Genomic DNA, 243,552 nt, shown 5'->3' with positions numbered 1-243,552 from the left:
GAAAGATCATCCTCTCTTCCTTGTCTTATATGGCCACCATTCATATGAAAAATCCACTCTAATAACCTCATTTAACATTAATTACCTCCTAAAAGTCCTGTCCCCAAATAGATTAGAGGTAAGGCTTCAGCATATGAATTTTGAGAGAACACAATCAGTCCATAGCATTCTGCCCCTGGTCCCCCCAAATTCATGTCTTTCTCACACAGAATATGTATAGTCATCCCAACAGCCCCAACTCATTCCAGCATCAACTGTAAAGTACATAGTCTCATTAAAATATCCTCTTGAGGCTTCCCTCGTGGTCCAGTGGTTAAGAACCTGCCTTCCAATGCAGTATATGTGGGTTCAGTCCCTGGTTGGGGAACTAAGATACCACACGCCATGGGGCAAGTAAGCCCATGTGTCGCAACTAAGACCCAACAGGGCTAAATAAATAAATATTTTAAAAGATATCATCTAAATTAGACACATGTGGGATTCCAAATACAATTTTAAAATTTTATTTGGCCACATTGGGTCTTAGTTGTGGCACATGGGATCTTCACTGCAGTGCATGAACTCTCTAGTTGTGGCGTGCAGGCTCAGTAGCTCTGCAGCATGTAGGATCTTAAGTTCCCTGACCAGGGGTCGACCCCTGTTTCCTGCACTGCAAGGCAGATTCTTAACCACTGGACCACCAGGGAAGTCCCCAGGTACAATTTGGCTGTGAACATGTGAAACCTGACACGTGTTTCCAAAATACAGTGACAGGACAATGATAGAATAGACATTCTAAAGGGAGAAATCAGGAGGAAAAGCGGAGTGATGGGTCCCAAGAAGTCCAAAGCCTAGCAAGGTAAATTCCACTAGATCTTAAGGGTTGATATTAAACCTTTTTGGTTTGATACTCTGCCTTCCAGCCCTGCTGGCATGGCAGTATCACCCCACAGCTCTATGTGGGGGTTTTGCCCCTGAACTCTGGCCAGAGGCCATCTGACCTGTTGAAAATGAGGCAGTAGTCTTGATGGCCTCTGAATAGCCCTCATGTTTAGTTTTCCTCCTTCTTAAAGAATACCTGATGTTTGCAGCAAAACAGCTCTCAAGTTCTGTCAAATCCAAGAAGTCAGCCTTCCTTCATTTTGTCCTGTCTCTGCCCCTGACAGTTCAAACTAGCGATGTTTCTGCTCTTATAATTCCGTAAGCTTTTCATGGAGTGATGGATGGTCCAGCCACACCCCTGATGTCCTCTTCAGAACATGTTGTCTACTTTTTTGCAATATGGATCGGCTGAGAATTTTCCAAATCTTTAGGTTCTGGTTCCTTTTTGATTATCAATTTCTTCTTCAATTCATGTACTTCATTTTGCATTTTACTATTAAATAAGGAACCAAGCCACTTCTTCAGTACTTTGCTTAGACTCCCCAGCTAAACAGCCAGTTTCATTACCTGCAAGTTCTAAATTCCATAAAGCCTGTGTCCTGCCATGTTATAACAAGGGTCATCTTTTCTCCAGTTCCTGATAACACATTCCTTATTTCTGTTTGAAATCTTACCAGAATCACCTTTAATATCCATATTTCTAGCTTGCCACCTCCAAACTCTTTCAGCCTCCATTACTGTCCCAAAGCTTCTTGCCCATTTTAGGTATTCCTTAAAGCTATGCTCCGCTTCTCAATACTAAAATCTGTAGTGATAGTTTGTGTTGCCATGGCAAAATCCTATAGATTGGGTGGCTTAAAACAAGTTTATTTTCTCACAGTTCTAGAGTCTAGAAGTCCCAGATCATGGTGCTTGCATTGTTTCTGATGTGGTGAGAGATCTCTTCCACGGCCTGTTCTCACTATATTCTCACATGATAGAGGTTGAGAGCACACGTGAGCAAGCTTTCAGTTGTCCTTGTAAGGGGGCCAATCTTAGCATGACCTGCTCTTATGACCTCATGGGTGTGCATGCTAAGTCGCTTCAGTCATGTCTGACTCTTTGCAACCCTATGGACTGTAGCCTGCCAGGCTCCTCTGTCTATGGGATTCTCCAGGCAAGAATACTGGAGTGGGTTGCCATGGCCTCCAGGGGATCTTCCCAACCCTCGAACCTTTGTCTCTTACGTCTCCTGCATTGGCAGGTGGGTTCCTTACCACTAGTGCCACCTGGGAAGCCCCAACCAAGTCTCCTGCATTGCAGGCAGATTCTTCATGGAATAAGCCACCAGGGAAGACCCCTTATGACCTCAGTTCAGTTCAGTTCAGCTTGCTCAGTCATGTCTTGACTCTTTGAGACTCCATGGACTAAAGCATTGCCAGCCTTCCCTGTCCATCACCAGCTCCTGGAGCTTGCTCAAACTCATGTTCATCGAGTCAGTGATGCCATCCAACCATCTCATCCTCTGTCGTCCCCTTCTCCTCCTGCCTTCAATCTTCCCCAGCGTCAGGATCTTTTATAGTGAGTCAGTTCTTCACATCAGTTGGCCAAAGTATTGGAGTTTCAGCTTTAGCATCAGTCCTTCCAATGAATATTCAGGACTGATTTCGTTTAGGATGGATTGCTTGGATCTCCTTGCAGTCCAAGGGACTCTAAAGAGTCTTCAACAACACAGTTCAAACTGAATCCCAGAGCTCAGTTAACCTTCAGTTCAGTTCAGTCACTCATTCGTGTCCGACTCTGCGACCCCATGAATCACAGCACGCCAGGCCTCCCTGTCCATCACGAACTCCTTTTCTATAATATTTCTCAATGGTTGTGCCTAAGGGGATAGCTACCTACTCCAGTAATCTTGCCTGGAGAATTCCATGGACTGAGGAGCCTGGCGGGCTACACTCCAAAAGGTCACAAAGAGTCAAGACAGCTGAGCAACTAACACACATACTTTACGAGACAGCAAAAGAGACACTGATGTATAGAACAGTCTTATGGACTCTGTGGGAGAGGGAGAGGGTGGGAAGATTTGGGAGAATGACATTGAAACATATAAAATATCATGTAAGAAACGAGATGCCAGTCCAGGTTCGATGCACGATACTGGATGCTTGGGGCTAGTGCACTGGGACGACCCAGAGGGATGGTATGGGGAGGGAGGAGGGAGGAGGGTTCAGGATGGGGAACACATGTATACCTGTGGCGGATTTATTTTGATATTTGGCAGAACTAATACAATTATGTAAAGTTTAAAAATAAAATTAAAAAAAAATTTTCTTTTGGAGGTTTAGTTATTACTGTATTTTTACTGTTATAAACAACACTTCTAATAAGCATATATGTTCCTTTTAACAGAAATTGAAATTAGGGCTTCCCTGGTGGCTCAGTGGTGAAGAATCTGTTTGCCAAGGCAGGAGACACAGGTTCAGTCCCTGGGCTGGGAAGATCCCACATGTAGCAACTAAGTCCATGTGCCACAACTTTTAAGCCTCTGTTCCAGAGGCTGCAACAACAGAAGCCACTGAAATCAGAAGTCCATGCACCACAATTAGAGAAAGCCTGTACAGCAACAAAGACCCAGCACAGCCAAAATAAATATGATGAAAAAAATTTTTTAAAGAAATTGAAATTATGATTTGTATTAATTTCCTTTTTCTGCTGTCATAAATTACTGCAGATTAGTGGCTTAAAAGAACACGAGTCTGAAATCATTTGTTGTTCAGTCACTCAATCGTGTCCGGCTGTTTGCAACCCCGTGAACTGCAGCATGCCTGGCTTCCCTGTCCGTCATCAACTCCTGGAGTTTACTCAAACTCATGTCCATTGAGTCAGTGATGCCATCCAACCATCTCATCCTCTCGTCCCCTTCTCCTTCTGCCTTCAATCTTTCCCAGCATCAGGGTCTTTTCCAATGAGTCAGTTCTTCACATCAGGTGACCAAAGTATTGGAGTTTCAGCTTCAGCATCCGTCCTTCCAATGAATATTCAGGACTGATCTCCTTCAGAATGGACTGGTTGGATCTCCTTGCAGTCCAAGGGACTCTCAAGGGTCTTCTCCAACACCGCAGTTCAAAAGCATCAATTCTTCGGCACTCAGCTTTCTTCACAGTCCAACTCTCACATCCATACATGACTGCTGGTAAAACCATTGCCTTGACTAGACGGACCTTTGTTGGTAAAGTAACGTGTCTGCTTTTTAATATGCTGTCTAGGTTGGTCATCACAAAGGCCTAAAATCAGGGTGTCAGCAGGCCTGCATTCCATTGGGAGGGTCTATGGAAAAATCTGTTTCCTTGCCTTTTCTAGCTTCTAGAAGCTGCCTGCATTCTTTGACTCATAGTCCATCTTTAAAGACTTCAGCATAGCATCTCCCAGTCTATTTCTGGGTTTTTATTGTCTTTTTCTCACACTGTCTCCTCCTGCCTCCCCCTTAAAAGGACACTTGTGATTGCATTTAGGGACCAGTCAGACAATTCAGGATAATATCCCCATCTCCAGGTCCTTAATCACATCTGCAGAGTCCCTTTTGGCATGTAAATTAGCATTTACAAATTTCAAGGATTAGATTGTAAACATTTTGGGGGAAGCCACTATTCAGCCCTTTTAAATTATGTGGCAACATGATTCAAGAAATCATGATCCTTGAGTAATGCATAAAATTTCAAAAGCACTGGGATATTTTACTCTTTTCTTAACTTTTCATAGATATTATTCCCAGGTATGAAACTGAAAGAAAGGATGTTTTCTTAGGTTTTTGAAAGCTTTATTTTTTTTTTTTGAAGAGTATTACTTTGTCTTAATTATAAAATACGTAGTATAGGCATACTTCTAAAATAGTGCAGTTTGGAAAAAAAAAAAACGTGCAGTTTGGTACCAGACCACCGCAATAAAGCAAATAAATCACACAAACTTTTATAGTTTCCCCGTACATACAAAAGTTTTATTTACACTTTACTGTGGTTTATTAAGTGTGCAAAAGCATGTGTCTAAAAATACAATGTATATACCTTAATTAATAATAATTTGTTGCTTGGAGTAGGAAATGGCAAGCCACTCCAATATTTTTGCCAGGAAAATTCCATGAACAGAGAGCCTGGTGGGCTACAGTCCATGGGATTGCAAGAGTCAGACTGGACTGAGTGACTAACTTTCAAAAGAAAGAATGAGAAAGAAAAAAAGAGTATCACCAGCTAACAGTCACATATTTGGTTCTGAAGGATAACTTATTTGTTTTGATTTCTGGAGAAGATCAGATTTTTTTAGTACTCATGTATAGGTTTTCTCCTTTCCTTTAGTATTAAAGGACAAAGTTGAAAGAGTATTTATATATATCTATGAAAATTAAAGTGCATTCCAAATGCATATCCTGTCCCACAAGGATTGATTTATTCGTACTTGCACAGCCTTGTGAAAAGTGCATGATGCGCCAGGTCCCTGTGGGGCACATTCATGCTCATAGAAAAGAGTAGCATTTCAGGGTCAGGAACTGCAATTTCAAGCAGAGAAGTTCTGTAACTGACATAAAAAATATTTTGGAAAACAATTATGTTCAAAACTTAAATGGGAAATGTATGCCTTAAAAAGACACACACACAAAAATACTTAATTGCTAAAAGAAAACTTTGTTGCTAAAAACTGCCAGCTTTGAGCAAGTCATAATCTCGCAAGAGTTAACAAAGATCAATGATCATAACATAGCAAATACAACAATAAGGAAGTTTGAGCTATTATAAGAATTGCCAAAATGTGGCACAGAGATAGAAGGTGAATGAATGCTGTTGGGAAAATGGTGCAATAGACTTGCTCAATGAAGGGTTGTTGCAAACCTTCAGTTTGTAAAAAAACAGTATCTTCGAGATGAAATAGAAATAAAATGAGATATGCCTGTAATTGTTCAAATATGCAAACACTTTTTAAAAGTAACTCTTTCTTGGTTTTACAAACATTTATCCTTTATTGAAATTTTTTTTTTTGGCAGAATATTATGACTTTGCAGAATATTATCCGAGCTGATTGTGGCTCAGATCATGAACTCTTTATTGCCAAATTCAGACTTACATTGAAGAAAGTAGGGAAAACCACTAGACCATTCAGGTATGACCTAAATCAAATCCCTTATGATTATACAGTGGAAGTGAGAAATAGATTTAAAGGACTAGATCTGATAGACAGAGTGCCTGATGAACTATGAATGGAGGTTCATGATGACATTGTACAGGAGACAGGGATCAAGACCATCCCCAAGAAAAAGAAATGCAAAAAAGCAAAATGGATGTCTGAGGAGGCCTTACAAATAGCTGTGAAAAGAAGAGAAGTGAAAAGCAAAGGAGAAAAGGAAAGATGTACCCATTTGAATGCAGAGTTCCAAGAATAGCAAGGAGAGATAAGAAAGCCTTCCTCAGCAGTCAGTGCAAAGAAATAGAGGAAAGCAATAGAATGGGAAAGAGTAGAGATCTCTTCAAGAAAATTAGAGATACCAAGGGAACATTTCACGCAAAGATGAGCTCGATAAAGGACAGAAATGGTATGGACCTAACAGAAGCAGAAGATAGTAAGAAGAGGTGGCAAGAGTACACAGAAGAACTGTACAAAAAAGATCTTCATGACCCAGATAATCACGATGTTGTGATCACCGACCTAGAGCCAGACATCCTGGAATGTGAAGTCAAGTGGGCCTTAGGAAGTATCATTATGAACAAAGCTAGTGGAGGTGATGGAATTCCAGTTGAGCTATTTCAAATTTTAAAAGATGATGCTATGAAAGTGCTGCACTCAATATGCCAGCAAATTTGGAAAACTCAGCAGTGGCCACAAGACTGGAAAAGTTCAGTTTTCATTCCAATCCCAAAGAAAGGCAATGCCAAAGAATGCTCAAACTACTGCACAATTGCACTCATCTCACACGCTAGTAAAGTAATGCTCAAAATTCTTCAAGCCAGGCTTCAGCAATACGTGAACCGTGAACTTCCAGATGTTCAAGCTGGATTTAGAAAAGGCAGAGGAACCAGAGATCCAATTGCCAACATCTGCTGGATCATCGAAAAAGCAAGAGAATTCCAGAAAAACATCTATTTCTGCTTTATTGACTATGCCAAAGCCTTTGACTGTGGATCACAATAAACTGTGGAAAATTCTTCAAGAGATGGGAATACCAGACCACCTGACCTGCTTCTTGAGAAACCTATATGCAGGTCAGGAAGCAACAGTTAGAACTGGACAAGGAACAACAGACTGGTTCCAAAGAGGAAAAGGAGTATGTCAAGGCTGCATATTGTCACTGTGCTTATTTAACTTATATGCAGAGTACATCATGAGAAATACTGGGCTGGATGAATCACAAGCTGTAATCAAGATTGCCGGGAGAAATATCAATAACCTCAGATATGCAGATGACACCACCCTTATTGCAGAAAGTGAAGAACTAAAGAGCCTCTTGATGAAAGTGAAAGAGGAGAGTGAAAAATTTGGCTTAAAGCTCAACATTCAGAAAACTAAGATCATGGCATCTGGTCCCATCACTTAATGGGAAATAAATGGGGAAACAGTGGAAACAGTGTCAGACTTTATTTTTGGGGGCTCCAAAATCACTGCAGATGGTGACTGCAGCCATGAAATTAAAAGACGCTTACTCCTTGGAAGGCAAGTTATGACCAACCTAGACAGCGTATTAAAAAGCAGAGACATTACTTTGTCAACAAAGGTCCGTCTAGTCAAGGCTATGGTTTTTCCAGTGGTCATGTATGGATGTGAGAGTTGGACTATAAAGAAAGCTGAGTGCCGAAGAATTGATGCTTTTGAACTGTGGTGTTGGAGAAGACTCTTGAGAGTCCCTTGGACTGCAAGGAGATCCAACCAGCCCATCCTAAAGGAGATCAGTCTTGAGTGTTCATTGGAAGGACTGAGGTTGAAGCTGAAACTCCAATACTTTGGCCACCTCATGTGAAGAGCTGACTCATTGGAAAAGACCCTGATGCCGGGAAAAATTGAAGGCAGGAGAGGAAGGGGACGACAGGATGAGATGGTTGGATGGCATCACCGACTCAATGGACATCAGTTTGGGTAAACTCTGGGAGTTGGTGATGGACAGGGAGGCCTGGCATACTGCGGTTCATGTGGTCACAAACAGTCGGACGTGACTGAGCGACTGAACTGAACTGAACTGATGACTTTTAGCTTCAATTTGGAGATTTATAACTTGTGTGGGTGTGCTTATTCAGTGGTGTCTTGATTCTGCCACCCCATGGACTGGAGCCCACCAGGCCTCTCTGTCCATGGAATTTTCCAGGTAAGAAAGCAGGCTGCCATTTCCTCCTCCAGAGGATCTTTCTGACCTAGGGATTGAAACTATATCTCCAGCATCTCCTGCATTGGCAGGCAGATTCTTTGCCACTGAGCCACTGGGGGCCCAATATATAACTTAAATCATACGTATATAGTGCCTTATGATTTTTGAAACACTTTTACATCATTTAATTTGATCTTTTTGTCAACTCCAAGTACGTGTGATAGGCTGGCCTGCGTACTTACATTCCTTTCATCCATCAATCCAGCCATCCATTTACTGCATAACACACGTTTCACAACAACTTGTTGCATGAATAAATATTTCAAATAAATTAAAATATTTATTTGGCTGTGCCAGGTCTTAGACTGATGCTGAAGCTGAATCTCCAGTACTTTGGCCACCTAATGTAAAGAGCTGACTCATTAGAAAAGACCTTGATGCTGGAAAAGATTAAAGGCATGAGGAGAAGAGGGCAACAGAGGATGAGATGGTTGGTGGCATCATCAACTCAACGGACGTGAGTCTGAGCAAACTCCTAGGAGATGTGGACAGGGAAGCCTGGCGTGCTGCAGTACATGGGGTTGCCAAGAGTCGGACGTGACTGAGCAACTGAACAGCAACAAAGGTCTTTGTGGACCAGCAGGGAAGTCCCTCAAACAAAATTTAGAATTTTTGGTCATACATGGGATGGTGTTTCTAAACACTTTTTAATTATAAAATAAATATGTGTAATAGTCGTCTTGTTATTTTTTTTTTTTTTTTACTTTTAAAAATTGGAGTAAAACAGTACTTAAAATTTTGCCATTTTAACCATTTGTAAGTGTACAATTCAGTGGCATTTTTAATAATCGTAGGAATATCTCCATTTTTAAAACATTTTTCATCACCCCTAACAGATTACCTATTAAGCAACAGCTCTTCATTATTTCCTCCTCTAAGCTCCTTATAATCTTTAATCTACTTTCTATTTCTTTGATTTGCTTATCATACGTATTTCATATAAATGAAATCATACTATATTTTTCCTTTTGTCTCTGGCTTAATGTTTTCTTGGTTCATCCATGTTGGAGCATGTAAAAGAACTTCAGTTCTTTTTATGAGGCTGAGTAATATCCCATTGTATGTAGGTATATAATGTATTTTGCTTATCTGTTCATTTGTTTGATGGACATTTGGGTTGTTTCTAATAGTGTTTTAATGGTTTATAAGTTTATATGAGCAACACTTTTTGTTCCTTGAAACTTCTATTGATTTTTAATGTTTATTAAGTTTAGGTCAGTTGATTTGTCCTTGAAATATTTTAAAGCTCTTCCTAGTAGCTTAAATTTTAACCCTAGTAGACTTATTTTCATTTCGTAGATCAGCTATTTTAATTTTCTAATTACTTTGTTTTTTCTTTTTAATAATGTTCTTACAAAAATGTTTACAACCAGTTACTAGTGATAAAATTACAATACAATGTGGTAGTAAGAACATAGGATTAAAGTCAGAAGACCTAGATCCTAATTCTAGCTGAGACATTAATAAGCCATGTCAATTTAAACACCTTTATTTTCTCATTTCTTTCTTTTATTTTTAAAACAGGATAGGACTAAATGAGTGTTAAATTCATTGGTCAAAATTTTGTGGTTTCTGTCTTTGTAGAGGCATTTATTGAATATTCACTTTAAATGAACAATTCTGGAAATACAGAAGTGACATTTACACATTTTTAATTTTCAAAATCAATAATTCTAGGGTTTCCATTCCAATACATGGCATTTCAGGTTTGAGACATAATGTTGAAATGTTCTATTACTTAAAAAATTGAGTTACGGGAGAGAGGCTGGCTGTTCATAATAAGTATTTTTAGTTAACGTCAGTGCCTAAATTTACTGTTACTGTTAAAATTTATAGAACATTTTGCTCCCTCAGAACTGATTTTGGCATAAAACATGTTGATGAGTTTTCATGTGTTTTTGACCATAATATATTCTGTTTTCTGTTTTCAGATTTAGTTCATCTAGGCCTTTTTGTGTTTCAGCTGTCCTTTTGACTCTCATTATGTATAGTAAGATGTGAGTTTTTTTAAATACACCAATACTCAGATAGTGATTTTACGTGTGGCTTATTTTGTGAGAACATAAAAGTTGGATTCACTCAGAAGAGCTTCAGAACTTATGGAAATTATGTCCTACCTACTTTCAAAAGTTAAAAATGAACACAGATTTTTTAAAAGTGAAGATTTTGTAAAAGTAAAGAGAATTTATATTAAGTCATGTGAACTAAGGCAAAGAGAAAAACATAACTGATTATATAACTCTTGTTCTAATGATGTGAAATATAATTGCTATCATTAGTTCTTCAAGAGAAAAATGTTTTTCTGGTCTTTGTTATTTTTTAATATTTTTTTTTACTAAGAAGTATTTGCAGAAGATTTGAAATTCAGTGAAAAGTAAGTCTTCTTTCCTCCCCTGTATTTCAGTTGCTCAGTTCATTTTTAGGAGGCAATCAGCATTATCAGTTTCTTGTGTGACCTTCTAGAGCTATTACATGTATCTAAAATACAGTTTTCTTCAACACCTGAATCTTAACCCCAGACTTCAACACTCAAATCTGCACCTATTTTTGTACTGGTACATATAGAATTTTCTCAATTAAAAATTTCTGTGTGATATTCCATTGTACAGATATCCTTTTACTTAATCACTCTGAAATTGATGGATATTTAGTTTTTTTGTGAGGCTATAAGGAATTTGTAGAGTATATGTACATTTAGAATTTGGATAGATGTTGCACACATATCCTCCAGAGATACTACTAATGTATACGTCTATCAGTGTTGTTTCAGAATGGCTGTTTATGCCCTCAACATAGTATTTTATCTTTTTTGCCAATTTGATGTTTATTAAAATGACATCTCACAGTGTGATATTAACATTTTCTTGTTCTTTTCTCTTTTTAAAGTGAGGTTGAATGCTTTTTGACTCATATTTCCTTTTCTGTCAACTTGCTGTTCTTATCTTTTTGTTCATTTATTTATTAGGTGGTTGGTCTTATTAATCTGTGGGAGCTCTTTCCATTTTAATGAAGGTATTAGGCCTTCATGATATGGCAAATATTTTCCTCAGTTTGTCTTATTTTTTTGCCTCGTGGAAATCAGATTTTTATGTAGTCAGTTTTTTACTTTTTATTTTGTTTGTGTGTCCTATTTTGACCTTCCCACTCCTTGATTATTAAATTCTCTTTTTTCTTCTTATGGAAGTGTCAACAAGTTTTATGTTTAAATCTCTCCATCTGGAATTTATTTGGATGTAAACCAGGGCCTTGAGTTTTGAATTTGGCAGAGGGCTTGTGATTAAAGAGGGCACTAGGTGATATCTCAGAAAACAATTAGGGGAAAATGTCAGTGTACTCTCTGTTTGTTTGATTTTTGGCTGCACTCCATGGCATGTGGGACCTCAGTTGCCCAACTAGGGATTGAACCCACACCCTCTGCATTGAAAGGCAGAGTCTTAACCACTGGACCACTGGGAAAGTCCCTGTTTTCCATCCTGTATCAGTCAAATTCTAAAAGCAAGTTGTATACCGGACAATTGGTAGAATATGGTAGGTAGTATTATAGCTAATGCATTTTTCTTCATGAATTTCGGGGTTTTTTGATTCATTTATTTAATAAATATTAAATATTTTTTGTTTAAATCAGCCAGAATTGGCTTCTGTTTGTAGTGAATGAATCCCTTTGGATGTCCACTTTTCTCTCTATAACCTCAGAAGAATTGTTGTAGTTCCTTATTTCACTTGTCATGTTAAATTCTTTTTTGTGTCCCAAATCAACATATTAAGCTCTATCACTCGTGCTCCAAACCTGCTGCAATCTGTTTTAAATTAACAATGTCATGATTTTATCAAATATTTGACACATATAAAACCAAACCCATTTTCCCCTAAATTGGTTTTCTTTTTCTACTTCATTTCTCTTAATGTCAGAACCTTTCTCAAAGACTAACTCAAAATGACTACGTATCTAGTCAGTTGCCAAATTATTAATTCCATAAGTGGTGTGCTCAAGTGTCAGCAAGTTGTTCTCTAAGAACTTGGAGATTAGAGATATAAATTTGCTCTCAGAATTAAACTATGTAATCTTCAAGATCCCTTACTAATAGTTGTTGTTTAGTCCCTAATATTAATTGTATGTCACAGAAACAATAGGAAGGCAGAATAAGCCCACTTGGGAATGTAAAACCTAGTTAGTTCCAGAACCCCAGACAGCAGGGAGAGTCTCACTGTAGGAGCCCGCAGAGATGAATGAACTATCACCCTTCTCTATTCTTATTTCTTGGTCAAGATTCAAAGTTGGGTAGAGAGTATTCTGTTGACCTAACTTAGGTCCGTGTCTGACCCCAGGATGTGATAGCATCTGGGGGAAAAAGTCAGTACAGTTATCTTTGGCTTCTGCAAGAGGAGGCCCGGAGGCTTACCAAAACTGCCTATAGTGGAAAAGAGGTGATTGCCTAAAAGAGATGGAAATGCTGCTAGGAAAGGGATATAGCTGCTGGGCAACCAAAAACAAGGGATGTACATTGTAATTTATGACTTGCTCAAAGTCTTATTATTAGGAAACAGCCTATCAGAAAGTCAGTCTAACTCCAATGTTTGCTCTTATATGAATGAAGTGGTTCTCTACTTGGAATGATTTTGCCTCCCAGGGGACATTTAGCATTGTGAAGATATTTTGCTCATCTCAACGCTAAGAACAGGTGCCACCGGCCTCTAGTGGATAAATATCAGGTATGCGGCTAAACATCCTAAAATGTACCTTACAGCCCCCAATAACACAATGGACAGGGAAGCCTGGCATGCTGCAGTCCATGGGGTCACAAAGAGTCGGACACGACTGAGTGACTGAACTGAACTATCAGTAATGCTTAGGTCAGAAACTCTAACCTGAGACACTATGGCCTGGGCCATATTCTTTAAGTGTGTCCATCAGAAGTGTCAACATCCTATACAGTACGGTAGAAAAGGAGGATGAAAATGGCACTAACTTTGATTTAACCACTCAAGCCCTGTTCATGGGAATGAGGGTCCTAGTTAGATTGGTCCTGATAACTAATCCTGATTGTAGAAATGGTTGCATCATGCTATCTCAGTTTGATGCTTTAGATATTTGAATCATAATGAACTCTGATTCTATGCATATCAGTTATCAGTTGATAGTTTGATTTCCCAGTTATTAATACTTTGGTTATAGCCAGATGGATAGAATTGTCTGGTCTCAATGGAAGTAATAGTTCTCATTGTAAATTTCTATATTGTCATTGTGATTTTTATACATCATTTCCTTCTGAGATTTGTCAGTGTCAGTTAATATACTTCTGTAGTAATTTTGAACACCCAAATTTCTTTTTTTCCCCAGATTAAAACAAATTTATATATTTACCTGGCCATGCTAGGTCTTGCTTGGAGCACCCAGGATCTTCAGTCTTTGCCGTGGCATGTAGGATCTTTAGTTTCAGCACGTGAACTCTTAATTGCAGCATGTGGGGTCTAGTTCCCTGACCTGTGATTGAACCCAGGCCCCCTACATTGGGAGTGTGGAGTCTTAGCCACTGGACCACCAAGGAAGTCCTTTTACCTGTTTTACCGAGGAATGAAAGGAATAAAAGAGTCCCAGTTTTATTGATATAATTGACATACATCAATGTATAAACTTAAGGTATACAGCCTAATGGCTTGACTTACATTATATTGTAAATACTGCAGTAAGTTTAGTTGCTGCTGCTGCCAAGTCACTTCAGTCATATCTGACTCTGTGCGACCCCATAGACGGCAGCCCACCAGGCTTCCCCGTCCCTGGGATTCTCCAGGGAAGAACAATGGAGTGGGTTGCCATTTCCTTCTCCAGTGCATGAAAGTGAAAAGCAAAAGTGAAGTCCCTCAGTCATGTCCGACTCTAGTGACCCCATGGACTGCAGCCTACCAGGCTCCTCCATCCATGGGATTTTCCAGGCAAAAGTACTGGAGTGGGGTGCCATTGCCTTTTCCGTAAGTTTAGTTAGCATCCGTCATTTCATATAGATACAATTAAAAAGAAAAAATTTTTTCCTTGGAACGAGAACTGTTAGGATTTACTCTCTTGAATTTCATGTACATCATATAGCAGTGTTAACTATAATCATGCTGTACATTATCTCCCTGATATTTATCTTGTAACTAGAAGTTTGTACCTTTCTACCACCTTTCTCTAATTGCCCCTCTCCCAACACTGTTTCTCTGGTAACCACAAATCTGATCTCATTTTCTATGAGTTTGTTTTAAATTCTATATAGAGAGATCGTACAGTGTGTTTCTCTGTGTGACATATTTCACTTAGTGTACTGCTCCCAAGGCCCATCAATACTGTTGCAAATGGCAGGATTTCCTCAACCTGCCCCCTACCTCCGGAGAAGGCAATGGCACCCCACTCCAGTACTCTTGCCTGGAAAATCCTATGGACAGAGGAACCTGGTAGGCTGCAGTCCATGGGGTCGCTGAGGGTCAGACATGACTGAGCGACTTCACTTTCACTTTTCACTTTCATGCACTGGAGAAGGAAATGGCAACCCACTCCAGTGTTCTTGCCTGGAGAATCCCAGGGACGGGGGAGCCTGGTGGGTTTGCCGTCTCTGGGGTCGCACAGAGTCGGACACGACTGAAGCGACTTAGCAGCAGCAGCAGCAGCAGCAGCCCCCTACCTCAGAGTCCTAACCACTGGACTGTCAGGGAAGTTCCCAGGATTTCCTCATTTTGTGTGTGTGTGGCTGAATAATATTTCATTGTGTGTATATATATATCACAACTTCTTCATCCAATAATCTGTTGGGTTTTAGAACACTCAAATTTCTGAGTTTCCAAGTTTGTTTTATTTTTTAAAATATTTATTTATTTTGGCTGTATCAGGTCTTAGTTGTGGCATGTGGGATCTTTCCTTGCAGCATAGGCTTCTCTCTAGTTGTGGTATATGCAGGCTCCAGAGCACATGGATTCTAGTTTGCAGCAGGTGGGCTCTCTAGCTGAGGCATACAAGCTCATTTGCATGGGATCTTGGTTCCCTGACCAGGGATCAAACCCCTGTCCCCTGCATTGGAAGGTGGATTCTTAACCACTGGACCACCAGGGAAGTGCCCTGAGCTTCCAAGTTTAAATTGATAAATTTTATCATAAATTTATACAGGTAAATGTCACTATGGTAGTTTCAAGATGAATTCTTTGACACTTCTCCCATCGGGAAATGGGGTGTATTTTGTCCCCTTTTATTGAAAGTAATGTGCCTGTAACTGCTTTGACCAATAGAGTTGTTACTCAATCGCTAAGTCACGCTCAACTCTTTGCAACCCTATGGACTGCAGCACTCCAGGCTCTTCTGTCCTCCACTATCCCCTGAGTTTGCTCAAATTCATGTCCATTGAGTTGGGGATGCTATCTAACCATGTCATCCTCTGCCGCCCCCTTCTTTTGCCTTCAATCTTTCCTAGCATCAGGGTCTTTTCCAATGAGTCAGTTCTTCGCATCAGATAGCCAAAGAATTGGAGTGTCAGCTTCAGCATCAGTCCTTCCAATGAATATTCAGGGCTGATTTCCTTTAGAATTGACTAGTTTGATCTCTTTGCAGTCCAAGGGACTCTCAAGAGTCTTCTTCAGCACCACTGTTCAAAAGCATCAATTCTTTGATGTTCATAACTGTACGTGACTACTGGAAAAACCATAGCTTTGATTATACGGACTTTTTTTTTTTTTAATTGGAGGCTAATTACTTTATAATATTGTAGTGGTTTTTGCCATACATTGACATGAATCAGCCATAGGTGTACATGCATTCTCCATTCTGAACCCCCCTCCCTCTTCCCTCCCCATCCCATCCCTCAAGGTCATCCCAGTGCACCAGCCCTGAGCGCCCTTTCTCATCCATTGAACCTGGGCTGGCGATCTATTTTACTTATGGTAATATACATGCTTCAATGCTATTCTCTCAAATCATCCCACCCTCGCCTTCTCCCACAGAGTCCAAAAGTCTGCTCTTTTCATCTGTGTCTCTTTTGCTGTCTCACATAGACTATACAGACTTTTACAGCAAAGTGATGGCTCTGTTTTTTAATATGCTGTCTAGGTTGGTCATACTTCCCAGGTGGCTCAGTGGTAAAGAATCTGCCTATCAATGCAGGAGATGTGAGTTCGATCCCTGAGTCAGGAAGATCCCTTGGAGGAGGAAATGGCAACCCACTCTAGTATTCTTGCCTGGAAAATCCCATGGACAGAGGAGCCTGGTGGCCTACAGTCCATGGGGTCTCAGAGAGTCAGACACGACTGAGCCACTGAGCACGGACATGCGTGCATGCATGCTAGGTTTGCCTTAGCTTTCCTTCCAAGGAGCAAGCGTCTTTTCATTTCATGACTGCTGTCACTGTCTACAGTGACTTTGGAACCCAATAAAATAAAATCTGTCACTGCTTCCACTCTCCCCCCTTCTATTTGCCATGAAACGATGGGGCTAGATGCCATGATCTTAATTTTTTAATGTTGAATTTCAAGCCAACTTTTTCACTCTTTTTCACCCTCATCAAGAGGCTCTTTAGTGCCTCTTTTCTTTCTGCCATTAGAGAATTATTATCTGCATATCTGAGATTGTTGGTATTTCTCCTGGCAATCTTGATTCCAGCTTGTGCTTCTGCCAGCCCAGCATTTCGCATGATGTATTCTGCATATGTTTAATAAGCAGGGTGACAATATATAGCCTTGTCATACTCCTTTCCCAATTTTGAACCTGTCTGTTGTTCCATCTCCAGTTCTGTTCCTTCTTGACCCGCATACAAGTTTCTCAGGAGACAGATAAGGTGGTCTGATACTCCCATCTCTTTAAGAATTTTCAGGTTTGTTGTGATCCACACAGTCAAAGGCTTTAGCATAGTCAAATGAAACAAAAGTAGATGTTTTTCTGGAACTCTTTCGCTTTCTCTATGATCCAATGAATGTTGGCAATTTGATCTCTGGTTCCTTTGCCTTTTCTAAATCCAGGTTGTACATCTGGAAGTTCTTGGTTCATGTACTGCTGAAGCCTAGCTTGAAGGATTTTGAGCATAACCTTGCTAACATGTGAGATGAGCAGAATTAGTGGCTCAGACTGTAAAGAATCTGCCTGCAATGGAGGAGACCTAGGTTTGATCCCTGGGTTGTGAAGATTCCCCTGGAGGAGGGCAATAGCAACCCACTCTAGTATTCTTGCCTGGAGAATCCCCAGGGACAGAGGAGCCTGGCAGGCTACAGTCCCTGGGGTCGTAAAGAGTCGGACACGACTGAGCGACTCAGCACAGCACATACAAGAGTTTAAACATTCTTTGGCGTTCCCTTTCGTTGGGATTGGAGTGAAAACTGTGACCACTGCTGAGTTTTCTAAATTTGCTGACATATTGAGTGCAGCACTTTCACAACATCATCTTTTAGGATTTGAAATAGCTCAGCTGAATTCCATCACCTCCACTAGCTTTGTTTATAGTAATGTTTCCTAAGACCTACTTGACTTTACATTCCAGGATGTCCAACTCTAGATGAGTGACCACACCATCATGGTTATCTGGGTCATTGAGACCTTTCTTGTATAGTTCTGTGTATTCTTGCCATCTCTTTTTAATCTCTTCTGCTTCTTTTAGGCCCTTACCGTACCACAGAATTAATGCTATTGATTTATGACACCAGTTCACACCTTCTGTCTTATTCATTGAAACACTCATTCTTGGAACTCTCAGGTACCATGTAAGACATCTGATTACCATAAGACTATTATAATAGAGACGTTATGTGTGGACATTCGAATTGACAGTCCCAGCTGAGCTCTCGGTTAATAACCTGCCTCAGCACAATCAAATTAATATCTTGAAAATAATTTATATATTAGTCATTTTCCACTCAATTTTTTTCAATATCACTGGAAAAAAGGTAGAATGTGAATGAGTCTCTGGACATTTAGCCTAGTTGAGCCTTCAGATGATTTTATCCCTAACCAACTGCTATCAGACTCCAACCTCATGAGACCTACAAGTGAGAGCCACCTATGTGAGCCCAGTCATCCTACGGGGCTGTGAAATACAGTAAAGTGGGTTTTTAAAATAATTTTTGTGCTATATATTCAACTTATAATGTTCTATTTTAATTATCCTAATTGTTTTCAAATTTGTTCCTCAGTTGCAAGGTAGAGTTTATTTTTTTTTTTTAATTTTTATTGGAATATATTTGGTTTACAATGTATTCGTTTCAGGTATATAGCAAAGTGAATCAGTAATACATATACATGTGTCTATTCTTTTTTAGATTCTTTTCCCATAGAGACCATTACAGAGTGCTGAGTAGAGTTCCCTTGCTATACAGTAGACCCTTTTTAAGGTGGTTTTTGTTCTGGCCACTAAGTTTGGCGGTAATTTGTTTTGCAGCAATAGATAGCCACAGTGGTTAGTTGTGAGCCTCTCTGGGTGGTTTACTGGTCTTCTGAAGTTGGGTCATCAGGTGTCCTGTTAGAATTTCCGATCTTCCTATAGAGTGTCTTAGTCTCTTCTGGTCATCTTCATTTCCACTGACACTCTTCTTTTCTGTACTCCTTATCTCCCACTGCCCAATTGACCTTTCAGCCTTCAGTGTTTCTTCTGAAAGAGTATGTGTATATTAAATTTTCTTAAAATAGTTTTCATGTCTCTTTCAAAATCAATATTTTTGCCAATACTTACAACAAGTAATTGTAATTCCATCTCCCAGTACTCTAATCTTGAGCTTTTGCCATGCCCGTAAGCTTTTTACCTTAAAGATTCATGAAATTATTTTTTCCAGAGATACAAAATTCCAGGATTTTATATGACACCTGAAAAAGATATTTGATGGTTTTATATATGAATGGTCCAAGTTTATTTTGCATTGATATTTTGGCTTGCTGCCTTTGTGCCAATAGCTGCAATGCATTGTACTGACATTTAGGTATATGGAGGTTCTTCAAATCTTAATAGTCCCCAACTTGCAAAATTACTGGAAACCACGTGTGCTATATTGGTGCCAGATATGTCATTTATAGATCACTCTTTCATAAGCCAGTATGTCAATTCATATGCCCAAATCATTTCCCTTCTGGAAAAGCTACATTGTATCAGCATGGTTACCATGTGTGGTAATTGATAATGTCTGTGCCACATGGCTTACTTTACCCTTGTCCAACCCAGCTATTCTACCACCTATGATTACCATATGTTACAGCACTCTAGGTTAATGGAATCATTTCCATCTTCCCCTCTAGTCACAAATGTCATTGTGGCTCAATTCCATCAGCTCTACACTCGATGAAAAATAAAGTTGTTGGTACTATCTGAGCACAGGAGATAACTTTGTGAGGAGTTTTCATATTTAGTTGTCTGCTTCCTTTTCATTTAAAAAAGCAGTTGGACTTTTAATGAATACTCTGGAGTGGGTAACGGGCATCTGCTGACTAAAAGAGAATACAATTAATATCACTCTTTAATTCTTGCTTGTATTTATTCTAAATAAATATATAAAGGGAATAAAAAATTAGATAATAATATAGACTTTTTTATCACCATAAAGTGCTTTTCTGTTTTTATAAAGTAAAAACTAGAAGCAAAATATTGAAGTGGATTTTTAAAAAGGAGTCAGTTCGTTTGAGAAGGCCCATTTATTATAGAAGGAATATATTACATCTCAGCCACTTATAGTATCCTTATCAGAAATTGCCATCAACCCCTGCCCTCTTCCTGTTTCATAAGCATGTCATAGTAAGTTAAAAAAAGTTTGATTCCTCAAAGAACTAAGCAAAATAAAAACAAAAGTTTGTTACCATCAGTGGTTAAAGCATTAAGAAAGAAAAGTTAGAACCTGTTTTGGGGACTTCTTTGCTTTTTAAAACTGATGAAAATAGTGCATGTGGACCTGTTATTACCTGATGTGAATTCTAATTTTGACAGCTGTGGACTGTTGCTGCAATATGACCATAGTAGCCAGCAAAAGAAGAGGAATAAAAATTAATATAGTAGTCATATTTTTGGCAGCAAATGGATGTGATTTAACAGTTGTTAAATCACAACTATTCATACAATAGAATACTACTCATCAATAAAAAAATCAATTACTGATAAACACAACAACATGGGTGAATCTCAAAAACATGATGAATGAAAAAAGTCTAGGCACAAAAGAGCACATACCTCATGATTCTGTTTATATGAAATTCTAGAATAGGCAAAACTAATCTATAGTTAATTATCCTTATCTTCTACATCTTCCAGGATGTAGAAGATGTAGGTAGGGTATATTGAGAAGGGAGGAAGATGCTCTTATTTGAAAACATTTATGTGCTCAGTTTTTCCAGTTGACAGGTATTCTCTTGCTCCCTACTAGTCAGTTTGACAATGCAATCAAATTAATATCTCCAAAGTACTTATTTATTAGTTATCCTTCCATCAATTTCTCTAGGAACATTTCTCTAGGCACAGATCAGAGATATATGTAAGACCCCTACACAGTTTCCCCAATTATTATTAACATTTTACATTAGTGAGGTACATCTGTTACAACTGATGAGCCCAAATTGATATATTATTATTAACCAAAGTACATAGTTTACACTTGGGTTCACTCTGTGTTGTATGTCCTGTGGTTTTTCACAAATGTCTAATGATTTGTATCCACCATTATAGTATCATACAGAATAGTCTTTGCTTCCCTAAAAATCCTATGTTCTGTCTATTCATCTTTACCCTCCCTACCTTTGAACCACTGGCAACCTATTCATAATTTTTTTTAAGGTTTTAAAAATAACATGTATTTCTTAAAAGTTAACATATGCATAATAGGAAATCATTTACTGCTATCGTCAAGTAAACTCACTGTTCAAGTAGCACCTTTGAAAATCTAGACTTGCCTTAATGTTAACTTAATCCATTTATAATTGTTTTATATATTTTTATCACTCTTTAAAATATTATTTGTTATTGTATTAATTGAGATCCAGTTAAGAAAACAGAGGGAATAGAATACAGGAAATTAGTTACACACATGATAAGAGAGCTAAAAAGCCAAAAGGGAAGGTATCTTAGTCTGACTGGGCTGCTATAATGAAAAAATCATAAGTGGGGTGGCTTACAAGCAACAGAACTTTATTTCTCACAGTTCTGGAGGCTGGAGTTCAGTAATCAGGGCGCTGGTAGATTCAGTGTTTGGGACAGACAGTGGTCTTCTTATTGTGTTTTCACATTTGGAAAGGGAGAGGCATCTCTCTTGCACCTCATCTTATTAAAGATGGCACTAATCCCATTCATGAGGGCTGTGCCCTCATAACCTAATTACCTTCCAAAGACCCCCACCTTCTAATTAATACTTTCACCTTGGGGGTTAGGATTTAAACATACGAATTTTTGGAGCACACAAGTCATCCATCCATAGCAGGCAAGATTAGGCAGCTAAAGCCAGCCAGCATCTCTAGGCTGATGGACAAATGGACGGTGATGTTTCTGGAGCTCTAGGACTGGTGTCAAAGAGAAAAGCTGGAAGGACAGGTTCAGGGGGAGAAAAGCTATAAAGGAGAAGCAGCAAGCATTAGGACTGAGGTAGGGGACAGGGAAGAAATATCTTGGCTTTTTGCCTTTCCTTCCACCTTCTAGTTTCCTGCTGATGTCTCCCACTGGGCAAATCACAGCTGGAACTCAGCTGTCCGGGAACCTGGTGAATGCAGCTTGAAAGAGTCAGCACCCCTGTAATACCAAGGAGAGCAAAGTAGGGGAAGAAATGGATGTGAGAACAAAAAAAGGACTAAGCAGTAATCAATTCTTTTTAACTTTAAAAATAAACCTTATTGAGGTATAATTTACGTAACAATACACTTATTTAAAATGTACACTTGGATCCTTTCTGACAAATGAATACACCTATATAAAACACCCAGTCAAGATATAGAACATTCTAATCCCTCCCACAAAGTTCTACTTACTCCTTTTCCATGAATCCTCTATTCCACGTCAGTCCTAGACAACCACTAATCTGCTTTCTGTGACTATAGATTAGTTTTGCCTATTCTAGAATTTCATATAAATGGAATCATGAGGTTTGTTCTCTTTTGTGCCTAGACTTTTCTCATTCAGCATGTTTTTGAGATTCACCCATGTTGTTGTGTTTATCAGTAGTTTTTTTTTAATTGATTAGTATTCTATTGTATGAATACACCACAATTTGTTTATCCGCTCACTATTGATGTACACCTGGGTTTTGTCCAAGTTTGAGCTGTTATGAATAAAAGTATTGTAAAAAATTTATATACAAGGGTTTTTTTGGTGATGTGTGTCTGCGTGTGTGTTTGGTGGACACGTTTTCATTTCTTGCGGGTAAATATCTGGGAGCTGGATTACTGGGTCATATAAGAAACTAACTGCCCAACTCAACACTTTTATTTAACCTTTTTTTTTTTTAAGTTTTTTATGATTTTGGCCATACCTCATGGCCTGTGGGATCTTAGTTCCCCAACTGAGGATTGAACCTGGGCCCTCAGCAGTGAAAGCACCAAATCCTAACCACCATGGGATTCCCCTTTTTAATCTTCAAATGTCATCCTTAATCATGAATGTCCTTGAAAGAACATGTGCATTTCCTCCAAAGAGCTAAGGCTTAGAGAACAATTTTTATGACAAATCTTAAAAAAAAAAAAAAAAAAACTTTAAAAAGTTAACTGCTCTTAATACATATGTTTTTTATAGCTCTATTTTAAAATAGACAACAAGAAAGGAGATTAGGGAAGTATAAGAGGAGAGGAACTGAAAAGGAAAGTAAAGCCATGCAAAATAATGACTAAAAAGACTTGACAATGGCAGAATCATCCTACACAGCTGCTCTGAGATCCCAGCACTGCTGTCAGCAACCTTCTGGCGAAGCTCCTCTGTCAAATGGATGCAGCAGGGTCCATATTGATCTTTTGTAAAGGAATATCTTTATTAATATAAGCAAACACACCTCTCATTTATAATAATGTAGAGGTGTAGGCTTTTTCTTTTACTCTTAGTAGTAATGTTTCCCCAACACAGAACACTTCCTTTTGATATGTGGGTTGAGTCATAAATTAACGTCACAAATAAATGTCACCTAGAGGAGGGAGGCAACTACATTACAAAGTAGGAAGGTGTAGCTTAGATGTGAATTGTTAACAGTTGACAGCCTTGTGCTCTTGAACTAAATGTCATTGTGTCAAATTCTGAGATATTAAATAGTTGTTGCAATGTAAAATTGCAGACATTTAGGTTTTGTAGCCTTGTAAGTTATGTCAATCTTTTCTAGACATTCTGAAATGGAAATGAACAGGTGGATTGAAAACAAAGGCAAATAAAGAGTTTAAAGACTTTCTTGGCATCGCATAAAGAAGTCGCTCTACACTGGTGATGTTTTAAACAAAACATGTATAAATACAGTTAGCTTGTCTGGAAACAGACTTATTTATTGGGTCTTACCATTTACCTTTGAGACAAAAATAAGTAGTTATAGAGGACTCATGCATTACTCAGTATACACTTTCTATCATGTATTATTTAATCTCAAGCTAAGAAAGAGAATGGACGTCTATTTTACATGATGCCATAATGTACATTAGGGAGCTCAACCCACTTATTCTTAAAATAACAGTATCACATCAGGGATTTAGAATACAGTATTATATGAAAACAGTTGGCAGGGAGACTCCTTCTGCCATTAATAACTGACTAGAAATGTTATTTCAGACTCTAAATCCAACTGAAATCCAGAAGGAATAAATGGAGAGGATGGGGTGGATATTTTGTGAACATGTTTTTCAAAGTAGAGAAAGAATCACTATGTTTTTGCTGAATTACATGTTGCCATGGACATGGCAGTATGCAGTAACGATGCTGTCATCTATACAGCTGTATAACAACACAGCTTCTCCCTCTCCCACTCCCCTCAGTAAGGCTTGAAAATAATAGGTTTGTGTGTAGTTTGGTAAGAAAATTAGAATAATTTAAAGTTGTTTCACTTTCAGTCTACAAAAATAGAGACTCAGGGGGATGGGGAAGAAGAGCAAACAAAATGTACCAAAAAAATACAGATTATGTAATAAAGTATATATTTGTTGTTGAGTCACTAAGTCATGTCGGACTCTTGCGACTCCATGGACTGTAGCCCCCCAGGTTCTTCTGTCTTCTGTCCATGGGGTTTCCCAGGCAAGAATACTGGAGTGGGTTGCCTGCAGACACTCAAGAAGGGTGTCTTGATGTGCTGGAAATCTGATGGCTTTGCAGTAAAAAGAGCTGTTTTTAGTCCTTGTTGCATCGCAATATCTTGAAGTTTCAGTTTTTTCATCCATGGAATGGAATCATGGTAATACCTTCTACCTTGAGGCGCTATTACAAGGATTAAGAGGATGAATATAACGCATAAACTATAAAGCTTTTTAAAAATAAGGCTTGATAGATGTATTACACTGTTGAGTCTTTAAAAGTCAGAGAAGAATACAGGAAAAAGGGTCTAGAAAGGCTTTAGAAGTTGACAATCTGGGTTCCAATTCCAATGCCACGACTAGGAGCTTCCACACCTTGAAAAAACAAATGTACTTAATCCTGCTTCCTCTTTTTGGGAAGTGAAGATAACACCACTTCACAGAATCAGATGAGAGAATGGAGGCAAAGGAATCTACCTTTGTAGATGTTGAATGCCTTCCCCTGCAAACTACTTATTAAATCAATGTCATCGACAACAGAAGGTGTTCACACTGTGGTATCTTTCCGCACATACGGACCCTAAGACAAGACAGGACAGATAAGGAAAACTGAGGTGAATCCAAATCAAGGAGACCAACAGCTAGACAGGGCGAACGTCTTAGTTCCCTCTTAACCACTTTGAGGTTAGGGTATCCACACAGTGAAGGCATTCAGAGTTGGAGAGGAGACCAAGTCGAGTGCCCCTTTCGACTCCGTGGACTCGACGGGAGGGACCCTGAAATTGTTCCTTAGAGGCCGGTTGCCATGGCGACGGTCTCTAGGCAGCTTGGGCTGCGCTCTCCGTAGGGCTAGAGGGTGGGCCTCCGCCGGACCCCGCGCGCGCGCCCGAGACCAACTTTCCCTCCAGACCCGTGAGGGGCGGCGCGCTCCGCCCCCCGGCCCCGGGCCGCGCACGTCCGGGCTCGGCGGCGCGCACGCCTGCGGGAGCCCTCTCCAGGCAACCTAGTGCTGATCGCTCGTGCCGGTGCGGCCGTTAACCGCCCTTGCGGGAGCCGGAGGCTCGCCAGCAGCCCCCCTCCCCTTCCTGGGCCTCCCCCACCCGTTTCCCCGATCGGCCCAGGGGCATGAGCAGCGATGGCCGGCTGCAGCCCTGAGGAGAAAACTTACCGGCGCTTCCTGGAGCTATTCCTGGGCGAGTTTCGCGGACCGTGCGGCGGCGGCGAGCCCCAGCCGGAACCCGAACCCGAAGAGTCGGAGCCCGAGCCAGAGCCCGAACTGGTGGCGGCTGAGGCGCGCGAGGCGTCGGTCGAGGAAGCCGGGGAGGCGGCGGCCGCGGGGGCCGCGTCGGAGGAGGGGGAGCACGAGCAGGAGCGAGAAGACCCCGAGCCCGAGGAGGAGGCGGTGGAGGAGGAGGCGGCGGCGGCGGCGGCGGGCGAGGAGGCGGCGGCCCGGGGGCAGTCGGCCGTGCCGCCGCCGCAGCCCCGGCTGCCGCCGCTGCCCCCGCTGCCGCGGCCGCTGTCGGAGCGCATCACCCGCGAGGAGGTGGAGGGCGAGAGTCTGGACCTGTGCCTGCAGCAGCTCTACAAATAGTTAAGTAGCGGGGCTCGGCCGGGGGGTGGGCCGCCGTCCCCGCCGCGCCGGCCTCGACGCGGCTCCCTCTGCCGCGCGAACTGCTCGCTTTTCCGCTCCTCATCCCCCCCGCCCGCCTCACGCCGGCGCCCTGGAGAGGTTGGAAGCGCCCCCGCTGCTCGGACTCGAGCGGTCGGCGGCGAGATGCCCACGCCCGCCGCGGCCCCCGCGCCTCCCGCCGGGGCCTGGGAGCCGCCCCCCGCGCCCTCCTGCCGGGCTCCCGGCTTCCCGCTTCTCCCCGGCCGCCCACTTCTTTCTCCACTTCTCACACCTTTTCTGCTTGGTGCCCGGGAAGGTCCTTCCTTCTAGTCTTGAGAGCTCCCTCTTCCCAGCCCTCTCCTTCCTCCTGGAGGTCTTCCTCCCACCCGGGTCTGTCTTTTTCCCGGCGCGAGTCCCCCCCTGTTGTTTGGCGGCGGAGAGACGCGGTCTCCTTTCTAGGCAGGAGCTGCTTGCTAGGTGCCTCCTGCGTAACCGCAACAAAGATGATAATCCCGGCCCAAGATCCACAGGAGGGGAGACGAGTCGATTTTCTTCTGTTGGGCGCTCAGTGTTGAAAGTGTAGATGGCTTAATACACGGAAGCCTCGTATCGTAGTTTAATGATACTTGATAACTCATAATTGAGGGAGGTGGGAAGGAAATGGGGAGGGACGGATAAAGAAAATTTTACCTGCGAGCCTTCAGGTGAAAGACAGAGTCGTAATTCGTTAAAGTGGAAAACTCTGGCTGGTTTGATAAAATTGCAATTAGGTGCAGTATTTTCAGTCCATTAAGTAGATGGGGTAGAGAGAAAGCAGATGGCTTAGCTACACAGATGAAAGTCTAAAATAGAAAGGTCAAGGCTTTGCCTTTCATCCCAGTTTTTATGGGCCTGAAATAGAAGCAGTTTACAATTGCGTTTCTTTCTAAATGGAATTGTTCTGAAATAATGACAGAGGAGAATACTAACAAGTTTCTGAGAACACTGGTAAACCTCGACAGCCTTTTGCCATTCTGCTGATAGTTGTAATGAAAGATGTTACTCTGTCCCCATCAAAAAGTTTGCTACTGCAAGATTCACTGCAGTTAAGATCACTTCTTGGATTTTTTTAAAAGCTTAGATTAAGAGAAGGACCTGGAAAATAAAGGTTTTGTCTTTTTCCAACTTAACAGACACCTGATCAAATCATTCTTCCTGTTAAAACAGAAGCTTGTCAACAGGAAAAAAACACTGAACATATATGCTGTAAAAGTGGACTGTGTTGATGTGTCCCATATTTTATACACTATTGAAATTTCAATTTTGAAATCCTATCTGGTTACCAAAGTCATACTGCTTTTTGGGAAATGTAAAATGGCATGTAAAAACATCTTAGGAGTTTTTTTTCTTCCTAGTGTTTGTAAACAATCGTAGAATAGAGTTTATGAAATATTTTTAATACTATATAGACACTTAAGACTTCTTGCTTAAAATAAAATGGAATTGTTTACTGAAGTGGAAAGATTATCTCAGCATCAGACTAACTCTATTTTGACAATTTTACCTTTACAAATGCAATTGCAGAATTAAAGAAATACACATTTAAACATTAGAGAAGGTCCATTTCAAAAAAAGAGTGTCATTAGCTTAGAACATCTTTGAATATGTTCCATTCAAGGTTTTTTAAAAATGAAATCTGTATGATGATGGTAGGTAGATGTGTGTTTTGCCACATGGAAAGGGAGCAAGATTTTCCATACATGTATAAACTAGAAAAGTATTCACATTATAAAATGGCCATCTAATTGAGAAGTTTAGATTTGAAGTAAAACTAGCAAAATTGAAGTTGGAAAACAAACTGTTTTGTGCAGAAGCTGTTAACTTATGTTTTACTCAGATACAAAATGTCTGGCTTGTTTATGTAAAGTATCTTCAAGGTTGTTAACAGACTGAAAACAAAACAAAACAAAACCCCAAAACCTAAAAGTCTCATAGTTTAAAAACACATACTTTTTGTGCTTTATTATTTATGAAAGAAAATCATACAACTTGGCCACAAGAATCAGTATTGGAAGACATTGTAGAGAGAGATCATTTTCCTGTTCGCTTCATTTTACAGAAGAGAAAACTGAGGATCCCGATTCAGAAATGACAAATTATGTACAAATGGTTTTCCAGCATTTTTCAGTATAATTTTTGAACCTCAAAACTCTCAGAGTTGTCAAATTTCCTAGGAAAAATTGAGTTATCAAATTTCCTAGGAAACACTTTGAAATCATTCTGATTAGGAATATGTTGGAATTACTAATTTGGCAGAGGTGAAGTTTTTTTTTTTTTTTTTTTTAATATTTTCTCAGATACCCATTCTCTCTTTATTTTGGGGATTCTTAATATTCTTTAGAAACTGTCATGCTTGTCAGAGTGTCCTATAATACTTAAATGAAGTTACTTGAAATATATATTCACTAATTTCACAGTTGAAACTAATGTAAGAAGAAACTAGAACCAGTTTCATAAGTCTCTAGACTATTTTTTCTGTCAGTGCTTTGTAAATACATAGTATGAAGCTACAGAGAAAAATAAAGATGCTTACTTTCCCAATACTGTTTATGTGTACACTGGCTGAAATTTTACTTCAAAAAATATAGTGAATGTTTTTCCCAGTGTTTTGCTTCTCTCAGAGTTTAAGAACAGCAGATATATTTATCATTCTTCATTTTGGTAAACTCAAAGCTTAGGATTAACTTGAGATAAGCAGTTACTTAGGTAAGTAAAGGATCAAGGTTTAAATGGACAAAATATAGTTATAATTAGCAACTTAAAAGTTTTTCAGTATTTGTGTTAGAGTTTTTGCTGTTAGGCTTCAAGTGGGAACTATGTACTTAATATTTCTCTACTAGATAAAAACATGTAACATTTTGAAAGAAAAATTATTTGAAATGTTAAAAATCCCCTAGGATGAGAAAGATCTCTGTTGTGGGCTATAAATACTTTTTTTTAAAGGACCATTTAAACAGTTTTGTTTCAAATAATTAAATCTTTAAGAATGAATAATAAATTCAAGCAGTTCTTTAGAACTGTTTAACTGAATTAGTCTATTCCATGTCAATAAAAAATTCCAGTGATTTGGAATCTTCAGCTGCTCATGTAAAAATTATCTCCTTTACTCCTGTAAACTAAAATGCCCCCCAAGAGAGTAAAATAAATTCTAATGACACAAAATTAGGAGTTTTGAGGTTAATGGATCTCTTTGAAAAGGTGGAGGTGAGATATTTTATAGCTTTGAAATAATTTCAAATAAAATTTACAGCTGATCTTATAGCAGATATGAATAACCTTGGATAGGTTGCATAGGTCAATGCTGTATTTTATTTCTCTGTATTATTGTATGGAGGATAAATCTATTTGTTTTAACCCAGAGGAAACAAATACCCTGAAGTCTGTAAGAGCTGCATGTCAGTACATTTTTAGAGCAATTGTCTTCTCAGTTATTCATTTAGTCTGGGTTGGACTTCTCAAGGAGGGGGAGATATTTTGGTAGCCTGGCAAAGTTAAATACTTGCAGATGGTTTACAGTAGTAACGAGGGTGGCCACTTTAAAAATGGCTTGGGAAAGAAAATCATTGTTTATAGACACTAATAATTCAGTTGTATTGAATTATGTGACTCATTAATGACTTTGAGATAGATTAGAAAGCCATTAACCTTTGTCTGTGTATATATATATATATGAAAAAATACATGGATGGGAGTTATGCCACTCATTTAGAATACCCCCCCACCCCTTTTTTTTTATTCTTAAAAGTGGTAAGAAGTAGCAGAAAAAAGAAAATACCAACCGTTCGGTGTAAGCCATAATTTTCGGGGTTTTCTCCTACGTCTTAGACTGCCACTTCTCTGTGAGCTTTTAATACTCTGCCTAACCCTTTTATATTGTTGTTTGATCCTTCGCCTTTTCAAGTTTGGTTGGCTTAGTTGTCTGTGGTCAACATCAGTCTCTCCCTTGATGTGATTTTGGTTATTGTAGTTATGCTAATAGCTCCCAACTCTGTCTCCATCCTTGCTTTGACTGCTTATGGAATGGCTCTATCCAGATGTCTAAAAGTGTTCTCAAATGAAAATGTCCAAAACTGAATTTGATCTTCCGTCTCTCTCTGTCTCCCCCACAGAAGACAAAACTTGATTCTCTTTTTGGTGGGTTTATTCATGAGGTCACAAAAAGTCGGACATGTCTGAGTGACTGAACTGAACTGAACTGATCCTTGATTTCTCCTTCTCTCCTCCTCACATTCAGTCAAATTTTGCTTTATAAATACCTCCTAAATATGTCCTTCACCGTCCCTACTGTCATTGCTATTTCTTCCTAGTCTTTTCCAATATATTCTCCCCAGTGTATTAATAGTAAAGTGATTTCTCTAGAATCTAGATTATGTAGATTGATTAATTGTCACCCATTGCTTAAATATTTTACTGTTTATCTGGTATTAGCCAAACTAAGGTCAAAGGCACAGTTCTCCAGTCAGATACAGCTGAGTCTGCCTGAGGCAGAAGTTGCTAGGAGTTAGGGTCCAACTATAAGTTAGAGGAAAGAGTCTGCACAAAACCACCCTCACTTCTGACACTGACTATAATTTTCAGGTTTCTCAAAACTACTTTCAGATTTGGTAATTTACTACAAAAACTCACAGAACTCACTGAAAGCTTAATATATTAATGGATTATGGTTCAGTATAAGAAAAAGCTAGAACTTAGAACCAGCCAAAGAAAGGGTTGCATGAGCTGCAATCTGGAAGGGTTTCAGTTGTGAAGCTTCCATTGTCCTCAGGGATGTGTTCCTCTCTCATGGAGTCCTGACAGCCCAAAAAGATCACCTAAGTTTCGCTGTCCAGTTTTTATTGGGATTTATTGGTAGATTGCTCACCTGGTTGAACTTACTAATAGTTTCAAGTCTCCCACCCCAGGCTGATACCATGTGATCCAAGGGGTCCACTATGAATAACAAAGACACTGCTATTACTCTAGAAATTCCAGGGATTTAGAGGTTACCTCCCAGGAGCTGGGGACAAAGGCCAGACTTCTTTTTGGCAAGGCCAGTTCTTTATTGTGTACCTTCATCACCTATTTCTCCATTGCCCTCTAGATAAAATCCAAACAAGCCTTTATAATCTTATCAGCCATCCCTGAATCTGTCCACCCACTTCACCCCTAGAAACTATCCTTCAGCTGTTGTAGACTATTAATATATTAGTTTGAATGCATGGTGTTTGCTCTTACCTCTGCACCTTTGGACATAACACGCTTGATCTACCCTGCTCTCCCACTCCGACTTGAATCTGTCCAGTCATTAACCCACTGTTCAGGTCTCCATTTCACATCACTTCCTTTGTTCACCAACCCCACGCTCATAATGAATTACATGTCTCTTCCGTGTCTCCTTAGAGAATACCTAGTGCTCATTCCTCTTGTTCAGTTCAGCTGCTCAGTCATGTCCGACTCTCTGCGACCCCGTGAGTCGCAGGACGCCAGGCCTCCCTGTCCATCACCAACTCCTGGAGTTCACCCAAACTCATGTCCATCGAGTCGGTGATGCCATCCAGCCATCTCATCCTCTGTCATCCCCTTCTCCTGCTCTCAATCTTTCCCAGCATCAGGGTCTTCTCCAGTGAGTCAGCTCTTCGTATCAGGTGGCCAAAGTATTGGAGTTTAGGCTTCAGGATCAGTCCTTCCAATGAACACCCAGGACTGATCTCCTTTAGGATGGACTGGGTGGATCTCCTTGCAGTCCAAGGGACTCTCAAGAGTCTTCTCCAACACCACACTTGAAAAGCGTCAATTCTTCAGCGCTCAGCTTCCTTCACAGTCTAACTCTCACATCCATACATGACCACTGGAAAAACCATAGCCTTGACTAGACGGACCTTTGTTGACAAAGTAATGTCTCTGCTTTTCGATATGCTATCTAGGTTAGTCATAACTTTCCTTCCAAGGAGTAAGCATCTTTTGATTTCATGGCTACACTCACCATCTGCAGTGACTTTGGAGCCCAAAAAAATAAAGTCTGACATTGTTTCCACTGTTGCCCCATCTATTTCCCGTGAAGTGATGGGACCAGATGCCATAATCTTAGTTTTCTGAATGTTGAGCTTTAAGCCAACTTTTTCACTCTCCTCTTTCACTTTCATCAAGAGGCTTTTTAAAGTTCCTCTTCACTTTCTACCACAAGGGTGGTGTCATCTGCATATCTGAGGTTATTGATATTTCTCCTGGCAATCTTGACTGCAGCTTGTGCTTCATCCAGCCCAGCATTTCTCATGATGTATGCTGCATATAATTAAATAAGCAGGGTGACAATATGCAGCCTTGATGTATTTCTTTTCCTATTTGGAACCAGTCTGTTGTTCCATGTCCAGTTCTAACTGTTACTTCCTCACCTGCATATAGGTCTCAAGAGGCAGGTCAGGTGGTCTGATATTCCGATCTCTTTCAGAATTTTCCACAGTTTATTGTGATCCATACAATATTGTGATCAAAGGCTTTGGCATAGTCAATAAAGCAGAAATAGATGTTTTTTCTGGAACTGTCTTGCTTTTTCAGTGATCCAGCGGATGTTGGCAATTTGATCTCTGGTTCCTTTGCCTTTTCTAAAACCAGCTTGAACATCTGGAATTTCACGGTTCATGTATTGCTAAAGCCTAGGGTGGAGAATTGTGAGCATTACTTGACTTGGGTGTGAGATGAGTGCAATTGTGCGGTAGTTTGAGCATTCTTTGGCATTGCCTTTCTTTGGGATTGGAATGAAAACTGACCTTTTCCAGTCCTGTGCACTGCTGAGTTTTCCAAATTTGCTGGCATATTGAGTGCAGTACTTTCACAGCGTCATCTTTCAGGATCTGAAATAGCTCTACTGGAATTCCATCACCTCCACTAGCTTTGTTCGTAGTGATCTTTCTAAGGCCTACTTGACTTCAGATTCCAGGATGTCTGGCTCTAGGTGAGTGATCACACTATTGTGATTATCTGGGTCGTGAAAATCTTTTTTTGTACAGTTCTTCTGTGTATTCTTGCCACCTCTTCTTAATATCTTCTGCTTCTATTAGGTCCATACCATTTCTGCCCTTTATCGAGCCCATCTTTGCATGAAATGTTCCCTTGGTATCTCTAATTTTCTTGGAGAGATCTCTAGTCTTTCCCATTCTGTTGTTTTCCTCTATTTCCTTGCATTGATCGCTGAGGAAGGCTTTCTTATCTCTCCTTGCTATTCTTTGGAACTCTCCATTCAGATGCTTATATCTTTCCTTTTCTCCTTCGCTTTTTGCTTCGCTTCTTTTCACAGCTATTTGTAAGGGCTCCTCTTGTAGCACTTGTTTAATTTTTTTTCCCCCACAGATATTTATGTATCTTGACTAGTGGTCTTCAAAATAAGGTGTACCCAAAATAATCCATTTCCATGAAGGAATAAAATATTAAAATCTATTTCTTTGTGTACAAAATATGAACTTAAGAGCATTCCCTCGCAGTCCAGTGCTTCGGATTTGACGTTTTCACTGCCGTGGCCCAAGTTCAGTCCCTGTTTGGGGAACTAAGATCCCGAAAGACAGGTGGCATGACCAAAAAAAAAAAAAAAATAGAATTAAGTGCTAGTAATACTTGACATATTAATTGAGAATGGCAGCTTGTTCTGTGTGCCAGCTGACTTCATGTTAAACACTGTACATGAAGTATCCTGATGACGTGCAAGTTTCTTGGCTTAGAGTTGACAGTGGCACCTTTCCTCCAATTTTAAGAACGTCATGGATTATTACTGTTTACCTTCTCTCATTAAATGGATTCCTTGGTTGTATTTAACAGAGTTCAGTTCAGTTGCTCAGTTGTGTCCGACTCTTTGCGACCCTGTGAATCGCAGCACGCCAGGCCTCCCTGTCCATCACCAACTCCCGGAGTTCACTCAGACTCATGTCCATCGAGTCGGTGATGCCATCCAGCCATCTCATCCTCTGTCGTCCCCTTCTCCTCCTGCCCCCAGTCCCTCCCAGCATCAGAGTCTTTTCCAATGAGTCAACTGTTTGCATGAGGTGGCCAGAGTACTGGAGTTTCAGCTTCAGCATCATTCCCTCCAAAGAAATCCCAGGGCTGATCTCCTTTAGAATGGACTGGTTGGACCTCCTTGTAGTCCAAGGAACTCTCAAGAGTCTTCTCCCAACGCCACAGTTCAAAAGCATCAATTCTTCGGCGCTCAGCTTTCTTCACAGTCCAACTCTCATGTCCATACATGACCACTGGAAAAACCATAGCCTTGACTAGATGGATCTTTGTTGGCAAAGTAACGTCTCTGCTTTTCACTATGCTATCTAGGTTGGTCATAACTTTCCTTGCAAGGAGTAAGCATCTTTTAATTTCATGGCTGCAGTCACCATCTGCAGTGATTTTGGAGCACAAAAAAATAAAGTCTAACACTGTTTTCACTGTTTCCCCATCTATTTCCCATGAAGTGATGGGACCGGATGCCATGATCTTCGTTTTCTGAATGTTGAGCTTTAAGATGACTTTTTCACTCTCCTCTTTCACTTTCATCAAGAGGCTTTTTAGTTCCTCTTCACTTTCTGCCCTAAGGGTGGTGTCATCTGCATATCTGAGGTTATTGATATTTCTCCCGGCAATCTTGATTCCAGCTTGTGCTTCTTCCAGCCCAGTGTTTCTCATGATGTACTCTGCATAGAAGTTAAATAAGCAGGGTGACAGTACAGCCTTGAAGTACTCCTTTTCATATTTAGAACGAGTCTGTAGTTCCGTGTCCAGTTCTAACTGTTGCTTCCTGACCAGCATATAGGTTTCTCAAGAGGCAGGTCAGGTGGTCTGGTATTCTCATGTCTTTCAGAATTTTCCACAGTTTATTGTGATCCACACAAAGGCTTTGGCATACAAAATAGATAATTGACTTAAAAAATTCCTGCAGAGAAATCATAGGTTGAACATATTATTTGTAATGCAAGTTTAAAAAGCAACAAAACTTCTATCTTTATTTTTATTAGATTTTTTAAAGGGCAATTATATTTGATGAGGAATCTGTGAATATGTAACTGTTAATTAGATTATGTAGAATACAGCTTACTCAAAGAAATACTGATAATATTGCTGGTGAGAGTGGTATGTATGCATGGGTATGCATGTATGAAATTTATACATGTATATATACACACATCCACACATGAGAAATGTATATCTACATTGAAAGTGTGGTATTCATAATGTTCCAAATGATTTTGATAAAGTGCTTGAAGGCAGTTGCAATCGATTATTAGCTACATGTTTGCCATCAAATTCCTAGACCAGCAATGACGGGGACATACGCAACACAGATAAATCCAGTGAATGAGCCAAGAGATTAAACACAAAATATTATTCATAACTATTTTAAACTGCTTTTTGAAAAACTTAGTAAAGTTCTGTATTCACATATTTCAGAACATTTTATTGTAAAAAATTTAAAGTATATAAAAAATTGTGTACTTATTGCTCAACCTCAGCAGTGATCAATTTGTGGCCAGTCTTTTTTTCATCTATACCTTCACACATCTCATCCTACCTCCCATGTAATTTTTAAATGAATACACAGTAATTTAATCACAATGCTATTAGACATTTTAGGTGTTACCAGTTTTTGGTTGCTCTAAGAATATTTTGATGGTCATCCTTTGAGCAAACCTTTGATTTTCTTAGTGTATATTTATATATAGTATATAGTGTTGGGATTATATTAAAGATATTCACATATTTAAGGCTTTTGGTATATAGTTTTTAAATGTCTTCTAACAAAGTTTTGTTGTTTACTCTCTAAGAAGATATATATAAGAAAAAGATTATTGATTTTAATGATTTAAACATTTACAAAATAACAGAATAATAAAAATATACCCCCCAATCCATTTTAAGAAATTATCATGATTAAGATTATTTTAAGGAAGTAAAACATTTCATATATAAATTACCATTTCATATGAAATTGAAGACTTTGTCACTCTCTTCTATGAACTCATTTCCTTTTCTTTCTTTCTAGAGGTAATCTGTGAATTTAGGGAATGTAGCCCTCTGCTCTATATTTTTATATTTTTACTACCCACATATTTGTATGGTCAAAATATGGGTGGCTTTTTTGTTTTTGTTTTCATAAGTAGCTTTCTTGAGACTAACGTTTTTAAAAAGGATTTATTCATTTGATACATACAGAGTTTTTTCATTTTAGCTACTATATAGAGTCTGTATGAATATACTATGATTTATTTATCCAATTTCCTATTGAAGGACAGTCGAGTTGTTTCCAATTTTTGCATGTTCTGTACTATAATGGCTAAAAATTGCTGCTCTTGTGGGTAAATCCTGAAATCTCAAAAGCTTAATGTAATGTTAGTTTATTTCTTGCTCAGAGAGTACTTTCAATGGAGAAGGCACTGTGTTCTATGGAGTGATTAATGGACTCAGGCTAGTAGAGTTTTTCATCTTCAGTCTGTGGTTTCCAGGGTTGCTCTAGGCATCAGCATACGTCTAGCAAACATAGGAGTGGAGAATGATATTGGAGGTTTTTAGATGCCAGACCTTAGAAATGGCATATGTAAGTTTGTTCACTTTCCATTGACTAGAATTAACCCCATTTTAAAAATTGAAAGACACAGTGAATTTATTTTATTTTTTTAACCCAGTATATTCACATATACAGAAAGGGAAAGACTAAAGATCTCTTCAGAAAAATTGGAAATATCAAGGGAACATTTCACCCAAAGATTGCCAAAATAAAGGACAGAAATGATAGTGACCTAGTAGATGCTGAAGAGAGCAAGAAGAGATGGAAGGAATACATGGAAGAACTGTACAAAAAAGATCTTAATGAACCAGATAACTATGATGGTGTGGTCAGTCACCCAGAGCTAGACATTCTGGAGTGTGAAGTCAAGTGGGCCTTAGGAAGCACTGCTGTTAATAAAGCTAGTGGATGTGATGAAATTCCAGTAAAGCTGTTAAAAAACCCAAAGGATGATGCTATCAAAGTGTTGCACTCAATATGTTAGCAAATCTCTAAGACCCAGCAGTGGCCACAGGACCGGAAAAGGTCAGTTCTCATCCCAGTTCCCAAGACGGGTAGTACTGAAGAATGTTCAGACCTTTGGACAATTGCACTCATCTCCCTCGCTAGTAAAATCATGCTTAAAATCTTGCATGCTAGGCTTCAGCATTACGTAAACTAGAACTTGCAGAACTTTCTTCAGCCATGCAATCAGAAGACATTTGCATCTTGGCAGGAAAGCTGTGACAAACCTAGACAGTGTGTTGAAAAGCAGAGACATTACTCAGCTGACAAAGGTCCATATAGTCAAGACTATGGTCTTCTCAGTGGTCACCTGCAGTTGTGAGAACTGGACCATAAAGAAGTCAGAGCACCAAAGAATTGATGCCTTTGAACTGTGGTGCTGGAAAAGACTCCTGAGAGTCCCTTGAACAGCATGGAGATCAAACCAGTCAATGTTAGAGGAAATCAACCCTGATTACTTGTTGGAAGGACTGAAGCTGCATCTGTAGTATTTTGGTCCCCTGGTGCAAATAGGCAACTCATTGGAAAAGTCTCTGATGCTGGGAAAGATTGAGGGCAGAAGAAGAGGGTGTCAGAGGATGAAATGGTTGGATGGCATCACTGATGCAATGGACTTGAACTTGGGCAAACTTTGGGAGATGATGAGGGACAGGGAGGCCTGGTGTGCTGCAGTCCATGGGGTCACAAAGAGCCGGACACGTCTGGGTGACTGAACAACAACAACAATCCAAATATTTTACCGTTTAAACATATGATAAATATTAAAATATTGAATTTTTTTCATTTTTTATACCAAGTTTTCAAAATCCTGTTTATATTTTACACTTAAAGCACATCTCAAATGGAATATCACATTTAAAATACTTAGCCACATGGGGCTACCATATTGAGTGGCACGGGTTTAGACTTAACAGAAATTTGAATTCTATAAAACATATCTGACATTTAATTTCAAAGTCATATTTAAATAAGTGCTCACTCCAGTCACCAAATTCATATTTATCTAGCCTTTGAAGTAATAACAAGTTAAATTTGTTTTTCTTAGATTTCTTTCTGTGACTGCATACAGACACACACACACACACACACACACACACAGCTTTTATTTATTTATTTATTTTGGTCACTCTGTACCATACGCAGAATCTTAGTACTGCAACCAGGGATCAGACCCGTGCCCCCCTGCAGTGAAGTACAGAGTCCTAACCACTAGACCTCCTGGGAAGTTCCTAGAATAATATGGTTTAGATTTAGATGATCAGATTGTTAATCTCTCCTCACATAGTTTATGGGGCGGTAGTTCTCTATTGCTTTGTAACATGCTACTGAAATTTAGTGACTTGAAACGACATCCATTTGTTATCTTACAGTTTTGTAGGTCAGAAGCCTGGGTATGTTCAGCTGGATACTCTGCTTAAGGTCTTCAGTCAAAGTGTTGGAGAGGTACGACCCTAATCTAGAGACTCAGGGAAAGACTCCACTTCTAGCCCATTCAGGTTAACAATCTCGATCTTTGTTGTAGATCTGAGGTTTCTGTTTCCTTGCTGGTTGTTAGGTTGGGGAGGGGCACAGATCATCTATTGACAGAAGCCATCCACTTTCCTTCGCATTTGCCCTCCTTTGTCTTCATACAGCAGCGTTACATCAAGTGTTTCCGTGCTTCAATCTGTCTGGCTTCTCCTGCTGTCAGAGAAATCTCTATGCTTGTAAGGGGTCATTTGATTAGATCAGGCCCACCAAGATAATCTCCCTGTCTTAAGATCAACTTGCCATATAACATAGCACAATCACCGGAGTGATATCAAGTTAATATTCACAGATTTTAGCAATTAGTTCAGGGCATCTTTGGAAGACCATTTCAGTACTTCTTTTGCTGCAGGAGAGAAGCAAGATGGAAAGAGCATTAATTATTTTGAGGTCTTTTGATTTCACTTCTAAATGAAAGAAAAATACTTTTTGCCCATTTCTTTTTGTCTCTACTCCCACCAGTGTGGTCCAAACTTCCATCAAGTCTTAGCAACCCATAGCAACTCTCCTAAGTGTGCTTTAATCACAGTGGTCTTGACTTTGTTCCCAGAAACCGCCATGCTCTGTCCTGCCTCAGGGACTCTGCACTTTTTTTTTCTTTGCCCAAGCAACTTTCCCCCTTCTCTCCAACTGTCCAGCTCAACTGTTAGGTCTTACCTAAAATATATCTTCCTCATAGAGGTGTTTCTTTACCAGAGGTCTAAATTAAGTCTTGGTTTTTGGTTTCCATAGTATCTTTTTGCTTTTTCTTTATATCCACTTATCATAATTTATACATATATATATTATTTGATATCTCTGTCCCAGACTGAGGGCAATAGATAAAGCATGTTTTGTTTACCTTTGTGTATCCAGCACCTAGTACAGGTCCTGGCACATGGTAGGCATCCATTAAATATTTATTGAGTAAATCAGTGAATCTTCAACTTCTTCTCTGCTCTGTCCAAGTTGTTTCCTTTCTAGATTTTTATAGGCCTATTCTCATTACCTTCTTTCTCTTTGTTATTATTTTCTTCCGTTCCTCTACTCTGAATGGTGAAGGAGCTTGGCTTCTATTTTATGTGGTTATTGGTATGTGTTAACATTTTCATCTAGCTGCAGAAATATGCTTGCAGTTTTCATTTGTACTGCAAACTGTACAGTACAAAATGAAAAATTTTGTGAACTTGAGTATTCTTATGTAAATTATTTGAGAATATTGTGAACAATGACAGTTTTGAAGCAAAATAATGCTTTATAGAGAGTCAGTGAAAGTTGCTTAGTTGCATTTGACTCTTTGCGACCCCATGAACTGTACAGTCCATGGAATTCTCCAGGCCAGAATACTGGACTGGGTAGCCTTTCTTTTTCCAGGAGATCTTCCCAACCCAGGGATCGAACCCAGATTTCCCGCACTGCAGGCGGATTCTTTACCAGCTGAGCCACAAGGGAAGCCCCTATCGAGAGTCATGAGCTAGTGAAAGGGCTTCCCAGGTGGCACAGTGGGAAAGAATCCGCCTGTCAATGCAGGAGGCAAGAGACACGGGTTCTATCCCTGGGTTGGGAAGATCCCCTGGAGTAGGAAATGGCAACCCACTCCAGTATTCTTACCTGGAAAATTCTGTGGACAGAGGAGCCTGGTGGGCTGTGGGGTCACAAAGAGTCAGACATGACTGAGCGCAAACACACATTACATTACCTTCTTTGAGCTAGTTAAAAGGTTGAGATTGTTCTTAATTCCTTGTGTGTATTTTCACTTAAGATTTTACCTTCCAGCGTATAGCTCTGAGGAAAACTAGTCCGTTACTTCCTGTTTTAGTTTAAGTCATCAAAGAAAAAGAGCCAAAAGACTTTAACACAACACTGTAAATCAGCTATGCTTAAGTTTAAAAAAAAAACAACAAAGACTAATCTGCTGGGTTAGAAATATCAAAGATAATTTTTTTCCTAGTGTCTTGATTTCATAATGAATTATAAGATTCCTACAGAAGCATTACAGTTTTTGTCTTTTATGGATTTGAATCTTTTGACCTACTTTCTATGGAACCACAAGGCACAGCCTCTGATCTTTGATATTTATACAGTGATTTCTTATTCACATTTTTTCTACTTTGTGAATCTTAGAAACTAAAATAAAAACTGGTTTTTAGTACGCTTGTTTTTTGAGAAGTGTATTGTGCTACATCCAGTTTTCACATTTGTGTATAAAAACAAGCAACAAAAAATGTAATGGTTTTAAATTGATATATGTGGTATTTATAAAATTGTGTTTGAGGTATGATATATATAAAATTCTTAGGCTAAAAATCTAGAGGGCAAGAATCATATTGTAAGCATGTTCTTTACTGAACCTAACAAGTTATGGTATAAATATGAGAGGTGCTGCTGCTGCTGCTAAGTTGCTTTAGTCGTGTCCAACTCTGTGCGACCCCATAGACGGCAGCCCACCAGGCTCCCCCGTCCCTGGGATTCTCCAGGCAAGAATACTGGAGTGGGTTGCCATTGCCTTCTCCAATATGAGAGGTGAGAGTCATTAAATTTCAGGTTATCATGGATTTTACAGTGGGAATGACCTCTGAAGTTTTGCAATTTGATTTCCGGCAACACTGAATATTTATTAGTTCGTATAGTCTTGGTTTCAGTTCAGTTCAGTCTCTCAGTCGTGTCCGACTCTTTGCGACCCCATGAATCGCAGCACACCAGGCCTCCATCACCAACTCCCGGAGTTCACTCAAACTCACGTCCATCGAGTCAGAGATGCCATCCCGCCATCTCATCCTCTGTCGTTCCCTTCTCCTCCTGCCCCCAATCCCTCCCAGCATCAGAGTCTTTTCCAGTGAGTCAACTCTTCGCATGAGGTGGCCAAAGTACTGGAGTTTCAGCTTCAGCATCATTCCTTCCAAAGAAATCCCAGGGCTGATCTCCTTCAGAATGGCCCGGTTGGATCTCCTTGCAGTCCAAGGGACTCTAAGGAGTCTTCTCCAACACCACAGTTCTAAAGCATCAATTCTTCAGCTTAGGCAACTTATTAATAATCTCATATATTACTTAGAGACTTATTCACAGTTTATGTACACACAATTGGAGGAACAAAAACATTTTTAGTTTTCCAAGGTCATATGGAAAGTTAACTGTGCATCTAAAAATAATTTTCAGTCTTTTAAAACAAATAAATACAACATTGCATTTAAATGCCCTTTACCAGGGTAGTCTCTAATCATAAATACTTTCTGTAAGACTTAGTTAACAGTGTAAACTTGCAGAGCTTTACACCTCTGTACCTGAAATAATAATTGTACAGTTAGTAATAAGTAACAAGTAAGTAGTAAGCTGCTCCTGTTTCTGTTATTGGTGCTGCATTTATTGAGAGCTTGTTCAGGCCCTGCTTTATATTTAATAGCCAAGGCACAGAAAACTGAGAGAACTCAAGTTTTTACTATCAGTGGTGTCACTAGGGCATGAACCCAGGCTGACTGATTTGAAGGGTTGTGGCTTTGACATTCATATCATGGTTTTCATGCTATGTTACAAACATGTTTCTGTAGGGAAAAATCTCAATAAAGATGCAGTTCAGTTGTTTGAATTTTGAGCACCACCATTTCCGAGTTTAGGCTCTTGTTTCTTGCCTTGATTACTTTGGTAGCCTCCCAACTAACGTGCCTGCCATTAGTCTCTTTCCCTCTATTCTAGGCTCTGAGTTTTCTGACATAATTGAATTCACCGCAGTTCTCTAAAGATACCAGATTATTTCTTGCCTCTCTGTTTTTGTAAATGCTATTTCTTCCTCATGAAAATCACTTTCTTGGCTAACTTAATTTACTTTCTGAGGTAGAGAGGATGGTTGGATTTTTATCTTCAACCTGTAAGCATCCTGTATTTAACTGTAAATAAAGAACATGCTAGGTTTTTGCACCAAATATTTTTCTAAAATCTTGCCTCTAATGAAAGATAAGGAAAAACTAAAATTGTATTTGCTTATTAAAAACACAATTTGAAATCCAGAAACTCTTTAAATAATAGACTGAAAGAAGTTCACAACTTGGGATAAAGCTCATAATAATGGCAAACAAGCAAACATCACTATTCACTCACTAAGGTGCCTGGAGATATTTTTTTCTGTATTGTAGTTGTCTAATCCTGCAGTGTGTTTCAGTTTTTAAACTTTAGTGTTAACTGTTGAAGTAGCCAAAGGCACCTCTTTTCTATACAGCTTTCATGCCTAATATCATAACTATCTAAACACAGTGGAAAGAAATCCTTTCAAAAATTTTAAGTATAAACAGTAGTAGTTTTTGTTCAATTAATTTGTAGTGTAAATTCATGTCATATATTCAGTATGTGGTCTTTTAGAAGCCTGTAAAATACATACTGATCATTAATAAGCAGTGGATTATAAATTAACATAAACATGTGATTGCTTGTATTCTAGAACTGTTCTAGAGTCATTTTTGTTGTAAACCATTATTTCTTTGCATAATGCACTCAAGAATGGTTCAAAGACAAGAATGGCTTATCCCTCAGAATCAGAATTTCATTTTAAGATTTTTTTTGTACGCACTGCTTTATTTTTGGCTGTGCTGGGTCTTTGTTGCTGCACATGGGCTCTTTCTAGTGGCGGCAAGTAGGGGCCACTCTCTAGTGGTGGTGCGTGGGGTTCTCATCTCAGTGGCTTCTCTTGTGAAGAACAGGCTCTCGGCCCAGAGGCTCAGTTGTTGCGAGTTGCTGGCTCTAGGGAATGCTAGCGTCTCACAGGCCCTCAAGGGTGCAGGCTTCAGTAGTTGTGGTGCTCACGCTCAGTAACTGTGGTGCACGGGCTCAGTTGCTTCACAGCATGTGGAATCTTCCCGAATCAGGTATCGGACCCATGTTGCCTGCATTAACAGGCAGATTGTTATCCATTGTGCCACCAGGAATTCCAAAATTCCACTTTATATGTTAACATACCCAGTTTATGGATATGTTAAGATCAAAATACATTGAAAATCAAATATAAAAAAAAGCATTCTCTCAGAATGAGGCCTTTTATAAATATTTGATCAAACGAGTTAAACATAGGATGGAAAAGTTTATTAAATATAACACTAAGTAATTAGTAATTTTTGTATTCCTACATAGGTCAAAATGACCAAATCATGAAAACTGAATTTCTTCTCATTTCCCCAAGGACTATGAGAGATTTTAATTAAAGTTTGATGTGTTGAGAATTTCCTTGATTTTAGAAAGCTGTTTATTTTTCTGCAGCTTTTCCAAGTGATTGTCTAAAAAAAATAACCTTATGTGTGACTTGGTGATTTTGTGGTTAATATATACCATGAAAAAATTATTATAGTATTCAGTTCATGAAGCATTTAGATCAGCATTTATGAGCATTTATGTTCAAGCAGGATATTGAATCATTTGGTATTTTGTAGTATGTATCAGTTCAGTTCCGTTCAGTTCAGTCACTCAGTCGTGTCCGACTCTTTGCGACCCCATGAATCGCAGCACGCCAGGCCTCCCTGTCCATCACCAACTCCCGGAGTTCACTCAGACTCACATCCATCGAGTCAGTGATGCCATCCAGCCATCTCATCCTCTGTCGTCCCCTTCTCCAATTAGTAGTAAATCCTAAAAGTAGTATGATTAAAGACAGTGTCCTTTATTGAAACCAATATTAATGGCATTTATTTTCTTTACTTATTCACTTGTTTTCCACCTCATTACAGAAAGGATTTCAAGTGGCAAGTTAATTTTACAATAATGGGAGTAATATTTATTTAGTCATTAAAAAAATTAAGTATCTACCATGTGCTAAGCATTGTGCTAGATGCTGCTTATACAGAAATAAAATACATGTTCCTTTCCTCAAGAAGTGTGCGGTTTAGAGGAAAAGCCAGACAAGTTAACCAGCAAGTATAGTTAATAATAAAAATTATTAACTCTGTTATGTATGAGGTGATATACTAAGCACGTTGCATTGTTATTTTCTATTTTTAAATCAAGAAATTAATGTTTAGCAAGATTGGTTAACTTACCTAAGGTTACAGAGGAAGCGGTGGGGTGGAATCAGAATTTGAATTCAGATGTGCCTGACTCTGAAGCTCTTTATCTTGGTGTCTATACTGGAGAGTAAAGACACAGTGCTGCAGAGGATTTTATGGGGACTGGAAGGTGGGTGTGCCAATGTAGGCTATTAGATTCCAGAAGATGCTTAAATTCAAGTTGAGAAGACTAAATAGGAATTAGCCAAGAAGAGGAGGGAGCTAGCTGAGAAGCATTCCAGCGGAGAGATTACCTTGTGCAGAGGCATGGAGATGAGAAAGCGTAGCCCAGTTGGGACTTGTCTGATAAGCCCTTATTTTTCTGAATAAAGGGGAGTAAATCTGTAAGAAAAACTGGAAAAATAACCTCTAAATCATTCATTCAGTCAATATTGGGCATTGTAGACTCTGTATTCACTGCATCTCTGGGATGATACTGGACTTTTTAAAACTACAAGTCATAGAAATACCAGTAATGTTAAAATGCCACATAATCAGGAACCATAAAAACCTTAAGCTTTCTCTTCTGTCCTCTAATTTTTTTTGGCTTTTAGAACAATGGCTTCTAGATTATAAAACCTCCCTCTTTTCTGATCATTTCTTTCATCATGCTGCCTGATGCCAACTGGTGTGAAGGTTTTAGAACTGAAGACTGCCTAAAGTGTTCTCAGTTGAACTATGCTTAAGTTTTGTTTATTGCCTAAAAATTTATGAAAGGCTGAGTATGCTTCTCTTGGTCAGTATCCACTGTATGAACTTATCTTTCAGAGGATAAATGTACTGAAAGTATGAAACAGATCCTTTCAAGGACATGTTTAGAGAGAGAGAAGCACGTCAAGTTGCTGGGTGGAGATACAGGACAACACGAGACCATGACCCAGATTATACATCAACATGTAAAATCTAGGAGGTAGGGAATGGTTTTTCTGAGTTTGAAGGAATGATGTTTATCATTAGACATATTTATCATTCAGTGATATGATTGATTATTAGTTTTCTCCATCTTTAAAATCTGAAGAGACAAATTTCAACACTCATTTCAAATGCTGTCTTCTAGTAGAAGAATTTCCCTGAGGTCAGCTAGAAGTAATTATTCCCTCTCTTGAAGTCCCCAGCATTTTATCTGTATCTTTTTAAAAACATCCAATAATTCCTGCATTTTTATCATGTCATTTATATGCATGTCTTATCTCCTCTATTAAACTGTGTATACCTTCCTTGAAGCAAAATTCATATTTGATCCCCAGCACTAAGCTTTGTACATATAAGGCATTGAGCTAATATTTAATGAATTAAAGCATAGTATCCCTATCATAAACTAAATCATGCAGGCAGTGTTTCTTTTCTCGGCCACATAGTATGGCCTGCGGGATCTTGATTCCCCAACGAGGCATCGAACCTGTGCTCCCTGTAGTGGAAGCATGGAGTCCTAACCACTGAACCACCGGGGAAGTCCCAGGGCAGTGTTTCTTAAAGTGTTGGACATGAATCCCTTACTTCAGAATCATCTGGAATGTTTTATTCAAAATGCAAGTTCCTATACTCCTGCCCACACCTACTGAATAAGAATTTCTGTGGTTTCCAGGAATCTTGTGAGTAAAAACACTGGATAATTATGATGTACGCTAAAGTTTGAGAACCCACTGCCTTAGGGAGAATGTAAGAATCCAAATTAAATTTGAGTTTACATTAAATTACAGATGTACTTAATAATAAAGTATAAACCATAACGGAAAAGACTTTAAAAAAGAATGAATATGTAACTTAGTCACTTTGCTATACAGCAGAGATTGGCGCAACACTGTAAATTAACTATACTTCAATAAAAAATAAATAAAAAACAAAGTAACATTTTGTAGGTAGCATGTAAAATGAAACTATAAGAAGAAAAGAATGAACAGAAAAGTATTTTGAGTGCAATTTTTCAGTATGTCAGGAAAGATCAGTGTTCAGTATTCTAGAACTTTCAGTCTTAAACAGCATGTTTAAATGTAAATAATCTAAAATATTGATGCTCATTTTCTATAAATGCATTTGAAGTAAAACACCATAGTTTTATAACTAAAGATGAAGAAAAGATGCTTTAAACATTCTTAATGACACATTCTTGTATTGCTGTATGCATAGATGTCTTTTAGGGCATAATTTCCTAAAAGATAGTTTGTGACTCATGGTTTTATTAGAAGATGTAGGAGACTTCCCTGGTGGTCCAGTGGCTGAGACTCTGAGCTCCCAAGGCAGGGGCCCCAGATCCCTGGTCAGGTAACTAGATCCCACATGGTACAATTAAGATATCAGATCAGATCAGTCGCTCAGTCGTGTCCGACTCTTTGCGACACCATGAATCGCAGCACACCAGGCCTCCCTGTAAATCACCAACTCCCGGAGTTCACTCAGACTCACGTCCATCGAGTCAGTGATGCCATCCAGCCATCTCATCCTCTGTCGTTCCCTTCTCTTGCCTCCAATCCCTCCCAGCATCACAGTCTTTTCCAATGAGTCAACTCTTCGCATGAGGTGGCCAAAGTACTGGAGTTTCAGCTTTAGCATCATTCCTTCCAAAGAAATCCCAGGGCTGATCTCCTTCAGAATGGCCTGGTTGGATCTCCTTGCAGTCCAAGGGACTCTAAGAGTCTTCTCCAACACCACAGTTCAAAAGCATCAATTCTTCGGCACTCAGCCTTCTTCACAGTCCAACTCTCACATCCATACATGACCACAGGAAAAACCATGGCCTTGACTAGACGAACCTTTGTTGGCAAAGTAATGTCTCTGCTTTTGAATATGCTATCTAGGTTGGTCATAACTTTTCTTCCAAGGAGTAAGCGTCTTTAATTTCATGGCTGCAGTCACCATCTGCAGTGATGTTGGAGCCCAGAAAAATAAAGTCTGACGCTGTTTCCACTGTTTCCCCATTTATTTCCCATGAAGTGATGGGACTGGATGCCATGATCTTCGTTCTCTGAATATTGAGCTCTAAGCCAACTTTTTCACTCTCCACTTTCATTTTTATCAAGAGGCTTTTGAGTTCCTCTTCACTTTCTGCCATAAGGGTGGTGTCATCTGCATATCTGAGGTTATTGATATTTCTCCCGGCAATCTTGATTCCAGCTTGTGCTTCTTCCAGCCCAATGTTTCTCATGATGTACTCTGCATACAAGTTAAATAAGCAGGGTGACAATATACAGCCTTGACGTACTCCTTTTCCTATTTGGAACCAGTCTGTTGTTCCATGTCCAGTTCTGTTGCTTCCTGACCTGCATACAAATTTTTCAAGAGGCAGATCAGGTGGTCTGGCATTCCCATCTCTTTCAGAATTTTCCACAGTTTATTGTGATCCACACAAAGGCTTTGGCATAGTCAATAAAGCAGAAATAGATGTTTTTCTGGAACTCTCTTGCTTTTTCCATGATCCAGCGGATGTTGGCAATTTGATCTCTGGTTCCTCTGCCTGTTCTAAAACCAGCTTGAACATCAGGAAGTTCACGGTTCACGTATTGCTGAAGCCTGGCTTGGAGAATTTTGAGCATTACTTTGTTAGCGTGTGAGATGAGTGCAATTGTGCGGTAGTTTGAGCATTCTTTGGCATTGCCTTTCTTTGGGATTGGAATGAAAACTGACCTTTTCCAGTCCTGTGGCCACTGCTGAGTTTTCCAAATTTGCTGGCATATTGAGTGCAGCACTTCCACAGCATCATCTTTCAGGATTTGGAATAGCTCAACTGGAATTCTATCACCTCCACTAGCTTTGTTCATAGTGATGCTTTCTAAGGCCCACTTGCCTTCACATTCCAGGATGTCTGGCTCTAGGTGAGTGATCACACCATCGTGATTATCTGGGTCGTGAAGCTCTTTTTTGTACATTTCTTTTGTGTATTCTTGATAAGTACCTAAATAAAATATTTTTTTAATAAAATAAAATATGTATAAACATCTATTCATTTATTCATTGAGTACTTACTGAAAATTTGCTATGTACTAAGCATTCAGTGGGGCTTCCCAGGTGGCGCTAGTGGTGGTAAAGAACCCACCTGTTAATGCAGGACATGTCAGAGCTCTGGGTTCAGTCCCTGAGTCAGGAAGATCCCTTGGAGGAGGGCATGGCAACCTACTGCAGTACTCCTGTCTGGAGAATCCCATGGACAGAGGAGCCTGGTGGGCTATAGTCCATGGGGTTGCAAAGAGTCATCAGACACAACTGAAGTGACTTATCTCACATGCAAGCATTCAGTATTCTAGGTACTGAGGATAGGATGTTGTGTAAAGCAATGTCCCTGCCTTTAGGGAGCTTAAATTCTAGTAGGAAATTCTACATAAAATAGGTAAATACAGAATAACTTCCTTGTAAGAATAAGTTAAAGGTCTGTTTATTTGACAAATAGGACATTATCATTCTTCCTACAGTTATTGAATGCTTTACGTACTCTCTAAAGGTACTTGTTAGGTGCCCCTCTTGACTATGTTTGACTCCTCCTAGCCATCAGGTAAAATGATAAGTTAGTAGCATAACCAGATCTTTCATTTATATTTTTAAAAGCTTAAACATTTAGAGTAAGGTTCATACTGGTGTCAAACTTTGAGAACAATATTTTGTTCATAAATGTTCTTTTTCCTCTGTTAATTGTAAAGCAGTGGTTACTAAGGGTAGTGAATTCTGATTTTTTCCTGTTTTTTTTAAAATATATATATTTTTTTAATATGCTTGTTATATCCCTCCAAACTGATTTGGCATCTCAGTAATACCCAGCAGCCTATAGTTGGAGAAGTTTAGTTCTCTTGTATGCGTATTGTGTAATTCAAGTATGCCCCTTTTGTTGGACAGATTTGGTTCTTTCCATTTTTTTTGCTCTTATTTGTAAGTTCTTAAAAGTGTGTATGAACATATTTACCAATGTAATTCATGCAGATTATAATTAATTGTTGTTAAAGTATTAAACAATGAATCTCCTTTATCAGTTTGATATATATCCTTTCAAATTTTCCTCTTTTTTTTCATGCAAAGGTGAGATACACTGTCCAATTATGAAAATTATTTTTCTGGTCCTCAGTAGAGTTTAATAACTTGCCTTACATTGGTACCGGGCATGAGCATTTTGTGTTTTTGTTAATTTTTTCCTCCAGCTTTACTAGGGTACAATTAACACATAATATTGATAGTTTAGGTTGTACAAAGTGTAAAGTGACAGATTTTTCAATCCATTCACTCTCTATATCAATCTCTATGTCAATCTCACTTTTTTTTTCCTTATACAAAAATGAGGTTAAAATATTCTAACACCTTTAAAAATTTTTAATGAATGTATCATGGATATCTTTTCATATCAATATGTAAAAGGTTACGTCATTATAGGTGGATCATAGTCTAACTTTTCCACTTTCTACAAAAGCTTATTTTTGAGTGCATTGGCTGTTTGTTGCTACGTTGTGGTGAGCAGAGACAACTCCCGGTTGCGGTGCTCGGGCTTCTCACTGGTGGCTTCTCGTTGCAGAGCACAGGTTCTAGGTGCTCAGGCTTTAGTTGTTGTGGCTCATGGGCTTAGTTGGTCTGAGACATGTGGTATCTTCCCACACCTGGGGTCCAACCTGTGTCCCGTGTATTGGCAGGTGGATTCTTAACCACTGGACCACCAGAGAAGTCCTAACTTTTCCGTTGTTATTGTTTTTGTTTTTTGACCACTCTGAGCAGCTTTTGGGATCTTAGTTTCCCAACCAGGAATAGAAGCCAGGGCGCTGGCAGTGAAAGCAGAGTCCTAACCACTAGACTGCCAGGGAGGTCCCAGTTTGCACTATCTTTAATAGTATATGAGGGAAAAGATTTCCCATGGTGTTAACATCAGATATTTTCAACCTGGATTTTTGCCAGCCTGATGAGAAGAAGTCTCTCTCTCTCTCTCTCTTTTTTTTTTTTAAGAAGTCTCTTTTTAAATTTGAATGTATTGGATAAGCATCTTTCCATATGCTTATTGGTGATTTGTGTGTCAGAATGCTTGTTTATATCCTTTGTGGATTTTTATATTTATCTTGATTACTGATTTGTGGGAAATTTTTATATATTATGGTTATTAGCCTCTTGAGTGTTATATATTGCAAATGGCTTCTCCCAGTCTATAAATTATCTTTGAAACTTCATTATGGAATCTTTTTCTATATACAAATTTAACTTTTAGTCCTTGATTAAATCAATCAGCTGTGTTTTTTGTTTTTGTTTTTTCCATTATGGATTCTTGGATTTGTGTCATATTTTAAAGGATGTAATAGACCTTTTCCACTTATTTTCTTATATTTATCCTCTGTACTTATAGCTTTCTTTGCTTATTCATTGAGAATTTTTATATTTGATACTATTTGGTTGCTTAAAGTTGATACAATTATTACTAAATAACTCTTACAATTAGGAAGATTGATTTCTTTTTTGTGACTTTAAAATTTATTTTTAAGTTTTTTATTTTTAAAATTTTATTTATTTCTTTTTAACTCTTTTGGCTGCACTGCATGGCATGGGGGATCTTAGTTCCTCAACCAGGGCGTCGAATCCACACCCTCTGCATTGGAAGGTCAGAGTCTTAACCACTGGACCACCAAGGAAGTCTCTCCCAATTAGTGAGTTTCTGAAGGGAGTTCTAATTTTGTTAAAATGCTTGAATTGATGGTAAATACGATTGGTTTAGCATGAATCTAAACTTTATAAGGAGTTGGTATAAGAGTAGATATTTTTTGGATAGAAAAACATTTAATGAAAAATGTAGATTTCTCAGCAGGCTTCACGATCAATCAAGTTCATTTGAAACATAACAGTATGTATTTGACAAATGTTGCCGTGCTGACATTTTCTCTCTTAGAATGTAAGGGGAAAATATTTATATATTATATGAGAAAAAATTCTTGAAGGATATACACCAAATTATTAGGAATGATTTTCTCTGGATGGAAAGATTACAGATATATTTAATTTTTTCTGCTTAGATTATGTTTTACATTTTTATCACTCAAAACTGTTATTTGCTTAGTAAAAATAATATGGAGGAGATACAAGAATGCAGTGAAGAATAGTGCTGCTGTGTATGTATTTGCAGACAGTAAGGAAGAATTGGCTGCAAATAGGATAGGAATGAAAAAACCTTTGAAGACAACATGACAGTATCATTATATAGTTTGTTATAACTGGGGGAGAGAATTCTGGAAGTGGCCACGTGTATACATACTGTAGATTGTAGGAAGAAAACTTTACAACAGTAAAATCATGATGTTATGACATGAGACTCGGAAAGTTAGGAAGAACACAAAAATGATCAATTGTATAGTTAGTTATACAGTTACAGAGTATAACTGTTTTAGAAGGCAGAAGCAAATAAAACTACTTTGACTCCACTTGGAATAATCTTAGCTCAGGTTTTAAAAGGAGGTTTATAGAAGATGAGTATATGAAAGTGACACAAACATTTAAGTTTGTCAGAAAAGCTGAAATCCAGAAATCACAGGTGTGGGGAATATGCTAAAGATACTTTTTAAATCTTTCAATTATATTCAAGGTCCAGCAGATCTTGCAGTTATATTCAAGGACCAACAAAGGTCCGTCTAGTCAAAGCTATGGTTTTTCCAGTGGTCACGTATGGATGTGAGAGTTGGACTGTGAAGGCAGCTGAGCACCAAAGAATTGATGCTTTTGAACTGTGGTGTTGGAGAAGACTCTTGAGAGTCCCTTGGACTGCAAGGAAATCCAACTAGTCCATCCTAAAGGAAATCAGTCCCAAATATTCACTGGAAGGACTGATGCTGAAGCTGAAATTCCAATATTTTGGCCACCTGATGCGAAGAACTGACTCATTGGAAAAGACCCTGATGCTAGGAAAGATTGAAGGAGGGAGGAAAAGGGGACGACAAAGGATCAGATGGTTGGATGACATCACTGACTCGATGGACATGAGTTTGAGTAAGCTCCAGGAGTTGGTGATGGACTGGGAAGCCTGGCGTGCTGCAGTCCATGGAGTCGGAGAGTTGGACACGACTGAGCAACTGAACTGAACTGAATTATAGTCAGAAATAATAATAAGGAAGATATATGTTAATTTAATATATATATTTTAAAATGTCAATCATGATGGCTTTAGCTTTTTTTTTGGCTACACTGGGTGTTCATGTTGGGTGTGTGCTTTCTCTCATTGTAGTGAGCAGTGGCTACTCTCGTAGCAGTGCATGGGCTTCTGGTTATGGTGGCTTCTCCTGTTGTGGCTTGAGGACTGCAGAGCACAGGCTCAGTGGTTATGGTGCTGGGTTTAGTTGCCCTGTGGTATGTGGAATCTTCCCAGGCCAGGGATCAAACCAGTGTTTCCTGCATTGCAAAATGAATTCTTAGCTACTGGACCACCAAGGAAGTCTTATGCCTACTTAATATTTACAGCTCTTATTTGGTTTCCCTATTTTTTCTCAAGGAGAACAATCTTTATGCTGTAACAACAACAAAAAATTACCTAGTAAAGAAGAATTTAAGTCCAGTATAGGTAAAATTAATTAAAGAAGTATCTAACTGCTCAATATGACTTTGTTCTGTAACCTGAACTCGTTATATCTGAGGATGTTGTGAGAACTTGTAGGTTAGAAAGGTAAAGTTTGAGGAATTAATTGGGAAAGGGAAGAATGGAAGTCAGCAGCAGATAAGGACATTGATGCGTGTTGATCACATTCAGAAGTGACACAAAACTTGATGAACTTTTATGTAAGAAATGAAAATAATTTATAAGTCTGTAGCCAAAAGAACTTGTAGCAGATTAGTTTAAATAAGAAATTTAGTATAACTGTATAATCCTGCATTTGGGTTAAAAAATGAGTTGAAGGATTGATGAAAAAGGATAATAGCATACTGAGTATATATGACAAAGGGAATTTCCCTGTTGGTACACTTAATATAATGGGCTTCCCTGTTAGCTCAGTTGGTGAAGAATCTACCTGCAATGCAGGAGAACCTGGTTCGATTCCTGGGTTGTGAAGATCCCCTGGAGAAGGGAAAGGCTACCCACTCCAGTATTCTGGCCTGGAGAATTCCATTGACTGTATAGTCCAAGGGGTTGCAAAGAGTCAGAAACGGCCAAGTGACTTTCACTTTCACACTTAATATGAATCAGCAGCATGATTTGCCTGCTGGAATTTTATTATGGTTTTCTGAGCAAGGGAAGGTAGTTAGGCTACCTAATACCTAAATACACCATATTTAGGTACCACATTTCTGGACCTTGGCATAAGTCCAGGTGATAGCAGTATCAGACATTTGTGGTATAGAAAAAGGATTGGACTTAATCTAAACCATAAAGTAGCTCTGGGACCAAAGATGATAGAAAAACAACTTTCTAACCAAAAGGAATAGTTTTTTAGTGCTTAGAAAATAACAGGCTGTCTTGAGAGACAATAGTTTGTGTGTGTAGTGTTTGAACAAGGTTAGTTTACTATCCAGGTAAAGGGGATACAGAGGGTATTAAAATTCAAAAGACTTTTGATTGTGTTGATTTAGCATCTTCATAAGTTATTAACCATTTGAATATCTTCCTTGAATAAATATCTACTCAAACCTTTTACTATTTTTTCTTGGGTTATTTGTCATTTATTATTGACTTACAAAAGTTTTTTTATGTATCAAGTCCCTCTCCTATCAGATATATGATTTGTAAATATTTTCTTCCATTCTGTCAGTGTTTCACCTCTTGATGGTATCATTTGCAGCACAAAAGTTTGAAACTTTTTATATAGTCCAGTTTACATACGTCCACGCATCCATGCATATGCGCTCAGTTGTGTCTGACTCTTTGCAACCCCATGGACTGTAGCCCGCCAGGCTTCTCTGTCCATGGGATTTCCCAGGCAAGAGTACTGGAGTGGGTTGCCATTTCCTACTCCAGGGGATCTTCCTGACTCAGGAATTGAACTGGGTCTCCTACATTGGCAAGCAGATTCTTTACCATTGTGCCATCTGGGAAGCCCACATTCAGGTATACCTTGGAGATACTGCAAGGTATCCAGTATCTTGCAGTTCCAGATACTGCAGATATGTTCCAGACCACTGCAATAAAGCAATTATTTCAGTGAAGCAAGTCACATGAGTTTTTTGGTTTCCAAGTGCATATGAAAATTACATTTATACTAAATTGTGCTCTGTTATCAATAGCATTATGTCTAAAAACAGTGTACATACCTTAATTAAAATCCTTTATTGCTAAAAAATGCTAACCATCATATGAGCCTTCAGTGACTTTTAATCTTTTTGCTTATGGAGGGTCTGGCCTTGATGTTGATGGCTGCTGACTGGCCAGCTGGTGGTTACTGAAGATTGGGGTGGCTGTGGCAATTTTTTTTTTTTTTTGGCAATTTTAAAAAATAAGACAGCAATGAAGTTTACCACATCAATTGAAAATTTTTTTCAAATGTGGAATCATTCTTCTCAAACCTTGACACTACTTTATCAACTAGTTTATGTAATATTCTAAATCTTTACTTGTCTTTTCAACAGTCTTCACAGCATCTTCACCAGGAGTAATTTCTATTTCAAGAAACCACTTTCTTTACACATCCTTAAGAAGCAACTCTTCATCCATTATAGTTTTGTCGTGAGATTACAGTAATTCAGTCACATCTTCAGACTCTACTTCTAATCTGGTTCTCTTGCTCTTTCCACCACATCTGCAGTTATTTCCTTCATTAGAGTCTTGAACCTCTCAAAGTCATCCATGGGGGTTAGAATCAGGTTCTTCCAGAATTCTGTTACTGTTGATATTTTGATCTCTTCCCATGAATCACAAATGTTCTTAATGGCATTGAGAATGACAAATCCTTTCCAGAAGGTTCTCAGTTTACTTTGCTCAGATATCAGAGGTATTGCTATCTATAGCAACTGTAGCCTTAAGAAATATATTTCTTATACTAAGACTTGAAAGTCAGAATTACTCCTTGATTTGTGGCCTGCAGAATAGATGTGTGTTAGCAGGCATGAAAGTAACATTAACCTTGTACATCTCCATCAGAGCTCTTGGGTGACCAGGTACATTGTCAAAGAGCAGTAATATTTAGAAAGGAACCTTTTTTTCCTGAGCAGTAGATCCCAACAGTCGGCTTAAAATATTCAGTAACCCATGTTGTAAACAGATGTGCAGTCATCAGGCTTTGTTGTTCTATTTATAGAACACAGGCAGGTTAGACTTAGCATAATTCTTAAGGGTCCTAGGATTTTCAAGGCTACTGCAAAGTTATTAATTGGCCTAATTTCAATACTCTCATGTCTTAGAGGAAAGGAAGAGAGATGGGGGCCAGCCAATTGGTGGAGCAGTCAGAAAAACACACTTATGTTTCTTCTAAGCATTTTGCAGTTTTAGCTCTTACGTTTAGTTCTGTGATCTATTTTGAGTTACTTTTTGTGTCTGGTAGGGTAAGGGTCCAGCTTTGTTCTTTCGCATGTGGAAATCCGGTTGTCTGTCCTAGCACCATTTGTTGAAAAACTATTCTCTTCTCCATTGAATTGTCTAACACTCAAATTTTAAAATAGTATAACTTATTTTTAATAAGAAATATAATAACTACAGAACATGGGAGAGAATTAATGCATAATTCTACTACCCTTGCACAACTTCACTATTTTGTGTATTCCCTTCTAGTCCCCACCTCATAAACATACATTTTATATAGTTGCAATCATAATGTACTAATTATATTAATATGTTTTGTCTTTTTCACTTAATATATAAATGATGCATACTTTACATATTGCTATATAGATTTCTAAATTTTTGTTGTTGTTGCCTAAATGTTCCATCTGTAGGCTATCCATAATTTAATAAATCAGTTCCTTAGTTTAGATATTTGGGTTTACTCTAATTTTTTATTATTTAAATAACAGTGTAATTACAATCTTTGTGTAGAACCTATTAACCTACTATTAGATAATTTCCTTAGATAATCTTCTGTAAGGATCTCTTTCAACATATATTGAAAACCAACCTAGACTAGCTATATAATTTTGAATTGGGGAATCCTGGGTTATGTGTGTTGTAGTTGTTGGCTCATTTAATAAGGGTTTCCCTGGTGGCTCAGATAGTAAAGCCTCTTCCTGCAACACAGAAGACCTGGGTCTGATCCCTGGGTCGGGAAGATTCCCTGGAGAAGGAACTGGCAACCCACTCCAGTACTCTTGCCTGGAAAATCCTATGGATGGAGGAGCCTGGTAGGCTACAGTCCATGGGGTCGCAGAGAGTTGGACACGACTGAGGGACTTCATTTTCACTTTAATATAACAATAGCGACTGATATCTCTGACTGTGGCTCAGGCAATGTGCTGAATAGTTTGTGTAGTTGTATTTAATTATCCTACAAATTCTATTAGATAAAGCCAAAGTTTGATAACTTGTCCAAAGTTGTATAGCTAATAAATGGCAAAAGTGGCATCCAGGACTGTGTGACTCCAGAACTCCACTGATTCCCAGATTGGACATAAACAATTATATTTGGCAAGATTCTTACAGAGTTGGCTCTAGTAGATTAGGTATTTTGTGCAGAAGTTCACTTGTTAAGTATGAATGCAAAGTATGAATGTATTATTGGTCAGAATTAAAAAAAAAAACGAATCAAGACTGGTTTTTCTTTGTAGATTTAATGATTCATTGTTCTTGGAACCCATGGACTAATCATTTTATATGGTTTCGTTTGTGTAGTGTTTGCCATTCCAAAGGGTCTAGAACACATACATAACCAATACAGAAATTGTTTTTTTTAACTAATTAATTTCTTTTTGACTGTGCTCGGTATTTGTTGCTGCACACGGACTTTCTCTAGTTGCGTCAAGTGGGGCTACTCTCTAGTTGTGGTATGTGGGCTGCTTATGGTGGTGACTTCCCTTGTTGTAAAACGTAGGCTCTAGGCACGTGGGCTTCAGTAGTTGCTGCTCCAGGCCCTAGAGCACAGGCTCAGTAGTTGTGGTGCAGGCGTCGTTCCTCCGGAGCACGTGGAATCTTCCTAGACTAGGAATTGAACCTGTCTCCTGCGTTGGCAGGTGGATTCTTTACCACTGAGCCAGCAGAGACGTCCCCGAAATTGTTTCTTGACTCAGAGCAATAAAAAAGAGAGTGGAAAATGAATTAGAAATCTTTGATAGTTAAATGTAAGTCAAAATTTCCTGATATCTTAAATACGTAGATTTTAGTATTTTGGAGAGAATGTACACAGTAGCATTTCTGATTAAGACATCTGAGTCCTATATAATGTATATTTAATCAACAGTGTTCAACTGTTAGTAGTTCTTTCAATTGTAGAATTATTAAATGTGTTCAGTATTTGAATAATTGTCTACAACTCATGATTGCTGTAGCCTGTAATATGAAGACATAAATCAGAATTATGAGAATACAATGATGCTTGAAAAGAAACAGTAAATTTGAAACGCTAATAGTCCAAAAAAATGGCTCTGCCATATTCAGAGATAACCGTTTTCTTTAAAGCATGAGAATGCCACTTTATACAAACTCTTGTTGTAGATTTCTATTTCCAGAGAATATAGGAAGCATGGTCACTTATCATTTTAGTTCATCCAAGTCAAGATTCTGCCTCTTTCCTCATTAAATAGTACCTTGTTAGAATTTCGAAAAACTCGTTTCTTAAAACTCTAAAAAGTCATCTCATTCTTTTCCATCCTTCCTTCTATTCAGTTATTCGCCACTTTCGTTCTGTCATTTCTTTGAAATGTCTCAGATTCTCTATTCTTATTACAACCACCTTAGTTCAGGCCTTTTAGTGGGTTTCCTGCTTACATCTTTTTTTTATAGCAGTAGGTTAAATGTACACTCTTTCCAGCATGTGTCTCTGAGGTAATCCCAGGAACTCTGCAAAATTCACTAGCTAACCTCTCTGTCTCTACGTGTAGGATGTTTTATCAGAAGAATTAGCTGTGATCCAGTAGTGTTTTTCTTGTTAACTTGACATTTACCTGCTGTCTGAACAAAGTCATCTTATTCTCATTTTTTTCCCGACTGAGATTACTTATTAGATGTGATCCTTTGCATGGTACTTGTGATCCTAGCCTATTGCCTTCTGATGTGACACACATGAACCCTGTTGCCTATTTCAGACATTCAGCAAGCATTTGATTTCATCTAATTCCATGCTCTCAATTTATCAAGTAACCTTTTCTCAGTCTTCAGTTAGATATTCTTAAGGTCTTTTCCCTGACTACTGACACTATCACCCGACCCCCTCAAAATTGGGTTAGGCATCTCACTCATATTCTATGTAGTATGTAGCACACTATTTTGAAATAGCTAGGTTTTTGTGGGGTGTTTGTTTTTTTTTTTTTGAGATAGAGTTGACTTGTAACAGTTTCAGATGGCCGATATAATTTGGTGTTTGTATATATTACAAAATGATCACAATAAGTTTAGTTTACATTCATTACCACATATAATTACAATTGTTTTCTTTCAGTGAGAACTCTTAAGATTTACTCTCTTAATAACTTTAAAATATACAGTATGTTACTAGGACAGTCACCGTGCTATACATTAATTACATCACCCTGACTTAACTGAAAGTTTGTGCCTGTTGACTCTTTTCACCCATTTCTTCCACCCTCATCCCCAGCCCCTGGAAACCACCAAATCTTTTCTCTTGTTAGGAGTTCAGCTTTTTATTTTTTTAGATTCCACAGAAAAGTGAGATCATATGATATTTTTCTCTAACTTATTTCACTAACTAATGCCCTCAGGATCCATTGATATTACTGCAAATGGCAATATTCCCTTTTTATGGCTGAATAATACTCCATTATATATATATGTGTGTGTATATATATATATATATATAATACACACCACATTTTCTTTACCCATGCATCCATTAGTGAACAGTTAGGTTGCTGTATGATGTCTTGGCTATTGCACATCATTTTGCAGTGAACATGGGAGTGCAGGTATCTTGTTGAGGTAGTGTTTTCATTTATGATAGTTCCGTTTTATTTTTTGAGGAATCTCCATGCTGTCTTACATAGTGACTATACCAATTGACATTCCTACCAACAGTGCACAAGAGTTCCTTTTTCTTCACATCCTTGCCAATACTTGTTATTGTCTTTTAGATAATAGGTATTCGAACATATGTAATATCTCATTATAGTTTTGATTTGCATCTCCCTGATTAGTGATGTTGAGCATCTTTTCATGTACCTATTGACCTCTTCTTTGGGAAAATGTCTGTTAAGATCCTCTGCCCATTCTAAAAATCACATTGGTGTTCTTTGCTTCTGTGTTATATGAGTTCTTTATATGTTTTAAAATATGAACCCCTTGTCAGATACATGATTTGCAAATATTTTTTTCCCATTCAGAAGTCTGCCTTTTCATTTTGTTACAGTGCAGAAGGCTTGGTGTGATGTAGTGCCATTTGTTTATATTTGTTTTGTTGCCTTGCTTTTAGCGTCAAGTCCAAAAAATCCTCAAGACCAGTGCCAAGGAATTTACTGCTTATGTTTTCTTCTAGGAGTTTTATGGTTTCAGGTCTTATGTTCAAATCTTAATCCATTTTGAGTTAATTTCTATGTATGGTATAAGATAGTGGTCCAATTTCAGAGTTTTGTTACTTTGTTTTTATCTTTGCCACCAGGAAGTAAGCTTCTTGAGGGCAGGCACTACAGAATTATCATTCTAGCACAATGTGTAGTGGTTCTTGTGAACTTGTAAAATTGTTATTGAATAAATGAATTAATTAAGCATTTATCAAGAAGTTACTATGTGCCAGACTCTGTGATGTATGGATCACTGAAAAAGTAAATATCGTTTCTGTCTTTGTTGTCTGATGGGAAAGGCAAATTCTAAACAAATGGCCAATTAGGATAGTCTGTGCTAGACACCGTCAGTTCCTTCCCTTTGTATACATGCATACTATTTTTCATGCCAAGAAGAGGTGTCAGTTCTTCTCACCTTGGGTCTGAGCTGACTTTAATTTCTTGACCAAAACAATGTGGAAAAAGTGATGTTTTGGAACTTTTGAGACCAACTCTAAAGAAGCTTTGCAGTTTCTACTTGGGTCTTTTACAGTGTTTTCTCTTGGGATGATCCCTCTCAAAACCCAGGCACTAAATTGTGAAAAACTGAAGCCACATGGAGACAGTTTGTGTAGGCCCTCCATAGTTCCGGCTGAGCTTTGATAATGTCAACTTGCCATGTGAGTGAGCCCTGTTGGATATCCAGTCCAGTTGAGCCTTTAGATGACTTCATTCTCTAGTACCATATGACTGCAACTACATGTGAGAAGATCAGGTGAGAGTTACATAGCTAAGCGTTGTCAACCCATAGAATCTCGAGAGAGAATGAATTGTTTCAGGCAACTAAATTTAGGGGTGGACATGAATAGGAATAAAGGGAAAACCTAATTTAGATGATCAGAGAAGCCAGACTACAATTGTTTACTAATTTTTATCTTCCCAGTTCAACTATACATTTCATGAAGGTAGAGAATGTATCTGTCTGGTTCTTAACTCTGTCTCCAGTTTATAACATATATGCTTTAATATCTGTCAAAGTATTAGTAAAGAACTTTTACTAGATTCTTAAACAATTCTATAACTCCCCCAAAATTAAGATTTACTTCTTAGCAGGAAAATGTTCCTCCTTGTCCATCTTTTATAGCAAGATATACAAGCTCTGGACAGTCAGCAAAAACAAGACCGGGAGCTGACTGTGGCTCAAATCATGAACTCCTTACTGCCAAATTCAGACTTAAATTGAAGAAAGTAGGGAAAACCACTAGACCATTCAGGTATGACCTAAATCAAATCCCTTACGATTATATAGTAGAAATGAGAAATAGATTTAAGGGACTAGATCTGATAGACAGAGTGCCTAATGAACTATGGACGGAGGTTCGTGACATTGTACGGGAAACAGGGATCAAGACCATCCCCCAAAAAAAGAAATGCAAAAAAGCAAAATGGCTGTCTGAGGCGGCCTTACAAATAGCTATGAAAAGGAGAAAAGGAAAGATATACCCATTTGAATGCGGAGTTTCAAAGAATAGCAAAGAGAGATAAGAAAGCCTTCCTCAGTGATCAGTGCAAAGAAATAGAGGGAAACAATAGAATGGGAAAGACTAGAGATCTCTTCAAGAAAATTAGAGATACCAAGGGAACATTTCATGCAAAGATGGGCATAATAAAGGACAGAAATGGTATGGACCTAACAGAAGTGATGATATTAAGAAGAGATGGCAAGAATACACAGAAGAACTGTACAAAAAGATCTTCATGACCCAGATAATCATGATGGTGTGATCACTCACCTAGGGCCAGACATCCTGGAATGTGAAGTCAAGTGGGCCTTAGGAAGCATCACTACGAACAAAGCTAGTAGAGGTGATGGAATTCCAGTTGAATTCCATCCTAAAAGATGATGCTGTGAAAGTGCTGCACACAGTATGCCAACAAATTTGGAGAACTCAGCAGTGGCCACAGGACTGGAAAAGGTCAGTTTTCATTGTAGTCCCAAAGAAAGGCAATGCCTGAGGATGCTCAAATTACCGCATACCGGGGTCCAGCCCCGGTTGGATCCGGGGATATCCTTAGGATGACAGTGTTGGCAATTGAAAGGATAGATAAAAGGGGAGAGACACAGAGGCTTGATCTGACTGGTTTACATGGGAAACCAATAAAGTTCGTGACCCCGAGCTTGCTCTGACCACAGAGGCCGCAGGCGCCCTCTCGAATAGCTGAAGGTGCCCCACCTTAGGCACCTTTTCAAGTGGGTCTTAGAAGCTCAGGCAGGTAAATGGTCTCAGAGGGCCCCCACGCTCCAATTAGTCATCCTGAAGGAAGAACAGAGAAGAAAAGGAGAGAAAAGGAAGGAAGAACGACACGGGGAGACCAAGCCTGATGAGCAAGGCCCGTAGCTTTATTTTCAAAAGGAGTTTTTATACCCTAAGTTGTACCTAGAGTATAATAGGGGATACATAGTCATGCAAAGTCAGCAGTCCTTGACCCTTATCGAGACCAGGCTTTCTTTTCTGCAAACTTATTATATACAGATGTTTTAGGTGATTTACATCGTCTTCTGGCCAGGAGGCCTATTAACATTTTATGACTGTTTGTTCTGATAAAGGTTAGTTAACCAGAAAACTTATTTTCTCTAAAAGTAACTTTTCTAAAGTTTGGCGCCACTCTCCGAAAGCACTAGATAAAGTTGCATTCCTATAGGGCAAAGGTGCAGTGGACTGTAGCAAGGAAAGAATTTACTACCTCAAGGGTCTAAAGTTGTTAACACCAAGGCCACTACTTATTTTTTTCTATATACCAACTATATTAATTAATATACTCCCAGGGACACAGTGGGTAAGGGATATGGAAACTTGGCAGCAAGAATTAGTTCAACAATGAAATCCTCTACTAGTTCTATTCTAATAATGTCTAACTCCCCGAGAGGCTCTATACTATTTGACTATCTTAGGCTTCCGAGGTTGGGAGGCTGTAAACAATCATATGGGTAACTGTAGGAGTCCGGATAAACCTGTCAGGCAAGTTAGAGAGCCATCTGAGGGGTTTGGATTGAAACACTCCTATTATGCCCAGGAGGCTTATTAACTAGAGCTCTACGTTGATTTCCTTCAGAGAACGGGGGGGATAGCCCCCCGTTAATGTCAGAGGAGTGGTGAAAGTCGTAAAATAGTAAAACAGACAGATTCTGGTTTTGGGGTAGATGCTCAAGCAGATCTGGGGGCCCCTCAAGCCCTGACTCGCCTTTCCCGTCAGACCTCTCCCGCATCACCTTGTCATGGGTGGGAACTCCAGTGCTGGCTCCTGGCAACCGCTAGTAAAGTAATGCTCAAAATTCTCCGTGCCAGGCTTCAACAGTACATGAACCGTGAACTTCCAGATGTTCAAGCTGGATTTAGAAAAGGCAGAGGAACCAGAGATCAAATTGCCAACATCCATTGCTGGGTAGGATGAAGCACAAGCTGGAATCAAGATTGCTGGGAGAAATATCGGTAACCTCAGATATGCAGATGACACCACCCTTATGGCAGAAAGTGAAGAGGAACTAAAAAGCCTCTTGATGAAAGTGAAAGAGGAGAGTGAAAAAGTTGGCTTCAATCTTAACATTTGGACTAACATCATGGCATCTGGTCCCATCGCTTCATGGCAAATAGATGGGGAAACAGTGTTAGACTTTATTTTTTGGGGCTGCAGAATCACTGCAGATGGTGATTGCAGCCATGAAATTAAAAGACATTTACTCCTTGGAAGGCAAGTTATGACCAACCTAGACAACATATTAGAAAGCAGAGACATTACTTTGTCAACAAAGGTCTGTCTAGTCAAGGCTATGGTTTTTCCAGTAGTCATGTATGTATGTGAGAGTTGGACTATAAAGAAAGCTGAGTGCCGAAGAATTGATGCTTTTGAATTGTGGTGTTGTAGAAGACTCTTGAGAGTCCCTTGAACATCAAGCAACCAGTCCATCCTAAAGGAAATCAGGCCTGAGTGTTCATTGGAAGGACTGATGCTGAAGCTGAAACTCCAATACTTTGGCCACCTGATGCAATCCACATTCTATTCAAGCACAAAATTACAGATTTTCTGGACTGGCTGAATATCTGCATCCAGGACTCATGTGAATGGGACAGTATTTTCCTCTCAGAGATTATGTGTGAGCACTAGGCCTTTGAATTTTGGGAACTTAATCATGATGGTTAGGCAGATGATGAGAGGGCCAGATGCCAAGAAGCACAGAAGTGGGCCTACTTACTAGAAGGAAACTAAGGTCCGGATGAAGTCTGTTATTCTGGTAATGTCCTCTGTAACCCTTACCTGTTCTGTTTTCCATTATTCTTCTTGTGACCTGTCTGCCTAATTTCATTTTAGTATGGTCCAGGGAGTAATTCTCTACTCAGTTTACACCCAACACTACTTCCTTGCGTGATTCTTGCTCACAAACCATTGTTACTCCCACCTCTGTGTCTTTCTTTGCATGCATCTTTCCCCTTCCCTTGATTAGGCTTCCCTGTCCTTTGTCCTTATGTATAAGGAGCCATTTTAAGTCTCCTTCCTCTCTTAAAAGTTCCTGGAAGATTGCAATTTAGGTATATTTCTCTTTCCTGAGCTTTTACTTTATGCATAGTAAAGTAGAATTGAACAGTTCAGTTCAGTTCAGTCACTCAGTCGTGTCCGACTCTTTGCGACCCCATGAATCGCAGCACGCCAGGCCTCCCTGTCCATCACCAATCCCAGAGTTGACCCAAACTCAATGTCCATTGAGTCGGTGATGCCATCCAGCCATCTCATTCTCTCTCGTCCCCTTCTCCTCTTGCCCCCAATCCCTCCCAGCATCAGAGTCTTTTCCAATAAGTTAACTCTTCACATGAGGTGGCCAAAGTATTGGAGTTTCAGCTTTAGCATCATTCCTTCCAATGAACATCCAGGACTGATGTCCTTTAGAATGGACTGGTTGGATCTCCTTGCAGTCCAAGGGACTCTCAAGAGTCTTCTCCAACACCACAGTTCAAAAGCATCAGTTGTTTGGTGCTCAGCTTTCTTCACAGTCCAACTCTCACATCCATACATGACTACTGGAAAAACCATAGCCTTGACTAGACGGACCTTTGTTGGCAAAGTAATGTCTCTGCTTTTGAATATGCTATCTAGGTTGGTCATAACTTTCCTTGCAAGGAGTAAGCGTCTTTTAATTTCATGGCTGCGGTCACCATCTGCAGTCATTTTGGAGCCCCCAAAAATAAAATCTGATACTGTTTCCACTGTTTCCCCATCTATTTCCCAAGTGATAGGACCAGATGCTATGATCAGAATTGAACAGTAAACACCCATATTTTTGATTCTACAATTAATGTTTTACTGTATTTCCTTTGTCATGTTTTATTTATCACCCTCTGTCCATCTTATTTTTGGTTCATTTTAAGTTTCAAGACTTCCCTGTCAATACCATGGTTAAAACTCCATGCTTTCACTGCAAGTGATGTGGGTTCAATCCCTTGTCAGAAAACTTAGGTCCTACATGCTGTGTGATGTGAAAGAAAATTTTTTTAAAAGTTAAAAATCAAGTATTAAAAAATAATAAAGTTGCAGATTTTGCTCCTAAATATCTAATAAACAAGAAAACATTACTACAGTTCAATATTTATTTACTTTATTTAAAGTAAAATTCACATACAACATAATCCATAAATCTTAACCTTATGAATTTTGGTGAATTTTGACAAATGCATGTATCTAATAACTCAAACCCATATCTGGATTAGAACATTACAATTATTCTAGCCCCTTCATTGGATCACTGCCTTGTGGTGAAGAGGCTTGAGTAACTCAATGAGGCTGTGAGCCATGCTGTGCAGGGCCTGCCAAGACGAATGGGTCATAGGAGAGAGTTCTGACAAAATGTGATCCATTGGCACAGGGGATGGCAAACCATACCAGTAAAAAGCAAAGACATCACCTTGCTGACAAAGGTCTGTATAGTCAAGGATGTGGTCTTTCCAGTAATCATGTATGGATGTGAGAGCTGGACCATAAAGAAGGTAGAGCACCAAAGAATTGATGCTTTTGAACTGTGGTGTTGGAGAAGACTCTTGAGAGTCCCTTAGACAGCAGAGAGATCAAACCAGTCCATCCTAAAGGAAATCAACTCTGAATACTCATTGGAAGGACTAATGCTGAAGCTGAAGCTCCAGTACTTTGGCCACCTGATGCAAAGAGCCAACTCATTGGGAAAGGCCCTGATGCTGGGAAAGATTGAAGGCAGAAGGAAAAGAGGGCGACAGAGGATCAGATGATTGGATGGCATCACTGACACAACGTGCATGAACTTGGGCAAACTCTGGGAGACGGTGAGGGGCAGGGAAGTCTGGCATGCTGCCATCCTTGGGGTTGTGAAGAATTGGACATGACTTGGCAGTTGAACAACAGCAACATGATTGTAGACTGTTTCTTCATGTCCTTTCTCTGTCAGTCCCCATCTGCATCTCCCAGAGGAACCATGACTCTTTTCTACCACAGATTCATTTTGCATGCTCTAGACTCTCATATAAATGGAGTCATACAATATATATCCTTGTGTAAGTCTTCTTTATCTATTGGCTTTTAAATCTGTATCTCTTTGCATGAGTTACTAATATTTGATCCGTGGATTACAATGTGTATCTTTTAACTCTTTGTAGTTTATTTAAGGCTAATATTATATCACTCTGTGTTAAATATAATAACTGAGCAGTTTATAGGTCCATTTACCCCTTTCATCATCCTATATGATACAGTTGTTCTATGTATTGTGTACATAATTGTTAAAATATGATTTCAGCAGTCATTTGTATTTAAACAAACTAAGAGAAATTTGTCTTTTATTTACCCACATAGTTATCATTTTCAGTTCTGAAGTTCCACATTTTCTTCTTCCTGTAGTCCATAGAACTTCCTTTAGCATTTCTTGTAGTGCTGCATAAACAGATTTTCTAGCTTTCATTTATCTAGAAAAACATTTTCTAGTTCTTTTGTCATTCTTGAAAGATACTGTCACTGGATATTAATTGTGGGTTAACAGTTTTGTTTTTGTTTTTTTCTTTTATTTCTTTAAAGGATATCATTTGGTCTTCTCAGTCAGCTAAATTGTGTGACTTTTTTTCTGGCAGGTTTTAAGAATTTCTTGTCATATTTGATTTTCATCAAGTTGACTATGATGTGCCTTGACAAGGTTATCTATGTATTTCTCCTATTTAGGGTTCACTAAACTTTTAAATCTGAAAATTTATGTCTTTGCAAAATTTGGGAAATTTTTGGTTATTATTTCTTCAAATGTACTGCTGCCTCATCCCTGTTTTCTCTTTTTAATTAATTAAGATACTAATTAATTGAGAGTATAATTAAGTTTTATAGCTTTTGCTGTTATCCCACCAGTGACTAAGGATATTCCCTCTGACATCCTGTTTTATTTTCTTACTCCCACCAAAACATTTCTCTCAAACTAGATTCAATCCAGCTTTTACTGAATTATTCTATATAGTTCATCAATATTTTATAGATCTTTGGAAGACATGGAGGTTGTAAGAGAAGGAGGGTGGTAATTCAAGTACATAAAAATAGTTTTGAATTCACATGTTGTGATTTACTTGTTTCATTATTATAATAAATTTGATTTTTTAAAGATTAGGCCATCTTTTTTTACAATTTCCAAATATGATCAGGTATAATAGTTCTTTTATACTCAAAAATTGTTTGAAAAGATATTAGTTAAAATATATCTCATTACAGAATCTTCTTGGAATTGCTCTCGAATGGTGCCATTATTTTCATATAAATACACAGATCCACTTGTGTTTACTGATATAATTTTATTCCAGATATTCTGTGATAACACATGACTTCATTGAAACAGCCCTGAATGGGAGGAAAGTTAACATACTAGTAGTGTTTTAGGTGGAAAAGGCAGTGGCAACCCACTCCAGTACTCTTGCTTGGAAAATCCCATGGACAGAGGAGCCTGGTGGGGTGCCATCTATGGGGTCTCACAGAGCCAGACACGACTGAAACGACTTAGCAGCAGCAGTGTTTTATGAATCAGAAAACAAACTACTCTCATTTTCTGATCATTAAGGATCTGGAAATATATTTTTCTTTTAATATGAAGAAAGCAAATATGTTATCCTGTGTCTTTGTGAAGTCATTGCACCTATAAGAATAGGTAACCTAAAGGTGTATGGTTAAATATGGATCCAAAGCACTTCTGATAACTTTTTAGGGTGAGACTCAGACTGTTCTGCTCATATATAGTAATATATTGATTTTGATTTAGTCTTTTTATAAAAACAGATTCAACTTGTTAAACAAGAGGTGAGACTTATATGATCTCTTTCATTAAAGAAATATTTCACAAATTATGTTGTTTTAGACTTATGAAATTAAATAAGTATTAGAAAAGGATTCATATTTTTAAAAACATTATTGACTATGATTTTCCATGAATGAATTACATTCAGATACTTGGTATTTATACTACTACATTTTCTTCCATATTAGTTATTTCATACTGGCTTGTCTTCCCATCTATGGAAAAGTCATCAGGATCCAAAACTGTAGTTTCTTGAAGGAAAATACTAAATATGTATAATATTAACAAAATATTTACCAGTGTTGCTGTTAAGTCCTCTTTTCTAACAGGTATGTAAAGAAAATGCTATACAAAAATGTAAACTTTTTTTTCCTTTTGGAAAGTTAGTCCTCACTAATTATTATTGGGGCTTCCCCAGTGGCTCAGATGGTTAAGAATCTGCCTGCAAGTCAGGAGATCTGGGTTCTATCCCTGGGTCGGAAAGATCCCCTGGAGAAGGAATGACAACCCACTCCAGTGTTCTTGCCTGGATAATTCCATGGACCAAGGAGCCTGGTGGTCTACAGTCCATAGGACTGAAAGAGTTGGACACGACTGAGTTTCTAACACACACAAAATTATTATTTACATAAGAAAAGGTAGAATTTAAAACACATAGGATACATTTTCAATAGAAAAAACCTATTTAAATCAAGACCATTTTTCATATGGTTTTGTTTCAAAATCCCTAAGTACCCAATGTAATAATTTTTGACAGAAGCAGTTCTTGTGTTAAGTTTTGGAGTTTAGAAGTATTGTTCACTAATCATGAGTAAATCTCATCAGGGAGTCCTCTAGGTAAGAAAAATGCCATTCCTGTAAGACAAATGCATTTAATCTAGTGATATTCTATGATGTCAAGTGGTATAAAACATTTATTAAACTGTGTAATAAATAGGACTCAATTCTGCTATATCCCTGGAGCTCAAATAAAATTCTTGCCTGAAAAAATCCCATGGACAGAGGAGCTGGCAGGCTATAGTTCATGGGTTCTCAAAAGAGTCAGACACAACTTAGCGACTGAACAACAAAATATATCATAATTTGCACATGTGCACTGTCATGCTTGACTCTTTGGGATGCTATGGACGGTAGCCCACCAAGCTCATCTGTCCATGGGATTTTCCAGGCAAGAATACTGGAGTGGGTTGCCATTTCCTATTCCAGAGGATCTTCCCGATCCAGGGGTTGAACCCATGTTTCCTGCATGTCCTGTATTTGCAGGTGGATTCTTTATCATGATGCCACCTGGGAAGTCTCTTATCATACTTTATTAGCAATAAACTAAATATGAAAGAGTTGCTGTGTTAATTTTGTAAATTAGCTCAATTCGTGCTTCTCAGTTTTGTTTATGTGCTTTATATTAATGAAACATAGGAAATGTAGAGATAGTTCTAGTGATGTTTTAATGATGCATTCAGAGTTGATGTTTTTGTAATTTATATACATATGTATCAGTTCAGTTCAGTCGCTCAGTCGTGTCCAGCTCTGTGACCCCAAGGACTGCAGCACGCCATGCTTTGCTGTCCATCACCAGCTCCCAGAGCTTACTCAAACTCGTTTCCTCAAGTTGGTGATGCTATCCAACCATCTCATCCTCTGTTGTCCCCTTCTCCTCCCTTCTTCAATCTTTTCTAGCATCAGGGTCTTTTCTAATGCGTCAGTTCTTCGCATCAGGTGGCCAAAGTACTGGAATTTCAGCCTCAGCATCAGTCCTTCCAATGTACACTCAGGACTGATTTCCTTTAGGATTGACTGGTTGGATCTCCTTGGAGACCAAGGGACTCTCAAGAGTCTTCTCCAACACCACAGTTCAAAAGCATCAATTCTTCAGCTCTCAACTTTATGGTCCAACTTTCACATCCACACACGACTACTGGAAAAACCACAGCTTTGACTATAGGGACCTTTGTTGGCAAAGTAATGTCTCTGCTTTTTAATATGCTGTCTAGGTTGGTCATAGCTATTCTTCCAAGGAGTAAGCGTCTTTTAATTTCATGGCTGCAGTCACCATCTGTAGTGATTTTGGAGACCAAGAAAATAAAAGTCTGTTTCCATTGTTTCCCCATCTGTTTGCCGTGAAGTGATGGGACTGGATGCCATGATCCTAGTTTTCTGAATATTGAGCTTTAAGCCAACTTTTTCACTCTCCTCTTTCACTCTCATCAGGAGGCTCTTTAGTTCTTTGCTTTCTACCATAAGGGTGGTGTTGCCATTATTTAAGGCTGCCATTATCTTATCACAGTTTAGCCTCAGGCCAAACAACTGGGAAGGAACACAGCCCCACCCATCAACAGAGAATTGGATTAAAGATTTACTGAGCCTGGCCCTGCCCATCAGAACAAGGCCCCTCAGTCAGTCCCTTCCACCAGGAAGCTTCCACAAGCCTCTTATTCTTCTCCATTAGAGGGCAGACAGACTGAAAACCACAATCACAGAAAACTCACCAATCTAACCACATGGACCACAGCCTTGTCTAACTCAATGAAACTTTGAGCCATGCTGTGTAGGGCCACCCAAGATGGACTGGTCGTGGTGGAGAGTTCTGACAAAGTGTGGTCCACTGAAGAAGGGAATGACAAACCACTTAAGTATTCTTTCTTTGAGAACCCCATGAACAGTATGAAAGGGCAAAAAGATAGGACACTGAAAGATGAACTCCTCAGGTCAGTAGGTGCCCAATATGCTATTGGAGATCAGTGGAGAAATATCTCCAGAAAGAATGAAGAGATGGAGCCAAAGCAAAAACAACACCCAGTTGTGGATGTGACTGGTGATGGAAGTAAAGTCCAATGCTGTAAAGAACAACGTTGCATAGGAACCTGGAATGTTAGGTCCATGAATCAAGGTAAATTGGAAGTGGTCAAACAGGAGATGGCAAGAGTGAACATCGACATTTAGGAGTCAGCGAACTAAAATGGACTGGAATGGGTGAATTTAACTCAGATGACCATTTTATCTACTACTGTGGGAAAGAATCCCTTAGAAGAAATGGAGTAGCCATCATAGTCAACAGAAGAGTCCGAAATGCGGTACTTGGATGCAGTCTCAAAAATGACAGAACAATCTCTGTTCGTTTCCAAGGCACACTATTCAGTATCACAGTAATCCAACTCTATGCCCCGACCAATAATGCTGAAGAAGCTGAAGTTGAATGGTTCTATGAAGACCTATAAGAGCTTCTAGAACTAACACCCAAAAACGATCTCCTTTTCATTATAGGGGACGGGAACACAAAAGTAGGAAGTCAAGAAACACCTGGAGTAACAGGCAAATTTGGTCTTGGAGAACAGAATGAAGCAGTGCAAAGGCTAATAGAGTTCTGCCAAGAGAACACACTGGTTGTAGCAAACACCCTCTTCCAACAACACAAGAGAAGACTCTACATGTGGACATCACCATATGGTCAGTATGTATGGCTGGTTAAAGCAAAATAAATTATTCATCCAAGCAGGGAGCATTTTTATATAAATTGTCAAGGAAAGTGCCACCTAATAGGACATGAGAGGAAAATAAATTGACAAGACTTACTTTATATCCTGTGCTCTGTATACTCTGTCCCATCCAACTTCTTAACATCCCTCTGAAAGTAGGAAGTATCTCAGTTTTGCGGGTGAGTAAACTGGCTTCGATGGACGTGAGTTTGAGTGAACTCCGGGAGTTGGTGATGGACAGGGAGGCCTGTCATGCTGCAATTCATGGGCTCGCAAAGAGTCAGACACGACTGAGCGACTGAACTGAACTAAAATGAAACTGGCTTCAGGAATTAAAATAACTTGCTAAGGTCACACAGCTTGTAGCATCAGAATTGGGATTGATACCAATCAACTCCAAAATCCTCGTTCTTTATTACTATCATTTTTGAAAATTAATATGATCAGAAATGTAAACTGTATAGAAAAGTTAGCTGTTGAAAACTAACAACAGCTAAAAGTTATCTGGGAAAACTTAGCTGTTGACAGTATAGGGATTTACTTGAAAATGATTAGATCCCTTATCTAACTAATAAATGGTAAAAAATATAATGGGCAAAAACTCAGTGTGTGAGAGTTTGTTGCTTTCTGCTCTTCCTCTGGGATAGTTCTGACTTTGCTAATTGAGTTTCCTGCATTTTCCCTCCCTCCAAGGAAGGCTCAGTTTTGTCAGGCTAGGTCTTTGGGGATTTATAATATAGAATTGAGAGACAGAGATGAGATAGAAGGAATATGAAAGTCACCACAGCAGTATAGTCTCATTGTATTAATCCATGTTTTCTGCTTTGTATCTTGTCATGGTTGCATTAAAAAAAAAAAACTTCAAGACTTCCTGGTGATCCAGTGGTTAACCCTGTGCCTCCACTGTAGGGGCATGGGTTCAAACCGTGGTCTGGAAACTAAGATCCTACATGCCACATGGCCGAAAAATTTTAAATAAATAAATAAATAGAATAATATATAAAAAGCTTTTCAGTGGCGTTCTTCAAATCTCACAGAGAATGCTGCTGCTGCTGTGTCACTTCAGTCGTGTCCGACTCAGTGTGACCCCATAGACGGTAGTCCACCAGGCTTCCCCGTCCCTAGGATTCTCCAGGCAAGAACACTGGAGTGGGTTGCCATTTTCTTCTCCAATGCATGAAAGTGAAAAGTGAAAGTGAAGTGGCTCAGTCGTGTCTGACCCTGAGCAACCCCATGAACTGCAGCCCACCAGGCTCCTCCATCCATGGGATTTTCCAGGCAAGAGTACTGGAGTGGGGTGCCATTGCCTTCTCTGACAGAGACTGCTAGTAGCTCCTAATTGTGTAGCAATGTTAGAAGATGTTGATAATTCTTAAACTTGGATATTTGAGTTTACTGTGTTATTCTCTTTATTTTTGTATATGTTCTGATATTTGCTATAATAAAGAAAATGTCTTAGTGATTGTACTTGATTGTTAATGATCCTCCTATAATCCTGGAGTGTCAGAACTATATCTTATATATTATTGTGGTATATTTCTGATTGTCTTACATGTAGTAGCCACTCAATAAATAAACACCTGAATTGAACTGAATATACTATTTTGTTGTTCAGTTTTAAATAAGGACTATTTAAGTAATCGTTAATATATAAAGTATATATTATATATATACTGTAGCCTACCAGGCTTCTCCATCCATGGAATTTTCCAGGCATGAGTACTGGAGTGGGTTGCCATTTCCTTCTCCAGAGGATCTTCCCGGCCCAGGGATTGAACCCGGGTCTCCCACATTGCAGGCAGAGGCTTTACCATCTGAGCCACCAGGGAATCCTTTAATATATAAAGTAAAAATAGACTTTTTGGCTAATACTGTAAAGGGGAGAAAATGTTTTGAAATTAGATAGTGGTGGTGTTTGCAGAACCCTGAATATACTAAAACATTGACTCTTGTATACTTTAAATGAATATGTTTTAAAGTATATGAATTATATCCTAATTTTAAAAAAGAATGTAAATATATGCAAAGATAAGATATAAACTGGGAGAAGATAGTTGTACCACATAAAACTGATAAAGAATTTCCACAAATTAGTAAGGAAAGACAAATTGTATAGACGAATAGACAAATTTCAGGAACAGGCACATCACAAAGAGGAAAGAATTGCCAAAAAAAGATGCTCACCTCATTAGAGATGAAAGAAATGCACATAGTAAATTCAATGAAACAAAATTGTTATGCTTACCAGATTTGCAGAAATGAGAGTTGAATCATTCCAGTTATTGACAAAGATGTACAGAACAAGAACCTTTGTACATTGCTGGTGGGAATGTTAACTAGTACAATCACTTTTGAAAAGATTTTGGTATTATCTGGTAAAAATGAAGATACATGTGTGCTTTGATCTAGCAGCTCTACTCCTGGGAGTAGTTGTGTGTGTGTGTTTGTATATACACCTGTGTATGTGTTTTCTGTCCTGTTACCAATAATCTGTAATACCACCTGTACTGGGTTTGCACATTTTCACGGCCCTGTTTCTGGGCTATTACTTTAAATGTGTTTATTTATGCACTAATTTTGTTCTGGCTTAATGATTGTGTTGTTTAGCTGCTCAGTTATGTCCAACTCTTTGTGACACCATGGACTGTAGCCCACCATGTTTCTCTGTTCTTGTGATTTCCAGGCAAGAGTACTGGAGTGGGTTGCCATTTCCTACTCCAGGGCATCTTCCTGACCCAGGGATTGAACCAGAGTCTCCTGCAAGTCTCCTGTGTTGCCAGCAGATTCTTTACCACTGAGCCACTGAGGAAGCCCTAATTACTGTAGCTTTATCTCTTTCTTTTTGACTGCGCTGGGTCTTCATTGCTGTGCGCAGGCTCTCTTTCTGTGGGGGCTACTCTCTCGTTGTGGTATTTAGGCTTCTCATTGAGGTGGCTTCTCCTGTTGTGGCGCACTGGCCCTAGATAATAATGAAGCATGGGCTTCATTATTTGTGGCCTGTGGCCTCAGTAGTTGGGGCACAGGGGTTTAGTTGCTCCTCAGCGTATGGAATCTTCCTGGAACAGGGGCCAAACCTGCCTCCCCTGCATTGGCAGGTGGATTCTTAACCTCTGGACCGTCAGGGAAGTTTTAAAATAAGCCTTAATATCTAGTAGGGTCACCTCCAGAAATGTTCTTTAGGAGTATTATGGCTATTCATCGTCCTTTGCTTTTCCATATAAACCTAAGGATCACCTTGCAAGTCTTATGCGAAGTCCTGCTAAATTGTTATTGAACTGACATTTATTTATTTATTTATTTTTGAACTGACATTTAATTACTTTGAATTTGTGGGTCATTTTGAAAATAATTTTCATCAAGATAATATATTTCTCCATTTATTTAGGTCTTCTTTAGTGCCTTTCAATCAAATTTTATACTTTTCTTTATAAAGATCTCATACTCTGTTAGATTAATTCCTAGAGGGGTGTGTGTGTTGGAGAGAGAGAGAATAATGTCAATTTAAAAAACAACTTTGGGACTTTCCCTGGTGGTCCAGTGGTTAACACTCTCTGCAAATGCAGGGGACACAGGTTCAATCCCTGGTCTGGGAAGATCCTACATGCTACGGAGCAGCTGAGTCCTCACAGCACAACTAATAAACCTGCACTCTAGAGCACAGGACCTGCAACTGAGCCCATGTGCCCTAAAGCCCATGTTTGGCAACAAGAGAAGCCACCTGAATGAGAAGCCTGTGCACTGCAACAAAGAGTATCGCCCTCTTGCAACAACTAAGACCCGGTGCAGCCAAAAACTAATTAATTTTTTAAAAAGCAACTTTATAGAGGTACAATTTACACCGTAAAATTCACCCATTTTAAGTGTACAGTACAGTTCACTGTTTTTAAGGAAGATTTCAGAGTTGTGCAGCCATCATCACAATCTAATTATAGAACATTTTCATCACCCCAAAAAGAAACCTTGTGCCCATTGGCATTCTTTCTAACCACCCCTGGCTCTAGGAAACTACTAATCTGGTAAACACACATACACACCAAAAAATCACTTTATTATGGACTTTTAAAAATAAATAAACAAAGTCAAAAGAATAGAACAATGACTCCAAAACAACAAATTTGGTGAATCTTATTTTCTGATTCCTCCAGATTCTATCTAACATCTCCCTGGATTGTTTTAAAACCTATTTCAATCATAATTTCATTTCTTTCATAAGTTTGTAAATATGTGTGTCTCTTCAAGGTATAAGGACTCTTTTTAAAAACTTAACTATGATATCACTATCACACCTAAAGAGATTAACAATAATTCTTTAGTATCATCTAATATTCAGTCATCCTTTCATGAATCACAGTTTATCGTGGCAAAGGAACTTGTATAACTCAATGAAGCTGTGAGTCATGCTGTGCAGGGCCACCCAAGATGAATGGGTCATAGTGAAGAGTTCTCACAAAAATGGCACTGGAAGCAACAATTAGAACCAGACACAGAACAATTGACTGGTTCAAAATTGGGAAAGGAGTATGATAAGGCTATATATTGTCACCCTGCTTATTTAACTTATATGCAGAATACATCATGTGAAATGCCAGGCTGAATGAATCACAAGCTGGAGTCAAAATTGCCAGGAGAAATATCAACAACCTTAGATACTCAGATGACACCACCCTTATGGCAGAAAGTGAAGAAGAACTAAAGAGCCTCTTGATGAAAGTGAAAGAGGAGAGTGAAAAGGTGGCTTAAAGCTCAACATTCAGAAAACTAAGATCATGGCATCTGGTCCCATCACTTCATGGCAAATAGATGGGGAAACAGTGGAAAAAGGAAAGTGGAAAAGCTGGCTTAAAACTCACATTCAAAAAACTAAGATCATGGCATCCAGTCCTGTCACTTCATGGCAAATAGAAAGGGGAAAAGTAGAAGCTGTGACAGACTTTCTTTTCTTGGGCTCCTTTGGAGCCGATGGTGACTGCAGCCATGAAATTAAAGGATGCTTTCTCCTTGGAAGAAAAGTTATGACCAACCTACACAGCTTATTAAAAAAGCAGAGACATCAGTTTGCTGACAAAGGTCTGTATGGTCAAAACTGTGGTTTTTCCAGTAGTCATGTTTGGATGTGAGAGTTGGATCATAAAGAAGGCTGAGCGCTGTAGAACTCATACTTTTGAACTGTGGTGCTGGAGAATACTCTTTGAGTCTCTTGGACAGCAAGGAGATCAGACCAGTCAATCCGAAAGCAAATCAATCCTGAGTATTTATTGGAAGGACTGATACTGAAGCTGAAGCTCCAGTACTTTGGCCCCTAATGCAAAGAGCTAACTCATTGGAAAAGTCCCTGATGCTGAGAAAGATTGAAGGCAAAAAGAGAAGGGGGCGGCATAGGATGAGATGGTTAGTAGAATCACCAACTCAGTGGTCTTGAATTTGAACGAACTCTGGGAGATAGTGAAGGACAGAGAAACCTGGTGCGCTGCAGTCCATAGAGTCACAAAGAGTCGGACATGACTTAGCAACTGAGCAGCAACAACAACTACAATATTCATTCAGTTTTCAAATCACTATTCAAGAGCAATCTATATGTTGCATTCATTTGATATGTCTCTTAAAACTAATTTAATCTCTGATGATTTCCTGTCCCTCTATTTTTTTCTTGCCACCCATTTGTTAGAGAAATTAATCATTTGTTGGTAATCTGTAAAAAAATTTTTAATAAAATGGTAGGTGGTTCTGGAGCAGCACATCCTGTCCAGTAGACAAACAACATGAACCACAAATGGAGGCCACATAATTAAAATTTTCTAGTACTTGCATCGGAGAAGGCAGTGGCACCCCACTCCAGTACTCTTGCCTGGAAAATCCCATGGACGAAGGAGCCTGGTGGGCTGCAGTTCACCGGATCGCTAAGAGTCGGACATGACTGAGTGACTTCACTTTTGCTTTTCACTTCCATGCATTGGAGAAGGAAATGGCAACCCACTCCAGTGTTCTTATCTGGAGAATCCCAGGGATGGGGGAGCCTGGTGGGCTGCCGTCTATGGGGTCGCACAGAGTCGGACACGACTGAAGCGACTTAGCAGCAGCAGCAGTACTTGCATTAAAAAAGAAAAAGATGAAATTAATTTTGACTAATTTTAGTCAACCGAGGGTGTAAAAATATCATTTTAACATATTCAATATAAATAATTATATTTTACATTCTTAGGTTTCAAAATCTGTTATGTAGTATACATGTACAGCATATCTCAATTCAGAGTGGGAAATTTCAGGTGCTCAGTAGCTACTGGATTGGACAGTGCAGATCTAGAAGCTTCATCAGACTTAGGCTTGAATCTTTGTCAAGAACAATTCATAGGTGATGCTATATATTGTATTAATATATTGCATTACAGCAGGTGGCAGATGTCTGTTTTTGTTATGTATGTGTGTGTTAAGTTTGTTCCAGAGTTTTGTTTGTTGTCAGCCTTTCAACTCATGGTTTTAGCTGCTATTGATGATAATTGCCTACATTCATATCATTAATTATTGAAAATGGTGACTGTCTAATTCTGTCATTACTTTTGCATCTAATAGCAGAATTGTTCTATAAAGAAGAATTGTTCCTATTGGTTGTTTGGTTGCTTTCCTATTATTTTTTAATCACAGTTATACTTTGTTACTAATTTTTAAACTTAATTAAATAGTCATCAGAAAATGTGATCTGTATGTGATGCCCTTTTAAAAATCTGTTGAATCTTGCTTTATGGCCTATTGTATGGGCAGTTCTCAAAAATATTTCATCTGTGCTTGAACAGAATGTTCGTGCCCCAGTTGTTGGGTACCTTGCTAAATATGATTATAAAATAAAACTTATTAATTATATCATTCACGTTATTAATGTCTGTACTGATTCTTCATTTGATCTGTCAGTTACTGAAAGAGATGAGTTATAATTTCTTCTGTTATAAGAGTGTATTTATTTATGTAATTCTATTGGTATTTGCTTTATATATTCTGGAGTTCGGCTATTAGTTATACACAACTTTGGATTGTTATGTCTTCCTAGTGAATTGAACCTTTAATCATGTAGTGACCCTCTTTACCTTAGTAATACTTTTTGCGTGAAGGTTTATCTTGTTGGGTAGTAGTACTGGTTGGTATTCTCAGGTGCAACTTTACTCATCCTTTTACTTTCAGTCTCTTTTCTTATATTTTATGTCTTTTGGGAACATATGCAGTTGGATTTTAATACTGAAAAATCTAGACTGATAGTCTTTTAAATTGTAAATGTGAGTCCATTTATGCTTTCATTACTGATATAGCAGGTTTATTTCTACCATCTTTTGTGTTTTTTATTTTCATACTTTTCCTGCATCTTGTTGTTGTTTTTGTGGTTCTTTTCCTCTCTTCGTCCTGCTTGTTTTCTTTTTCTTGTCCTTCTTTGGGATAGATACACAATATATTTCTTTTATGGTTATTCCAAAAATGTTAAGATGCATATTTAACCTAAACCCCGAAGTTCTTTTAAAAAATTTTTTATTGAAGTATAGTTGCTTTATAATGTTGTGATAGCAACATTACTGTGTAGCAAAATGAATCCGTCATACATATACATATATCCCCTCCCTTTTGGACTTCCTTCCCATTCAGGTCGCCACAGTGCATTAAGTAGCTTTTGTATAGCAAAAGAAACCATAAACAAGATGAAAAGACAACCCTCAGAATGGGAGAAAATATTTGTAAACAAAGCAACTGAGAAAGGATTAATCTCCAAAACATACAAGCAGCTCTTGCAGCTCAATATGAAAAAAACAACTCAATCAAAAAACAGGTGAAAGGGACTTGGTCCCAAGTCCAGTGGTTGGGAATCTGCCTGCCAGTGCAGGGGACACGGCAGTTCAATCCCTGATCTGGGAAGATGCCACATGCTGCAGAGCAGCTAAGCCCATGTGCCACAGCTACTGAGCCAGCGGGCTGCAGCTACGAAAGCCCGTCTGCTCTAGAGCCAGCTCTGCAGCAAGGGAAGCCACCATAATGAGAAGCTGGCACACTGCAACTAGAGTAGCCCCTGCTCACCCCAAGTAGAGAAAGCTCAAGCAGCAACGAAGGCCCAGCCCAGCCAAAAATCAATAAATAAAAAAAAATTTTTAATGGTGGAAGATCTAAATAGACATTTAAGTAGACATACAAATGGCCAAGAAATACATGAAAAGATGCTGAACATACTAATTATTAGAGAAATGCAAATCAAAACTGCAGTGAGGTATCACCTCACACTGGTCAGAAGGGCCATCATCAAAAAATTTACAAACTATAAATGCTGGAGAGGTGTGGAGAAAAGGGAACCCTCAGTGCACTGTTGATACAGCCACTATCACAGTATGGCAGTTCCTTGGAACACCAGAAACAGAACTACAGTATGACCCAGCAGGCCCACTACTGAGCATATACTCAGAGAAAACCATAATTCAAAGAGATATATGCACCCTAAACCCAGTATTAAATTACATTTACCCAGTTTCTTTATATGACAAGGACTTCTGAGTGTTTAAATGCTGATGAATCTTCCTCAAGGGTGATTATTTGTTGATATTTTAGATCTATTTTTTAAAAATTCTACAAAGTAGACTAGACATCGTTATTTTGTAAATAAATGTTTGTTGAGATTTATTCGTGTTTGTCTTTTTGTTGTTGTTAGAATTCCAGCATCTCAAGATAGACCTTTCTTCCAAATTACCTTCTTACTAAGGTACATAATTTAGAAATACATTTAAAGGTCTCTTAGTATTTAATGCCATCAGTTTTTGTTTGTTTGAAATGTCATTATTTGCTCTCACACTTTAAAGATTATTTATGTATTTCAATTCCAGCTTGGTGGTTATTCTTTTAGCTAATTTTTAGTTAATTATTCCTCTGTCTTCTGAGTTTTATTGCTATTATTGAGAAATTGGTTGTCTGTCTGTCTATCGGGTATCTGTTTTCTCTTTCTTGTGACTTCTAAAATATTTTCTTTGTCTTTGGTTTTCCAGTTTCCCCCATACTCTGTATCGGGTGGTTTTCTTTTTTCTTTTTTTTTTATTATCTTGCTTGTGATTTGCTGCTGCTGCTAAGTCACTTCAGTCGTGTCCGACTCTGTGCAACCGCATAGACGGCAGCCCACCAGGCTCCCTCGTCCCTGGGATTCTCCAGGCAAGAACACTGGAGTGAGTTTCCATTTCCTTCTCCAATGCGTGAAAGTGAAGTCGCTCAGTCATGTCCGACCCTCAGCGACCCCATGGACTGCAGCCTACCAGGCTCCTCTGTCCATGGGATTTTCCAGGCAAGAGTACTGGAGTGGGGTGCCATTGCCTTCTCCCCGAATATGACAATCTGTAGTTCAACAAGCTTGAACAATTCTTAGCCATTATTGTTTCAAATATTGCCTCATGTCTCTCTCTGTTCTTCTTCAGGAACTCTAATTAGATATATTAAACATTCTCCCTTTGTCTTCTTTGTCTCTTAATTTCGTTTCATGTCTCAGTTTTGCATTTGAGTTAATTCTTTAGATCTCTCTTGAGTTCAAACTGAATTTTCACTTTAGGTTCATCTATCTGCTGTTTAATTTGTCTACAAAGTTTTTAATTTTAATTATATATCCAGTTTCTAGAAACTCTATTAGGTTCCTTTTCAAATCTTCCTGCTCATTGAATAGAATTTGTTTCTTATTCATATTTTTTATGTCTTTTCTTGTTTCTTTAACTGTTATTCTACAGCTATTAATTTTTTCTATCTTTGTGGAGATGAGTCTCATGTTTATTTTTTTTGCTGACTCTTAATCACAGTGGCTTGTTTCCTATGTTTTGTATTTTGATTGTCAGTCTGTTCATTTATCTCAAGATAGTTTTCATTTTAGGCAGCATTTTTAGGTAACTTACAATGTTTTTTTTAGGGTACATTAGTGTTCTGTTTGCCTGAAATGGAAGATACAAGATATTTTTAGTTAATTAGGAGAAATAGAAATAATGTATCTATAGCACCATAAAATGGGACTCTGCCTTTTAAAACAGAAATTTTAGAATGTATTCTTTGCACTGTCACTTCTTTTGTATTAACGGTTGTCTTAAACTGTAGACATCTATCTATATATGAGAAGTCCTATTTTACTTGTCTGTAAGATGTTACTAATTATTTTTTATAATTTATTCATTTTGTTTTTGGTTGCACTGGGTCTTCACTGCTGCAGACTTTCTCTTGTCGAGAGTGGGGGCCACTTTCTAGTTGTGATACCCAGACTTCTCATTGCAGTGGCTGCTTTTCTTGTGGAACACAGACTCTAGGGCATGGGCTTCAGTAGTTATAGCACGTTGGCTCAGTAGCTGCAGCTTGAAAGTTTTAGAGTGTGGGCTCAGGAGTTGGTGCACGGCTTAGTTACTGCACCTACATGTGGAATCTTACCAGACCAGGGATCGAACCTATGTCCCCAGCATCGTGGATTCCTATCCACTGAGCCACCTGGGAAGTCCAAGATGTTACTAATTATTGATTAGCAGGCATAAAGTGAAAAAATGTGTGCTGGTCCTCTAATACACATTTTCTTTTTTTTTTTCTCTAATACACATTTCCTTTATAAGGTTTATACGATCAGCTAGAGAAGAGAATGGAGAAGGCGATGGCACCCCACTCCAGTACTCTTGCCTGGAAAATCCCATGGATGGAGGAGCCCTGTAGGCTGCAGTCCATGGGGTCGCTCAGAGTCGGACACGACTGAGCGACTTCACTTTCACTTTTCACCTTCATGCATTGGAGAAGGAAATGGCAACCCACTCCAGTATTCTTGCCTGGAGAATCCCAGGGATGGGGAGCCTGGTGGGCTGCCGTCTGGGGTCACACAGAGTCGGACACGACTGAAGCGACTTAGCATAGAGAAGAGAATACAATTCATGACGAGAATACAATTTATGAAAAATGAAAATAATCTTTTAATTTTTGAGGCTCGTCTTAAGGACCAAATAATTCTGCCTGGTGTTTTTAGGGCAGTAGTTAAAATAATCTGTGATGTAATATTGAGATGAGAGAAATGTTTTGAACCACCAGCATTAAGTATAACATTCATTATTATTCTCAAGTTATTTCATATGTTTCATATGTGTTCTCCCCCAAAGAAAACCCAAGCTCTTCTGTGGTAGAGACTGTATTCTGTTTTGTTTGTATATCTCTATTTTCTTCCAACCCTTAAAAAAAAATTTTTTTTTAACTTTGTTTTCTGTTGGGTTATAGCTGATTAACAATGTCATGATAGTTTCAGGTGGACAACAAAGGAACTCAGCCATACATATACATGTATCCCTTCTCTGCCAGTCCCCTCTGCCATCCAGGCTGCCACATACACTGAGCAGAGTTCCTTGTGCTATACACTAGGTCCTTGTTGGTTGTCCATTTAAAATTCTCTTCTCTTTTTCTAAGCATAGATATTTATTTACCTGTTTATTGGCTGCACTGGGTCTTTGTTGTTGCATGCAGGCTTTCTTTAGTTGCCTCGAGCAGAGGCTGCTCTCTAGTTTCAGTGCATGGGTTTCTCATTGCGGTGGTTTCTCTTGTTGCAGAGCATGGGCCCTCTAGGGCGCCTGAGCTTCAGTAGTTGGGGCATGCAAGGGTCAGTAGCTGTGGTGGACTGGTTTAGTTGCCCTGTGGCATGGGGAATCTCCCCAGACCAGGGATCAAACCCGTGTCCCCTGCATTGGCAGGTGGATTCTTTACTTGGACCACCAGGGAGGTCCTCTGTCTTCTTTATGTCAAACTTAAGGCCCATATAAATCTTAAGCTTATTCAAAATACTTTTGTCTTTCTTAGCTTGTACAATAGGATCTTTTTATCTTATTTCTCATGAAAATCTTATACCCTGGCATTTCTTTTACTATCTTAGAAAAACTGCATATAATGCAGAAAAGTCCAATTTGAGTCTACTCAGTGTGACTTCTGTATTTGTGGGAAAATTCCAAGATACCTTTCCAGGCCATTTGCTTTTTGATATATCCATATTGTTCCTTATCCCAGTGAAAACAGATATGAGAGACTACCATAATTAGGTAGTCCTACAGTTCTTGCCAGGGTAGTAGGGGTTGCTCATTGTGAACACGTTATGCTGCCAGCAGCTGAGTTAGAACACTGTGTTTATTTGTGAGAGGATCTGAGTATGAACAGTTTGGTTTAAAGATTAAATGAGGGAATAAATTCTATTGGTAAACCTGATGAAATCATTAATTTTTTAAAGAAAATTACTTAAATTATAGAGAGAAGTTCGTATTTAAATCATTGAATATCACACTGAACATTGTAGAAATAGAAAATTCTGTGTATATTTCGTTCAAAAGAGTTTTCTAGCTTTCCTCTTCCCTTTCCGAGCAGTGGACATATACACTGAAGGCATCCTTGCTTGATATAATAAGCAACAAGTTGGAATATAGAGCAGAACTAGGTATACAATGTCAGGAGTTCAACTCAGTATATTTATTATGTATAAGAAACTTTGATAGACACTGTAGGTAGTTAGGGAGGTTGTTGAGGTGGATGAATAAGAAATAGTCTTTTGTAAATGTAAAATCCAGTGGGAGAAATCAGTAAATAATATAAAATAGAATTAAATGTTAAATAGAATTTGCAGTAATATGCTATAGGGGAACATAAGAAAGAGAAATAAATGAAGATTGATTAAAGAATTGAGAAGGTATCACCAAGAATGTGGCTAGAATTGATTCTAGAAATGGAGTAGTATTTGGATAAACAGCAAGTGCTGAGAATAGGAGTGTGAGGATCTCATTTTGAGGGATCGGTAACTGTGAAGGCATGCATGGCTAAAGCCCTGATTTTATGGAAGGATAAAGGAGAATATAAGGCCGAACTATATGAGTACTTAGTTTTTACTCTGTAATGTTAATAACAACTAACATTTCTCTAATATTTTCATGTACATATTTGACACTTATAAGAACTGCTATGGGAGGTATTATTACTAGTCCCAATTTATACATGGTCTTGTGTGATTTAGTGGAAGGATCTGGATTCGTTATTTATTTTTTTAATTGAAATGTAGTTCATTTACAATGTTGTGTTAGTTTCAAGTGTATGGCAAAGTGATTCAGATACATATATTTTTTCCTTTTCAGATTTTTTTCCATCATAGGTTATTACAAGATGCTGAATATACTCTCTGTGCTATACACTAGGTCCTTGTTTGTTGTTTATCTATTTTATATAGATAGATAGTAGTTTGTTAATCCCAAACTCCTAATTTATCCCTCCCACCTTGCCCTTTGGTAACCTTAAATTTGTTTCCTATGTCTGTGAGTACTTCTGTTTTGTAAATAAGTCCATTTGTATCATTTTTTTTAAATTCTATATTATATGATACTTGTTTTTCTCTGTTTGACTTCACTTAGTATGATAATCTCTAGGTCCTTCCATGTTTCTGCAAATAGCATTATTTCATTCTTTTGGTAACAGAGTAACGTTGTGTGTGTGTGTGTGTGTGTGTGTGTGTCTTTATCTGTTCATCCGTTGATGGACATTTAGGTTGTTTCCATGTCTGCTGCTGCTGCTGCTGCTAAGTCGCTTCAGTCGTGCCCGACATAGTGCTGCTATGAACATGGGGTGCTTGTATTTTTTCAAATTAGTTTTCTCTGGATATATGCCCAGGAGTGGGATTGCTGGGTGATATGTAGGTAAGTCTAGTTTTAGTGTTTTTAAGGAACCTCCATCCTGTTCTCCATAATGGCTACACCAATTTATATTCCCACCAACAGTGTACGAGGGTTCCTTCTTCTCCACAGATTTATTATTTGTAGACTTTTTAATGTTGGCTGTTTGGTGTGAGGTGATACCTCATTGTAGTTTTGCTCTTCATTTCTCTAATATTAGCTTTTAAGTGACAAAATCAACTGGATTTGAAAGTTGACTTTATCACTTACAAAGTTTTGTGACCTCACTTGTTTTTGTGGAGTATTAGTTTTCTTGTCTATCAGCTGTGGATACTTTCCTCAGTAGGTTGTTTCCAGGGCTGCTACGTAAGCTGGGCACCACATTATTGTAGGGTCAGCATTCACACAGACCAGACTGGCAGTATTTTTTTTCTATAAAGGGCCAGATAGTAAATATTTTAGGCCTTGCAAGCCGCTGGGTATCTGCCTCAACTGCTCAACCCTGCTTTTGTAGCACAAAATCAGCCATAAGAGAATATGTGAAGATGTGGATGTGGCTGTATTCAAATAATATTTCACTTACAAAAACAGGTGTTGGGCCAGTTTTGGCCCACTGCCCAAAGTTTGCTTACTCCTGATATAGACCAGGATATGAATGCGGCACCCTTGAGCTGTGCAGTGATGTGGTATAGGTTGTTTTAAGGAATAAATTACATGAATTGTAAGGAATATTTATTTACAACGCAGAAATAGTTCAGACTTAGTACATGTGAATGTTCAATAGTAAAAGTCCATCCACTTTCCTTCTCTTCCCTTTTAAAGTTATTGCCATTGAAATCTTGGGTAAACCACTTAAACCTTTGCCCTCAACTTCAGAATTCTCAATTAGGTGCATAAGTTAGAGTGAAATCTCGAAAGATGTTTTGAATTCCTTAAAATGGGTGATAATTGGGAATCATGGCTGAGACGTTGTTATAACCGAGTGCTACTCTATACAGCAGTCCTAAACACAACAGGATAGGGAGCTTGAAGTTCAAAATGATGGTGCTGTTCTTCAGTGTCTCCTGTGATTTGTGTTACCTTATGTCAGCTAGGACTTTTACCTGGAGAGTGAATACTCTTCAGGCTCTCTTCAGAATAGCATATGGAAGTAGTGTTGTCCTGATTTTGATCCCATGCACATCAGACCACCACTGTATCATGCTTGAAATACAGTTAAACATTGGGAAAAAGCATATGTTATACTAGGGCTACCAGAAGGGGTGAGGTGAATGTGGGCTTTCTCTTGACTTAGTTATAGCTTGGTTAATACTGTTCCTTTCAAGGCACATTTTTAATTTTTCTGTGCTTTTTTTCTCAGTGCTGTGAAGAGGCTTCATATCATATTATATAAATCAAATGGTGATTATCTACTAGGGCTGATTTTGACATTGCTTTTGAGTCTAGGTTTAGGAGTAACAAGTTAATTGGTCTTTTTAGGATGTTATATGTTATGAGAATATCTTGATGTTGAATTGCCATATATAATTCTGTTCTTTCACTGTCTACGTTAAAAGAAACTTTTTGTAGTTGCCATTTTAGCTGTGGAATAAATGATATTCTATTTCTACATTTAAAAATATTTTTCTTTATTCTATATGATGTATACACTCTTCTTGCATTTTGTTTTTTGAAACTTTTTTATTGTGGTAAGATATGAAGAGTGTGGCAAAGGATGAGACGGTTAGATAGCATCACTGACTCAGTGGGCATGAATTTGAGCAAACTCTGGGAGATTGTGAAGGACAGGGAAGCCTGGCGTGCTGCAATCCATGGGGTCACAAAGAATCAGACATGACTTAGTGACTGAACAACAAGATATACATAACATTAAGCTTATTTTAATTATTTTTAATTGTACACTTGAGAAGCATTAAATATATTCACAGTATTGTGTTACTGTCTCTAGAACTTTTTCATCATCTCAAACCAGAAGCTGTGTACTCCTTGTGTGCTATAACTGAGTCGCTTCAGTTGTGTCCGACTCTTTGCAACCCCATGGACTGTAGCCCACCAAGCTCCTCTGTCCATGGAATTCTCCAGGCAAGAATACTGGAGTGAGTAGCCGTTCCGTTCTCCAGCGACCCAGGGATCGAACCAGGGTCACCTGCACTGTAGGCGGATTCTTAACCAGCTGAGCTACCAGGGAAGCCCACCTGTACTCATTAAATAGTAACTGTTCATTCACCTAGGAGTGATATTACTGGATCATATGATAATTCTATGTTTAATTTTGAGGAATTGCCAAAGTTTTTCAGTGATTGTGCCAGGCATTATGTTTAAAAAGATAGTTTTAGAAGGCTTTTTGATACCTTATTTTGAAAATATACTTTTCATTTTAACATATGAGATGTCTTAGAATTTTATAAATGTGTTATCATTTGGGGGTAATAACATTTCTAGATTTGCCTTTTCAGTACTTTTTTCCATTTCTCTAAATTTGAAGGAAGTATTAAATACCACTTTCTTTGATATACATTTACTGAGAAGCTAGAAAAATTCTTACATTCCAGCAAGTGAAACATGCTATAAATAAATCCTGCCACTTCTCAAACTAGTTAACACTCAAGGTTTCCAAGCATTCTGAAACTTGTATGATAATGGAACACTAAATTTTGCTTGTTTCCTAGAAAATACTTGAGTTTTCCCAAGAGGAATAAACTCTTTTTTCCAAAGTTAAATTTATACAGAATCTCATCCATTATCAGTACCTTAGATAAAAGGTAAATAATATTTAACAAGGGGGAAAAAAGAGACTGTTTTATGACAGATAAATTGTATTGAGTACTCAACTGTTCTGAGAACTTTCATCACATTATCTTATTTAACCCCCACAGCAAACACCAAGTAGGAACTCTTATTATCTATAGGTTACAGATGAGGAACTTGAGGCATACAGAGAGGTTAAATAAGTTGCCCAAGGTCACTCAAGCTAACAACTAGTAGATTCATATTTAATTCAGAACATCTTTATCAAAAAGCATATTTTAGTGACTGCTTATTGGCACTAACAAATAAATTTGTCTTTATTCCTATCTTAATAAATTTGTAATAAAGGTGAGCCCAAACCATTTTGTATTACTATTTTAAGGATTCAGGAAAAAAGATAGTTGATATTAATTATAGAAAGGCTACTTATTTCCATATACAGACTACAATTAGTATAATCTTTTATTTTAGTCCCCAAGTTCACTATCTTTTTGGTATCTCATTGATTAGCAATGATGCATATAGTATATACTAGTGAAAGTTGCTCAGTAATGTTCTACTCTTTGTGACCCCATGGACTATATAGTCCATGGAATTCTCCAGGCCAGAATACTGGAATGGTTAGCCCTTCCCTTCTCCAGGGGATTTTCCCAACCCAGGGATTGAACCCAGGTCTCTTGCACTGCAGGTGGATTTTTACCAGCTGAGCCACCAGGGAAGCCCAAGAATACTGGAGTAGATAGCCTATCTCTTTTCCAGTGGATCTTCCTGACCCAGGAATCGAACTGGGGTCTCCTGCATTGCAGGCAGATTCTTTAACAACTAAGCTATCAGGGAATCTGATAGTGCTCAATAAATCTTTGGTGAACAAATTTGTAAAAATCTTCTTTCTCTTTATAAATCCTTATAAGATAAGATCATGTACTATAAATGTTGTTATGGTTGTTGACTTTACTGAGCCATACTTGTAATTATATGTTTTTTCTTGAATACATGAGAAACAGTAAAACACAGTGGTAAAGGGCATGGATTTTGTTGTCAGACAAACTTGGAATTAAATCTGGCTCCTTTTACTAATTATGTAACCTTGAGCAAGGCACTTAACCTCTCAAACCTCAAGTTTCTTATCAGGAAAATAGAAATCCTTACAGGATTGTTGGGATGATTAAATAATAGAACATGTGTGATGTGCTAAATGAGATCCAGGACCCATTTTTAATGTGCAATAAATGTTATTTTTCTGTTTCAGAAATCTGTATAACACATGATCAGTGTCTTAAAGGAATGTACCTCTTAAATAGAAAACACATATATACATAACTTAAAAACTTTATATATTGTATATAATTGTGATATATCTGATTTATATATATATATATATATATACACACACACACACACACATTATGAAATAATTATCACAGTCAAACTTAACATATCCATCACCTACCATAGTTACTATTTTGTAGTAAGAACACTTGAGAGTTGCTCTCTTAACAAATTTCAAGTACAATACATTATCATTAACTATAGTCACCGGGCTACAAACTTATTCATCTTATAACTGAAAGCTTATACCCTTTGATCAATATTTCCTGTTTTTCCGTACTAGTCTCTGTTAATTACCATTCTATTCTCTATCAGTATGAAATTGACTTTGTTTTTAGATTCCACATATAAAGTGAAATAATGTGGTATTTGTCTTTCTATCTCTGGCTTGTTTCACTTAGCATAACACCCTCCAGGTTCATCCATGTTGTCATACATGGTAGGATTTCCTTCTTCCTTAAGGCTAAATCATATGTAATTGTATATGTACACCTAGTTTCTTCATCTGTGGTCAGTGTATGCACACTCAAGTTGTGTCCATTTCTTGGCTACTGTGAATAACGTAGTCAGTGAATGTGGGAGTGGAAGATTCTTCTTCAAGGCAGTGATTTTATTTCCTTTGGGTGTATACCCAGAAGTGGCGTTGTTGGACCATGTGGTAGTTCTATTTTTAATTTTTTGGGGACTGCTATACTGTTTTCCATAATGGCTATAGCAATTTACATTCCCACCAGTAGTACAGAAGGGTTTCCTTTTCTCTATATTTGAATACTTGCTACCTTTTGACTTTTTGATAATAGCCATTTTAACAAGCATGAGGTGATATCTCATTGTGGTTTTGATTTGCATTACCCTAGTAAAAGAGGAGAGTGAAAAACTTGGCTTAAAGCTCAACATTCAGAAAACTAAGATCATGGCATCTGGTCCCATCACTTCATGGGAAATAGATGGGGAAACAGTGGAAACAGTGTCAGACTTTATTTTTTGGGGCTCCAGAATCACTGCAGATTGTGATTGCAGCCATGAAATTAAAGGACGCTTGCTTACTCCTTGGAAGTAAAGTTACGACCAACCTAGATAGCATATTAAAAAGCAGAGATATTACTTTGCCAACAAAGGTCTGTCTAGTCAAGGCTATGGTTTTTCCAGTGGTCATGTATGGATGTGAGAATTGGACTGTGAAGAAAGCTGAGCGCTGAAGAATTGATGCTTTTGAACTGTGGTGTTGGAGAAGATTCTTGCGAGTCCCTCGAACTGCAAGGAGATCCAACCAGTCCATCCTAAAGGAGACCAGTCCTGGGTGTTCATTGGAAGGACTGATGCTGAAGCTGAAACTCCCAATACTTTGGCCACCTCATGCAAAGAGTTGACTCATTGGAAAAGACTGATGCTGGGAGGGATTGGGGGCAGGAGGAGAAGGGGACGACAGAGGATGAGATGGCTGGATGGCATCACCGACTCGATGGACATGAGTTTGGGTGAACTCTGGGAGTTGGTGATGGACAGGGAGGCCTGGCATGCTGCGATTCATGGGGTCGCAAAGAGTCGGACACGACTGAGCGACTGAACTGAACTGAATGATTAGTGATATTGAAGATCTTTTCATGTACCTTTTGGCCATCTGTTTGTCTTCTTTGGAAGAATGTCTGTTCAGGTCTTTTGCTCATTTTTAATCAGGTTAGTTTTTTTTCTTTTGCTGTTTAGATATTAAATATGACTTCCAAATATTTCCTCCTGTTCTATAGGTTGCCTTTTCATTTTGTTGATAATTCCTATACTGCAAAGAATCTTTTTAGTTTGAGGTAGTGCCACTTGGATTATCTTTGTTTTTATTGCCATTTCTTTTGGTGTCAAGTCCAAAAAGATCATTGCCAAGACTAATATCCTTTTTTCTCCATATTTTCTTTTAGGAGCTTTACAGTTTCAAATCTTACATTTAAGTCTTTACTCCATTTTGAGTTCCCATCAGTTATTTCATCATAGTTTCCAGATTGTGCTAAAAGCTCAACAGAATTAGTGTCTGTGTGCTAAGTTATTTCATTTAGGCATACAAAAGTATTTAAAAGTAAAAACATTTAAAGTATATCATGAATAAAAGAAATTCCTTGTGAAAGTAAGTCATAATTAAGAGTAGCAATAGTCCTACTGATTTTAGTTACAGATTGCTGTATGAATATCAAACTATGACACCAAATTTTGTGTACAATAAAACAAAACTTAATCTGAAATACTTAATTGTGTATTTAATTCTAATTGTAATACCTTACTACTGTTTTTCAAGTATAAAATTTTCGAGTATAAATGGTAAGCAATCCCTGTGTTTATATTCTTTTATATATATGTATCTCATTTAAAAATTAATATTAATGTTGTTCAGCTTAACTTTGTGTTTTTATAGTCACCTGATTGGGAGAAGGCAATGGCAACCCACTCCAGTACTCTTGCCTGGAAAATCCCATGGACGGAGGAGCCTGGTGGGCTGCAGTCCATGAGGTCGCTAAGAGTCGGACACGACTGAGTGACTTCACTTTCACTTTTCACTTTCACGCATTGGAGAAGGAAATGGCAGCCCACTCCAGTATTCTTGCCTGGAGAATCCGAGGGACAGGGGAGCCTGGTGGGCTGCTGTCTATGGGGTTGCACAGAGTCGGACACGACTGAAGCGACTTAGCAGCAATAGCAGCAGCAGATTAGAAGGAAGGAGTTCACTAGGAAAAGAAGAAGCAATTTCATTTTAATATGAAGAGTCCTACATTCAAGCCTCTTTTCCAGTGAGTGCCACTCAGAAGCCAGGATAATCATCCGTCTTTGTATACACACTTTAGGTATTTGATTTAACCTAGCTTAGAGCAGGTGAGTACTTTCCCAATGTAATAGAAATGGACTGTCTTCATTGTAGAGCAAATATTAGGGCCCCAGGAAACTAGTAAGAGATGGAAATGGAATAATAACTAAAGTCGTCTTCAACAATGAAGGGAACTTATTTTAAGAGTTAATGGGATTTGTGAAAGGGTTTCCTAGACTTACTAGCTCCATTATTCTTTGCTGGAGGCAGGGATGGGAGTGGGCTGAATTGTGTGAAAATTGTTCTGTCCTAAATTTCTCTCTGCATTCTGTCTGTAATGATACCAGTTATTTAAGTTACACACCTTTTGGTATGAACTACTTTAATCAACTAGCTTTTCTAATAACTATGTCAGATACATCAAGGTAATGAGATTTTGAAAGATGATCAAGGAAAAAGTGAGATAATTTTAAAGCATGAGTTGGTGAAGGCAAAGCCTTGAGTGGGAGTTGAGGTGGCAGCATCCGGGAGGAATCTGGCAGACAGAAGGTAAAGACTTCCTAGATCGAGATGAGGATTACTAAAGAGAGAGATGGCAAGAAAGATATAATAATGGAGGTGGGCAAGTAACAAGAGGCTTCCTTAGTGGCTCAGTGATAAAGAATCTGCCTGCCAATGCAGGAGACATGGGTTTGATCCCTGGGTTGGGAAGATCGCCTGGATTAGGAAATGGCAAGTCATTCTAGTTCTTGCTTGGGAAATCCTAGGCACAGAGGAGCCTGGTGGGCTACAGTCCAGGAGGTCATGAAGAATCAGACATGACATGATGACTAAACAACAAGTAATGAACGAATGAAAAAAAGCTGGAAAATAGATCAAAGAAAGGAGGCACTGAAACAGGGTACTGACAGAGGTTAGCAGGCATGTGAACAAGCATTATAGAATATGAGCAGTGGTAGGCTGTTTATTTGGAAGGATAGTTTCACTCTCTTTCTGTCACCATTTTACCCCAGTCCCCACTCTCCCTCAAAGTAGGAGAGAAGATGAACCTGCCTCTGATTTTGTTATGGGTTTAACTAATAATTGGGCTTCCCTGGTGGCTCAGATGGTTAAGAATCTGCCTGCAATGTGGGAGACCGGGGTTTGATCCCTGGGTTGGGAAGATGCCCTGGAGAAGGGAATGGCAACCCACTCTAGTATTCTTGCCTGGAGAATCTCCATGGATAGAGGAACCTGGAGGGCCATAGTCCATGGGGTCACAAAGACTGAGTGACTACACTTTCACTTTAGCTGATAATTAGGGTTGGAACAACCTAAAAGTCTTTGTGGGAATTCCCTGGTGATCCAGTGGTTAGCTCTCAGTGCTTAGGTGTCAGTGCTTTCACTGCTAGGCCAGGTTGGATCCCTGGTCAGGAAACTAAGATCCTGAAAGCTGCACAGTGCAGCCAAAAATACATAAATAAGTAAACAATTAAAATATATATATATTAGTAAAGTAATGCTTACAATTCTCCAAGCCAGGCTTCAGCAATACATGAACCGTGAACTTCCAGATGTTCAATCTGGATTTAGAAAAGGCAGAGGAACCAGAGATCCAATTGCCAACATCTGCTGGATCGTGGAAAAAGCAAGAGAGTTCCAGAAAAACGTCTATTTCTGCTTTATTGACTATGCCAAAGCCGTAGACTCTGTGGATCACAGTAGACTGTGGAAAATTCTGAAAGAGATGGGAATACCAGACCACCTGACCTGCCTTTTGAGAAATCTGTATGCAGGTCAAGAAGCAACAGTTAGAACTAGACATGGAACGACAGACTGGTTCCAAATAAGAAAAGGAGTACGTCAAGGCTGTATATTGTCACCCTGCGTATTTAACTTACAGGCAGAGTACATCATGAGAAATGCCTGGTTGGGTGAAGCACAAGCTGGAATCAAGATTGCTGGGAGATATATCAATAACCTCAGATATGCAGATGACACCACCCTTATGGCAGAAAGTGAAGAGGAACTCAAAAGCCTCTTGATGAAAGTGAAAGAGGAGAGTGAAAAAGTTGGCTTAAAGCTCAACATTCAGAAAACGAAGATCATGGCATCCGGTCCCATCACTTCATGGGAAATAGATGGGGAAACAGTGTCAGACTTTATTTTTTGGGGCTCCAAAATCACTGCAGATGATGATTGCAGCCATGAAATTAAAAGACACTTACTCCTTGGAAGGAAAGTTATGACCAACCTAGACAGCATATTAGAAAGCATAGACATTACTTTGTCAACAAAGGTCCATCTAGTCAAGGCTATGGTTTTTCCAGTGGTCATGTATGGATGTGAGAGTTGGACTGTGAAGAAAGCTGAGCCCCGAAAAATTGATGCTTTTGAACTGTGATGTTGGAGAAGACTCTTGAGAGTCCCTTGGACTGCAAGGAGATTCAACCAGTCCATCCTAAAGGAGATCAGTCCTGGGTGTTCATTGGAAGGACTGATGCTGAAGCTGAAACTCCAATACTTTGGCCACCTAATGCGAAGAGCTGACTCGCTTGAAAAGACCCTGATGCTGGGAAAGATTGAGGGCAGGAGGAGAAAGGGACGATAGAGGATGAAATGGTTGGATGGCATCACCGACACAATGGACATGGGTTTGGATGGACTCCGGGAGTTGGTGATGGACAGGGAGGCCTGGTGTGCTGCGGTTCATGGGGTCGCAAAGAGTCGGACACGACTGAGCAACTGAAATGAAAAAGTATTCGCCATATTGTTAACTGGTAGGAAGAATGTCAGAGTTGGACATTCTTCTGTTTTGTTTTCTATTTTATTCTGGCCTCATACTAGGATTTAAGTGAAGTCACTCAATCGTGTCCAACTCTTTGCAACCCCATGTACTGTAGCTACCAGGCTCCTCAGTCCATGGGATTTTCCAGGCAAGAGTACAGGAGTGGTTTGCCATTTCCTTCTCCAGGGGATCTTCCCAACCTAGGGGACGAACCCGGGTCTCCTGCATTGCAGGCAGACGCTTTACTGTCTGAGCCACCAGGGAAGTCTCAAAAGCCTACAGCACCCAGTATTCCCAGGCAGTCTCCCACCCAAGTACTAACCACGCCCAACCCTGCTTTGCTTGCAAGATCAGAATGGGTGCGTTCAGGGTGGTGTGGATTTAAGTGTTTGCTAAAAATAGTGTATTCACATTCCTAAAGGTATATCTCGTAGCCTTTTGTAAACTTGCTGTTTGATTAAGATGATTCCTGTTTTAAACACTGATAGGCTGTAAATAGAAAATGTGCAAGTTTGGGTCTGATAGGTGGTTCTTTTTTGGAATACAATGTGCTTTTTTTTTTTGTAAAGAAATTCTTACAAGCATAAGTTTAAACCTCTGGTTAATAAAGCTGTGATATCAGACAGGTCAACCATGGCTGTTAGGGAATATAGATTGTAATTGATTCTGTTGTTCAGGGTCTGTAACAACTGCAGGCTGCCAGAGTCAGTCACACCACTCTCTTCTCCTTGTCACTTAAAATTGGGAGGCAGCAAAATGTTGTGAAAAAGGTATGTCAGGAGAGCTGAGTTCTGATTATTCTTGCTCTTCTGGTTTGACCTAAGGCAAATGCTTCTAGCCTATTTTTTTTCTGATTTTCAAAATGAGAATAATAGCTCTCCTACCTATGTCAAAGCAGATAATATATGAGTACCTTTTAAACTATCAAGGCAAAGTATAAGAATAAAGTCTTATCCTCATTTTTGTCACCCAAGGAAAATTGTATGTATTTGAAGAAAAACATAAGTGGGCATATTGCTGCCATATAAGCACTTTCAATAAATTGTTCAAGGAATCGAATGGCCAGGAAAGGAAATGTAAAAGTATTGGAAAAATAATCATGTGGGTACTTTCATGAAAGGCAGACTTACTTGAAATTCCAGGCACAGGAATGGTTTCTTAGGATTTTAATTATGTGGTTCTCCAAAAGATCTAGGTGAAAGGGGAAAGGGCTCATTTAATAATTGGATATGTTATATATCAAAATACAGCAAAAATGAATATAGGAGGATAGTTTTTATGCATCTATTGTTAATCTTTGAAATTCGGAATAACATTGCTACTGCTGTTTGGATTGCCCATTGTTTGGTTCTTAATTTTATTTCCTTAGGAAACTGTCTTTTGTACGTTCTTTAATTTTTGTAAAACGAAGTATAGATTATGTTAAACATAGACAATGTAGATATTTAATTTTCATACAAATTAAATATAAGGTATTTATTCGAAAACATACAAATCATAGTTGGAGAAAGGGTTAAAAAGGAGATGAGCACGCAGAAAAAATTCCCAATCCAGGGTAAAAAAAATATATGTAATAATATCAGTCAATGAATTTATTTATATGTAATTTAAAACAGTTTTTCCCTTGTGGGTAAAAATTGTAAGTTGTCCTAAATATCGCAGTCTTAATCTGAGTGATCTACTGGGCCAACACTTGTGAGACTATATAGCATGGGCCCTGTGTAAGAACTTCTTACCCTGTTTAAGAACTCCTAATCAAGGGAGGAGGGTTCAGGATGGGGAACACAGGTATACCTGTGGCGGATTCATTTCGATATTTGGCAAAACTAATACAATATTGTAAAGTTAAAAAAAAAAAAAAAAAAGAACTCCTAATCAGCTGCTGCATGCTGCAGAATAAACCTTTTATTTATTTTTTTGGCATTGTTTTATTTTTATTATTTTTTAATTGGAGGATAATTGCTTTACAATGTTGTGTTTAAACTTTTTATTTTTAAATCTTGTGTACTCAAATACTCCTATCAGAGAAGATATGCATTTCTCCATTCTAAATATTATTAGTCATTTTAATAAAACCAATATAATCATTTTGAAAGAGAGAAGATTCACCTTTAAAATACTTATTCTGTTTTTCTTAATTTAGTTTGCCCTACCTGCTGATAAATATTGTTTTATATAAATGCTAATGTTTACTTCTTTGAGTATTGTCTTGCATTTTTTTAAACTATGAAAAGAAGAAATATATTTAAAATAAGCATTTTTCAGTTCAGAAAATGGTTGACGATTTAGAAAGCTTAGGTGTTTATATTGATATTTCTTTAGAAAACAGTGCTGACAGGCATTTTCTGACTTACTCTGCATATTTTATAGTACACTTCTATATTTAAAAATATGAAAATTTACTTTTAATGGTCTCTGACATTTTCCTCAAGTTTCTTCAGAACAAATGAACACTTCTTTTGTATCTTGTAAAAGAAATTAGCTGGACAGATCCAGCTGTTAAATTTATAAATAGCTACAGATATCTACAGCAATAAAGGGTTTACTCAGGTTGTTATGGCAACTAAAATTCGCCAGAACCTCAAAGATAAGCTACATTGAAGGAGGAGAGTACATTAAAGGTACATTTAATCCAAATATATGATAAAAATTATTGTTTACTATCATTTTAGATTGCAAGAGAGAAATTAGTTTTAACTTGTCAATATAAATTATTTTCCTTCATGTACAAAGATTCTTTTACTTACTGTCTACATGACTTTTTTAAGGAGGTTTTGGATTGTGGTGATGGATTATACTGACCCATCTAAACTCTTTTTTCTTGGTTCAGTTTTTAATGAGTTGCATGTTTAATTAAATCTGCTGTCTAGGGTTGAGGGTGCATTTTTGAGTCCATGAAATATGCTAAAGACTGCATTGGGCTTTAAGTCCATGATCTGACACTAAATGCTTTATCCAACTAAACCAAAGTTTGAACATTTTAAAAATCTTTTAAGGTAATTGAAATATGTGGATCTATTCACATATTGTTACATAGTAGGTCTGGGAGTAGAACATTGGAAACTGTAGATTTTTTAAATAATTTCATTTTTGTTCAATATAACATGTACAGTTTTTTAGGATAAAGTGAAATAGTATGCTACAAATTTTATAATAAGAAAGAACAGTCTCTTACCCTTTTCTTCTCTACTCAATTCCTCATCAGAGGCAACTTTTTTTTTTTTTCTGGTTGTACATGTGGGATCTTGGTTCTCTGAACAGAGATGGAACCTGTGCTCCCTGCAGTGGAAGCTCAGAGTCTTAACTACTGGACTGCCAGGGAATTTCCTGAGGCAATAATTTTTAATTCTTTAGTTTGTTTCTGGAATTTACTTCTGTGTCTCTAGAGAATGTTTCTATTTCTGTCTCATGCTTTTTCAATTTTAAAATCTTTGTTTCTTATTTTAGGAGGTAAAGATTTAATGATCTTATCCAACTCTTACATATCCAACTCTTGGGTATGGCATAAGCCCTCTTGGAGGAGGTCGCCATTAACCCCACCATAGAGCTGCCAGAACTTACACAGGACTGTAATAGACTCAAGGAGGTCCCAAACAGAACCTTGTGTGCACCAGGATGCAGGAGAAAGGAGCAGTGACCCCATAAGAGACTGATTCAGACTTAACTGGGAGTGTTCAGGAGTTTCCAGCGGAGGCGTGGGTCAGTGGTGGCCTGCTGCAGGGTTGGGAGCACTGAGTTAGCAGTATATGCATTGGACCTTTTGAAGGACGTCGCCATTGTCTTCATTACCTCCACCATAGTTTGCCCCAGGTAAATAACGGGGGGAACACAGCCCCACCCATCAACAGAGAATTGGATTAAACATTTACTGAGCATGGCCCCGCCCATCAGAACAAGACCCAGTTTCCCCCTCAGTCTCTCCCATCAGGACGCTTCCATAAGCCTCTTACCCTTCTCCATCAGAGAGGACAGACAAACTGAAAACCACAATCACAGAAAACTAAACCATTTGATCACATGGATCACAGCCTTGTCTAACTTAATGAAACTATGAGCCATGCCTCGTAGGGCCACCCAAGATGGACAGGTCATGGTGGAGAGTTCTGACAAGGTGTGGTCCACTGGAGAAGGGAAGGGCAAACCACTTAAGTATTCTTTCCTTGGGAACCCCATGAACAGTATGAAAGGGCAAAAAGATAGGACACTGAAAGATGAACTCCTCAGGTCGGTAGGTGCCCAGTATGCAACTGGAGATCAGTGGAGAAATAACTCCAGAAAGAATGAAGAGATAGAGCCAAAGCAAAAACAACACCCAGTTGTGGATGTGACTGGTGATGAAAGTAAAGTCTGATGCTGTAAAAAGCAGTATTGCATAGGAATCTGGAATGTTAGGTGCCTGAGTCAAGGAAAATTGGAAGTGGTCAAACAAGAGATGGCAAGAGTGAACGTCGACATTTTAGGAATCAGAGAACTGAAATGGACTGGAATGGGTGAATTTACCTCAGATGACCACTATACCTACTACTGTGGGCAAGAATCCCTTAGAAGAAATGGAGTAGCCCTCATAGTCAACAAAAGAGTCCGAAATGCAGTACTTGAATGCAATCTCAAAAACAACAGAATGATCTCTGTTCATTTCCAAGGCAAACCATTCAATATCACAGTAATCTAAGTCTGTGCCCTGACCAGTAATGCTGAAGAAACTGAAGTTGAATGGTTCTATGAAGACCTATAAGACCTTTTAGAACTAACACCCAAAAAAGATGTCCTTTTCATTATAGGGGACTGGAATGCAAAAGTAGGAAGTCAAGAAACACCTGGAGTAACAGGCAAATTTGGCCTTGGAGTACAGAATGAAGCAGGGCAAAGGCTAATAGAGTTTTGCCAAGAGAACACACTGGTCATAGCAAACACCTTCTTCCAACAACACAAGATAAGACTCTACACGTGGATATCATTAAATGGTCAACACCGAAATCAGATTGATTATATTCTTTGCAGCCAAAAATGGAGAGGCTCTATACAGTCAGCAAAAACAAGACTGGGAGCTGCCTGTGGCTCGGATCATGAACACCTTATTGCCAAATTCAGACTTAAATTGAAGAAAGTAGGGAAAACCACTAGACCATTCAGGTGTGACCTAAATCAAATTCCTTATGATTATACAATGGAGGTGAAAAATAGATTCAAGGGATTAGATCCAATAGACAGAGTGCCTGAAGAACTACGGACCGAGGTTCGTGACATTGTATGGTAGGCAGTGATCAAGACCATCCGCAAGAAAAAGAAATGCAAAAAGGCAAAATGGCTGACTGAGGAGGCCTTACAAATAGCTGAGAAAAGAAGAGAGGCTAAAGGCAAAGGAGAAAAGCAAAGATATACCCATTTGAATGCAGGGTTCCAAAGAATAGCAAGGAGAGATAAGAAAGCCTTCCTCAGTGATCAATGAAAAGAACTAGAGGAAAACAATAGAATGGGAAATAGTAGAGATCTCTTCAAGAAAATTAGAGATACCAAGGGAACATTTCATGCAAAGATGGGCGCAATAAAGGACAGAAATGGTATGGACCTAACAGAAGCAGAAGATATTAAGAAGAGGTGGCAAGAATACACCGAAGACCTATACAAAAAAGATCATCATGACCCAGATAATCATGATGGTATGATCACTCACCTGGAGCAAGACATCCTGGAATGTGAAGTAGAGTGGGCCTTAGGAAGCATCACTATACACAAAGCTAGTGGAGGTGTTGGAGTTCCAGTTGAGCTGTTTCAAACCCTAAAAGATGATGCTGTGAAAGTGCTGCACTCAATATGCCAGCAAATTTGGAAAACTCAGCAGTGGCACAGGACTGGAAAAGGTCAGTTTTCATTCCAATCCCAAAGAAAGGCAATGCCAAAGAATGTTCAAACTACCGCACAATTGCACTCATCTCACACACTAGCAAAGTAATGCTCAAAATTCTCCAAGTCAGACTTCAACAGTACGTGAACTGTGAAATTCCAGATGTTCAAGCTGGATTTAGGAAAAGCAGAGAAACCAGAGATCAGTTTGCCAACATCCATTGGATGGATCATCAAAAAATCAAGAGAGTTCCAAAAAAACACTTATTTCTGCTTTATTGATTATTCCAAAGACTTTGACTCTGTGGATCACAACAGACTGTGGAAAATTCTTCAAGAGAGGAATACCAGACCACCTGACCTGCCTCCTGGTAAATTTGTATGCAGGTCAGAAAGCAACAGTTAGAACTGGACATAACAGTTCTGGAATAACAGACTGGAATAAGAGTCTGGAATAACAGACTCGTTCCAAATTGGGAAAGGAGTATATCAAGGCTGTATATTGTCACCTTGCTTATTTAACTTATATGTAGAGTACATCATGAGAAACGCCTGGCTGGGTGAAGCACAAGCTGGAATCGAGATGGCCAGGAGATATATCAATAACCTCCTTCTCCGATATGCTGATGACACCACCTTTATGGCAGAAAGCGTAGAAGAACTAAAGAGCCTCTTGATGAAAGTGAAAGAGGAGAGTGAAAATGTTGGCTGAAAGTTCAACATTCAGAAAACTAAGATCATGGCATCTGGTCCCATCACTTCATGGCAAATAGATGGGGAAATAGTGGAAACAGTGGCAGACTTTGTGTTTTTGGGCTCGAAAATCACTTCAGATGGTGACTGCAGCCATGAAATTAAAAGATGCTTGTCCCTTGGAAGAAAAGCTATGACCAACCTAGACAGCATATTCAAAAGCAGAGACATTACTTTGCCAGCAAAGGTCCATCTAGTGAAAGCTGTTTTTTTTTCCTGTAATCATGTATGGATGTGAGAGCGGTCTATAAAGAAAGCTGAGTGCCAAAGAATTGATGCTTTTGAACTGTGGTGTTGGAGAAGACTCTTGAGAGTCCCTTGGACAGCAAGGAGATCCAACCTGTCCATCTTAAAGGAAAACAGTTCTGAACAGTCATTGGAAGGTCTGATGCTGAAGCTGAAACTCCAATACTTTGGCCACCTGATGCGAAGAACTGACTCATTTGAACAGACCCTGATGCTGGGAAAGATTGAAGGCAGGAGGAGAAGGGGACAACAGAGGATGAGATGGTTGGATGGCATCGCCGACTCAATGGACATGAGTTTGAGTAAACTCCAGGAGCTGGTCATGGACAGGGAGGCCTGGTGTGTTGCAGTACATGGGGTCACAAAGAGTCAGACAGGACTGAGCAACTGAACTGAACTGAACTCTTGCTGCTACTTACTCCCATCCCCCAATATAATTATATCACAACTTTGAGTTATAGGTTAAGAGTTATAATAAAGTAAAAATAATTTAAGACTTAAAAAAATAATAATTTTAAATACATATGCTATGCTATGCTATGCTAAGTCACTTCAGTCGTGTCTGACTCTGTGTGACCCCATAGACGGCAGCCTACCAGGCTCCCCTGTCCCTGGGATTCTCCAGGCAAGAACACTGGAGTGGGTTGCCATTTCCTTCTCCAATGCAGGAAAGTGAAAAGTGAAAGTGAAGTCACTCAGTCGTGTCCGACTATTAGCGACCCCATGGACTGCAGCCTACCAGACTCCTCTGTCCATGCGATTTTCCAGGCAAGAGTACTGGAGTGGGGTGCCATTGCCTTCTCCGTTAAATACATATGAAAGTTGCAAAAACAGTAGCTTTCATAAGTATTCTTCACCCAGCTTCCCCCAGTAACAACAGCTGTTTCTGTATGACTGATTGGATATCATCAGAAAACTGGGGGGAGAAGGTGAGGCAAATCTGCTTTCTTTTCCAAGCCTCTGAAGCGTACATTTACCAACAAATAAATGCAAATAACTAAAGCTGAAAGCCAGATTCATATATGAGTACAAATGGATGAAAATTTATTACTACCTGCATCTATGTGTATATATTTTGTTAAGATACTGACAGAGTACTGTAGGTGAAACAGTATAGTGACTTAAGTGACTTAGTGATGTATGACTCTTTGTGATCCCATGGACTGTAGTCCACCAGGGTCCTCTGCATGGAATTCTTCATGCAAGAATACTGGAGTGGGTAGCCATTCCTTTCTCTAGGGATCTTCCTGACCCAGAGATCAGACCTGCCTTACAGGCAGATGCTCCTGCATTGCAAGCAGATTGATTATCATCTGACCCACCAGGGAAGCTGCAAACTGTATAACCATAGTGTCAAAACTAGAAAATTGACATTAGTACAATATTGTTCATTAACTAAACTAGAGACTTTATTTGGATTTCACTACAGTTTACATTAACTCTTAAAATTTTTTTTTCTGCTGTGTAGGTCTATGAAATTTTATTGCATGTATAAATTCATATAGCCATCACCACATTTGGAATATAGAACTCCCAAAGAAACTCTCCCTCATGCCCTCCCAGCCCTAACCTCTAGCAGCCACTGATCTATATCACTATAATTTTGTCATTTTGAGAATGTTATGTCAATCGTATAATATGGGACCTTTTGAGATTTTCTGTTTTTCACTGAGCATAATGCCCTTGAGATCCATCTAACTGTTACGTTATTAATAGTTCATTTGTTTTTATTACTGAGTGGTAGTCCGTTGTATGGATATTCCACAGCTTATTTTTCCATTTATCCATTGAAAGATATCTCTGTTGTTTCTAACTTTTGACTACTACAGATAAAGCTTATTATGAACATTCATGTGGAGATTTGTGTGTGAAAATGTTTTAATTCTCTTGGGTAATACTCAGGAGTGTGATTATTGAGTTGTGTTGTGTTTAACTGTATGAGAAATTGCCAGTTTTCCAGGTGACGGTACCATTTTACATTCCCACCAGCCGTGTGTGAAAGATCCTATTGCTCCATATCCTTACTCGCACTTGGTATTTGTTTCCTAGGGCTGTGATAACAAATTAAATAAACAAGGTGGTAATTTATTCTCCCATAGTTAAGTAGGCTAGAAGTTAGAAGTCAAGGTGATAGCAGGCCATGCTCTGAGGAAAAAAACGCTCCAAATGTCTGTCCTGTCTTTGGTAGTTGCCAGCAGTCCTGGTGCTCCTTGTGTTGTGGCTGCATAACTCCAGTCCCTGCCTCTGTCTTCATATGGCTGTCTTCCTCTGTGCATATATCCACTTGTATATGTTCATATGGTCTTCTTATAAGCATATCAGTCATTGAATTTCAGGCCTGTTCTGATCCTGATAACCTCATTTTCATTAATTGCATTTGCAAAGACCCTTTTTCTAAGTAAGATCACATTCTGAGGTACCAAGTAGATATGAATTTCAGAATTTCAGTGGACAGTTAAACCCAGTACATTATTGTCAGTACTTTAAATTTTAGCCATTCTAATAAATTTATAGTGGTATCTCGTGGTGGCTTTAATTTGCATTCTGTGATGGGTAATAATGTTGAACATCTTTTCATGTGCATATATTCCTTGCATTTACCTTGCATTTATCTTTTTGGTTGTTTTTATCCATTTTCTAATTGGATTATTTACTGTTGGTTTTCAGTTCAGTTGCTCAGTCGTGTCCAACTCTGCGACCCCATGAACTGTAGCACACCAGGCCTCCCTGGCCATCACCAACTCCCAGAGTTCACCCAAACTCATCTCCATTGAGTTGGTGATGACGTCCAACCATCTCATCCTCTATTGTCCCCTTCTCCTCCTGCTCTCAATCTTTCCCAGCATCAGGGTCTTTTCATATGAATCCGCTCTTTGCATCAGGTGGCCAAAGTATTGGAGTTTCAGCTTCAACGTCAGTCCTTCCAAGGAACACCCAGGACTGATCTCCTTTAGGATGGACTGGTTGGATCTCCTTGCAGTTCAAGGGACTCGCAAGAATCTTCTCCAACACCACAGTTCAAAAGCATGTATTCTTTGGCGCTCAGATTTCTTTACAGTCCAACTCTCACATCCACACATGACCACTGGAAAAACCATAGCCTTGACTAGATGGACCTTAGTTGACAAAATAATGCCTCTGCTTTTTAATATGCTGTCTAGGTTGGTCATAACTTTCCTTCCAAGGAATAAGTGTCTTTTAATATCATGGCTGCAATCACCATCTGCAGTGATTTTGGAGCCCCCAAAAATAAAGTCTGACACTGTTTCCACTGTTTCCCCATCTATCTGCCATGAAGCAGTGGGTCCGCATACCATGATAGTTTTCTGAATGTTGAGCTTTAAGCCAACTTTTTCACTCTCCTCTTTCACTTTCATCAAGAGGCTTTTTAGTTCTTCTTCTAGGGTGGTATCATCTGCATATCTGAGGTTATTGATATTTCTCCCGGCAATCTTGATTCCAGTTTGTGCTTCATCTAGCCCAGCGTTTCTCATGATGTACTCTGCATATAAGTTAAATAAGCAGGGTGACAATATGTAGCCTTGACATACTCCTTTTCCTATCTGGAACCAGTCTGTTGTTCCATGTCCAGTTCTGACTGTTGCTTCCTGACCTGCATACAGGTTTCTCAAGAGGCAGGTCAGGTGGTCTGGAATTGCCATCTCTTTCAGAATTTTCCACAGTTTATTGTGATCCACACAATCAAAGGCTTTGATATAATCAATAAGGCAGAAATAGATGTTTTTCTGGAACTCTCTTGCTTTTTCGATGATCCAGCGGATGTTGGCAATTGGATCTCTGGTTCCTCTGCCTTTTCTAAAACCAGCTTGAACATCTGGAAGTTCACGGTTCACATATTGCTGAAGCCTGGCTTGGAGAATTTTGAGCATTACTTTACTAGCGTGTGAGATGAGTGCAAGTGTGCGGTAGTTTGAGCATTCTTTGGCATTGCCCTTCTTTAGGATTGGAATGAAAACTGACCTTTTTCAGTCCTGTGGCCACTGCTGAGTTTCCCAAATTTGCTGGCATATTGAGTGCAGCACTTTCACAGCATCATCTTTCAGGATTTGAAATAGCTCAACTGGAATTCCATCACTTCCACTAGCTTTGTTCGTAGTGATGCTTCCTAAAGCCCACTTGACTTCACATTCCAGGATGTCTGGCTCTAGGTGAGTGATCACACCATTGCAATCATCTGGGTCGTGAAGATCTTTTTTATACAGTTCTTCTGTGTATTCTTGCCACCTCTTCTTAATATCTTCTGCTTCTGTTAGGTCCATACCATTTCTCTTGGTTTTAGAGAGTTCTTTATATATTCTGGATATAATTCCTATATGAAACATGTGATTCACTAATACTTTTTCCCCCCAATTTGTCTTTTTATTCTTTCAACAATATCTTTCACAGGGGAAAAGTTTCTAATTTTGATAAAGTCTGACTTTTTTCTCTCATAGAGTATACTTTTGGGGTCTTATCTGTTAACTTTTTACCTAAATCTAAGTCACAAAGAGTTTCTCCTAAAAATTTTTATAGTATTGCATTTAGATCTATGATCCATTTGGAGTTAATTTTTGTGTACATTATAAGGTTTAGGTCAGAGTTAATATTTTGGAATATAGGTGACCATTTGTGAGAAAGACTGTTTTTTCTTGATTGAATTGCTTTTATGCCTTGCCAAAAATTAGTTGTCTGTATGTGTGTGAATCTGTTTCTGGAGTCTTTATTCTATTTTATTGATCTTTATGTCTCTCTATCTACTAATACCACTATCTTTATTATTTTTATCTACATGTGCTGTGCTTGCTTATTAGTCTCTCAGTCATGTCCAACTCTTTGTGACCCCATGGACTGTAGCCTGCCAGGCTCCTCTGTCCGTGGGGATTGTCCAGGCAAAAATACTGAAGTGGATGCCATGCTCTCTTCCAGGGGATCTTTTAACCCAGGAATTGAACCCAGGTCTCCCGCATTACAGGCAGATTCATTACCACCTTCAGGCTTCCTGAGTAGCTCAGACAGTAAAAAATCTGCCTGCATTGCAGGAGACCCAGATTCGATCCCTGGGTTGGGAAGATCCCTTGGAGAAGGGAGTGGCTACCCACTCCAGTATTCTTGCCTGGAAAGTTCCATGGACAAAGGGGCCTGGCAGGTTCAATCCAAGGGATTGCAAAGAGTCAGACATGTTGAGCGATTAACACTCTTTATTGTCTGAGCCACCACGGAAGCACAAGAACACTGGAGTGGGTAGCCTATCCCTTCTCCAAAGGAACTTCCCAGTCCAGGAATTGAACCTGGGTCTTCTGCTTTGCAGGTGGATTCTTTACCAGCTGAGCTACCTGGGAAGCCCTTTATTTACATAGTAAGTCTTAAAAAGGATAGTGCAATTTCCCCATTTTCTTTTCTTTTCAAAATTAGCTATTCTACTTTCTCTGCCTTTCCATATAAATTTTAGAAACATATATCTATATATGTTTATATAAATATATGTCTCTCTATATAGAATTCTCTATATCTGCTCTATATCTACAGAAATGTCCTGTTAAGATTTTATAGGAATTGGTTAAACCAACTTCAGATAAATTTTGTGAGAACTGGTATCTTTACTATGTTAAATCTTCCAGCTCATGAACTTGCTATGTCTCTCTGGCTACTTAGGCCATCTTTTTTTCTTTCATCAACATTTTGTAGTTTTCAGTAAACATATCTGTATTTTTTGTTAGATGTATATGTACGCATTTTTCTGGCTGAGAGCCAACTGTTGTCGTGGCCCCCAGTGATCCCCACCTCCTGTGTTTATGCCTTTGTGTAGTCATCTTTCACATTTTATTATAGTTGGTCTGTATAACCAATAGAATATGGTAGAAGCATATGACTTCTGAGGCTACCCCATAAAAGACATGTGACTTTTCCTTGCTTTCTGCCTTAGATTACTTAGATCATGATCACTGTCAAGCAGCCCTGTGTAGTAGCCATCATAGAGAGGAACTGAGGCCTCTGTCAGCAGAGGCTTCCTGTTAACACCTGTGCAAGTGAACCTTCTTGGATGTAGATCCTCTTGAAAAAAATAATAAAATAATGAAAAGCAAACAAGCTGCAAATACTTTAACAGCTGCACATCATAGGGAAGACAGTTTCTACAGATTTAATTCAGGCAACCACAACAACCTTCAGGAAAAAGAAAATCAGAATTCAGAATTGCTATATTATTTAAAATTTCCAGTTCTCAACAAAAGGTATGAGTCCTACTCAAAGGAAAGAGCAGCAAATATAAATTAACTCTGAATAGGCCTGGATGTTGGATTTAGCAGATAAAAGATTTTAAAACAGCTATTATAAACATGTTTAAGTAATTAATGTGTTAGTCACTCAGTCATATCCAACTCTTTGTGACCTCATGAAGTGTAGCCCGACAGCCTCCTCTGTCCATGGAATTCTCCAGGCAAGAATACTGGAGTGGGTAGCCTTCCCTTCTCCAGGGGATCGTCCTGACCTAGGAATCAAACTGGGGTCTCCTGTATTGCAGGCAGATTCTTTACCAACTGAGCTATTAGGGAAGCCCAATATTTTGCTAATAACTTTTTATTCAAATATTACCAGATATTATAATTTGTCATTAGATTACTGGGCTCACTTCTCATACAGACATAGTTCATTTTATTGTACTTGGCAGTTACTGCATTTTTTACTAATTGAATAGCTGTTGCAACTATACATTGTTAAGTCTTTCAGCACCAATTTTCCAACAGCATATACTCACTTCATGTCTCTGTGGCACATTTTGGTAATTCTTAAAATATTTCAAACTTTTTCATTGTTATATTTTTGGGGTGCTCTCTGATCAGTAAATATTTGATGTTACTGTTGTAATTGTTTTGGGATGCCATGTGCCCATGTAAGACCGTGAACTTAATAAATGTGTGTATTCTGACTGCTCCATCAACAGTCCATTCCACTACCTCCCTCTCTTTCCTCAGGCCTCCCTATTCCTTGAGACAGTATTGAAATTCAGCTAACAGTTAACCCGCCAGTGGTCTCTTAAGTGTTCTTGTGAAAGGAAGAGTTCTAACTTTAAATCAAAAGATAGAAATGATTAAGCTTAGGAAGGCACATCAAAAGCTGAAGTAGGCTGAAAGCTAGGCCTCTTATGACAGCTAGCTAGGTTGTGAATACACAGGAAAAGTTCTTGAAGGAAATTAAAAGTGCTGCTTCAAGGGCCACATGAATGATAAAACAACCTTGTTACTATATGGAGAAAATTATAGTGGTTTGGCTAGAAGATGAAACTAGACACAACATTGCCTCAAGCTAAAGCCTAATCTAGAGCAATACCCTAACTCTCTTCAATTCTGTGAAGGCTAAGAGACATGAGGAAGCTGCAGCAGAAAAGTTTGAAGCTAGCAAAGGTTGGTTTATGAGGTTTAAGGAAAGAAGCCATCTCTATAACATAAAATGCAAGGTGAAATGGTAAGTGCTGATATAGAAGCTGCAGCAAGTTATCCAAAAGATCTTGTTGCTGTCAGTCACCAAATTGTGTCTGACTCTCCGCAGCCCCATGGACTGCAGCACACCAGGCTTCCCTGTCCCTCCTATCTCCTGGAATTTGCCCAAGTTCATGCCCATTGAATTGATGCCATCCAACCATCTCATCCTCTGTCACCCTCTTCTCCTCCTGCGTTCAGTCTTTCCCAGCTTCAGGGTCTTTCCCAATGAGTCAGTTCTTCGCATCAGGTAGCCAAAGTATTGGAGCTTCAGCATCAGTCCTTCCAAAGAGTATTCAGGGTTGATTTCCTTTAAGATTGACTGATTTGATATTGCTTTCCAAGGAACTCTCAAGAGTCTTCTCCAGCACCATAGTTTGAAAGCATCGGATTTTTGGTGCTCTGTCTTCTTCATTGTCCAACTGCACATCCATACATGACTACTGAAAGGACCATAGCCTTCACTATGTGGACCTTTGTCTGCAAAGTGGTGTCTTTGCTTTTTAACACACTGTCTAGATTTGTCATAGCTTTCCTGCAAGGAAGCAGTCATCTTCTAATTTCATGGCTGCAGTCACATCTGCAGTGATTTTAGAGCCCAAGAAGAGGAAATCTGTCACTGCTTCCACCTTTTGCCTTCTACTTGCCATGGAGTGATAGGACCAGGTACCATGAACTTAGCTTTTTAATACTGAGTTTTAAGCCAGCTTTGTCTAAGCTCATATAATTAATGAAGGTGGCTATACTAAACAACAGATTTTCTGTATTTACAAAACAGCCTTCTATTGGAAGAAGATGCCATCTAGGACTTTCGTACTAGAGAGGAGAAGCTAATGCTTGGCTTCAGAGCTTCAAAGGACAGAGTCATATCTCATTAGGGGCTAATACAGCTGGTATCTTGAAGTCGAAGCCGTTGCTGATCTACCATTCTGAAAATCCTAGGAACCTTAAGAACTATGCTAAATCTGTCCTGCCTGTGCTCTAGAAATGGAACAACAAAGCCTGGATGGCAGCACATCTGTTTATAACATGGGCTACTATTTTAAGTCCACTATTAGGACCTACTACTCAGAAAAAAAGATTGCTTCGAAATATTACAGCTTGTTGACAATGCACCTGGTCACCCAAAAACTGTAATGGAGATGAACCAGATTGTTTTCATGACTACTAACACAAATCCATTCTGCAGTCCATAGATCAAGGAGTAATTTTGGCTTTCAAAGTCTTACTGTTTAAGAAATACATTTCATAAGGTTTTAACTGCTGTAAGTAGTGATTCCTCTGATGTATCTGGGGGAAATAAATTGAAAACCTCTGGAAAAGATTCACTGTTCTAGATACCATTGTTACAGAGTCCAAGCTTGTACTGCTCGCTCCAGGACAGGTCAGTAAATTAAGAAACAAGTTATTAGGTTAAGGAATAGCAACTTTATTCGGAAAGCCAGCAGCCTAAGAGGATGGCAGACTATAGTGTCCCAAAAAAACATCTTACATGAATTAAGAATTCAAGCTTTTTTTAATACTAAAAGTTGGGTGTGTGTGGGGCGGGTGGTGAATATGGATGGTAGTTACAAATTTCTTGGTGCTAGCTAGATCCCAGAGGAAATGTGATAATCCTTTGTTCTTGCAGCTGTTCATGAAGGTCTGGTCATGACATTACTATCAGTCTCCAACAAGACAAATGTTATTCTCTGTTCTGTAACTTTTTATCTTTGTATGAAAAGTGTTATATCTCTAGGACTTCCCTGGTGGTCCCATGTTTAGGAGTCGGCCTGACAGTGCAGGGGACATGGGTTCAATCCCTGGTTTGGGAAGATTCCACATGCTACAGGGGAGCTAAGCCCATGCACCACAACTGCTGAGCCTGTGCAGCAATGAAGATCCAGCACAGCAAAAAAAAAAAAAAAAATTTAAGTAATAATAACATTTTGAAAAGGGAAAAGTGTTACACTTTTAAAAATCAAGTCTGGGAGGTAGAGCCTTGAGAAGGGGCCATTGCATATATGTCAGACTATAGGTAACAATTCTTTACAAAGGTGCAGAGCCAGCAAGACTAAGCACAGGCAATAGAACACAGTTTCATGTTAAAGGAATAGATCCAGTGTGGAGTCAGGTTTGTGTTTCTTCGTTACACTATTAAGAATGTTCTTGATTCTTGAGGTCAAAATGTCAACATTAACAGGATTTTGGAAGAATTTCATTCCAACCCTTTGGGTGAGGTTCAAGAGGTTCATGACTTAAGTGTAGGAAGTACCTGCAGTTGTGATGGAAATAGCAAGAGAACAAGAAATAGAGCTGGAAGATGTGAACTGAATTGCTGCAATCTCATGATAAAACTTTAACACATGAGGAGTTGCTTCTTATGGATGAACAATGAAAGTAGTTTCTTGAGATGGAATCTTTTCCTGATGAAGATGTTATGAAGACTGTTAAAATGACAGCAAAAGATTTAGAATATTACACAAACTTAGTTGATAAGGCAGTATCAGGGCTTGGGAGGATTGACCTGAGATTTGACAGAGATTCTACTGTGGGCAAAATGCTATCAAACCACATTGTATGCTACAGAGAAATCATTCATGAAAGGAAGAATCAGTCAGTGCAGCAGACTTCATTGTCATCTTATTTTAAGGAATTTCTCACAGCCATCCCAACCTTCAGCAACCACCTCCTTGATCGGTCTGTAGCCATCAACATTGAGGCAAGACCCTCCATGAGCCAAAATATTATAACTTGCTAAAGGCTCAGATGATGATTAGCATTTTTTAGCAATAAAGTATTTTTAAATTTAGGACTGTACATTTTTTAGATGTAATGGTATTGCATACTTAATAGACTATACAGTATAGTGTAAACATAACTTTCATATGCAATTGGAAACCAAACAACTTTTGGTTTTCAATTCTGATACTCATTTTATTGTAGTGGTCTAAAACCAAACCTGCAGTACCTCCAAGGTATTCCTGTACAGTTGATCCTTAAACAACACTTGCTCAGACTGCATAGGTCCATTTATACACAGATTTTTTTTTTTTTTTCAATAGTAAGCAGTACAGTACTATACGATCTGTGAGTTGGTTGAATCCTCGAATGTGGAACCTCAGATATGGAAGAACTGTGGATATGGATGGTAGACTGTAAGTTAGTAGTGCACTCAAGAAATGAGGTGATCACTTTGCCCATTATAATACGGTATGCCTATGTAGGAATGCCCAGTCTAAATGTAGCCAGTCATTTAGAAGAATTGTATGACCAAATCTGAATTTGCTGAAATTTTATGACCTACTATGTATCTGAATATTTTCTGGTAGTCATCATTAATTAGTATTTTCAGGAGGGAGCCAATGGTGGCATATAGCAACCTAGCAACTAGATTCCTTTACAAGTTTCAGTTCAGTTGCTCAGTCATGTCCGTCTCTTTGCAACCAGATGGACTGCAGCACACCAGGCTTCCCTGTCCCATGACCAACTCCCAGAGCTTGCTCAAACTCACGTCCATTGAGTTGGTGATGCCATCCAACCATCTCATCCTCCCCGAGCTTGCTCAAACTCACGTCTATCGAGTCAGTGATGCCATCCAACCATCTCATCCTCTGTTGTCCCCTTCTCCTCCTGCCTTCAATCTTTCCCAGCATCAGGGTCTTTTCCAATGAGTCAGTTCTTCACATCAGGTGGCCAAAGTATTGGAGTTTCAGCTTCAGCATCAGTCCTTCCAATGAATATTCAGGACTGATTTCCTTTAGGATTGACTAGTTTGATCTCCTTGCTGTTCAAGGGACTCTCAAGAGTCTTCTCCAACACCGCAGTTCAAAAGCATCAATTCTTTGGCACTCAACTTTCTTTATCGTCCAACTCTCATATCCATACATGACTACTGGAGAAACCATAGCTTTGACTAGATGGTCCTTTGTCGGCGAAGTAATATCTCTGCTTTTTAATATGCTGTCTACGTTGATCATAGCTTTTCTTCTAAGGAGCAAGCGTCTTTTAATTTCATGGCTGCAGTCACCATATGCAGTGATTTTTGGAGCTCAAGAAAATAAAGTCTGCCACTGTTTCTATGTTTCCCCATCTATTTCCCATGAAGTGATGTGACCAGATGCCATGATCTTAGTTTTCTAAATGTTGAGTTTTAAGCCAACCTTTTCACTCTCCTCTTTCACTTTCATCAAAAGGCTCTTTAGTTCTTCTTTGCTTTCTGCCATAAGGGTGGTATCATCTGCATATCTGAGGTTATTGATATTTCTCCTGGCAATCTTGATTCCAGCTTGTGCTTTATCCAGCCCGACATTTCGCATGATGTACTCTGCATATAAGTTAAATAAGCAGGATGACAATATACAGCTTTGACATACTTCTTTCCTGGTTTGGAACCAGTCTGTTTTTCCATGTCTGGTTCTAAGTGTTGCTTCATGACCTGCATACAGATTTCTCAGGAGGCAGGTAAAGTGATCTGGATTTCCATCTCTTGAAGAATTTTCCACAGTTTGCTGTGCTCTACACAGTCCATTCTAAAGGAGATCAGTCCTGGGTGTTGTTTGGAAGGAATGATCCTAAAGCTGAAACTCCAGTACTTTGGCCACCTCATGCAAAGAGTTGACTCATTGGAAAAGACTCTGACGCTGGGAGGGGTTGGGGGCAGGAGGAGAAGGGGACGACAGAGGATGAGATGGCTGGATGGCATCACCGACTCGATGGATGTGAGTTTGAGTGAACTCCAGGAGTTGGTGATGGACAGGGAGGCCTGGCGTGCTGCAATTCATGGGGTTGCAAAGAATCGGACATGACTGAGCGACTGAGCAACTGAACTGACTGACTGACACAGTCAAAGGCTTTGGCATAGTAAGTAAAGCAGAAGTAGATTTTTTTCTTGAACTCTCTTGCTTTTTCGATGATCCAACAGATGTTGGCAATTGAATCTCTGGTTCCTCTACCTTTTCTAAATCCAGCTTGAACATCTGGAAGTTCACGGTTCACGTACTGTTGAAGCCTGGCTTGGAGAATTTTGAGCATTACTTTGCTAGCGTGTACTTTGCTAGCATGTGAAATGAGTGCAATTGTGCAGTAGTTTGAGCATTCTTTGGCATTGCCTTTCTTTGGGACTGGAATGAAAACTGACCTTTTTCAGTCCTGTGGCCACTGCTGAGTTTTCCGAATTTGCTTGCATATTGAGTGCAGCACTTTCACAGCATCATCTTTTAGGATTTGAAATAGCTCAACTGGAATTCCATCACCTCTACTAGCTTTGTTCATAGTGATGCTTCCTAAGGCCCACTTGACTTCGCATTCCAGAATGTCTGCCTCTAGGTGAGTGATCACACCTTTGTGGTTATCTAGTTCATGATGATCTTTTTTGTAGAGTTCTTCTGTGTATTCTTGCCACCTCTTCTTAATATCTTTTTCTGTTAGGTCCATACCATTTCTGTCCTTTATTGTGCCCATCTTTGCATGAAATGTTCCCTTGGTATCTCTAATTTTCTTGAAGAGATCTCTAGTCTTTCCCATTCTATTGTTTGTCTCTGTTTCTTTTCATTGGTCATTGAGGAAGGCTTTCTTATCTCTCCTTGCTATTCTTTGGAACCCTGCATTCAAATGGGTGTATCTTTGCTTTTCTCCTTTGCCTTTAGCTTCTCTTTTCTCAGCTATTTGTAGGGCCTCCTCAGTTAGCCATTTTGCCTTTTTGCATTTCTTTTTCTTGGGGATGGTCTTGATCACTGCTTCCTGTACAATGTCATAAACCTCGGTCCATAGTTTTAGGCACTCTGTCTATCGGATCTAATCCCTTGAATCTATTTTTCATTTCCACTGTATAATCATAAGGAATTTGATTTAGGTCATACCTGAATGGTCTAGTGGTTTTCCCTACTTTTTAAAATTTTAGCCTGAATTTGGCAATAAGGATTCCGTGATCTGAGCCGCAGTTACCTCCCAGTCTTGTTTTTGTTGAGTGTATAGAGCTTCTCCATCATTGGCTGTAAAGAATACAATCAGTCTGATTTTGTATTGACCATCTGGTGATGTCCATGTGTAGAGTCTTCTCTTGTGTTGTTGGAAGAGGGTGTTTGCTGTGACCAGTGCGTTCTCTTGGCAAAACTTTATTAGCCTTTGCCCTGCTTCATTCTGTACTCCAAGACCAAATTTTCCTGTTACTCTAGATATCTCTTCACTTTCTACTTTTGCATTCCAGTCCCCTGTGATGAAAAGGACATGTTTTTTTGGTGTTAGTTCTAGAAAGTCTTGTAGATCTTCATAGAACCATTCAACTTCAGGTTCTTCAGCATTGCTGGTTGTGGCATAGACTTGGATTACTGTGATATTGAATGGTTTGCCTTGGAAATGAACAGAGATCGTTCTGTCGTTTTTGAGATTGCACCCAAGAACTGGATTTCATACTCTTTTCTTGACTATGATGGCTACTCCAATTCTTCTAAGGGATTCTTGCCCACAGTAGTAGATTAATGTCATCTGAGTTAAATTCACCCATTGCAGTCCATTTTAGTTCACTGATTGCTAAAATGTCGATGTTCACTCTTGCCATTATCTTGAATCATGATAATTCAGATCATGGTTCACGATTTTCAATCAAATGGTATTAGTTCTTTGGAATGGTATATCACTGCGTAAAATACAGAGATCATCTTCTTTTCGAATAACAATAACATTAACACTCCTTTTAAATGTGAACATTAAATCAGTGTTCTGTCTACTAATTGGAGCCATTACTCCTAAAATTGGGCTTCCCTGGTGGCTCAGATGGTAAAAAAATCCACCTACAACGCGGGAGACCTGCATTCAATCCCTGGGTTGGGAAAATACTCTGGAGAAGGGCATGGCAGCCCGCTCCAGTATTCTTGCCTGGAAAATCCTCATGGACAGAGAAGCCTGGTGGACTACAGGAGCCGCAAAGAGTCAGCCACCACTGAGCGACTAAGCACAGCACGCAGCACTCCTAAGATTGAGGTTGTGGTTTTCTATTCAGTAATATTCAACACTTATATGATGCTATCAAGATAATGAATGCAACTGAGAAAAATGGGTTTGTCATATAAGGCAGTTAATTTTTGTAGAAATGTTTAGTATAAATGCATACTGAGATAGCTTTGCTTTTAGAGTTACTAATTGTATTTCAGGTGAACTTTTTTCCAGTGGGACTACTTATTTTTAATAATAAAGGAATATTTTCTCAAAATAATGACCTTAAAATTAAAATTGTAAACTATGTAGGAGAATGCCCATTTTCCTTTGAAGCTCTTTAGTATACCTTCCTGGAATAGCACATAATAGATGTTTTTTAAAAAGATAAATAAAAATTGAAGTCAGTAAATTATTCAATTCTCTGACCTTTTTTTTTTTTAATTCAGTTGGTAAAACTGAATTCAGTTTTTGTGGAAGCTCCTTTTTCATAGCAAATAATTTATGGAAAACCTTCATCCAGTATGTTTAGTATAAACACTGCTTCCTACATACTATACTTCACTCCTTTAACAAATATTTTGAAAATTTTTTTTCAGGTATATATTGTCACACAAAAAATTGAGAACTTTTTGGAGATTTTTTACTTCCTTAAGAAACTTCATTATTACCAAATCCAGAAGATAGGATTGAAAATAAAATGCTCTTGATTTCTCGCTCTTGACCTTTTTCATATTAAAGCCATTAAAATTTCCATTCACATTGGTTATGCCATTTTAGGCCTAACTTACTGCAGATAAGTTTTGTAACTCTTTGTAGATAGGTCTGATTTATGATTTCGTTATCAACAAAATTTAGGACTCACCCTCTGACATTTTCTGCAGATATATTCACATATTGATAGCAGATATTACTGCATTATTTAGTTCTGATTTATACCATCAGCAATATTGTTTGTCTAAAATATAGCACAATCTTTGGGTACTGTTTTCAAATGGTCAAAGTTCTCAAGAAAGAAACTATACCAGTTTGAGTCTGAAATACCAAATATTGAAATGGAATGCAAGATTTGTCTACCAAGTGTTGAAAAACCATTTATCTATCAAATAGAAGTTAATTGTTTCTGGTGAGCTGGTTGGCCAACAGAACAATAGCTAACAGCTAGACTGAAGTATGATCTTAAATTTGATTAGAATAAAGTGCCCATAATGTTAGTTTTATTTTTATATGATTTTTGCAGTACTGTGGAAATAAAAACTATCCAAAATGAGAACAAACAGACTATGAATTCAAAGCTTGCTAGAAAGTTACCACCATCCCTTGCATTTGGCAGATTCGAGTGGGCATGTTTTATGGTAAAAAAAGAGAAGACTTTAGTTATGCTTATTGGAGACTGTTGGTGTGGGGAAGCTGAAATGGGCTAAGTAGAAACTGGGCATCTTAGGTAATTGATCTGGGGACCATATTTGTCTTCCTCTGGTCGTTGCTGGGTTTAAAGTGTGTGGTGGGCTGCAGACCAAAAAAAAAAACAGTTTAAGTCTCTTCTGGGCTGATTGCTGCAGAGGCTGTGATTTTACTTTCCTGGCTAGTAGCTGAAGAAATTGTGGGTCACAGTCATATATGGTCTTGTCATTGTCTACTTGTATTATCAATCTGTCACTACTGAAGGACAAGTAGACTTAGGTTTTATAATTTTATGACTGATTATATTCATGTAGCTTTGAGAGTTCTGTCAAGATTATAATAATTATAGAAATCTCCCTAGATGAAAATAATATTCCTATCTAAGAGTATAAGAAGAATTATGCCAGAGTGTTTATACTGTAAGATGTCTATACAAAGATGTCATTACTCAGGTAGAAGTCGATTTTGGACCTCAGAGGTATCAGTTAACAATAGTAATTAATATGCATCTATCTAGGTCTTTTGAAAAATAAGGGAAAACCTGTTTTGGACTACTTCAGAGAGACTTTGGGTATATTTTCTCAGTGACTTTTTGGATAATTGGGACTTTAAAGATGTGGAGGTGAAAGTAACTGTCCTTTCTCATTGGAAACTTTGCACATTGCAATTTCCTATACAGCCTATACAAACGAGATTGGCTGGCTGTGACAAGTAGTATATTTGAGTTCCTCTACAATTTTTTAAATTAATTTTTTTTATTTTGAGAAATTACAGTATTTAAATATCTTATATAAAAATTGTACAACATGACTAGATAAAACTAAAATAACCACTATGCTATCCCCACTCCATCTTTGTCTAATTTCTGTTTCTTTCCATTAGAGGCAATCTGTTATGAATTTGGTGTGCCTAATTTATAAAATGATTATTTCTAAAAACAATAGAACTTCTCTCTACTCACCTAATTGTAAATGTAAAAATAGAAGGTCTGAAAGATTGCTCTGCAGATTTCTTTTAGATTAAAAAGTAATATAGCCTGATGAACTTGAGACACAGAACATTTTCCACCAAGTAGCTGAATAATGAGGTAGCTCTATAGTATATGTTATATAACATTTGCTTTTTGTATAAAATATCAGTTTGTTTAAATTAACAGCAGTCAGCTAGGAATGAAAAGACTTGGGGAAAAGAATCTTACAAAAGAAAGAAAGTAGGGTTTAAATTGATGCCTTGAGGAATGTATAAAAAAGTGAGTCAGAGAATTTCCTCTCTTGATCTTGGCTGAACCTGTAGTTAAGTCTCATAAGTTTACTTTGATTTTTCTTTTCTTGGCTCTTATAGAAGCAATTCATCTTTTCAGAATGAACAGACTCAATATACACAGTAGTTCCCCCTTATCCTCAGTTTTGCTTTCTGAGGTGAAGAAATTCATGCTAGTTTTATAGCCACAGTGCTTGATACAGTGCTTAGTTAAGATGGAAAAGGCATTACATTTGTACAGTGTTTTGAGAGAGAGAGAGAGACTATATTAACTTTTATTACAGTCTGTTGTTATAATTGCTCTTTTATTATTAGTTGTTGAATCTCTTACTGTGCTTAGTTTATAAATTAAACTTTATCCTAGGTAAGTGTGTATAGGAAAAAGCATAGTATATCTAGGTTGGGTACTGTTCATGGTGTTAGGCCTCCACTGGGGTTTACCTTGGAACATATCCCATGTAGATAAGGGGGACTCTGTACTGTATTTGTAAATCCCAGTGTTTCAGGTATTGCCATTGTGAGACCCATATGGCAGAACCAAGTCCATTTTGCTAAAATTATGATCAATTCTCCAAATGCAAGTTATCTTTAAATACCTATATAAAACACTGGTCCCAGAATATAATTTAATAGACTCCTTTTCATCTTGTTTTTAAACACTCCTGTAATTTTCATGGGCAATCACATTTGACTGAACAAAGAACTATATTTAGTACCTTATTTGAAAGGCACTGTAATTAAGTCTGTTTTAGTTCCAATCTTACTAATCTTACTAACATCACAGATAATACAAAAGTGGGCAAATGCAGCTCGTCAAAAAAGAGACCGCCGAGGTGGGATGCGGTGAGTGTGAATCTTAGTAAAGCATCCCAAGGATGTCAGCACATCTGCACTGTCATCAGTGAGAAATATTTTACAGATGTCTCATCTGAAGAGAATGACTCCATGGAGTACACATGACTTTGTTTCTTCAGTGCATAGAGTTTCTGTTTTTCTGTTGTTGGGATGTTACGTTTTGTTAAACTGACTGCATGATGACTCTGTGGTTTATGATTTAAATGTATTCTGGACATGAGATTTTGTTTTGCTTCAAGTTTTGTTTTTGCCCTTAGGAAACACTCAAAATGCAACCAGTTTTTTTAATATTGATTTTTGTATCCTGTAACTTTACTGAATTTGTGTATTAGTTCTAACAGGTTTTAAATCAAGTGTTTAGGATTTTCTGCATGTCATCTGTAAACAAATTTTACTGATACTTTTTTAGTTTGGATGCTTTTTATTTCTTTCTTGCTTAATTGTTATGGTTGGAATTTTCAGTATTATGTTGAATGAAAGTACTGAAATATGGCATACTTGTCTTTTTCCTGATCTTAAGGGGAAAGTTTTTCATCTTTCACTATAATATAATGTTAGCTGTGGGTTTCTTATATATGGCCTTTATTATGTTGAGTTTTTTTTTTTTTTAGTCAGAAATGAATGTTGAATTTTGTCAAATGCTTTTTCTGTATCTACTGAGATGGTCATATGATTTTTATCCCTCATTTTGTTAATGTGGTGTATCATATTGGTTGATTTGTAGTTGTTAAGCCATTTGTAAATCCTTGGATTAAATCCCACTTCACTATGATGTTGTTCAGTTGCTAAGTCGTGCCTGACTCTTTTTGACCCTATGGATTGTAGCACATCAGACATCTCTGCCTTCCACTTCTCCTGGAATTTGCTCAAATTCATGTTGATACTATCTAACCATCTCATGATGTACGATCCTTTTAGTGTATTATTGAATTTGGTTTGCTAATATTTTGTTGAGGATTTTTGCAACCATGTTCATCAGGGATATTGGCCTGTAATTTTCTTTTCTTGTGGTGTCATTGTCTGATTTTGGTATCAGAGTAATACTGACTTCATAAAATTAGTTTGAAAGTATTCCTTCTTCTTTTTATGTTTCTTTTTAAATCAAATTTGTTTCAGGTATCTCTTGGAAATACTTTTTCCTTAAAATTTTCTTTGCATGATTTCTTTCTTTATATTATTTTATTGATTTTGGTGTCTATCATGCATATGCAGACTTCCTTTAGCTTCTCTTATTATCTCAGCTGTCTATTCTTAAGTAAGATTGGGAGGCCTAAACACAAGAATAGGACTTGTCAACTTTGGATTTCATTGTAATATAACCGGTTGGGTCATTTGTTAGGGAACATTCTGACCCTAATTCAGATTAATGAAAGAAAATTTTCTAAAAGTTTTCTGGCTCAATAAAATGAAGGAAGGGGACCACTAATCTTAAAATTCAGCATTCACTTCTGCATAAAGTCATTTAATCCCCTTGCTTTTTCATTATGGTACTTAAGAAGGCAAAGGCACCCCACTCCAGTACTCTTGCCTGGAAAATCCCATCGATGGAGGAGCCTGGTGCGCTGCAGTCCGTGGGGTCGCTAAGAGTCGGACACGACTGAGCGACTTCACTTTCACTTTTCACTTTCATGCATTGGAGAAGGAAATAGCAACCCACTCCAGTGTTCTTGACTGGAGAATCCCAGGGAAGGGGGAGCCTGGTGGGCTGCCGTCTATGGGGTCGCACAGAGTCGGACACGACTGAAGCGACTTAGCAGCAGCAGCAGCAGCAGAGAGAGGGATTTAACAGCTTCTTAAAGAGTTTTCACCCAGTTTTTCTTAATTTATCTGTTTCACTCTCCACTTACGTTCAGTTCTACAGGTAACTAAGTGTTACCAGTTCTTGTTAGAGGATTCTGTGGTATATATCGAGTTTGTGCTCAGCTTTCCTCACTGTTAGTTTAAGACTTAGTTTTCTCTCATCTGCTAAGTCAGTTACCACTCTATCATCTACTTTCTGATGTCCAAAAGTCTGTTGTCATTGTTTTTCTTTTTTCTCTTTTCTTCCTCACTGTTTGGGGTTACTTATTTTTAAATATTCGCATTGCTGTTGTTTTAGTGGAGTTTCTGGAGGGAATAAATTGAATGTTCATATTCAGTCTGCCATCTTAGCCTGGAAGTCTCATAATAGTATTCTCGTAATATTATTCTTCGGTAGGGAGGCAGCAGCACATAGTTCTTGAGAATATGAGTTATGGCACTAGACGGCTTGGGTTTGAACTCTGGCTCTGATGCATGTGTGCTTAGGCGCTGCGTTGTGTCCAACTTGCTGCAACCCTATAGACATAGCCCACCAGGCTCTTCTGTCTATGGAATTTTCCATACTTACTAGAGATTAGATTAACCTCTACATTCCTACTTTTCCTCATCTATAAAATGGAGTCAAAAATAATACCTGCTTCCTAGGCTGACTGGAGAATTAACTAGTTAATTAAAATTAATTTACTTAAAGCACTTAGCTTCTGCTGCTGCTAAATTGCTTCAGTTGTGTCCGACTCTGTGCGACCCTATAGACAGCAGCCTCCAGGTTCCCCGGTCCCTGAGATTCTCCAGGCAAGAACACTGGAGTGGGTTGCCATTTCCTTCTCCAGTGCATGAAAGTGAAAAGTGAAAGTGAAGTCGCTCAGTCATGTCCGACTCTTAGCGACCCCATGGACTGCAGCCTTCCAGGCTCCTCCGTCCACGGGATTTTCCAGGCAAGAGTACTGGAGTGGGGTGCCATTGCCTTCTCCGTAAAGCACTAGGAGCAGTGCCTAGTACATGTACTCTGTGCTTAATAAGTATTTGTGATTATTTTCTTCCCTCTCTTTTCTTTGTCCTCTATTCCTGGAACTCCTGTTAGTCAAAGGTTAATCTCCCTAGATTGGTTCTTTGACTATCTTTTCTTTCACTTTTCCATTTCATGTTTAGTTCTCTTTTCCTGAGGTTTTTCATAACCTCTATTTTATGCCTTATTTCAGCAACCATATTTTAAATATCAAATAGCTCTTTTGATATCTGATTTTAAATCAGATTTCCTTACATGTATGATGACTGTTGGTCTGTATATATTTCTTTTAAACTGATTAAAAGCATTTTAGAATAAGAAGATTTATTGTGAGTGGCCTTATTTGGGGATGTTAGGATGGAGACATGACCATACATCACTATGACGAGGACTTTTCTCTAGGACTGCTCAGTTCCTTCAGAAAAAGACTTAACAAATTTCTTGCCTGGGCAGTAGAATGAAAGTGTTTGAGGGTTGGGGATAAGGGGTAGAGTGGGATGGGTAGAGGAATAGAGGAATTAAGATCCTGCCGTTTTGTATTTCAGTAAATCCCTTTTTTAAATTCTATCTCATTTCTACTCTCTACCCTGTCCAGTGTCTCCTAATCTATTAGAATACTCCTTTTCAGTTTCTCTAGAGAATAAACTTTCATTCTCTTATCAGAGCTAGAGTATGTCACTTAGCTGCTGGTATTCTACATGTGGAAGTGGGGAGGACAATCAATCATTCACATATGTATGCTTTTTAAAAAAATTTTTATTGGAGTGTGGCTGATTTACAATGTTGTGTTAGTTTCAGGCACATAATGTACTCTTTTTGTTTGTTTTTATTTTTATTTATTTAATTTATTTTTTTAATATAAATTTATTTACATAATGTACTTTTATCCTGTTTTTTCACTTTGTATTTCCCTCTACCCATTTGGCACTTCAGGGTCTGAGTCTTTCCCAGGTTCTTAGAGAGTGAATTGACTCTCTTGTCACCAGTGTCCCCGAGGTTATATTAATAGCTTCTTCCACCCTAATAAATCAAATCCCATTCCTCCATTTGTTCTCTGTTTTTCAAAAACGTATTGAAATATTTTGTCTATTGTTGCTTTCTGTTGCTTTTTTCCTTGTGGATTTAAATCTTTTAATTTACTTTGCTATCATTTTATAAGGAAAAGGGATAAATGCATATACTTAATCTGTCATTTTTTAACCAGACTTCATGAGATCAATGTTATCTTAAAAAATTTTATAATTGCTTTTGCTATACTGCTTCATTATATTATGGATTGGCAATCTCTGACACATCTGGAAGGAAAAGACCATTTTCTTTTTATTGATGTAGAGGGTGGTTGCCATGACCCCACCCTTCTTCTAAAAAGCAAGTAGTAGTGAATTAACTCAGGTCATAGGATTCAGTGGAAAGAGCTTGAATTCCTACAGCCAGGGAAGGTTCCTCTATCTACAGATAATTCACTGCAACTTGACTTTTTCATCTCTTCTAGGAACAGATTTTACTCAACCACAATTCTATTTCCTTTTCTTCCCCTACTTCCTCTTACCAATTCCACTCCCTGGCATTCATTGAGGACTCCTCTTTTCTGACACATAGGAAAGATAAGATCCCACCTTGGCAATTCTAAACCGTATGTGGTATGTCCATAAATAGAATACTACTAAGCAATTAAAAGGAAGGTGGCATGTCCATACAATGTAATAAATACAATTTAGCAATAAAAAGGAACAAAGTATTGATACATGCTTCAGTATGAAAGAACTTCAAAAATATTATTCTAGGTGAAAGAATCCAGATACAAAGGATAAATAATTGTGCTTGTGTTTATATTAAGTGGGTTTCCCTCATGACTCAGTTGGTAAAGAATCCTCCTGCAATGCAAAAAATTCCAGTTCAAATCCTGGGTTGGGAAGATCCCCTGGAGAAGGGAAAGGCTACTCACTGCAGTACTCTTGGGCTTCTCTTGTGGCTCAGCTGGTAAAGAATCCACCTGCAATGCAGGAGACCTGGGTTGGGAAGATCCCCTGGAGAAGGGATAGGCTACCCACTCCAGTATTCTTGGGCTTCCTTTGTGGCTCAGCTGGTAAAGAATCCGCCTGCCATGCGGGAGACCTGTGTTAAATCCCTGGGTTGGGAAGATCCCCTGGAGAAGGGAAAGGCTACCCATTCCAGTATTCCGGCCTGGAGAATTCCATGGACGGTATAGTCCATGAGGTCACAAAGAGTCGGACATGACTGAGTGACTTTCACTTATATTAAATGCCCAGAAAAGACAAATCTAGAGAGAATGGAATAACTGATGATGGGCAAGGTTGTACATATATAACGGCAAAGGGTGTAAGGAAGCTCTTGTAGTTTCTACTGTGAGCCTAAATTACTCTAAAATATAGTGTATTAAAATTAAATTAAAAAGGTCTTAAAATAGGATTTTGTTGTTGTTTAGTTGCTAAGTTGTTTCCAACTCTTTTGCAACCACATGGGCTGTAGACCACCAGGCTTCTCTGTTTATGGGGTTTCCCAGTCAAGAATACTGGAGTGGATTGCCATTTCCTTCTCCAGAGGATCTTTCTGACCCGGATCAAACCCACATCTCCTACATTGACAGGTGAATTCTTTACTGCTGAGCCACCAGGGAAGCCCCAAAATAGGTTTTACACTTTAAATTATAGAAAATGTAACCATTGCATTTATAAAGCTGTTTGTATCCTAGCTAGCAAATTTAAACAAAATTATTAATAGTATTTGGGCTTCCTTGGTAGATCAGATGGTAAAAATAAAATCCGCCTGCCAAATTAGGAGATGAGGGTTTAATCCCTGGGTTGGGAAGATCCCCTGGAGAAGGAAATGGCTACCCAGTCCAGTATTCTTGTCTGGAGAGATCCAGGGACTGAGGAGTCAGGCGGGCTACAGTCTACAGAGTTGCAGAGTCAGATACAACTGAGTGACTAACACTTTCACGTGAAGAAAAAAAGAAAGGCAAGTTAAGGGATTAAAGAATGATGAGGTAGAGGTGCATTTGCACAGACTTTCTGGGTGCGGTGCGTGGGCTTCTCACTGACGTGACTTCTCTTGTTACGGAGCAGGGTCTGTAGGCATGTGGGCAAAGTAGTTGTGGCTCCCAGGCTTAATTACTCTGCATCATGTTGAATCTTCCTGGACCAGAGATCAAACCCACGTCCCCTGCATTGGCAAGCAGATTCTTTATCCACTGTACCACCAGGAAGTCCCTGATTATTTTTATAGGGTAATCAAGGAAAGCCTCTCTGATAAGATTAGGTAGATATCTGAAATAAGGGAAGGAATGAGTGATGTATAATAGATATCTGGGTGCAAAGCTTTCTAGGCAGAGGAATCAAAAAATGCAGGGACAGTGAGGTGAGAGAATGCTTAGCAGGTCTGAGGAACAGCACAGAGATTTGTGTGACTTGGAGTGACATGAATGAAAAAGTTTAAGACAAGGTCAGAGAGGTGACAGGGATTTGAATCAAATAGGGTCTTATAAACCATGGTTATCATGATTTTGAATTTTTCCGTCAATGAGATGGGAAAGCAATAGAGGATTTTGAGCAGGGTAAGGATATGATCTGATTTGTGTTTTGACAGATCACTCTGGATGCTGTGTTTTGGAAACTAGGATTTGAAGAAAAAAGGTAGAAAAAGGGAGAGCAGTTTATAGGCTAACACGGTTGTCCAAGTGAGAAATGATATGGCTTTGATCAAGGAGATAATCTGGGAGGCAGTAAGAAGTGGTCAGGTTCGGTATATATTTTGAAAGAAGAAACAATATGATTTGTTTATGTGATATATGAGAAAGGAAATGAGTCAAGGGTAAATCCAAGGATTTTGGCTTTAGCAATTGGAAGAATGATGGAGAAGATGGAGAAGGCTTGTAGGAAGAGAAGGCTTAAGTGAAAATCAAGAGGTGAGTTTTGAAAACATTAAGATGTGGTACCTCTCCAAGGGGAAATATTGAATATATTTGGTTGGATATAAGAACCTGAAGTTCAGAAGAGAGGGATGACTGAAGATACAAATTTAAGCACTATCTATAAATGAGTGATATCCATAGAACTGGCTTTACAATTACTATCTATACCACAAAGAAAACTTGTACTGTTTGGTTTTTTTGCATTATGGACTAATTTCTTGTTCTTGTTTGACCTCTTCTCTTCAAACAATGATTTTCACCCTCACTGCTCCATATTTTTAAATAGAATTTGAAATTATCAGGAGACTTTTATCTGTTGGCATTGTCAACCTCATTAGCTTCTCAAAACTAGCTTCTCAAACTATAAATGAATATTTAAAATGTATAAGATATAGCTTTTAATTATTGGACTGTTGAATATAATTTAAAAGACTCACCAAAGGTGGAAAAAAGTGACATTATAAACCTAAAATGTAACATTTCAGTCATATATGGATTTATGATATCATTATCAGTCGTGGCCTAAGTGTCTATGTGTTCTTTTAGATTCATTCTGATTTTTCATTTTCTTTATTCTAATGAAAGGAAATGTGAATTTTTAAATTGTGTGTTTAAAAGCTATTGGAATAGTTATTATAGGAAATGTAAATGATAAAAAGTCTTTATAAAATATTGAATAGTATGGCTTGGCTTATTCTACTTTTCTGTAAAGATTAACCTTATAACAACATGACTGTTAAAGAGCATTAACCGCTTCTTTTTGATTATAATGAGCTAAAGAGTCGGACACACTGAGCGACTAAACTGAACTGAACTGAATTTGTGTGTGGGATCTCTGTTTTTTGCTCACTGGGATCACTTTGGGAAAGTAATAGTTCAGTTCTGTTAACAGTTGAGGAAACTGTGAAAGATCATCTTAGGAATTTTCTACTGCATCGTTTTCTCCATACTGCTTTTGCCGTTATTCACAATAATATCTTGTAGAAATAGCTAAATCAGTAAAAGTATGCCATATCTACTTCTGTAAAATTCTACTCCTTCTTTTTTAAGTGGTTGCAAGTATTTTAGCAATCTTTAAGCAAGATCTTTTTGTCCTCTACTAGAAACTACAATGGAGAAGGCAGTGGCACCCCATTCCAGTACTCCTGCCTGGAAAATCCCATGGACTGAGGAGCCTTGTAGGCTGCAGTCCATGGGGTCACTAGGAGTCGGACATGACTGAGCGACTTCGCTTTCACTTTTCACTTTCATGCATTGGAGAAGGAAATGGCAACCCACTCCAGTGTTCTTGCCTGGAGAGTCCCAGGAGTGGCGGAGCCTGGTGAGCTGCCGTCTATGGGGCCGCACAGAGTCGGACACAACTGAAGCGACTTAGCAGCAGCAGCAGCAGCAACAGAAACTACAGAATACCTTGTAATATCCATGCTATTTAAAGCCTTTAAAGACTGTAAGTATACACAATAAGCTGTCAGTTATTTTTATTATAGTTAATTATTCATTACTTAATTCAAGACAAGGTAATATGCTATGTATATGTAATCAAAATAGTCAGTGGTTCCTATAAATGTTACTCAAAGAAATATTTTGTTAACTAATGAATACATATAAATGCACACACACGCACAGTTGATTGTCGTTATTCACAGTAGTCATGTTCTATAATGTCATCACAAACACTGAATTAGTGACAAACTATTTTTCCTAGGGGAAATAGAGACTTAGGTTCCTATTAGCCTCTGGTCACAACATTTTTATCCACCAATCAATACAGCCTTGTTTTATGTGTGTCTCTACTTAAAACGTATTTAATATATACTGTTGATTCATTAACATTGAACTCACAGCCAGCAGCACTATAACTCATGCCTGAAAGATGGTTATCAACTGACTACACGTATTTTCTCCATAAGGCACAACACAACCTTCTTGTGCTTAGGAGCAGTAGTTAGCACTTCAGCAAATGTGCTTGAGGACCATTTTAAATGCAACATTACCAACACAAAGCACAAAAATGCAGGAAATGTAGTACTAAATAGCCCGTGAAAAGGACACTTCTTTTACAGTATGAAAGCCAAAACAAGAAAGTAGAATGGTGAGTATTGCCTTGTTTGACCTCAGCTTAGAAGGTGTGCTTCAGGCAACTCAAATTTATTGTCGCTCTGTGTATGTCCATAAATGGCTGAAAAAGTTTTGACTTCAGGGTTACACATTTTAGTGAGTATGTAGGTGTATTTGCAAATATAGACTCTATGAATAATGTGGATCTAATGCATACATATTTTTCATCCCTGCCTGAAGCACACTTTCCTTTTTTTTTTATCTGTTGACTTTCTACTTACTATTCAAGTTTCATCTCAACCATCGTCCTGTCTCTGAAATCTTTCCCAGCTCTGAGACAGAATTAACCTGCCCATCAGTACTTATTGAATGATTTCATATCACCTTGTACATTTTTATAACATTTATTACATTTTATGTTAATATTTTTCAGGATTCTTTAGGCTCTGAGCTCTTTAAGAACAGGGATCCTTTCTCCTTCATTTCTGTATCCTTAATCCTTAACATAGGATCTTTCACATAGTTGAAATTAAATTTTAAATTTTAATCAATTGACTCAGTCTCTCTGCAAATGTATCTGTCTTACTTCAGAATTACAGACTATTGAAGTAGAAATAGTTACACATTTGATTCCAGTGAGCATCTCTTGTTACCTTTTTTTTTATTGGTTCCTTTTTTCATTTAGATGAACTGCTTTGTTTTTAAAGGCATGAATAATGAACCAATCCTTTTTTTTTTTTTATCTTTTAAGTTTTTTTTATGGGCTTTCCTTGTGGCTCAGCTGGTAAAGAATCCACCTGAAATGTGGGAGACCTGGGTTCGATTCCTGGCTTGGGAAGATCCCCTGGAGAAGGGAAAGGCTGCCTTCTCCAGTATTCTGGCCTACAGAATTCCAGGGACTGTATAGTTCATGGGGTCGCAAAGAGTCGGACACCACTGAGTGACTTTCACTCACTCACTCATGCAAACTTAGCACAGTAATGCGCTAGGCTCTGTATCAAACTATGCTGATTCTAAACTGCAGGGGAGAAAGTTTGTACGCAGGAAAAAATTAGGATATGTGCTTATGCTAGATTTTGATTTTGAAATTTCCAGAGATAGACTAGTATTGAAAAAAATAACAAAGCAAATACCTACCCGTAAACCCACAACCCATATTTAATATTTATTATATTTATTTAAAGAGTTTTTTTTAATCAAACACTGAAAGTCTAAGTTGAAGGTCTACTACATACCCCTCCTTAATCCTGTGCCTGCCCCTTCCCTCCCATTGAAGCCACTTCTCTAAATTTTATCTTCCCCAGCTAAGCCTTATATGTGAGTAGATTTTAGGATGCTAGGGATCCTTCAGTGGTTTTTTGTTTGTTTGATTTTTAACAAAATATCATTCATTTAGTCTAACATGGGAGGAAAGGAGTCGTGTCATCAGTTTCTGCTATGTATAGGTCTTTCTAGGGAACACTTAATGAGATTTTTTTTTTTCTCCTGCTTCTTCAGATGTTTTGTTTGTAACCCCTTAATCTAAATTATAAATTTATCTTTCAGTGTTATGCTTTTTATGATGAACTTTTTATTAACAGCCATAATTCTGCCAGTAAAGCTGTATTGTTTTGCTTCCAAAAAAGCTTTTTAGTCTTTTAAAACACAACCATTTCAATAAGTCTGCTATAGGGGTTGTGAAGCACATAAATATAAAAATGAACAGTGAAAAATGTGTACTCAGTATATTAGAAGCATACGGATTTATATTGTCATGTTGGTTAGATAACTTATACCAAAGATTCTTATGTTCAAGAATGTAATTCTATTTTCTTTCTTTTTTTTTTATTGAAGGATAATTGCTTTACAGAATTTTGCTGTTTTCTGTCAAACCTCAACATAAATCACCCATAGGTATACATAAATTCCCTCCCTTTTGAACTTCCCTCCCATCTCCCTCCACATCCCACCCCTCTAGGTTGTTACAGAGATCCTGTTTGAGTTTCCTGAGCCATACAGCAAATTCCCGTTGGCTATCTATTTTACATATGGTAATGTAAGTTTCCATGTTACTCTTTCCATACATCTCACGCTCTCCTCATGTCAGTAAGTCTGTTCTCTATGTCTGTTTCTCCATTGCTACCCTGTAAATCAGTTCTTCAGTACCATTCCTCTAGATTACATATATATTAGAATACAATATTTATCTTTCTCTTTCTGACTCACTTCACTCTATATAACAGGTTCTAGGTTCATCCACCTCATCAGAACTGACTCAAATGTGTTCTTATTTTTGGCCAAGTAATACTCCATTGTGTGTATGTACCACAAATTCTTTATCCGTTCATCTGTCAGTGGACATCTAGGTTGCTTCCATGTTCTAGCTATTGTAAATAGCGCTGCAATGAACAATGGGATACATGTGTCTTTTTCAATTTTGGTTTCCTCAGGGTGTATGCCTAGAAGTGGGATTGCTGAGTCATATGGTGGGTGCTTTTATTTCTCGTTTTTAAAGGAATCTCCATACTGTCTTCCATAGTGGCTGTATCAATTTACATTCCCACCAGCAGTGCAAGAGCATTCCCTTTTCTCCACATCCTCTCCACCATTTATTGTTTGTAGACATTTTGATGATGGCCATTTTAACTGCTGTGAGGTGATATCTCATTGTAGTTTTGATTTGCATTTCTAAAATAATGAGCGATGTTGAGCACCTTTTCAAGTGTTCGTTAGCCATCTGTAGGTCGTCTTTGAAGAAATGTCTGTTTAGGTCTTTTCCCCACTTTTTGATGGGTTGTTTGTTTTTTTGGGATTGAGTTGTATGAGCTGTTTGTATATTTTAGAAATTAACCCTTTGTCAGTTTCATTTGCTATTATTTTCTCCCATTCTGAGGGTTGTCTTTTCACCTTGCTTATAGTTTACTTTGCTCTGCAAAAGCTTTTAAGTTTAATCAGGTCCCACTTATTTACTTTTGTTTCTATTTCCGTTACTCTAGGAGTTGGGTCATAGAGAATCTGGCTTTGATTATGTCATCGAATGTTCTGCCTGTTTTCCTCTAAGAAGAAACTGTAAAACTAGTTTCTGGTCTTACATTTAGGTCTTTAATCCATTTTGAGTTTATCTTTGTGTATGGTATTAGGAAGTGTTCTGATTTTGGTTTTTTACATGTAGCTGTCCAGTTTTCCCAGCATCATTTACTGAAGAGGCTTTCTTTGCCCCATTTTATATTCTTGCCTCCTTTGTCAAAAAGAAGGTACCCATAGGTGCATAGGTTTACTTCTGGGCTTTCTATATTGTTCCATTGGTCTGTATTTGTGTTCTGAAGTCAGGAAGGTTGATTCCTTCAGCTCCAATCTTCTTTATCAAGACTGCTTTGGCTCTTCGGGGATTTTTTTGTGTTTCCATATGAATTGTGAAATTTTTTGTTCTAGTTCTGTGAAAAGTTTCATTGGTAATTTGATAGGGATAGCATTGAATCTGTAGATTGCTTTTGATAGTATAGTCATTTTCACAATATTGATTCTTCCTACCTAGGAACGTAGAATATCTCTCCATCTGTTTATGTCATCTTTGATTTCTTTCATCAGTGTCTTATAATTTTCTGTGTACAGTTCTTTCATCTCCTTAGGTAAGTTTATTCCTAGATATTTAATTCTTTTTGTTTCAATGGTGAGTGTAATTGATTCCTTAATTTCTCTTTCTGAATTTTCATTGTTAGTATATAGATATGCAAGTGATTTCTGTGTATTGATTTTGTATCCTGTGACATTGATAAATTCACTGATTAGCTCTAGTAATTTTCTGATACTATTTTTAGGGTTTTCTATGTATGGTGTCATGTCATCTCCAAACAGTGAGAGCTCTACTTCTTTTCCAATCTGGATTCCTTTTATTTCTTTTTCTTCTCTGATTGTTGTAGCTAGGACTTCTGAAACTATGTTGAGTAATCGTAGTGAAAGTGGACACTCTTGTCTTGTTTCTGATCTTTGGGGGAATGCTTTCAGTTTTTCACTATTGACAATGATGTTTGCTGTAGGCTTATCATATATGGCCTTTACTATGTTGAGGTAGGTTCCTTCTGTGCCCATTTTTTGAAGAGTTTTAATCATAAATGGTTGCTGAATATTGTCAAAGACTTTTTCTGCATCTATTGAGATGATTATATGGTTTTTATCTTTCAGTTTGTTAATATGGTGTATCACATTGATTGATTTGCGAATATTGAAGAATCATTACATCCCTGGAATAATCCCAACTTGATCATGGTGTATGAGCTTTTTGATGTGTTGCTGAATTCTGTTTGCTAAAATTTTGTTGAGGATTTTTGCATCTATTTTCATCAGTGATATTGGCCTGTAGTCTTCTTTTTGTGTGTTGTCTTTGTTTGGTTTTGGTATCAGAGTGATGGTGGCCTCATAGAATGAGTTTGGAAGTGTTCCTTACACTACTGCAGTATTTTGAAAGAGTTTTAGAAGGATAGGCATTAGCTCTTCTCTGAATGTTTGATAGAATTTTCCTGTGAAGCTGTCTGGTCCTGGGCTTTGTTTTTTGGGAAATTTTTGATCACAGCTTCAATTTCAATGTTTGTAATTGGGTTGTTCATAACTTCTGTTTCTTCCTGGTTCAGGCTTCGAAGACTGAACTTTTCTAAGAATCTGTCCCTTTCTTCCAGGTTATCCATTTTATTGCCATATAGTCATTCATAATAGTCTCTTATAATCCTTTGTATTTCTGCATTGTCTGTTGTAACCTCCCCTTTTTCATTTCTAATTTTGTTGATTTGATTCTTCTCTCTTTTTTTTCTTGATGGGTCTGGCTAAAGGATGTAATTTTGTTTATCTTCTCAAAGAACCAGCTTTTGGTTTTATTAATCTTTACTATTGTTTCTTTCATTTCTTTTTCATTTATTTATGCTTGGATCTTTATGATTTCTTTCCTTCTACTAATTTTGGGTTTTTTTTGTTCTTTTTCCAGTTGTTTTAGGTGTAAAGTTAGGTTGCCTATTTGATGTTTTTCTTGTTTCCAGAGGTAGGATTGTATTGCTATAAACTTCCCTCTTAGAACTGCTTTTGCTGTATCCCATAGGATTAAAGTTGTCATGTTTTCATTGTCATTTGTTTCTAGAAATGTTTTTATTTTCCTTTTGATTTCATCAGTAACTTGTTGGTTATTTAGAAACATGTTGTTTAATCTCCCTGTGTTTGTGTTTTTTACAGTTTTTTTCTTGTTATTAATATCTAATGTCATAGTGTTGTGGTCAGAGATGATGCTTGATATAATATCAATTGTCTTAAATTTACTGAGGTTTGATTTGTGACCCAAGATGTGGTCCTGGAGAATGTTCCATGTGCACTTGAGAAGAAGGTATATTCTTCTGCATTTGGATGTAATGGCCTGAAGATATCAGTGAGATCCATCTCATCTAATGTATCATTTAAGACTTGTGTTGCCTTTTTAATTTTCTGTTTTGATGATCTGTCCATTGGTGTGAGTGGGGTGTTAAAGTCTCCTACTAGTATTGTGTTACTGTCAATTTCTCCTTTTATGTCTTTCAGTGTTTTTCTTATGTATTGAGGTGCTTTTATGTTGGGTCCATAGATATTTACAATTGTTATGTCTTCCTCTTGGATTGATCCCTTGATCATTATGTAGTGTCCTTCCTTATCTCGTGTAATCTCCTTTATTTTAAGATCTGTTTTGTCTGATATGAGGATTGCTACTCCAGCTTTATTTTGCTTCCCACTTGCATGGAATATATTTTTCCATCCTCTCACTTTCAGTCTAAATGTGTCTTTAGGTCTGAAGTGGGTTTCTTGTAGACAGCATATATATAGGTCTTGTTTTTGTATCCATTCAGCCAGTCTGTGTCTTTTGGTTGGAGCATTTAATCCATTTACATTTAAAGTAATTATTGATATATATGTTCCTATTGCCATTTTCTTAATTGTTTGGGGTTGATTTTGTAGATCTTTTTTCTTCTTTTGTATTTCTTGACTACATAAGTCCCTTTAACATTTGTTGTAAAGCTGGTACTGAATTCTCTTAACTTTTGCTTTTCTGAAAAGCTTTTTATTTCTCCATCAATTTTGAATGAGATCCTTGCCGGGTACAGTAATCTTGGTTGTAGATTTTTCCCTTTCTGTACTTTAAATATATCCTGCCATTCTCTTCTGGCCTGCAGAGTTTCTGCTGAAAGATCAGCAGTTACGTGTATGGGTTTTCCCTGGTATGTTACTTGTTGCTTCTCCCTTGCTACTTTTAACATTCCTTGTGTTTAGTCTTTGTTAATCTGATTAGTATGTATGTGTCTTGGTGTGTTTCTCCTTGGATTTATCCTGTATGGGACTCATTGTGCCTCTTGGACTTGATTGACTATTTCCTTTTTCATGTTGGGGAAATTTTCAACTATAATCTCCAAAAATTTTCTCACACCCTTTCTTTTTCCGTTCTTCTTCTGGGACCCCTATAATTCGAATGTTGGTGTGTTTGATATTTTTCCAGAGGTCTCTGAGACTATCCGCAGATCTTTTTATTCTTTTTACTTTATTCTGCTCTTTGTAAGTTATTTCCACTATTTTATCTTCCAGCTCACTGATTCGTTCTTCTGCTTTGGATATTCTGCTATTGATTCCTTCTAGAGTATTTTTTGGAGAAGGCAATGGCAACCCAGTCCAGTACTCTTGCCTGGAAAATCCCAGGGATGGGGGACCCTGGTGGGCTGCCGTCTATGGGGTCACACAGAGTCGGACACGACTGAAGTGACTTAGCAGCAGAGTATTTTTAATTTCAGTAATTGTGTTGTTTGTCTCTGTATGTTTATTCTTTAATTCTTCTAGGTCTTTGTTAATTGATTCTTGCATTTTCTCCGTTTTGTTTTCAAGGTTTTTGATCATCTTTACTATCATTATTCTCAATTCTTTTTCAGGTAGTTTGCCCATTTCTTCTTTATTTATTTGAACTTCTGTATTTCTAGTTTGTTCCTTCGTTTGTGTAGTATTTCTCTGTCTTTTTCATTATTTTAACCTACTGTGTTTGAGGTCTTTTTTTCCCAGACTTCAGGGTTGAGTTCTTTCTTCCTTTTGGTTTCTGCCCTCCTAAGGTTGGTTCAGTGGTTTGTATAAGCTTCATATAGGCTGAGATTTGTGCTGAGTTTTTGTCTTGTTTGTTTGTTTTTCCTCTGATGGGTAAGGCTGAGTGAGGTCATAATCCTATCTGCTGATAAGTGGGTTTGTATTTTTGATTTGTTTGTTGTTTAGATGAGGCGTCCTGCACAGGGTGCTACTGGTCGTTGGGCGATGCTGGGTCTTGTGATCAAGCGGTTTCCCTTGTGTGAGTCCTCACTATCTGATACTCCCTAGGGTTAGTTCTCTGGTAGTCTAGGGTCTTGGAGTCAGTGCTCCCACTCCAAAGGCTCAGGGCTTGATCTCTGGTCAGGAACAAAGATTCCCCAAGTGGTTTTTTGTGGCATTAAGTGATATTAAAAAAAAAACTCCAGACAAATGGCAGTTACAAAATCAGGCAAATAATAATTAAAATAATGGAATATACACATATACATATATATGCATGAGCAAAGTCAAGACAGTCCAACAAAAATAAAGTACAGTAGATTGACATGGTGAACAAAGGAAATCAAAAATTATATTTACCAGTTAAGAACAAAACTAACTAAAGCACAAACTGGAAAATTGTCAAGTGAGGAATAAAGCAATGAAGATAAAACTAACAAATATGTTGAGAGGAAAGGAAAGAAAGAATAGATATGCAAAGTTAAGTAGAGATAGATGATGAAAGATTTGTATACATTTAAGATTAACTGCAATCGGATAAGAACAGTAGGAAAGGCAAACAAAGGAATAAATGTAGAAAAAAATACATCAGGTTTTAAAAAATTAAAATTACAAAAAGGAGAAAAGAGAAAAGAAAAAATGAAAAAAAGAAACAAAACAAAACTCCACAAAACTGCAAAAGCCCAAAGTAGAGGCAGAGGTTTTTATCAACAATAAAAAGTGTGACTGAATATAGACATCTTACGGATTCCACGAACTGCAGCCTGCCAGGCTCCTTTGTTCATGGGATTCTCCAGGCAAGAATACTGGAGTAGGTTGCCATTTCCTTCTCCAATATGCATATATACCCGTAAGCAAAATGAAATAGTCCAACAAAAATAAAGTACAATAGATTTCCCTGGTGAACAAAGGAATCCAAAAATTATAACTACCAGAGCAAAACTAACTAAAGGACAAACTGGAAGACAAAACTAAAGCAAGGTGCCAATTGGTAAATAAAGCTATGAAAATAAAACTAACAAATATGTTAAGAGGAAAGGAAAGAAAGTATAGACATGCACAGTTAAATAGAGGTAGATAAAGATTTATATACATTACAGATTAACTCCAAGTAGGAAAAGCAAACAAAGCAATAAATGTAGAAAATAATAGGTTTAAAAAATTTTAAAAAGAAAAAAAAGGAAAACTCCACAGAACTGCAAAAGCTCAACGTAGAAGCAGAGGTTTATAACAAGTATAAAAAATTGTGACTGAGGGAAAAAAAGCTCAAAAGCTTAATTAGATTTCATAGTGCAAATAAAATCAACAACTTCAACAGGGGGGTGAGGAAGGAAAAAAAAATCCAAAAGATTCTATAGAACAAATCAAAACATAAGAATCATAAATTTTTTCTTGAGTCACTGCTGTCAGAGTCCTTTCCCTCGCTGGGAGTCACAGTCCACCTCACCTCCCTAGGATGCCCTCCAACACTGCTGATCTCTGGACCTGCTGTGGGGTCAGCTCAGATTCTAATCTGGTCCTTTTACTGTGTATTCTTGCCTCCAATGTCCACAGCTATCAGAACTAGTGCGTTTTCTTCTGTGAGAGCTCTCAAAGACCTTTTATATATTCCATAGACACAGTCTGCCTAGTTGATTGTGTGGATTTGATTTGCAGCTTGTACAGCCGGTGGGAAGGTTTTGGATCTTCCTCCTTAGCCACACTGCCCCTGGGTTTCAACTGTGGTTTTATTTCCACCTCTGCATGTGGGTCGTCCACTGGGGTTTGCTTCTGAGGGCTGCTCTGGAAGACTTGGGTTTGCCCGTGTGAGGGCCAGGTGTGGAGGTGGTACAGCTGCTTACGTTACAGGGGTTCTGGCAGCACCAGGTACTCGGGAGTTTGTGACTGGAGCACCAGGAAATATAGTGCTCTAGAAGAATATGGCAACCAGTATTGGCCCATACCGCTCCAGTGTTCTTGCCTGGAGAGCCCTCCTTACTGACAGAGAAGCCTGGCAGGCCACAGTCTACAGGGTCGCAAAAAGTCAGACACTACCAAAGCAACCCTGCGTGCATAGATGCAAGACATTTTTTCCCTGTGGCAGCTCTGCCCCAGTGATAGTTGAGCATGAAGGTGGTGCAGCTGCTTGGCTTGTGGGGACCCTGGCGGTGCCAAGTGGGCAGGGACATGGACTGCCTCCCCTGCAGGAGTTGTGGCTCTATCAGAGTCTTTTTTCGAGCCTTTTGTAGCTGGCAATCAGAAGACCTCTTTGTCCTGTCTTTCTCCATAGCTCTGCCCGTTAGAGGCACTTAGAGGGCTCCCTTGCTTGGGGTCCTTCTCTGTTGTTCCATGGGTCAGGCACACAGGGGGGCTGCCCTGGCAGGGGTCCTACTCTGTAGGTCGGCACATCAGGCACTAAAGGGGCACCCTGGGTGGGGTCCTTCTCTGTAATTCAGTGCATCAGGTGATTGGGCCAGTCTCTCCATTGTTCAGCTGTGGATGCTGGCCTTTGGGGAGAGAGAGGCTGTGGTGATGGCTCCACCCCGTACACGTGACTCAGTAATATCGCCTTGCTTCCATGACTCCCTGGCTTTCCTCCACAGGCATTTCCTACCACAGTCTCCTCCCACACAGCCCCTTGATTTATCTCTCCTCAGTCAACAGCAGCCCTTGCCCTGGGATTGCACCACAATCCCTAAACTCCAGCCCCCAGCTGCTGCACCTTCCAGGAGACCTGCATCCCTTTCTGGGGTATGTCTATATGGCTGTGGCAAGGACTGTCTGATTCTCATTCCATTTAGGCTGCCACAGATCAGCTGTTTCACTTACTGCCTTAAATGTTCCTCCTCTGATTCAGACAGTTGCCCCGATGTGGGGATTGGACCCTTGCTTCAGTTCCCCCACCGCCTAGGGCAGGTCCAGTCCTACTAACACTCCTGTTTTTTCTCCTAGTTCCTTGGTGCTGTGTAGTTCTATATATTTTCTTCCACTGGTCAGGTGCTCCTGTCTGCTCTCAGCTGGTGTTCTGCATGCACCTCTGTGTCTGAAAGTGTACTCCTGATGCATCCGTGGAGAGAGATGTACTCCACGTCCACCTACTCCTCCACCATCTTCTTCTCCACTATTTTACTTCTGATAAATTAAACCTGACTTTCAATTGCCCAACCTGGTAAGATGAGGATTCACATAAGTCATTATGGGAGCCCATGGAGAAGAATGAAGCTCCCTCTCTTTTCTTCCTTTTTCCTCCCCAATCCAAAAATCTTAAGAGCCTTTTAAAGGAAAACAAACTGGGGAGGGCTCACTTGTAAGCAGTTTATCATGATCATAACTGATACTATTATTTTAAAAGGCCGTATATTTTTTAAAGTAAAAGGACATTATAATTTTTTGGCCAAGTTTGTACATGAAAGTCTCAGCTTATCTTGAGTCCCCAGGAAATACAGTGTAGCTTCCCAAGGTGCTCCATGTAGCCATTCTCCTCAGTGGACTTTTCATTTCATTGAAGTACTGCTGTGCAGTAAGATTCAGATATTTACTATCCCAGTATTGCTGAACCCTGGCCATTCTGGGGAAATTGCATTTGGGAGGCTCTTTCCCAATCTCCCTGACAGCCTCAAAAGTTATGCCTTTAAATCAAGCTCCTAAAAATAAAAGCTAGAAGGCACATTATTCATGAGTGACTTCTATTTTTCATTCAGTAAAGATCTTCCATTAAAAATGGAACCCAGAGACCTGGTTCAATTTAGTCACTCACTTGTGTCCGACTCTTTATGACCCCATGGACTGGAACACGCCAGGCTTCCCTGTCCATCACTAACTCCCGGAGCTTGCTCAAACTCATTTCTATCAAATCAGTGATGTCATCCAACCATCTCATCCTCTGTTGTCCCCTTCTCTTCCTGCTTTCAATCTTTCCCAGCATCAGGGTCTTTTCCAATGAGTCAGTTCTTCGCATCAGGTGGCCAAAGTATTGGAGTTTCAGCTTCAGCATCAGTCCTTCCAATGAATATTCAGGACTTATTTCCTTTAGGATGGACTGGTTTGATCTCGTTGCAGTCCAAGGGACTCTTAAGAGTTTTCTCCAACACCATAGTTCAAAAGCATCAATTCTTCAGCACTCAGCTTTCTTTATAGTCCAACTCTCACATCCATACACGACTACTGGAACTAGTAGCTGTGACTAGACAGACGGGCCTTTGTCGGCAAAGGAATGTCTCTGCTGTTTAATATGCTGTCTAGGTTTGTCATAGCTTTTCTTCCAAGGAGCAAGCATATTTTAATTTCATGGCTGCAGTCACCATCTACAGCGATTTTGGAGCCCCCCAAAATAAAGTCTGCCACTGTTTCCATTGTTTCCCCATCTATTTGCCATGAATTGATCGGACTGGATGCTATGATCTTAGCTTTTTGAATGTTGAGTTTTAAGCCAGCTTTTCACTCTCTTCTTTCACTTTCATCAAGAGGCTCTTTAGTTTTTCTTCGCTTTCTGCCATAAGGGTGGTGTCATCTGCGTACCTGAGGTTATTGATATTTCTCCAGCAATCTTGATTCCAGCTTGTGCTTCATCCAGTTTAGCATTTTGCATGATGTACTCTGCGTATAAGTTAAGTAAGCAGTGATAGTATACAGCCTTGACGTACTCCTTTTCCTATTTAGAACCAGTCTGTTGTTCCATGTCAAGTTCTAACTGTTGCTTCTTCACCTGAATACAGATTTCTCAGGAGGCAGGTAAGGTGGTCTGGTATTCCACAGTTTGTTGTGATCCGCACAGTCAAAGACTTTGGGATAGTTAGTAAAGCAGAAGTTAGTAAAGCAGAAGTAGATGTTTTTCTGGAACTCTCTTGCTTCTTCGATGATCCAAATGGATGTTGGCAATTTGATCTCTGGTTCTTCTGCCTTTTCTAAATCCAGTTTGAACATCTGGAAGTTCACGGTTCACACACTGTTGAAGCCTGACTTGGAGATTTTTGGGCATCCCTTTGCTAGCGTGGGAGATGAGTGCAATTGTGTGGTAGTTTGAACATTCATTGGCATTGCCTTTCTTTAGGATTAGAATGAAAACTGACCCTTCTAGTCCTGTCGCTGGAAGACTTGGTTTTCTCTTTAGAATGTGGAAGAGAGAGATAAATGGAGAACAAAATTCAAATTAAAATCTTAATAGCCCTGAAACTCTTACATGTACAGCCATAGATGTACAGGTGCCATGCTATCTTTTTGCTTAGGGCTGTTTCTGAGTTGTTGAGTTTTTATTGAGCACTTACGAATAATGGAACCATGACATAAAAATGTGCTAGTTGTGTATTAGATTTCTCTTGCTTGCTGTAAAAATCAGAGTAAAGCATCCTATTACTTAGACTTTTCCCCTCAATTATTTAAAAGGCAATATATCTCCCAAATAAAATATATCATTATTGTATATTTTAATACACATTAAGGAATGATAAAGTACCACATTATCTATTGTATAATGAGTCCATAAAACCCAGATCTGATATGTATCATTATGACTTTTACTTGAGCTTGAAATAATTTCAAGAACACTCAATAATTATTATTGAGGCCTATATAATTTTAAGAGCTGAGACAGAGAATACATTTGAGCATAGTATGTCTTTACCCTTAAGAATTTTGCAGACTAGTGAACAATATACATAAGAAAATAAATATTTATAGAGTAATAAATGAAAAAGATGCTATGGAGGCATACAAGTAGAAGGAAAGGAGTCAAAAAATTTTCCTGAAGTTAATGCTTTAAATGAATTTAAAGCCAAATAAGGGTTGTTGAAAGGTGATTCAAGCTGAGGAAATGGCATCTGTGAGTTTGTGTTAACGTAAAAAACAACATATGGCAGTTAGGACTATTTCTACTGTGTAACTAGTTCCATGTGACTGGAGCAATGGGTGCATGGGTTGAAGGCAGAAGAGAGTCAGCATGGGCCAGATATGGTAAGGTAAGGTGTTTGGGGACCTTTTACCTACTGCTTCTATAATCTTCCCACTGAAGACCTCCTTAGAGAAGTAAAACTGGAGGAAATTTATTAAACTGCCTCCCTTTCCTGTTTTGTTAAGTTTACCTTAACTCTTACATGGCTACCCGTAAGTTTCTAATTAAGTGCTATCCCATGGACGAGCTATCTCTTAGCACCATTATGACATACAAGTGAGAGCTACTTTGATCTTTTATTATCTTATTGCTAATTATTATTTTTCACTATACATAATTTAGTCTATCGAACCACTGCTGGCAAATATGTTACTAAGTATTTGAAGTAATGGTGTTATTACTCAATAGACTGGAATAATAGGGGAAAATTTTAAGAAAAACAGTTAAAAGAATGATTTTTATTAAACAGCAAGATCAGGTAATAAACCTACACTATGAAGTGAAAGAAGAGTGGGAAAAAGCTGACTTAAAACTCAACATTCAAAAAACTAAGATCTTGGCATTTGGTCCCATCTCTTCATGGCAAATAGTAGGGAAACAATGGAAACAGTGACAGACTATTTTCTTGGGCTGCAAAATCACTGCACATGGTGACTGCAGCCATGAAATTAAAAGACCCTTGCTCCTTGGAAGAAAAGTTATGACAGATCTAGACAGCATATTAAAAAGCAGAGACATTACTTTGCTGACAAAGGTCCATCTAGTCACAGCTATGATTTTTCCAGTAGTCATGTATGGATGTGAGAGTTGGACCATAAAGAAGGCTGAGTGCTGAAGAATTGATGCTTTTAACTGTGATATTGGAGAAGATTCTTGAGAGTCCCTCTGACTACAAGGAGATCCAACCAGTCTGTCCTAAAGGAAATCAATCCTGAATATTTATTGGAAGGACTAATGCTGAAGCTGAAGCTCCAATACTTTGGCCATCTGATGTGAAGAACTGACTCATTGGAAAAGACCCTGATGGATTGAAGGCCAGAGAAGGGGACAACAGAGGATGAGATGGTTGGATAGCATCAATGACTCAGTGGACATGAGTTTGATCAGGCTCCAGGAGTTGGTGATGGACAGGGAGCCCTGGTGTGCTGCAGTCCATGGGGTCGCAAAGAGTTGGACATGACTGAGCGACTGAACAGAACTGGTGAAAGTGACAACATTTTACTTGAGGATAATTTTGAATAATCAGTCAATTTACCCTAACCATTTGTTAAAAGTTTTCTCTAGTTAGCTATTAAGTACAGTTTCTTTTCAGTTTACCATTTGATCATGTAGCATTCTACAACTAAATAAAATGTGTCTTCAGTACTATAGAATATTTTGAAACATGTAAATATAGAGAAAGTTGTGAGTTTTGATATTCAGGAGCAATTTTTAAAATAAAACTCAAGATAGTAGAAATTATTTTGTGTTAGATCTTTCAGTAAATTTCAATGAAAACGAAAAATGAACTTCTTTCATAGTTAATGCTATTATTAGGAAACGGTCAAATTATTTTAACTTTCCAGATTAACTGAGTAACAAGTTGAAAGAAATCAACAGTGTTCTTTTTACCTTCTTAGAGTGTCTTTAGGTAGTTATTAATCAACAGAGAAACTTATTTTAAAAATAATAAATGGAATTATTTTGCTTTCTACACCAGTGGAAAGCAGCAGTAGCACAGAAAACCTCAGAGAAAACTGAACAGAAGGGGAATCCTGCACCATCTATGTTAGCGGGTCAGGGGAAATTGTGTTACACATACCTCTCTAATGTTTTGAAACTGCTTCTACTTTTACCATCTCCCACTTATCTCCAGATGACAGTCTTTAATTATAGTCTCTACTTGACTCCATTATCTATTTTCTTCTAAATATACCTTTACCCCTAGATTTGGCTGCTTATTCTAAAGGTAGCCCTAGTAATCAGGTACATCCAAATGTCATACAGTACAAATTAGTTACAACTATGAAGTATTTAAAAATTTCATATTCACATGTTTCCTCTGGTTGTACTTAGGAAGCACCAGACAATCCAAATGAGTTTTCAAGAAGAAAATGACAGTGTAAGTTTCCAGTGCATAGTCAGTCAGGCCCCCGAGCTGGGAATAGCTGCATGTCCTGGGCAACACTGTGAATCACCAGGACAGTGGAGCCCACAGAATTTGGAGGAGTCTGGGGACGTTACCGGTCAGTATTTCTTAGGGCTATCTAGTTGAAGGAACATGTGAATTGCATTTGGCACAGTCAACCCAATCATCAAGTTTAGTCATCATCCTAATTTTTAAAAATTATATATTTTTGATATACAGTATGCATACCCCAAATTAGAAAAAGTATATATGTGTTGTTTGCAAATAATTATAAAGCAGCCATATGTGTAATCAACACCCAGGTCAAGATGAAAGCTCTGCCAGACATTGCTGAGCCTTTCCTCATCCTAACTGCTCATGAAGCATCCCTGCCCTCCTCTGGTTAGCTCCTGTGCACATGTCCTGTGCCCTCTGCTTTGGGTTTCAGTCAGTCAGTCAGTCCGTCCAGTTACTCAGTCATGTCCGATTCTTTGCGACCCCATGAATCACAGCATGCCAAGCCTCCCTGTCCATTACCAATCCAGAAGTTGACCCAAACTCATGTCCATTGAGTCGGTGATGCCATCCAGCCATCTCATCCTCTGTCATCCCCTTCTCCTGCCCCCAATCCCTCCCAGCATCAGAGTCTTTTCCAAAGAGTCAACTCTTCGCATGAGGTGGCCAAAGTATTGGAGTTTCAGCTTCAGCATCAGTCCTTCCAATGAACACCCAGGACTGATCTCCTTTAGGATGGACTGGTTGGATCTCCTTGCAGTCCAAGGGACTCTCAAGAGTCTTCTCCAACATCACAGTTCAAAAGCATCAATTCTTTGGCATTCACCTTTCTTCACAGTCCAACTCTCACATCCATACATGACCACAGGAAAAACCATAGCCTTGACTAGACGGACCTTTGTTGGCAAAGTAATGTCTCTGCTTTTTAATATACTATCTAGGTTGGTCATAACTTTCTTTGCAAGGAGTAAGGGTCTTTTAATTTCATGGCTGCAGTCACCATCTGCAGTGATTTTGGAGCCCCAAAAAATAAAGTCTGACACTGTTTCCACTGTTACCCCATCTATTTCCCATGAAGTGATGGGACCAGATGCCATGATCTTCGTTTTCTGAATGTTGAGCTTGAAGCCAACTTTTTCACTCTCCTCTTTCACTTTCATCAAGAGGCTTTTTAAAGTTCCTCTTCACTTTCTACCACAAGGGTGGTGTCATCTGCATATCTGAGGTTATTGATATTTCTCCTGGCAATCTTGACTGCAGCTTGTGCTTCATCCAGCCCAGCATTTCTCATGATGTATTCTGCATATAATTAAATAAGCAGGGTGACAATATGCAGCCTTGATGTACTTCTTTTCCTATTTGGAACCAGTCTGTTGTTCCATGTCCAGTTCTAACTGTTACTTCCTCACCTGCATATAGGTCTCAAGAGGCAGGTCAGGTGGTGTGATATTCCGATCTCTTTGAGAATTTTCCACAGTTTATTGTGATCCTTACAATATTGTGATCAAAGGCTTTGGCATAGTCAATAAAGTAGAAATAGATTTTTTTTTCTGGAATTCTCTTGCTTTTTCCATGATCCAGCAGATGTTGGCAATTTGATCTCTGGTTCCTCTGCCTTTTCTAAAACCAGCTTGAACATCTGGAAGTTCACGGTTCACATATTGCTGAAGCCTGGCTTGGAGAATTGTGAGCATTACTTGACTAGCGTATGAGATGAGTGCAATTATGCAGTAGTTTGAGCATTCTTTGGCATTGCCTTTCTTTGGGATTGGAATGAAAACTGACCTTTTCCAGTCCTGTGGCCACTGCTGAGTTTTCAAAGTATACTGCCATATTGAGTGCAGCACTTTCACAGCATCATCTTTCAGGAATTGAAATAGCTCAACTGCTTTGCGTTTGCTGTCATTGTAATTCTTGTATCAATAAATGGAATCATGGCTTGCATTGTTTTGTCATTTGATACTCAAAAGCATCCAGTTCATTCATTCAGTTGGCAGACACTTGGCTCATTTCCACTTTGGGGCTGTCACAGTTAATGCTGCTGGGAACTTTTTCATACATGCATGTGTTCTGGCATGTGAGCATTAGGGTTTTTTAGGTATGGAGTTTCTGTATCTTTTGTATCTTCAGCTTGATTCTAGATGATAAAACTCTGTTCAGAATTGATTGTGCCAGTTTATATCTCCATCAGCAGGATATGAGCTCTCTCTGCTCCACATTCTTGTCTATACTAGATGCCTTCTCTTAAAAGTTTTTGCCATTCTGATGAGTATAATATGTCATTGTGATATTATTTTAATTACTGTGTTAGTAATAAGCATGTTTTTTTTGTTGATCTTTTGGTTTATTAATCATCTGGTTTATTGACCTTTTGGATTTCCTGTGTCATGAAGTTGTTCAGTTTTTTCCTTTACTTATATTTTCTGTCTTTTTTATTGATTCATAGGAATTTTTCTATATTCAGGTTATAAATTCTTTGTTCATTCATCAAAAGAAATTTCAGCCACTGGAAAAGCCAGTATAATTGTAACTATTGGTCTGCCAACAAGTCTACTAATTAGCCTCTGCCCTTGTTGAAAGCAAGCAAGATTAATGTCTTTGGCTTCATTAATTAGTGTTTATAAATGGTGTGCCTACTTTTCTGATTATAACTTGTGAGAAGGTAAGGAGACTAGCTCTGATGTTGCTTAGGTAAAGTGGTTAACAATTTAGATAAGTTGAGAAACTACTAAAACTCTTAGGAAGCTGAATAAAGCTTGACACTCATCCAAATTTTAAGAAAATGTGTTTATGTCCGGCATTTTACGCTTTATGTCTTATCTGTGTTTTGTTGTTGTGTAGTCACTCAGTCATGTCTGACTCTTTGCAACCCCATGGAGTGCAGCACGCCAGGCTTCCCTGTCTTTCACCATCTCCTGGAGCTTGCTCAAACTCATGCCATCCAACCATCTCGTTGGTTGGAAAATATATGTGTATTTTATTATATAGAACACCAGCAGGTAGAGTTTTGATTCTTATTTTTATTGTGATTTTTATAATGAGCACATTAATATTTTTGTAATAAAAAGTGAGATATTTACATTTTGAAAAAAAGGTGACAGTTTAAAGTGAAAGGAGGGGAACTTCCCTGGTCTTTTAGTTAAGACTCCACCTTTCCGACACAGGGCCCTGGGTTTGATCCCTGGTCAGGGAACTAGATGCCACATGCCACAACTAAATATCCAACATGCTGCAACTAAGACCTGGTGCAGCCAAATAAATAAATACTTAAACTGAGAGGAAACTTTTCAATTTGCTATATAAATCAAAACTAAAATTTTGTTGAAATTTGGGGATAAGATAACTTGGGGACATTTCTCACTTGTTCAAGTGAAGATATAAAATTTGCATTGCCAAAAATCCTAGTTGTCTTTGTTTTTATATTATTATTTTTTTATTTATAGTGTTGTATTATTCTCATGTATAGCAGTGATTCAGATATATGTCCTGAAGTGATATCATGTGTTTTCCTCTGACTTACTTCACTTAGTGTGATATTATATAGGTCCATCCATGTTGCTGCACATGGCATTATTTTGTTCTTTTTCTGTGGCTGAGTAGTGCTCCACTGTGTATGTATACCACGTCTTCTTTACCCATTCATCTAGCAATGGACATTTAGGTTTCTTCCGTGTCTTGGCTACTGTGAATAGTGCTGCAGTGAACACTGAGGTGCATGTATCTTTTCAAATCATGGTTTTCTGCAGACGTATGTCCGGGAGTGGGGTTGCTGGATCATACGGCAGCTCTATTTTTAATTTTTTGAGGACTATCCATACTGTTTTCCATAGTAGCTGTACCAATTTACATTCCCACCAACTGTGTAAGAGGGTTCTCTTTTCGCCACACCCTCTCCAGCATTTGTTATTTGTGGATTTTTTTTTTAATGATGGCCATTCTGACTTAGTCCTGTTGAGCATCTTTTCCTGTTACTGTTGGCCATATCTTTGTCTTCTTTGGAGAAAAGTATTTAGGTCTTCTGCCCATTTTTTGATTGGACTGTTTATTTTCTTGATAGTGAGCTGTTTTGAGCTATTTGTATATTTTGGAAATTAATCCCTTGTTTTTAAATGGCATTTGTTGCAATGACTTGTTAGCCAGCAAATGCCCTTTCCACATAGTGGGGAGCAAATAGTAATGATTACTTAAGCTTATAGTACTTGAGATATGCCAGATATAACTTAGTTTGTTTTTATTGTTATATATACAAACTGGAAGAGGGTGATTATCAACTTGTAATGATTGAGAAAAGAGATGTGAGTTAAATTCAAATACAACTGAAGGACTTTATTTTCCCTTTTTGTATCAGCCTACTGTTACATGTGCTTCTTATTAACTGGTCTGGTATATATTTATAGATCTACTTGAATTTGCTTCTGTTGGAATGTAATTGCTTAACTATGCTTAATATGGATTTAGTTTCCTCTAGGCAGTCATGTGAGAAACAGTAGCTTAACTAATTGCTAATAAGCAAAGATCATCTTAGCCCCAGTTCTAGCATTTTCTGCTTCTCTGCTGCCAAAATGTTACTTCTGTCCAAAGATCTTGTAATTACTCAAAATTCTCCCATTTCTAAAACTGTTAATTCAGACATCCCATTCATCAGCCACATCTTCCTGTTCTCCAAATTCATTTGATTTCATTAGCACCTTCATTCCATTGAAGTGAAGTGAAGTCGCTCAGTTGTGTCCGACTCTTTGCGGCCCCATGTACTGTAGCCTACCAGGCGCCTCCCTCCATGGAATTCTCCAGGCAAAAGTACTGGAGTGGGTTGCCATTTCCTTCTCCAGGGGATCTTCCCGACCCAAGGATCCAACCCAGGTCTCCCGTATTCCAGGCAAATGCTTAACCTCTGAGCCACCAGGGAAGCCCATTCCATTAGTTCCCTTTTATTTTTACTCTCAGATTTATTCTGCCTGAATTTTACTTTCATTATAATCCTCTTGTATATATGATCAGGCCCTTTGCCCTTCTCTCTTTGTTTACCTTCCTCCTAACAAAACTCTAGCCCCCACTTTCTCTGTTACTACTTACAAACAACTGAGCATTGCTCAAGAAAGATCCATAACCAGGTTTGAGGGTTCCCTGAAAATCATGATAAACAACCTCAACAGAGTAGTCATTAACTCATTTTTTTCTAGTATGTTCACTCTTCTACAGTCTTTATTTTCTATTTCATACATTTTTGTCTGTGTAGACTTCCTGATGTCCTCTCCTTCCTTACTGCAACTTGCCTCAATAATTCATAGAGAAAATAGGAGCAATTCAATGAAAATTTCCTCTCCTTGCAAATGCCAATTCTACAGGCTCATCTGCATCTATCTTTTCCTCCCATCCTCCTGTCAAAGACTGACCCCTCTACATGTGACCTAAATTACGTCTCTGCTTTCTTAGAGATGTAATTCCATAGATTATTGTCTCTTCTGCATCTTTAGCTTTTCCATTTTTTTTTTTACTGGATCTTTTATTATCAATAGTCAAAAATATCCCTTTAGTCTCTCTCATCTTAAAAAGCCCTTCTTCTAATTACTATTTGTAACACTTTTCTCTTCTTTCAAAAGATTTGTTTGCATGTCCTTACTTCTCACTCTTAAAAAAAATATTTTTTAGTTTATTTTTGAAATTATTTTGGCTGCGCTGGGTCTTTGTTGCTGCATGCAGGCTTTCTCTAGTTGCAGCGAGAGGGGCTACTCTTTGTTGTGGTGCACGGCTCAGTAGTTGTGGCACATGGGCTTAGTTGCCCCGCACCATATGGGATTCTCCCGGACCTGGGATTGAACCTGTGTCCCCTGGCAGGAGGATTCTTAACCACTGGACCACTGTAATATAGTCAGATGTGTCAGATCTTAAAAGTTAGAGTTTTGTGTGTCCTGTTGAAGAAAATTTTGTCTATACCAAAGTCATGAAGATTGATTTTCTATTTTTTTTTTCATTTTCTAGTTTTAAACAATATTATTTTCTAGAATAATTTTTAACTTAACTATGATGTATTATCTAGTTTGCTAATATTTCCTCTTGGCCTTTTACATCTAGATTAATTAGGAGATTAGACTGTATTTTCTTTTCTTTAAATGTCTTCTAATTTTTTTAGATTTTTGCTATCTAAGTTATGGTTGCTTTATAAAGATAATTGAGATTTGTTTCCTCTTTTTCTGTTCTCTAGAATATGTTGTATAAGATTGGTGTTATTTTTTTTTCCATAAATGTTAGATTTAATTGTTGAAGCCACCTGGACTAGACTGTCATGGGAAAAGTCTTAATTATGAATTCAAATTCTTTAAGATATAAAGGTCTATTCAGAATTTTTATTCTGTTTCTTCTTTTTTATTTTATTTTTTAACTTTACAATATTGTATTGATTTTGCCATATATCAAAATGAATCCTCTGGGAAACACATGTATACCTGTGGTGGATTCATTTTGATATATGTTTCTTCTTAATAAGAATTTTGATAGTTTGTGTTTTTCTAAGAGTTTATTTTAAATTTTAAAATTCATTAGCACAGGTTTTTCTTAAAATCCTTTTGGTTCTTTTTATTTATTTATTTATTTTGGCTGCGCTGGGTCTTCGTGTCGGCGTGCAGGCTTTTTTCTAGTTGCGGCGAGCAGTGGCTACCCTATAGTGCCTTGTGTGCTTGTCATTGTCATGGCTTCTCTTGTTGCAGAGCACTGACTCTGGGAGCACAGGCTCAGTAGTTGTGGCGCACGGGCTTAGTTGCTCCGCTGCATGTGGGATCTTACTGGATCAGGGCCTGAACCCATGTCCCCTGCATTGGCAGGCAGATTCTTAACCACTGGACCACCAGGGAAGTCCCCCTTTTGGTTATTTTTGAATCCGTATGATTTATAACAGTATACTATTTTCATGCCTTATAGTAATTTATGATTTCTCTTTTCCACACCAGGGTTGATTAATTTTATTAGTCTTTTTTTTTTTTTAAACTAGGCTTTTCATTAGCTTAGTTGATTTTCATTGTTGTATGTTTATTTTTTCATTCATTAGTTTCTTCTCATTATTTTCTTCCTTCTTTTTTGATTCAGTTTTCTGTTCTTTATCTTACTCTCTGAGATAAATGCTTAAAACATTGATTTTTAAAGACGTTTTTTCTTTTCTAATGTATCCATTTAGAGATAAAAATGTCTTATAAGCGTGGCTTTAACTGTGTCCCACAAATTTTTGATATGTAGTGTTTTCCTTATCATTAGTTCAAAATAGTCTCTTTTCCACTCTGATGACATTTTGATCCATGGATCTTATGGAAGCAAATTATATAATTTTCAAACAAATGGTGACTTTCTAGTTATCTCTTAAATATTGAATTTTAGCTTAAGTTCACAACAATCTGAGAACATACTCTGTGTCATTTCCAACAGATTGTTGGAGCCTAGGGATGATACTAGGCTTTTTACATGATACATCCATGTAAAAAGAGCACTTTAATGTCAGATATTGAGGGTATGTGTATCGGTGGGGGGGCATCCGTGTAGAGAGGTGATCCAAATGGAGTAAGGAGAACATCTATGTGTGAGGGTAGCGTAGAATAGGGAAAAAGATGTTTTCATGAGGTCATGGAAGCAGTAGCTCTGTCCCATTGTGGAATGTCAAAGCCAAAACAAGATGAGAAAGGTGTCCATATTGCAGGCATCTTGGCACAGGTTGTGAGAGCTTGAATCAAGTCAAGATGGTATCCACATGAGAGGGCATCCTGATATTGAGCGTCAGAGCCCAAGTGAGGTAAGGAGAGGGTATCCATAAGCAGGGGATGGGGTCGGTGGTGGGTGGTATGGTGGGGGATATAAGAGCCTGAAAAGAGTGATCAGGGATTCCATGTAGAAAGGTAATAGTGTCATCATATTATGGGTAATAGAGACTGAACTTGGGTTAGGAGAGTATTTGCAAAGAGTAGAGGTAGCTCTGACCAAGTGAGGGGCGTTGGTGTTCAAGCATGGCAAGGAGAGCATAGTGGGGGTGGGATGATGGGGAATTGATTACGAATGGAAGACTGTTCATGTTCAGGGTATATTAACGATAATAGGAAGTAAATACATTAAGGATAACAGGAACCAAGTTTCTTATTATTGGAATAGAGTTACATATATAGAAAGGAAGAAACCTAGAATGGGCTTGTGGTATTAAGTTGAAATTAGAGATTATCATTGTGAACACATGGTTTTCTGTATCTGTGGAGATACACACACACATAGAAACAGAGATGAAATGTGTGTATGTGTATATGTTTACCACAAATATACATATTTTCATACATACATTCTCTAGCTATGTCTATTGAGAATGCCTCTAGATAATTTAATATCAGTGAGCATAGCTAGTACCAAAATAGAAGCTTCCAAATACTGTTATCCCCTAAAAGGGACTAGAGTTGCTGATTTCAAGCTGGGGAAAGGATATAAAAGATGATCCTAGACCATCTTGTACCTGAAAGTAAGAAGGTGCTTAAAGAATGATGAAAGGATGTAAAAGAGAATTAAAAAATGAATAAAACTTTTTAAAAAGATGTAAAAAGGCAGAAATAACCAATTTGAAAAAAGATAAAGCAGTTTCTTATAAAGTAATCATATATATACTGAACCAATACTCATTCTTTATATCTTCAAATAGTGTACCTCTATCCTTTTTTCCTCTCCTCTTCTAGAAGTCTAATTAAATGTTAGACCTGTTCTTTTTATCTTTCATGTCTCTTAACTCTCATATTTTTAAAATTGAAATGCAGTTGATGTACAATATTGTGTTAGTTTTAGGTATGTCATCTAGTGATTTGACATTTGCACGCATTATGGAGGGATTACCACAATAAGTCTAGTAACCATCTGTCCCCATACAAAGTTATTACAGTATTATTGACCATATCCCTTATGCTGTAAATTACATCCTCGTGACTTATGCATTTTGTAATTAAATGTTTGTACTTCCTAACCTATTCATCTAATCCCCTACCCCCGCCTTGCTAATCTACCACTCCTTTGGCAACCACCCATTTCTTTCTCTGTATCTATGAGTCTGTTTTCATTTTTCTTTGTTTATTTTGTTTTTTAGATTTCACATATAAATTAGATCATATGGTATCTGCCTTTCTGTGACTAATTTACTTCACTTAACATAATACCCTCTAGATCCACCCATGTTGTCACAAATGGCAAGGTTTCATTTTTTTATGGCAGAGTAGTATTCCATTGTATGTATGTATGTGGGGCTTCCCAGGTGGCTCAGTGGGTAAAGAATCCACCAGCAATGCAGGAGATGCAAGAGACGTGCGTTTGATCCCTAGGTTGGAAAGATTCCCTGGGGAAGGAAGTGGCAACCTATTCCAGTATTCTTACCTGAAGAATCCCATGGACAGAGGAGCCTGGCAGGCTACAGTCCATGGGGTCACAAAGAGCTGGACACGATTGAAGCCACTGAGCGCGTACACTCATGTATGTATGTACCTGTATAAACCACAGCTGCTTTATCCATTTATCTATTGATAGACATTTAGGTTGCTTCTGTGTTTTAGTTATTGTAAATAATGCTTCAGTGAACACTAAGGTGCATATATATTTTTTTGAATTAGTTTTTATTTTCTTAGGGTGACTACCCAGAAGTGAAATTGCTGAATCTTGCGGCAGTTCTATTTTTTAATTTTTTGAGGAAGCTCCATACTGTTTCCATAGTGGCTATACCACTTTACAACCCCAGACAGTACAAGAAGATTCCCTTTCTCCACATTCTTGTGAACACTTGTCATTTATGGCCTTTTTGATAACAGCCGTCCTGACAGGTGTGAGGTGGTATCTCTCTGTGGTTTGATTTGCATTTCCTTGTTTATTAGTGATGTTGAGCATCTTTTCATGTGCCTTTTGACCATCAGTATGTTGCCTTTGGAAAAATATCTATTCATGTTCATTGTCTAATCAAGATTTTTTTTTTTGAATGTTGAGTTGTATGAGTTCTTTGTATTTTGAATATTAACCCCTTATTGGATATATCATTTGCAAATATCTTTTCCCATTCAGTAGGCTGCCTTTTCATTTTATTGATAATGTCCTTCACTGTGCAAAAACTTTTTAGTTTGATTTCATCTCATTTATTTTTGCTTTTGCTTCCCTTGCCTAATGAGACAGTTCCAAAAAAAATGTTGTTGAGACCAGTGTCACAGAGTATGCTGCGTGTGTTTTCTTCTGGGAGTTTTTTTTGTTTCAGGTCTTATATTTTAAATCTTGAATCCATATTTGAGTTTATTTTTGTATATGGTGTGAGAAAATTATTTGGTTTGATTCTTTTGCATGTAGCTATCTAGCTTTCCCAGCATCATTTATTGAAGAGGCTGCCTTTACTCTACTGTATATTCTTGCCTTTTTTGTAATACATTAACTATATAAGTTAATGTATTACATTATATAGTTAATGTATATTAACTATAATGTACATTATGTAATACATTATAATTATGTAATTATAATAACATAATTACATTATATAGTTAATGTAATACATTATATATATATTTCTGAGCTCTCTATTGTGTCCCATTGATCTATATGTCTGTTTTTATGCCAGTATCATACTGTTCTGATGAGTCTAGCTTTGTAGTATAGTTTGAAATCAAGAAGCGTGATGCCTCCAACTTTTTTTCTGCCATTGCTTTGGCTATTCAGGACCTTTTGCATTTCCATACAGGTGTTAGGATTCTTTGTTCTAGTTCTATGAAAAATGCCCTTGGTATTTGGTAGGGATTGCATTGAATCTGTAGGTTGTCTTGAATAATATAGTGATTTTAACAACTATAATCCTTCCAATCCATGAGCACAGTCAATTTTTTCATTTGTTTGTGTTGTCTTTAATTTCTTTCATCAACGTTTTACAGTTTTCAGAGTCCAAGTCTCTAATTTATTCTTAGGTATTTTATTCTTTTGGATGCAATTGTAAATGGAATTGTCTTCTTGATTTTTTTTTCCTGATAATTTATTATTAGTGTATGCTATGCTAAGTCACTTCAGAAATGCAATATATTTCTGTGTATTAATATTGTATCCTGCAACTTTATGGAATTCATTTATTGCAATAGTATTTTGGTGGCATCTTTAGGATTTTCTACATATAGTGTAGAGGCATCTGCAGACAGTCACAGTTTTGCTTCTTTTCTTCCAATTGGATTCCTTTTATTTCTTGTCTGATTGCTGTGGCTAGGAATGCTCTTATGTTTTTCATCTCTAGCTTCTCTGTGTTGCATTATGGAAAATTCTTTTCATGTTTATATTCTAATTTACTAGTATTAATTTCCTCTGGATTTATTCTGTTATTAGTCTGATCCATTGAGTTTATATTTTTAATTTCTAGATGTTTGGTTTGATTTTATTTGGATCTGCTTTTTTTTTCTTTTGCTTAAATTTTCAGGTCTTTTATTTCTTAGTAAACAAACTGATTTTATAGCCTGAACATAGGTAGTTCACTTACCTGAGTTTGTAGTTCTGTTATCTTTTGTTTCCACTGACTATTGCTTGTGGTGTCTTCTTTCTTTGTATACTTTATAATTTTGACTATGAGCTATAATTACCCTTGAAATTTTTTTGTGGAAAATTATTTGAAGCCTAAAATAAGGCTTGGATTTATCCAGAAAGCATTTTCAGTCTGCTTCTCTTGGGTGTCCTAAGAGTATTAACCAGACTAAAATAACTTTCAACTAAATTCTTAGCATGGTCTTTCTTGGACTTTACAGATTGTATGAATACGGGTTGCAATCTTTTGTGTGAGCCACACTGAGGTTGTGAACCCCTGGGGGGATTTCTTTCCCCATCTCCATTGTGATTTTTTTTTTCTTTTTTTTTTTTTTTTCCCCCTTAATTAATTACTTTTATTTGACTTGCTATAAATAATTATTAAATACAATTAATGACAAAGATGAGAGTTCACATCTGTAACAACTGGAAGTGGAATGTACAAACAATTAAGACCAGACAAAACAACGCTTCTAGCTGCACGATCTGAAAATCACGTGGCACAAGCTGAGGCTCAGCTCTTGATGAGGCTCAGAAACTCTTCCCGAGTCTTCGGGTCCTCCCGGAACACCCCCAACATTGTGCTCGTCACGGTTCTGCTGTTCATTTTCTGCACTCCTCGCATTACCATGCACATGTGTGTTGCTTCAACCACGACCCCCACTCCAGCAGGTCGCAAGGCCTCTATGATTGCTACGGCAATTTGTTTCGTAAGGCGCTCCTGAACTTGTAATCTTCTACTGTAGATTTCTACAATCCGAGCAAGTTTGCTGAGGCCAAGAACTTGCTTGTTAGGAAGATAACCGATATGGACCTTTCCAACAAAAGGAACTAGATGATGTTCACACATGGAAAACATGTCTATGTCCTTCACAATCACCATCTCATCATGGTCTTCATCAAATATAGCATCATTTAGGACATCTGAGATGGTTTCCTGGTAGCCTTTGGTGAAGAACTGCATGGCCGTGGCCGCCCTCCAGGGCGTCTTGATCAGCCCCTGCCGCTCGGGGTCCTCTCCCAGCGAGCGCAGGATGGACGAGTAGGCGGCCGCCAGGTTGGGGAGGTTCAGCTCGTTGTCCTCCTCGCTGCGAGGCCGCTCGCCATTCCAGCCGTCCGCCGGCTGGGCGCTCTTGCTCTCCGGTCGCGGCGGCTTCTCGGCGGGCGGGCTTGGCCCGGGCCGCGGCGGCTCCCCTTCGAGGAACCCATTGCTGCACCTGGCGCCCCGCGACTTCAGCGTCACCCGCCCCGGACCCTTCTCCATGGACCCGTCGCTGCCGCTCCGGAAGGACCCTCGGGTGCGTGAGGGACTTCAAGTGAACTTCCTGGGCCGGGAGTGGGCTCTGACCCGAGTCACCTGAGGAAGATAGGCCTGGAGTCAGCAACACTTTCCGAGTCTGGAACAGACGAGCCATCCATTGTGATTTAAAGCCAGTGATTTTTCTAGCATTTGAAGTTTGGAGGGTGACATTTCCAAGTTTACCTTTACTGTGAGGTGTTGGTTTGAAAAGTCCCTGCTTCATCAAGGTATCATTAACTAGATTCCTACTTGGGAATACTCAGCACTTTGTCCCCTGATCTCCAAATCAGCCAGGGCAGTTGGCAAATGCCCTCAAGGCAAAAGTTAGCTTCAGTATTCACTTTACTTCTGGGGGCTTCTGCCTTGACTTAGTTTCTTTGGTGTGAATATTGCATAATTTTTCCTAACTTCTGGATATGTTAAAGAAGATTTTAAAATAATATTCTAAATTATTTTCAGTGAAAGAGTTAATCTACGTATTTATTTCATGCCAGAAGTTGAAGTTTACATACAATGTTTATAAAAATTATGCTTAATATTACACCTGATTTTCCACAGTTTGTTGTGATCCACACAGTCTAAGGCTTTGGCATAGTCAATAAAACAGAAGTAGATGTTTTTCTGGAACTCTCTTGCTTTTTCGATGATCCAACGGATGTTGGCAATTTGATCTCTGGTTTCTCTGCCTTTTCTAAATCCAGTTTGAACATCTGGAAGTTCACGGTTCACACACTGTTGAAGCCTGACTTGGAGATTTTTGAGCATTGCCCTGCTAGCATGTGCTGCTGCTGCTAAGTCGCTTCAGTCGTGTCCGACTCTGTGCAGCCCCGTAGATGGCCTCCTACCAGGCTCCCCCGTCCCTGGGATTCTCCAGGCAAGAACAGTGGAGTGGGTGCTAGCATGTGAGATGAGTGCAATTGTGCGGTAGTTTAAATATTCTTTGGCATTGCCTTTCTTAGAGATTGGAATGAAACTGACTTTTTCCAGTCCTGTGGCCACTGCTGAGTTTTCTAAAGCCTTTGATTATGTGGATCACAAAAAACTGTGGACAGTTCTTACAGAGATGGGAATACCAGACCACCTGATCTGCCTCCTGAGAAATCTGTATGCAGGTCAAAAAACAACAGTTAGAAATGGACATGGAACAACAGACTGGTTCTAAATAGGGAAAGGAGTACATTAAGGCTGTATGTTATTACCCTGATTATTTAACTTATATGCAGAGTTTAACATCATGCGAAATGCCAGGCTAGATGAAGCACAAGCTGGAATCAAGATTGCTGGGAGAAATATCAATAACCTCAGATATGCAGATGACACCACCCTTATGGCAGAAAGCAAAGAAGAACTAAAGAGCCTCTTAATGAAAGAGGAGGGTGAAAAAGTTGACTTAACACTCAGCATTCAGAAAACTAAGATCATGGCATCTGGTCCCATCACTTCGTGGCAAATAGATGGGGAAACAATGGAAACAGTGAGAGACTTTATTTTCTTGGGCTCCAAAATCCCTGAAGATGGTGACTGCAGCCATGAAATTAAAAGAGCTTGCTTCTTGGAATAAAAGCTATGACCAACCTAGACAGCATATTAAAAAGCAGAGACTTACTTTGTTCACAAAGGTCCTTCTAATCAAAGCTTTGGTTTTTCCAGTAGTCATGTACGGATGTGAGAGTTGGACTATAAAAATAGCTGAGTGCCAAGGAATTGATGCTTTTGAACTGTGTTGGAGAAGACTCTTGAGAGTCCCTTGCACTGCAAGGAGATTCAACCAGTCCATCCTGAAGGAAATCAGTCCTGAATATTCATTGGAAGGACTGATGCTGAAGCTGAAACTCCAATACTTTGGCTACCTAATGCGAAGAGCTGACTCACTGGAAAAAACCCTGTTGGTGAGAAAGATTGAAGGCAGGAGGAGAAGGGGATGACAGAAGATGAGATGGTTGGAGGGCATCACCGACTCGATAGACATGAGTTTGAGTAAGCTCTGGGAGTTGGTGACCGACAGAGAAGCCTGGCATGCTGCAGTCGGTGGGGTCATAAAGAGTCAGACACAACTGAATGACTGAACTGAACTGATTACATGTGATACAAAATCAAAAGATACAAATTGGTATACAGTAAAAAGTATGTCTTTCTCTAATCTTTGTCATTCAGCCTCTTCAGTTCTCATAGGAAGCCACCGTTAGTTTTTTTATAAGTGGATTAAATATGCTTATTTTATAATTCTGAATCAGTTGGTTATTTTACTCCACAATTGCCCAAGTTAGGTTGTTATTTTGAAATTTTATTTTTCAGGATCATAAATTTTTACTCTAGTTTTTTAAGCTATAAATTTTTTGTATAAAAGTGATCTTTTATACATGAAATAACCATGAATGTTTCAATATGAGTTTCAGTTTATGAACCTAACTCTGAGAATTTTTATTTTTCATCATGAAAACTGCTAACGCATGAAAAGCATAAGGGTGGAGATAATGGATTTATTTCTAAGGAAAAATATGTGGTTTCCTCTATCTCGTTTTTCACTGGAGATTTTGTAATATAGTTCTCTTCATGGATGTTCATTTAAATTAATAATAAAAAACGATTTATGCTGCCCCTTTTTTGATATTCATTTTTTCCCTTCACGTAACAAATATTAGTTATTTTGCTACTCTGTGCTAGGTATTGTCCTTTGTACTAGGGGTAGAAGTGAACAGTCCTGACCTTCATGGAGAGGCACCACTCTGGGGGACTAGCCAATGAACAAAAACAGACAAATATATAATATATAAGGTAGGATATATTTATGGGGAAAAATAAAGGAAAGTAAGGGTCATAGAAAGCACAAAGGATTGAAGAAGAGACTGCTGCATAATATAGGGTTAAGGTCGAGTTGTGTCTCACATGGAGTGAGGGTGTGTATACTTCCTTCAGATGGAGAAGTGCCTGGTACGTTTGAGAAACAGGTGTAAAGGAGTGAGTAGTGGAGAGAGTTAGGGCTAAGAGTTGTGGTTGGGGGACAGACCCAAATTACTCAGGGCATTGTACACCATTGTGAGAACTTTGACTTGACTTTGAATATAATGGGAAGCCATCGGGTTTTGAGTGAGACATAATTTGACTTGAAATATTTTTCTTCCCTAATTAAAAAATATATTTTGTTTATTCACTTTTGGCTGTGCTGGGTCTTGGTTGCTGAGCAGGTGTTTCTCTAGTGGAGGAGAGCGGAGGCTCCTCTCTAGTTGTGGTGCGGGCTTCTTATTGCGGTACCTTCTTTTGTCACAGAGTACCGGGCTCTAGGGCTTCAGTAGTTGCAATTCCTGGGCTCTAGAGCACAGGCTCAGTAGTTGTGGTGCACGGGCTTAGCTGCTCTGTGGCATGTGGGATTTCCCTGGATCCAGGGATCCAACCCATGTCTCCTGCATTGGCAGGTGGATTCTTTACCACTGAGCCACCAGCCCAAATTTTTAATGAAATTTTCCAAACATTCAAAACAGTTGAAAAAAATCGTATGAGTATCCATTTGCCCACCTGTTGGTTTCAGCAGCTGTTAACCTTTTGCCTTTATTGTTTTATCTGTGTCTGTCCATCTATCTGTTTTTGCTGAGCCATTTGAAAGTTGCATATACAACACTTCATCCTTAAAAATAAGCATATTTACTTATATAATCACAATGCCATAATATTATTTATTGATGCAGATATCCATTAATGATTCTTGCCTGAATTCATTTCTTTGGGGTGTTACTTTGGTTTGAAGTTTGATCTGTTTGGTTACAGTGTGGGAAATAGACTGTAAGTTTGAGTGGATGCAGATTCCAGCTATTCAGCTATCGCAGAAGATGGACTAGAGTGATAGATGTTGTGATGGTGAGAAATGGTCACAATATGGGTATATTTTGAAGAAAAGTCACCTGTATCTGCTCATGTTAGGGCTGAGAAAGAGAAGTCAAAAGTGACTTAAAGACTTTTATCAATAAATAGAGTTGCAGTTTGCAGAAATTGGGAAGATCATGGGAGGATCAGGTTTGGGGACTGGGGGTCAGGAATTTGACTTCAGTCATTCTAAGTTCAGAACATCTATTAGACTTCCAAGTTAAGTTATTGAGTAAACAAGAGGAAATAGAGGCCTGGGTTTAGATGTTTGGGCTAGAAGTAAATATTAGAGAGTCATGAAGAAATAGTGGTGTTTAAAGCTACAAGTTGAGATACGGTAGATAATACAAGTTGAGGTAAATGTAGACAATAGTAGAGGTTCAAGGACTGACCCCTGGGGTACTACAATGTTTAGAATCAGAAACAGGAGGAGGAATCAGAAAATGAGACTGAGTATGTACTAAAAATTCCATTTACATAATATTTAAAATAAGCATTCCTCTTTAGAGACTATATTGAGATAAAGAAATAATATGGAAAATTTGAATTGCAGAATTATTACAGAGTGAAAACAGCACTGTATAAGAAAGAACTTACCATTTTTCAGAAAATGAGTGGCCTATAGCTAGGTACTTTTGTATCTTCCCACTCTGTATACCTTTTACTTTGTTTTCTTACCTTGCTGCATTAACAAGGACTTCCAGGGAGATATTGAAGAGGAGTGGTGAGAGGAAACATGCTTGCTTGTACCTGATCTAAAGTCTGATGTTAGAGGTGTAGGTTTTTCTTAGTTATTCTCTATCAAATTGAGGAATTTTCCCTCTATTCCTAGTTTACAAGAGCTTTTATTATGAATGGATATTGGATTTTGTTAAGTGCTTTTTCTGCATCTGTTGATATGATCATGTTATCATGTTGGTGTGATAGATTACATTGATCTTCAAATGTTAAATGAACCTCACATACCTGAGATAAATCCCAGTTTGTCTTTGCGTGTAATTCTTTTTATGCTTTTTAAAATAAAATTTGTTAATATTTTATTGAGGAGTTAGGTTAATAATTAACAGTATTAATTCATTCCTTACAGAAGAAAAATCTCCTTATAAAACTACTTTTGTGTTCTTCCATTAAAAATGTATTTCCGTTGATTTTGAGAGACAGTTTATTGAAGTGATAAAAAGCAAAATGCCCAGTTTTGAATCATGTGACTTTTGACAAGTTACTTCTATTTCTGTGCTTCAGTTTCTTGAGCTATCGTAGTATCTATCTCATAGAATTGTTTTGAAGTTTAAATGAGTTATTAATTGGAAAGCACTACAAACAGTGCCTGTTGTTATTAGTCGCTAAGTCATGTCTGACTCTTTTGCAATCCCATGAACTCTAGGCCGCCAGGCTCCTCTACCCATGGGATTTCCCAGGCAAGAATGCTGGAGTGGGTTTCCATTTCCTTTTCCAAGGGATCAAAACCACGCCTCCTGCATTAGCACACAGATTCTTTACCACTGAGCCACCAGGGAAGTGCCCCAAATAGTGCCTAGAACATTATAAATTTTGAATAAATATAGTTGGCACTTTTGGGTTTTTTTGGACTTTGTTGGGGGTTTTTTTCCTTGAGGAAAAGAACAAGCTGAACTTAAGAAATTAAACAAAATATGTTTTAAAAAGCTAAGAGGTGTCACCTCCAACAGGAAACTGTCCTAGCCATCTTTCAGATTTCTATTACATCTAACATGCAAGTCTGTCTTAATTTTCTATTAAGATTATCTAACTAGGGTATCCTCCCTAGAAGTCTCTAACATTCTCAAGAGAAGAGACCAAGTCCTATTCATTCATTCATCCAGTCAACAAATATTTCAGTTCTTCCAGATGTACAAGCTGGGTTTAGAAAAGGCAGAGGAACCAGAGATCAACTTGCCAACATCTGTTGGATAATAGAAAAAGGAAGAGAATTCTAGAAAAACTTCCGCTTCACTGACTATACTAAAGCCTTTGATTGTGTGGATCACAACAAACTGTGGAAAATTTTGAAAGAGATGAGAATACCAGACCACCTTACCTGCCTCCTGAGAAATCTGTATACAGGTCAAGAAGCAGCAGTTAGAACCAGACGTGGAACAATGGGCTGGTTCAAAATTTGGAAGAGTACGTCAAGGCTGTATATTGTCATCCTGCTTATTTAACTTATATGCAGAATACATCATGCGAAATGCTGGGCTGGATGAAGCTCAGGCTGGAATCGAGATTGCCAGAAGAAATATCAATAATAACCTCAGATATGCAGATGATACCACCCTTATGGCAGAAAGTGAAGAATTAAAGAGCCTCTTGATGAAAGTAAAAGAGGAGGGCGAAAAAACTGGCTTAAAACTCAGCATTCAGAAAACCAAGATTATGGCATCTGATCCCATTACTTTGTGGCAAATAGATGGGGGGAAAATAGAAACAGCAACAGACTTTATTTTCTTGGGCTCCAAAATCCCTGCCGACAGTGATTGCAGCCATGAAATTAAAGGACGTTTGCTCCTTGGAAGAAAAGTTATGACCAACCTAGACAGCATATTACAAAGCAGAGATGTCACTTTGCCAACAAAGGTCCATACAGTCAAAGCTGTGGTTTTTCCAGTGGTCATGTATGGATGTGAGAGTTGGACCATAAAGAAGGCTGAGTGCCGAAGAACTGATGCCTTTGAACTGAACTGTGGTGTTGAAGAAGACTCTTGAGAGTCCCTTGGACTGCAAGGAGATCCAACCAGTCAGTGGTAAAGGAAATCAACCCTGAATATTCATTGGAGGGAGATGCTGAAGCTGAAGCTCCAATACTTTGGCCACCTGATGCAAGGAGCCAACTCATTGGAAAAGGCCCTGATGCTGGGAAAGATTGAAGGCAGGAGGAGAAGGGGACGACAGAGGATGAGATGGTTGGATGGCATCACTGATTCAATGGACATGAGTTTGAGCAAGCTCCAGGAGATACAAAGGGCAGGGAAGCCTAGTGTGCTGCAGTCCATGGGGTCGCAAAGAGTCGGGCATAGCTGAGTGATGGAACAACAACAACAATGGATAGGCAGTGAGTATAGATGATAATGCTTTCACTGACTTTCCATTCTAAAGGAGGAGGCTAGACAATAAACCAAAACAAGTAAGATGATTACATCTATTGATAAAAGCTATGATGGCGTGTCCAGAAGAAGAGGTTTGATTGATGGAGTGGCAGAGCACAGAACATCTTCAATAACATTTCTTGACCTAGTCATCAACTAAGTGTAGAGGATGAGAAAGGATGAATTAATAGTTGATAGTAAAATCTCACACAGTTGCCACTGTAGAAACCCCGGAAATGAAATAATGTTATCATTCTTAAATTTTTACTCTAATCCAGGCATCCTGCTAAATAGTGTGGCTCTGTAATAATAAGTACTATGTGTCAGTTATGCCCTTTAATTCTCACAGCTGCCCTGAATGCTAAGTAATGTGCCCATTTTACAGAAAAATAAAAAGCTTAGGAGTTTAAGTGGCTTGTTTAAGGTTACATAGGCAGTAAGTATCAGAACACAGATTTTATTCCAGATTCCAAGCCAATGCTTTTAATCTTGTTCTATGAGCTGGCAATTTCTTCTAAACAGGCAGATAATTTGGGAGAAGGGTAATGGTGTATGTTTGGGGGCACAATTAAGTGTTGAAGATTAAGCCTGTAAATCAGATTCAAAGTGTAAAACTACACCAGTCAGTAAGAAAAAAGATGAGTACCCTTGCTAGAAGTAATTTCCACCTCCTCTAATCTCCTATAGGTCTCCTATAGGTTATGATTATACCATCCTATTACTTGCCCTTTGCCAGATTCTTAACCACTTCCAACTGAATTTTTTTATTCTGGCAAATGGAGATGATAATACCTGCCAAGCCTGTACAAGTACTGTATAGGAAAGACATGTAAAGTGGAATAAAGTTTTAATTATTTGAATGGACTGTAAACTACTGAAGGGTGGTCTCTGGGTTATATATTTTTCTATGCCCCATAGGACAAAAAGGGATCATTCTATGATGTTTTGCAGGCACTTAGTAAATATTAGCTGAATAAATGAATGATTCCTCACTCGTTAAAGCTTTTCTCATATTAATAACTTAAAACAGAAATATGTGTGCTGGCAGAGCTTTATTAGTAATTCCAGCTATCTTGATACCTTGAGTTAGCCTGAGCTGTATTGCATCTTGGACTTTAATTGTAATAAAATAGGTTTTGTTTCTGAGAACCATTTTAGTTCATTTTTAGAAACCTAGCCTGATGCATAAACAGTTTGGCAGAGAGGAGGAACGTGATATAGTGGAGGCAGTTGGCTTGCTGACGCAAGAACACTTTGAGTTTGTGATGCTTAGCTGTAGGTGCCGATGAGATGCCATGGCAGATGCTGCACAATGTTCATTAGAAACAGGTAGATTTTTGATATGAACGTCTGAACTAAAACTAGCTCTTAGGCTTTGGTCATCCAAATTGAAATCTGAAATTAAAGATTTAATTTTAGTATAATTAAAGACATTTCAGAATATAATAAAATCTGGCACCATGTTGAATAACATGCTCCTAACAAATCTGAGAAATTACTTTTAGTTATGAGCCCTTCTTCATATTTAAAAATATCACTGTTTCAAACTTGTTTATTTAAGGGTATCCTCTTCGTACTGTTCATATTCAGAAAGGTAGCTTTAATTTCCTGTTTTGGCTCTGATCCTATTAATTTAAAGAAGTCTCTCTACATTTCTTCCCTCAATTTTCATTGTAATACAAGAACAGGGGATAACCTTTAGCCACTCCTTATGTGCTAAAGAATAGTGTGAGCCTTAGAACTAGTCCAAGGGGTGTTTTGAAGACTGTTCTACTTTTAAATACTTCTACTTGTTTATTATGATATCTAAAATTATAACACAAGAGGTTCATTCCTTTGATTTAAGGTTTTGTTCCTGTTAAGATGCAGATATCCCTGAAGGATTTTAAAAGTTGCTTTTAGGTACTGTTCTTCTAAGTGATGGAGATAAAAGCAGTGAACAAAACTGACTGTGCCCCTGTGGACAGACGATGTATTCACAAATAAGTAATAAAAACAGTAAGGAACTGTTTTTTCATACAAAGTGGGTTAGAAAATCCTCTATAATAGTGTTACATTTGACAGAGACTTAAAGTCAGGGTATGAGCCATATGAATATCTGAAAGGTCATTCCAAGCAGAAAAAATGATGCAAAGAACAAAGGGCCTGAAACGAGCGCATGATTCGTATGTTTAAGAAATACCAAGGAGGCTGCTATGGCTGGGATGGACCGAAGAAAGAGTAGAAATGAGAAATGGTCAGTGAGGAAATGAATGAGTGTATAAGTATGTAACCTTGGGCAGATTTTTAAAAAAAATAAACTTGTTTGTTTTGAGTAATTTTAGATTTACAAAAAGCTGTTAGGATAATATTCCCATCTACCTCTTAACCAGTTTCCCCTAATGTTTACATCTTATATTACCATAGCATCTTGTACCAAACTAAGAAACCAGCATTGGTACATTGTTATTAACTAAGCTTCAGATTTAATTTGGATGTCATAGTTTTTCTGCTAGTGTCCCTTTTTTATTCTAGGCCCCTTTCCAAGATATCTTATTGCATTTAATCTTCATGGCTCCTTGGTCTGTTCTGGTGTACAACAGTTGTTAAGTCTTTCCTTGTTTCCTATGACCTTGACCGTCTTAAGGAATTCTGGCCAGATGTTTTATGGAATGTTCTTCAATTGAATTAATCTGATTAATGTTTTCTAAATGACTCGACTGGGGTTATAGATATTTTTTAGAAGAATACACAGAAGTGAAGTCCTCTTTTCCAAGAAGTGAGACTATGAGAGTTAACTGTCCCTGACTTCAGGGCTGACTCACTTCCAAATTATACTGGGAAACCTGCAAACACTGTCTTAACCAAGGGGTCAAGGTTAATATTACCAGTGATAAGTTATATTAATTTGATGTGGTGAGTTGAACAGATTTTGATATAACATGTGGACAAAACCTGATTTTTGAGAAAGTTTTGTGAACAAAGCCTGATTTTTTGAGAAAGCTGTGATTTTTACATAGACTCAGCACATAATCTGTGGCAAGGTTAATTTAAATATAGATTTTTGACATTTCTTCTTGTCTTCCATGGTTATCACTGCTTAGCATTTTAGGCTGTTGTCATTTTGTGGTGTGTGTATATGAGAAAGAGAGGAGAGGATAGAGGGAAAGAGAAAGAACAGTGAGGCAGGCTTTTCTGTTTGTGTCTGATTTTGTTGTAAGCCACAAGTATATCGTATCAATAGTTGCAGTGACCAAAGACTACATTGATCATGTATGGTCACTAGTTTGTTAATTTGAAAAGTCCTGATCTTTATATCCTTATAACTCTCTCTAAACTAAGAGTTGGCTGTATTAAACACTATTATTACCCCAAATAGTTTTATTTCTGTTGTAAATTCAAGGGACTTTCAAAATGTTTATCTCTATTAAAATGCATTGTAGTTGACTTACTTTGCATTAGGAAACAATTAATATTGGACTAGTGGATTAAAGATTTGTATTCTAGTTTCTGCCCCCATTACTTTTCTGACTGATTCACTTAACTCATTTTTCTTATCTATAAAATGGGAATAATCATATCTTCAGCTATGCCTACTATTCAACATGCATTCTCAGACATGTTCTATTTAAACAGATTTTTAAAGGCCATTAAATAGTTTGGGAAAAAATAGTTTCTAGCAAAATATTCTATTTAGGCAGTTAATAGCTGCTCCTTAAATCACTGCAGATGGTGACTGCAGCCATGAAATTAAAAGACGCTTACTCCTTACAAGGAAAGTTATGACCAACCTAGATAGCATATTCAAAAGCAGAGACATTACTTTGCCACCAAAGGTCTGTCTAGTCAAGGCTATGGTTTTTCCTGTGGTCATGTATGGATGTTCGAGTTGGACTGTGAAGAAGGCTGAGTGCCAAAGAATTAATGCTTTTGAACTGTGGTGTTGGAGAAGACTCTTGAGAGTCCCTTGGACTGCAAGGAGATCCAACCAGTCCGTTGTGAAGGAGATCAGCCCTGGGATTTCTTTGGAAGGAATGATGCTAAAGCTGAAACTCCAGTACTTTGGCCACCTCATGCGAAGAGTTGACTCATCGGAAAAGACTCTGATGCTGGGAGGGATTGGGGGCAGGAGGAGAAGGGGACGACAGAGGATGAGATGGCTGGATGGCATCACTGACTCGATGGACGTGAGTCTGGGTGAACTCCGGGAGTTGGTGATGGGCAGGGAGGCCTGGCGTGCTGCAATTCATGGGGTCACAAAGAGTTGGACATGACTGAACGACTGAACTGAACTGAGCTGCTCCCTACAGACTGTTTGAGCGATTGTTTTTGTTCAGTCGCTGAGTCATGTCTGACTCTTTGCAACCCCCTGGACCGCAGCATGCCAGACTTCTCTGTTCTTCATTCTCTCCCGGAGTTGCTGAAATTAGTGTCCATTTACTCGGTGATGCTATCTGACCATCTCATCCCCTGCTGCCCTCTTCTTTTGCTTTCAATCGTTCATTCCCAGCCTCAGGGTCTTTTCCAGTGAGTCAGCTTTTCACATCAGTTAGGGATTAAATGAGATCATATACATAAAGACAATGCCTGGCACATAATAAATTATAAATAAACAGAAAGTAACTGATAAAGGCAGAATTTTCTATTCCCCATTTACCTGATCCTGTTTAAGGAAATACTCAGTTAAGCCTTGTTCGGTCTTCCTAAGTCTTTGATGATTCTCTGTGACTAAATAAATTATGCTACTGGATATGCTACTGGAGGTCAGTGGAGAAATAACTCCAGAAAGAATGAAGGGATGGAGCCAAAGCAAAAACAATACCCAGTTGTGGATGTGACTGGTGATAGAAGCAAGGTCCGATGCTGTAAAGAGCAGTATTGCATAGGAACCTGGAATGTTAGGTCCATGAATCAAGGTAAATTAGAAGTGGTCAAACAGGAGATGGCAAGAGTGAAAGTCAACATTCTAGGAATCAGCAAACTGAAATGGTCTGGAATGGGTGAATTCAACTCAGATGACCATCATATCTACTACTGCGGGCAGGAATCCCTCAGAAGAAATGGAGTAGCCATCATGGTCAACAAAAGAGCCGGAAATGCAGTACCTGGATGCAATCTCAAAAACGACAGAATGATCTCTGTTCGTTTCCAAGGCAAACCATTCAGTATCACAGTAATCCAAGTCTATGCCCCACCAGTAATGCTGAAGAAGCTGAAGTTGAACGGTTCTATGAAGACCTACAAGACATTTTAGAACTAACACCCAAAAAAGATGTCCTTTTCATTACAGGGGACTGGAATGCAAAAGTAGGAAGTCAAGAAACACCTGGAGTAACAGACAAATTTGGCCTTGGAATACGGAATGAAGCAGGGCAAAGGCTAATAGAGTTTTGCCAAGAGAACGCACTGGTCATAGCAAACACCCTCTTCCAACAACATAGGAGAAGACTCTACACATGGACATCACCAGATGGTTAACACCGAAATCAGATTGATTATATTCTTTGCAGCCAAAGATGGAGAAGCTCTACACAGTCAGCAAAAACAAGACTGGGAGCTGCCTGTAGCTCAGATCATGAACTTATTACCAAATTCAGACTTAAATTGAAGAAAGTAGGGAAAACCACTAGACCATTCAGGTATGACCTAAATCAAATCCCATATGATTATACAGTGGAAGTGAGAAATAGATTTAAGGGACTAGATCTGATAGATAGAGTGCCTAATGAACTATGGACTGAGGTTCATGACATTGTATAGGAGACAGGGATCAAGACCATCCCCATGGAAAAGCAATGCAAAAAAGCAAAATGGCTGTCTGGGGAGGCCTTAGAAATAGCTGTGAAAAGAAGAGAAGTGAAAAGCAAAGGAGAAAAGGAAAGATATAAGCATCTGAATGCAGAGTTCCAAAGAATAGCAAGAAGAGATAAGAAAGCCTTCCTCAGCGATCAGTGCAAAGAAATAGAGGAAAACAACAGAATGGAAAAGACTAGAGATCTCTTCAAGAAAATTAGAGATACCAAGGGGACATTTCATGCAAATATGGGCTCAATAAAGGACAGAAGTGGTACGGACCTAACAGAAGCAGAAGATATTAAGAGGTGGCAAGAATACACAGAAGAACTGTACAAAAAAGATCTTCACGACCCAGATAAACAAGATGGTGTGATCACTCACCTAGAGCCAGACATCCTGGAATGTGAAGTCAAGTGGGCCTTAGAAAGCATCACTACAAACAAAGCTAGTGGGGGTGATGGAATTCCAGTAGAGCTCTTTCAAATCCTGAGAGATGATGCTGTGAAAGTGCTGCACTCAATATGCCAGCCAATTTGGAAAACTCAGCAGTGGCCACAGGACTGGAAAAGGTCAGTTTTCATTCCAATCCCAAAGAAAGGCAATGCCAAAGAATGCTCAAACTACTGCACAATTGCACTCATCTCACACGCTAGTAAGGTAATGCTTACAATTCTCCAAGACCGGCTTCAGTAATACGTGAACTGTGAACCTCCTGATGTTCAAGCTGGTTTTAGAAAAGGAAGAGGAACCAGAGATCAAATTGCCAACATCTGCTGAATCATGGAAAAAGCAAGAGAGTTCCAGAAAAACATCTATTTCTGCTTTATTGACTATGCCAAAGCCTTTGACTGTGTGGATCACAATAAACTGTGGAAAATTCTGAAAGAGATGGGAACACCAGACCACCTGATCTGCCTCTTGAAAAATTTGTATGCAGGTCAGGAAGCAACAGTTAGAACTCGACATGGAACAACAGACTGGTTCCAAATAGGAAAAGGAGTATGTCAAGGCTGTATTTTGTCACCCTGCTTATTTAACTTCTATGCAGAGTACATCATGAGGAACCCTGGGCTGGAAGAGGCAAAAGCTGGAATCAAGATTGCCGGGAGAAATGTCAGTAACCTCAGTTATGCAGATGACACCACCCTTATGGCAGAAAGTGAAAAGGAACTAAAAAGCCTCTTGAGGAAAGTGAAAGAGGAGAGTGAAAAAGTTGACTTAAAGCTCAGCATTCAGAAAATGAAGATCATGGCATCTGGTCCTATCCCTTCATGGCAAATAGATGGGGAAACAGTGGAAACAGTGTCAGGCTTTGTTTTTTGGGGGCTCCAAAATCACTGCAGATGGTGACTGCAGCCATGAAATTAAAAGACGCTTACTCCTTGGAAGGAAAGTTATGACCAACCTAGATAGCATATTCAAAAGCAGAGACATTACTTTGCCACCAAAGGTCTGTCTAGTCAAGGCTATGGTTTTTTCCAGTAGTCATGTATGGATATGAGAGTTGGACTGTGAAGAAAGCTGAGCACCAAAGAATTAATGCTTTTGAACTGTGGTGATGGAGAAGACTCTTCACAGTCCCTTGGACTGCAAGGAGATCCAACCAGTCCATTGTGAAGGAGATCAGTCCTGGGTGTTCTTTGGAAGGAATGATGCTAAAGCTGAAACTCCAGTACTTTGGCCACCTCATGCGAAGAGTTGACTCATCGGAAAAGACTCTGATGCTGGGAGGGATTGGGGGCAGGAGGAGAAGGGGACGACAGAGGATGAGATGGCTGGATGGCATCACCGACTCAATGGACGTGAGTTTGAGTGAACTCCGGGAGTTGGTGATGGACAGGGAGGCCTGGCGTGCTGCAATTCATGGGGTCGCAAAGAGTCGGACACAACTGAGTGACTGAACTGAACTGAACTGAAATAAATTATAGCAGGATCTAACTAATCAGATGTTATAGAACTATAGAAAGAAGTCCTACTTGTAAATTGAAATTTGACTACATAATCTATGCTTCCTTCCAATTTTATGATTTTATGCTTTAATATCTATTGTGCATACGCCATAGGATTTGATAAGGATAACCAAGATAATATATGTGAAAACCTTTTGTAAAGTACCATACAAATATATGATATGATATTATCACTAATTAGTTAACAGAGATTCCTTATAGTAAGAACTATCTGTATTCACTGGAAATAAAAGTTTACCCTTGATAAGATTTTTTTTCTGGTGAAACCTAGAGTTCATTCTTATCGCTGTAATTGTTGCCATTGTTGTTGTCTATTTGTTGATACTAGTTTTTCTAGCTAGAGAATTATAGCACTTTTTAAATATAACACCTGTTCTCTTATTTCTTTCAGTCCATTACTTCTATGATAATTTTTCCTGAGGTGTTGCTATGGTTAAGGTTATAATTCAGCATTTCCATTAAGGAGACATTTTTTCCAAAAACCGTTGTAAAACAGACAGTAGCTCTCTGCAGTCAGATTCGTTCAGCTTGATGCCACTACTCTTGGTTTAACTTAAACAGCACAGAACCAATTTTATGGTGACTTCAGAAGGGAAGCTATAGCTGAAAAGCAAAATGAATTTAACCTCTGCTCCAGTGTCTACTGCCAATTATTTCTTATTCTCATTATGAAAATAACACATGCTTTGTGCTATTATAGGTTCTTCTGCCAAAAAAAAGTTTTAAGACCGTCTTTTTTTTAAGTTTTCATTTATTGAGCTTATCAGATAATTTCAAATTCAGATTGTGCCACTATGAACAAAGGTATTTTCCTAGATGTTTTTCATATAATTCCTGAAAATGATTTCTCAGGTCTTTCTCAGTATCAAAAGCCTGGCTGAGATTTTCATTTTGTCCCTGGTTGCTGTATTTTGTTACTTCCCCCATGAGCATTCCTATTTTTTTTCTTTTTTTCTTCTTCCCTAGTTTATTTTCTGAATTTAACAGTGGGGAATCCATTTGACTGTGCTCACAGCAGGTAATAAGTACTGTGGTAGTCACTGGATTGGTTTCTTTGGATGGTTAAGAGAATAAGGGTAATTAAGCTTCTCTGAAGCTGCCAACTGTGTTGGGGTTTTGGTGTATATTTAAGCCTTATTTAAAAATAGTTCCTTCAGAAATTGAACTATTTAACTGGTAGAATTCCTAAGGGCATATTCCTTTATCAGGTAGAGATTATTTAGATGAGTGGAATTTGTGTCAAGTAGAAAGAAATCCTCTTTGATGTAAAGCTAGATTTAATGCTATACTATCTCATTATGACTTATATTTAATTTATAATTTTAGTTTGGTGCTTTTTACCTACCATAAATTTCCTAAAATGACCTTTTACAAATAAAACACACTTTTAAAATGCAGCCTTCTGAAAAACTAAGAAACATTTCTTTAGATACTTTCAAAGATTTGGATTCAGGTATGATCTTTGCTTCTCAAATTCAAAATCTAAATCTAGATAAAATAGAAAAGACATTGTTTTTTATAAGCTATAGTCCTGGGATCAAAAGTTTTATCTAAGTAAACTGAGATGTTGGTATCTTTAAGACTCCAAGCATTCTAACTGAGCCATAAATAAGAGCAGAGCTATCACTGTTTCTAATCAAAATAGTACTTCTCACTTTCACTACTTCTGTTCAGCGTAATACTCAATGTTCTAGTCAGAGCAATTAGACAAGAAAAAGAAATGGCATTCAGATTGGAAATGTAGAACTAAAACGATCTGTTTATAGATGATATGAGCTTATATGTAGAAAACCCTAAAGGTTACAACACACATGCACAAAACACATCAACTTACTAAATGCATTCTGCAGAGTAGCAGGATACTAAGTCAATACATAAAAATCAGTTGTGTTTCTATATGTAAACAATATGAAAAGGAAATTACAAAAGCAGTTCTGTCCTCAATAGGATCAAAAAGAATAAAGTACGAGGAATTAATTTAACTAAAGGGGTTAAAGACTTACAACAAACTACAAAACATTGTTGAAAGAAATTAAAGAAAACATGCACATGGGAAGAAATTCCATGTTTGTGGATTAGAATATGTAATACTGTTAAGATTTCTCCCCAAAGTGAAATAGATTCAATGCTATTCCTATCAAAATCCCAATTATGTGTTTTGCAGAAATAGAAAAACCTATCCTAAAACTCATGTGGAATCTAAAGGGTTCCCAAATAGCTAAAACAATCTTGGAGGCAGAAAGAGCAAAATCAAACTCACCATTCCTGATTATAAACACACTGTAATGCTTCAATAATCAAAACTGTGTGTATACTTGCCTAAGACAGGTATAAAGAACAATGGAATAGTATAGAGAGCCAAGAAATAAACCTTCACATATATGGTGAAATTATTTCTGGAAAGGGTGCCATGACCATTCAATAGGCAAAGGACAGTCTTTGCAACAAATAATGTTGGGAAAACTGGCTGCTGCTGCTGCTAAGTCCCTTCAGTCGTGTCCGACTCTGTGTGACCCCATAGATGGCAGCCCATCAGGCTCGCTTGTCCCTGGGATTCTCCAGGCAAGACACTGGAGTGGGTTGCCATTTCCTTCTCCAATGCATGAAAGTGAAAAGTCAAAGTGAAGTCACTCAGTCGTGTCCAACTCTTAGCAACCCTATGGACTACAAACTACCAGGCTCCTCCGTCCATGGGATTTTCCAGGCAAGAGTACTGGAGTGGGTTACCATTGCCTTCTCCAATCCACATACAAAAGAATGAAGTTGGACCCCTACCTAACACCATATGCAAAGGTTTAATCGAAATGAATCAAAGACTGAAATGTGAGACCTAAAACAGTAAAACTCCTAGAAGAAAATCTAGGGTGAAAGTTTTACAGCATTGGATTTTACAGTGATATGTTGGATATTACCATATGATCCAGCAATCCCACTCCTGGGCATATATTTAGAGAAAAACATGGTTCAAAAAGATATATGCACTCCAATGAGCACTGTTTACAATAGCCAAGGCATGTGAAATGAAAGTCGCTCAATCGTGTCTGACTCTTTGTGACCCCATGGACTATACAGGCCACAATACTGGAGTGGGTAGCCCTATTCCCTTCTCCAGGGGATCTTCCCAACCCAGGGATCAAACCCAGGTCTCCTGCATTGCAGGCGGATTCTTTACCACCTGAGCCACCAGTAAGCTACCTAATTGTCCTTCAACATGTATGGATAAAGAAGATGTCGTACAGGTATACAGTGGACTACTACTCAGCCATAAAATGAATGAAATAATGACATTTGCAGCAGCATGGGTAGACCTGGAGATTATCTTAACTAAGTAAGGTAAGACAGAGATAGACAAGTATCATATGATATTCTTCATATGCAGAATCTTTAAAAAATTATACAAATGAATCTATTTATAAAACAGAAACAGACTCACAGACTTAGAGAACGAACTTGTTGTTCTCCGGGCTAGGGGAAGGATGGGAGGAGGGATAGATTGGGAGTTTGAGATTGACATGTACATATTACTATATTTTAAAATAGATAACCAACAAGTACCTACTGTATAGCACAGGAAACTCTGCTCAATATTCTGTAATAACCTAAATGGGAAAAGAATTTGAAAAAGGATGGGGTATTTGTATAATGGAATCACTTTGCTGTACACCTGAAAATTACAGAACAATGTTAATCAATGATGCTCCAATATAAAATAAAAATTTTAAAAAGCAGTTAAAGCAACCCACAGAGGAGAAGAAAATATTTATAATCATGTATGTGATCAGGGCTTAATATCCAGAATATATCGAGAACACCTAAAACACAACATCAAAAAAACAAATCCAATTAACAAAGGAACAAAGGCTTTGAATAGACATTTCTTCAGAGGAGATATGCAAATAATCAATAAGCACATGAGAAGATGCTCAACATCACTAATTGCTGTTATTCAGTTTCTCAGTTATGTCCGACTATCCGCAACCCCATGAACTGTAGCATGCCAGACCAGACCTCCCTGTCATTCACTATCTCCTGGAGTTTGCTTAAACTCATGTCCATTGAGTGGATGATGCCATCCAACCATCTCATCCTCTGTTGTCCCCTTCTCCTCCTACCCTCAATCTTTCACAGTATCAAGGTCATTTCCAATGAATTGGCTCTTTGCATCAGGTGGCCAAAGTATTGGAGCTTCAACATCAGTCCTTCCAATGAATGGTCAAGGTTGATTTCCTTTAGGATTGACTGGTTGGATCTCCTTGCTTTCCAAGGGATCTCAAAGAGTCTTCTCCAGTATCACAGTTCAAAAGCATCAGTTCTTTGGCACTCAGCTTTCTTTATGGTCTAACTCTCACATCCATACCAGTGAAGTGAAGTTGCTAAGTCATGTCCTACTCTTTGACCCCATGGACTTCTCCATCTGTGGGATTTTCCAGGGAAGAGTACCAGAGTGGCTTGCCATTTCCTTCTCCAGGGGATCTTCCCAATGCAGGGATTGAACCCAGGTCTCCCGCATAGCAGGCAGATGCTTTACCCTCTGAGCCACCATGGAAGACACATTCATACAGGACTACTGGAAAACCATAGCTTTGAATAGATGGACCTTTGTCAGCAAAGCGATGTCTCTGCTTTTTAATATGCTATCTAGGTTTGTCATAGCTTTTCTTCCAAGGAGCAAATATCTTTTAATTTCATGGCTGCAGTCACCTTCCGCAGTGATTTTGGAGCCCTAAGAAAATTGTCTGTCACTGTTTCTGTTGTTTCCCCATCTATTTGCCATGAAGCCATGAGACCAGATACCATGATCTTCGTTTTCTGAATGTTGAGTTTTAGGCCAGCTTTTTCACTCTCCTTTTTCACCTTCATCAAGAGGCTCTTTAGTTCCTCTTCACTTCACTTCACTTTAGTTCACTTCACTTCACCATTAGGGTGGTGTCATCTGCATTTGTTGTTGTTGTTGAGTTGCTCAGTTGTATCTGACTCTTTTTGACCCCATGGACTGCAGCACACCAGGCTTCCCTGTTCATCACCATCTCCCGGAGCTTGCTTAAACTCATGTCCATTGAGTCAGTGATGCCATCCAGCCATCTTGTCCTCTGTCATTCCCTTCTCCTGCCTTCAGTCTTTCCCAGCATCAGGGTCTTTTCTAATGAGTCAGTGGTCTTTGAATCAGGTGACCAAAATAGTGGAGGTTCAGCTTCAGCATCAGTCCTTCCGCTGTATATTCAGGATTGATTTTCTTTAGGATTAACTGGTTTGATCTCCTTGCAGTCCAAAGGACTCTTGAGCGTCTTCTCCAACACCACAATTCAGAAGTATCAGTTCTTAAGCGCCCAGCTTTCTTTATGGTCCAACTCTCACATCCATAAATGACTACTGGAAAAACCAAAGCTTAGAGTATGTGGACCTTTGTTGGCAAAGTAATGTCTCTGCTTTTTAATATGCTAGGTTGGTCATAGCTTTTCTTCCAAGGAGCAAGCGTCTTTTTAATTAGGCTGCAGTCACCATCTGCAATGATTTTGGAGCCCAATAAAATAAAGTCTCTCACTGTTTCCATTGTTTCCCCATCTATTGCCACAAAGTGATGGGACCAGATGCCATGATCTTGGTTTTTTGATGTTGAGTTTTAAGCCACCTTTTTCACCCTCTTCTCTCACTTTCATCAAGAATCTCTTTAGTTCCTCTTCACTTTCTTCCATAAGGGTGGTGTCATCTGCATATCTGAGGTTATTGATATTTCTTCTGGCAATCTTGATTCTGGCTTGTGCTTCATCCCGTCTGGCATTTTACATGATGTATCCTGCGTGCAAGTTAAATAAGCCGAGTGACAGTATACAGCCTTGACCTACTCCTTTCCCAATTTTGAACCAGTCCATTGTTCCATGTCCAGTTCTATCTGTTGCTTCTTAACTTGTATATAGGCTTTTCAGGAGGCAGGTAAGGTGGTCTGCTATTCCCATGTCTTGAAGAATTTTCCGTTTTGTTGTGATCCACACAGTCAAAGGGTTTAGCATTGTCAATGAAGCAGAAGTAGATGTTTTGCTGGAATTTCCTTGCTTTTTCTATGATTCAACAGATGTTGGCAATTTGATCTCTGATTCCTCTGCCTTTTCTAAATCCAGCTTGAACATCTGAAAGTCCTTGGTTCATGTACTGTTGAAACCTAGCTTGAAGGATATTGAACATTACCTTGCTAGCTTGTGAAATGAGTGCAACTGTATGGTAGTTTGAACGTTCTTTGGCATTGCCCTTCTTTGGGATTAGAATGAAAACTGACCTTTTCCAGTCCTGGCCACTGCTGAGTTTTCCAAATTTGCTGGCATATTGAGTGCAGTACTTTGTCAGCATCATCTTTTAGAATTTGAAATAGCTCAGCTGGAATTACATCATCTCCACTAGCTTTGTTGGTAGTAATGCTTCCTAAGGCCCACTTGACTTCATACTCCAGGATGTCTGGCTGTAGGTGAGTGATCACACCATTGTGGTTATCTGGTTCATTAACATCTTTTTTTTCAATAAATTATGTGTATTCTTGCCATCTCTTCTTGTTATCTTCTGCTTCTTTTAGGTCCATACCATTTCTGTCCTTTATTGTGCCTGTCTGCATGAAATATTGCCTTCGAATCTCTTATTTTCTTGATGAGATCTCTAATCTTTCTCATTCTGTTGTTTTCCTCTATTTCTTTGCATTATTCACTTAAGAAGGCTTTATTATCTTTTCTTGCAAATTGGAACTATAATGAGATACAACGTCACACTCATTAGGATGGCTCCTCTAGAAAAGAAAACAGAAAATGACAGGTATTGGTGAGAATATGGAGAAATTGGAACCCTTGTACATTGTTCATAGGAATATAAAATGGTACAACTGCTGTGAAAACAGTATGATAATTCTTCAAAAAATTAAAAATAGAATTACCAGGTTAGAATTACCCGAGAGAATTGAGAGCAAAGTCTCAAAGAGATATTTATACACCTATGTTTATAGCTGCATTTTGCACAATAATTACAATGGAAATACCCAAAGTGTCCATCAACAGATGGAGTTCAGTCACTTAGTCGTGTCTGACTCTTTGTGACCCCATGGACTGCAGCACTCCAGGCCTCCCATCCATCACCAACATGCTGAGTTTATTCAAACTCATGTCCATTGAGTCAGTGATGCCATCCAACCATCTCATCCTTTGTCATCCCCTTCTCCTCCTGCCTTCAATCTTTCCCAGCATCAGGGTCTTTTCATAGGAGTCAGTTCTTCACGTCAGGTGGCCAAGGTATTGGAGTTTCAGCTTCAGCATCAGTCTTTCCAATGAATATTCAGGAATGATTTCCTTTAGGATGGACTGGTTGGATCTCCTTGCAGTTCAAGGGACTCTCAAGAGTCTTCTCCAACACCACAGTTCAAAAGCATCAATTCTTTGGTGCTCAGCTTTCTTTATAGTCCCAACTCTCACATCCGTACATGATTACTGGAAAAACCAAAGCTGTGACTGCTGCTGCTAAGTCATTTCAGTCGTGTCCGACTCTGTGTGACCCCATAGACGGCAGCCCACCAGGCTCCCCGGTCCCTGGGATTCTCCAGGCAAGAACAGTGGAGTGGGTTGCCATTTCCTTCTCCAAAATAGCTGTGACTAGATGGACCTTTGTTGGCAAAGTAATGTCTCTGCTTTTTAATACGCTGTCTAGGTTGGTCATAACTTTTCTTCTAAGGAGCAAGCATCTTTTAATTTCATGGCTGTAGTCATCATCTGCAGTGATTTTGGAGCCCCCCCAAAATAAAGTCTCTCACTGTTTCCATTGTTTCCCCATCTATTTGTCAGGAAGTGATGGGACTGGATGCCATGATTTTAGTTTTCTGAATGTTGAATTTTAAGCCAACTTTTTCACTCTCTTCTTTCACTTTCATCAAAGGCTCTTTAGTTCCTCTTCACTTTCTGCCATAAGAGTGGTGTCATCTGCATATCTGAGGTTATTGATATTTCTCCCAACAATCTTGATTCCAGCTTGTGTTTCATCTAGCCCAGCGTTTCTCATGATGTACTCTGCATAGAAGTTAAATAAGCAGGGTGACAATATACAGCCTTGATGTACTCCTTTCTCTGTTTGCAACCAGCCTGTTGTTCCATGTCCAGTTCTAACTGTTGCTTCCTGACCTGCATACAGATTTCTCAGGAGGCAGGTCAGGAGGTCTGGTATTCCCATCTCTTGAAGAATTTTCCGCAGTTTCTTGTGATCCACAGAGTAAAAGACCTTGGCTTCCCCAACAGATGAATGGAGAAGCAAAATATGATGTACAGTGGAATATTGTTCAGCCTCAAAAAGGAATGAAATTGTAATATGCCACAGCCTGGATGAATCTTGAGGACATTATGCTAAGTGAAATGTCAAGCACAAAAAGGCAAATACTGTATGATTTCCTTTATATGAAGTACTTAGTATAGTCAAAATTACAGAGAGTGAAGGTGGAATAGTGATTGCCAAAGGCTAGGGGAGGAGGGAATGGGGAGATAGGAGATTTGTTGTGGGTAGCTGTATGAGTGTAGAGTTTCAGTTTTACCTGGAGAGAAGAGCTCTGGAGATGGATGGTGGTGATGATCGCACAACATTGTGAATATATTTAATACCACTGAACCATACACTTAAAAAGGTAAATTTTGTGCTATGTATTTTAACACAATTAAATGTTTCTTAAGAGACAGTGGGGTTACAGAAAGCAGCGGCAGCAGGAAGAGATTGCTGTTTCAAATTTGGTTTTAACAGGCAGAAGAGAAATGGGACATTGGGAAGGTGACATGCTGGTCAAGAAACTTGTACTTTAACATTGGAGGTACTTTATACTTTGAGGACTGACTGATAGAGAGGGGAAAGTTAGGTAACGTGAGAGAGAAGACAGTTGCAGGCATAATATCCTTGGTGGTTTATATGGGATGGAGTCTGGTAGATAAGTGGAAGAGATGGCCTCTTATAGGAGCATGGATAGTTTTATCAATGTAATAAGGAGAAAGAGCTTATGACTACAGGTATGTATATATAGATTGGCAACTTTAGTGATGGGAACTTATACAAGTTCTAATTGTTTCTGTTTTCTCAATGAGAATGAGGAGAGGGAAGGAAGAGAATGTAAGCTGATTTAGAAAATATATAGTAAGTTGATAAGCAGCGTTAAGCGCTTTCTTAAAATTAGTGGTCATGAATTAAAGGAAGACGAGTCAGTATGTTTGACTTTTACTTTTGTCACATTCAGCTGGAATAAGAAGAGAGTTGGTGTTAATTAGGAATTTGCAAAGTGAGTTTGACAGTGGGATAAATGATTTGAGAATCTATGCAAGGGGGTTATTATAATGATGGACCAAGAAAGGAGGGTAGTGAGGATTGTAGGGAGCATTGGTTAAAGGTCCTGGTGGAGTTTAAATTATTGAAGTCCATATTCAATGGGAGTGAGTTGATAAGATAGGAGCTGGTAGGTGAAGAGTGAGATGCTTGAAATGAATATTATGAAGGTTATTAGTAGTGACATGGCCTTAGGAGATGATCGTGGGACTGATTTGAAATAGAGGACAAGATTGTTGGAGGTGACGAGGTCCATCACCTCTGAATGTTGGGAAGATCATCTGTGTAGACACTGAAATCACTAAAACTTTCTAAAAGTTGTAATGGAAGGACAGTAAGGTAGGTGCTAAATATTTGAATAATGAGACCATATGATGTGCAGGTCTGCTGAAGACTCTTAACGGTAGTGGGTAGTGAATGAAATAGTCCAACAGCATAGTTTTAAAGGGTTTTAGGGAGAAGGTAGGTGGCAGTGAGGAGCAAGAAAGACATCTAATCTGTCTCTACGCCCATGAAGTGAGGAATGAAGGAAAACACTGACACTGCCTGGGAAGGCTCAAGGAAAACAGTATCTCCAAGGGAGTCAAGTGTCGGTAACGTAACTCGGCGAAGAGCCTGCAGATGGAGATTTGTAGATGATAGATATTGAGCTCCAGAGAGCACAGTGGAAGAGTTGGGGAGGTTGAAGAGGAAGGATATGAGTCTGGGTTATTTTAAGGGACATACAAAATTTAATGGAGATGAGAGACTGTGATATAAGGGATTACCTGGGAAATGTTGGCTTGTGCAGTGACTGAGATATAAGGCATGATTGGATTGATTCTTCAAGGAGACGATTTGCAAACCCTAGCCGCTATGTTACCTAGGACTTCTTTTTTTGGGGTTGTTTTTTTTTTTTAAACTTTACATAATTGTATTAGTTTTGCCAAATATCAAAATGAATCCGCCACAGGTATACATGTGTTCCCCATCCTGAACCCTCCTCCCTCCTCCCTCCCCATACCATCCCTCTGTGTTGTCCCAGTGCACTAGCCCCAAGCATCCAGTATCATGCATCGAACCTGGACTGGCAACTCGTTTCTTACGTGATATTGTACATGTTTCAATGCCATTCTCCCAAATCTTCCCACCCTCTCCCTCTCCCACAGAGTCCATAAGACTGTTCTGTACATCAGTGTCTCTTTTGCTGTCTCGTACACTGGGTTATTGTTACCATCTTTCTAAATTCCATATATATGCGTTAGTATACTCTATTGGTGTTTTTCCTTCTAAATAGCACATACAATGGAAACTGTCAGGCTTCTTGTTCATTACGCCATTGATTTATTAATTTTATTTCTAAAAGAAATGCTATGTTGTGATTACAAATTCAGATAATACAGAAAAATGAAACTGCATTTCCTACTAGTGCTATCTGAGTGTGTGTGTTGTCATCTAAATGCCTTTTTGAAATCCTAATACTGTTCTCTTACTTGCTGCTTTTCCTTAACAGTGTATCTTGGACATCTCCCCAGCAGAATATATGGATTTACCTTATTCTTTTTAATAGCTTTTTTTTTTTTTTTTGGCCATGCCATGCAGCTTTTAATGGTTGTATTTAACCAGTTCCCTATTGATGGGGTGTTTGGATTATATCTAGGATGTCTCTGGTGAATAAAACTAAAAGAGGAGGGAAAAACACTGCTACTTTTTATTATGTCCTTTTATATTTTTGATTTTTGTATACTTTAAAAATATATTTATATGTGCTTGTATATATTTTTTGGTTTTTATATGTGCTATATAAAAGTTATAAAAAAAACACAAATATTAATACCCTTAGAGACTACAACCAATGAATTGTGCTGTCAGATTACTTTGTCCTTGTGTTTGTCTCCTACTGAACTTTGTCCTTTCTAGTTAATTGAAGAGTAGGAGAAGCCCATTTAAAAAAAAAAAAAACCTGTTACCATTTATGTGGCATTTGTTGAAATTGGATTGTCTGCAGTACAACATAAAAAAAAATAGAAAAAGCTAGATATCAAGGTTGATGGAACTTTGCAACAATAGCTACAACTTCAGATTTAATGTGTTTGCTTTAATTAAAACAACCTTATTTTCTAATGGAATTGACTTTATAATGTGTAAATGTTATAAGTTCAAATGTACAACATAAATGTGTACTTAAAATAAGTTATTCAAATTATAACATGAAAAATAAATAATTGATTTTTTTTAATGTTGGCTAACACTGAATCAGAGATTTTGTGCTTTCTCTTTACTGTATTAAGCCACAATTTAGTTTTTTTAACCTGATCTAGATTTGTCAGAATATATGGCCTTGTGATAAATAGCTTTGCTTTAAAATATACTCATTTTTATACCCTAAAGATGTATTACTGACTTTTAAACTAGTTATATACTGTGTGTGATACACACACATGTTGTTAGTTTTTTGGCTTTTCATAGCTACCTTTACAAAAATAAAGGAGTCTTTGAATTGCAGTTGCTTCACTGTTCTCAAGTTTCCCAAAATAGGTGTATTAGGTGCCTTTGTTACTATAATGGTGACCTCAGATAGATTCATTTAATTCTTTAACACTGAGTAATACTTTTTTCTCTAGAAGTCTCTCACCTGTCTCATCTATCAGGGTTATACTTTGAGGGATTATTGTATAGTTTGATGGTAAATAACTAAGATTAAAACTATGTAACACAGATATGTAGACAGTAGACAGGAATGGTGAGGGTACCATAATTCCACACTTGATGGATGTATGAACTGAAGTTCTATATGATTTAGATTTATTCCCTTGAGTCCTAGGTCAGTACTCTTTCTAATCTAAATAGTTCCTACTTTCATACATTGCTTTCCTGCCAGAGCTGCCATTAAAGTTAGAAAACGCTAGTCTTAAACAAATTAGTCTAGAACTGAAAGAAAAAAGTTTGGTGAATACCAGATTTTAATATGAAAGTATCCTACACCATTAGTATTATACTGTATCTGTTTTTTTTTCAGGCTACTATAACAGTGTATCACAGACTTGGTGACTTAACACATTTATTTTCTCACATTTCTACAGGCTAAAAGTCTAAGATCAAGCTATCAGCAGGGTTGGTTTCTATTGGCTTACATTCTTGGCTTACAGATGGTCATTTCCCTGTGACTTCAAACAGTGTTCCCTCTGTATCTGTATGCATCCGTATTTCCTCTTCTTATAGGGACACAAGTCATATTGGTTAGGCTCATCTTTAATGGCCTCACTTTAACTTAATAACCTCTTTAAAGACCCTGTCTTCAAAAATGGTCACATTGGTTAGGTCTTCAACATGTAAAATTTGGGGCAATACAGTTGAGCTCATAACATTTACTAAAACTGATACTAATTCTTTAGGTAGGTAAAATGTGGAGGCCCAAGTTTTTCTTTCATTTTTATGCTATTATGTAGTGCTTGCTGTGCTAAGAGAACTAGAAATGAACATTTACTAAAGGTATATTGGGGTTTCTTCCCTTGCCGTACTGTGATATATAACTTTGTAGAAAGCATTTTTGTAAAAAGCATCTTTGTGTCATAATTCCCCCAAATATGACCACCTGAAGCAATTTGTTTTCATGAAATGGCATCTTCAGTTCTGTTTTGTATCACTTTAGAATTCATTGATGACATAAATGGCTAGTTTTGCTTTAAACCTAAGATTATTAGAGTATTGACTCTCAAGCTATTATCAGGGTTATCAGATGTTAATTAGTTAATGTGTGACATTTGTTTCTCTGATTGCTTGAAAATATAAAATTTGTATGTTCTCATTCATTAATTCTTTTAATAAAAAATTTACTTAACAATATGTTTGCTTTTAAAGTGTAATTGCTTTGTCTGACAAATGTAACCAGAAACAAAAAAAAGTTTCTTAGTATGGAAAAATTTACTATTCAGATAAAAATCATTCTGAGACTCTTGGAAATTGTTATATATTACTATTATTTATTATATTATCTCAACTTTTTAAAAAAGGATTTGATTGCAAATTAAAATGACAAGATATACTACCATTTCACCCACCACAATTGCTAAAATAAGAAGACTGTCCACACCAAATGCTAATGAGTGTGGTCATGTAAAAATGCTACAGTCACTTTGGGGAAAGGTCTACAGTTTCTTAAAAAAGCAAACATATACCTGCCTTATGACTCAACAATTCCTCTTCAAGAGAAATGATAACACTTGTCTACAAAATGACTCATATAGAAATGTTTATGGCAACTTGATCACAGCCAAAACTGGATACAGCCCACATGCCCACAGACAGGAGAATAAATAAACTATAGTATACATGTGAATTGTTTATTTGTTTTTTGTACATTTTTCCTGTTTTATTAAGGATAGTTGATGCACAATATTATAGTTACAGATGTGCCACATAGTGATTCACAATTTTTAAAGGTTATACTCCACGTATACTTTTCATAAAGTGTTAGCTGTATTATCCAAATTGTACAATATATCCATGAGGCCTATTTATTTATTTTTAGAATTGTTATTTATTTACTTTTTGGCTCTGATGGATTTTCATTGCTGCCTGCGGGCTTGCTTTAGTTGCAGTGACCGGGGGCTCCTCTCCAGTTGCAGTGCGCTGGCTTCTCATTACAGTGGCTTCTTTTGTTGCAGAGCACAGGATTTAGGGTGCGGCAGGCTTTAGCCGTTGTGGCACATAGGCTTAGGTGCCCCACAGCATGTGGAATCCTCTCAGCTGCTGTTGCTGCTGGCCTTTCATTGCTAAGTCACGTCCAACTCTTTGCAACCCCATGGAGTGTCGCCCACCAGGCGCCTCTGTCCATGGGATTTCCCAGGCAAGAATACTGGAGAGGGCTGCCACTTCCTTCTCTGGGGGATCTTCTTGACCCAGAAATCAAACCTGTGTCTCCTGTTTGGGTTCTTCACCACTCAGCCACCTGGGAAGCCCAGTCTCCTCAGACCAGGGATCAAACCCATGTTCCCTGCATTGGCAGGTGGATTCTTAAGTACTGGACCTTAAGTACTGGACAGGGAAGTCCAGCCTATTTACTTTATTTTATTTTTGGCTATGCCGTATCTTTATTGCAGCATGTGGCTTTCTCTTGTGGCGAGGGGTCTGGGGTGCGTGGGTTCAGTGGTTATGGCCTGCTGGCTTCTCTAGCTATAGCACTCAGGCTTAGTTGCCCTGGAGCATGTGGCGTCTTGGTTCCCCAACCAGGAATCAAACCCTCCATGGGAAGGCAGATTCTTCCCTACTGAACCACTAGGGAAGTCCCTAACCTATGTCTTCTATCCGTAGTAGTTTGTACCTCTTAATCCCCTATCCCTAACTTGCCCCTTCCCCTTTCTTCTCTCCATTGGTAACCATTAGTTTGTTCTCTGTATTTGTGAGCATGTTCTCCATTTTGTTGTATTGATTCATTTGTTTTTTTAGATTCCACATGTAAGTGATAACATACAGTATTTGTCTTTCTCTGACTTAACTTCGCTTAGCATAATACCCTCCAAGTCCATCCATGTTGTTGCAGATGGCAAAATCTCATTTTTGATGGCTGAGTAATAATACCCATATATATTCCATGTATAATATTTGCATTCATATCTTGGCTATTGTAAATAATGCAGCTATAAACACTGGAGTGCATGTATCTTTTCAAATTAGTGTTTTTGTTTTTTTTCAGATATGTACCCGAGAGTGGGATTGCTGCATCATATGGTGGTTCTATTTTTAGTTTTCTGAGAAACCTCTGTACTGTTTTCCACAATGGCTGCACTAAATACAGTTCCACCAACAGTGTACAAGGATTCCGTTTTCTTCACGTCCTTGCCAATACTTGTTATTTGTGTTCTTTCTGATGATAGCCATTCTGATAGGTATGACGTGATATCTCTTGTGCATCTAATTTGCTTTTCTCTGATTATTGTTGAACACATGAAAGCAATCTTTTCATGTGCCTGTTGGCCATCTGTATGTTTTCTTTGGAAAAATTCCATTCAAGTATTCTGCCCAGTTTTTAGTCAGGTTTTTTTTTTTTTTTATGTTGACTTATATGAACTGTTTATATATTTTGGATATTAACCCCTTATCAGCCATATCATTTGCACATATTTTCTCCTGTTCAGTAAGTTGTCTTCATTTTGTCAGTTGTTTCCTGTGCTGTGCAAAAGTTTTTAAGTTTAATTCGGTACCATTGGTTTATTTTTGCTTTTATTTCCTTTTCTTTAGAACCCAGATTCAGAAAAAATATCACTATGATTTATGTCAAAGAGTGTTCTGCCTATGTTTTCTTCTAGGAATTTTACAGTTTCTGGTCTTACATTCAGGTCTTTATTTTGATTTTATTTTTTTATATGGCATTAGAAAATACTCTAATTTTATTATTTTACATTTAGTCGTTCAGTTTTCTCAGCACCACTTATTGGAAACTGTCTTTTCTCCATTGTGTAGTCTTGCCTCCTTTGTCATAGATTAATTAACCATTACTGTGTGGGGTTATTTTTGGTCTCTCTACTGTGTTCCATTGATCCACATGTCTGTTTGTGCCAGCACAATACTGTTTTGATGACTGTAGCTTTATAGTATAGTCTGAAGTCAGATACCATGATTCTTCCAGCTCTGTTCTTCTTTCTCAAGATTGTTTTTACTCCTCATGGTCTTTTGTATTTTCATACAAATTTTAAAATTATTTGTTCTAGTTCTGTGAAAAATGCCCTGGGTATTTCTCATAGGAATTACATTGAATTTGTGGATTCCTATGAGTAAGATAGTCCCATTTGAATGCAGAGTTCCAAATAATAGCAAGGAGAGATAAGAAAGCCTTCCTCAGTGATCAACGCAAAGAAATAGAGGAAAACAACAGAATGGGAAAGACTAGAGATCTCTTCAAGAAATTAGAAATAACAAGGGGACATTTCATGCAAAGATGGGCTCAATAAAGGGCAAAAATGGTATGGACCTAACAGAAGCAGAAGATATTAAGAAGAGGTGGCAAGAATACACAGAAGAACTGTACAAAAAAGATCTTCACAACCCAGATAATCATGATGGTATGATCACTCACGTAGAGCCAGACATCCTGGAATGTGAAGTCCAGTGGGCCTTAGAAAGCATCACTACGAACAAAGCTAGTGGAGGTGATGAAATTCCAGTTGAGCTGTTTCAAATCCTAAAAGATGATGCTGTGAAAGTGCTGCACTCAATATGCCAGCAAATTTGGAAAACTCCGCAGTGGCCACAGGACTGGAAAAGGTCAGTTTTCATTCCAATCCCAAAGATAGGCAATGCCAAAGAATGCTCAAACTACTGCACAATTGCACTCATCTCACACACTAGTCAAGTCATGCTCAAAATGCTCCAAGCCAGGCTTCAGCAATACATGAACCGTGAACTTCCAGATGTTCAAGCTGGTTTTAGAAAAGGCAGAGGAACCAGAGATCAAATTGCCAACATCCGCTGGATCGTGGAAAAAGCAAGAGAGTTCCAGAAAAACATCTATTTCTGCTTTATTGACAATGCCAAAGCCTTTGACTGTGTGGATCACAACAAACTGTGGAAAATTCTTCAAGAGATGGGAATCCCAAACCACCTGACCGACCTCTTGAGAAACCTATATGCAGGTCAGGCAGCAACAGTTAGAACTGGACATGGAACAACAGACTGGTTCCAAATAGGAAAAGGAGTACATCATGGCTGTATATTGTCACCCTGCTTATTTAATTGATAATGCAGAGTACATCATGAGAAACGCTGGGCTGGAAGAACCACAAGCTAGAATCAAGAATGCTGGGAGAAATACCAATAACCTCAGATATGCAGATGACACCACCCTTATGGCAGAAAGTGAAGAGGAACTCAAAAGCTTCTTGATGAAAGTGAAAGAGGAGAGTGAAAAAGTTGGCTTCAAGCTCAACATTCAGAAAACGAAGATCATGGCATCCAGTCCCATCACTTCATGGCAAATAGATGGGGAAACAGTGGAAACAGTGTCAGACTTTATTTTTCTGGGCTCCAAAATCACTGCAGATGGTGACTGCAGCCATGAAATTAAAAGACGCTTACTCCTTGGAAAGAAAGTTATGACCCACCTAGATAGCATATTTAAAAGCAGAGACGTTACTTTGCTAAAAAAGGTCCAGTCTAGTCAAGGCTATGGTTTTTCCAGTGGTCATGTATGGATGTGAGAGTTGGACTGTGAAGATAGCTGAGCACCAAAGAATTGATGCTTTTGAACTGTGGTGTTGGAGAAGACTCTTGAGAGTCCCTTGGGCTGCAAGGAGATCCAACCAGTCCATCCTAAAGGAGACCAGTCCTGGGTGTTTATTGGAAGGACCGATGCTGAGGCTGAAATGCCAATACTTTGGCCACCTCATGCGAAGAGTTGACTCATTGGAAAAGACCCTGATGCTGGGAGGGATTGGGGGCAGGAGGAGAAGGGGACGACAGAGGATGAGATGGCTGGATGGCATTACCGACTTGATACACGTGAGTTTGGGTGAACTCCGGGAGTTGGTGATGGACAGGGAGGCCTGGCGTGCTGTGATTCATGGGGTTACAAAGAGTCGGACACTATTGAGCAACTGAACTGAACTGAACTGATGAGTAGCGTAGTCATTTTAGTAGTCTTAATTCTTCTAACCGATGCTGCTGCTGCTGCTGCTGCTGCTGCTGCTAAGTCATTTCAGTCATGTCCGACTCTGTGCGACCCCATAGACTGTAGCCCACCAGGCTCCGCCGTCCCTGGGATTCTCCAGGCAAGAATACTGGAGTGGGTTTCATTTCCTTCTCCAGTGCATGAAAGTGAAAGGTGAAAGTGAAGTTGCTCAGTGTCATGTCTGACTCTTCGGGACCCCATGGACTGTAGCCTACCAGGCTCCTCCATCCATGGGATTTTCCAGGCAAGAGTACTGGAGTGGGTTGCCATTGCCTTCTCCAGTCTAACCCATGAGCATAGTATATCTTTCCATCTATTTATGGCATCTTCAATTTCTTTCATAAACTGTAGTATATTAATACAGTGGAAAACGATTCAGCAATAAAAAGGAATGGGCTAATGATGTACTGTAATATGGGTGAATCTCAAAAACATTTTGCTTGAGTGAAAGAGGTTTTATGAGTTTATTTAAGGAAGAGGTGCAACTAATCTGTGGTGGGAAAAGTGAGAACAGTGGGCAGCTGGGAGTGGGGACTCACTGAAAAAGAGCCTGAAGGAACTTATCTTGAGTATTGATGATGTCCTATAGCTTTATAGGAATTAGAATTGCATAGATACATGCTCTTGTTGAAATTCAGTGAAAATACATGTAAGATTTGTATCTTCTGTTGTATGAAAATTTTGCTAAAACCTGTAAACAGATATTGAATTCTTGTTGGTAATATGCATATTAAAGTATTTCAGGGGAAGTACACTGATATCTGCATGTTGCTTTAAAACAGATAAAAAATAAGATTGATCAATGAATAAATAGGTAGCGAAATATTAATGGAAGAATCTAAGTAATGAATATCTGAATGGTTACTGTAACATTCTTTCAACTTTTCTGTACGTTTGAAATCTTCCATTATAGAATACTAAGAACGCAAAAAGGATTTAATATCCTCAAAAGCAAATTACTTGCTTATTTACTCCACAGAGGAGGCAACATAAGCAGTAACCCCTGAAAGTTAAGTTACTTATTATGTTTCTGGCTGGATATAAGTTTTCACAAAACTAATATGAAACACTACTGAATTTCTTTATGTTACAGTGTTATTTTATTTATATTTGTCACTGAGAAATTATTTATCTAATCTTACCTCATCATTTCAGAGTCTGGTAGGTTTATAAGGTCTTAATGGGATAATTGTCATTACTTTCAGTATTGGAAAAATTTTTTCCTATTTCTGTCCTGAGAATTTATTTGAGGTTCTATCACAATTTATAAGAAGCAAGTGTATGAATATTTGTTGAAATTTCTGTATAATCATGTGGATTAAAATCAAGTAGGAAAGTAAATTACAGCTTTTTCTCCTCAGTAATTTATTTAAATTCTGGTGAATGCAGTTGGTTTTGCACATACGTTAGCTGTACAGACTAGAAAGAAGGAACCTATAACCTACTGTAGATTTTGCCTGGCTTCAGTTTTCCTTGAGTTTACTGGAATACTTTTGAGGGCAAGACGGAGAATAAAAGGTGATTATAAACACTTCATTAATTTTAGTTGATTTAATGTTAACTCTCAATATTACTCAGTTGCTACAGATATATATATATATATATTTATATAAACAGGATCTCTACATTCCATTCAAAATACATGTAACAAATAATTCAAGATTTTAAGTTTACAGAAAAGAATCTGATGGCAAATTGCCTAATACAGGGTCACAGCATAAATTAAATAGCATAGAGTCAGAGTTTAGAATTACATATTTCTCACACATCAATTTTCCTTTTGGAATAACTTCTTTTGCTAATTTATTATGCTTCATATTGAATGTATTTGATTCAACTCATTGAATATGCACTCCTTCAAAAGAGTATTGTCGTTTGCAATATTCAAGAAATAAGATAGACTTAATGTATGTGCCTCAGTATTAGGAGAGTAATTATCAGTCTCTCTGAAAAGCAGTTCAATCCTTTGTTTTAAAAGGTTGGGAGGGGAGGGTCTCATTACAGATTTTAAGCTAGTAGAATAACAGTGATATTGTCTGCTTCTCTCAGAAATCACCAGGAAAAAAATTAGAGGATGAACAAGAAAGAAAAATGCAGACTCCTTCTTCAATAAGAGTAGAAAATCAACAGTAGTAATAACAAATCACAATTTAAGGGTTACCAAATGCAACAAAACTTGAATGTTTGAGGCAAATGATGAGACAGAATGCCATGTTTGAAGATCTCAGTGACAGCCAGTCTGATTCACCTTCCCTGCGTTCTAGACGTGGTATTATCACAGACTGTAGATTTCATATTCACACATATTCACATTTGCCTTACATATTGAACCATTGTGGTGCACATTTGTTAAAACAAAAAAGGAAAAACCAGTCTCATGGCCTGTGGGTTGTTTTCATCTTGTAAAGATCCATTTCTTTACATTTAAAAACTGACTTTAAAATATAGTTGTATATCAGAATTAATGTATTAAATTATTCTCAAAATCATGTATGTCCAGATTGTTCGTGTAAGTTTCAGAGACGTATTGCCATGTTATATTACTTAGCCTAGAAAGTAAAGTAGGTGTGATTAAACTACATTAATCTCTTAATAACAAGCTAGGAAAAACTTACAACCTTGGTTTTCTTCTTGATCATGGTACTGACATTGAGAAAATATTGCTTCTGTGTTTTCAGTCAAAATGTACTTTGAATGATAGTTCTGCTTAATTGTAAGTGAGCCAGGTCAATAATAAAGAGACAGCAACTTCTTTGTATTCAAAAATAAATAAGTAAATAAATGGCAATTGAAAAATATTTCTGATTAATGGAAAAAAGTGGATGAAACTTGTAATAAAATGTAGTGTCTTGAATGATAATTTCTAAAACTTAATCCTGCAAGTGCTTTGATCGAACTAGAACTCAAAGCAGAGATAGGTCAAGGAAGGGTTAGTGCAAAACGTGAAGTTTGGCTAAAGGAACTCGGAAATTAAGTGGAAGAGAAAAGTTGTCAATGAAGGGTGTATTGGAAGCAGGAAAACGGAGAAGAGACCCTTTTGGAAAACACAGTAAGGTACGTTATGGATGGGAAAATAGGGAAAACGGACAAAATGAAATGGAAATTAACCACATGTCTAAAAGGAATAGAGAGCCAGTGTTAGGTGTGGCACATGGATAAAGGGGAATAATTCTCCTTGAAAAATAAAACTCAGATAAAGCAATATAATGTTTACTTTTCAAAGAAACTACTCAGAAACAAATGCAGATTTGAATCTGTAGATTGACAGGGCACATCATGAGCCAGAAAGAATTTACACAGAACAGTTAACATTGAGGTACAATCTAAGTAGCACGATTGAACTGCAAAATATTTTTAAATAACTGCAGAATAAAGGAATAAATATGATGGGGAAAAAGATTCAAATTGGCTCCCAAATTCTTCTCTGAAAAGTTCAGTGTCAGAAGACAGTAGAGCAAGGTCTGTTAAGTCCTCAAGGACAAAAAATGTGATGCAAGAATGTTGTACCTAGTCAAACTGTTCAGGTGAAAAGGCAACAGATGTTTTTAAACATGCAAAAACTCAGAAAATATAATTTCTGTAATGTCTTTTTGAGAAATTACTGGAGGACACACTGTAGCTAACCAAGTGTTGAAAATACAGTGAAAGACCTGATATGAACATTGAATCCATAGGATTTATGGGGGGCTTACTATCCACCAGACCACCTGATCTGCCTCTTGAGAAATCTGTATGCAGGTCAGGAAGCAACAGGTAGAACCAGACATGGAACAACAGACTGGTTCCAAATAGGAAAAGAAGTACGTCAAGGCTGTATATTGTCACCATGCTTATTTAACTTATATGCAGAGTACATCATGAGAAATGCTGGGCTGGAAGAAACACAAGCTGGAATCAAGATTTTTGGGAGAAATATCAATAACCTCAGATATGCAGATGACACCACCTTTATGGCAGAAAGTGAAGAGGAACTCAAAAGCCTCTTGATGAAAGTGAAAGTGGAGAGTGAAAAAGTTGGCTTAAAGCTCAATATTCAGAAAACGAAGATCATGGCATCCGGTCCCATCACTTCATGGGAAATAGATGGGGAAACAGTGGAAACTGTGTCAGACCTTATTTTTCTGGGCTCCAAAATCACTGCAGATGGTGACTGCAGCCATGAAATTAAAAGACACTTGGAAAGAAAGTTATGACCAACCTAGATAGCATATTGAAAAGCAGAGACATCACTTTGCCAACAAAGGTTCATCTAGTCAAGGCTATGGTTTTTCCTGTGGTCATGTATGAATGTTCGAGTTGGACTGTGAAGAAGGCTGAGTGCCGAAGAATGGATGCTTTTGAACTGTGGTGTTGGAGAAGACTCTTGAGAGTCCCTTGGACTGCAAGGAGATCCAACCAGTCCATTGTGAAGGAGATCAGCCCTGGGATTCCTTTGGAAGGAATGATGCTAAAGCTGAAACTCCAGTACTTTGGCCACCTCATGCGAAGAGTTGACTCATTGGAAAGGACTCTGATGCTGGGAGGGATTGGGGGCAGGAGGAGAAGGGGACGACAGAGGATGAGATGGCTGGATGGCATCACTGACTCGATGGACATGAATCTGGGTGAACTCCGGGAGTTGGTGATGGACAGGGAGGCCTGGCGTGCTGCAATTCATGGGGTCACAAAGAGTTGGACATGACTGAGTGACTGAACTGAACTGAACTATCCTAGGACAGAATTTATATATTATAATCACTGATACTGTAGATATTATATGGCCCAAAAGAACTGGCAGGATGCTCGAGGGAGTTGAAAGTGATAAAACTACAGAGAATGTCCTCTCACATAATCTAAAAACCAAGTTAATAAGAAAAGACGAGGGATCTAAACAGTGGGAAGCTGAACATAGAAGAGCACCATAAGAAAATCCCAGGGTGCTGTTTGTACAAGACTATAGTGCCCAGGGTGTTTTCCAGGAAAGAAAAACAGGAGCTCGTTTGCTTGAACATATGGAAAATATCATTGAATCATGTGCCAGAGTGGTGTTGGAGCATTTGGGAAAAAAATACTATTGGTAGGTATGTTGAAAAGAAAGCAAATGGGAAAAAAAAATTAAGCAGTTATTAACTCTAGGGTGAAAAAGTTGTACAAGAAAGGAGTTATGGTCTTAGTATATGCTTCAGAAATTCACACTATTTGTATATCTGAAATTTTAAAAAACTTACTGATTTAACCAAATATCGGCGGAGAGGGGAGTTGTGTGTCTGAGGAGAGAAAGTAAATCTTCATTATGAAGAAAAGATATAGATAATTGATAAGTCAAGAACTAATACCTCTTCTACCATGGGAAGAATATATCTGCTATCTAGTATTGATAAATTAAGAAATATCAGTATAAACATTTTTTAGAAATATGGAAACAGTAGAATGACTAGGCTGGTAGTCCTGTAGCATAGAAGACAATGGGTAAGGGTTTTCTGTCTTTCATCTTGACTCTTTTTAGTTCAATTTTATTTAAAAAGTTTATATATGATTACAATATTTTATTTAAAATTAAAGTAATTTAGACTTCCCTGGTGGCTCTGATGGTAAAGCATGTGCCTACAATGCAGGAGACCTGGGTTCGATCCCTGGGTTGGGAAGATCTCCTGGAGAAGCAAATGGCAACCCACTCCAGTGTCCTTGCCTGGAAAATCCCATGGACAGAGGAGCCTGGTATGCTACAATCCATGGGGTCGCAAAGAGTCAGACATGACTGAGCGACTTCATTTCACTTCACTTCTAAAGTAATTTAACAAATAATGGATCATATATCTTTGCACAGTATACACAAAAAGGGATGTAATAATATTCTTTGAAGCATTGTTTATGGTATTAAAAATTATAAATAATCCTCGATACAGTCTGTAGCAGCTTAAAATAATTTTTCTATTTGTGTGTGTTCACTGGCATGGAAAATTCTGTAAAACATATTGCTAAGGGAAAAATACATTTTGTACTAGTACATATATAGTTTCATTTATATTACAATAAATTCAAAACAAAGCTATATTTTTCTATTTGTCAACACTTAGAAAAAAATCTAGAAGGATATAGCAAACTGATTACTTTTACCTTTAATTTTTACTTTAAATACGTAAGTATTCTTTGATTTTTTTTTTTAAATAAGAATGTGGTATGTGTTACATTTCAATTAAATGAATAAAGACATAAGCTATGTTCATGAAAAAATTAGATTAAGGGACTGGAATTCAGAAAATATGTTTATTATAGTCACCATGTTGTTGATAAGCTATATAACTTTTAGCAAATTATCTTATATCTCTATTTTATTTATTTATTTATGGCTGTGCTAGGTCTTCATTGCTGTGTGGGCTTTCTTCTAGCAGCAGAGAGCAGAGGCTACCCTCTCGTTGCGGTGGCTTCTCTTGTTGTGGAGCACGGGTTCTGGGGCTTGTGGGCTTCAGTAGTTGAAGTCCATGGGCTCAGGAGTCGTGGCCCCCGGGCTCTAGAGTTCAGGCTTGATAGTTGTGATGAGTGGGCTTAGCTCCTCTGTGGCATGTGGACTCTGTCCAGATCAGGGATTCAACCTGTGTCTCCTGCATTGGCAAGAGCCACCAGGGAAGCTATCTCTGTTTTCTTAATAGAATCTTACTATTATCATGTGTTCCTGGGATAAACAGTTAACTATTAGAGGTTTATAATATAGCTTTCAAGACTTTACAACTGGATTTTAAATGTGGCTCTACTGTTAAGCTCTCTAATCATCAGTTTCTTCAGTTAGGAATTTCAGAAGCACCTTGTTTCACAGTGTTATTGTGAGAATTAAACAAAGTAAAAGATGTAAAGAATTTAGTACATTAGCTGGTGAGTAGTAAGAGCTCAAAAGATTGTAGCTACTTTTATCATTTTTTTGTGAAAAATAGATATTTTGTTATGTCAATATTGCATTCAAAACGTAGATGTCATAGCTTATGACCTAAAGTAATATCTAGAAATAGTGATGTGTAATGTTAAAATCATTAAATAGGGTTCTATTTCTGGTTATGTTTCAAAGAATAATTGTGTTTCATTTTAGTAAAGTCCCTGGTCTTTAATAAAACAAATATCATGGCATCTGGTCCCATCACTTCATGGCGAATGGATGAGGAAAAAGTGGAAACAGTGACAGATTTTATTTTCTTTAGCTCCAAAATCTCTGCAGACAGTGACTGAAGCCATGAAATTAAAAGATGCTTGCTCCTTAGAAGAAAAGCTTTGACAAACCTAGACAGCATACTATAAAGAAGAGACATCACTTTGCCGACAAAGGTCCATATAGTCAAAGCTATGGTTTTTCCGATAGTCATGTACAGATGTGAGAGTTGGACCGTAAGGGAGGCTGAGTGCCGAAGAACTGATACTTTCAAACAGTGGGGCTGGAGAAGACTCTTGAAAATCCCTTGGACTGCATGGAGATAGAACCAGTCAGTCCTAAAGAAAATCACTGGAAGGACTGATGCTGAAGCTGAAGCTCCAATACTTTGGCCACCTGATACCAAGAGCCAACTTGGAAAGAGTTGGACTTTCCAACTCTTTTCCAAGAGTTGGACTCTTGGAAAGAGTCATTGGAAAAAGACCCTGATACTGGGAAAGGTTGAGGGCAGGAGGAGAGGGGGGTTGGCGACAGAAGATGAGATGGTTGGATGGCATCATGGACATGAATCTGAGTAAACTCTGAGAGATAGTGGAAGACAGGGAAGCCTGGCGTGCTGCAGTTCATGGGGTCTCAAAGAGTCAGACACAATTTAGCTATTGAACAACAGCTCAAATTTTCTTTAATTTGAGCAAACTCTGGGAGGTAGTGGAGGACAGAGGAGCCTGGCATGCCGTGTGCAGTCCATGAGGTCACATAGAGTAGGACGTGATTGAACAAGTGAACAACAATAAATATATATAGTTGGATATATAATATTTTTTTAGTTTCAGGTATACTACAGAGATTTGACATTTGCATGCCTTATGAAATGATCATCACATTAAGTGTAGTACCTTAATCTGTCCCTATACAAAGTTATTATGATACTGTTGAACCATACTCCTTATTTTTGTATTACATCACCATGGCTTATTTATAACTGAAGGATTTTTTTTTTTTTACCCATTTATCCCCTCCATCTATCTTTTTACCCAGCCCCAACCTTCTCCTCCCCTCTGGCAACCACCTATTTGTTCTCTGTATCAATGAATCTGTTTTCTTTTTTTTAGATTGCACATATAAGTGAAATCATACAGTATTCCTGTTTGACTTCTTTCCTTAGCATAATACCCTCTACATCCATTTATGTTGCAGAGGCAAAATTTTATTTTTTTATGGCTAAGTAATACTATTCCATTGTATTAATACACTACATCTTCTTTATCTGTTCATCTTTTGACTGACTCTTGGGTTGTTTCCATGTCTTGGTACTATAAAAAATGCTGCAGTGAATTTTGGAGTGTATGTGTCTCTTCAAATTAGTACTTTTTAAAGCTATGTACCAAGAAGGGAAATTGTTGGGTCATATGGCAGTTCTACATTTAACTTTTTGAGGAACCATCATACAGTATTCCATAGTGGTTGTACCATTTTTACAGTCCCACCAACAGTACACAAGGATTTCCTTTTCTCCACATCCTCACCAACACTTGTCATTTGTGGTCTTGTTGATGATAGCCATTCTGACAGGTGTGAGATGGTATCTTTTTGTGGTTTTGATGTATATATCCTTGATTACTGGTGATGTTGAACATCTTTCCATGTGTCTATTGGCTATCAATCTGTCTTTTTTGGGGAAATGTTGATTCAGGCCCTTTGCCCATTATAATGTCTAGTCACGTGGTTTGTTTTTTTTTTGATGTTGAGTTGTTTGGGTGCTTTGTGTACAGTAAGTCCCCTTCATGCAGACCTTTGGGTTATGAACTTTCAAAGACTGGAACGTGGTCATCAGCAACTTAGTGATCCTCAGTGAGAAGCTGGAGCTAAATCTGCAAAAGCTGGATCTTCAAAGACTCATTGAACTCCTTGCTGTGCATGCTAAGGAGCTTACTAATGAAGACCTGATTGAATTGGAGGCCCAGGGAAAGGATGAAGAGAGACAAGAAGAAGAAGTAGCTGAAAAACTGAAGAGACTTCACAATGCAGGAAATGACAAGGGGTTTTTCTTTATATGAGGAGGCACTGTTAGTTTTGGGGGCACAGGACCCAAACGTAGGATGGTACACGAAGTAGCAGCCATTCAGAATGTAGTTCAGTGCTACCGTGTCATCTATGACGAGAAAAAAGGAGCTTCTATCCAGACATTATTGGACCATTTTTTCAAGAGGGTAGATAAAGTTGAATCCAGCGAGGAACCAGAACCTGTGCCATCAGCATCAGGCATAAGTGAACTTGCAGCTTGCCCTCTCTCTCCTCTATGTTGACAGTCCTTCAGCTCTGCTATCTCCCACCTCCTCTCCCTCCTCCAGTCAGTAACGCTTCTTTCCTGTTCACTTGATGCCAGCCCCTGTATGCTGGTTGTTGTACTGTATTACTGTATGTTTTGAGATACTGTAAGATTAAAAATGTTTATTTTGTGTGCTTATTTTTATGTATTATTTGTGTGAAAAATATTTTAAGCCTATTATAGTAAGTTGTTATATAATCAGTTGTGTTGGTTGGATAGCTTGGTTGGATTTAGGAACAAATTTGACTTACAAACATCCTCTCAGAATGGAACTTGTTTGTATGTAGGGGACTTAACTATATTTTGGATATTAACCCTTTATTGAATATATCATTAGCAAATATCTTTTCCCATTCAGAAGGCTGCCTTTTCATTTTGCATCCTTCACTGTACAGAAACTTTTTAGTTTGATATGATCCCATTTGTTTAATTTTGTTTTTGCTTCCCTTGCCTGAAGACATATCCAAAAATCTATTGTTGAGACCAACATCAAAGAGTGTACTGTCTATGTTTTCTTCTAGGAGTTTTTTGGTTTCAGATCTTATATTTATGTCTTTAATCCATTTTGAGTTTATATTTGTATATGTTTGAGGAAGTTGTTTGATTTGATTCTTTTTCATGTAGCTGTCCAATTTTCCCAGCATCATTTGTTGAACAGGCTGCTTCTCCCCCATTGTATAATCTTGCCTTTTTTGTCATAGATTAACTGATTATATAAGTATAGGTTTATTTCTCGGCTCTTTATTCTGTCCTGTTGATCTGTGTGTCTGCTTATGTCAGCACCAAACTGTTTTGATTACTGTAGCTTTGTAGTGCAGCTTGAAATCAGGATGTGAGATGCCTCCAGTTCTCTTCTGCTTTCTTAAGGTTGCTTTGACTATTCAGGATCTTTTGTGTTTTCATACAAATACTAGGATTCTTTGTTCTAGTTCGGTGAAGAATGCCCTTAATAATTTCATAGGGTTATCATTGACTCTATAGATTGCCTTGGGTGTTCAATGGTCATTTCAACAATATTAATCCTTCCAATCCATGAGCACAGTGTGTCTTTCTATTGGTTGGTATTGTCTTCCGTTTCTTTTATCAATATCTTACAGTTCTCAGAGTACAAGTCTTTCTCCTCCTTGGTCAGATTTGGTCTCAGGTATTTTATTATTTTTGATGTGAGTCTGGCTTAAGGTTTATCAGTTTTTTTTTTTATCTTTTTAAAGAACCAGCTCTTAGTTTCATCAATCTTTTCTTAGTCTCTATTTACTACTGCTCTGATTTTATTATTTTTTAATGTAATTTTATTCCTTATGGCTGTGCTGGGTCTTTGTTGCTGCACGGGCTTTTCTCTAATTGTCCTGAGAGGAGTCTACTCCCTAGTCGTACGGCTTCTCTTCGCAGTGGCTTCTCTTGTTGTAGGGCATGGGCTTCAGGTGTGAGGGCTTCCATAGTTGCAGCACACGGGCTTGGCAGTTGTGACTCCCAGGCTCTAGAACACAGACTCAGTAGTTGTGGTACATGGGCTTAGTTGCTTCACAGCATGTGGGATCTTCCCGGACCAGGGGATCAGTTCCATGTCTCCTGCACTGGCAGGTGGATTCTTTACTGCTGAGCCACCAGGGAAACTCGCGCTGATCTTTATTATTTGTTTACTTTACTAACTTTGATTTTTCTTTGTTCTTCTTGTAGTTTCTTTAGATGTAAGTTTAGATTGCTTTTTTTGAGATTTTTTTATTTCCTGAGGTAGGCTTGTATCACTAGACTTCCTCCTTAGAACTGCTTTTGCTGCATCCCGTAGATTTTGAATTGCTGTGTGTCCATTTTCTTTTGTTTCCAGGTATTTAGTAGCATGTTGTTTAGATTCTACATACTTGTTTTTCTTGCAGTTTTTTTCCTTATAGTTGATTTCTAGTTTCCTAGTGTGGTCATAAAAAACTTGATATGATTTCACTTTTCTTAAATTTATTGAGATGTTTTATGGCCTATAATGTGGTCTGTTCTGGAGAATATTTCATGTACATTTGAAAATAATAGGTATTCTGCCCATTTTGTCCTGTGTATGTCTACTAACTTCTAATAGGTATATTAGATCTGATGTGTCATTTAAGGCCAGTGTTTCTTTATTGTTTTTCCTTCTGGATGATCTGTCCATTGATATAAGTGGGGTATTAAAGTTCTATACTATTATTGTATTGTTCTCAGTTTCTCCCTATATTTTGTTAGTATTTGCTTTATGTATTTAGGTGCTTCTATGTTGGATGCATATATATTTACAGTTGTTATATTGTCTTGTTGGATTGATCACCTTATCATTGTGTAATGTTCTTTGTCTTTGTGACAGCTTTCTTTTAAAGTCTACTTTTTTAATATTGATTTTGCTATTCCATCTTTCTTTTTGTTTTCATTCACCTGGAATAATTTTTTTTCCCCTCACCTACATTCTTTGTGGTTTTATTTATTTTAAAGAAATAATTATTAATGTTCAAAATGAATTTAACTTCAAGGATATTCATTAGAACATAAATGAAAAATCTTCCCATGATGTTTAGTCTCCCATAATTTTTCTATTAGTTTACTGTATCTGTTATATTTTACATTTAGATGCTAATTCATTAGGATTTTATGTGAGATATGTAATACAAAGGGATTTCCCCTGTTGAATAGTTCTGCTTTCCCAGCTGACATAAAATATCTTCTGTCTCACTAGCTAAAGTCCCTTTCCTACAGATACCTCTTGAGTGCCCTGGAGAGAGTGAGGTAAGCTCACCAACCTGGGCTTTTCTTCTGCAAGGTACAGCTACCGTCATAGCCTGTGTAGAGATAGCAGGGAGTGTGCAACACCCAGAAATGCTCAGAGGCCATCAGTGCGTAGCAGGAACCCCGCCTCATAATAACCAGGCAGTGTGGGAGCCTCGAGGCACTGATACTGACCACAGGGTGAGGGCTGAGGACACCAGCCTGCTCAGGGAGAAGAAGCCTACTGCCTTCAGCTGGTCCAGATTCTCCTGCCGCTTGCACACCTGGCTGTCTGAGTAGCTGTTCTCTGTCACAGGGTCTTTAGCTTGCTCTTCTTCTCTGCCTGCTCCCATAGGCAGTACCCTTTGTTTCTGTTCTGCCAGGATGAGAAGTAGGAGTACCGCAAAGTGAATGCTGACAGGATCACCTCCTTGGTAAACGGGACTGGTGTCACTGTGTTCACTTAGTGCAGCGTCCACGCCTGGCTTCAGGGAGACATCTGTTGGAGAGGGAGAGGCCCGCTGGGAGGGCTTCTGAGGCTTTGCTGGGAGTGATAAACTTACGGGGCTCTGTGCCCAGCCCTTGTCGGACCCCCAGGCTAACTGCGCTTCAGCCAGGCGCCACATCTCTCTCCAGCCTCTTTCAGTTAACAGGCTCTCAGGGGACAGACAGCCTCTTTCCAGTGTGCTTAGAGGAGAAACTATAAGAAAGAAGTGAGCCAATAAATTTGCATGCCCCAGATCCTGGGGGGTGTAAAATCATCTGTGGAAATGCCACTGTTATCTACCAGGCCTGTCAGGGGACATGGTGTTCTCATCGCCAGCATCTGCAGCAGACGTGTTTGCTTCTCCCTCGCTGACTAACGCTTTGATGGCCAGACTGCCTTCTGGAGTACTTCCAGTTTCTGACTGGTGGCTTCTGGGATGGCCCTGGGTACAGTTTACCCTACGAGGCCGCCCAGTTCAACTTGCAGGAGTCTGGCTTGGCCATTGGGTTTTCACTTGAGGTTGTTGATGACCGTGCAGCTTCTTTCCTGTCTGCTTTACTCAACCCCCCTGAGGCCTTTCTGGTATCCTTTTCTCCTGGTGCGGCTATGGCTGACCAGCCTCCCTCTTCTCAGTGAGGTGGGAGATGGAAGGCATGACCGTCAGCCTGAGTAGTCCGTGCCAATCCCCCAGCCTTGTGGAGCTTTCATTGGTGAATTGTTCACCACTGGGGAAAGACTGTTTAGTGGGGCATCCAGATATACTTCTGAACAGTTTTTAATAATTGGATCAGACATTTTGAGTCCTTGCTCTGCCCTTGGAATAATTCACAGCCACATAACAAATCACCATCTTGGGCATCCAACTCTGGCCCTTGCCTCACTGATCCCATAGCAGGGCAGGACTGCCCTGAGGGGAGGATGCAAGGCTGCAGGGCTGCAGGACGCGGGCGACGGGTACACGGCTCCCACGGCGTGGCAAGGTGGCAGCACCCAGCTGCCCGCCGCCAGGGCATCCAGCCCTAGACCTGTCTATGTGTGTCTTTAGAAATGAGTCTCTTGTAAGCCGCACATATATATGAGTCTTGTTTTGTTATCCATTCATCCACCCTGTGTCTTTTGATTGGAGCATGTAGTCTATTTATACTTAAATTAATTCTTGATAGGTATGTACTTATTGCCATTTCATTGATTGTTTTCTTGTTTTTGTAGTTCTTTGTTCCTTTCTTCTTTGCTCTCTTCTGTGATTTGATGGCTATCTTTAGTGTTATGTTTGGATTCCTTTTTCTTTTTTGTATATGTGTCTTTTGTAGGTTTTTGGTTTGTGGTTACTGTGAAGTTCATATATAACAGTGTATGTCTGTGTTTATTAAGGTCAACTTAAAATAATCAATTGTAATATATATATACACTTACATATATATATCAATTTAAAATAATCATTCATTTTTTGAATGTGATGAGGGGAGTAAAAATGTAGGGTGGTTAGACTGCATTTGAACTTGAGATCATCACCTTAAAATAGTCATTCATATTTATGAATGATTTTTACTCCCTTCATCACATTTAATGCTTTTAATGTCATATTTCACATCTTATTGTTTTGTATATCCCTTAACTACTTGTAGATATAGCTGGTTTTATACTTCTGTCTTTTAACCTTCCTACTAGCTGTATAACTGACTGATCTTCTACCTTTACTGTACATTTGCCTTTACCAGTGAGATTTTTCTCTTCATAATTTTGATATATCTAGTTGTGACCTTTTCTTTCCTGCTTACAGAAGTCTCTCAAACATTTCTTTTAAAGCTAGTTTAATGGTGCTAAACTCTTTTAGCTTTCGTTTGTAAAACTTTTTTATCTCTGCTTCAAATCTGAATGATAACCTTGTCAGGTGTAGAGTATTCTTGGTTGTTATATTTTCTGTTTTATCACTTTGAATATATCATGTCATTGCCTTCTGGCCTGCAAAGTGTCATTTAAAAAGTCAGCTGATAGTCTTATGGGAATTTCTTATACCTCACTAGTTGCTTTTCTCTTGCTTTTCTCTCTAATTTTTGCCATTTTCATTATAATGTGTCTTAGTATAAATCCCTTTGGGTTCATCTTGTTTGAACCTGGATATCTTTTTCCTGTCCCAGGTTAGGGAAGTTTTAAGCTCTTATTTCTCCAAATAATTTGTCTTCCCCTCTTTCTTTTCCTTCTGGGACCTTTGTAATATGAATGTTAGTAAGCTTAATGTTTTATCAGAGGTCTCTTATAGACTATCCTGCCTTTTTTTTAATTACTTTTTCTTTTTTCTATTCAGTTTGGGTGATTTCTGTAATCCGTTTTCCAGATTGCTGATCCATTCCTCTGTATAATCTAATCTACCATTGATTACTTACGGTGTATTTTAAAATTTCAGTTACTGTGTTCTTTTGCTCTGTTTAGCCCTTCTAACTGTTTAAATTCTCACTGTTTTCATTCTTCCACATTTGGTGAGTATCCTTATGGTCATTCCCTTGAATTCTTTATTGGATAGATTGCTTATCTCCACATTTAAATCTTTTTCTGAGGTTTTTGTCTTATTCCATTGTTTAAAACATATTTCTCTGTCTTCTCATATTGCCCAAATACCTGTTTATTTCTTTCTGTTAGATTGGTCAATGGTGTTTCCTGATCTCGGAAAAATGGCATTTTTTAGGAGACCCCACAGCGCACTCTCCTCTGGCTACTAGAGTTATATGCTCTAGCTGTGCTCCCTGTGTGGGCTGCATGGGCCCTTATGCTGGGATGAGCTGACTGCTGTGGGGCACTGGTAGGAAGGGCTGGCCTCTAGCCCGGTTGGTGTGAGGCTGTGCCTTGTGCAGTGGCTGTGGGCCAGGCCCACTGGGAGGGCAGGTTGCCTGTTCAACCCAGGAGGTGCATGGGGCTGCTGCTGACCTCCTGATTGATGAGCCTGGGGCCCTGCTTGGCTGTCTGCATAGCCTGAGGGGTTTGGGAGTACCTGCTTTCTTGGTGATTCAGTGGTAAAGAATCCACCTGCCAGTGCAGGAGACACGGGTTCAATTCCTCATCCGGGAAGATCCCAAATGCTGTGGAGCAACTAAGCATGTGCACCACAGCTACTGAACTTGTGCCCTAGAGCCCATGCTTGACAACAAGAGAAGCCATGCAATGAGAAGCCCACACACCCACAACGAGAGAGTAGCCCCTGCTTGCCACAGATAGAGAAAAGCCTACGCAGCAACTAAGACACAGCACAGCCAAAAATAAATAAATAAAATTATATTTTTAAAAAATGCAGCAAGCCAGTCTGAGAGTGACAAACTTAGAAAATAAAAATACTGGTTCAATTTTCAGTCCAGTTCAGTCGCTCAGTCACGTCCAACTCTTTGCAACCCCATGAACTGCAGCACATCAGGCCTCCCTGTCCATCACCAACTCCCGGAGCTCACTCAGACTCAAGTCCATCGAGTCAGTGATGCCATCCAGCCATCTCATCCTCTGTCGTCCCCTTCTCCTCCTGCCCTCAATCCCTCCCACCATCAGAGTCTTTTCCAATGAGTCAACTCTTCGCATTAGGTGGCCAAAGTACTGGAGTTTCAGTTTTAGCATCTTTCCTTCCAAAGAAATCCCAGGGCTGATCTCCTTCAGAATGGACTGGTTGTATCTCCTTGCAGTCCAAGGGACTCTCAAGAGTCTTCTCCAGCCAGTCAGAATGGCTGTGATCCAAAAGTCTACAAGCAATAAATGCTGGAGAGGGTGTGGAGAAAAGGGAACCCTCTTACACTGTTGGTGGGAATGCAAACTAGTACAGCCACTATGGAGAACAGTGTGGAGATTCCTTAGAAAACTGGAAATAGAACTGCCTTATGATCCAGCAATCCCACTTCTGGGCATACACACTGAGGAAACCAGAAGGGAAAGAGACACGTGTACCCCAATGTTCATCGCAGCACTGTTTATAATAGCCAGGCAGGGAAGCAACCTAGATGTCCATCAGCAGATGAATGGATAAGAAAGCTATGGTACATATACACAATGGAGTATTCCTCAGCCATTAAAAAGAATACATTTGAATCAGTTCTAATGAGGTGGATGAAACTGGAGCCTCTTATACAGAGTGAAGTAAGCCAGAAAGAAAAACACCAATACAGTATACTAACACATATATATGGAGTTTAGAAAGATGGCAACAATAACCCTGTATACGAGACAGCAAAAGAGACACTGATGTATAAAACAGTCTTATGGACTCTGTGGGAGAGGGAGAGGGTGGGAAGATTTGGGAGAATGGCATTGAAACATGTATAATATCATGTATGAAACGAGTCGCCAGTCCAGGTTCGATGCACGATACTGGATGCTTGGGGCTGGTGCACTGGGATGACCCAGAGGGATGGTATGGGGAGGAAGGAAGGAGGCGGGTTCAGGATGGGGAACACATGTATACCTGTGGCGGATTCATTTCGATATTTGGCAAAACCAATACAATATTGTAAAGTTTAAAAATAAGATGAAATTAAAAAACAAAAAAGAGTCTTCTCCAGCACCACAATTTAAAAGCATCAATTCTTCAGCGCTCAGCTTTCTTCACAGTCCAACTCTCACATCCATATGTGACCACTGGAAAAACCATAGCCTTGACTAGACAAAGTAATGTCTAGTGTTGGCAAAGTAATGTCTCTGCTTTTCAATATGCTATCTAGGTTGGTCATAACTTTTCTTCTAAGGAGTAAGCATTTTTAATTTCATGGCTGCAGTCTTTAGCTCCTATTAAAAAGCCATACATGTTTTAAATTTTTGAATATATTGTCTTTTAGTGAAAGGGGGCTAAAGACACCTATAAATGAAGTGTCAGCATAAACCAGTTATTTGAGTTGACAGCAAAAGTGTAAATATGACCATAGTTCCTGTATGCCAGTAGTTATCACTTACTAATACTAGCCCAAGTTTCATAGCCTACATGTAAGAATTCAACATCATGTTTTGTGGAATACTCTTGTAAAATGTATTGATTTTCTCCATTCTTGGAACATTCATTATGAAAAGTTAGGGAATGGCTTAAACATATATAAATCAGGAAGACAGAAGCTTATTTATTCAGTATTTATTCAGCAAATAGTGTTGATCACTGTGTGCCAGGCACAGATGTGGGCATTAGATATCAATGACAAAAAGTAGACCAAAACACCTGTGGTCTGCTCAGTGCTCTGTGGTGATCTAAATGGGGAGGAAATCCAAAAAAGAGTGGATGTATGTATACATATGGCTGATTCACTTTGCTATATAGTAGAAACTAACACAACATTGTAAAGCAGTTACACTCCAACAAAAATAAATTGCAAAATCTGCAGTCTAGTGGGAAGAAGAATAAAGTCTAAAATAAATGATAAACATAACAAATAACAAACATATACGGTATACTAAAAATTGATAAAGTCTATGCAAAAAGAAGAAAAGACTTACAACATGGTAAAAGGAATTCCAAATGCAGGAAGAAGAGAAGGAACCATCAAATGAGATTGAAAAGACAGAATCCTGTGAGTAACATGTAGGAGAGTGTGATGTTCTGGAAACCTAGAAAAGGAAGTGTATCAAAGCAGAGGGAATAGTCAGCAGTCAGATGCATCTAAAGTGTGTCAGACCTGAGACTAGACTGTAGGAGTTAGCCCCTAGAAGGTACACTGGTGATGCGGACAAGTTTCAGTAACTTGTACAGTTTAATTCCTTTTGGTCGTAAGAGTAGTGACAAAAGAGTTACTGCTGAGCCGCCTTCGCTTTGTGGTCTTACGACACTGGTGCTGGTTTGATCTTTGGTGACTGTGTAACGCCTAGACTGCTGTTCACAGAAAGCTTAGGGTACTCTCGGCTGTGCTGGAATATCAACCTGTTCAGAGTGAACGGATGATTGTTAGAATTATAATACTGATAGCAACAGTAGGGAATGAAATTTCTGTTGTAAGTACTTCAAACCCAGAACTTCAGGAGCTAGTCATTTGGTAGTTAACATTATTTATATTCAGAAAAGCTCACTAAGAGAATCTGTGATGTGTGGGCATTATAATCAGCTGACTCCAGGTGGTATTCCTAGAGGTTGTTATAGAAAGGAAGAAAATAACTTAAAGAGGAAAAAAATCAATCCTGATTTTAACTCCATTTGGGCCACTAAGAAAAAGAATACCAAGTCTGGTAGAGAATTTGCCTTCTTTATTTTAATTTAATGTCTTATTATAGATTTAGAATACATATGATTAACCTGGGGGGAGGGGAATGATCAGAAATTTAACGTTTACCTGTTATCACCCTAGCAAGGGCCTATTGAGTAGACAGCATCATGATATGTGGGCTGAGATGAGGCTGCTCTAGACACATCTCTCTTAGAGTTAACTGATGGAAACTTCCACCTTCCAGAATTTTCATTACCTTAGGAACGCTCTGCCAAGACTGCTGAAACACAGCTGTGGGTGCTTTGCCGACGCCCACGTTGCCAATGTCAGGAAGGATGTACTTTTAAACCTCTAATTTATCTAATAATGTCTTTAGTGATTTGTGTAGGTTTGGCATTGTGAGGAAAATGCTTCCTGACTTGGTTTGTAGCAAGAATTCAGAGTGCAGTCTTAAAATGTGTATTGTCTTATTATGCAAGTAGAAGATACTAACAAGACAACTCAGGGAAAAGATCCGATTAAAATACTATCCTGTCCATCTAACAAAACTTATCCACCCAAATATTTGAAAATAAATGAAAATTAAATATTTTATGCTAGAATAATCTTCTTTGGCTATTGGTTCATACTTTATACCAAGATGGCAATATACAGTCCTAAAAGAGAGCCAGCTTTCATATTCAGTTCCAATCTGACTTCTTTCCTTTTCTCTAGTGAAAAAATTGGACTGGATTCATGTCAGCCTATAAAGTGGAGAAAGAATAATAAGCCCTTGTAAATAAACATTTTTAAAGAGGTAGGAAAAGTACTCTTTTGTTTTCAATATAAAGCTAGCCGCAGCTACTGAGCTTGTTCACGGTAAGTACTGCAGCCTGCACACCCTAGAGCCCATGCTCTGCAACAAGAGAAGCCGCGCAGTGCGCAGCTGGCACACTGCAGCTGGAGAAAGCCCTTGTGCAACAACGAAGACCCAAGGCAGTGAAATATAAAACTTCATAACCAGTTGGTAACTATTATTTCATATGATGTTTATGGAATAGGCATGTCTCTTTAAGAAAACAATATGTAAAATCTGAGGGATTCTTCCCTTAACTGGTAGATTCACTGCAAGGATTGATTGCATTTATCAAAATAAATATACATTCAGCTTTTACCAAGACACCTGGTACATAAAGGAGAGTATCCCCATATTGCTTACAAAAGGAATACATAGAATTTATTTCCATTCTGCTTGGTGTATGTATGTAAAAACATTTGTTTGGATCTGAAGTGTGTTGATTTATACCTTTAAATTGTCTTTGTTTTATCTTTGAAATTCAAAACCTTATTGGAATAGAATTATAGAATTAGAATTTTAAACCTGGAAGAGACTTCACAGTCATTTTGTTTCAGTGTCTTAATTTTTCTATTGAGGAGCTAAAATCCAGAGAATTTAAGCATCTTTTCTCAGGTTACCCAGCTAGAACTAGAACCAAGCTTTCTAACTCCTCGTATTTCTGCTAAAACCTCTCTCCAACAAATGAAAGTGAAAGTTGCTCAGTCATGTCTGACTCTTTGCGACCCCACGGACTATATAGTCCTTGGAATTCTCCAGTCCAGAATACTGAGTGAATAGCAATTAAAGGACAAATTGACAGAAATTTTAGGTCTTGCTTGTGTGCAACTGTTTATGTCCAGGCTTCAAAGTCAGTAGTGATCCCTAATTATTCTTCATCTTTTAAAAAAATTCCTGCAAGCACTTTAGGTGAAAGGAATGCTCTGGATTCTTCTGTGACTTGGTCCTGCAATGAAATCTAAGGAAATCATTGCTCATCTAGAGCATAAGAAATGAGCATGCTCAGAACAGACGTTTTGCTTCTCTGTGCTCCATTGATTATGATAGTGATTTGAGTAGTTCCCATAGTGATTGTCTTGCTTCTCAGGTAGCTCAGTGGTAAAGAATCTGCCTACCGATACAGGAGACACAGGAGATGTGTGTTTGATTCCCTGGGTCGGGAAGATCCCCTGCAGAAGGAAATGGCGACCCACTTTGATATTCTTGCCTAAAAATCCTGTGGACAGAGGAGCCTGGTGGGCTATAATCCATAGCGTCACAAAGAGTCAGACACGACTGAGCTACTGAGCATGCACACATGATGGTTATCTTCGTCTATTTGGGCTGCTTTAACAAATTACTGTAGACTGGAGGGCCTATAAGCAACAAAAATTTATTTCTTACATTTCTGGAGGCTGGGAAATTCAGGATCAAAGCATGGGCAGATTCAATGTCTAGTGAGGGCATGCTTTCTGGCGTGGAGATAACTGTATTTTCCTTGTGTCCTCACCTGGTGGAAGGGGCAAGGGAGCTCTCTAGAATTTCTTTTTTATAAGGGCACTAATCTTATTTACAAGGGATCCATCCTCATCACTTAATTCCCTCCCAAAGGTTCCACCTCCAAATACCATTACTTTGGGAATTAGAATTTCAGCATATGAATTTAGGGTGGGGAGACAAACTTTTAATCCATAACAATACTTAACATCTGCCTCATCCATAAATACTGCTCCCAGATATTCTGTATAGCTTTTTAAAAGACCAATTTGGGGAAAGGCTGATTAAAATAAAATAGTATAAACATTGATAAGTACTGAACTGTTGAAGGTCAGTAAATACAGTTGTATTTTTATAGTTCAAAATCTTATACCAAGCATGTTTGGGGCTGTGGTTATTTCTGAAATCGAATTGAGGTGTTAACATTGACCTACTCAGATAAATAGTCTGAGGATGAAGATGATACTAGCCAATATGAGCAACAGGGAAAACTGAATCTATGTTTTATTTTTGTGTGTCTGAAGAAAGTGAAAGTGAGAGAGAACAGCACTGACACATGTATATTATCACATGTGAAACAGATCGCCAGTCCAGGTTCGATGCATGAGACAAGGTGCTCAGGGCTGGTGCACTGGGATGACCCTGAGGGAGGTGGGAGGGGGATTCAGGATGGGGAACACATGTAGACCTGTGGCGGATTCATGTCAATGTATGGCAAAACCCACTACAATATTGTAAAGTAATTAGCCTCCAATTAAAATAAATTTTAAAAAGTATTATCATCTTTAAAAAAAAAAAGAAAGTGAAAGTGGGTAGCCTTTCCCTTCTCCAGGGGATCTTCCCAATCCAGGGATTGAACCCAAGTCTCCCGCATTGCAGGCAGATTCTTTACCAGCTGAGCCACAAGGGAAGCCCAAGAATACTGGAGTGGGTAGCCTATCCCTTCTCCAGTGGATCTGTCTTCTCGACCCAGGAATGGAACTGGGGTCTCCTGAATTGCAGGCAGATTCTTTACCAACTGAGCTATTTAAAGCAAGACCCCGTGCTTTGTTTACAGAGTTCAGTTTATGAAACTTAATAGACTTGGATTTCTGCTTCACAATATATAGTGTTGAAAAAGTCAGTATACAGAGAAATCCAAATATGCATTCATGTATTGATCGACAGATAACTTCAATGAAGTGAAACTTTTTTCTTCTTCTTTTTTTTGCCTATCCACATAATCTGCAGATCCTAGTTCCCTGACCAGGGATTGAAACCAGGCCCTCAACTTTGCCCTTAACAGTGAGAGCATGAGGTCCCCTGGACCTCTAGGGAATTCCCATGAACTGGAATTACGTATGTGATTAAGCTTAAAAATTAACCAGACCCCTAATTAATGATATGTCAACATTGTTCAAAAAGTGATTATGCATATATCTTGTATATGATTTAGACATAAAATAGGATTTTATCTTTATCTATGAATATATAAAGTTTGTACTTTGATTCTCAGAACAAGAAAGTAACATATTGAAATGTATGAAAACATATTTCCTTTGTTTGCAGGATGTGAATTGAGATAGAAATTGTAAGCACTTCAGAAATATCTGTTAATATAAGTAGATAGCAAAAGAGAGGACTTCCCTGGTGGTCCAGTGGTTAAGAATCCACCTTGCGATGCAAGGGACACAGGTTCAATCCCTGGTTGGAGAACTAAGAGCCCACGTTCTATGGAGCAGCTAAACCCATGCACCACAACTAGAGAGTCCACACACCACAGTGAAAGATCCTGCAAGCTGAAACCAAGACCTGACACACTCAAATTAATTAATTTTTTAAATAGCAAAAGAATGTTCTTTGACTGGATCTGAAGGGCCTTAAGATTAATTTGATTTTAAAAGAGCCAGTCCCCCAAAATGACACACACTGCAAAAATTAAAAATTTTCTAACCATACTCTTCTTCAGCAATGTTCTCAACATGATAACATTTGAAACCCCAGTTCCCCAGATTGCCTTGATTATTGGCCTTCCTCTGTTATTTGTTATATAATACATTTGCCAAACTTTCAAATTCTAAAGCCTTCTGTGTTGGGTTCTTTCAAATATTGTATGAGGAAACATTGGTTTGCTATGTTATTATCATATTAGTTGCTCTTGGTAGTTCTCTTAAAGATGACAGGCTTTAATGATAAGCTTTTATTTGAGTTGATCAAATTTTCTCTGATGTGACTATGTTTTAAAATATATTTGCAATTCTGAAATTTCAGAAATAATCACTTTCATTTCAGAATCAAAACCATAAGAACTTATTCATGCTAAGTGTTACAGCTTTTTGACATGTCGGAATAGCTGATGTGGGTGAGGTGTCTAGCTTGATGTTTTATGTCTAGGTATTAGTCAGCTAATCTTCTTCCCTACTTCACTGAAAATATTTTCATTCTGTCTGACAAAAAGTAAAAAATTGCATTAACTGTGTCTAAAAATGTATTGCAGGTGACACATAAATGAGACTAATGGTTCTTGCCTTATTCTGTGAAGTTTTCACATTCTTAGCTTTAGTGAACCAAGATCCAGATAGTTTAATAACTATAAAAAAAGATATCCTTTTAGGGTGAACTCTAGGAAGTGATTGCAAGCAAGATTTTCAGATTTTTTAAAACATAAATTTTAAAATAGCCAAGGGACCAAGTAAATGTTATAAATATCTAAGAGTCCATTTAGGCAAAATATCTAAATGTGTCCAGGTAATTAAACTAAAGCATGGTGAAAGGTAAAGACAAGCAATGCTGACAAAGAGTTTAGATCTATGAAGGAAGATTTTGACTCATCAAGAAAAATCAGATAAGCATGAAAGGATAATTGGTAATACTGTTTATAAAGTATGTGTGTTTCAGGGAAAGTCATCAATTTATTTCATAATTGTTAAAACGCAGTAACTTTCCATTTTTTTCATCATAATCAGGATTTGGTATATACTTCCCTATTATGTATCTGGAATACTTAGCCTTACCTCCTGTACCTTATTCTATTTCCTTTTTTTAAAAAAAATGTGCGGATTCATTTTGATATTTGGCAAAACTAATACAATTATGTAAAGTTTAAAAATAAAATAAAATTGGAAGAATAAAAAAAAAAATAAAATAAAATTGGAAGAATAAAAAAAAAAAAAATGTGGCTCACAATTCCTAAGTTGATATAATTACCCACTAATGGATCATAATCTACAATTTGAAAAATACTGATGAATGATAAACAAAATTTTCAAAGTTTTCTTGGAGACTTAGGATGTGAACTTTGCCAAATTGTTTATTTCTAAGCCACTCACTTTCTTGGTCCCACCTAAACCTTGTTATAAAAATTGTACCAGCTCCAAAATCATGCATGCAAGTATCTTGTTCTCAGACTACAGCTTTCTTTCCTTTTAGATTATGTATCCAAGTATTCCCACTACAATTCTTTAATTGCATTTGGACCACACTGATCTACAACTCATATCTGTTCTTTCTTTCTTAGCCAACTTAGAGTCCATGGTCTAACATTGTAATCATATCCTTTAAAAGTTGCTCAACTTCCGTATCTCTGCTTAATAGTACTCACCTTGCAAAACTTCAAATCTTGATGAACTAGAGTTGTTTTTACCCACACATGTTATATATGGCACATGAAAACAGGTAGAGAAATTACCTATTCTATGATTATAGAAGCAGAAGGACTGATTTAATTTTAAAAAGTGTCTCAAACTTCAAACAGTCTCTTAGCACTGTTGAATGATATTTCACATTTGCTTTCTCTTCCTCCCTTCTCCCCACATGCTTTCTGCTGTCACCACTCAGTTGATGATCTAACCTAGTGGTTCTCAGAATGTGGTTTCCAGACGAGCAGCATAAGCATCAGCTGGGAACATGCTGCTGCTGTTTAGTCACCAAGCCGCGTCCGACTCTGTGACCCCATAAACAGCAGCACACCGGGCTTCCCTGTCTGTCACCATCTCCCAGAGCTTGCTCAAACTCATGTCCATTGAGTCAGTGATGCCATCCAACCACCTCATCCTCTGTTCTCCCTTTCTCCTCCTGCCTTCAGTCTTTCCCAGCATCAGGATCTTTCCCAATGAGTCGGCTCTTCTCATCTGTGGCCAAGTATTGGAGCTTTAGCATCAGTCCTTCTGGTGAATAATCAGGGTTGATTTCCTTTAGGATTGACTGCTTTGATCTCCTTGCTGTCCTAGGGACTCTCAGAGAGTCTTCTCCAGCACCACAACATGTTAGAAAAGAAAATCCTCAAGCCCTGCTCCAGGCCTCCTGAGTCAGCAACTGAGGATGGGGCCCAAAAATCTGTATTTTAACAAGCCCTGGAGGTGATTCTGATCCATGCAACAGTTTGAGAACTACCAATCTAGCCTCATACTTTGTTGAGAAACCATCCTCTAGAATGTAAGCTCCAAAGCTAGGGAGTTCTGTCTTTTTTGGTTGTGTATACCTGAGCACGAACAGTGCCTTCCACACTGTAAGCCTCAATAAGTTATGGTGGAATCAAGCCATTAGATGGGGATTCTCTTATTTTCCTACTAAGAAATGTGGAAATCTACCTGCATCTGTATCCATTTTCTTCTTTCCTTTTCCCACTAAGGAAATATGCCACATCCTATCAGGTCAGGGTTTCCATGTCTGGATTGCACCTCATCCATTCTTGCCTTCTCGAGAGCTTTGCTCCTTTGGTCATGCCCTCTCTCCCACCGTATCTCAGTCTTTCATTTTGGATGACTTCATTTAGTATGCGGTCATATTCCAAAGCATTCTAAAACAGCAGACTTCCCCTGGCCCGGGTCCCCTTTAAGTTACCACCTCATTCCCTCCATTGTCACACCTCCTTGCCCCTCCTTTACGAACCCATTCTAATCTGATTTTCACTTGCACTGTTCAGTGGTTGTTAACAAAGTTAGTGATTTTTCCAAATGTCTTTACTGAGATGTAATTCACATACCATGAAAGTTACTAATTTAAAGTATACGATTCAGTGGTTTTAGTATGTTCAGAATAGTTTAACCATCACACTTATCTAAGATTTTGAATATTAAGACTGTATTTATGTATTTGAATAAATATTTTTTCAGATGTTCTAAAACCATAGAGTGATGGTTAAACCATTGTGAATATACTGAAGCCACTATTTGGCTGCGTTGAGTCGATCCTAGTTGCGGTGCGCCGGGTCTCTAGTGCACTCGGGCTCAGTAGTCGCAACACACAGACTTAATTGCACTGCAGCATGTATATTGTAGCTCCCTGACCCGGGATTGAATCTTAGTTCTGCATTGGAAGGCTACTACCATTCTTAACCACTGGACCACCAGGGAAGTCCCTAGAACATTTTTATCACCCCCAAAAGAAACCCCCTACCCATTCGCAGTAGCTCTTGTCTCACCTCGTCCTCAGCCCTAGGCTGCTGCTGCTGCTAAGTTGCTTCAGTTGTGTCCGAATCTGTGTGACCTCATAGATGGCATACCACCAGGCTCCTCCGTGCCTGGGATGCTCCAGGCAAGAACACTGGAGTAGATTGCCATTTCCTTCTCCAGTACATGAAAGTGAAAGTGAAGTCGCTCAGTCGTGTCCGACCCTCAGCGACCCCATGGACTGCAGCCTTCCAAGCTTCTCCATGGGATTTTCCAGGCAAGAGTACACCACCACTCTACTATTTCTAGATTCATCATTTCTGAACTTTTCATATAATGGAATATTATAATATGTGGTTTTGTGACCAGGTTCTGTCATTTCCTGTAATGTTTTCAAGTTTCATCTACATTGTATTAATACTATGCATACATTAATACTTCATTCTTTTCTAGCTGATAAATATACTACCTATTTTATTTATCCATGATCAGTTGATGAGCATTTGGTTGTTTATGCTTTTTGGCTATTATGAATAATACTGTTGTGAGCATTCATGTACAAGCTTTGTGTGGATGTGTATTTTCATTTCTTTTGGGGTATTTTTTGGGGAGTAATATTTATTTATTTATTTATTTGGCTGCACTGGTGGGTCTTAGTTGGAGCACATGGGATCTCTGTTCTTCGTTATGGCGTGCAGAATCTTTAGTATGGCATGTGAGATCTAGTTCCCTAACCAGGTATCATGGAGAAGGCAATGGCACCCCACTCTAGTACTCTTGCCTGGAAAATCCCATGGGTGGAGAAGCCTGGTGGGCTGCAATCCGTGGGGTTGCAAAGAGTCGGACACGACTGAGTGACTTCACTTTCACTTTTCACTTTCCTGCATTGGAGAAGGAAATGGCAACCCACTCCAGCGTTCTTGCCTGGAGAATCCCAGGGACAGGGGAGCCTGGTGGGCTGCTGTCTGTGGGGTCGCACAGAGTCGGACACGACTGAAGTGACTTAGCAGCAACCAGGTATCAAACCTGGGCCCCCTGCACTGGGAGCATGGAATCTTAGCCACTGGACCAGGGCCTTATTTTCATTCCTTTCGAATATATACCTATGAATGGAATTGCTGGTCCATTTAGTAACTTTATGTTTAACATTTTAAGGACTGACAAAAGCACCTGCATCATTTTACATTCCTACCAGAAATATATGAGAGTTCCCAATTTTTCCACATAGTTGTCAATACTTGTTTCATTACCTGCCTATTTAATGATAGTCATCATGTGGGTTTGAAATGGTATCTCACAGTGGTTATTTTTCTGTGTTTATTAACCTTTAGTGATAGGTTTCTTTTTTTAAGCTTTTTACTTTGTATTGGGGTATAGGAGAGTGAAAACCTTGGCTTAAAGCTCAACATTCAGAAAACGAAGATCATGGCATCTGGTCCCATCACTTCATGGGAAATAGATGAGGAAACAGTGGAAACAGTGTCAGGCTTTATATTTTTGGGCTCCAAAATCACTGCAGATGGTGAATGCAGCCATGAAATTAAAAGACGCTTACTCCTTGGAAGAAAAGTTATGACCAACCTAGATAGCATATTGAAAAGCAGAAACATTACTTTGCCAACAAAGGTCCGTCTAGTCAAGGCTATGGTTTTTCCAGTGGTCATGTATGGATGTGAGAGTTGGACTGTGAAGAAAGCTGAGCACCGAAGAATTGATGCTTTTGAACTGTGGTGTTGGAGAAGACTCTTGAGAGTCCTTTGGACTGCAAAGAGATCCAACCAGTCCATTCTGAAGGAGATCAGCCCTGGGATTTCTTTGGAAGGAATGATGCTAAAGCTGAAACTCCAGTACTTTGGCCACCTCATGCGAAGAGTTGACTCATTGGAAGAGACTCTGATGCTGGGAGGGACTGGGGGCAGGAGGAGAAGGGGATGACAGAGGATGAGATGGCTGGATGGCATCACCAACTCGATGGACGTGAGACTGAGTGGACTCCGGGAGTTGGTGATGGACCGGGAGGCCTGGCATTCTGCACTTTATGGGGTCACAAAGAGTCAGAGACAACTGAGCGACTGAACTGAACTGAACTGATAGCCGATTAACAACGTTGTGATAGTTTCAGGTGAACAGTGAAGGGACTCAGTCACACATATACATGTATCCATTCTCCCCAAGCCCCCCTCCCATCCAGTCTGGCACATAACATTGAGCAGAGTCCTGTACAATAGGTTTTTGTTGGTTCTCCATTTTAATATAGCAGTGTGTACAAGACCTTTATAAAGTCCCTAACTATCCCTTCCCCTTGGCAACCATAAGTTTGTTTTCTAAGTCTGTAAGTCTCTTTCTGCTTTGTACGTAAGCTCATTTTTATATTTTCTCTTCAGATTCCACCTATAAGGGATGTCATATGATGTTTCTCCTTCCCTGACTTACTTTGCCTCAGTATGGCACTTTCTGAGTCCATCCGTGTTGCTACAAATGGCATTATTTCATTCTTTTTAATGGCTGAGTAATCTTCCATTGTACCACATTTTTATCCATTCCTCTGTTGATGGATATTTAGTTTTCTTCTATGTCTTGGCTATTGTAAACAATATTGCAGTGAATCCAGTGTTCATTGTGGTTTTGATTAGCATTTCCCTAACAACTAATGAAGGTGAGCATCTTTTCATGTGTTTATTGGCCATTTGTATATCTTCTTTGGAGAAGTACTATTCAGGTCCTTTGCCCATTTTAAAACAGCATTGTCTTTTTTATTATTAAGTTAAAAGAGTTCTTTATATATTTTGAATGCCAGCTCCTCTTCAGATATGTGATTCACAGATATTTCTACTGTTGTGTGAGTTGCCTTTTCACTTTCTTGATTTGTGGTATGAAAGTTTTAAATTTTGATACAGTTCAATTTAACTCATTTTTTTCTTTTGTTGCTTGTAATTTTGGTGTCATATTTAGGGAAGCCATTGCCTGATCCAAGGTCATGAAGTTTTACTCCTATGCTTTTTTTTTTTTTTTTAATAATTTTATTTCTGGTTGCACTGGATCTTCGTTGCTGTGCAAGGGCTTTCTCTAGTTGTGGTGAGTGGGGGCTGCTCTCCAGTTGTGGTGCTCAGGCTCCTCTTGTTGGCGAGCTCAGGCTCTGAAGCGTGGGCTCACTGGTTGTGGCACCGGGTCTTAGTTGCTCCGAGGCACGTGGGATCTTCCCAGACCAGGAATCGAACCTGTGTCCCCTGCATTGGCAGGCAGGTTCTTTTCCATTGTGCTGCCAGGTAAGTCCCCTATGTTTTCTTTTAATATTTTAATAGTTTAAATAGATTTTAAGATTTTAATAGTTTAACACTTACATTTATTTACATGAATAAATTTTTGTACATGGTGTAAGGAAAGAGGCTAAGTTGATTATTTGGTGTGTGAATATCACAATTGTTCCAGCACCGTTTGTAGAAAAGACTATTTTCCCCCATTGAATTGTCTTGGCACCCAGTCAGTGATGATCTATTTACATGTTATTAAATTCAGTATCTAATTTCCCCTTGTCGGACTTCTCAGTAGTATTGATGGAATTGACAGTTCCTTCACTCAGATATTCTACTCCTTTGGTTTGCCTTTTACTTATCTTGCTATTTCTTTTCAGTGTTTATAGGTTCCTTATCTTCCACTAAGCTTCTAAATGTTGGGTTTTCAGTTATTATGGCCATGTAACAAATTAGCACAGAAATTAGCGTCATGAAACAATCATTAATTATACTCATAGTTTCTTTGAGCATAAGACTGGACAAAGCAGGGTCAGCTTTCTCTGTTCCATAATGTCTGGGGCCTCAGCTGGAAGATTCAGGCTGGTACTGGTATCTTCTGAAGGTCTGTGCTGTTACCATGTCAAGCAATTGATAATAATAGCTCTTGACTGGAAGCCTCAGCTAACACCCACATGAACCTGTCTGTGTCCCAGGGGGAAGGGAAGGAGGAGGGGGAGGAAAAGGAGAAAGTGAAGGAAGAGAGACGAGAAAGCCAGGGGAAAGTCATGCAGCCTTTAATGACCAAACCTCAGAAGCCACACGGCATCACTTTGGCCACTTCTTTTTTCATCAAAGGCTCATTCACTTTCATGTGTAATGGTAAGGTTCTTAAAGAGCACGTAGCACCAGAAATACTGCTGTGATCTCTTTTAGAAAAACAATTTGCCAGTCTGTTCTGGCCACACAATTCGTATCCCTACCACATGCAAAAAACCTTCACCCCTCCCCTCAGAGTCTCCCAAAATTTCATCCCTTAATGGCATCAGACTCAGGCTTGAGGTTCAGAATCTCAGTGAAGTCAGGTCCAGATGAGATTCCTTGGGTATAATTTCTTGATGACAGCTCCCTGAGTATAGTTCCATTTGATTTGGATACTTAGGGACTGTAGAGGCATATTATCTACCCCTTCCCTGCCACTACCCAACATACAGTGGGTATATTGGGGAGGTACTTAACTATTTCCAAAGGGGGGAAACAGAGGCACACAGAAGTCACTGGTCCATAGCAGTTCTCTCTTTTTGTTTTCTCTATGTGACCTATTCTATTTCCATAGTTGAATTTTTTTTTTCTAAGCTACACTGCACAGCTGGTGAGATCTTTAGTTCCCCACCCAGGAAAGGAACCTCTGCCCCCTGCAGTGGGAGTGCGGAGTACTAACTGCTGGATCACCAGAGAATTCCCCTTTATCTCTCTAGTTTTAAATATCATTCATACATTCATGACTTCCAAATTTCCTTACATCTCTTAGCTCCACACTAAAATATATAATTAACCATTTGACACCTTCACTAGGATATTGCAGAAATTTTTTCCAAGTTAACATGGCTAAAATGAATTCTTATTTTCTCCTTTAACCTTTTCCTCCACATATCTGTCTTTTCCTGTTTTCTCCATTTAGGTGAATGATGCCACCATTTACCTCGTGGCACAGGCCAAAACCTAAAACTCAGGCTGATTCTTTTCTCTCTCTGTCACCTCTGCATACAATAATAATCACATTCTATATTTTCTTTCTCTAAAATACAGTCACTTTTTAAAGAATCTCATCTGGATTACAACAATCTCCTTATTGATCGCTCTCCTTCATTCGTGCTCCCTGCCAGTTCCCTTTGACAGCAGGCAACGTATTTTATTTAACATATCTGATTATGACCCTCTCTTGCTTACAATCATCAGTGACTTCCCCCTGCACTTCAAGTAAAATCCAAATTCCTTACCATCCAAGAGATCCATATAACTGGCCTGTTCCGCTCCTCTAACCTTACTCCTCATCACTCTCCCCCTTACCTGCTATACTTCATCTTTCTGGGCTTCTTCCGGTTCCTCAGACATACCTTGCTCTCAGAAAGGGTCTGCACACGTGCTGCTTTCTCTGCCTGGAATACTGTCCCCAAGTCCCACCCCCATATAACCGAGTCTTTCTCATCCTTTAAGGCAAGGCATTCCTGACTATTCTAAGTAGATACTTCTCTTTAATGCACTCTATCCTATTTGTTTCCCTTATAAAGGTTATCCCAACTCAAAATTATATCCTATTTGTTTACTTAGTCGTCATCTGTCTCCCTAACCAGATTGTAAGCCCCACCAGGTCAGGGGCCATGTCTGTGTTAATTTACCAGTATATACCCAGTGCCTTGGCAAAGTGCATAGCATATGATATCTTCTCAAGAAATGTGCATCGATTGTTGTTTAAAGGTATAATTTTGTTTTGAAACAATATGTTAATAATAAAGTAATTAGTAGTAATTTTAGATGGGATGTTTCTAATTCTTGCTGAATAGCCGTTTATTGTTTTCTTTCAGTAACTGCCCTTCCTTTTTGGCTGCCGCTCTAGCCAGAGCCACATCAGACGAAGTCCTTCAGAGTGATCTTTCTGCACATTATATCCCAAAGGAGACGGATGGCACAGAAGGGACTGTGGGCAAGTACCTTTCTACAATATTTGTTTTAAAATATTAAAATTTTCTGTTGAACAATCCACATAAATTATCTACAGAATACTGTATCTAATTATGTTTACCCACTGGTTGATATTTTATAGTGGTAGCAAGAGAAAAACTTCAGAAACATGTTTTTTCAAACTAATCAGTAAAAGTAGAAAGGGAAAATACAGGCATATTTTGAAGCCATGTGCAGGTAACCGGAGCAGGAGATTATGATAACAATATGTTATCATAAATAATATCTAGGTAAATGAACAGAAGGGAGAAATGTGAAGACACAACAGAAAAGATGAATAAGTGAAGGGAAGGGTAGTTTGAGAAAAACATACTTTAAAGTTTTAATTCATCTAAAAAACTCAGATATACAAATTCAGGAGATCGGTTGTTACAAAACTTCTCATTAATCCTATTAAATTTTATGTCTGCCGGGCTTCCCTGGTGGCTTCAAAACAGGAGAAGCCAGCCCAGCGAGCAGCCCGTGCACCGCAACTAGAGAGCAGCCCTGCTCGCCACAGCTAGAGGAGAGTCCGTGCAGCGAGGGGGCCCAGCAGGGCCAGAGAGAAAATAAATACGTAAAGAAAATTATTTACAATTTTTTTACATCTACCAATAAATAGAGCTCTTTATGACAATTATGTGATTTAATTGCATGGGCATCTTTTTTTCAGTTAAATTATGAGAATGTTTATTAATGAAGGTATGTTTATTAATGTATTAGGCTTATACATATTTAACATATTAAAAATACCAATTTTTGTAAAAACTAGGGCATTAGGAATTTTAATATTTCATTCTATTTGTTCTATTTTAAGCATTTGCCTTTAAACATGGGACAGAGGGAGCAAAACATATATTAATGAATTAGGGCAGCTAGATTCCAGAGAATGTGAGGCAGATATAAAAATAAACATTCCTGTTCTTCCTTCATCTCTCTAGAGAATTTTTGGTAGAAAATTGGCAAGGAAGGAATTCCTCTTGTTTTTACTGAGAGTAATTGATTCACTTGGAACCAAATTTTTCCAGAGTCAAGCTGGATGGAATTCCTGCTGCAAAGCATTGGTCTTTCCTCTCGTACTGATGCATGAAGTAAAAGCCCTGTAATGAAAAGATGAGGGAGATTAAATTCTGCTTCACTGCAGCCAGGGTGATGGCTGACTCAGCTCCAGATCAGTACACTGACATTAACGACTGATGAGTAATTTACAGCTGTGAGGGGGTGGACTGCTACCTTGGACAATTTTCTCTTTTTTGCATCCTTTTTTATTTGATTTTATTTTTCCATTTTAAGCAGCAATTATTTATATACTGATGTTCTTACACCACTTCCTATACAAGGAGAATACTTAAGACTAAAGTGTTGCCCTACGTACCTAGGTTGGAAGAATTTTCTGAACCCCTGTAAGATAGCAAATGTGAAAGGAAGGGATTTTCTTCTAGTGGATACCATTAGTCATCCTGATTTTATATTTTTCCAAGAGATTACCCAGTAATGTCTCCATGCCACTGCTGTGATTCAGAATGGTCTATTATAGTTCCAGACTATTTGCATGTCCTTAATCTGTTTAACCCAAATCACTAAGTGGAGAATCTCTACAGGGCATATTGTGTTTATCCGTACTGCAGAGTGGGAATGAACATATTGAGTAATGCCTGCTGTCGTTGCCTTAAAGGCACGGAAGTCCCCACCAAAATGCCGTGTGACTCTCCTCCTAGGTGTTTCCAAAAACAGACTTAAAGAAACTTTACCTTAAAGTTGTTTTTATGTTTATGCCATCCCTAACAGAATATTTGTTAAATAACCTTGCATTTCTGTTGACAGATATAACTCCTGTCCAGACAACCTAAAATCAATGTAAAATATCCTAATGTAAAAATTAAAAATAAGAAGGTGAAAATGATCACTAATATAGAGGATATTAAAAGAATTATGAAAATTTTATATTAATAAATTTGAAAACCTGGGTATTATCTAGAAATATACAAATTAATAAAGCTTTAAGCAGAAAGAGATTGAGAAGATTGGCAAAAAGGACAAAAAGAGTAGATGATTCTATAGGTGAATGTTTTCAAACAATCAAAGACAATAATTCCATTGCTTTTTTAAATAAATTATCCAGTTATATGAGGAAAGAGGAAAATTTGCATAGCATAACAGTCATACTTAAACTTGGCTGAGACAGAACCAAGAAATGAGAGATGAGTCTTAATCATTGTGAAAAATCTTAAGTGAAATGTTTGTATACTTAGTACAACAATTTGATGAGTATTTTATTGAGGGCCTACTATAGCTTAGCACTATGCTGCTGAGGAAACAGCAGTGAAAAAAAAATATTGGGACATTTATTAGCATAATTTTTATATTAATAGGTGAAAAGGAAAAAACAGAATAATCTCTAAGGAAGCATTTGGTAAAATTTAATATTTATTTCTAATTTTTAAAATATACTTAATAAAATAGCACTGGACATTGTAGGACAAAATTTGGCTTAAACCAAAAACCTAGTATGCATGTTTAGAGTATATACTCAAGAATTTTTTAGTTGCAAGTAACCACTGGCTTCAGCAAAACAATTCATTGGCTATCCTTCAAGATAAGGGCTACACAACTAGATTCAAGGCTTCACATGATGTCATAAAGACCCGGCTTTTCTCCAGCTCTCAGCTCTACTCTCTCCTTTGGATTTTATTTTCAGGCTCCATGGGATGGCAAAACCACTGCTGGGAACATCAGATCTTCATCTGCCCAGGTTCAAATCAAGCAGGAAACTAAGAGTAACTTTACTCAGTTCCTCTTACATGAGGCACAGGACTCACTCTAATCAGTCCATCTTGGGTTATTTCCCTTTCCTGAACCAATAACAATGGCCAGAGAAATGTGGTCTCTAAATGGTTAGACCCGAATCACATTTTACCCCTAGACACATGGACTGAGAGTAGAAAAGAAAGTATTCCTGGGAGAAAGAGGAATGTTTGCTAGGTGCCAAGTAACACATTAAAACAAAATTCTGACTCAAAATAGCAAATAAAATAACTAGGAATAAATTCAGTAAGAAATAGGACATATGTGGATTTCAATTAATGAAACAGTATAACTTGTTCCTGAATAAGACTTAATATGAAAAAGAAGTCAATTTTTTCCACATAACTCTGTAAATTCAGTGTGATCCCAAACATAATGGCAACATATTTCCCCCACAAACTTGGCAAAGTAGTTCCTCTGGAAGAATAAACACGTTGAACTACCCAGGTGCCATCTCTAAAGTTAATAATAATAGAAAAGCCAGTCCTCCTTATATTAAAACATGGTTTAGAATTACAGTAATTTTTAAAGAATGGCATCATTGCAGAAACAGTTGGAGAGATCAAGGAAGCAGAATTACCAACCAAGAAGCATACAAACACTTTATTAGTGGTTATTTAATTTTATAAGTTTGCATATTCATTTATTTAGTCAACATCTTTAGAGCTTCTGCTATCTGCTAGGTACTATACTATGACTAATCAAGGACAGTTAAAATACAGTGTCCATGTGCAATCTAACTTGGGAAAAGTAGAGCATGGTGTGAGTCAGATAGACCTGGGATTGAGAGTGGTATTACCTGTTAGTGAAATGTTCCAGAGACATAGAATGTAGCAGATACTCAGTAAATGTTATCTTTTGTTTAAAAATGTGATAAGAGTTGTAGTAGATGGCGTGAACAAAGACAGATCTAGCAGGTTACTAAATAATAGAGGAAGCTGTATTGTTTCCCTTGACCAGTTTAATCTGTCTAAACCAGGGCTGTGCAGTAGACATGATGGAAATGTTCTCTATCTGCATGTTGTCCAGTGTGGTAGCCACTGGCTATATATAGTTGCTGAGTACTTGAAATATACCTAATGTGACCAAAAACTGAGTTTTAAATTTTATGTCATTTTAATTAAAGTTAACTAGCCACATGTAGCTAGTAAGCTACTCTGTTGGACAGTAGAGGTCTATATAGTAAGATAAAAAGTAATAAACCAAAATATGATATGTTTTATATTATTATCTGAGAATCTGGAAACTATCCTGATAATTAATATCAGTCATTTGTTTCATCTCACCCCATGCTCCCTGAAAGTTTCTGAACTCACGTATTATTTTGCAATCTTCCCTTGTGTTTGAGTCAAATGCAGACCTAAATAAACAGTCTAGATTTGGGGCAATATATTGTTGCAGAGACCAGATGGGTTGAAAGTGATAGAAATAGGTAATTGCTGGCTGAAAGAGACAGTCTCTGGCAACTGGTGTTTTAAACAAACAAAAAGATTGGAGTTGCTAAAAATAATCAAAATGTTAGGTTGTCTACTGGCCTCAGTTTTTCCCTCTTATACACACCTCTTTTGCTCTTTGAACTTTTTTTCTCTTCCAAATGTACTCTTGATTTTCAGTTATATAAAAATGGCAAAGGGGACAAAGTCACATACATGGTTTGCCACCCTGTACTGTGTCAGTGAGGAAAATAAAAGCAGCAAAAACCTTGAGACCAGCTTTCTGAATACAGTCATTTAAAAAAGAATTTTGAATAAGAAAACAGGTAAAGTTACAGATTAAGGCAGCAGCAGGGTAAAGAATGAGGGAAAAAAAAAAAAAGGGAATCTCAGTTCCCAGGCCATTCTAGAACACACAGTCTCTCTTCTTTGAGATTTGTGCTCTAGATCCGAAGAGGCGTGTGCAACCATTGCCCATCTGGTACACATCTTCTCAGCCTGTCAAGCTGTATCTGACTTAGTAAAGTGAAAAAGAGTTGTTTTGAGAATTCTAAATTACTAGTGGCTCAGACAGTAAAGAATCTGCCTGCAATACAGGAGACACAGGTTCAATTCCCTGGGTTGGGAAGGTCCCCTGGAGAAGGGAATGGCAACCCACTCCAGTACTCTTGCCTGGAGAATCCCATGGACAGAGGAGCCTGGTGGGCCACAGTCCATGGGGTCGCAAAGAGTTGGACACAGCTGAGTGACTTTCACTTGACTTCACTGGGATATAGAGGGAGCTTCTAAAATACTGGCCTGGGAAAACCTAATCTTCCCTTGGTTATTTCAACTGCTGCAACTTGAGTAGAGGACAGCTTGAGTGGAGATGATGTGAGATACAGTCTCCTGAGTACTCGTCAGTGTTCCTTGAAAGCTTACACATCTGTCCAATACTGAGGGACGCAGGGAGACTCAGAAGTGAGCTAGTCTACTCCACTGAATGGGCCAAGTAGGAGACTCAGTAGTCTAGGGTGAAGAATCCTCTGTTGGCGTCTGCTTTGTTCAGTCTAGGGTTACACACATAGACGAATGTAAAGTACATTTTCCTTAGAGAAATATCGAACTTCTAAGATTCATTTGTTAACCTTTTGGTAAAACTATATAAGCTACTGCCCAAAACTTTAATTAAAAAATACATCAAATAACAAAAAAATGTATAGTTCAACTCTGAATTATGATCAGTTACAGGAAAGAAAGGAAACTAGAGTAAGATAAAGGAAGAGATGAGGAAAGAAAGAGACTAACATAAACAGTAGTCAAAGTAAACCCTTCTTATTCCTGTACTTTGTAAATAAACAATATTTTCATAAGCCTTTCATATTCTAATTCGTTGGATAATCGTTGTTCATACTTCAGTCGTTTCCTATGCACAGGGGGCGTGGGTCTCCAGATGATAACCTTGGCAGCCAAACAAAAGTACTCAGAAGTAGATGGCATGGCCAGAGCACCTCACAGGCTGGAAGGACTCCAGCCTAGGAATAGATCCAGCCCTGAGAGGTTTTCTCCTCATGACATAAGGGTGTCTTAGTGGCAGCTGCTGGCTGATGATTTTCTATCAGACAGGTTGTCATTTTCTCTCTTCAGAAGCAACGTTTCATTTCTCTTGAGAAGGAAGGATTTCTTCTCCTAAGGAGGAACTTGACTAAGGTGACCTACTTCTGTCTCTCCTAGGCAGGCGAGTGAAAAGCAGTTTTACCAGGTGCTTCATCGGGGGTTTCTGTTTCTTTCACAGAGATTGAGACAGTGAAATTGGCCCGTTCTGTCTTCAGCAAACTACACGAGATTTGCTGCAGCTGGGTGAAAGACTTCCCTCTCCGCAGGAGACCCCAGCTTTATTATGAGACATCAATCCATGCCATCAAAAACATGCGGAGGAAAATGGAGGACAAGCATGTCTGCATCCCGGACTTTAACATGCTCTTCAACCTAGAGGTAAAAGGCACTTCTGAAGTGTCACGAAATTTGAAAACTAAAACCCCGTCACAGACCTGTTTTCTAATAAGAGAAGCTGTAATAAACTGTAATCACATCTCTGATGGCTTGGGATAGGACTCAGGGCAAAGTGGCGCCGACTTGCTCCTTCCATTACAAGGAACAGGATATTTATTTCATGCTTTTTAAACAGGTATTGCATTCACATGGTTAGAATTGGAAAATAAAAACCCCAGTCTCATCCTTGTCTCTCAGACACTTCAGATCCCTTCTGTGGAGGCAAATTACCAGCCCTTGTGTAACCTTCCAAAGACATTCTATAAACATACAAACCAAAAAGAAAACTGTTACATCTCAATAAAGCTGTTTTTTAAAGGAAGCTATTTCTATAGTATAATCAAACATTGTCTATTGAGTTCCCACATTACTATTTTGCTGAAGCAACACAAAATACAAACTTCAAAGAATGAATTTGAAACTAAGATAGTTTTCTGATTTCATGTGACTGTTTTTAAAATCTTGGTTTCTGAGATAGGAAAGTAGCCGGAATTACTTTTCCTGAATCTCTGTGACTGACAAATTGGATCATATGAGCCTTGTCAGCTTAATAACCATTTTCTTGTTATCTTCCTCTTCTTTTTCTATTATGTTAATGCAAACAGAGGTAGGTTTGTTTCCTGTGCCTGTCACTTGCCTCTTCACTCAAGTCCATAACTTTAAAATTACAGTGTAGGGATTTATACAAAGCACACTGTTTCCTTAGCAGCTAAAGTTAAATTTTAGCTGACTGTCAAGCAGTGACGGTGGGCTGGTGACTGGTGCTTATTTTACAGTACAGATCAGCTGATACCACGCCCATGCAAATATAACGCCTAAAGGCCATAATGTGATAAACAGTCCTTAAATCACTGCACCCTTGAAGATTGTACTCAGGTTTGAGGGCATCATTACTCATTGTTAACCCGGTTGGTTTTCATTTTGCCTCAAAAATCAACCCAAAGGCCTAACTCAGCAAGGAGCTCTTGGCTATAAGGAAACAGACTTTGAGGGCAATTGGGCAACATGTATTTAGAACTGTATAAATTTTCACACACTTTGATAATTTCAGTTTTGATTTTATATTATAAGGAAGCAGAAGATGCTTACATATTTTGTTTGTCATAAATGTTTTACACAACATTATCAATAATAAAAAATCGGAAATGATCTAAGTCTTATATAGGAAATGATAGCTATGATATGCTTGTAAGATGAATAGTACATATCCATTTAAAATAATGTCTTTGAGTAATACTTAATGACATGGGGGAAATGCTAGTGATACGGTAAGTGACAAAAAGCAAGGTAAAAAATTTATGTACATTATGATTCTAATTTTATTTTATTAAATTTATATGTATAGAAAAAAGACTGGTTATCTGTGGATGGTTGTATTAGATATATTTATTTCCATCTATACACTTAAAGTGCCTGATGCTGGGAAAGATTGAGGGCAGAAGGAGAAGAGGGCATCAGAGGATGAGATGGCTGGATGGCATCACCCATGCAGTGGACATGACCTTGAGCAATGGACGTGACCTTGGGCAAACTTTGGGAGATGTTGAGGGACAGGGAGGCCTGGTGTGCTGCAGTCCATGGGGTCACAGAGTCAGACGTGACTGGGTGACTGAACAACAGCATACACTTCTTTATTAGTCCAAATAAACATACATTATCTAATTGAAAGATAGTCGATTTACAATGTTGTCTAAGTTTCTGGCCTACAGCAAGGCGATTCATTTATTTATATATATATAACTATCCTGAAGAATATATATTTATATTATTTTTCAGATTTTTGCATTGTGGTTTATTATAGAATGTTGAATATAGTTCCCTGTGCTATACAGCAGGACTTTGTTGTTTATCAGTTTTATATATTACAGTTTACGGTTTGTATTTGCTAATCCCAGACTCCTAATTCACTCTTCTCCCACACCTTTGGTAACCACAAATTCGTTTTCTGTGTCTGTGAGATGTTTTCTGTTTGTAAATAAGTTCATTCGTGTCACATTTTAGATTCTGCATATAAGTGACACTACATGGTATTTGTCTCTTTTTTTTAATTTGCATACAAATTTTTTTTTGAATGTTGATTTTTTTTAAATTTTATTTTATTTTTAAACTTTACAGTATTGTATTAGTTTTGCCAAATATCGAAATGAATCGCCACAGGTATACATGTGCTCCCCATCGTGAAGCCTCCTCCCTCCTCCCTCCCCATACCATCCCTCTGGGTCATCCCAGTGCACCAGCCCCAAGCATTCAGTATTGTGCATCAAACCTGGACTGGCAACTCGTTTCATACATGATATTATACATGTTGCAGTGCCATTCTCCCAAATCTCCCCACCCTTTCCCTCTCCCTCTCCCACAGAGTCCATAAGACTGTTCTATACATCAGTGTCTCTTTTGCTGTCTCGTACACCGGGTTATTGTTACCATCTTTCTAAATTCCATACATATGTGTTAGCATACTGTGTTGGTGTTTCTGACTTACTTGTCTTAATATGATAATCTCTAGGTCCATCATTGTTGCTGCAAATTACGTCATTTCACTTCTCTTATGGCTAAGTAGTACTCCACCACACACGCGCACTCCCCCTGCCACATCTTTATCTGTTCATCTGTCGATGGACATTTAGGTTTCTTCCATAGACCCATTATCTTTATAACAGGGAAGATACCAGTATTTTTTTTTTTAAAGAAGAGATCCTGTTGGCTCCTTTGTTTCTTCTGATGTTATATTGTTTAAGAATCTCTTTACCAATCTCATGTTTTTTGAAGTATATTTTCATGCCCACATGAAACTATTATTGCTCCCTTCTTCTTTGTGATGATCCCATATCAGCTCACTAATCATTTAAAAACTGCTTACATATGCTATTTTAAATTTTACCCTTACCCTGCCAATTGAGCTGTTTATAAATGAGTACATTTTAAAAAATTACTGCTGTTGGGGACTTTCCTGCTGGTCCAGTGGCTAAGACACCTCGCTTCGAAAGCAGGGGGCCTGGGTTTGGGAACTGGACCCCACGTGCTACAACTAGGAGTCCAAACCCCTCAACTAAAGATCCTACGTGCTGCAATGAAGATCAAAGATCCTGTGTGCCGCAGCTAATACCTGGGGTAGCCAACTAGATAAATATATATTTTTTAATTTACTGTCATTTTTTTAAATAAAAATGTTTGTTGAGATATGTTGATTTATAGTATTAGTTTTAGGTATACAACATAGTGATTTGAAATTTTTATAGATTAAAGCTCATTTAAAGTTATTATAAAATATTGGCTGTATTCCCTGCATTATATACTATATCCTTGTAGTTTATGTACTTAATACATAGTTGTTTGTGTCTCTTAATCCCCTACCCTTACCTTGCTTCTCCCCACTTCCCTCTCCCCATTGGTAACCAGTAGTTTGTTCTCTGGATCTGTGAACCTGTTTTCGCTTTGTAGTACTCATTTGTTTTATCTTTTAGATTGCTCACATAAGTGATAATATACAGTACAGTGTTTGTCTTTCCCTGACTCATTTTACTAAGCATGATACCCTCCACGTCTACCCACGTTGTTGCAGTTGGCAACATTTTATTCTTATTTGTGGCTGAGTACTATTCCATTGTGTGTGTATACATACATACCATACCTATTTATCCATTTATTAAAAATTAAAATATAATTGACTTACAATACTATATTAGTTTCAAGTGTACAGCACAGTGATTCAGTGTTTGGACAGATTATATTCCATTAGAAGTTACTACAAGATAATGGCTATAATTCCCTGTGTTATATATCTTTGTTGCTTAATTTATTTTATACATAGTAGTTTATCTCTCTCCCCATATCCCTATCTCATCCCTCCCCACTGGTTACCACTAATTTGTTCTCTATATCTGTGAGTCTGTGTCTATTTTGTTATATACATTTGTTTGGTTTATTTTTTAGATTCCAATATAAATGATTACATACAGTATTTGCCTCTTCACATTTCACTAAGCATAGTATTTTCTAGGTCCATCCATATTGCTGCAAATGGCAGAATTTCATTCTTTTTTATGGATGAGTAATATTCCGTTGTGTGTGTGTGTGTGTGTGTGTGTGTGTGTGTGTGTGTGTGTGTATACAGATTTCCTTTATTCACTCACCTATTGATGAATACTTGCCTTGTTTTCATGTCTTGCTTTACTTGGTATATTTTATTTACTTTGAATGACAGGGTCTGGACTCAGCTGAACTCTGCAAGCGCCCAAAGAAGTCAAAACTTCCAAATGAAAATCCTTACATAGTGTTGCCTAAAAGAATCACAGGGCTCAGTGAGAGTTCAGTGAGTTACAGATCTTGTCTAAGTGAGCCAGAGCTGAGATTTAAACACTGGAGTTGAAGAGAAAGAAAAAACGAGTTCTTACTGAGTTAAACGTAATCTCGTGATTAGGCGTCCTGTGTCGAGGTAAATCACAGGTTTGGAAGACCCTCCTCTGGCACTTGCTCTACAGCTTCGAGCACTGAGTGGGCAGGGAAATGTGAAGCGACATCTTGATTATGGGACAAGGCTACAGGGCATGTAGACATCTGACGTTCAAGTTTGTGTAGCCTGTTTAGAGACTGCGTTATTTATGGTGAGAATACAATGTGATCATGAATGATTTATGAAGCCAATATTACAGTTTAGAAGTATGTGTATGCTTTCATTATCTGTGTATTTTAAATAATCAAACATAATTGGCCTTGTGCTTGGAAGGCCAATTATTTCCTATTGTCCTGAGTTTCTAATTTATTATTTAAATATTTTCATTTTGACAAACATCTTCAATCCAGAACAGCCTTTGCTCAACTCCTCCCCCTCCCTTCTCTTTCCTCCCCCTCCTCACAACTTGTAACAGCAACTTTGCAGCAGATGGATGTGGGTGGTTTCCATGGTACAAGACAACAGCTTTCACAGTGAGAGAGGGCACTTCAGCCTGAGCTAATTGGGCATGATGTGTTCCAGTGTTCTGGTGTGTAAACACAGATGCCCTGATATTGCAGGTATTTTAGCCATGGATCAGGCACGTCAGAGAAGGGAAACATTCAGTCTCATAATCCGGGTGACAAGGCGGTGGAGGAGGATGGGCAGCCGTGCAGGGGACTGGCTCATCTGAGGCGCGCCACACCTTAACTCCCTGAACTGCGTCTGTGTTTCTATGGACAGGACCAGGAAGAACAAGCTTACTTTGCCGTGTTTGACGGCCACGGGGGAGTGGATGCTGCCATCTACGCCTCCATCCACCTGCACGTGAACCTAGTGCGCCAGGAGACGTTCCCCCACGACCCTGCCGAGGCCCTGTGCCGAGCCTTCCGCGTCACCGACGAGCGCTTTGTCCAGAAGGCCGCCAGGGAGGTATGCTGCTTTCACAGGAGGCCAGCCGCGATACGCTGGCTGAGCTCACTTGTTCTGTGGCTAAAGGGCTGTTTTGGATTTTCTCTTTTGTGATAGACATTATTTAAAGCTCTCTTCCAAACTACGTTCTTGATTCTGTTGTAGGCCTAATTCCCTCTTTAGGGATAGATTTAGTGGGGTGCTATGACGTACTGTAGAGAATCTCCAAGCTATAATTTTCTAAAAAGCCAGGAGGCTGCTGGATTTGGCAGGTGAGTTTTATCTTATTCACCATTGCCTGTCAGTTTCACACCAGGACCAGCTCTCTAAGCAGACTTTTGCTGACAAAATCTGAATATGGTGATTAAAACAATGGTCTAAAAAGGAAACAGAAGCTGGGATTTCTCCATGCATTTGGTTCTGAATGGGTTGGCAGTGTTCGCTGTGTATCTCTTGAGGAAAACTTTTGCCTGGAGAGAGTGAATCCTTAGATGCTCCTTGAACTGGTTTTCTCTTAACAGGAAGAAAAGTCAGAGCTCACGTCCCAATTTCTTAAGGTTAATCAGACCTAAGGTTTTACTCTGAATGAATGACAGGGGCTATATTAAGATCTAAAAGTAAAGATTTTAATCTAATTATCATTCTGGGCATTGGTACATAATTAACTACAGGACTTTATACTCATTTCCAACTAGGGACCAACAGAAAGAGAATATTTTTTTTAAATTTTAAAAAGCAATTGCAGAATTATATACACACAGAAAAATAAGACCCCTGCCCTGTGACTTAAGCATTAACTCTTTTTGAAATGGACTTGGACAGAACAGGGTAATCCTTTAATCCATTTCTTTGATCTCATTGTTACGCTATAGGGCAATCATGGGGCTTGGAATTGACTAAGCAGTAATTCAGCTCTGCTCAGTTGTTAAGCAAGGGCAGTGTTCTGTGTCCCCACCTGCCCCCCAGGTTTAGACTAATACACAAACCCAACAACAGTAACCACTGGGCTCTGCAGATAGAGGTGGGCTAGAAAACAAAACACAGTTGTTGCCCTCAGACTCGGCCAGTCTCGGGGGGAGGCCAGCTGCCGGCTGTCTTCACTGGGACTGAGGCCATGACCTGACCCTGCGAGCTGGCCTGTCATCATCGACCCTTGTCGTCTTTATCCTCTGTTGTATCCCTTTCCTTCTGTGTCCTCAGAATCTTGGCTTTCTTCCTGACCACGTTCACCTCGTTTGCTTTGCCAGTGATTCTAGCTGTCTCTTGGTCTTGCCAACAGTTCTCTTGAATAATTTAGGTTCGTCTCAGCAGTTCCTTCGCTCCTCCTCATGCTTCCATGTGCTGCTAACTGCTGGGGAGAAAGCAGCAGCTATTCCTGTTGCGCGGCGGCCCTGCCTCCTGTTCCCTCTGGGGCATATGCACTCAAGTGTCTTTATCATGTGTTCCAGGGGCTGAGGTGTTGAACATTCTGTGTGGGAAGACATTTTATTGGTGGGTGAGGATTTATAACAAACCTTCCCTGTATAGGGAAAATGAGAAGTTGTTTTCTCACTGGATGCGAGAGGCCTGTTACCACCCTTGATGCACTGGTTCTAATTTAGGCCAAGTCCTTATCGCTTCTCGGCCTTTTGGCTAAGATCAAGTGTAATTTAGGCCAAGTCCTTAGTAACAAAAAGTCATGCTTATTTGGTGGTGACTCATGTCAAATGGAGGGCTTCCCTGGTGGCTCAGATGGTAAAGAATCTGCCTGCAATGAGGAGACCAGGGTTGGATCCCTGGGGCAGGAAGATCCCTTGGAGAAAGGAATGGCTCCCCACTCCAGTATTCTTGCCTGGAGAATTCCATGGACAGAGGAGCCTGGTGGGCTACGGTCAGTCCATGGGGTCACAGAGTCAGACAAGACTGAGTGACTATAACTTTCACTTCTTTTTTTCATGTGAAATGGAGATGTCATTTTAGGATAGTAGTATCAAGAGCATTAAGTACAGTGGTACTGAGCTATGAAATTCCAGGCTGGTGTTAGTTTTTCATGCAATGTTCCAAAAGCAAAGGTCCCTAAAATTATTGTAGATTTTGGTTTTGTTTTTTAAAGGTAGAAGCATCTTAGCACTCCAGGGAATGTATGTTCTCTCTTGGCTCCTATTTTAATATCCAGAATATGGAAGCATTTGTTGTGTACCCACCAGATGCTTGTATGCTATTTCGTAAAGCTAGGACTCTCGCCCTGAACGTACAGTAGGTCAATAACAAGACAGAGACCAGAATATGGAGATCTTTACTCTAAGGGTTGATATTGTGGTTTAGCACTGGACCGGGAGGGAAAAATTTCAGTTCAGTACTGATCTGTACCTGCCGTTGGGCAAGTCACATAACCCGCCAGTTTTCTTCCCTGTGTATGAAATGGAATAGAGGACTTCCCTGGTGGTCCAGTGGTTAGGACTCTGTACTCCCAACACAGGGGTACAGTTTCCATCCCTGGTCAGGAAAGGTCCTGCATGCTGCATGCATGGTCAAAAAAAATAAATAAAGTGAACTGATAATTGTCTCTGCCTTGCATATCACAGATAAAATCTATATGTGTGTGTGCACATATAAATACAGCAAGCATGTAAAAATGCACTGAGAAATGGGAATTGCTATTTTATTTGTGAAATCAAGTTATTGGTAGTTTTGCTTCCATCTGAAAAGTCTGTATTATCTATAAATTGCTTCTCAATGAGAATTTGATGTCTGCTAATTTTTACTGACTTGTTTTATTGATATTACTTTCAGAGCTTAAGATGTGGGACCACAGGAGTGGTGACTTTTATCAGAGGCAACATGTTACACGTGGCCTGGGTGGGTGATTCCCAGGTTATGCTTGTGCGGAAGGGCCAAGCTGTTGAACTAATGAAGCCACACAAACCGGACAGAGAGGTAGGTGTGCTCTGTTACGTTAGGGCACGTGCCAGAGGCAGTTTTCTAGTTATTACTTTTCAGTTATTATTATGATTACCACCATTATCTCAGCAACCAAGCCCACCTTTCAAAGGAAGAGTAAAGAGAACCCTTTCCGGGAAGCCGATGAATATTATATCTGTTGTTTACTGTTAAGGTAGCTGAATAAATCGTGAACCCAATTATTTGCTTCTTTCTGTTGCATTGCTGTGCAGGATGAAAAGCAGCGGATTGAGGCCCTTGGAGGTTGTGTAGTCTGGTTTGGTGCCTGGAGGGTGAATGGAAGTCTGTCTGTCTCCAGAGCTATTGGTAGGAAAAACCAATTAATTATTTTTTCTCCAAACTGTCCTCTTCCAGAACACTGTTCTTAATGTTAATCTGATACAAGGGAACCTGAGATAATAACTTAGATTTTCAGAGTGCTTGTTATTGTCTAATGCCTCTTTTAATTAATTATTTAACCTACACATTTATATAAATTCCATTTTTAAAAGGGAACTATATTAAGAGATGCAGAACTTACTAGTTTCTTTTTTTTTAAAGGGAAGCCTTTAATCTCTGGGATATAAATCTGCTTAAAACCCAGTGATCCTCATTTTCCATTCCATTTTGGGTCAAATTTAGCTTAAATCAGTATTTTCCAGAAAATGGAAGTCCCTATATTTTATTTTGCTTATATCTTTCATTTTTTCATTGAATTATAAAATGACACAAACAACATGCTTTTTGGGTGAAAATAATTTTTACTATATTAAAATTAGAAAACTAATTCTACTCTGTGTGGAGTGTAGTTGTTAGATTACCCTGGGGTTTCAGAAAATCTACTTCCCTGGAACCTAAATTCTTTAAACGAAGAGTAAAGTCGATGGAACTCTTTGTTGAAGATTCAGAGTAAAGAGCTGAGCTGGTTGGACAGAATGAGAGGGTGCAGCTCAGAGAGCGGGCTACGGCCGTTTCTGTCTCACTTTTGCACCTGGGTCTGTTGCGTTGGGTTTCATGGCTTAGCTTCACTTTGTTTCTTTCTTTTTTTTTTAAAGAACAGATGAATGTGTGTCTCTATGGGTAATATGCTACAGTTCTGTCACTGCTTCCTAAAGAAATGAAGTGATTTGACATAGGATAACATGGATAAATGGAGTTGGTGTCTGATCCCCAGATTTTGCTTATCATTACCAAAAAATTCTAGAACATTAATAAAATCTCAAAGGACTGATTCCGTTTCACCATTGATGTGATTTCCCTCCCACTCTTTGGGAAGGTGCTGGCAAGCTGTGAAGTGGCCCAAATGTGAGCAGCAGAAGGCTGAGAGAGAAAGAGGAAGCTCAAAGATTCTACAAATACCTCTTGAAAAATTGAGAGTTGGCTTCACCTTAGACCAAGGGAGTCATTAGGAAATCTGGAATAAGGCCAAAAGGGGGAAATTTCTGATTTCTAAAACACACCTTCAAATAGGATTATTTTTGACAACTCCAGAGACCTCTTCTCTTGATCTTACTGTCTTTGTCAGAGTATTGCGAGGTGACTTTAATGCTTGTTATAGAAGCAACTTTACTAGAGGATCCTTGTCATTTCTTGCTTCTAAAAATATGACACAAGGGGAAAAAGCAATGTCCTTGAATAAGTGACAGTCGAAGAGGAAACGGCTGACTGCAGAGAGGAAGTGACTTCTGAGGTGGACCGGAGGACAGGACCTAGAGAAGGGCCCCGGGAGTGAGGAGTGCAAACACACGGGCGCCTCCGAGGGCACGTCCTGTTTCCGGAACAGGGACGGGTGCAGGAGGCTGGGCCAGGGGACGGGGTGGGGAGAGGCAGTGCTGGTGCCAGTGTGGAGGGGCTTGAATGCCAGCCTCAGTGCCTGGGCTTCGCTGGGTGAGCAAGCTGAGGGCCCACGTGGTCAGGTTTGTGTTTACAAATATTTGTAATGATTACGGAAGATGAATTAGAGTGAAAAACCTAGATGAGAGATCATTCAGCGATGTGGACAGCTAAAAAAAGGAATACAGAAGAGGGTATAAATTGATGAGACAGAAATGACAGTTTTTGGGGAGAAAGAGGAAAGTTAACTTCTAGGTTTGTGACTTGTGTCACTAAGAAGATGATGAAGCAGCAGCAGTTGGGGAGGAGGGAGGAGGGCAGATAATGAGTTCATTTTGGACATATTTGCATGCTAGGTGCCTGTGGGACGTCTCGGAAGAGGTAATTTATATGCAGGTAATTCCAATTATATGCAGTTGGAAATACAGATCTGGAGCTTAGCAGAGTTGTGAGTTGGAGACAGATTTGGGAATTCATCCCATTTTGGAAATAATATTAGCAACCTGTGAAGTGATTTTATATATATATGCTGCTGAGTCGCTTCAGTCGTGTCCGACTCTGTGCGACCCCAGAGACCGCAGCCCACCAGGCTCCCCCGTCCCTGGGATTCTCCAGGCAAGAACATTGGAGTGGGTTGCCATTTCCTTCTCCAATGCATGAAAGTGAAAAGTGAAAGTGAATATACAGTAGTTGAAACCACAGGAATGGATGACATTGCCCAGGAGTATGTAGTGTGAAGACAGACCAAGGCTGAGGCTCTTTCCTTACGGTAGAAGACCATGACGTCATACTCTCCGGGTGTGCGTCTTGGCTCTGCCACTTTACCAGCTGTGGGCCTAGGTGAATTTACTGAACTTCCCATCTGTTTGTTCCCTTGTAAGGCAGGAATAGTCATAGTACCTGACTCATTGTTTTTGTATTAGATAGTATAATACACACACACACACTTAGAACCCTGCCTGGCACAGTCTTAGCATACAATGATTTGGGTTGCTATTAAGTGAAGGAGCCAGTAAAGAAAATCAGGAAGAGACAGAGACGCAGGGTGTCAGATGCTGGGGAGGGGGTTTTTCTAGGCGTGTGTAGTTAACAGGGTCAAATGCTACAGAGATCAAGTGAGTTAAAAAAGTCACAGAATTTTGAAAACAGAAAATGGTTGTGGATATAGGTAAACTGCTAGAGATTGTTTTTTAAGTCAGGAGGAGGAATTGAGGGAATTCAGGCCTGGTAAACTTAATTTTCTTTGAAGTAGGAAATATGACATCTACCAAAATCCAATAACTGAATTGGAAAGAGTTGAAGAATGTAAGATTTGGAAAGCTCATGGAGTAAATCAGGGGGCTAAATAAAGACAAGAAAAAGGACTCCTAAGCAGAGTTCAACTCTACTCAGAAAATAAATGACACTAATACTTTTAAAATGAAACTCATTTCAACTGTGTCTCCCCCTGAGCCCTTTGGATTGATGATCCAGAGTTGACATGGTATGTTTTCTGGCATATGGAGAGAGGGGGTAGAAGACAAGAGGATGGTGCCATTTCCGCCGTGAAATGGGCGACCATGCCCTCCTACCAAATTTGGGGGCGAAATGTCATGAATTTGACATCTAACAGTAGAGCAGGTGAAAAGCCAGAATTCTGGCAGCATTTTCTCTTGTGCAAATCTTTGTATGTTCTGTTCCAAACTAACAGTTGCAGTAGCCTTTTAATTGAAGCACTAAAACAAGATTTTTGGGAACAGTATGACTCAGATCACATTTATTTTTAGAGCTGGAATTCAGAAAATAATGATAATAATACAATCAGGTGGAGTAGGGGATGGGGACATTTAGTAAAGTAGGTTGGTGGAGGACACTGAATCCCCATGATTGGAAGCTTTCATCAGCTGTAACAGGTTACTGAAGACTGCACGGTATAGAACTAAAGTTGACAAGATCAAAACCATACTTGAGGAAGATGGGTCTTGCTACTGTATGAAAAAGACTAGGTTCTTGTCTTGCAGATAAACTAAACCAGGTAATTAAATATTAAGTTATCTGTTGTTTAGGGTATCCCATCATGTGGTCTGCTGGGTAGGGCACGTGGCCCACAGTGGTTCTAACAGAGTTATCCGTAATGTTCCTATTGAGCTTTCTGGGCCTATCTGAAGATTAAAGAGAGATGTGAAATATTGGAGAGAACTTTACTAGGGTAAGAGAGAACCAATAACAGATCCCACAGACAGTGACAATATGGCCACAGCATCTAAGTAAGTATACTTATCTTCATTTTATCTTCCCCTCGTCAGAAGGCTCAGTTTTAGTGCAATAGAGAGGATAGTAACTGAAGAGTCTTTAAAGTGCTATGACCTGGATCCAGGCATCCTGACTCTGCTGCCTGCATCCTTGACCACTAAGCTATATGCTACTACTTTAAGAATGATAAAGCACTTTGTAAGCAAACAAACAAAAAACCACCAACAAATTATAATATCCTAATCTAGGAACTATTGCTCAGTACTCCATGTTTTTCATGTAGAGAAGCCAGTGAGTATCCCTTGTGGTGATGTTATTTGGTTACCTGGCAGGCACAGGACCCATTTGCTGAGGCTCTCCGCAAGTACTAAAGGAGCACAGCGAATATAAACAAGGGATCTGGAAGTGCTCTGGACCTGGAAGTGCTAAAATGCATCGCAGATGATCCATTACCGCAGTAATCTGGTGGCACAAACCTAGCTTAGTTGGGCCCGAGTTCTCCAGTCTGTTGCTGCACCAAGTATTCAACTACAGATTACTCCCTAGCAGTTGCCTCTGTGTCTCTGGTAATACTGTTCCCTCAACAGAGGGACCTTCTCTGCTCAGGACATTAGAGCTGGCCATAAACATTCTGACCTGCAAGATAAACCAAAATGACCTGTTTGCTAATTCCCGCAGGAGATGCTGAACATAAGCCATATATCTGTGGGGATGCCGATTCTGCCTCTACTGTTCTGGATGGAACTGAAGACTACCTCATTCTGGCCTGCGACGGCTTCTACGACACCGTGAACCCTGACGAGGCAGTGAAAGTCGTGTCCGACCACTTGAAGGAGAATAATGGAGACAGCAGCATGGTTGCCCACAAGTTAGTGGCATCAGCTCGTGATGCAGGGTCAAGTGATAACATCACTGTTATTGTGGTTTTCCTGAGGGACATGAACAAAGCTGTAAATGTTAGTGAGGACTCAGATTGGACAGAGAACTCTTTCCAAGGAGGGCAAGAAGCTGGTGGGGATGACAAGGAGAGTCACGGGGAGTGCAAGCGCCCCTGGCCCCAGCACCAGTGCTCCGCCCCAGCCGATCTGGGCTACGAGGGGCGTGTGGATTCTTTCACGGATAGAACCAGCCTGAGCCCAGGGTTCCAAGGCAACGTGCTGGAAGACCTGGGCTACCTAGATCTCACACAGATAGAAACAAGCAAGCCTCACGGTGCCCAGTTTTTGCCACCAGTTGAGATGTTTGGTCCTGGTGCACCAAAGAGAGCAAATCTTATTAATGAGCTAATAATGGAGAAAAAATCAGTTCCATCATCATTGCCTGAATGGAGTGGTGCTGGAGAGGTTCTCTCTTCTTTTAACGTGGGTTCAACAGGGCAGCAGGTATGCAGCATGGGGAGCTTGCCTCCTGTTTGTTCTAGGCTGGAAAATGAACAGTTCAAGTTCCTGGGAAAGAGAGTTTCTAGGTTATCTCATTTACATTACCACTACTCAAAGAGGCGGCATGGATTCAGGTTTAATCCAAAGTTTTATTCTTTTCTCTCTGCTCAAGAGCCTTCCCACAAAACAGGCAGTAGCCTGTCCTCACTTATTCGAAATGGGAAGAGAAATAGGATGTTAAGAAGTTCTCTGCCATGGAGGCAAAATAGCTGGAAAGGGTACAGTGAAAACGTGATGAGGAAGCCCAAAAAGAGTAACGACCCTGCACACCCAGAGCTTCCCTGGAGCTTTAAAATATAATCTTTCTCTCTAAAGTAGGCTAGCTAGCTCTCCCCCAATACAGATATCACCATCAGAGTAGAAACAAGGTAGGTATTTCTGAAATAATGTGTGCTTCATTATAATGAGCCATGGATGGCTCAACTCTTAAATGTAAATAGATCTCTAGGAAACTCAAATACAGTGTTTTCAATCTAATAAAAAGCAGTACTGGCGGTTTCACTAGCAAAATTCTACCACTGGTCCCTGTGATGTGTCTCTATACCTACATACACCCCCCAAGACCCCGTCACGTCACTAGTGGAGGCTGGCGAGTTACTTCAGTCAGGATACATAGTGCTGAAATCTGGATGCAGGTGAAATTCGGTCTGATGTGCCTAATATATCTCTGGAAAACTTAATGCAGAATTAGATCTACTTGAGGATGTTCCTCAGAAGACTGGGGACGATGAGGGGAAACCTCTCCCCTGTTTTTGGTAGGTAAAAGACTAAAAGCCATATGGGTTTTAACTGGAAAAAATGAAAGTAGAAAACTAGTGTAAAAATGTCATATTCTCAGACTTGTGAGGTGGTATATAGTCAAACAGATTCACTAATTTTTTTCCTGTAACATAAAAGACCAACAATGAAAATTTTTTGAATTAAGTATTTCCTAGGGCTGTAGCTATTTGGGAGTTTCATAACCTGTTATGGTGCTTTTGACGGAATTGTTTTTTAGAAGACCGCTGTCAACTGGTTTTAACCTATGATGCTAATGTGTTTTTCATTGTACCTTCATCTCAGGAATAAAAACTTGTTTAATGGAGATGATTTCAGGTACAAATATACTAGAATCAAGTTGCCATTTTAAAAGAAAATCAAATAGTATTTCTATTTTTTCTGCCTTTTTTCTTTTTTTTTAAAAGTTCACAGACAGTAAAGGCATATACTACAATAAAATAAAAAGTGGTTTTGGAGAATGAAAAATACTAGTTTTAACTTCTCTAAAATTGTTTCCCCTGAGGGGATGGAATAATTGGTATGGAAGAGGCTGAAAGTAACTGCCTAAAGTGAGCCCAGAGGCCACGTGCAAAGGAGAATGTGGCTGACTGCAGCTGAGGTCTGTTTAGTTGTAAATTTGAGTCCTGCAGCTTCAGACCAGAGAGCCAGGACACGTGTTACTCATTTCAGTATTTATTTACATTTGATATTTTGAAATTGTCTGCTTTTTGCCATTTCTGCAGTTTCAAGTTGGAACCATATCTGCAACTAGAGGCAGCAAATAAACTAATAATCAGGTTAATTGAGTGCAGCAGCCTGGTTCTGAGAATCAT

At 38.7% G+C, this 243,552-nt stretch overlaps 2 protein-coding genes, 1 long non-coding RNA gene and 1 pseudogene across 4 annotated transcripts; 1 reads left to right on the top strand and 3 right to left on the bottom strand.

The window, feature by feature from the left end:
- Window positions 1–24,422: 24,422 nt before the first annotated feature.
- LOC147352684 (uncharacterized) lies at window positions 24,423–25,701 on the bottom strand. The gene is made up of 2 exons (XR_015148325.1): window positions 25,567–25,701; window positions 24,423–24,582 (listed from the first exon to the last, which is right to left on the bottom strand). It is a non-coding gene; the product is annotated as an uncharacterized LOC147352684 (long non-coding RNA).
- On the top strand, window positions 25,271–242,470 carry PPM1E (protein phosphatase, Mg2+/Mn2+ dependent 1E). Of its 2 annotated transcripts, XM_086360630.1 has the most exons (7): window positions 25,271–25,988; window positions 221,789–221,907; window positions 227,937–228,136; window positions 233,370–233,558; window positions 236,310–236,453; window positions 236,690–236,783; window positions 241,200–242,470. In XM_086360630.1, the coding sequence occupies exons 1-7, from the start codon at window positions 25,534–25,536 to the stop codon at window positions 242,258–242,260; spliced, it is 2,262 nt and encodes a 753-aa protein (XP_086216756.1). In that variant the 5' UTR covers window positions 25,271–25,533; the 3' UTR covers window positions 242,261–242,470. The 2 variants fall into 2 exon arrangements, with proteins under 2 accessions (XP_086216756.1, XP_086216757.1); XM_086360631.1 differs by lacking the exons at window positions 25,271–25,988; window positions 221,789–221,907 and adding an exon at window positions 227,713–227,851.
- LOC147352683 (GTP cyclohydrolase 1) lies at window positions 155,858–158,212 on the bottom strand. The gene has a single exon (XM_086360642.1). The coding sequence runs from the start codon at window positions 156,777–156,779 to the stop codon at window positions 156,030–156,032; it is 750 nt and encodes a 249-aa protein (XP_086216768.1). The 5' UTR covers window positions 156,780–158,212; the 3' UTR covers window positions 155,858–156,029.
- On the bottom strand, window positions 201,796–203,154 carry LOC147352682 (peroxynitrite isomerase THAP4 pseudogene; annotated as a pseudogene).
- Window positions 242,471–243,552: the final 1,082 nt, after the last annotated feature.

This window comes from Bos grunniens, chromosome 19 (assembly GCF_055505025.1).
Source record: "Bos grunniens cultivar Pamir isolate PY7600 chromosome 19, Bosgru_T2T1.0, whole genome shotgun sequence".
Lineage (NCBI taxonomy): Eukaryota > Metazoa > Chordata > Mammalia > Artiodactyla > Bovidae > Bos > Bos grunniens.
This window is presented reverse-complemented; position numbering and strand designations above follow the sequence as displayed.

Coding starts and splice junctions, on each gene's coding strand:
- PPM1E (XM_086360630.1), top strand. CDS start 25,534: ATGGCCGGCTGCAGCCCTGAGGAGAAAACTTACCGGCGCTTCCTGGAG. Junction 25,989..221,788: donor CTGCAGCAGCTCTACAAATA/GTTAAGTAGCGG, acceptor GTTTTCTTTCAG/TAACTGCCCTTCCTTTTTGG. Junction 228,137..233,369: donor ACATGCTCTTCAACCTAGAG/GTAAAAGGCACT, acceptor TTCTATGGACAG/GACCAGGAAGAACAAGCTTA.
- LOC147352683 (XM_086360642.1), bottom strand. CDS start 156,779: ATGGAGAAGGGTCCGGGGCGGGTGACGCTGAAGTCGCGGGGCGCCAGG.